Raw genomic sequence first — 288,358 nt, 5'->3', positions numbered from 1 at the left:
TGGAGACAAGTGGAGCTCTTGCTTCAGGCTCAGGTGCTTTACTCAACACGCATCTCTTACAGTGGGCCACGTATTCCTTGACATCCTTTTCCATAGAGTCCCAGTAAAACCGCTGTCTCGTAAGCCACAATGTGCGCTGCTGACCCTGATGACCAGCATCATCATGAACTCCCTTCAACACAAGGCCTCTCAAAGACACAGGTACAACATACTGGAATATTTTCTTCTTACTCACTGGGTGTTTTGAGACACGATACAGAATCCTAACCGTGTGGTGAGTTTTCCCCACTGTCTTAGAGTATAAACTGTTTCATTAGCTTCAAGGACTCGCTCTCTCCTAGATGGGCGCCGGCCTCTATCTACAAAGAACATGACTCTGCTGATGACAGGATCCAGTGACTGGTTATCATACAGCTCCTTGTGTGTAAAGACAGGTAAAGGGCTCTGACCCATGGACATCAACTTCTCAAGGTGCTGCGCATGTGAAATGGCCCTCACCGTGGCACCATCATCCCATCGGCGGTGAGCATGGAGGACAGCAGACACCTCTTCACAGGAAACCAACCCACTGACATCGTCTCCAGCTCTACTTAACTCACTCCCAGGAGCCATAGACGTTCCACAGCCAGCCTTGGGCTGTTCACAGGAGAGGCGGAACATGTCTTGAACATCACCCACTCGAAGACCTCTGGCTTCCTCCAGCAGGACATCATATGGGATTCTTGTCAGTCGGTGCAAAACTGTGGAGCGAACAAATGGCTCTCTGCTCAAGGCATCAGCAACGACATTCTTGGGACCTGGTATGTACTGGATATCAAAGTCAAAGGGTGCCAGCTTTGCGACCCATCTCTGCTCGCATGCATCAAGTCTCGGCTTTGTAAGAATATATTTGAGTGGATTGTTGTCGGTCCACACAGTAAACTTATGCCCTCGCAGCCAATGGCTGAATTTATCATGAATGGCCCATTTCATGGCTAGAAATTCCAGCCGGTGAGCAGGATACTTGGATTGTGCATGATTAAGAGATTTACTAGCAAAAGCTATTGGCCTGGCTATTGCCATCCCATCTTGCACTTGGGATAGTACAGCTCCAAAACCACTAGTAGATGCATCCACAGAAAGTAAAAATGGCTGAGAAAAATCTGGATGAGCCAGCAGTGCCTGGTCAACTAGTGCTGATTTCAAAGCTTCAAAAGCGAGTTGACATTCGGCAGTCCAGTCTGCAGCAGTGAGCCTGCGAGAGGGACCAGGCCTCCTCCTACCCTTGCCTCCCCTAGGCTTCTTCTGACCTGTAGTTAGCTGAAACAACAGCCTAGCAACCATGGAACAATTCTCAATGTAGTGTTGATAGTATACTACCATACCAAGAAAAGAACGGATTTTGCTAGGAGACGGAGTGACACCATCAGCTTCCATCATCTCGCTCTCAGTCACGTTCAAAATAGTTTGAACTTTAGCAGGGTCAGTGGCTACACCCTCCTGAGAAATGATGTGACCCAAAAACTTAACAGACCTCCTCAAAAACTTGCACTTAGACGGAGACAGTTTAAGATTGTGCTCCTGCAACCACTGAAAAACCATCTCAAGTCTCTGCAGACTCTCTTCCTCAGTCTTAGCAAAAACCATCAGATCATCCAAATAACAAAGGAGACTTAGAAAGTTTTGGTCACCAAAGATGGTCAGCATCATTCTCATAAACGTAGCCGGGCTGTTGCATAGGCCCTGAGGCAACCGATTGTACTCGTGCAGACCTAAAGGAGAGGAAAAGGCAGTGTATTTCTTATCCTCTTCATGCAGTGGCACGTTATAATACCCTGACGTCAAGTCCATTGTGCTGAAGAAGGCATTACCTCCCAGCGCGGCCAGTACATCAGCCTGATGAGGCAGGGGATGAGCGTCCTTTACAGTGCGTGCATTTAACCACCTAAAGTCAGTACATAGGCGCAAGTCCCCATTCTTTTTCCATACCAGCACCAAAGGTGAGGCATACTCACTGCTGGATTTTCTGACGATTTACTTTTCCTCCATATCATCCAGTGTTTCCCTGAGTTTTTGGTAATGAGCTGGAGAAAGCCTACGATAAGGTAATCGAAATGGGCGGTCATCAGTCAGCCGTATGCGATGGCAGAACCCCTTTGCCTCACCACAATCTAGGCTATGTCTAGAGAACACTGTGTCATACTTCCCAATTAAATTGACAAGTTTATCCTTCCAGAACTGTGAAACTGGACACTCCTCAACAGACAGGCCTTGAAGTCCAAGATTGCTCAGTGTACTGTTGCCATGAACTACACTGCCACCAACTGAACTCTTAGCTGTCAGACTGCCGTGTGAGCTGTCACATTGAACTTTAGCCACGTTCTGGTAAGCTGCTTGCTGCTTGACATCATCAAAATCCTCTAATGCAATGCAAGGATACACATCCGCCACTTTAGCATTTCGTCTCAGGGTAACTGGTGATGTTGTTGGATTCACTATCTTCACAGGTAGCCATCCATCCCCCCCACAGAGGCGTAACTACTCTCCCCACTAGTATGTGTCGATTCACACAACGAGACGTGCTGGGCTCGACAACAACAGTACTGCCCACAGAAAGTTTTGTCTTTGGGGGTAGGCGGCCCCACACCAGATGCTCACTCATGGGTTGGAGCGTTACTGCCCTCTTCAACTTAATGGTGCCTACTTTATCTGGGATAGAGTCTCCTCTCCATCTCTCCAGATTTGACAGAAGACGCAGGAAGTGGCTGTCATCGCACTGGCTAGAGGAACCTGGTGTACCCACCACCCGCCAGTAGCTGTCATTTGATTTGAACTGTCTAATCAAAGACTTCAACACATTAGTGCCCACAATGAGTTCATCAACCTGCCCATCTACAATAAGCACTGGGACGACATAGCTGAAGCCATAAAGCTGAATTTTTAAATCACACATGCCCACTGGGCTAGTTTGCTCACCACTACCCACCAGGATGATGTCTGAAGGAGCTAGAAAGTTCCCCTCTACCACTCCTGCCTCCCTCAACCGAGGTACAATATCTGCGCCGCAGAGTAGTAGCCATGGACCCACTATCTAACATCCCCTTCAGCTCAACTTTATCCTGTACTAGCACAGAGGTGTAAAACAAACTGTCATTCTGCGTAATTCTCATTGTGTTCTGAAAAATGACTGTGTTGTTCTTGGGTACTGACTCACAAAAGTAAGAATAAACAGATTGGATATCATCATCAGTGGAGGAAAAACAAGACTGCCCCACATTGCCCTCCTCAGAATGGAGGCATTCTAGTTTTCCTGAGACCTGCCAGTCTGTCCACATCCAGGGCTCTCTCGCTGCCCAGCCTCACTACAGTCAAAGCTCATGTGGCCCGGAGAGAAGCACTTGAAGCACAGCTGGTGCATCTGACAGTGAGCTTTGGTCCAGTGATTAGTGCTTCCACAGACGGCGCACTCACGCTGACGTTTGTGGAACTGTTTACGGGGCCCTCTGTTCACAGACTGAGTATTGCTGACCAGAGCCTTCTCTAACAAAGTCAAAACCTTCTCTAATGTCTCACCCTCAGATATAGATGGTGCCTGGTCTGGTTCACGGCCACATTGAGAAAAGGATGACACCTTAGGTCTGTTCACAGGACCCACTCCCTCCTGGGGGGAGTCAAAGACGGCAGCCTCCTGCTGTGAAAGTTGTGTTCTACATGCTTTACGTTCCCTTAACAGTTCATCCAACTGATTCTGTACCTCACTGGCTGTCCAGTCACGAAGGGCTTTGCTCTTGAACACTTGGGCCAACTCTTTATCAGGACAGTTGCGTACAAACATGACTGCCAACTCTGAGCACTCATTGGGTAGGGTCCTGCCCTCACTCACAAGGTACTGTTTGGCTGCCACTGCAGCTTTGTTAAGCCTAATCCAGAAATCTATTGGACCCTCATTAGCATATGGTTTGATTGAATAGAAATCAGCTAATGGCATACCTGAGCAGACAGTATCCCCAAAGTGCTGCTTGAGAACACTGAACACCGCCTTAACATCTGTGACAACAGGGTTGTTACGCATCCAGACTTTGGTCACATCGCGTGCCCTCCCCATGAGCCTAGACATCACCTCCCCAACATTCTCAGACCCAGTGTAACCCCTCTTCTCTAAGTAGACTCCCATTAACTCCTCCCACTCCAGGACAGAGTACTTATCTGAGCCATCACCCCTAAAGAAAGGTGGAGGACTAACATCGGACTTCACAACCAGATTCAGCTTGGACGCATCAATAAAGGTTGACCCACACTGCTCAGGCAGGGGAAACTGCTGGGGTTGGTGAGGGGGACAGGCAGGAGCAAGACTTGAAACCCCAGACTGCAGTAAACTCGCTCTGATAGATTCACCTATCTCTGAACCAATCTGCTTAATAATGTCACTAAGCTGACTCGGAGGCGTCCCATTATCACTGAGGACTGTGGATGACGGTACATCAAAAGACAGAGGTGGGATACCCTGGTCAGGTGGAACAAACAGCCTACCCCTCCCAGCGCTTGCAAACTCAGGACTAGCAAACGCTCTACTCCCAGGAGCTGACTGTACAAGTGGTGTAAATGCAAGGACACCCCTCCCTCTACCCACACTAAAATCCCCAGCATAACTAAATTTGTGGACTTGAGAGTCTTCCATGGCTCAACAGAGCACTAAAATACAATGTAATTACTGCAATCAAATACCAAAAAAAATTGCAATAAACAAATTCATCAAAAACATACAAATAAGCACGAATACCTGTATCTAATGAGTATGGTACACTCACATTCACTGTTCACAGTATATATTAGCTTACAGCAAACCATCAACAAATGCGCATGCGCAGGTCGTGCACCTCAGCCACATGCTCAGCTCCCGGGGGTCGGCTTGAGCTGACCAGTCGGCAGGTCACGGCACCAGTTTGTAGCGTGGTTCGTTCTGCGTTGTGTACTTTTAATCAGGACACTGCCACAACTGGAATTATGATGGTTGAATCATGTTTATTGGTCCTGCACACAAAGAGACAACACACAATATGTTAGCCCTCGGTGCAGTCACAGCTCTCGGGCACCTGCGTGAGCACATAGCAACTCACTCAAACACGGTCCCAAATACTCCCGAGTTACAATAGGTACCCTAATTAGCGAGCTTGGTGAAAGTTAACATAAATCTTTATAATTGTTCACATTGTAACAAAACATATAATTGCGTAACAGCACTTTATGTAACTTTACCACAGTTTTATATTGCCAAATTACGGCGCCAAGGACAACATACCTTGCTAGCTGAAGGTCCGGCCAAAAGAGAACGATAAAAGGGTCCGTAAGCACGGATAACCCGCGATGGACCAAACCAAAATATACAAACTTTTACAATTAGGTGTATTTACAATATAGATATCAAAAAAATTTGTACACCGAAAAATAACATTAACTATGCTGCTGTAATTAAATAAAGAAAACACATTGAATTATTATTATTGTTATTAACTTATTAACATCCCCTCTTGACCTGGCCTACTTGAACTGTCCTTGCGTGCAACTTGGTGCATAATCTAGGGGAACAACATCACTCTACTACATTCACCCCCACTGTTTTACACTAGATTATAGGCACAAAACAAAACACATTACCTCGAAGGTAACAAAGCAAAGAAAGAAAAAAAAAATTCACACCCACAGAGCGACGGAGTAACCCAGTGTAGTCCCTTAAGTCTAGACCCACAAATGGTCGATCAGCTGGAAAGCTATCCCGCGAAGGATTAGGAAAAAATAAGAGGTAGCTAATCCCTTATTCAACCGTATACAAAAATGCCAAATACATTTTATGCTGATGAACTACACACAAAGTTACATGAATTGTCAAAATATTAGACCAACCCACAAATCACTCTAAGACCCAGTTAGATTACCATATACACCCCAAAAAAATGAAAAGGTAGGCAATATCCTACCGTCACTGAGAAATCAAGAACGGTTTCATTTCCTGTGTAGACATAGTTTGGATTAACCTATTCACTGGCTTAATAAATCTACCTAGTCTAGTCCGAACACCCTCACCCAAAAACCTAGCAGGAATGTCACGGACAGCACTAACCGTGCTCAGAGGTCTAACCTCAGGTTGGGGAATACTACAACTCGGCCTATCCGGAGCCAGCACACTTTCAGTTACAGACTCAACACTAGTAGTGTCAGACGACTGATCAGAATCCTGGTAGATTGCCACAGACCACACTGACAAAGCATCTTCAACCAAGTTAACAACATCTGTTACAGCACCATCCCCACTGAATGGAGTTTCGCCATCAGAACTCTTGTAGGCTTTGGGGATCTCTCTCTGGTCCACTTCTACTGAGCACACCTCACTCAAGGGGACGTCATATGGCCGTTCCACTTCACTTCCATCAACTGGGACTACACTATCCTCTTGGAATATCCTCCCAGAAGACTCAGGAAGGCTTGCTACCCAGTGGACAGTCCTTGCGTCACTCCCATCCATTTTGCTGGACGCTGCAGACATCTCAGAGAACACGTTACCACTCGATAGATATCCGTGACTCTCAGGTTCCTCCCAAGAAGGCAAAGGCAGAAAGTTGACTGGCATAATCAGGTTCCTATGCACCGTCTTGATGCGTCCAGTGGTAGGGTGCTGTATACGATATGTGTTCAGTGAGCTGTTCTTCGCAACAACTATGTACACCGCACTGTCCCAGCGATCAGCCAGTTTCTTCTTGCCCCTCTCTCCCTTGTTAGCAAGTAGAACTCTGTCTCCCTTCTCTACCGAATGACCCTTCGACCGTCTGTTGTAGACCTCGGCTTGTCTCTTTTGTTGCTTACTTGCATGCTGCTGAGCCAATGTCATGGCTTCTCTCAGATCCTCACCCAAAGACTGGACATACTTATCCACATCGACCGTGTCCCCATCCAACAGCACACTTTCAAACATAACATCTACTGGCAGCCTAGGGGTGCGTCCAAACATCAAGAAGAAGGGCGGAAACCCAGTAGTCTCGTGAACAGTGCAGTTATAGGAGAATGTCAATGTGTTCAACATCTGAGGCCATTTAGCCTTGGACCTAGCTGGCAGAGCTCTAATCATCCCACCCAGCGTGCGATTTAGACGTTCTGCTTGACCGTTCCCCATGGGATGATAAGGTGTGGTGTGGGACTTTCCAACACCAGATAACTGAAGTAATTCTGCAATAAGTGAACTTTCAAAGTTAGCACCCCTGTCAGAATGGATACAATCAGCGAACCCATAAACGCAGAAGAAATTATTCCAGAGAACACGAGCCACAGTCTTAGCAGACTGGTTTGGACACGGATACGCACATGCCAGCTTAGTAAAGTGATCAGTCACTACTAACACATCAATAGACTTGTTGTTTGAATCTTCTGCAGTCCAGAAATCAATACACACAAGTTCCAAAGGTGCCGTTGTCACAATGGAGACAAGTGGAGCTCTTGCTTCAGGCTCAGGTGCTTTACTCAACACGCATCTCTTACAGTGGGCCACGTATTCCTTGACATCCTTTTCCATAGAGTCCCAGTAAAACCGCTGTCTCGTAAGCCACAATGTGCGCTGCTGACCCTGATGACCAGCATCATCATGAACTCCCTTCAACACAAGGCCTCTCAAAGACACAGGTACAACATACTGGAATATTTTCTTCTTACTCACTGGGTGTTTTGAGACACGATACAGAATCCTAACCGTGTGGTGAGTTTTCCCCACTGTCTTAGAGTATAAACTGTTTCATTAGCTTCAAGGACTCGCTCTCTCCTAGATGGGCGCCGGCCTCTATCTACAAAGAACATGACTCTGCTGATGACAGGATCCAGTGACTGGTTATCATACAGCTCCTTGTGTGTAAAGACAGGTAAAGGGCTCTGACCCATGGACATCAACTTCTCAAGGTGCTGCGCATGTGAAATGGCCCTCACCGTGGCACCATCATCCCATCGGCGGTGAGCATGGAGGACAGCAGACACCTCTTCACAGGAAACCAACCCACTGACATCGTCTCCAGCTCTACTTAACTCACTCCCAGGAGCCATAGACGTTCCACAGCCAGCCTTGGGCTGTTCACAGGAGAGGCGGAACATGTCTTGAACATCACCCACTCGAAGACCTCTGGCTTCCTCCAGCAGGACATCATATGGGATTCTTGTCAGTCGGTGCAAAACTGTGGAGCGAACAAATGGCTCTCTGCTCAAGGCATCAGCAACGACATTCTTGGGACCTGGTATGTACTGGATATCAAAGTCAAAGGGTGCCAGCTTTGCGACCCATCTCTGCTCGCATGCATCAAGTCTCGGCTTTGTAAGAATATATTTGAGTGGATTGTTGTCGGTCCACACAGTAAACTTATGCCCTCGCAGCCAATGGCTGAATTTATCATGAATGGCCCATTTCATGGCTAGAAATTCCAGCCGGTGAGCAGGATACTTGGATTGTGCATGATTAAGAGATTTACTAGCAAAAGCTATTGGCCTGGCTATTGCCATCCCATCTTGCACTTGGGATAGTACAGCTCCAAAACCACTAGTAGATGCATCCACAGAAAGTAAAAATGGCTGAGAAAAATCTGGATGAGCCAGCAGTGCCTGGTCAACTAGTGCTGATTTCAAAGCTTCAAAAGCGAGTTGACATTCGGCAGTCCAGTCTGCAGCAGTGAGCCTGCGAGAGGGACCAGGCCTCCTCCTACCCTTGCCTCCCCTAGGCTTCTTCTGACCTGTAGTTAGCTGAAACAACAGCCTAGCAACCATGGAACAATTCTCAATGTAGTGTTGATAGTATACTACCATACCAAGAAAAGAACGGATTTTGCTAGGAGACGGAGTGACACCATCAGCTTCCATCATCTCGCTCTCAGTCACGTTCAAAATAGTTTGAACTTTAGCAGGGTCAGTGGCTACACCCTCCTGAGAAATGATGTGACCCAAAAACTTAACAGACCTCCTCAAAAACTTGCACTTAGACGGAGACAGTTTAAGATTGTGCTCCTGCAACCACTGAAAAACCATCTCAAGTCTCTGCAGACTCTCTTCCTCAGTCTTAGCAAAAACCATCAGATCATCCAAATAACAAAGGAGACTTAGAAAGTTTTGGTCACCAAAGATGGTCAGCATCATTCTCATAAACGTAGCCGGGCTGTTGCATAGGCCCTGAGGCAACCGATTGTACTCGTGCAGACCTAAAGGAGAGGAAAAGGCAGTGTATTTCTTATCCTCTTCATGCAGTGGCACGTTATAATACCCTGACGTCAAGTCCATTGTGCTGAAGAAGGCATTACCTCCCAGCGCGGCCAGTACATCAGCCTGATGAGGCAGGGGATGAGCGTCCTTTACAGTGCGTGCATTTAACCACCTAAAGTCAGTACATAGGCGCAAGTCCCCATTCTTTTTCCATACCAGCACCAAAGGTGAGGCATACTCACTGCTGGATTTTCTGACGATTTACTTTTCCTCCATATCATCCAGTGTTTCCCTGAGTTTTTGGTAATGAGCTGGAGAAAGCCTACGATAAGGTAATCGAAATGGGCGGTCATCAGTCAGCCGTATGCGATGGCAGAACCCCTTTGCCTCACCACAATCTAGGCTATGTCTAGAGAACACTGTGTCATACTTCCCAATTAAATTGACAAGTTTATCCTTCCAGAACTGTGAAACTGGACACTCCTCAACAGACAGGCCTTGAAGTCCAAGATTGCTCAGTGTACTGTTGCCATGAACTACACTGCCACCAACTGAACTCTTAGCTGTCAGACTGCCGTGTGAGCTGTCACATTGAACTTTAGCCACGTTCTGGTAAGCTGCTTGCTGCTTGACATCATCAAAATCCTCTAATGCAATGCAAGGATACACATCCGCCACTTTAGCATTTCGTCTCAGGGTAACTGGTGATGTTGTTGGATTCACTATCTTCACAGGTAGCCATCCATCCCCCCCACAGAGGCGTAACTACTCTCCCCACTAGTATGTGTCGATTCACACAACGAGACGTGCTGGGCTCGACAACAACAGTACTGCCCACAGAAAGTTTTGTCTTTGGGGGTAGGCGGCCCCACACCAGATGCTCACTCATGGGTTGGAGCGTTACTGCTCTCTTCAACTTAATGGTGCCTACTTTATCTGGGATGGAGTCTCCTCTCCATCTCTCCAGATTTGACAGGAGACGCAGGAAGTGGCTGTCATCGCACTGGCTAGAGGAACCTGGTGTACCCACCACCCGCCAGTAGCTGTCATTTGATTTGAACTGTCTAATCAAAGACTTCAACACATTAGTGCCCACAATGAGTTCATCAACCTGCCCATCTACAATAAGCACTGGGACTACATAGCTGAAGCCATAAAGCTGAATTTTTAAATCACACATGCCCACTGGGCTAGTTTGCAACCCACCAGGATGATATCTGAAGGAGCTAGAAAGTTCCCCTCTACCACTCCTGCCTCCCTCAACCGAGGTACAATATCTGCGCGCAGAGTAGTAGCCATGGACCCACTATCTAACATCCCCTTCAGCTCAACTTTATCCTGTACTAGCACAGAGGTGTAAAACAAACTGTCATTCTGAGTAATTCTCATTGTGTTCTGAAAAATGACTGTGTTGTTCTTGGGTACTGACTCACAAAAGTAAGAATAAACAGATTCGATATCATCATCAGTGGAGGAAAAACAAGACTGCCCCACATTGCCCTCCTCAGAATGGAGGCATTCTAGTTTTCCTGAGACCTGCCAGTCTGTCCACATCCAGGGCTCTGTCGCTGCCCAGCCTCACTACAGTCAAAGCTCATGTGGCCCGGAGAGAAGCACTTGAAGCACAGCTGGTGCATCTGACAGTGAGCTTTGGTCCAGTGATTAGTGCTTCCACAGACGGCGCACTCACGCTGACGTTTGTGGAACTGTTTACGGGGCCCTCTGTTCACAGACTGAGTATTGCTGACCAGAGCCTTCTCTAACAAAGTCAAAACCTTCTCTAATGTCTCACCCTCAGATATAGATGGTGCCTGGTCTGGTTCACGGCCACATTGAGAAAAGGATGACACCTTAGGTCTGTTCACAGGACCCACTCCCTCCTGGGGGGAGTCAAAGACGGCAGCCACCTGCTGTGAAAGTTGTGTTCTACATGCTTTACGTTCCCTTAACAGTTCATCCAACTGATTCTGTACCTCACTGGCTGTCCAGTCATGAAGGGCTTTGCTCTTGAACACTTGGGCCAACTCTTTATCAGGACAGTTGCCGTACAAACATGACTGCCAACTCTGAGCACTCATTGGGTAGGGTCCTGCCCTCACTCACAAGGTACTGTTTGGCTGCCTCTGCAGCTTTGTTAAGCCTAATCCAGAAATCTATTGGACCCTCATTAGCATATGGTTTGATTGAATAGAAATCAGCTAATGGCATACCTGAGCAGACAGTATCCCCAAAGTGCTGCTTGAGAACACTGAACACCGCCTTAACATCTGTGACAACAGGGTTGTTACGCATCCAGACTTTGGTCACATCGCGTGCCCTCCCCATGAGCCTAGACATCACCTCCCCAACATTCTCAGACCCAGTGTAACCCCTCTTCTCTAAGTAGACTCCCATTAACTCCTCCCACTCCAGGACAGAGTACTTATCTGAGCCATCACCCCTAAAGAAAGGTGGAGGACTAACATCGGACTTCACAACCAGATTCAGCTTGGACGCATCAATAAAGGTTGACCCACACTGCTCAGGCAGGGGAAACTGCTGGGGTTGGTGAGGGGGACAGGCAGGAGCAAGACTTGAAACCCCAGACTGCAGTAAACTCGCTCTGATAGATTCACCTATCTCTGAACCAATCTGCTTAATAATGTCACTAAGCTGACTCGGAGGCGTCCCATTATCACTGAGGACTGTGGATGACGGTACATCAAAAGACAGAGGTGGGATACCCTGGTCAGGTGGAACAAACAGCCTACCCCTCCCAGCGCTTGCAAACTCAGGACTAGCAAACGCTCTACTCCCAGGAGCTGACTGTACAAGTGGTGTAAATGCAAGGACACCCCTCCCTCTACCCACACTAAAATCCCCAGCATAACTAAATTTGTGGACTTGAGAGTCTTCCATGGCTCAACAGAGCACTAAAATACAATGTAATTACTGCAATCAAATACAAAAAAAAATTGCAATAAACAAATTCATCAAAAACATACAAATAAGCACGAATACCTGTATCTAATGAGTATGCTACACTCACATTCACTGTTCACAGTATATATTAGCTTACAGCAAACCATCAACAAATGCGCATGCGCAGGTCGTGCACCTCAGCCACATGCACAGCTCCCGGGGTCGGCTTGAGCTGACCAGTCGGCAGGTCACGGCACCAGTTTGTAGCGTGGTTCGTTCTGCGTTGTGTACTTTTAATCAGGACACTGCCACAACTGGAATTATGATGGTTGAATCATGTTTATTGGTCCTGCACACGAAGAGACAACACACAATATGTTAGCCCTCGGTGCAGTCACAGCTCTCGGGCACCTTGCTAGCTGAAGGTCCGGCCAAAAGAGCGAGAACTGCACACATACATTCAGTGCCCAACAGCACACTATACAATACAATTAAAATGATATACAACATATTCGGAACAAAATAAAAGACATACCTGCACACGAAGAGACAACACACAATATGTTAGCCCTCGGTGCAGTCACAGCTCTCGGGCACCTGCGTGAGCACATAGCAACTCACTCAAACACGGTCCCAAATACTCCCGAGTTACAATAGGTACCCTAATTAGCGAGCTTGGTGAAAGTTAACATAAATCTTTATAATTGTTCACATTGTAACAAAACATATAATTGCGTAACAGCACTTTATGTAACTTTACCACAGTTTTATATTGCCAAATTACGGCGCCAAGGACAACATACCTTGCTAGCTGAAGGTCCGGCCAAAAGAGAACGATAAAAGGGTCCGTAAGTACGGATAACCCGCGATGGACCAAACCAAAATATACAAACTTTTACAATTAGGTGTATTTACAATATAGATATCAAAAAAAAATTGTACACCGAAAAATAACATTAACTATGCTGCTGTAATTAAATAAAGAAAACACATTGAATTATTATTATTGTTATTAACTTATTAACATCCCCTCTTGACCTGGCCTACTTGAACTGTCCTTGCGTGCAACTTGGTGCCTAATCTAGGGGAACAACATCACTCTACTACATTCACCCCCACTGTTTTACACTAGATTATAGGCACAAAACAAAACACATTACCTCGAAGGTAACAAAGCAAAGAAAGAAAAAAAAAAATTCACACCCACAGAGCGACGGAGTAACCCAGTGTAGTCCCTTAAATCTAGACCCACAAATGGTCGATCAGCTGGAAAGCTATCCCGCGAAGGATTAGGAAAAAATAAGAGGTAGCTAATCCCTTATTCAACCGTATACAAAAAATGCCAAATACATTTTATGCTGATGAACTACACACAAAGTTACATGAATTGTCAAAAATATTAGACCAACCCACAAATCACTCTAAGACCCAGTTAGATTACCATATACACCCAAAAAAAATGAAAAGGTAGGCAATATCCTACCGTCACTGAGAAACCAAGAACGGTTTCATTTCCTGTGTAGACATAGTTTGGATTAACCTATTCACTGGCTTAATAAATCTACCTAGTCTAGTCCGAACACCCTCACCCAAAAACCTAGCAGGAATGTCACGGACAGCACTAACCGTGCTCAGAGGTCTAACCTCAGGTTGGGGAATACTACAACTCGGCCTATCCGGAGCCAGCACACTTTCAGTTACAGACTCAACACTAGTAGTGTCAGACGACTGATCAGAATCCTGGTAGATTGCCACAGACCACACTGACAAAGCATCTTCAACCAAGTTAACAACATCTGTTACAGCACCATCCCCACTGAATGGAGTTTCGCCATCAGAACTCTTGTAGGCTTTGGGGATCTCTCTCTGGTCCACTTCTACTGAGCACACCTCACTCAAGGGGACGTCATATGGCCGTTCCACTTCACTTCCATCAACTGGGACTACACTATCCTCTTGGAATATCCTCCCAGAAGACTCAGGAAGGCTTGCTACCCAGTGGACAGTCCTTGCGTCACTCCCATCCATTTTGCTGGACGCTGCAGACGTCTCAGAGAACACGTCACCACTCGATAGATATCCGTGACTCTCAGGTTCCTCCCAAGAAGGCAAAGGCAGAAAGTTGACTGGCATAATCAGGTTCCTATGCACCGTCTTGATGCGTCCAGTGGTAGGGTGCTGTATACGATATGTGTTCAGTGAGCTGTTCTTCGCAACAACTATGTACACCGCACTGTCCCAGCGATCAGCCAGTTTCTTCTTGCCCCTCTCTCCCTTGTTAGCAAGTAGAACTCTGTCTCCCTTCTCTACCGAATGACCCTTCGACCGTCTGTTGTAGACCTCGGCTTGTCTCTTTTGTTGCTTACTTGCATGCTGCTGAGCCAATGTCATGGCTTCTCTCAGATCCTCACCCAAAGACTGGACATACTTATCCACATCGACCGTGTCCCCATCCAACAGCACACTTTCAAACATAACATCTACTGGCAGCCTAGGGGTGCGTCCAAACATCAAGAAGAAGGGCGGAAACCCAGTAGTCTCGTGAACAGTGCAGTTATAGGAGAATGTCAATGTGTTCAACATCTGAGGCCATTTAGCCTTGGACCTAGCTGGCAGAGCTCTAATCATCCCACCCAGCGTGCGATTTAGACGTTCTGCTTGACCGTTCCCCATGGGATGATAAGGTGTGGTGTGGGACTTTCCAACACCAGATAACTGAAGTAATTCTGCAATAAGTGAACTTTCAAAGTTAGCACCCCTGTCAGAATGGATACAATCAGCGAACCCATAAACGCAGAAGAAATTATTCCAGAGAACACGAGCCACAGTCTTAGCAGACTGGTTTGGACACGGATACGCACATGCCAGCTTAGTAAAGTGATCAGTCACTACTAACACATCAATAGACTTGTTGTTTGAATCTTCTGCAGTCCAGAAATCAATACACACAAGTTCCAAAGGTGCCGTTGTCACAATGGAGACAAGTGGAGCTCTTGCTTCAGGCTCAGGTGCTTTACTCAACACGCATCTCTTACAGTGGGCCACGTATTCCTTGACATCCTTTTCCATAGAGTCCCAGTAAAACCGCTGTCTCGTAAGCCACAATGTGCGCTGCTGACCCTGATGACCAGCATCATCATGAACTCCCTTCAACACAAGGCCTCTCAAAGACACAGGTACAACATACTGGAATATTTTCTTCTTACTCACTGGGTGTTTTGAGACACGATACAGAATCCTAACCGTGTGGTGAGTTTTCCCCACTGTCTTAGAGTATAAACTGTTTCATTAGCTTCAAGGACTCGCTCTCTCCTAGATGGGCGCCGGCCTCTATCTACAAAGAACATGACTCTGCTGATGACAGGATCCAGTGACTGGTTATCATACAGCTCCTTGTGTGTAAAGACAGGTAAAGGGCTCTGACCCATGGACATCAACTTCTCAAGGTGCTGCGCATGTGAAATGGCCCTCACCGTGGCACCATCATCCCATCGGCGGTGAGCATGGAGGACAGCAGACACCTCTTCACAGGAAACCAACCCACTGACATCGTCTCCAGCTCTACTTAACTCACTCCCAGGAGCCATAGACGTTCCACAGCCAGCCTTGGGCTGTTCACAGGAGAGGCGGAACATGTCTTGAACATCACCCACTCGAAGACCTCTGGCTTCCTCCAGCAGGACATCATATGGGATTCTTGTCAGTCGGTGCAAAACTGTGGAGCGAACAAATGGCTCTCTGCTCAAGGCATCAGCAACGACATTCTTGGGACCTGGTATGTACTGGATATCAAAGTCAAAGGGTGCCAGCTTTGCGACCCATCTCTGCTCGCATGCATCAAGTCTCGGCTTTGTAAGAATATATTTGAGTGGATTGTTGTCGGTCCACACAGTAAACTTATGCCCTCGCAGCCAATGGCTGAATTTATCATGAATGGCCCATTTCATGGCTAGAAATTCCAGCCGGTGAGCAGGATACTTGGATTGTGCATGATTAAGAGATTTACTAGCAAAAGCTATTGGCCTGGCTATTGCCATCCCATCTTGCACTTGGGATAGTACAGCTCCAAAACCACTAGTAGATGCATCCACAGAAAGTAAAAATGGCTGAGAAAAATCTGGATGAGCCAGCAGTGCCTGGTCAACTAGTGCTGATTTCAAAGCTTCAAAAGCGAGTTGACATTCGGCAGTCCAGTCTGCAGCAGTGAGCCTGCGAGAGGGACCAGGCCTCCTCCTACCCTTGCCTCCCTAGGCTTCTTCTGACCTGTAGTTAGCTGAAACAACAGCCTAGCAACCATGGAACAATTCTCAATGTAGTGTTGATAGTATACTACCATACCAAGAAAAGAACGGATTTTGCTAGGAGACGGAGTGACACCATCAGCTTCCATCATCTCGCTCTCAGTCACGTTCAAAATAGTTTGAACTTTAGCAGGGTCAGTGGCTACACCCTCCTGAGAAATGATGTGACCCAAAAACTTAACAGACCTCCTCAAAAACTTGCACTTAGACGGAGACAGTTTAAGATTGTGCTCCTGCAACCACTGAAAAACCATCTCAAGTCTCTGCAGACTCTCTTCCTCAGTCTTAGCAAAAACCATCAGATCATCCAAATAACAAAGGAGACTTAGAAAGTTTTGGTCACCAAAGATGGTCAGCATCATTCTCATAAACGTAGCCGGGCTGTTGCATAGGCCCTGAGGCAACCGATTGTACTCGTGCAGACCTAAAGGAGAGGAAAAGGCAGTGTATTTCTTATCCTCTTCATGCAGTGGCACGTTATAATACCCTGACGTCAAGTCCATTGTGCTGAAGAAGGCATTACCTCCCAGCGCGGCCAGTACATCAGCCTGATGAGGCAGGGGATGAGCGTCCTTTACAGTGCGTGCATTTAACCACCTAAAGTCAGTACATAGGCGCAAGTCCCCATTCTTTTTCCATACCAGCACCAAAGGTGAGGCATACTCACTGCTGGATTTTCTGACGATTTACTTTTCCTCCATATCATCCAGTGTTTCCCTGAGTTTTTGGTAATGAGCTGGAGAAAGCCTACGATAAGGTAATCGAAATGGGCGGTCATCAGTCAGCCGTATGCGATGGCAGAACCCCTTTGCCTCACCACAATCTAGGCTATGTCTAGAGAACACTGTGTCATACTTCCCAATTAAATTGACAAGTTTATCCTTCCAGAACTGTGAAACTGGACACTCCTCAACAGACAGGCCTTGAAGTCCAAGATTGCTCAGTGTACTGTTGCCATGAACTACACTGCCACCAACTGAACTCTTAGCTGTCAGACTGCCGTGTGAGCTGTCACATTGAACTTTAGCCACGTTCTGGTAAGCTGCTTGCTGCTTGACATCATCAAAATCCTCTAATGCAATGCAAGGATACACATCCGCCACTTTAGCATTTCGTCTCAGGGTAACTGGTGATGTTGTTGGATTCACTATCTTCACAGGTAGCCATCCATCCCCCCCACAGAGGCGTAACTACTCTCCCCACTAGTATGTGTCGATTCACACAACGAGACGTGCTGGGCTCGACAACAACAGTACTGCCCACAGAAAGTTTTGTCTTTGGGGTAGGCGGCCCCACACCAGATGCTCACTCATGGGTTGGAGCGTTACTGCCCTCTTCAACTTAATGGTGCCTACTTTATCTGGGATGGAGTCTCCTCTCCATCTCTCCAGATTTGACAGGAGACGCAGGAAGTGGCTGTCATCGCACTGGCTAGAGGAACCTGGTGTACCCACCACCCGCCAGTAGCTGTCATTTGATTTGAACTGTCTAATCAAAGACTTCAACACATTAGTGCCCACAATGAGTTCATCAACCTGCCCATCTACAATAAGCACTGGGACTACATAGCTGAAGCCATAAAGCTGAATTTTTAAATCACACATGCCCACTGGGCTAGTTTGCAACCCACCAGGATGATATCTGAAGGAGCTAGAAAGTTCCCCTCTACCACTCCTGCCTCCCTCAACCGAGGTACAATATCTGCGCGCAGAGTAGTAGCCATGGACCCACTATCTAACATCCCCTTCAGCTCAACTTTATCCTGTACTAGCACAGAGGTGTAAAACAAACTGTCATTCTGAGTAATTCTCATTGTGTTCTGAAAAATGACTGTGTTGTTCTTGGGTACTGACTCACAAAAGTAAGAATAAACAGATTCGATATCATCATCAGTGGAGGAAAAACAAGACTGCCCCACATTGCCCTCCTCAGAATGGAGGCATTCTAGTTTTCCTGAGACCTGCCAGTCTGTCCACATCCAGGGCTCTGTCGCTGCCCAGCCTCACTACAGTCAAAGCTCATGTGGCCCGGAGAGAAGCACTTGAAGCACAGCTGGTGCATCTGACAGTGAGCTTTGGTCCAGTGATTAGTGCTTCCACAGACGGCGCACTCACGCTGACGTTTGTGGAACTGTTTACGGGGCCCTCTGTTCACAGACTGAGTATTGCTGACCAGAGCCTTCTCTAACAAAGTCAAAACCTTCTCTAATGTCTCACCCTCAGATATAGATGGTGCCTGGTCTGGTTCACGGCCACATTGAGAAAAGGATGACACCTTAGGTCTGTTCACAGGACCCACTCCCTCCTGGGGGGAGTCAAAGACGGCAGCCACCTGCTGTGAAAGTTGTGTTCTACATGCTTTACGTTCCCTTAACAGTTCATCCAACTGATTCTGTACCTCACTGGCTGTCCAGTCATGAAGGGCTTTGCTCTTGAACACTTGGGCCAACTCTTTATCAGGACAGTTGCGTACAAACATGACTGCCAACTCTGAGCACTCATTGGGTAGGGTCCTGCCCTCACTCACAAGGTACTGTTTGGCTGCCTCTGCAGCTTTGTTAAGCCTAATCCAGAAATCTATTGGACCCTCATTAGCATATGGTTTGATTGAATAGAAATCAGCTAATGGCATACCTGAGCAGACAGTATCCCCAAAGTGCTGCTTGAGAACACTGAACACCGCCTTAACATCTGTGACAACAGGGTTGTTACGCATCCAGACTTTGGTCACATCGCGTGCCCTCCCCATGAGCCTAGACATCACCTCCCCAACATTCTCAGACCCAGTGTAACCCCTCTTCTCTAAGTAGACTCCCATTAACTCCTCCCACTCCAGGACAGAGTACTTATCTGAGCCATCACCCCTAAAGAAAGGTGGAGGACTAACATCGGACTTCACAACCAGATTCAGCTTGGACGCATCAATAAAGGTTGACCCACACTGCTCAGGCAGGGGAAACTGCTGGGGTTGGTGAGGGGGACAGGCAGGAGCAAGACTTGAAACCCCAGACTGCAGTAAACTCGCTCTGATAGATTCACCTATCTCTGAACCAATCTGCTTAATAATGTCACTAAGCTGACTCGGAGGCGTCCCATTATCACTGAGGACTGTGGATGACGGTACATCAAAAGACAGAGGTGGGATACCCTGGTCAGGTGGAACAAACAGCCTACCCCTCCCAGCGCTTGCAAACTCAGGACTAGCAAACGCTCTACTCCCAGGAGCTGACTGTACAAGTGGTGTAAATGCAAGGACACCCCTCCCTCTACCCACACTAAAATCCCCAGCATAACTAAATTTGTGGACTTGAGAGTCTTCCATGGCTCAACAGAGCACTAAAATACAATGTAATTACTGCAATCAAATACAAAAAAAATTGCAATAAACAAATTCATCAAAAACATACAAATAAGCACGAATACCTGTATCTAATGAGTATGCTACACTCACATTCACTGTTCACAGTATATATTAGCTTACAGCAAACCATCAACAAATGCGCATGCGCAGGTCGTGCACCTCAGCCACATGCACAGCTCCCGGGGGTCGGCTTGAGCTGACCAGTCGGCAGGTCACGGCACCAGTTTGTAGCGTGGTTCGTTCTGCGTTGTGTACTTTTAATCAGGACACTGCCACAACTGGAATTATGATGGTTGAATCATGTTTATTGGTCCTGCACACAAAGAGACAACACACAATATGTTAGCCCTCGGTGCAGTCACAGCTCTCGGGCACCTTGCTAGCTGAAGGTCCGGCCAAAAGAGCGAGAACTGCACACATACATTCAGTGCCCAACAGCACACTATACAATACAATTAAAATGATATACAACATATTCGGAACAAAATAAAAGACATACCTGCACACGAAGAGACAACACACAATATGTTAGCCCTCGGTGCAGTCACAGCTCTCGGGCACCTGCGTGAGCACATAGCAACTCACTCAAACACGGTCCCAAATACTCCCGAGTTACAATAGGTACCCTAATTAGCGAGCTTGGTGAAAGTTAACATAAATCTTTATAATTGTTCACATTGTAACAAAACATATAATTGCGTAACAGCACTTTATGTAACTTTACCACAGTTTTATATTGCCAAATTACGGCGCCAAGGACAACATACCTTGCTAGCTGAAGGTCCGGCCAAAAGAGAACGATAAAAGGGTCCGTAAGTACGGATAACCCGCGATGGACCAAACCAAAATATACAAACTTTTACAATTAGGTGTATTTACAATATAGATATCAAAAAAAAATTGTACACCGAAAAATAACATTAACTATGCTGCTGTAATTAAATAAAGAAAACACATTGAATTATTATTATTGTTATTAACTTATTAACATCCCCTCTTGACCTGGCCTACTTGAACTGTCCTTGCGTGCAACTTGGTGCCTAATCTAGGGGAACAACATCACTCTACTACATTCACCCCCACTGTTTTACACTAGATTATAGGCACAAAACAAAACACATTACCTCGAAGGTAACAAAGCAAAGAAAGAAAAAAAAAAATTCACACCCACAGAGCGACGGAGTAACCCAGTGTAGTCCCTTAAGTCTAGACCCACAAATGGTCGATCAGCTGGAAAGCTATCCCGCGAAGGATTAGGAAAAAATAAGAGGTAGCTAATCCCTTATTCAACCGTATACAAAAAATGCCAAATACATTTTATGCTGATGAACTACACACAAAGTTACATGAATTGTCAAAAATATTAGACCAACCCACAAATCACTCTAAGACCCAGTTAGATTACCATATACACCCAAAAAAAATGAAAAGGTAGGCAATATCCTACCGTCACTGAGAAACCAAGAACGGTTTCATTTCCTGTGTAGACATAGTTTGGATTAACCTATTCACTGGCTTAATAAATCTACCTAGTCTAGTCCGAACACCCTCACCCAAAAACCTAGCAGGAATGTCACGGACAGCACTAACCGTGCTCAGAGGTCTAACCTCAGGTTGGGGAATACTACAACTCGGCCTATCCGAAGCCAGCACACTTTCAGTTACAGACTCAACACTAGTAGTGTCAGACGACTGATCAGAATCCTGGTAGATTGCCACAGACCACACTGACAAAGCATCTTCAACCAAGTTAACAACATCTGTTACAGCACCATCCCCACTGAATGGAGTTTCGCCATCAGAACTCTTGTAGGCTTTGGGGATCTCTCTCTGGTCCACTTCTACTGAGCACACCTCACTCAAGGGGACGTCATATGGCCGTTCCACTTCACTTCCATCAACTGGGACTACACCATCCTCTTGGAATATCCTCCCAGAAGACTCAGGAAGGCTTGCTACCCAGTGGACAGTCCTTGCGTCACTCCCATCCATTTTGCTGGACGCTGCAGACATCTCAGAGAACACGTCACCACTCGATAGATATCCGTGACTCTCAGGTTCCTCCCAAGAAGGCAAAGGCAGAAAGTTGACTGGCATAATCAGGTTCCTATGCACCGTCTTGATGCGTCCAGTGGTAGGGTGCTGTATACGATATGTGTTCAGTGAGCTGTTCTTCGCAACAACTATGTACACCGCACTGTCCCAGCGATCAGCCAGTTTCTTCTTGCCCCTCTCTCCCTTGTTAGCAAGTAGAACTCTGTCTCCCTTCTCTACCGAATGACCCTTCGACCGTCTGTTGTAGACCTCGGCTTGTCTCTTTTGTTGCTTACTTGCATGCTGCTGAGCCAATGTCATGGCTTCTCTCAGATCCTCACCCAAAGACTGGACATACTTATCCACATCGACCGTGTCCCCATCCAACAGCACACTTTCAAACATAACATCTACTGGCAGCCTAGGGGTGCGTCCAAACATCAAGAAGAAGGGCGGAAACCCAGTAGTCTCGTGAACAGTGCAGTTATAGGAGAATGTCAATGTGTTCAACATCTGAGGCCATTTAGCCTTGGACCTAGCTGGCAGAGCTCTAATCATCCCACCCAGCGTGCGATTTAGACGTTCTGCTTGACCGTTCCCCATGGGATGATAAGGTGTGGTGTGGGACTTTCCAACACCAGATAACTGAAGTAATTCTGCAATAAGTGAACTTTCAAAGTTAGCACCCCTGTCAGAATGGATACAATCAGCGAACCCATAAACGCAGAAGAAATTATTCCAGAGAACACGAGCCACAGTCTTAGCAGACTGGTTTGGACACGGATACGCACATGCCAGCTTAGTAAAGTGATCAGTCACTACTAACACATCAATAGACTTGTTGTTTGAATCTTCTGCAGTCCAGAAATCAATACACACAAGTTCCAAAGGTGCCGTTGTCACAATGGAGACAAGTGGAGCTCTTGCTTCAGGCTCAGGTGCTTTACTCAACACGCATCTCTTACAGTGGGCCACGTATTCCTTGACATCCTTTTCCATAGAGTCCCAGTAAAACCGCTGTCTCGTAAGCCACAATGTGCGCTGCTGACCCTGATGACCAGCATCATCATGAACTCCCTTCAACACAAGGCCTCTCAAAGACACAGGTACAACATACTGGAATATTTTCTTCTTACTCACTGGGTGTTTTGAGACACGATACAGAATCCTAACCGTGTGGTGAGTTTTCCCCACTGTCTTAGAGTATAAACTGTTTCATTAGCTTCAAGGACTCGCTCTCTCCTAGATGGGCGCCGGCCTCTATCTACAAAGAACATGACTCTGCTGATGACAGGATCCAGTGACTGGTTATCATACAGCTCCTTGTGTGTAAAGACAGGTAAAGGGCTCTGACCCATGGACATCAACTTCTCAAGGTGCTGCGCATGTGAAATGGCCCTCACCGTGGCACCATCATCCCATCGGCGGTGAGCATGGAGGACAGCAGACACCTCTTCACAGGAAACCAACCCACTGACATCGTCTCCAGCTCTACTTAACTCACTCCCAGGAGCCATAGACGTTCCACAGCCAGCCTTGGGCTGTTCACAGGAGAGGCGGAACATGTCTTGAACATCACCCACTCGAAGACCTCTGGCTTCCTCCAGCAGGACATCATATGGGATTCTTGTCAGTCGGTGCAAAACTGTGGAGCGAACAAATGGCTCTCTGCTCAAGGCATCAGCAACGACATTCTTGGGACCTGGTATGTACTGGATATCAAAGTCAAAGGGTGCCAGCTTTGCGACCCATCTCTGCTCGCATGCATCAAGTCTCGGCTTTGTAAGAATATATTTGAGTGGATTGTTGTCGGTCCACACAGTAAACTTATGCCCTCGCAGCCAATGGCTGAATTTATCATGAATGGCCCATTTCATGGCTAGAAATTCCAGCCGGTGAGCAGGATACTTGGATTGTGCATGATTAAGAGATTTACTAGCAAAAGCTATTGGCCTGGCTATTGCCATCCCATCTTGCACTTGGGATAGTACAGCTCCAAAACCACTAGTAGATGCATCCACAGAAAGTAAAAATGGCTGAGAAAAATCTGGATGAGCCAGCAGTGCCTGGTCAACTAGTGCTGATTTCAAAGCTTCAAAAGCGAGTTGACATTCGGCAGTCCAGTCTGCAGCAGTGAGCCTGCGAGAGGGACCAGGCCTCCTCCTACCCTTGCCTCCCCTAGGCTTCTTCTGACCTGTAGTTAGCTGAAACAACAGCCTAGCAACCATGGAACAATTCTCAATGTAGTGTTGATAGTATACTACCATACCAAGAAAAGAACGGATTTTGCTAGGAGACGGAGTGACACCATCAGCTTCCATCATCTCGCTCTCAGTCACGTTCAAAATAGTTTGAACTTTAGCAGGGTCAGTGGCTACACCCTCCTGAGAAATGATGTGACCCAAAAACTTAACAGACCTCCTCAAAAACTTGCACTTAGACGGAGACAGTTTAAGATTGTGCTCCTGCAACCACTGAAAAACCATCTCAAGTCTCTGCAGACTCTCTTCCTCAGTCTTAGCAAAAACCATCAGATCATCCAAATAACAAAGGAGACTTAGAAAGTTTTGGTCACCAAAGATGGTCAGCATCATTCTCATAAACGTAGCCGGGCTGTTGCATAGGCCCTGAGGCAACCGATTGTACTCGTGCAGACCTAAAGGAGAGGAAAAGGCAGTGTATTTCTTATCCTCTTCATGCAGTGGCACGTTATAATACCCTGACGTCAAGTCCATTGTGCTGAAGAAGGCATTACCTCCCAGCGCGGCCAGTACATCAGCCTGATGAGGCAGGGGATGAGCGTCCTTTACAGTGCGTGCATTTAACCACCTAAAGTCAGTACATAGGCGCAAGTCCCCATTCTTTTTCCATACCAGCACCAAAGGTGAGGCATACTCACTGCTGGATTTTCTGACGATTTACTTTTCCTCCATATCATCCAGTGTTTCCCTGAGTTTTTGGTAATGAGCTGGAGAAAGCCTACGATAAGGTAATCGAAATGGGCGGTCATCAGTCAGCCGTATGCGATGGCAGAACCCCTTTGCCTCACCACAATCTAGGCTATGTCTAGAGAACACTGTGTCATACTTCCCAATTAAATTGACAAGTTTATCCTTCCAGAACTGTGAAACTGGACACTCCTCAACAGACAGGCCTTGAAGTCCAAGATTGCTCAGTGTACTGTTGCCATGAACTACACTGCCACCAACTGAACTCTTAGCTGTCAGACTGCCGTGTGAGCTGTCACATTGAACTTTAGCCACGTTCTGGTAAGCTGCTTGCTGCTTGACATCATCAAAATCCTCTAATGCAATGCAAGGATACACATCCGCCACTTTAGCATTTCGTCTCAGGGTAACTGGTGATGTTGTTGGATTCACTATCTTCACAGGTAGCCATCCATCCCCCCACAGAGGCGTAACTACTCTCCCCACTAGTATGTGTCGATTCACACAACGAGACGTGCTGGGCTCGACAACAACAGTACTGCCCACAGAAAGTTTTGTCTTTGGGGGTAGGCGGCCCCACACCAGATGCTCACTCATGGGTTGGAGCGTTACTGCTCTCTTCAACTTAATGGTGCCTACTTTATCTGGGATGGAGTCTCCTCTCCATCTCTCCAGATTTGACAGAAGACGCAGGAAGTGGCTGTCATCGCACTGGCTAGAGGAACCTGGTGTACCCACCACCCGCCAGTAGCTGTCATTTGATTTGAACTGTCTAATCAAAGACTTCAACACATTAGTGCCCACAATGAGTTCATCAACCTGCCCATCTACAATAAGCACTGGGACTACATAGCTGAAGCCATAAAGCTGAATTTTTAAATCACACATGCCCACTGGGCTAGTTTGCAACCCACCAGGATGATATCTGAAGGAGCTAGAAAGTTCCCCTCTACCACTCCTGCCTCCCTCAACCGAGGTACAATATCTGCGCGCAGAGTAGTAGCCATGGACCCACTATCTAACATCCCCTTCAGCTCAACTTTATCCTGTACTAGCACAGAGGTGTAAAACAAACTGTCATTCTGAGTAATTCTCATTGTGTTCTGAAAAATGACTGTGTTGTTCTTGGGTACTGACTCACAAAAGTAAGAATAAACAGATTCGACATCATCAGTGGAGGAAAAACAAGACTGCCCCACATTGCCCTCCTCAGAATGGAGGCATTCTAGTTTTCCTGAGACCTGCCAGTCTGTCCACATCCAGGGCTCTGTCGCTGCCCAGCCTCACTACAGTCAAAGCTCATGTGGCCCGGAGAGAAGCACTTGAAGCACAGCTGGTGCATCTGACAGTGAGCTTTGGTCCAGTGATTAGTGCTTCCACAGACGGCGCACTCACGCTGACGTTTGTGGAACTGTTTACGGGGCCCTCTGTTCACAGACTGAGTATTGCTGACCAGAGCCTTCTCTAACAAAGTCAAAACCTTCTCTAATGTCTCACCCTCAGATATAGATGGTGCCTGGTCTGGTTCACGGCCACATTGAGAAAAGGATGACACCTTAGGTCTGTTCACAGGACCCACTCCCTCCTGGGGGGGAGTCAAAGACGGCAGCCACCTGCTGTGAAAGTTGTGTTCTACATGCTTTACGTTCCCTTAACAGTTCATCCAACTGATTCTGTACCTCACTGGCTGTCCAGTCATGAAGGGCTTTGCTCTTGAACACTTGGGCCAACTCTTTATCAGGACAGTTGCGTACAAACATGACTGCCAACTCTGAGCACTCATTGGGTAGGGTCCTGCCCTCACTCACAAGGTACTGTTTGGCTGCCTCTGCAGCTTTGTTAAGCCTAATCCAGAAATCTATTGGACCCTCATTAGCATATGGTTTGATTGAATATAAATCAGCTAATGGCATACCTGAGCAGACAGTATCCCCAAAGTGTTGCTAGAGAACACTGAACACCGCCTTAACATCTGTGACAACAGGGTTGTTACGCATCCAGACTTTGGTCACATCGCGTGCCCTCCCCATGAGCCTAGACATCACCTCCCCAACATTCTCAGACCCAGTGTAACCCCTCTTCTCTAAGTAGACTCCCATTAACTCCTCCCACTCCAGGACAGAGTACTTATCTGAGCCATCACCCCTAAAGAAAGGTGGAGGACTAACATCGGACTTCACAACCAGATTCAGCTTGGACGCATCAATAAAGGTTGACCCACACTGCTCAGGCAGGGGAAACTGCTGGGGTTGGTGAGGGGGACAGGCAGGAGCAAGACTTGAAACCCCAGACTGCAGTAAACTCGCTCTGATAGATTCACCTATCTCTGAACCAATCTGCTTAATAATGTCACTAAGCTGACTCGGAGGCGTCCCATTATCACTGAGGACTGTGGATGACGGTACATCAAAAGACAGAGGTGGGATACCCTGGTCAGGTGGAACAAACAGCCTACCCCTCCCAGCGCTTGCAAACTCAGGACTAGCAAACGCTCTACTCCCAGGAGCTGACTGTACAAGTGGTGTAAATGCAAGGACACCCCTCCCTCTACCCACACTAAAATCCCCAGCATAACTAAATTTGTGGACTTGAGAGTCTTCCATGGCTCAACAGAGCACTAAAATACAATGTAATTACTGCAATCAAATACCAAAAAAAATTGCAATAAACAAATTCATCAAAAACATACAAATAAGCACGAATACCTGTATCTAATGAGTATGCTACACTCACATTCACTGTTCACAGTATATATTAGCTTACAGCAAACCATCAACAAATGCGCATGCGCAGGTCGTGCACCTCAGCCACATGCACAGCTCCCGGGGGTCGGCTTGAGCTGACCAGTCGGCAGGTCACGGCACCAGTTTGTAGCGTGGTTCGTTCTGCGTTGTGTACTTTTAATCAGGACACTGCCACAACTGGAATTATGATGGTTGAATCATGTTTATTGGTCCTGCACACAAAGAGACAACACACAATATGTTAGCCCTCGGTGCAGTCACAGCTCTCGGGCACCTTGCTAGCTGAAGGTCCGGCCAAAAGAGCGGGAACTGCACACATACATTCAGTGCCCAACAGCACACTATACAATACAATTAAAATTATATACAACATATTCGGAACAAAATAAAAGACATACCTGCACACGAAGAGACAACACACAATATGTTAGCCCTCGGTGCAGTCACAGCTCTCGGGCACCTGCGTGAGCACATAGCAACTCACTCAAACACGGTCCCAAATACTCCCGAGTTACAATAGGTACCCTAATTAGCGAGCTTGGTGAAAGTTAACATAAATCTTTATAATTGTTCACATTGTAACAAAACATATAATTGCGTAACAGCACTTTATGTAACTTTACCACAGTTTTATATTGCCAAATTACGGCGCCAAGGACAACATACCTTGCTAGCTGAAGGTCCGGCCAAAAGAGAACGATAAAAGGGTCCGTAAGTACGGATAACCCGCGATGGACCAAACCAAAATATACAAACTTTTACAATTAGGTGTATTTGCAATATAGATATCAAAAAATGTTTGTACACCGAAAAATAACATTAACTATGCTGCCGTAATTAAATAAAGAAAACACATTGAATTATTATTATTGTTATTAACTTATTAACATCCCCTCTTGACCTGGCCTACTTGAACTGTCCTTGCGTGCAACTTGGTGCATAATCTAGGGGAACAACATCACTCTACTACATTAGGGCATGTTGGAGTGTTTTGTTTGTTAGGGCATGTCTCAGTGTTTTGTTTGTTAGGGCATGTTGGAGTGTTTTGTTTGTTAGGGCATGTCTCAGTGTTTTGTTTGTTAGGGCATGTTGAAGTGTTTTGTTTGTTAGGGCATGTTGGAGTGTTTTGTTTGTTAGGGCATGTCTCAGTGTTTTGTTTGTTAGGGCATGTCTCAGTGTTTTGTTTGTTAGGGCATGTCGGAGTGTTTTGTTTGTTAGGGCATGTCCCAGTGTTTTGTTTGTTAGGGCATGTCTCAGTGTTTTGTTTGTTAGGGCATGTTGGAGTGTTTTGTTTGTTAGGGCATGTCTCCGTGTTTTGTTTGTTAGGGCATGTCTCAGTGTTTTGTTTGTTAGGGCATGTCTCAGTGTTTTGTTTGTTAGGACATGTCTCAGTGTTTTGTTTGTTAGGGCATGTCTCAGTGTTTTGTTTGTTAGGGCATGTTGAAGTGTTTTGTTTGTTAGGGCATGTTGGAGTGTTTTGTTTGTTAGGGCATGTCTCAGTGTTTTGTTTGTTAGGGCATGTCTCAGTGTTTTGTTTGTTAGGGCATGTTGGAGTGTTTTGTTTGTTAGGGCATGTCCCAGTGTTTTGTTTGTTAGGACATGTCTCAGTGTTTTGTTTGTTAGGGCATGTTGGAGTGTTTTCTTTGTTAGGGCATGTCTCAGTGTTTTGTTTGTTAGGACATGTTGGAGTGTTTTGTTTGTTAGGGCATGTCTCAGTGTTTTGTTTGTTAGGGCATGTTGGAGTGTTTTGTTTGTTAGGGCATGTCTCAGTGTTTTGTTTGTTAGGGCATGTCTCAGTGTTTTGTTTGTTAGGGCATGTCTCAGTGTTTTGTTTGTTAGGGCATGTCTCAGTGTTTTGTTTGTTAGGGCATGTCTCAGTGTTTTGTTTGTTAGGGCATGTCTCAGTGTTTTGTTTGTTAGGGCATGTCTCAGTGTTTTGTTTGTTAGGGCATGTCTCAGTGTTTTGTTTGTTAGGGCATGTCTCAGTGTTTTGTTTGTTAGGGCATGTCTCAGTGTTTTGTTTGTTAGGACATGTCTCAGTGTTTTGTTTGTTAGGGCATGTCTCAGTGTTTTGTTTGTTAGGGCATGTCTCAGTGTTTTGTTTGTTAGGGCATGTCTCAGTGTTTTGTTTGTTAGGGCATGTCTCAGTGTTTTGTTTGTTAGGGCATGTCTCAGTGTTTTGTTTGTTAGGACATGTCTCAGTGTTTTGTTTGTTAGGGCATGTCCCAGTGTTTTGTTTGTTAGGGCATGTCTCAGTGTTTTGTTTGTTAGGGCATGTCTCAGTGTTTTGTTTGTTAGGGCATGTCTCAGTGTTTTGTTTGTTAGGGCATGTCTCAGTGTTTTGTTTGTTAGGGCATGTCTCAGTGTTTTGTTTGTTAGGGCATGTTGGAGTGTTTTGTTTGTTAGGGCATGTCTCAGTGTTTTGTTTGTTAGGACATGTCTCAGTGTTTTGTTTGTTAGGGCATGTCTCAGTGTTTTGTTTGTTAGGACATGTCCCAGTGTTTTGTTTGTTAGGGCATGTCTCAGTGTTTTGTTTGTTAGGGCATGTTGGAGTGTTTTGTTTGTTAGGGCATGTCTCAGTGTTTTGTTTGTTAGGACATGTCTCAGTGTTTTGTTTGTTAGGGCATGTCTCAGTGTTTTGTTTGTTAGGACACGTTGAGTGTTTTGTTTGTTAGGGCATGTCTCAGTGTTTTGTTTGTTAGGGCATGTCTCAGTGTTTTGTTTGTTAGGGCATGTCTCAGTGTTTTGTTTGTTAGGGCATGTCTCAGTGTTTTGTTTGTTAGGGCATGTTGGAGTGTTTTGTTTGTTAGGGCATGTCTCAGTGTTTTGTTTGTTAGGGCATGTTGGAGTGTTTTGTTTGTTAGGGCATGTCTCAGTGTTTTGTTTGTTAGGACATGTCTCAGTGTTTTGTTTGTTAGGGCATGTCTCAGTGTTTTGTTTGTTAGGACATGTCTCAGTGTTTTGTTTGTTAGGGCATGTCTCAGTGTTTTGTTTGTTAGGGCATGTCTCAGTGTTTTGTTTGTTAGGGCATGTCTCAGTGTTTTGTTTGTTAGGACATGTCTCAGTGTTTTGTTTGTTAGGGCATGTCCCAGTGTTTTGTTTGTTAGGGCATGTCTCAGTGTTTTGTTTGTTAGGGCATGTCTCAGTGTTTTGTTTGTTAGGGCATGTCTCAGTGTTTTGTTTCTTAGGGCATGTCTCAGTGTTTTGTTTGTTAGGGCATGTCTCAGTGTTTTGTTTTTTAGGGCATGTCTCAGTGTTTTGTTTGTTAGGGCATGTCTTAGTGTTTTGTTTGTTAGGGCATGTTAGTATTTCGTTTGTTAGGACACGTTAGTGTTTTGTTTGTTAGGGCATGTCTCAGTGTTTTGTTTGTTAGGGCATGTCTCAGTGTTTTGTTTGTTAGGGCATGTCTCAGTGTTTTGTTTGTTAGGACATGTCTCAGTGTTTTGTTTGTTAGGGCATGTTGGAGTGTTTTGTTTGTTAGGGCATGTCTCAGTGTTTTGTTTGTTAGGGCATGTTGGAGTGTTTTGTTTGTTAGGGCATGTCTCAGTGTTTTGTTTGTTAGGACATGTCTCAGTGTTTTGTTTGTTAGGGCATGTCTCAGTGTTTTGTTTGTTAGGGCATGTCTCAGTGTTTTGTTTGTTAGGGCATGTCTCAGTGTTTTGTTTGTTAGGGCATGTCTCAGTGTTTTGTTTGTTAGGGCATGTCTCAGTGTTTTGTTTGTTAGGACATGTCTCAGTGTTTTGTTTGTTAGGGCATGTCCCAGTGTTTTGTTTGTTAGGGCATGTCTCAGTGTTTTGTTTGTTAGGGCATGTCTCAGTGTTTTGTTTGTTAGGGCATGTCTCAGTGTTTTGTTTGTTAGGGCATGTCTCAGTGTTTTGTTTGTTAGGGCATGTCCCAGTGTTTTGTTTGTTAGGACATGTCTCAGTGTTTTGTTTGTTAGGGCATGTCTCAGTGTTTTGTTTGTTAGGGCATGTCTCAGTGTTTTGTTTGTTAGGGCATGTCTTAGTGTTTTGTTTGTTAGGGCATGTCTCAGTGTTTTGTTTGTTAGGGCATGTTGGAGTGTTTTGTTTGTTAGGGCATGTCTCAGTGTTTTGTTTGTTAGGACATGTCTCAGTGTTTTGTTTGTTAGGGCATGTCTCAGTGTTTTGTTTGTTAGGGCATGTCTCAGTGTTTTGTTTGTTAGGGCATGTCTCAGTGTTTTGTTTGTTAGGGCATGTCTCAGTGTTTTGTTTGTTAGGGCATGTCTCAGTGTTTTGTTTGTTAGGGCATGTCTCAGTGTTTTGTTTGTTAGGGCATGTCTCAGTGTTTTGTTTGTTAGGGCATGTCTCAGTGTTTTGTTTGTTAGGGCATGTCTCAGTGTTTTGTTTGTTAGGACATGTCTCAGTGTTTTGTTTGTTAGGGCATGTCTCAGTGTTTTGTTTGTTAGGACATGTCTCAGTGTTTTGTTTGTTAGGGCATGTCTCAGTGTTTTGTTTGTTAGGGCATGTCTCAGTGTTTTGTTTGTTAGGGCATGTCTCAGTGTTTTGTTTGTTAGGACATGTCTCAGTGTTTTGTTTGTTAGGGCATGTCCCAGTGTTTTGTTTGTTAGGGCATGTCTCAGTGTTTTGTTTGTTAGGGCATGTCTCAGTGTTTTGTTTGTTAGGGCATGTCTCAGTGTTTTGTTTGTTAGGGCATGTCTCAGTGTTTTGTTTGTTAGGGCATGTCTCAGTGTTTTGTTTGTTAGGGCATGTTGGAGTGTTTTGTTTGTTAGGGCATGTCTCAGTGTTTTGTTTGTTAGGACATGTCTCAGTGTTTTGTTTGTTAGGGCATGTCTCAGTGTTTTGTTTGTTAGGACATGTCTCAGTGTTTTGTTTGTTAGGGCATGTCTCAGTGTTTTGTTTGTTAGGGCATGTTGGAGTGTTTTGTTTGTTAGGGCATGTCTCAGTGTTTTGTTTGTTAGGACATGTCTCAGTGTTTTGTTTGTTAGGGCATGTCTCAGTGTTTTGTTTGTTAGGACACGTTAGTGTTTTGTTTGTTAGGGCATGTCTCAGTGTTTTGTTTGTTAGGGCATGTCTCAGTGTTTTGTTTGTTAGGGCATGTCTCAGTGTTTTGTTTGTTAGGGCATGTCTCAGTGTTTTGTTTGTTAGGGCATGTTGGAGTGTTTTGTTTGTTAGGGCATGTCTCAGTGTTTTGTTTGTTAGGGCATGTTGGAGTGTTTTGTTTGTTAGGGCATGTCTCAGTGTTTTGTTTGTTAGGACATGTCTCAGTGTTTTGTTTGTTAGGGCATGTCTCAGTGTTTTGTTTGTTAGGACATGTCTCAGTGTTTTGTTTGTTAGGGCATGTCTCAGTGTTTTGTTTGTTAGGGCATGTCTCAGTGTTTTGTTTGTTAGGGCATGTCTCAGTGTTTTGTTTGTTAGGGCATGTCTTAGTGTTTTGTTTGTTAGGGCATGTTAGTATTTCGTTTGTTAGGACACGTTAGTGTTTTGTTTGTTAGGGCATGTCTCAGTGTTTTGTTTGTTAGGGCATGTCTCAGTGTTTTGTTTGTTAGGGCATGTCTCAGTGTTTTGTTTGTTAGGACATGTCTCAGTGTTTTGTTTGTTAGGGCATGTTGGAGTGTTTTGTTTGTTAGGGCATGTCTCAGTGTTTTGTTTGTTAGGGCATGTTGGAGTGTTTTGTTTGTTAGGGCATGTCTCAGTGTTTTGTTTGTTAGGGCATGTCTCAGTGTTTTGTTTGTTAGGGCATGTCTCAGTGTTTTGTTTGTTAGGACATGTCTCAGTGTTTTGTTTGTTAGGGCATGTCTCAGTGTTTTGTTTGTTAGGGCATGTCTCAGTGTTTTGTTTGTTAGGGCATGTCTCAGTGTTTTGTTTGTTAGGACATGTCTCAGTGTTTTGTTTGTTAGGGCATGTCCCAGTGTTTTGTTTGTTAGGGCATGTCTCAGTGTTTTGTTTGTTAGGGCATGTCTCAGTGTTTTGTTTGTTAGGGCATGTCTCAGTGTTTTGTTTGTTAGGGCATGTCTCAGTGTTTTGTTTGTTAGGGCATGTCCCAGTTTTTTGTTTGTTAGGACATGTCTCAGTGTTTTGTTTGTTAGGGCATGTCTCAGTGTTTTGTTTGTTAGGGCATGTCTCAGTGTTTTGTTTGTTAGGGCATGTCTTAGTGTTTTGTTTGTTAGGGCATGTTAGTATTTCGTTTGTTAGGACACGTTAGTGTTTTGTTTGTTAGGGCATGTTAGAGTGTTTTGTACAGATATCATGCTTGCAAACAAATTCTAGAGTTCACAAACCATATTAATATTAGATTGCCTTTTTTTATAAATAATGTCTTGTTACATTTAACAATGTTATGAAGGTTATTTCCTTAGTAGGTGATGTCAGAGGTCAGTATGTGGTGGAAGTGGGTGTTCAGGATGATAGACTAGTAATTACCAGGATTCCCACTTCCCAAAAACGGAAGCAAACGGGATGGAACAGAGAGTGACCTCTGTGAATTTGTCCAATAAAAACTCCTTGTCGTTGCGAGACATTTTTTACTACGGTGTGCACAGGTTAGTCCCTCCCTGTTTTGGCCTGTTGGCTTCTGTTTGGTTTCTAGTGAATACCACCCACTTGAAGCCCACAGGGTAACAGTTTGCCCATTCACCTAATCTTTTTATTTAACTAGGCAAGTCAGTTAAATACAAATATTAGGGGAATGGGCAAACTGTTACCCTAATGGTAGGTTAAAGCTGGGTTTCAGTCCTGGTGAGGGTTTGACCGGGGTAGGCCGTCATTGTAAATAAGAATTTGTTCTTAACTGACTTGCCTAGTTAAATAAAGGTAAAATAAAAATAAAAAATCCAGACGTTGTAAAATCTGGCATGTGTCTGTAATGTAGTGAGACAGGAACTCGACCAATGGCCTGGTAATCTGTTCCTAGATCTGTTGGTAAAGTCAAGCCTTTACTCTAGGCTCATGTTGCGTAAGGTAAAGGTTGACTTTTGCACTTGGAGACAATATTTTGGCGTCCTAACGTGCCGCACGGAGAGCTGGACGATCGATATCGAGTGCTACTGAAGCCATGTATCTCCGTTGTGGGGGTTTAGATTCAGATCCTTTCGGTGAGTTACGGTACTGATTAGTCTACTCCATGATGATGTCATCGGTAGATGGAAGCTAGTGGGTCCTGCCCATCGGGACTCGCACCGAAACGAACGGAGAAACAAACCCAGCTTCACTGCTGTCGTGGACTTCACATGTCCCATCTATTCTCCCAGATAAGTGTTTTGTTGTGAGAAAAGGTTACCAATTGACTGATTCCAATCTCAGACTGTAGGGGGGTAGTTTTATCCATTATCTGCTGCTCGACCTCAAAAGGAAAGTGTTTTTGTTTCCTCCACGGAAAAGTTCAGAAAAGGTGAGTGGTGACGCGCTTCACTTCAAAGCCTTGCGCAAACATGATTGATTCATTAATGCCATTCATATAATGCGTACAGCATTTATATCGTACAGCATTTAGAAACAGTTACGCTGTTAGCCTACATTATTGATGAAAATCAGTGCAGTCGCTCGATACAATCAAAATAACTGTAGTTGGCTATTTTACATAGATTTTTCATAATTAAGTCTAAATCATACCCATTAATGATTGATTAACTGATTTGGATTCAAAACGAAGTGAAGCATATTTTTATTTATTTAAATATGTGTAGTTGTAAATTAGGGCGGGAGTGGGTTGCGTGGGGGCGGGGTAGTTTAGGGGTGCGAATGGGGGGTTGCGTGCGTGTTGGTGGATGCCCTAACAAACAAAACACTAACATGCCCTAACAAACAAAATACTCAAATGTCCTGACTGGTGGAAATCCCAGTTTTCTGCTGTCAATATGAATGGTTCTAGAAGGCTAGTGTTCTGTAGACTAGTGTTCTATTGTCAATATGAATGGCTCTAGAAGGCTAGTGTTCTGCTGTCAATATGAATGGTTCTAGAAGGCTAATGTTCTGTAGACTAGTGTTCTATTGTCAATATGAATGGTTCTAGAAGACTAGTGTTCTGCTGTCAATATGAATGGTTCTAGAAGCTATTCTGTAGACTAGTGTTCTATTGTCAATATGAATGGTTCTAGAAGACTAGTGTTCTGCTGTCAATATGAATGGTTCTAGAAGGCTAGTGTTCTGCTGTCAATATGAATGGTTCTAGAAGACTAGTGTTCTGCTGTCAATATGAATGGTTCTAGAAGGCTAGTGTTCTGTAGACTAGTGTTCTGCTGTCAATATGAATGGTTCTAGAAGGCAAGTGTTCTGCTGTCAATATGAATGGTTCTAGAAAGCTAGTGTTCTGCTGTCAATATGAATGGTTCTAGAAGGCTAGTGTTCTATTGTCAATATGAATGGTTCTAGAAGGCTAGTGTTCTATTGTCACTGTAGACTAGTGTTCTGCTGTCAATATGAATGGTTCTAGAAGACTAGTGTTCTGTAGACTAGTGTTCTGTAGACTAGTGTTCTGCTGTCAATATGAATGGTTTTAGAAGGCTAGTGTTCTGCTGTCAATATGAATGGTTCTAGAAGGCTAGTGTTCTGTAGACTAGTGTTCTGCTGTCAATATGAATGGTTCTAGAAGACTAGTGTTCTGTAGACTAGTGTTCTGCTGTCAATATGAATGGTTCTAGAAGGCTAGTGTTCTGTCTAGTGTTCTATTGTCAATATGAATGGTTCTAGAAGACTAGTGTTCTGCTGTCAATATGAATGGTTCTAGAAGACTAGTGTTCTGTCAATATGAATGGTTCTAGAAGACTAGTGTTCTGCTGTCAATATGAATGGTTCTAGAAGGCTAGTGTTCTGCTGTCAATATGAATGGTTCTAGAAGGCTAGTGTTCTGTAGACTAGTGTTCTATTGTCAATATGAATGGTTCTAGAAGGCTAGTGTTCTGCTGTCAATATGAATGGTTCTAGAAGGCTAATGTTCTGTAGACTAGTGTTCTGCTGTCAATATGAATGGTTTTAGAAGGCTAGTGTTCTGCTGTCAATATGAATGGTTCTAGGAGAGACTAGGGTCTGTGAGACAGTGTTGTGCTGTAATATGAGATGGGAGAGACTAGAGGTGTAGACAGAGGCGTCAGGATAATAGGATGGTTTAGAGAGGCTGAGTGTTCAGCGTCAATATGAATGGTCAGGAGAGACTGAGTGGTGTAGACAGTGTTGTTGTCAATATGAGAGGTCAGAGAGGCTAGTAGTTCGGTGAGACTAGTGCGCTGTGCTAATGGGACCAGAGGGGGAACAATAAGAGCGAGAGACAGAGGGGAGGATAATAGGAGGGGAGAGACAGGGAGGGGGAGAGACAGAGGGGGAGGATAATAGGAGGGGAGAGACAGAGGGGGAGGATAATAGGTGTGAGAGAGGAAATAACTACATAATAGAAGTAGAGGGGGAGGAAATAACTACATAATAGAAGTAGAGGGGGAGGAAAGGTAGAATGAGGAAGAGATATGGGGGTGGAGAAAGATAATAGATGGAGAGGGGAGGGAGTAAAAGTTACAGTGAGGTATAAGGTTAAGGTGGTCTCTACCACTCCGAGGTCTGGGAATGGGGAAGAAGATGTCTCTACCACTCCGAGGTCTGGGAATGGGGAAGTAGATGTGTCTCTACCACTCCGAGGTCTGGGAATGGGGAAGTAGATGTGTCTCTACCACTCCGAGGTCTGGGAATGGGGAAGTAGATGTGTCTACCACTCCGAGGTCTGGGAATGGGGAAGTAGATGTCTCTACCACTCCGAGGTCTGGGAATGGGGAAGTAGATGTGTCTCTACCACTCCGAGGTCTGGGAATGGGGAAGTAGATGTGTCTACCACTCCGAGGTCTGGGAATGGGGACGTAGATGTGTGTGTCTACCACTCCGAGGTCTGGGAATGGGGAAGTAGATGTGTGTCTCTACCACTCCGAGGTCTGGGAATGGGGAAGTAGATGTGTCTCTACCACTCCGAGGTCTGGGAATGGGGAAGTAGATGTGTCTCTACCACTCCGAGGTCTGGGAATGGGGAAGAAGATGTGTGTCTCTACTACTCCGAGGTCTGGGAATGGGGAAGTAGATGTGTCTCTACCACTCCGAGGTCTGGGAATGGGGAAGTAGATGTGTCTCTACCACTCCGAGGTCTGGGAATGGGGAAGTAGATGTGTCTCTACCACTCCAAGGTCTGGGAATGGGGAAGTAGATGTGTGTGGGGGAAGTTCTAAGTGTCATAGAAATGCTGTACAGTAAATCCTCTGTGTTTGTCCGGGTAAATGTGTACAGTTCTGTTTTGTGCCCTAAATGGCACCCTAATCCCTCCATAGTGACCTACTTTGGACTGGAGCCTTATGGGCCCTGGTCAAGTAGTGTAAAACATAGAGAATAGGCTGCCATTTAGGACACAGTCCTGGGAACCTTGCCTTTGTACAGTATTATGACTGCTCACTCACACTAAGTGTGTGTGTGTGCTGTATTATCAAAACATTTCAGCTGTTTGTGAATGTGATATCAGGAACCATAATGTTTAGAAGGATCTTGACAGAGTAGAAGGGTTGTGTTACTAAAGGTATTGAGTTACAATGTGGACGGATGGGGGGGCAGACAGACAGGCAGACAGAGAGACATGAAGTCAGACAGTCTGAGAGTTAGTGTCTTTTCTGTGTTTTCTTAGAGAGCGCTGTGAGTTGGCTACATCCCTCCAGACTCCCGCTGTGTGTTGTTGAACAGAAAGACACATTAGCTGTTACCTTCTCTGTTGTTGAAGAGGCACAAAGACATGGACACACCTGTTACCCTCTCTGTTGTTGAACAGACACAGACATGGACACATTAGCTGTTACCTTCTCTGTTGTTGAAGAGGCACAAAGACATAGACACACCTGTTAGCCTCTCTGTTGTTGAACAGGCACAAAGACATAGACACATTAGCTGTTAGCCTCTAGCTCCTGTCAGCCTGACGATGGTGTTATGAAACTATTATCTATAGAGATGCATGATATATCGTTATTTACAATGACGGTCCGGACGACGCTGAGCCAATTGTGCGCCGCCCTATGGGACTCCCAATCACGGCCGGATGTGATACAGCCTGGATTTGAACCAGGATCTGTAGTGATGCCTCTTGCACTGAGATGCAGTGCCTTAGACCGCTGCGTCCATGTGTGTGTGTTAAGTATTTAACTGTACTAGAATGCTTAAAAGGCCTCTAAATATTTTTATATCGGCATCGTTTTTTTTGGCAAGGAAAATATATCGGTATCGGCCAAAAATGTCATATTGGTGCATCACTAATTAGCTATTAGCCGCTAACTCAGATCAGTCTGACCCACAAGGGTGTTATGAAACTGTTAGCATTAGCATTGTTAGCTATTAGCCGCTAGCTCAGATCAGTCTGACCCACAGCATTGTAACCCACAATATTTCTGTGTCTCTGTCCCTCCATGCTATAAATCAAATGTAATTTTTTACATGCTTGGTAAACAACAGGTGTAGTCTAGCAGTGAAATGCTTATGGGCCCTTTCCAACAATTCAGAGAGAAAAAAACATGAGGAATAAATACACGGGCTATCAGTACCGAGTCAATGATAACTTGGCTATATGTACATGGGGTATCAGTACCGAGTCAATGATAACTTGGCTATATGTACATGGGGTATCAGTACCGAGTCAATGATAACTTGGCTATATGTACATGGGGTATCAGTACCGAGTCAATGATAACTTGGCTATATGTACATGGGGTATCAGTACCGAGTCAATGATAACTTGGCTATATGTACATGGGGTATCAGTACCGAGTCAATGATAACTTGGCTATATGTACATGGGGTATCAGTACCGAGTCAATGATAACTTGGCTATATGTACATGGGGTACCAGTACAGAGTCAATGATAACTTGGCTATATGTACATGGGGTACCAGTACAGAGTCAATGATAACTTGGCTATATGTACATGGGGTACCAGTACAGAGTCAATGATAACTTGGCTATATGTACATGGGGTACCAGTACAGAGTCAATGATAACTTGGCTATATGTACATGGGGTACCAGTACAGAGTCCATGATAACTTGGCTATATGTACATGGGGTAGCAGTACAGAGTCCATGATAACTTGGCTATATGTACATGGGGTAGCAGTACAGAGTCCATGATAACTTGGCTATATGTACATGGGGTAGCAGTACAGAGTCCATGATAACTTGGTTATATACACGGGGTACCAGTACAGAGTCAATGATAACTTGACTATATACATGGGGTACCAGTACTGAGTCCATGATAACTTGGCTATATACACGGGGTACCAGTACAGAGTCAATGATAACTTGGCTATATACACGGGGTACCAGTACTGAGTCCATGATAACTTGGCTATATACACAGGGTACCAGTACAGAGTCAATGATAACTTGGCTATATACACAGGGTACCAGTACTGAGTCAATGATAACTTGGCTATATACACGGGGTACCAGTACTGAGTCAATGATAACTTGGCTTTATACATGGGGTACCAGTACTGAGTCCATGATAACTTGGCTATATACATGGGGTACCAGTACTGAGTCCATGATAACTTGGCTATATACATGGGGTACCAGTACTGAGTCAATGATAACTTGGCTATATACATGGGGTACCAGTACTGAGTCCGTGATAACTTGGCTATATACATGGGGTACCAGTACTGAGTCAATGATAACTTGGCTATATACATGGGGTACCAGTACTGAGTCAATGATAACTTGGCTATATACATGGGGTACCAGTACTGAGTCCGTGATAACTTGGCTATATACACGGGGTACCAGTACTGAGTCCGTGATAACTTGGCTATATACACAGGGTACCAGTACTGAGTCAATGTGCAGGGGTACGAGGTAATGGAGGTACATGCACTGACCCCTGAGTCAATGCGTGTTAGCATTACCTTTGGTAGTGATTACAGCTGTGAGTCTATCTGGTTAATTCTCTAAGAGCTTTGCACACCTGGATTGTACAATGTTTGCACATTATTATAAAAACAATTCTTCAAGCTCTGTCAAGTTGGTTGTTGATCATTGCTAGACAGCCATTTTCAAGTCTTGCTCATACATTTTCAAACCGATTTTTAAGTCAAAACTGTAACTAGGCACCTCAGGAACATTCAATATCATCTTGGTAAGCAACTCCAGTGTATATTTGGCCTTGTGTTTTAGGTTACTGTCCTACTGAAAGGTGAATTCATCTCCCATCTCTCTGGAGAAAGCAGACTGAACCAGGTTTTCCTCTAGGATTATGCCTGTGCTTAGCTCTGTTCAGTTTATTTTTGTTCTCAAAATATGAAGTGGTACTCAGTGATGTGTTGTATTGGATTTGCCCCAAACATAACACTTTGTATTCAGGACATTAAGTACAGTTCTTTGCCACATTATTTACAGTTTTACTTTAGTACCTTGTTGTAAACAGGATGCATGTTTTTAAATATTTGTACTCTGAACAGGCTTCCTTTTTTTCACTCTGTCACTTAGGTTAGTATTGTGGAGTAACTACAATGTTGTTGATCCATCCTCAGATTTCTCCTATCACAGCCAATAAACTCTGTAACTGCTTTAAAGTCACCATTGGCCTCATGGTGAAATCCCTGAGTAGTTTTCTTCCTCTCAGGCAACTGAGTTAGGAAGGACGCCTGTATCTTTGTAGTGACTGGGTGTATTGATGCACCATCCAAAGTGTAATTAATAACTTCACCATGTTCAAAGGGGTTTTAAATGTCTTTTTTTTTTGTTGCATGGCAGTGGAAAACCTCCCTGGTCTTTGTGGTTGAATCTGTGTTTGAAATTCACTACTCGACTGAGGGACCTTACAGATAATTGTATATGTGGGGTACAGAGATGAGGTGGTGATTCAAAGATTATGTTAAACACTATTATTGCACACAGACTGAGTCCATGTAACTTATTATGTGACTTGTTAAGCACATTTTTACTCCTGAACTTATTTAGGCGTTTCCATAACAACGGGGTTGAATACTTATTGACTCAAGACATTTATGCTTATTAATTTGTTAACATTTCTAAAAACGATATTTAACTTTCTCATTATGGGGTATTAAGTGTAGGTCAGTGACACATCTCAAATTTAATCAATTTTGAATTCAGGCTGTAACACACAAACATGTGAGGAAAGTCAAGGGGTGTGAATCATTTCTTGAAGGCTCTGTAACTAGGAATAAAGTGACTAGGCAACAGGATTGATAATAAACAGTAGCAGCAGCATATGTGATGAGTAAAGAAGTGTAGTGCAAAAAGGGTCAATACCAACTATCTACCCAGACGGACTATTTAGCAGCCTTATGGCTTGGTTAAATATTGAACTAACTATTTAGCAGTCTGATGGCTTGGGAGGTAGAAGCTGTTCAGGGTCCTGTTGGTTCCTGACTTGGTGCATCGGTACCGCTTGCTATGCTGTAGCAGAGAGAACAGTCTATGACTTGGGTTGCTGAAGTCTTGGACAATTTTTGGGGCCTTCCTCTGACACGGCCTGGTATAGAGGTCCTAGATGGCAGTCTCAGTCTGACTACTGCTTTACATCTTCTGCTGCTCCTTGCTTCACCCTTTGCAGGAAGAGTAGAACTAAATAGAACAGAAGGACATTTCTCAGTTTAGTTTAAGGTATTTAATCTCCGGTGACTGGGCAAGAAGAGACTTGGGCACTTCCTGATTTGTGTTTTCCAGGAAGCGCCAGTCCTGTTCCTGGTTTCCTCCCTGAGGATGGTGTGGGAAGGAAGGATAGGGGTGGGGAGAAAGAGAAGGGGAGGGGGGACTAGCTGTGTCTCTACCCATGGTGTGTGTGTGTGTGTGTGTGTGTGTGTGTGTGTGTGTGTGTGTGTGTGTGTGTGTGTGTGTGTGTGTGTGTGTGTGTGTGTGTGTGTGTGTGTGTGTGTGTGTGTGTGTGTGTGTGTGTTTTAAGCCTATCCTTAACTATTCAGAGTTAATGCCTAAACTTCACCATAAACACAAAATGTGATGTTTGAGAAACATGGATGAACATCTAATTCTGACGTGAGACTGAGACAGCTGATAGGACAAACACAGACCAGAAAGACTACTACTAGAACCAGCTGATTCTCCTCCATTATGTCAACCTGTTGTTGTGTTCACTACTAGAACCAGCTGATTCTCCTCCATTATGTCAACCTGTTGCTGTGTTCACTACTAGAACCAGCTGAATCTCCTCCGTTATGTCAACCTGCTGTGTTCACTACTAGAACCAGCTGAATCTCCTCCGTTATGTCAACCTGTTGATGTGTTCACTACTAGAACCAGCTGATTCTCCTCCGTTATGTCAACCTATTGCTGTGTTCACTACTAGAACCAGCTGAATCTCCTCCGTTATGTCAACCTGTTGCTGTGTTCACTACTAGAACCAGCTGAATCTCCTCCGTTATGTCAACCTGTTGCTGTGTTCACTACTAGAACCAGCTGAATCTCCTCCGTTATGTCAACCTGTTGCTGTGTTCACTACTAGAACCAGCTGAATCTCCTCCATTATGTCAACCTGCTGTGTTCACTACTAGAACCAGCTGAATCTCCTCCGTTATGTCAACCTGCTGTGTTCACTACTAGAACCAGCTGATTCTCCTCCATTATGTCAACCTGCTGTTGTGTTCACTACTAGAACCAGCTGATTCTCCTCCATTATGTCAACCTGCTGTGTTCACTACTAGAACCAGCTGATTCTCCTCCATTATGTCAACCTGTTGCTGTGTTCACTACTAGAACCAGCTGATTCTCCTCCGTTATGTCAACCTGCTGTGTTCACTACTAGAACCAGCTGAATCTCCTCCGTTATGTCAACCTGCTGTGTTCACTACTAGAACCAGCTGAATCTCCTCCGTTATGTCAACCTGTTGCTGTGTTCACTACTAGAACCAGCTGAATCTCCTCCGTTATGTCAACCTGTTGCTGTGTTCACTACTAGAACCAGCTGAATCTCCTCCGTTATGTCAACCTGCTGTGTTCACTACTAGAACCAGCTGAATCTCCTCCGTTATGTCAACCTGTTGCTGTGTTTGGCCACAGCCAGTTACTTTGAAGAAAATAGGAACATTCTCTCTGAAGGTCACCAACGTTTCAGCAGCTTCATCATCATGTAAATAGCCCATCCAACCAACTACCTACCTCATCCTCATATTTTTTATCTTTTTTTTTCTGCTTTTTTGCACACCAGTATTTCTACCAGTATTTCTACCAGTATTTCTACCAGTATTTCTACTTGCACATCCTCATCTGCACATCTCACTCCAGTGTTAATTGCTAAATTGTAATTAATACGCTACTATGGCCTATTTATTGCCTTACCTTCTTACTTCATTTGCACACTGTATATAGATTTTCTGTATTCAGATTTTCTACAAACGTACAGTCAATGTACAGTGTTATTGACTGTACGTTTGTTTGTGTAACTCTGTGTTGTTTGTGTCACACTGCTTTGCTTTATCTTGGCCAGGTCGCAGTTGTAAATGAGAACTTGTTCTCAACTGGCCTACCTGGTTAAATAAAGCTGAAAAAAATCAAGCTGTAAAACAACTGAGATGTAGTGTCCTGCTGGTTAGTGTCTACACTATTAAACAGTGATTCACTGGTAAGGACTATATTTCATCTGTAGTGTCCTGCTGGTTAGTGTCCACACTATTAAACAGTGATTCACTGGTACAGACTATAATTCAGCTGTCGTGTCCTCTTTTTCCACACTTATTACTTACAAAATTCAGCTGTCGTCTGGTTATTCCCTTTCACTGGTACAGACTATAATTCACGTCGTCCTTTATTAAACAGTGATTCACCGGTACAGACTATAATTCAGCTACTCAAGTGGAAACACTGCATCTAGAATCATGGAGGATAACTCAACGTGTTGACTTGTTTCCATTGTGGACACACTACATAGTGTCAACTCCAAGAGGTTTAACTGTGTCTGATCCTATACAGACATGAGGGAAGGGACAGTGATGATAATCACCGTGATGGTGTATTTATGTATGTTATGGTAGCAGTACTGCTAAACCTGTCTGACTGGTAATATTGATGGAGGTTATTCAAAAACCAAAAATATAGGCCACACACACACAGAGATGTAGAGATCAGCATTGGTCTCTGGTGGAATATTCCATGGGTCTGATCGCTACTGAAACCAGTGTGTGTGTGTGTGTGTGTGTGTGTGTGTGTATGTGTGTGTGTAAAATAGCCACACATGTCAACCAGATGGACACAATGGAACTATCTCAATTGCAGCCAGAGGAGGAGGGTCAGTTTATACAGGGAATGTATCCAAAATGGTACCCTATTCCCTGTGGAGGGAACCCTATAGCACCCTCTTCCCTGTGGAGGGAACCCTATAGCACCCTCTTCCGTATTGGCCCTGGTCAAAAGTAGTGCACTACATAATTGATTCCTCAAAAAACCTAGTCCCCAAAAAATAGTTTGGGGGTTTTCAGGAAACGTAAACCATAGAATAGTCCTTTGGCGGAAAGATTGTTGACATATTTGGCGTTTGTATCTAAAAGCACAATGGAGAAATAATTAAGCAAAGTTAGCATATATATGCCTTTTTGGCCTTACACAGGCTTCCTTTAAGACTCCATAGTGCTTCATCTATAGAGGCTACAGGCCTGCTTTAAGACTCCATAGTGCTTCATCTGTAGAGGCTACAAAGCAACATTGGTGTCACATGAAGCTTTACTGCTTGCTCTTGAGCAAGTGAATTTTCCCCAGTGTCTGGTGGAAAGCAGACTGAACCAGGATTTTCTCTAGGATTTTGCCTCTATTCTGTTCATTTTTGTCCTAAAAGACTCCCTAGTCCTTGCTGATGACAAGCATACCCATAACATTATGCCACCACCACCATGCATGAAAATATGAAGAGTGGTACTCAGTGATGAGTTGTGTTGGATTTGCCCCAAACAACGCTTTCTTTTCAGGACATAAAGTTAATTTATTTTCCATACTGTTTTAATGTCACCGTTGGCTTCATGGTGAAACTGACGGGTTTCCTTTCTCTCTGGCAACTGAGTTGTAGTGACTGGGTGTATTGATACACCATCCAAAGTGTAATTAATAACTTCACCATGCTCAAAGGGATGTTCAATGTCTGTTTGTTTTTTTACCCATCGACCAATAGGTGCCCTTCTTTACGAGGCATTGGAAAACCTCCATGGTCTTTGTGGTTGAATCTGTGTATGATATTCACTGCTCGACTGAGGGTCCTTACAGATAAATGTATGTGTGGGGTACATAGATGTGGTCATTAAACACTGTTATTGCACACAGTGACTCCATGCAACTTATTATATGACTTGTTAAGGACATTTTTACTCTTTAACTTTAGGCTTGCCATAACAAAGGGGTTGAATACTTATTGACTCAAAACATTTTTAAATAATTTGTAAACATTTCTAAAAACATTATTTAACTTTAACATGATCGGGTATTGTGTGTAGGCCAGTGACACAAAATCTGAATTGAATCAATTTTAAATTCCGGTAGAATTTGGTAGAGCATAGCTCGGTTGGTAGAGTATGACTCTTGCAACACCAGGATAGTGGGTTCAATCCCAGGGACCACCCATATGGTAAATGTTGGCACGCATGACTAAGTTGCTTTGGATAAAAGCGTTTGCTGAATGACATACAGTTGGAGTTGGAAGTTTACATACACCTTCGCCAAATACATTTAAACTCAGTATTTCACAATTCCTGACATTTAATCCTAGTAAAAATTCCCTGTCTTTGGTCAGTTAGAGTCACCATTTTTATTTTAAGAATGTGAAATGTCAGAATAATAGTAGAGGGAATTATTTATTTCAGCTTTTAATTTTTTCATCACATTCCTAGTGGGTCAGAAGTTTACACACTCAATTTGTATTTGGTAGCATTGCCTTTAAATTGTTTAACTTGGGTCAAACGTTTCGGATAGCCTTCCACAAGCTTCCCACAATAAGTTGGGTGAATTTTGGCCCATTCCTCCTGACAGAGCTGGTTTAACTGAGTCAGGTTTGTAGGCCTCCCTGCTCGCACACGCTTTTTCAGTTTTGCCCACAAATGTTCTATAGGATTGAGGTCAGGGCTTTGTGAAGTCCACTCCAATACCTTGATTTTGTTGTCCTTAAGCCATTTTCCCACAACTTTGGAAGTATCCTTGGGGTCATTGTCCATTTGGCAGACCCATTTGCGACCAAGCTTTAACTTCCTGATTGATGTCTTGAGATGTTGCTTCAATATATCCACATAATTTTCTTGCCTCATCTATTTTGTGAGGTGCACCAGTCCCTCCTGCAGCAAAGCACCCCCACAACATGATGCTGCCACCCCCGTGCTTCACGGTTGGGATGGTGTTCTTCGGCTTGCAAGCCTCCCCCTTTTTCCTACAAACATAACGATGGTCATTTTGGCCAAACAGTTCTATTTTGGATTCATCAGACCAGAGGACACTAATCCAAAAAGTATGATCTTTGTCCCCATGTGCAGTTGCAAACCGTAGTCTGGCTTTTTTATGGCGGTTTTGGAATAGTGGCTTCTTCCTTGCTGAGTGACCTTTCAGGTTATGTTGATATAGGACTCGTTTTACTGTGGATATAGATACTTTTGTACCTGTTTCCTCCAGCATCTTCACAAGGTCCTTTGCGTTTTGTTCTCGGATTGATTTGCACTTTTCGCACCAAAGTACGTTAATCTCTAGGAGACAGAACGCGTCTCCTTCCTGAGCGGTATGACGGCTGCGTGGTCCCAAACTATTGTTTGTACAGATGAATGTGGTACCTTCAGGCATTTGGAAATTGCTCCCAAGGATGAACCAGACTTGTGGAGGTCTAGAATTGTTTTCTGATGTCTTGGCTGATTTCTTTAGATTTTCCAATGATGTCAAGCAAAGAGCCACTGAGTTTGAAGGTAGGCCTTGAAATACATCCACAGGTACACCTCCAATTGACTCAAATTATGTCAATTAGCCTATCAGAAGCTTCTAAAGCCATGACATTTTCTGCAATTTTCCAAGCTGTTTAAAGGCACAGTCAACTTAGTGTATGTAAGCTTCTGGCCAACTGGAATTGTGATACAGTGAATTATAAGTGAAATAATCTGTCTTTAAACTATTGTTGGAAAAATGACTTGTGTCATGCACAAAGTAGATGTCCTAACTGACTTGCCAAAACTATAGTTTGTTAACAAGAAATTTGTGATGGGGTTGAAAAACAAGTTTTATTGACTCCAACCTAAGTGTATGTAAACTTCAGACTTCAACTGTATATATAAAATGTGTTCTACACATTTCTATCTGAATGGTCTGTAATGTTAAACCCTCCTGAACCGGCCCCATGGGCTAGAACCTGGCAGCTCTTTGATTGGTGTTGCCATGGTGAAGAGGATTCTTAATGTCCTAGGAGGACACTGATTGGACAGCCAGGGTTTGAGTGGGTGTGTTTGTGTGTCTGCAGTCAGGCTTGTGCCTATGTAGCTGATGGACAGTTTTCAGTGTGAGTCTAATAGAGTGGAAATAGCCTGGTCCCAGATCTACTGATCTATCATAGTAGAGTGGAATTAGCCTGGTCCCAGATCTACTGATCTATCATAGTAGAGTGGAATTAGCCTGGTCCCAGATCTACTGATCTATCATAGTAGAGTGGAAATAGCCTGGTCCCAGATCTACTGGTCTTCTTGATAATTAGCCTGGTCCCAGATCTACTGATCTATCATAGTAGAGTGGAATTAGCCTGGTCCCAGATCTACTGATCTATCATAGTAGAGAGGAAATAGCCTGGTCCCAGATCTACTGGTCTATCATAGTAGAGTGGAATTAGCCTAGTCACGTCCCAGTTCTGTTTGTGCATCATGCTAATACGTCTTGTCATGTCTAACAGTGGCATAATGGCACAAACAGACTGGTACCCAGGCTAGGGAAGAAATGACAGACCAAATACATTTCCGAGACAGTGGAACAGGAAATGAAAGTGGAAGAGTTTGGAGGGAAGGACAAAAATGATCCACCCCTCCCTCCCTCTTATCTCTTAGTATTCTCTGTAGTTACGACATCCACCTCTCCTGTCTATTGTAAACTGTTTAGAGGGCCATTTGGAACTGTGATGTTATTATCAGGTCTATTAGTATAACAACTAAAATGGGTTTCTCCTCCCTTTCTCTCCTCTCCTGTCTGCCTCTTTCTGTCCGTCTGTCTACTCTAGGTGGTTGTCACGACTGCCCTTCCTCCCACAATGTCTTCTGAAACAAAGCCCATCCAGGGGTCAGTATCCCCATGCTCTACGACCCCTCCCCTGACCTCCAGGTCCCCTGGCTCCCCGGTCTCTCCGGTGTCCCCTGGGTCCCTGTGCCCGCCAGCCTCCCGGCACCGAGACCGTTCCCCCTCCCCCATGAGAGGTTACCTCATACCCAGCCCCCTGCCAACCAGACGTACTAGGACCTGCTCCGCGTGAGTACATACACACACACACACACACACACACACACACACACACACCCAGTTAGTGTTATAATTCAATAGTTATGAAACTGCTTAACTCATTATGTCTAGGAGTCCTAGCTACATGGTCTGTAACCTGACACATTATGTCTAGGAGTCCTAGTCCTAGCTACATGGTCTGTAACCTGACTCATTATGTCTAGGGGTCCTAGCTACATGGTCTGTAACCTGACTCATTATGTCTAGGGGTCCTAGCTACATGGTCTGTAACCTGACTCATTATGTCTAGGGGTCCTAGTCCTAGCTACATGGTCTGTAACCTGACTCATTATGTCTAGGAGTCCTAGCTACATGGTTTGTAACCTGACTCATTATGTCTAGGAGTCCTAGTTACATGGTCTGTAACCTGACTCATTATGTCTAGGGGTCCTAGCTACATGGTCTGTAACCTGACTCATTATGTCTAGGGGTCCTAGCTACATGGTCTGTAACCTGACTCATTATGTCTAGGGTCCTAGCTACATGGTCTGTAACCTGACTCATTATGTCTAGGGGTCCTAGCTACATGGTCTGTAACCTGACTCATTATGTCTAGGAGTCGTAGCTACATGGTCTGTAACCTGACTCATTATGTCTAGGAGTCCTAGTCCTAGCTACATGGTCTGTAACCTGACTCATTATGTCTAGGAGTCCTAGCTACATGGTCTGTAACCTGACTCATTATGTCTAGGAGTCCTAGCTACATGGTCTGTAACCTGACTCATTATGTCTAGGGGTCCTAGCTACGTGGTCTGTAATCTGATTGGATGTGTGCATTAATATGAGAAGTAAGCGTATGTGACCAGGTGTTGACTGCATTTACCCAGGAGACACCTTACCTTGGTCCAGGACCAGCTCTGTCTCTCTTGACCTCATGGTCGGTCAGTCCAAGAGGATTATTATTGGTTCAGATGGTGAGGAAACATTAAAATGGATAAAAAGGAAACATACCAAAGGCCCAAACTAAAGACTAAACCAAACCAAAGGCCTCAAGGCCACCAAAGTAAACCTCCAGCCTCAGGGTTTTTCCAGCTGGGACACCGACTGATATTCACCTTAATTGGCAACACCTGATGTGCTTATCAAGGCTTAGCTCAGCACCTAGACCCGGTTGCTGCTGCCACCTGGGGGATGGAGTGTGGAAGTGTATCCTGGCAGTGGCAATGTGTTGACTAACTGTTTGCCAACACTACCCCCCACCCCATATCGTAACACTGTGCAGCGTATCGTAACGCTGTGCAGCGCATCGTAACGCTGTGCAGCGCACCGTAACGCTGTGCCCCGCACCGTAACGCTGTGCCCCGCACCGTAACGCTGTGCCCCGCACCGTAACGCTGTGCCCCGCACCGTAACGCTGCGCCCCGCACCGTAACGCTGAAGTGGTACCTCAATTAAAAGTTGTGGTCTTTATGCCTCAACTTCTGTCATTGCACCACACTATCACAAGGGGGAGTTAGAACGCTGATATGTCACTCGTCTAAACTGTGGCACAAATTGGGGGATTTTTCACACCAAGCTCAGCTATTTACACTATCCTTTTGTAAATGAATGGAGGTGGGAATGTTTCAGTCTGAGAGTCTCTCTCCTCTGGCGCTAGAGTCCTGCATCAGGCAAAACAACATTTAGCTGGCGGGTTGGTCCCAGAATTGAGAGAGAGAGAGAACATGGGTCAATACAATGGCTCAATTACACTTGACATGTGGACTGATGATTTTAGAAAAATAGACATGGTGTCCTTTTGGTTTCTCTCCCTCTAAAAACAGAAATAAACCATTCTAAATAACAAACTGTCTTTATTTACCACAGTGTGAGAGTGACAGCCCCTCTATAGAAAGTGAGTTTCTGAAACACGGAGTCCTTCTTTACTGATGAGAAGAAGAAACTGAATGAAAGAAAGTACAGCGAGGATAGGGAGGGGAAAAAGATTGCCCATATTTTCAAGACCTGAGCTAGTTCATTTATATAATTAATGAAATGTACTAGTTTATTTAGGCAATTTAATATTAATCTAGGTTTGGCCTATTTAGTAGGCTATTTACAGCAAAATCTATATTTGTCACATAAAGCTGTGACTCACTCATTTCTGGCTTTGGATCAAAATAAATAAGTACCAACATTCTTTCTGTTTTAACTTGGTCAAAACATTTCTTTATTGAAGACTAATCTGCTCATATTGTTTGTGTTCAATTATTTGTGACGTTGTTGTGGTTACAATGAAGAATGGAAACAAAATATATCAAATCTTATTCACACTGAATAATTAGATGAGTGTTGCAAGCTTGTCATTGTTCCTTTTTTTAAATGTTGCCTGCCTTTTATTGTGTGTGTGTGTGTGTGTGTGTGCGCGTGTAGGGCGGAGCGTGCAGCGGAGGGTCCTTCGTTCAGCGGCGTATGTAAGTGTTTCTCTCGGACAAAAGGACACGGCTTCATCACACCAGCCGACGGAGGCAGCGACATCTTTGTCCACATCTCAGAGTGAGTTTGTGGGTCACAGCCTCAACACACATTAAAAAAATAATAGCAGCTCCCACTCACCCAGTGATGAGGACGGTGACGAGGGGTACGGTCTGCAGTTCACTGTGTGTCCTTCCACCTTTTATCGTGGCGTCATTGGTCCCTGAGGTCCTAGTGCCCGTCTTTAGAGAGGAGATTCTCTCTCCTTCAAAAGCAGGCTATTCGAGTGGTCGACCGTATCAGAAGTGGGTACAGCCGGTACTTTTAATCCCCAAGAGCAATGGAACGTAGCGTCCCGTCCTGAACCTCAAGGTAGCAAGTTCAAAATGCTCACACTCTGCCGCCGCCGGCTACTGCAGTCGGTGCCTCCCAGCAGTTGGTTCAAGTCCATTCATCTGAAGGATTTCTATTATTTTCAATGTGCTATACATCCTCCCCATCTCCCAATCATCCTTCTCTATGGTAGTGGAGGCGGTGCCAGGGGATCAGAGTATTGGCCTATCAGGGTCATTGGCTGGTCGTAGCGGAGTCGAGAGAACAAGTGGAGCTCCACGCTGGTTTCCCATAGTCAGTCTCTGAGTTCATAGTGAATCCCTGGGGTTCGTGGTGAATAACAAGAAAAGTTGTTTGTCTCCGGCTCAGTGGATTCAGTTTCTGGGTCTGGTTTTGGACTTGCTTCTGAATCATTTGTTTTTGTCCCAACAGAGGAGGGTCGCATTGCAGCTTTGTCTGGAACAGTTTCAGCTGGGGCACTCTTTTAGACTTGTGCATGCGGTTATTGTGTCTGATGGTCTCTATGATAGCTGTGGTGCCTCTGGGACTTCTGTTAATCATACCTGCTGGCCTTGTACGAGTCGCGTTGGGATAGGTCATCGGGGTTCGTTCTGTTGACATTGAATGCTGCAGTATGGGCTCTCAGCATGGCAGGGATTTCTCCGTTCATCCAATGTTTTTGGTTGGTTTATGTCCGGATTGTTATTTTGTAGGTACATCATCATCAACACATTTCCTAATGAAGTCTGTGACTGACGATGTATATTCCTCAATGTTGATGGATGAGTCTTTAAACATATTCCACTCAGTATTCTCAAAACATTCCTGCAGCATTGAGTCTGCCTCTGTCCAGCTCCTCACTGTTCTCTGTGTTGGTGGCTCCCTCTTGAGTTGCAGCTTGGAGGAGGGGAGTAGGAACAGAGAGCCATGATCTGATTGGACGAAGTGAGGGCAGGAGATGGTTATTTACGAGTCACTGAATGTACAAAACATTATGGACACCTTCCTAATATTGAGTTGCCCTTTGTTCAAGGCACAAAAAAATGTTCTTGCCCATTCACCATTTTTTTCAAAAATGTTTATTTTTAATTGAACCTTTATTTAACTAGGCAAGTCAGTTAAGAACAAATTCATATTTACAATGACGGCCTACTGGGGAACAGTGGGTTAACTGCCTTGTTCAGGGGCAGAACAACAGATTTTAATTTTCTTATTTTTTTATGTGTGCCTTTTGAATAGCACACATACACAATCCATGTCTCAATTGTCGCAAGGTTTAAAAACACTTCTTTACCCTGTCTCCTCCCCTTCATCTATACTAATTGAAGTGGATTTAACAAGTGACATCAATAAGGGATCATATCTTTCACTGGATTCACCTGGTCAGTCTGTCATGGAAATAACAGGTGTCCATAATGTGTTGTACACTCAGTGTATGTTTGTGGTCTGGCAAGTTGTGTACATGTGGTTCTAGGAGAGAAGACAGTTGGAAAAGAGAAAACTGATAAAGATGAGCATGCATTCTCATCTCTCACTCATCCCTCCTCCCTCTACAGTATCGAGGGGGAATACGTGCCAATGGAAGGAGATGAGGTGAGCTATAAGGTGTGCTCCATCCCTCCCAAGTACCAGAAGGTCCAGGCGGTGGATGTCACCATCACCCACCTCAACCCAGGATCGAAGCACGAGACCTGGGGTGGGGCGCTGCTCAGCTCCCCCTGAGTCCCGGAGGTTTCTGGAGGGGAGAAATGTCAACAGGGAAAGGGTCCCCTTCTTTTTAGTTTTTCTGAAGGGACATATGGGTTAAAGCTTGTTGTGGGAGGAAATGGAAAGGTTGGTATTTGAATGGGGAAGATATGTATCATTAGATGGGAAGGTTAATCAAATAAAACTGCATCACTTCAACAATACATGGTTCTCTAGTTTTTATTCATGGTTTGAACTAATATCACTGAGATCTCCTGTTCAATTGGATTCAATTCCATAGTGCCTGCCGACCGATGCACCATTTCAAGCATCTGCAGTGTTGTAGAGTTAATGCAGTCTCTACAAACATGGTAACATTGCCTTTTAAAAGCCGCATCGTCGACAACACCTGATCAGATTGAATCTCGGCCTATTTGTGAGTGTGACTGTTGAATATAACAGAATGAGAGGGTTCTGTTGTGAATGGGAGGTGTGTTTTCAAATGGGAGGTGTGTTTTCAAATGGGAGGTGTGTGTTTTCAAATGGGAGGTGTGTGTTTTCAGATGGGAGGTGTGTGTTTTCAGATGGGAGGTGTGTGTTTTCAGATGGGAGGTGTGTGTTTTCAGATGGGAGGTGTGTGTTTTCAGATGGGAGGTGTGTGTTTTCAGATGGGAGGTGTGTGTTTTCAGATGGGAGGTGGGTGTTTTCAGATGGGAGGTGGGTTTTCAAAGTTGCGTTTAAATACAAATTGACAATGCAACTTTCATAACAGTTACATAACAATAAAAAAACACTAGCCTGCTGGTCTTACTGGGTCAATAGGAACATTAGCCCAAGCTATTTAGGAGAGATATCACACCTCTAGTTCTGTTTTTCCTGCCGAGGGGTGCCTTATACCTGCGCCCAGAGGGGAGTAGTTCAAATTCCGGGTACAGGGGGTGGCTTGGGTCTAAAATGATTTTGTAAGCCTAGCGTAGGGCCCTGACCTTAAAGATCTCATCCAGGCCTGACTGTTTGACTCCAAGTACCCTGCTGAGGGCCCTGACCTTAAAGATTTCACCCAGGCCTGACTGTTTGACTCCAAGTACCTTGGGGAGGGCCTGACCTTAAAGATCTCATCCAGGCCTGACTGTTTGACTCCAAGTACCCTGCTGAGGGCCCTGACCTTAAAGATTTCACCCAGTCCTGACTGTTTGACTCCAAGTACCCTGCTGAGGGCCCTGACCTTAAAGATTTCACCCAGTCCTGACTGTTTGACTCCAAGTACCCTGCTGAGGGCCCTGACCTTAAAGATTTCACCCAGTCCTGACTGTTTGACTCCAAGTACCCTGCTGAGGGCCCTGACCTTAAAGATTTCACCCAGTCCTGACTGTTTGACTACAAGTACCTTGGGGAGGGCCTGACCTTAAAGATCTCATCCAGGCCTGACTGTTTGACTCCAAGTACCTTGCTTGCTGTGGTGATAATCCTTCTCAGCATATTTCTCTGGCTGACAGTGGCATTGCCAAACCAACAAACAATACAAGAAGTTAAACTACTCTCATTGAAAGATTTGTAAAACAGAGTCCGTATAGTACAGTCAAAATTAAAAGATCCCAGCTTTTTGAGAACGTACAGTCTGACTCTTGTTGTAGATCAGATCTGAATACTGTAAAGTATTCAGATCCCTTGACTTTTTCCACATTTTGTTACGTTATTCTAAAATATATATATTTTGTAATTCCTCAATCTACACACAATACCCCATAATGATAAAACGAAAACAGGTTCAGAAATCTTAGCAAATGTTTAAAAATAAAAAAACAGATACCTTATTTACATAAGTATTCAGACCCTTTCCCATGAGACTCGAAACTGAGCTCAGGTGCATCCTGTTTCCATTGATCATCCTTGAGATGTTTCTACAACTTGATTGGAGTCCACCTGTGGTAAATTGAATTGATTGGACATGATTTGAAAGGCACACACCTGTCTATATAAGGTCCTACAGTTTACAGAGCAAAAACCAAGCCGTGAGGTGGCAGGTAGCCTAGTGGTTAGAGCGTTGGACTTGTAACCGGAAGGTTGCAAGATCAAATCCCAGAGCTGACAAGGTAAAAATATGTTGTTTTGCCCCTGAGCAAGGCAGTTAACCTGCTGTTCCTAGGCCGTCATTGAAAATAAGAATTTGTTCTTAACTGACTTGCAAAGTTAAATAAAGGTAACAAAATAAAGGTAACAAATGAGGTCGAAGGAATTGTCCGTAGAGCTCCGAGACAGGATGGTGTCGAGGCACAGATCTGGGAAAAGGGTACCAAAAAAATTCTGCAGCATTAAAGGACCCCAAGAACACAGTGGTCTCCATCATTCTTAAATGGAAAAAGTTTGGAACCATCAAGACTCTCCCTAGAGCTGGCCGCCAGGCCAAACTGAGCAATCGGAGGACAAGGGCCTTGTTCAGAGAGGTGACCAACAACCCGATGGTTTCACAGTTTCACTCTCTCCACGTACTGGGGGGGTGCAGTTTCACTCTCTTGGGTTGCTTTCTATGGTGAGATACTGCACATTCAGCCTCTTGTGAATTGAAGGAAAATTATGAAACACAGAGCGACGAAAGATACATTTTTTTGTTGTATTATACAGTTTTGGGGGGAAGCCTAGCTTCTCTTGGCTTCCATTAATACATGCCACAACTACATTTCAACGTACTTGCAGCCTATACACATGGACACAGTATAACAAATTGGTCAATGAACAATTTTATTAACAATCATACATCACTTCAGTATTTCATTACAACGTTCAAGTGCTAATTGTCTTTTACACTACTGAAGGAGGATGACTCAAATCATTACCTACTCATAGTTCAAATATTCAGCAGGACAAAACATCTAGCGTGACAAAACATCTAGCATCACAAAACATCCAGCATGACAAAACATCCAGCATGACAAAACATCCAGCATGACAAAACATCCAGCATCACAAAACATCCAGCATGACCAAACATCCAGCATGACAAAACATCCAGCATGACAAAACATCCAGCATCACAAAACATCCAGCATGACCAAACATCCAGCATCACAAAACATCCAGCATGACCAAACATCCAGCATGACCAAACATCCAGCATGACAAAACATCCAGCATGACCAAACATCCAGCATGACAAAACATCCAGCATAACAAAACATCCAGCATGACAAAACATCCAGCATGACCAAACATCCAGCATGACCAAACATCCAGCATGACCAAACATCCAGCATGACCAAACATCCAGCATGACCAAACATCCAGCATCACAAAACATCCAGCATGACCAAACATCCAGCATGACCAAACATCCAGCATGACAAAACATCCAGCATCACAAAACATCCAGCATCACAAAATAATCTCAAAACATCCAGCATGACAAAAGATGCATGGAAAAATATTTAAAATGTCTCACCATTAAGTGAATTATTGTCAGTACAGTAGATAAAAGGGTTTTCCATTCGGATTTCATATTTGCATTTCATGTAACATTTAGCAGTAATCATTATTTATGCAACCGACAGTGTTACATTTTTTTTGTCAAACAAGCTTATATTTTGGTTTGGACATTGCATCCTATTCTTACTGTTTTAATCAATGCATCAACATATTGGAACATATATGTGCAAAAGCAAAACATCTTGGTCCATCTTAGTATGAAAAACAGTATAAGTGCAGCATGTATATTGGTAAACACATCCCCCCATGGTAGGCTACAGTGGTAAACATCCCCCATGGTAGGCTACAGTGGTAAACATCCCCCATGTAGGCTACAGTGGTAAACATCCCCCATGTAGGCTACAGTGGTAAACATCCCCCATGTAGGCTACAGTGGTAAACATCCCCCATGTAGACTACAGTGGTAAACATCCCCCATGTAGGCTACAGTGGTAAACATCCCCCATGTAGGCTACAGTGGTAAACATCCCCCCATGTAGGCTACAGTGGTAAACATCCCCCATGTAGGCTACAGTGGTAAACATCCCCCCATGTAGGCTACAGTGGTAAACATCCCCCATGTAGGCTACAGTGGTAAACATCCCCCATGTAGGCTACAGTGGTAAACATCCCTCCATGTAGGCTACAGTGGTAAACATCCCCCATGTAGGCTACAGTGGTAAACATCCCCCATGTAGGCTACAGTGGTAAACATCCCTCCATGTAGGCTACAGTGGTAAACATCCCCCCATGTAGGCTACAGTGGTAAACATCCCCCCATGTAGGCTACAGTGGTAAACATCCCCCATGTAGGCTACAGTGGTAAACATCCCTCCATGTAGGCTACAGTGGTAAACATCCCCCATGTAGGATACAGTGGTAAACATCCCCCATGTAGGATACATTGGTAAGCACCCCTCCATGTAGGCTACAGTGGTAAACATCCCCCATGTAGGCTACAGTGGTAAACATCCCCCATGTATGCTACAGTGGTAAACATCCCTCCATGTAGGCTACAGTGGTAAACATCCCCCCATGTAGGCTACAGTGGTAAACATCCCTCCATGTAGGCTACAGTGGTAAACATCCCTCCATGTAGGCTACAGTGGTAAACATCCCCCATGTAGGCTACACTTGTAAACATCCCCCATGTAGGCTACACTTGTAAACATCCCCCATGTAGGCTACAGTGGTAAACATCCCCCATGTAGGCTACAGTGGTAAACATCCCCCCATGTAGGCTACAGTGGTAAACATCCCCCATGTAGGCTACAGTGGTAAACATCCCCCATGTAGGCTACAGTGGTAAACATCCCCCATGTAGGCTACAGTGGTAAACATCCCCCATGTAGGCTACAGTGGTAAACATCCCCCATGTAGGCTACAGTGGTAAACATCCCCCATGTAGGCTACAGTGGTAAACATCCCCCATGTAGGCTACAGTGGTAAACATCCCTCCATGTAGGCTACAGTGGTAAACATCCCTCCATGTAGGCTACAGTGGTAAACATCCCTCCATGTAGACTACAGTGGTAAACATCCCTCCATGTAGGCTACAGTGGTAAACATCCCTCCATGTAGGCTACAGTGGTAAACATCCCCCATGTAGGCTACAGTGGTAAACATCCCCCATGTAGGCTACAGTGGTAAACATCCCCCATGTAGGCTACAGTGGTAAACATCCCTCCATGTAGGCTACAGTGGTAAACATCCCCCATGTAGGCTACAGTGGTAAACATCCCTCCATGTAGGCTACAGTGGTAAACATCCCTCCATGTAGGCTACAGTGGTAAACATCCCTCCATGTAGGCTACAGTGGTAAACATCCCCCATGTAGGCTACAGTGGTAAACATCCCTCCATGTAGGCTACAGTGGTAAACATCCCTCCATGTAGGCTACAGTGGTAAACATCCCTCCATGTAGGCTACAGTGGTAAACATCCCCCCATGTAGGCTACAGTGGTAAACATCCCTCCATGTAGGCTACAGTGGTAAACATCCCTCCATGTAGGCTACAGTGGTAAACATCCCCCCATGTAGGCTACAGTGGTAAACATCCCTCCATGTAGGCTACAGTGGTAAACATCCCCCATGTAGGCTACAGTGGTAAACATCCCTCCATGTAGGCTACAGTGGTAAACATCCCCCATGTAGGCTACAGTGGTAAACATCCCCCCATGTAGGCTACAGTGGTAAACATCCCTCCATGTAGGCTACAGTGGTAAACATCCCTCCATGTAGGCTACAGTGGTAAACATCCCCCATGTAGGCTACAGTGGTAAACATCCCCCCATGTAGGCTACAGTGGTAAACATCCCTCCATGTAGGCTACAGTGGTAAACATCCCCCATGTAGGCTACAGTGGTAAACATCCCCCATGTAGGCTACAGTGGTAAATATCCCCCATGTAGGCTACAGTGGTAAACATCCCTCCATGTAGGCTACAGTGGTAAACATCCCTCCATGTAGGCTACAGTGGTAAACATCCCCCCATGTAGGCTACAGTGGTAAACATCCCCCATGTAGGCTACAGTGGTAAACATCCCCCATGTAGGCTACAGTGGTAAACATCCCCCATGTAGGCTACAGTGGTAAACATCCCCCCATGTAGGCTACAGTGGTAAACATCCCCCCATGTAGGCTACAGTGGTAAACATCCCCCATGTAGGCTACAGTGGTAAACATCCCTCCATGTAGGCTACAGTGGTAAACATCCCTCCATGTAGGCTACAGTGGTAAACATCCCCCCATGTAGGCTACAGTGGTAAACATCCCCCATGTAGGCTACAGTGGTAAACATCCCCCATGTAGGCTACAGTGGTAAACATCCCTCCATGTAGGCTACAGTGGTAAACATCCCCCATGTAGGCTACAGTGGTAAACATCCCCCATGTAGGCTACAGTGGTAAACATCCCCCATGTAGGCTACAGTGGTAAACATCCCTCCATGTAGGCTACAGTGGTAAACATCCCTCCATGTAGGCTACAGTGGTAAACATCCCTCCATGTAGGCTACAGTGGTAAACATCCCCCATGTAGGCTACAGTGGTAAACATCCCCCCATGTAGGCTACAGTGGTAAACATCCCTCCATGTAGGCTACAGTGGTAAACATCCCTCCATGTAGGCTACAGTGGTAAACATCCCCCATGTAGGCTACAGTGGTAAACATCCCTCCATGTAGGCTACAGTGGTTGTATAGACCGTTTTCTGTGTTTACAAAGTTGGTGTCAGAACAAGGGGGAGTTCTTAAAGAAGGCCAGCAAAAAAGGGCTCTATTTACATGTTTCTTATGAGGACATTCACTCTACTTATGGATTATAATGGGATTTTAAGGCTCATATGAATGTCCTGTTTATTATAACGTTTGTGTCATCATCGCAAATCAACTGCATTATACTTTAAAAGAAAAACCACTTCAAGTTCAACCAGTAAAATGGCTCTTTCTTTAGCTTTTGCTACAGCCTGTATCAATGAGCTTTAGCGTTCTAGCTAACGACTGCGGCATCCAAAATAGTTATTTTGCAAAGATCAAAACCACATTTTAATCTTAGCGACTGTTCAAGCAAGAATCAACATATCACTTAAGTGTATGAGAACCCCAAAAATATGTTTAGTTTAGAAGTGATTAAAAGGTAGATCTAGGCTGTGTTGAATGGGCGCAGATGGAGAGGGCTTTCTTACTGCAGCCAATAGTCGCGCTCATCTGTGCTTGACGTCAGTGTGTCGTGTACAGGAAATGAGTCTATTGTCGGAGGAGAAAAACATTCACACATTTAAAAACAATTTGCTACTTATCCTTTTATCTATAAAATGTGTTGCAACTTTTAACTTCATTTGTTTTTATTCACTTTACACATATTTTGGGATCCACCCTTGTAAATGTAATTTGCTTGATGACGCGCAAGTGGGAAAGGAGCTTCTCGTTTCATACAAGGGTATTCTCCTCGATTACCTTTGACCTTTATCAAAAAGAGGCGAGAGAGAGAACAGAGGAGAAAGGATGCAGGAGTTAAGAGTCCATTGAAAAAGAAAGAGATGATGCGATGCAGGAAGCAAACATTTTCTTCCTCTCCTTTCCTTCCACTGAGGTAAAATTCACAGGTGGAAGCTGATTCCCAGTTCTTCTCTTCCATGCTGGACCCTCGTCCTTCCACCTCTCATTTCCTTCTGTTTAGATAGAGAAGACTGGAGAGTTGCTATATGCCTGTTCTTTAACATCTCCTAATAAGGTCACTTTGAATACTGCAAGCTCAACTTCCTGATCATAGTGGTTTCTTCTCAGGGTATTTCAAAGTTAAAAATGCTGTGACGCAACCAATAGTTAATGCAATGTAACGCCTACACATCTAGTCAGGCAAGAACTTAACCAGTGGTTTCCTGCCAGGGGGTTACCCCTCATCGTGACGCCTCCATCACACGACAGCTTCATTGTGCAAAATTGTACCCAACACCATCTGGATATGTGTGCAACAAAAGTTCAATATTTACGTGTCAAGCCGTCTACACATATCGTTTGATGCATATGTTTGATAAATCCAAAGTATGCACCACACAGAACGCACTGCAACTGCCTCTGCAACGCAATGCTGCAAGGCAAACGTGGCGTTCCATTGGAAATTAATGTACTTCCGGTCTACCTAAACGCCATAACACTGTTGGTGTGATCGAGGCATGAGATGCTGTGATGCAGGAAGTGAACATAATTGAGAAAACAGAGAAGTGAATATGTAGCTGCTATAAAAGAGAACAGAGTGAATATGTAGCTGCTATAAAAGAGAACAGAGTGAATATGCAGCTGCTATAAAAGAGAACAGAGAATGAAGTAAGTACAATAATATACATTACAAAGAACAGAGGATGAGGAGATTATTAAATATGATTCATAATGTTATGATTTTTGTGGAATACTGTTCATGTGACTCGATTTAGTCAAATATGGAGATATGTTCTGACTGGAAAGTGAACCCACTGAGTCGACTAAATATGATTCAACTCTAAACTTGATTGATTCAGTTAATTTACCTAATAAAAGCTATGCATGTGGTTGATGACGCATGAATTAATCATAAAAATTGAGCATTAGCTGACAACTGCGAAACAAACATTCTGGATAATATAGAGAACCTTGAACTATTTATTGATCAGCATTTTGATATCCTCGAAAAAGAATCAGATACATCGAAGCGAACAAGTGAAGACCTTTCATCTAGCGAAACTGAAAGGAACCCGCCCTAAAAATTCCACATGTAACGTGATTTAGGCAATTTGGAACTTTGGACTGTATGGACTTAAAATCAGGTTTTGATTTAGGGAAGGCGAAGATGAGTAAGGCTGACCTTTTTTCTTTTTGATTGTTTTTTAAATTTAATTTGAACATTGTACATTAGAAATTCCATGTTTTTTTGGTTTGATATGATATGGCCTAGTTGTATAGGTCGGGTCTGCTATATTATGACTTAAAAGCTGTTATATAGTGCGGCCCTTGTTCGCGGATGTGAATCGGAATGATTAGCTTTTAAGATGAAACGTAATACATATGAAAAGATCTAATGTAGGGCTAGGATAAAGGATTATAAAGTTAAAAACCGGATTAGGCTCTCTATTGGAGTAGGTCTATACGATTCCAAAAGAAATGGTGTCATTTTGTTTTTATTTCAAAAAAAAAAATACATCTCAATATAAAAACTGTATTGTTCCCGATACACACCTGCAAATGGATTAGGTATTGTCAACAGGGTTGTTGTCTGTGTGTGGAGGGCTGGATAACACTGGGATAAACTGATTAAAGATAACGCTAGAACCAACAATTATGGAAACACTTGTGAGAGAGAGGTATATTATATATTTCTATATAAGCTATTTTACGCTACCTTTTATATTCTTGATCCTAATGATATAGGCTGAGGTGACAGAGCAACGACCCTGGAATAAAAACAAAATGTGTGTAGGGTGGAGTGAGGGTTGGTTTTACAGGTTAACTCGCTCTGGATTGTCAGTACTGCATGTATTCTATCGTGCCATGGTTGTGTCAGAGTACATTGGAAGTTAAACTTAGTCGTCACACTACCCATAAAGGAATACCTACGTCATTAGTGGCCGTTAGAATCAATGTTCCTTTTTCCTTCTTTTTTTGCCGGAATATAACAGGATATAATGAGGACATGTCTTTCTGCTGATAGGAATATAACAGGATATAATGAGGACTACATGTCTCTGCTGATAGGAATATAACAGGATATAATGAGGACATGTCTTTCTGTTGATAGGAATATAACAGGATATAATGAAGACTACATGTCTCTCTGCTGATAGGAATATAACAGGATATAATGAGGACATGTCTTTCTGTTGATAGGAATATAACAGGATATAATGAAGACTACATGTCTCTCTGCTGATAGGAATATAACAGGATATAATGAGAACTACATGTCTCTCTGCTGATAGGAATATAACAGGATATAATGAGGACATGTCTTTCTGTTGATAGGAATATAACAGGATATAATGAGGACATGTCTTTCTGTTGATAGGAATATAACAGGATATAATGAGGACATGTCTTTCTGTTGATAGGAATATAACAGGACATAATGAGGACTACATGTCTCTGCTGATAGGAATATAACAGGACATAATGAGGACTACATGTCTCTGCTGATAGGAATATAACAGGACATAATGAGGACTACATGTCTCTGCTGATAGGAATATAACAGGACATAATGAGGACTACATGTCTCTGCTGATAGGAATATAATGAGGACTAGAATGAGAGCTCCTATAGGACCAGGGCACAAATATTAATATAATAATAATCCATAATTTTGTTCTTTATTTAACTGTCTTATAAAACCTTATTTGTTCATGGAAAATTGTGAATAACTCACCACAGGTTAATGAGAAGGGTGTGCTTGAAAGGATGCACATACCTCTGCAATGTTGGGTTGTATTGGAGAGAGTTTTAGTCTTAAATCATTTTTTCACAGTCTGTGCCTGTATTTAAAAATTATACAATGATGGAAAGACCTGTGTGTTGTCCTTGTTAATGCAGACAGAGAAGAGCTCCAACTTCTTAATCATAGCCTCAATTTTGTCCCGCACATTGAATATAGTTGCGGAGAGTCCCTGTAATACTAGATTTGTAATTGTTTTTCACCTTTATTTAACCAGGTAGGCTAGTTGAGAACAAGTTCTCATTTACAACTGTGACCTGGCCAAGATAAAGCAAAGCAGTGCGAAAAAACAACAACACAGAGTTACACATGGAGAAAAACAAACGTACAGTCAATAACACAATAGAAAATCTGTATAAAGTGTGTGCAAATGAAGTAAGGAGGTAAGGCAATTCAGATCATTTAAGCGAGAAAAAACATCTCCCAGATAGGCCAGTCGTGTGAGAAACTCGTCATCATGCAAGCGGTTAGACAAGTGAAAATGATGGTCAGTAAAGAAAACTTTAAGCTCATCTCTGAATAAAAAAAACATGTCAATACTTTGCCCCCTGATAACCAGCGCACTTCTGTATGTTGTAAAAGCGTTACATGGTCGCTGCCCATATCATTGCATAGTGCAGAAAATACACGAAAGTTCAGGGGCCTTGCTTTAACAAAGTTACTCATTTTCATTGTACTGTCCAAAACGTATTTCAAGCTGTCAGGCATTCCCTTGGCAGCAAGAGCCTCTCGGTGGATGCTGCAGTGTACCCAAGTGGTGTCGGGAGCAACTGCTTGCACGTGCTTTACCACTCCACTATGTCTCCCTGTCATGGCTTTTGTGCCATCAGTACAGACACCAACATGAGCAGCAGCTACATTTGGCTACATACAGACCGTTAGTGGAATTCCCACGAGAGAGTAATGGTTAATGTGATTGAATGTTTATTATTTGACTAGGCTACCTGTATTTGACATTATATTGTTATTTCGCTGAACACTAGATGGTTTAATTTTACTTTTGGCAGTGAAACAAGGCTACTCAGGTGAGAAAAAAAACTCACCCAAATGTATAGCCTCTTTGGAAAAAATAAATGGACTGTTTTAAAATGTGAAGAAAAAGAAATTAAAAAATATATACATTTTAAGGCAGAAGTTAACATACACCCAGGAATTTCTTATTAACAAACTATAATTTTGGCAAGTCGGTTAGGACATCTACTTTGTGCATGACACAAGTGATTTTTCCAACAATTGTTTACAGACAGATTATTTCACTTATAATTCACTGTATCACAATTCCAGTGGGTCAGAAGTTTACATACACTAAGTTGACTGTGCCTTTAAACAGCTTGGAAAATTCCAGAAAATGGTCCCGTGTGGCTCAGTTGGTAGAGCATGGTATTTGCAACGCCAGGGTTGTGGGTTCGATTCCCACGGGGGGCCAGTACGGGAAAAAAAGTATGAAATGTATGTATTCACTACTGTAAGTCGCTCTGGATAAGAGCGTCTGCTAAATGACTAAAATGTAAATGTAATGATGTCATGGCTTTAGAAGTTTCTGATATGCTAATTGACATAATTTGAGTCAATTGGAGGTGTGGATGTATTTCAAGGCCACCTTAAAACTCAGTGCCTCTTTGCTTGACATCATGGGAAAATCAAAAGAAATCAGCCAAGACCTCAGAAAAAAATTGTAGACCTCCACAAGTCTGGTTCATCCTTGGGAGCAATTTCCAAACACCTGAAGGTACCACATTCATCTGTACAAACAATAGTACGCAAGTATAAACACCATGGGACCACACAGCTGTCATACCGCTCAGGAAGGAGAGGCGTTCTGTCTCCTAGAGATGAATGTACTTTGGTGCGAAAAGTGCAAATCAATCCCAGAACAACAGCAAAGGACCTAGTGAAGATGCTGGAGGAAACAGGTACAATAGTTTCTATATCCACAGTAAAACGTGTCCAATATCGACATAACCTGAAAGGCCGCTCAGCAAGGAAGAAGCCACTGCTCCAAAACTACGGACTACGGTTTGCAACTGCACATGGGCACAAAGATTGTACTTTTTGGAGAAATGTCCTCTGGTCTGATTAAATAAAAATAGAACTGTTTGGCCATAATGACCATCGTTATGTTTGGGGGAAAAAGGGGGAGGCTTGCAAGCCGAACAACACCATCCCAACCGTAAAGCATGGGGGTGGCAGCATCATGTTGTGGGGTGCTTTGCTGTAGGAGGGACTGGTGCACTTCACAAAATAAATGGCATCATGAGGAAGGAACTTTATGTGGATATATTGAAGCAACATCTCAAGACATCAGTCAGGAAGTTAAAGCTTGGTCGCAAATAGGTCTTCCAAATGGACAATGACCCCAAGAATACTTCCAAAGTTGTGGCAAAATGGCTTAAGGACAACAAAGTCAAGGTATTGGAGTGGCTATCACAATCCCTGACCTCAATCCCATATAAAATATGTGGGCAGAACTGAAAAAGCATGTGTGAGCAAGGAGGCCTACAAACCTGACTCAGTTACACCAGCTCTGTCAGGAGGAATGGGCCAAAATTCACCCAAATTCACCCAATTGTGGGAAGCTTGTGGAAGGCTACCTGAAACATTTGACCCAAGTTAAACAATTTAAAGGCAATGCTACCAAATACTAATTCAGTGTATGTAAACTTCTGACCCACTGGGAATGTGATGAAAGAAATAAAAGCTGAAATAAATCATTCTCTCTGCTATTTTTCTGACATTTCACATTCTTAAAATAAAGTGGTGATCCTAACTGACTTAAGACAGGGAATTTTTACTAGGATTAAATGTCAGGAATTGTGAAAATCTGAGTTTAAATGTATTTGGTTAAGGTGTATGTAAACTTCCAACTTCAACTGTAGATATGTATATATTTTTTTAAATGTGAATCACATTTTTATTTGGCTTACACCCGATGGCATTGCACGTACCCCTGCGAGTATGCCTACCCAATTTTGGGAATACCTGATTTAAGGAAATCAGTCAATTGAAATAAAATGTTGGTTACAGATACTGTAAAAAAAATATTAAAAAATTAGGGGCATGGATCAGAAAACCTGTCAATATCTGGTGTGACCATAATTTCCCTCAGGAAGCGGGACAGTTCCTTGCGACATAGGGCTGTGCATTATAATGCTGAAACATGAGGTGATGGCGGCAGATGAATGGGACTACAATGGGCCTCAGGATCTCGTCACGGTATCTCTGTGCATTCAAATTACCATTGAGTAAATGCAATTGTGTTTGTTGTCCGTAGCTTATGCCAGCCCATACCACAACCCCACTGCCACCATGGGGCACTCTGTTCTCAAAACGAACATCAGCAAACCGCTCACCCACATGACCATGACAGGGCAGCAGGTAGCCTAGTGGTTAAGAGCAATGGGCCAGTAATCAGAACAATCTGTCTATGTGCGCTTGAGCAAGGCACTCAACTCTAATTGCTCCTGTAAGTCGCTCTGCTATAACTAAAATGTAAAAACAACGCCATATATGCTGTCTGCATTGTGTCCGGTACAGTTGAAACTGGGATTCATCTGTGAAGAGCACACTTCTCCAGCGTGCCAGTGGCCATCGTCGGTTATGACTCCTGCAGTCAGTTCAAAACTTTGGTGAGGACGACGAGCACACAGATGAGCTTGTCCGGGTGGCTGGTCTCGGATGATCCCGCAGGTAAAGAAGCCGGATGTGGAGGTCCTGGGCTGGTGTGGTTATATGTGGTCTGTGGTTGTGAGGCTGGTTGGACGTACTGACAAATTCTCTAAAACAACGTTGGAGGTGGCTTATGGTAGAGATATTAACCTTCAGTTCTCTTGCAACAGCTCTGATGGACATTCCTGCAATCAGCATGCCAATTGCATGCACCCTCAAATCTTGTGGCATTGTGTTGTGTGAAAAAAACTCCTCATTTTAGTGGCCTTTTGTAGTCCCCCGCACAAGGTGCACCTGCGTAATGATCATGCTGTTTAATCAGCATCTTGATATGCCACAGCTGTCAGGTGGATTATCTTGGTAAAGGATAAACACTCCTCCTTACAATTGCCCATGTCCCTTAAAGTGTATGATGTGGTTGTTACTGACAAGAAGCACATGGCTGAGCTTTATAATCACCACTTCATTAAGTCAGGATTCCTATTTGACTCAGCCATGCCTCCTTACCCGTCCAACATTTCCTCATCTCCCACCCCTTCTAATGCGACTATCCCCGATGCTCCTCTCTCTTTTTCCCCTGCCCCACTACAAAGTTTCTCCCTGCAGGCGGTCACTGAGTCTGAGGTGCTTAAGGAGCTCCTTAAACTTTACCCCAAAAAAACATCTGGGTCAGATGGTTTAGACCCTTTCTTCTTTAAGGTTGCTGCCCCTATAATCGCCAAGCCTATTTCTGACCTTTTTAACCTGTCTCTCCTCTCTGGGGAGGTTCCCATTGCTTGGAAGGCAGCCACGGTTAGTCCTTTATTTAAAGGGGGAGATATAGCTGATCCTAATTGTTATAGGCCTATTTCTCTTTTGCCCTATTTATCAAAAGTGTTGGAAAAACTTGTCAATAATCAACTGACTGGCTTTCTTGATGTCTATAGTATTCTCGCTGGTATGCAATCTGGTTTCCGCGCAGGCTATGGATGTGTCACTGCAACCTTAAAGGTCCTCAATGATGTCACCATTGCCCTTGATTCTAAGCAATGTTGTGCTGCTATTTTTATTGACTTGGCCAAAACTTTTGATACGGTAGACCATTCCATTTTTGTGGGCCGGCTAAGGAGTGTTGGTGTCTCTGTGGGGTCTTTGGCCTGATTTGCTAACTACCTCTCTCAGAGTGCAGTATATAAAGTCAGAACATCTGCTGTCTCAGCCACTGCCTGTCAACAAAGGTGTACCACAAGGCTCGATCCTAGGCCCCACGCTCTTCTCAATTTACATCAACAACATTGCTCAGGCAGTAGGAAGCTCTCATCCATTTATATGCAGATGATACAGTCTTATACTCAGCTGGCCCCTTCCTGGATTTTGTGCTAAACGCTCTACAAAAAAGCTTTGTTAGTGTCCAACAAGCTTTCCCTGCCCTCAACTATGTTCTGAACACCTCCAAAACAAATGTCATGTGGTTTGGTAAGAAGAATACCCCTCTCCCCACAGGTTTGATTACTACCTCTGAGGGTTTAGAGCTTGAGGTTGTCACCTCATACAAGTACTTGGGAGTATGGCTAGATGGTACACTGTCCTTCTCTCAGCACATATCAAAGCTGCAGGCTAAAGTTAAATTTAGACTTGGTTTCCTCTATCGTAATTGCTCCTCTTTCACCCCAGCTGCCAAACTTAGCCTGATTCAGATGACCATCTTACCCATGCTAGATTACAGAAATGTAAGTTATAGATCGGCAGGTAAGGGTGCTCTCAAGTGGCTAGATGTTCTTTACCAGTTGGCCATCAGATTTGCCACCAATTCTCCTTATAGGACACATCACCACACTCTATACTCTTCTGTAAACTGCTCATCTCTGTATACCCGTCGCAAGACCAACTGGTTGATGCTTATTTTTAAAACCCTCTTAGGCCTCACTCCCCCCTATCTGAGATATTTACTGCAGCCCTCATCCTCCACATACAACATCCGTTCTGCCAGTCACATTCTGTTAAAGGTCCCTAAAGAACACACATCCCTGGGTCGCTCGTCTTTTCAGTTCGCTGCAGCTAGCGACTGGAACGAGCTGCTACAAACACTCAAACTGGACAGTTTTATCTCCATCTCTTCATTCAAAGACTCAATCATGGACACTCTTACTGACAGTTGTGGCTGCTTTGCGTGATGTATTGTTTTCTCTACCTTCTTGCCCTTTGTGCTGTTGTCTGTGCCCAATAATGTTTGTACCATGTTTTGTGCTGCTGCCATGTTGTGTTGCTACCATGTTGTGTTGCTACCATGCTGTGTTGTCATGTGTTGCTGCCATGCATGTTGTTGTCTTAGGTCTCTCTTGTCGTGATGTGTGTTTTCTCCTATATTTAATTTAATTAATTTTTTATTTTTAATCCCAGCCCCCGTCCCCACAGGAGGCCTTTTGCCTTTTGGTAGGCCGTCATTGTAAATAAGAATTTGTTCTTAACTGACTTGCCTAGTTAAATAAAGGTTCAATAAAAAATAAAAATGCTCACTAAACAAATTTGTGCACAAAATTTGATAGAAATAAGATTATGGAACATTTCTTGGATCTTTTATTTCAGCTCATGAAACCACCACTTTACATGTTGCCTTTATATTTTTGTTCAGTGTAGTTTTAATCACTGATATTTAATGATATTTCAAAGCCCCAGGGGAGAGAAGAGAGGTGGGCAGCTTTAGTAGGACATGAGAAGACGTTCATGAGGAAAGGTTAAGACTATGCTATTGGGATTTGTGGGGCTTGGAGTTACTCCCCCAACATTAACACAGTAGAAAAAAATGTAATAACTTCTGCATACACGATTTTACCTCTGAACATTTATTGTCATCAAGGTTATTGTCATTGAACTGTCCACACACTGTTTAAAGATGAGGAAGTAAAATGTTGCAATACTGATCATTACATAAAAAAAAAAATCATTTTAACTACAGTTTAGGGCAAGACTAGAAAATAAAGTATTGTACCGAAACATTGACAATAAATGTGCAGAGGTAAACTCCTGCTCGATTTTTGTTGTTGCAATGATCAGTATTGCAACATATTACTCCATCTTTAAACAGCAGGTGGACAGTTAATCAACATATTACTCCATCTTTAAACAGCAGGTGGACAGTTAATCAACATATTACTCCATCTTTAAACAGCAGGTGGACAGTTAATCAACATATTACTCCATCTTTAAACAGCAGGTGGACAGTTAATCAACATATTACTCCATCTTTAAACAGCAGGTGGACAGTTAATCAACATATTACTCCATCTTTAAACAGCAGGTGGACAGTTAATCAACATATTACTCCATCTTTAAACAGCAGGTGGACAGTTAATCAACATATTACTTCATCTTTAAACAGCAGGTGGACAGTTAATCAACATATTACTTCATCTTTAAACAGCAGGTGGACAGTTAATCAACATATTACTCCATCTTTAAACAGCAGGTGGACAGTTAATCAACATATTACTCCATCTTTAAACAGCAGGTGGACAGTTAATCAACATATTACTCCATCTTTAAACAGCAGGTGGACAGTTAATCAACATATTACTCCATCTTTAAACAGCAGGTGGACAGTTAATCAACATATTACTCCATCTTTAAACAGCAGGTGGACAGTTAATCAACATATTACTCCATCTTTAAACAGCAGGTGGACAGTTAATCAACATATTACTTCATCTTTAAACAGCAGGTGGACAGTTAATCAACATATTACTTCATCTTTAAACAGCAGGTGGACAGTTAATCAACATATTACTTCATCTTTAAACAGCAGGTGGACAGTTAATCAACATATTACTCCATCTTTAAACAGCAGGTGGACAGTTAATCAACATATTACTCCATCTTTAAACAGCAGGTGGACAGTTAATCAACATATTACTCCATCTTTAAACAGCAGGTGGACAGTTAATCAACATATTACTCCATCTTTAAACAGCAGGTGGACAGTTAATCAACATATTACTCCATCTTTAAACAGCAGGTGGACAGTTAATCAACATATTACTCCATCTTTAAACAGCAGGTGGACAGTTAATCAACATATTACTCCATCTTTAAACAGCAGGTGGACAGTTAATCAACATATTACTCCATCTTTAAACAGCAGGTGGACAGTTAATCAACATATTACTCCATCTTTAAACAGCAGGTGGACAGTTAATCAACATATTACTTCATCTTTAAACAGCAGGTGGACAGTTAATCAACATATTACTTCATCTTTAAACAGCAGGTGGACAGTTAATCAACATATTACTTCATCTTTAAACAGCAGGTGGACAGTTAATCAACATATTACAGTGGGGGAAAAAAGTATTTGATCCCCTGCTGATTTTGTACGTTTGCCCACTTACAAAGAAATGATCAGTCTATAATTTTAATAGTAGGTTTATTTGAACAGTGAGAGACAGAATAACAACAAAAAAATCCAGAAAAACGCATGTCAAAAATGTTATAAAATGATTTGCATTTTAATGAGGGAAATAAGTATTTGACCCCTCTGCAAAACATGACTTAGTACTTGGTGGCAAAACCCTTGTTGGCAATCACAGAGGTCAGACGTTTCCTGTAGTTGGCCACCAGGTTTGCACACATCTCAGGAGGGATTTTGTCCCACTCCTCTATGCAGATCTTCTCCAAGTCATTAAGGTTTCAAGGCTGACGTTTGGCAACTCGAACCTTCAGCTCCCTCCACAGATGTTCTATTGGATTAGGGTCTGGAGACTGGCTAGGACACTCCAGGACCTTAATGTGCTTCTTCTTGAGCCACTCCTTTGTTGCCTTGGCCGTGTGTTTTGGGTCATTGTCATGCTGGATTACCCATCCACGACCCATTTTCAATGCCCTGGCTGATTTGACGGTACATGGCCCCGTCCATCGTCCCTTTGATGCGGTGAAGTTGTCCTGTCCCCTTAGCAGAAAAACACCCCCAAAGCATAATGTTTCCACCTCCATGTTTGACGGTGGAGATGGTGTTCTTGGGGTCATAGGCAGCATTCCTCCTCCTCCAAACACGGCGAGTTGAGTTGATGTCAAAGAGCTCCATTTTGGTCTCATCTGACCACAACACTTTCACCAGTTGTCCTCTGAGTCATTCAGATGTTCATTGGCAAACTTCAGACGGGCATGTATATGTATTCTTGAGCAGGGGGACCTTGCGGGCGCTGCAGGATTTCAGTCCTTCACGGCGTAGTGTGTTACCAATTGTTTTCTTGGTGACTATGGTCCCAGCTGCCTTGAGATCATTGACAAGATCCTCCCGTGTAGTTCTGGGCTGATTCCTCACCATTCTCATGATCATTGCAACCCCACGAGGTGAGATCTTGCATGGAGCCCCAGGCTGAGGGATATTGACAGTTCTTTTGTGTTCCTTCCATTTGCGAATAATCGCACCAAATGTTGTCACCTTCTCACCAAGCTGCTTGGCAATGGTCTTGTAGCCCATTCCAGCCTTGTGTAGGTCTACAATCTTGTCCCTGACATCCTTGGAGAGCTCTTTGGTCTTGGCCATGGTGGAGAGTTTGGAATCTGATTGATTGATTGCTTCTGTGGACAGGTGTCTTTTATACAGGTAACAAACTGAGATTAGGAGCACTCCCTTTAAGAGTGTGCTCCTAATCTCAGCTCGTTACCTGTATAAAAGACACCTGGGAGACAGAAATCTTTCTGATTGAGAGGGGGTCAAATACTTATTTCCCTCATTAAAATGCAAATTTATAACATTTCAGACATGCGTTTTTCTGGATATTTTTGTTGTTATTTTGTCTCTCACTGTTCAAATAAACCTACCATTAAAATTATACACTGATCCTTTCTTTGTCAGTGGGCAAATGTACAAAATCAGCAGGGGTCAAATACTTTTTTCCCTCACTGTACTTCATCTTTAAACAGCAGGTGGACAGTTAATCAACATATTTCTTCATCTTTAAACAGCAGGTGGACAGCTAAATCGATTCAAATCACTATTTTCAAGTGTTCATTTTGAGACTTATTAGACAGTGAGGGACTAAAGTAAAGTTTGTGTCACTTGTTGTAATTCTCCATTTCCAGATAGCTTTTGCTCTCTTTCAGAGCAGCAGTGTATCTTTAAAGGGCAATTCCGCCACAAATAAATGCCTGTTTAAAAAAAACGCCCGGTCTAAATTAATTATTTACAATGTTACTATGAATTACCATGACTTGTTTACAAGGTTTAATGTTTGATTTGTTAAATTAAATAATTCAGTAATGACTCGAAATTATGGCAATCATTCATTTTTATCGCCAGTAAGAACCTGCTAGCTATTGGCTGCTAACAAGTGACAACTGCTAGCTAACTAGCAAGCACAAAAACAGTCAACAACTTCGGGAGTACAGACCCCAAGAAATCGGCCCTCTAATGGCGAAAGAAAGAACTGCTGAATATGCACAGTCAAAGAGGAGAATAATGTATACATTTTTGATCAAAATATAGGCATACTAAGACAAAAGAAACGGGATACAGTGTGTAAACGATGACACGTTAGTGCCAGAAATCAAGAAATGTATTAAAATGCTGGAAGTGAATGCTAGAATTAAAGAATTAACTATGCAAATGAGCAAAAGCTGTGTGCATTAAGGAAATAGACGCCTGACTCAAATAGAAGCCTGTCTCTAATAACTGCCTGTTGTGTCCAGTGAAAATAAACGCCCGGGCTATTAATTGAAGTTCGTTTCTATGATCTGTGGTTAAAAAGAGAAGGTCCTAAAAAAATGCTTCTCTCTGACATCACAGGGTAGGATAGAAAAATTCTAAAAAATAATTACTTGCAAGGAGTTTCTAGCCAAAGGGAGGGTATTTTCTTGATCCCCACATCACCGCAAATCTCAGAGTTTAAAAAATCACTGTTTTAAAAATATTTTAATTTTTGATGATGTCATCAGATATAACTTTTTCAACTTTATTTTTTTTTCTACAAAACTTAGAAATGGGCCATTTTCACATAGTAGACCCTGGTATTGAGATGGAGATAATGAATAGTAGGTTGAAAAGTGATGCAATTACCATTTTAAGTGAGAGCTGGGTCATTCATTAGTGCATACATAGCAAAACATTTTGCAACGGAAAACTAAAACAAGTGCCTCCGTTTCAAAAGAGGACGCTGCCGCCATGTTGTAGAGTTCATGTGCTGGTCCTTGTCTTTGTACATTACATGTTCATTTTTTCACAGTTTGCAAAAAGACAAACATTCCTGTCCTTTTCTTTGTTCCTTATTTAGGTGTGGAAGCAGTGCAGATAGTTAAACTGTTTCTGTGCAGAATCCATTTTAAGATTCTGAGAGGTCTGTTGTAGCCAATAGTCTGAATCAATACTAATGCAAAGTCTTGGCTCCACCTCCTCCTGCTAACAGTTGTTAATGGGTTTGTTGTCAGCTGGAACTGAGAGAAGAAAGACTACAGGATACATTTTGCGACAACATAGCTGTGTGCTGGTGAAGGGTGACCTGTAGGACTGGTTACTCCTATTGAAGACGACCCTGGTGGGATCCAACAAATTTACATCTTGCGACAATGAAGCAGAATAAACTGATTTATAGACCAGAGAATAATGGAAGTTAGACAATTCATGTGTTGGTCCTTCTGTTTGTACACGGCATGTTTTTCCTCTTATTCTTTGTTCCTTATTTGGGTGTGGAAGCAGTGCAGAAGGTTTTGAACTATTTCTGTGCACAATCTATTTTAAGTCTGTTGTAACAAATAAGGTGGGAGTGGTGACTGAAGTGTGACACCAGACAGGCCAATATGTCGCTAGGCCAACAAACACGTCGCTAGGCCAACCAACACGTCGCTAGGCCAACACGTCGCTAAGCCAACCAACATGTCGCTAGGCCAACCAACACGTCGCTAGGCCGAGACGGCCAACATGTCGCTAGGCCGACACGTCCGTCGCTAGGCCGACACGTCCGTCGCTAGGCCGACACGTCCGTCGCTAGTGTAACAGATGTAAATCGTACACTCCTTGCCTTGTGTTTTCTCCAAATAAATCACATCAGCCAGTGGTCCCAGTTGAGCATAATTTATTTATGTTGTTAAATGGGAAACAGCACGTTAGTTGTGCAGGGCTTAACGATATTGATGGCTGTTGATGGCAAAATCTGTAGCATGAAGACAACTGTGTTAGCAGTGGGCTTATGTGACCATTACATCGGTGTATGCTAGCTAACACACTTATTTACAGCAATCATATGCCAAAGCACATCCCAGAAAGCCCCTCAATCCCTAACAGGTACCATATACGCACACATGTATAAATCAGTAACGTACAGCAAACTTGTAAAATATAAAATATAAAACAGTATTCAGAACGTGACCTACCCCTTGCATCACATTTTCATACTGGGAAGACCTGACGTTCGCGATCTCCCCCTATCTGCAAGCGGGGACAATCACAACACACCTTATTGTCATCAGAGTTGAACCAACCAATAAGAATGCTTGAACATGAAATACACATTTCTTTAGAGGCAAGTGGAAACATAACCAACCCTGTTACACTAGGTCGACACATCGCTAGGCCGACCAACACGTCGCTAGGCCGACACGTCGCTAGGCCGACCAACACGTCGTTAGGCTGACACGTCACTAGGCCGACCAACACGTCGCTAGGCCGACCAACACGTCGTTAGGCTGTCACATCGCTAGGCCGACCAACACGTCGCTAGGCTGACACGTCGCTAGGCCGACCAACACGTCGCTAGGCCGACACGTCACTAGGCCGACCAACACGTCGCTAGGCCGACCAACACATCGCTAGGCCAACACGTCGCTAGGCCGACCAACACGTTGCTAGGCCGACACGTCGTTAGGCCTACCAACATGTCGTTAGGCTGACACGTCGCTAGGCCAACCAATACGTCGCTAGACCGACATGTCGCTAGGCCAACACGTCGCTAGGTCAACCGAAATGTCGCTAGGCCAACCGACACATCGATAGGCCGACCAACACGTCGCTAGGCCGACCAACACGTCGCTAGGCTGACACGTCGCTAGGCAGACCAACACGTTGTTAGGCCAACCAACACATTGCTAGGTCAACCAACACGTCGCTAAGCCAACACGATTAAGCAGAAGACATAGCATTCACATTATGCTACAGAACTGGATCCCGGTTCCCAGTGTTAATCCCTAATTCACACACACCTACTGCACTCATTTACAAAAAAACAACCTCCCCAACATTTTAAGAGGTGATTGAAGACAGGAGATGTCTTGAGAGATAGCAATCTCCCTAGAGGACTTTGGGTCATCAACATTTTAACAGATGATTGAAGACAGGAGATGTCTTGAGAGATAGCAATCTCCCTAGAGGACTTTGGGTCTTATCAACATTTTAACAGATGATTGAAGACAGGAGATCACATGAGAGATAGCAATCTCCCTAGAGGACTTTGGGTCTTATCAACATTTTAACAGATGATTGAAGACAGGAGATCACTTGAGAGATAACAATCTCCCTAGAGGACTTTGTTTTGGGGTCTTATCAACATGTTATCTGCTCTTTTGTTTCATAGTGTCTGATTATCTACAATGGCATCATCTGTACCAGAGCTGCTTCTGGCCACTCTGAATCAGCTGGCTGATGATGACTTGAAGACATTTAAATGGTACCTGAAGCAACATGACGGCTTTATATCTCAGATGGGCTTATGTGCCATTTCAAAGAGTCAGTTAGAGAATGCTGACAGAGAGGACACATTAGATAAGATGACGGAGACCTACAGTTATGCAGACACATTGAAGATCTCACTGGAGATACTGAGGAGGATTAACCAGAACAATCTTGCTGAGAAGTTGAAGACTGACTACGAAATAGGTAATTCACAACTGATACGTGCATGACATGTTAGTGTACTTTTTGGTGCACAGGAAGTAAATCATTATAAATGTGAAACTTTGTATTGTTGAAAGTCCAAACAAGCTTTTTCTGGTTAGAATATGTATTTTATCACCCCAACACCACCCCCTTCTTTTGAGGACAACGTTGTTGTGGATTTCCATTTCCATGACGACCTCATTAGACTGATGTGTGTTGCTGTGCCTAGGTCAGCAGTCTGGGTCGGGTCCTGATCAGCACATGCACCAAGCCCCAGCAGTTATAAAGACTGACTACGAGAAACCTGTAGAGAAACCTCCTAGCTCAACAACAGGTAATATACTGTAGAGAAACCTCCTAGCTCAACAACACAGGTAATATACTGTAGAGAAACCTCCTAGCTCAACAACACAGGTAATATACTGTAGAGAAACCTCCTAGCTCAACAACACAGGTAATATACTGTAGAGAAACCTCCTAGCTCAACTACAGGTAATATACTGTAGAGAAACCTCCTAGCTCAACAACAGGTAATATACTGTAGAGAAACCTCCTAGCTCAACAACACAGGTAATATACTGTAGAGAAACCTCCTAGCTCAACAACACAGCTAATATACTGTAGAGAAACCTCCTAGCTCAACAACACAGGTAATATACTGTAGGGAAACCTCCTAGCTCAACAACTGGTAATATACTGTAGAGAAACCTCCTAGCTCAACAACACAGCTAATATACTGTAGAGAAACCTCCTAGCTCAACAACACAGCTAATATACTGTAGAGAAACCTCCTAGCTCAACAACACAGGTAATATACTGTAGAGAAACCTCCTAGCTCAACAACACAGGTAATATACTGTAGAGAAACCTCCTAGCTCAACAACACAGGTAATATACTGTAGAGAAACCTCCTAGCTCAACAACTGGTAATATACTGTAGAGAAACCTCCTAGCTCAACAACACAGGTAATATACTGTAGAGAAACCTCCTAGCTCAACAACACAGGTAATATACTGTAGAGAAACCTCCTAGCTCAACAACAGGTAATATACTGTAGAGAAACCTCCTAGCTCAACAACAGGTAATATACTGTAGAGAAACCTCCTAGCTCAACAACACAGGTAATATACTGTAGAGAAACCTCCTAGCTCAACAACACAGGTAATATACTGTAGAGAAACCTCCTAGCTCAACAACACAGGTAATATACTGTAGAGAAACCTCCTAGCTCAACAACACAGGTAATATACTGTAGAGAAACCTCCTAGCTCAACAACACAGGTAATATACTGTAGAGAAACCTCCTAGCTCAACAACACAGGTAATATACTGTAGAGAAACCTCCTAGCTCAACAACAGGTAATATACTGTAGAGAAACCTCCTAGCTCAACAACACAGGTAATATACTGTAGAGAAACCTCCTAGCTCAACAACACAGGTAATATACTGTAGAGAAACCTCCTAGCTCAACAACACAGGTAATATACTGTAGAGAAACCTCCTAGCTCAACAACACAGGTAATATACTGTAGAGAAACCTCCTAGCTCAACAACACAGGTAATATACTGTAGAGAAACCTCCTAGCTCAACAACACAGGTAATATACTGTAGAGAAACCTCCTAGCTCAACAACACAGGTAATATACTGTAGAGAAACCTCCTAGCTCAACAACAGGTAATATACTGTAGAGAAACCTCCTAGCTCAACAACAGGTAATATACTGTAGAGAAATTCTCCTAGCTCAACAACACAGCTAATATACTGTAGAGAAACCTCCTAGCTCAACAACACAGGTAATATACTGTAGAGAAACCTCCTAGCTCAACAACACAGGTAATATACTGTAGAGAAACCTCCTAGCTCAACAACACAGGTAATATACTGTAGAGAAACCTCCTAGCTCAACAACACAGCTAATATACTGTAGAGAAACCTCCTAGCTCAACTACAGGTAATATACTGTAGAGAAACCTCCTAGCTCAACAACAGGTAATATACTGTAGAGAAACCTCCTAGCTCAACAACACAGGTAATATACTGTAGAGAAACCTCCTAGCTCAACAACACAGGTAATATACTGTAGAGAAACCTCCTAGCTCAACAACACAGGTAATATACTGTAGAGAAACCTCCTAGCTCAACAACACAGCTAATATACTGTAGAGAAACCTCCTAGCTCAACTACAGGTAATATACTGTAGAGAAACCTCCTAGCTCAACAACAGGTAATATACTGTAGAGAAACCTCCTAGCTCAACAACACAGGTAATATACTGTAGAGAAACCTCCTAGCTCAACAACAGGTAATATACTGTAGAGAAACCTCCTAGCTCAACAACACAGGTAATATACTGTAGAGAAACCTCCTAGCTCAACAACAACAGGTAATATACTGTAGAGAAACCTCCTAGCTCAACAACACAGGTAATATACTGTAGAGAAACCTCCTAGCTCAACAACTGGTAATATACTGTAGAGAAACCTCCTAGCTCAACAACACAGCTAATATACTGTAGAGAAACCTCCTAGCTCAACAACAGGTAATATACTGTAGAGAAATCTCCTAGCTCAACAACAGGTAATATACTGTAGAGAAACCTCCTAGCTCAACAACAGGTAATATACTGTAGATAGTTCCTGTATTGTTTATTGATGTTGAGTAGCCAGAGAACACATGCTTGCCAACTTCATCTCCAACAGAAGAACAGCTGTTGAAAAGGATGGTGATATTAGTGCTGCATACGTTACGTAACCCCCCTCCATCTATGTATATACCCCTTCCTCTTTCTCTTAGCAGGGGTTGGTGTTGAGAAAGAAGCTGTTGAGGAAACATCTAATTCTTCTGTTCTAGTTCAGAGTCCCTCTGCAGATCCTTCCCTCCAACAACATTGAGACTGAAGACCCTGGTGTTGTCCCTACACTTCCTGTTTTAAAGTCTACAAAAGATGGTAATGCTTAATCACAACATTTTAACATTCACTAAACCATTCACAAAATAATGGTTCTATATAGAGCCAAGTAAGGGTTATTTGGCTCATAGCCATAGCGGATCCCATTGTGTTCCAAATGGAACCTTTAGGATGCTATAAATAACCGTTCCTAAGGTTCTGTAAATAACCATTATTAAACATTTCTATATAGCCCCCAAAAAGAGTTCTGCTATGGTTACAACCCTTAAGGGGCTATATAGAACCGTTTAAACTTTTTTTATCGAACCTTTATGGAGAACCATATTATAAAGAACCTTCCTCAATCTCAATGGTTCTTTGTAAACCCCTTTGAAGAACCATACCGGGCTTTTTATTCTGGGTAGCCATATTATATTTGTTTAATTCCATAAATATTATTATTGTGTTAATTGACCAGTTTAATCAGGTGTGGTAGCTCTGGAACAGCTGGGGGTCCCTGAGGAGAACATTGAGAACCACTGACTTCATCAACCATTGTCAGTTGACAGAAGGCCATATATGGCAAAAAAAACGAACAAAACTAAAAAGTCTGGAAATGTACTGTAAGTCGCTCTGGATAAGAGCCTCTGCTAAATGACTCAAATGTATGACCTCACTAGTGCAAGTCTCTCTGGATAAGAGCTAAATGACTTCAAGATAAATGTGAGGCTTTCACAAGATACCGTCACTGGCCATAGTCATATTTAACATGTAAAGGCATAACACAACTGATTAAATAAACTGGAATTACACTCTCACGGTTGCACAAAAAGTGCTGGGCGCAAACCACGCCACAAAATATTCTAATGATCCACCGCCACTAAATTTGAATCGATAAAAGGTGAAAGAACCATTTTCTGAACTGCAAAGAACCATTGAAGGGCTCAATGGGTTTTCATTATGGTTCCACATAGAACCAAGGTTTAGTGAATATTAAAATGTTGATTAAACATGACCATATTTTATAGACTTCTAAACAGGAAGTGTAGGGACAACACCAGGGTCTTCAGTCTCAATGTTGTTGGAGGGAAGGATCTGCAGAGGGACTCTGAACTAGAACAGAAGAATTAGATGTTTCTTCAACAGCTTCTTTCTCAACACCAACCCCTGCTAAGAGAAAGAGGAAGGGGTATGTCCCAGAGAACCTTTGAGAAACCCTCTTTTCTTCATGTCTTTGAACATTTACTAAATTAAATGTTGTTTGGATATATAGATCGTTCTGCATACCAATGGAAACTCAAGTCTTACCTGAAAGATACATACACAAATGTATTTGAGGGGATACCTGAAGCAGGAAATTCAGTAGATCTCAATGAGATCTACACAGCGCTCTACATCACAGAGGGTGGAAGTGGAGAGGTCATAACTGGACATGAGGTGAGGCATATTGAGACAACAACCAGGAGATCAACAAGACCAGAGACATCAATCAAATGCAATGACATCTTTAAACCCTCAACTGGACGAGGCAAACATATCAGAACTGTGCTGACAAAGGGAGTCGCTGGCATTGGAAAAACTGTATCTGTGCAGAAGTTCATTCTGGACTGGGCGGAAGGAAAAGCAAACCAAGACATTCATTTCATTTTTCCACTCCCTTTTCCAGAGCTGAATTTGATGAAAAAGGAAGAGCATAGCTTTGTTGGCATTGTAGATCATTTTTTTGTAGGTGTGAAAGAATCAGGAATTTTCAAGAACAACAATTTCAAATTTCTGTTTATCTTTGATGGTCTGGATGAGTGCCGACTGCCCCTAGACTTTGAAAATAACAAGAGTTGCCGTGATGTGACAAAGTCAACCTCAGTGGACGTGCTGTTGACAAACCTCATCCACAGGAAGCTGCTTCCCTCTGCTCTCCTCTGGATAACCTCCCGATCTGCAGCAGCCAATCAGATCCCTCCGGAGTGTGTTGACCAGGTGACGGAGGTACGAGGGTTTAACGATCCACAGAAGGAAGAGTACTTCAGGAAGAGATTCAGTGATGATGAGGACGTGGCCAGCAAAATAATCACTCACATAAAGACATCAAGGAGCCTCCACATCATGTGCCACATACCGGTCTTCTGTTGGATTTCTGCCACAATTCTTGAAGACCTGTTGTCTGAAAAGAAGACAGGAGAGATACCCAAGAACCTGACTGAGATGTACTCACAATTCTTTGTATTTCAGTCCAAACAGAAGAATAGGAAGTATAATGGACAAGCTAAGACAGTGTCACACTGGAATAAAAAGATGATAATGAAAATCTGTAAGTTGGCTTTCCAACAGCTTCAAAATGGCAACCTGATCTTCTACAAGTCAGACCTGAAAGAGTGTGGCATTGATGTCACTGAAGCCTCAGTGTACTCAGGAGTGTGCACACAGATCTTTAGACAGGAGACTAGGATTTCCAAGGAGAAGGTGTACTGCTTTGTGCATCTCAGCATACAGGAGTTTCTAGCTGCTGTGTATGTCTTTCTCTCATTCAACAACAGAAATCGAAATCTATTATCTAAGACACAGTCAACCCCCCGAAGGCTTCTCACGCAGTTCAGGACAATATCGACAATTGAATTCCACAAGCGTGCAGTGGACAAGGCCTTACAGAGTAAGAATGGACACCTGGACTTGTTCCTTCGTTTCCTTCTGGGTCTCTCACTGGAGTCCAATCAGATTCTCTTACGAGGCTTACTGAACGAGAGAACAAGAAGGTCAGAGGACAATGAGGAAACAGTCAAGTACATCAAGGAGAAGATCAGGGAGAATCCCTCTCCAGAGAGGTGCATCAATCTGTTCCACTGTCTGAATGAACTGAATGACCATTCTCTAGTGGAGGAGATCCAAAGCTACCTGAGATCAGGAAGTCTCTCAAAACCCAAACTGTCACCTGCACAGTGGTCAGCTCTGGTCTTTGTGTTGCTGACTTCAGAAAAGGAGCTGGATGTGTTTGACCTGAAGAAATACTCCAGATCAGAGGAAGGCCTTCTGAGGCTGCTGCCAGTGGTCAAAGCCTCCCAAACCGCTCTGTAAATATGGGTTTTTAATATAATCATCAGTCAGAATACACAGATACACATCAGCATATTACAAATTCATTGTTGATTCTCAAATGCTCTGCTACATGTACACACAGTGGTCTAAATTAATGTTCATTGTGTTTTACTTTTCAAAGGCTTAATGAGTGTAACCTCACTGTGAAATGCTGTGAAGCCTTGGCCTCAGCTCTGTACACGACCTGTAAACAACACCTGAGAGAGTTGGACCTAAGTGACAATGACCTGCAGGATTCAGGAGTGAAGCTGCTCTCTGCTGGACTGGAGAATCCCCACTGTAAACTGGAGACTCTGAGGTCAGTGAATCTTATTGTTTTGTCATTAAATCCACAAATGTCTACTCCGTATTCCTGCTGTTCTTTAGTTTCCATTAAACTGAACTATCACTGTTCCCAAGCTAACCAATTAAAACCCTGTTTGTAAATGAAAATCTAACTCACCATACAGTACAGTATGTGATTAGACTGACCGTATACAGTTGACATGGTGGTTGGGTTTTAAACTTGAGGTTCTGTCAATTGGAATGAGACTTGTAAGACGTGTGATCATCAAAGCGGCCCCCTTGAACCCTTCAAATGTAATCTCTCTGTCAGGCTGTCCGGCTGTCTGCTCACAGAGGAAGGCTGTGCTTTTCTGGTCTCAGCTCTGAGGTCAAACCCCTCACACCTGAGAGAGCTGGACCTAAGTGACAATGACCTGAAGGATTCAGGAGTGAAGCTGCTTTCTGATGGACTGGGGAATCCCCACTGTGAACTGGAGACTCTGAGGTCAGTATTCCTGTAATTGTGATAGTTCAGTAGAACCATATGTTTATAGTAGACGGTATCAGCCTGATGTGTTTGGTATCAGCTGATTTGAAATTAAATGTCATGGATCCCATACTTCTAATTGTACAGCATGTTTATGTGACACGCTTACCGTTTTGTCTTTTTACTTTTCAAATAGGCTTCTTAGATGCAACCTCACAGAGAAAAGTTGTGAATTTCTGGCTTCATATCTCAACTCCTCACACCTGAGAGAGCTGGATCTGAGTAACAATGACCTGAAGGATTCAGGAGTGAAGCTGCTCTCTGCTGGACTGGAGACTCTGAGGTCAGTATTCCTGTAGTTGTGATAGTTCAGTAGAACCATATGTCTATAGCAGACAGTATCATACTAATGTGTTTGGCATCAGTTGAAATGAAATGTCATTGTTCCCAAACTTCAACTTGTACAGTATATTTATGACATGCTGATCATTGCCTTTTTGGGTTTCATGTAGAGTTAGAGGATGCAACCTCACAGAGAAAAGCTGTGAATTTCTGGCCTCATATCTCAACTCCTCCCACCTGAGAGAGCTGGACCTGAGTGACAACAACCTGCAGGATTCAGGAGTGAAGCTGCTCTCTGCTGGACTGGAGAATCCCCACTGTAAACTGGAGACTCTGAGGTCAGTAAATCTTATTGTTTTGTCAGTAATCCACAAGTCTACAGATACCAATGTTCTCCTGATCTTCTTAATTTCCATTGAACTGAACTTTCACTGTTCCCAAGCTACCCAATTAAAATCCAGCTTGTATTTTTTTTTTCACTCACCATACAGTATGTGATTAGACTGACCATAAACAGTATGTGATTAGACTGACCATATACAGTATGTGATCAGACTGACCATAAACAGTATGTGATTAGACTGACCATACAGTATGTGATTAGACTGACCATACAGTATGTGATTAGACTGACCATACAGTATGTGATTAGACTGGCCATACAGTATGTTGTCACGGCTCCTCCTCTGCAGTGCAGGGGCGGTTCCTCCTGCAGGCAGAGGAGGGTCGTTAGTGATTGGAGCTGGTGTGATTGGAGCCACCTGGGCTCAGGGTATTTAACAAACTGCTCCACTAACCTCTCTCTCACTTGGCTTGCTCTCTCTCTCCCTGCTCCTCCAGGTATGATCCTGTTTTGTTTGTTCCTTTGTTGGTTTATTTAGTTTCCACTCAGTCATGTTCACACACACATATTCACGCGTCCATGCACCCTACATACACCTTACATTATGACATTTCCACACCTCATTCCTTTTTCTTTGTTTAGAATTAATAGTTTTGTTTTATAATAAAGAACTTTTTGAATTGGCCTATACCGGTTGTTGATGTCCTCTCATTTTTGCCACAGGCTATGAGCCGGCCTGTGATTAGACTGACCATAAACAGTATGTGATTAGACTGGCCGTATACAGTATGTGATTAGACTGACCATATACAGTAAGTGATTAGACTGACCATACAGTATGTGATTAGACTGACCATACAGTATGTGATTAGATTGACCATAAACAGTATGTGATTAGACTGACCATATACAGTATGTGATTAGACTGGCCGCATACAGTATGTGATTAGACTGACCATATACAGTAAGTGATTAGACTGACCATACAGTATGTGATTAGACTGACCATATACAGTATGTGATTAGACTGACCATAAACAGTATGTGATTAGACTGACCATATACAGTATGTGATTAGACTGGCCGCATACAGTATGTGATTAGACTGACCATATACAGTATGTGATTAGACTGGCCGTATACAGTATGTGATTAGACTGGCCCTATACAGTATGTGATTAGACTGACCATATACAGTATGTGATTAGACTGGCCATATACAGTATGTGATTAGACTGGCTGTATACAGTATGTGATTAGACTGACCATGTACAGTAAGTGATTAGACTGGCTGTATACAGTATGTGATTAGACTGACCGTAACTTGAGGGCCCCCTTGAACCCTTCAGATGTAATCTCTCTGCAGGCTGTCAAGCTGTCTGCTCACAGAGGAAGGCTGTGCGTCTCTGGTCTCAGCAATGAGGTTAAACCATTCCCACCTGAGAGAGCTGAACCTGAGTGACAACAACCTGCAGGATTCAGGAGTGAAGCTGCTCTCTGCTGGACTGGAGAATCCCCACTGTAAACTGGAGACTCTGAGGTCAGTAAATCTGTATTAGTTCATCAAGTGATAGTTTATTAGAACCACATGTTTTACAATGGACTTTGTGTTTGGTACCTTTGGAAAGTATTCACTATTCAGACCCCTTGACTTTTTCCACATTATTCAAAAATGTAATAAAAGAAAACAGGTTTTTAGAAATGTTTTGACATTTTTGCTAATTTAGAACAGTTACATACACTACCGTTCAAAAGTTTGGGATCATTTAGAAATGTCCTTGTTTTCAAAGTGTGGTGGTTAATTTCTGTATTACTAAATGAGGAGAGACAAACTTCACACATCAGTCAGAGTTATACTTAAACTACATCTTTAATTATAAGAGCTTTGCAAAAGCACTTGACTTTCAACGATTAACCATCTAATGAACCATTGAGTGTCAACACAATAGCTACTGAGATCTTTTATAGCAAAGATCCACCCCCCTTTGACATGACAAACCACAGACATTTAGGAACGGTTCACAAAGAAAGACTGTTTACTTTAGAGAGGAGTATCCACAGCCAGATGGCATTCGCTATAAATTATCGTTCAGTTTGGTCCCCTTGATGAGGTTCTACTCTCGTTCCTGGTACTTTATAGTACAAAAACACCAACTCATCCAATGGCATATATCAATTGTCAACTCTAGATACTCCCATCTCAAGCAAACCCCCTCTTGACCCCACTCCTGGACAAGCTCACTGAGGGGAGTGAGCCTCTAGGTCATACACTATCCTAGGATAAGTGCAAGATCTAAAAGAGGACACACACATACATGGTTCCAGACACTGCCATACACCTCCCCACAAAATGGAAAAGGAGGGAGTGACTTGTGCACAGACATTGTGGAGACAAGTAATTGGTTCCCCATTAATCACGCCATCCCTTCACATGGTTTAAGAATAGGTAAAGACACATTCACATATGAAGACAATGTTCCATTCTGACCAGTCCCCTCTCTGGGCCCCAAGTGACTAAGCCCCAGCTGAGGGAAGAAGTACAACTGCCAACACCAGAGTCCAAAGGGATACATTCTAATGACAAGTATCTCACATAAGCATATTATGCAAATAAAACATCTTAATTATTTATGTTACCCAACTAATTCTGATTCATCCGCCACAAAAGAAAAGCAAAAAATGTTGTCCATTGTTATTCCATTGTTAATGTTGTAAATGACTATTGAAGCTGGAAACAGCAGATTTTTAATGGAATATCTAGGCCCATTATCAGCAACCATCACTCCTGCGTTCCAATGCCACGTTGTGTTAGCTATTCGAAGTTTATCATTTTAAAAGTTTATAATTTTAAAAGGCTAATTGATCATTAGAAAACCCTTTTGCAATTATGTTAGCACAGCTGAAAACTGTTGTTCTGATTAAAGAAGCAATACAACTGGCCTTCTTTAGACTAGTTGAGTATCTAAAAATGGCCAGAAATAAATAACTTCCTTTTGAAACTCGTCAGTCTATTCTTGTTCTGAGGAATGAAGGCTATTCCATGCTAGAAATTGCCAAGAAACTGAAGATCTTGTACAACGCTGTGTATTACTCCCTTCACAGAACAGCGCAAACTGTCTCTAACCAGAATAGAAAGAGGAGAGGGAAGCCCCGGTGCACAACTGAGCAAGAGGACAAGTACATTAGTCCTCAACTGGCAGCTTCATTAGATAGTACCCGCAAAACACCAGTCTCTTCGCCAACAGTGAAGAGGCGACTCCGGGATGCTGGCCTTCTAGGCAGAGTTGCAAAGAAAAAGCCATATCTCAGACTGGCCAATAAAAAGAAAAGATTAAGATGGGCAAAAGAACACAGACACTGGACAGAGATATTTGAATTTGTATTTATTAAGGATCCCCATTAGCTGCTGCCAAGGCAACAGTTACTCTTCCTGGGGTCCAGCAAAATTAAGGCTGTTCATAACACTTTTCACAACACATTAAGTGTGTTCCCTCAGTCCACATATCTACAATACAAAATCCATGTGTACGTGTGTGTGCATGTCTTATCATGTGTGTCTGTGCCTGTGTGTGTGTTTCTTCACATTCCCCGCTATTCCATAAGGTATAAGCATTATTCTGCAGCATACTGTAAATTATGATACATTGTGGGAAAAAGTTGTGGGAAGGGAAATAATTACTGTAATTTCACCCGACAGAATACAGTACCGTACCGTATTTTTGGAGCGCCAAAAATCTTTTCACCACTAGAGATTGCATGGTATTGTTGTTTCTGGCTCATTAACATACATTATATACAAAAGTATGTGGACACTCCTTCAAATTAGTGGATTTGGCTATTTCAGCCACCCCCGTTGCTGACAGGTGTATCAAATCGAGCACACAACCATGCAATCTCTATAGACAAACATTGGCAGTAGAATGGCCTTACTGGAGAGATCAGTGACTTTCAACGTGGCACCTTTCCAAACAAGTCAATTCGTCAAATTTCTGCTCTGCTAGAGCTGCCCCAGTCAACTGTAAGTGCTGTTATTGTGAAGTGGAAACATCTAGGAGCAACAACGGCTCAGCCGCGAAGTGGTAGATCACACAAGCTCAGAGAACGGGACCGCCGAGTGCTGAAGCGCGTAAAAATGGTCTGTCCTCGGGTTGCAACGCTCACTACCGAGTTTCAAACTGCCTCTGGAAGCAACTTCGCACAAGAACTGTTCGTCGGGAGCTTCATGAAATGTGTTTCCATGGCCGAACAGCCACAACACAAGCCTAAGATCACCATGCGCAAGGCCAAGCGTTGGCTGGAGTGGTGTAAAGCTCGCTGCCATTGGACTCTGGAGCAGTGGAAACGCGTTCTCTGGAGTGATGAATCACGCTTCACCATCTGGCAGTCCGACGGACAAATCTGGCTTTGGCGGATGCCAGGAGAACGCTACCTGCCCCAATGCATAGTGCCAACTGTAAAGTTTGGTGGAGGAGGAATAATGGTCTGGGGCTGTTTTTCATGGTTCGGGCTAGGCCCCTTAGTTCAAGTGAAGGGAAATCTTAACGCTACAGCATACAATGACATTCTAGACGATTCTATGCTTCCAACTTTGTGGCAACAGTTTGGGGAAGGGCCTTTCCTGTTTCAGCATGATAATGCCCCCGTGCACAATGCGAGGTCCATACAGAAAGGGGTTGTCGAGATTGGTGTGGAAGAAATTGACTGGCCTGCACAGAACCCTGACCTCAACCCCATCAAACACCTTTGGGATGAATTGGAACGCCGACTGCTAATCCCCCAACATCAGTGACCTCACTAATGTTGTCACTAATATTAAAGTAACAATATTAGATACCATAAAATACGGAAACATACTTTACTTTTTTAGTGTAACTTACAGGCAACTGGCCTGAAAAAACAACAGGAACATTTTTACGGTGCATGCTCAACAGAGGAGATTGACTTACATCGGGTTTGGGGCTGAAAAATGTTATTATTAGCGTTTGTTGTCAGTGGCTAGCTTGTTTAGGGCAGTCCCTCCTTGTACATAGACTGCTGTCAAGGTAAGGAAACAAACATCTAAATACAAAGTTTAGCTGAATTTAACAAGATGGTCATTAGAACCTTGTGTTTTATAGCAAGTGTGCCTAAACCTATTTGAAAGAAATCAGACACTATTTGAATCCAGGTCTGTCAGGGACGTGACGTGTTGTTATTAAGAGCATCTGAGAATGAGAAGATAAGGTTGTATTGTCTGGTGTGGTCTGGTATTTAGTCAGTGTGTGGTTAAATAATGTTTAACTCTGCAGGCTGTCAGGCTGTCTGGTCACAGAGGAAGGCTGTGCTTCACTGGTCTCAGCTCTGAGGTCAAACCCCTCACACCTAAGAGAGCTGGACCTGAGCTACAATCACCCAGGAGACTCAGGAGTCAGACTGCTCTCTGCTGGACTGGAGGATCCACACTGGAGACTGGAGAAACTTGAGTAAATTGATAACTTGTGGGCCAAACATCCAGTTAAATTAGGACAGTGTTTGGAGCTCTCGTTGTCTCTTTCTCATAGAATCTGAATGTCTGTAATGCGTAATTATTGTTATTATTATTTTTGTGTATTTTAACTGTCTATTTGATTCTCCTTCAGCATTGGAAATGGTGAAAAGTGCAGAATCAGACCAGGGCTAAAGAAATGTGAGTATTGGCTGCTGGGAAGAATAACCTATACCCCCTCCCACTGTCTACTAGCTCCTCTCCCATTGGATGAATAACCTATACTCCCCTCCCACTGTCTACTAGCTCATCTCCCATTGGATGAATAACCTATACCCCCTCCCACTGTCTACTAGCTCCTCTCCCATTGGATGAATAACCTATACCCCCTCCCACTGTCTACTAGCTCCTCTCCCATTGGATGAATAACCTATACTCCCCTCCCACTGTCTACTAGCTCATCTCCCATTGGATGAATAACCTATACCCCCTCCCACTGTCTACTAGCTCATCTCCCATTGGATGAATAACCTATACTCCCCTCCCACTGTCTACTAGCTCATCTCCCATTGGATGAATAACCTATACTCCCCTCCCACTGTCTACTAGCTCCTCTCCCATTGGATGAATAACCTATTCTCCCCCTCCCACTGTCTACTAGCTCCTCTCCCATTGGATGAATAACCTATTCTCCCCCTCCCACTGTCTACTAGCTCATCTCCCATTGGATGAATAACCTATACTCCCCTCCCACTGTCTACTAGCTCCTCTCCCATTGGATGAATAACCTATACTCCCCTCCCACTGTCTACTAGCTCCTCTCCCATTGGATGAATAACCTATTCTCCCCCTCCACTGTCTACTAGCTCATCTCCCATTGGATGAATAACCTATACTCCCCTCCCACTGTCTACTAGCTCACCTCCGATTGGATGAATAACCTATTCTCCCCTCCCACTGTCTACTAGCTCCTCTCCCATTGGATGAATAACCTATTCTCCCCCTCCCACTGTCTACTAGCTCCCCTCCCATTGGATGAATGAACTATTAGGGCGCCCACCAATGCAGCCTGTCCCATTAATAAATGAGGGATAACATATTACAAAAACACTATTCCTTGTGTTTTGAATTTTGATGTGTAGCATATTCTAAACTTGATACCGTATTGGTTTCTACTTTCCTAAAACAATAATTGTCTACCTCACGGTTCAGATGTTGGGAGATTTGAGCTTTAAATGTATCAGGGCATTGCATGCATAGACCTATAGGCTGAGGCATCCACTGTATGATATTAATATTACAAAATCTATATAAAGAAGAGAAGCCCCAGAGAGAGAGAGAGAGAGAGATGCTGGTGACATGCTACAACACCCACATTCTTTATGTCAGATGGCTACTGTGTCTGCTAAACACATATAGACTCACAGAAGGAGTCTAATTCCTACATTTTTTGTATGTAAAGATAAGAATTATATTGTTAGATTATCGGAGTAACTCCTGTGGGCCTAAAACCTTCTTCCTCACCTCAAGTTGAACTGTCGGAGCGCCAGTGCACACTGCCTTCATATCGTAGACCTGCACTATAACAGACTAACAGCCACACCACACCAAACCTTTAGAAACTTTATTAAGGTCACTTCAAAAGTAATCAAGCCATTGTTTCTAGGGTAAATACGAGCAGGATTGTTTCCTTCTCAACAGAATGAAACAAAACACGTTTTGCATAGGCTATTAAAATAACTGGTTTAGATGAATAAATAGGACTATAATAATAACAATGATATAAGATTATAATGATAAAACAAATGATTATAAATACAACTTTTGTTAATAAATTAAGTTCCAAAATTGCATCCTAGAGAGTTGATCAGTAGCCTGCATTTGGCCATTTGTGTGGTATTCAAAAATATTCTGTTAAATATCCTTTAAAAACACTTCTTTATAGAGCCTTTATCAATCTCAAAGAAGAATAATGTAGGGTTTTCTATTCTGGGTAGCCATATTATATTTGTTTAATTCCATAAATGTTATTGTGTTAATTGACCAGTTTAATCAGGTGTGGTAGCTCTGGAACAGCTGGGGGTACCTGAGGAGAAAATGTAGACCCACTGACTTCATCAACCATCCTCTATTGACACAAGGCCATAGTCATAAATATAACACAACAGATTAGATCAACTGGAATGACACTCACTCATGGTTGCACAAAAAGAGCTGTGAGCAAACCACGCTCCCTTACATTTTAATTACCACTACAGAGCAAAGAACACTTTTGTGAACGGCAAAGAACAATTGAAGGGCTCAAAGGGTTCCACATAGAACCATCACCCATCCCAAAGAACCCTTGAGGAACCCTCTTTTCTTAGTGTGTAGCCCTGTACAGAATTCAGTGAATTGAGTCTAAAACGTGGTTCTGTGCACAGAGCCAGGTATCCAATCCAATTGATTTTGTTTGTTTGTTTACATGTAAACTGTACTCTATAACTGACATCTTTCTGGTAAACCACACGAGGGTTTAGGGTCAGCCGTTATTATGAGCCATCCTCCCCTGGTCACACAATCATCAGACTTGAGATGAAAAGACCCCCAAAAATACATATTGATGCGCTGTCTGTCAGATGAATTAAAGAGGAACTATCGCAAAAACAAACTTTTCCGGTTGACAACAGGCTATGTGGCATCCGTAATAGTCACATCAATTATAGTCCCAAACTTAACCCCAAAATACCAGAGACTACACAAAGGTCTTAACAAGCAGTATGTCTGTCTGATGTCATAATTCCATTACATCATCGTCTTCATAAAAGGCCTTGATGATTAACATTCTGATGTGAATGATTTCTAATACTGATCTTCCCTAACAGATGCCTGTGATGTCACACTGGACCCGAACACAGCATACAGAAACCTCTCTCTGTCAGACGGGAACAGGAAGGTGACATGGAGGTTAGAGAACCAGCTGTATCCTGATCACCCAGAGAGATTTAACTACTGGGACCAGGTGCTGTGTAGAGAGGGTCTGACTGGGTGCTGTTACTGGGAGGTAGAGTGGAGTGGGAGGGCTCATATAGGAGTGACATATAAAGGAATCAGCAGGAGAGGAGACAGGAATGATTGTGTGCTGGGAGCCAATAACAAGTCCTGGAGTCTGTGGAGTTCCAACGACAGTCACACTGCCTGGCACAATAACAAGGAAACTGACATACCTGTCCCATCAGCCCACTCCAACAGAGTAGGAGTGTATCTGGACTGGCCAGCCGGCACTCTGTCCTTCTATAGAGCCTCCTCTGACACACTGACCCACCTGTACACATTCACCTCCACGTTCACTGAGCCCCTCTATCCAGGGTTTTGGGTTTGGTATGAATCCTCAGTGTGCCTGTGTCAGGTAAAAACATTTCATTAGGAAAGCTTAGATCTTACTGTTGACTGATGTTTGTAAATAATGATGTTTGTAGAATGTTTATTTAGTCAAATTGTTGACGCAACAACCCTGCCTCTGTTTGAACTCAGTTCCACTATATGGGACGTTCTTGGTTCGGATAAAGAAAAAATAAAGCTGTTGTTTTAAAACACATTAAAGATGTTTACTTTTTTTGTCCTATGAAAGAAGAATGGGCTGTTAAATGTAGTGTTTGGTTGACAGCCTGTCAGAAACCAACACAACACACACTTCCACCCCTCTCCATTGTTGTAGACAAGGCAAACAGAACCATATGAGAAGGAACACACAAACTCCAGAGGAATTCATTCAAATGGGATTCTGCTTTTATTTTAGGATACATAAAGAGGATGCTTCATAGACAACAATAATTAGATATCTGCAATAACCTTTAACCTCACAGAACAATGTAAACAAACATAGCAATGCTTCTACTATTGTTAAGGGTTACCAGGAAATCAGCTCTCTATACAATACTGATTGTTAAGGGTTAACAAGACAGGTATCATCATCACTGTAATCGTCATCACCATCATCATGGCCATATTATAATGCTGAAGCCTACTCCTTGGTGTTACTGCTGCTATTTCAACCTGTCCACAACATTTAAAAAAACAACGTAGACACCTTGTGCTGTACATCAATGAGTTCAGTCGTTTCATGAGGAAACCGGATGAATATGGCAAGATGCACTACTACGACTACGTCCCAAACAAGTCAACATCTTTTTATTAGCGGTCCTTACTGCAAAAACCTGCCTTCAATTTAAACATGGGTATATCTGTATGGTTATGGGTTTAAAATAGACTGTTAGCCCTGGCGTACGGTGAGTCTGGAACCCAGGTCTCAATTCCTTCAACCCAAAGGAAGTTCAGGAACAACAACATGCAGACACACTACATAATCTAATATAATATTCTCCTTCACAAAATCCCAATGTCTGGGGTTGAGATAATCCAAGACAAACAGAAACATAATTGTTCTGTTAAAAAGAGCTAGGACCCACAGAACCCAAACTAGGACATGGGTTAAAGGTCGGTGTGCGGCAGCCATTTTGTATCATTACAACCTCGTTTAGGTTAGCTTGCTGCTAACCACTCCTGTCAGGTGTGTTTGTTCTAAAATATCTTGCTGTTCCTTCATTTGTTAGGGAGTTGGAGGGTTTGTGTGACATGACCAAAATAAGACTATGTTTTGTGCTTGTGCCTTTTGCAGGCGTATCATTAGGACATTACTGTGACATGAGGAATGCTAGGACTGCCACATGAGCAATGGGACAAATTCAAGTGTGTATGGTGTGTGTGTTAAAGGGATACTTCGGGATTGTGGCAGTGAGGCCCTTTATTCACTTCCCCAGAGTCAGATGAACTCGTAGATTCCATTTTATGTCTCTGTGTCCAGGTTGAAGGAAGTTAGAGGTAGTTTCACGAGCCAACGTTTCCAGTCATTGCGCTAATGCTAGTTAGCAATTGCACTAGTTAGCAACTTCCTTCAAACAGCACACAGATACATATAAATGGTATCCACGAGTATCATCTGACTCTGGGGAAGGAGAAAAAGGTCTTCAATCCCGTAGCATCCCTTTAAGTGTATGCGTTACTGTGTGAACCTCTGTGATAGGTTAAGACTCTTGTGCTTCCTCTCCCCTACACCGCATCCCCAGCTGATCTTGGCCCATGTTGGTTTGGCCCAGTCCAGTGTGGACGGGACCGGGGCAGGGTTCTAGTTGTGTTCTGCCAGGACGTCGCTGAACACGTTCAGGAACATGTGAACATGGTACTCTTTAAACACCAGAGCAGGACGGAACCGGATGGACCGATCTCCACAGCCACCCAGCAGAACACCTGAGAGACAGACAGAGAAGATAGAGGTTACACAGAACATCACCAGCGTGGAGTGTGGATATGAGTGTGTACGCAGGTGTTTCTGTCTATCCGTGTGTGTGTGTGTGTGTGTGTGTGTGTGTGTGTGTGTGTGTGTGTGTGTGTGTGTGTGTGTGTGTGTGTGTGTGTGTGTGTGTGTGTGTGTGTGTGTGTGTGTGTGTGTGTGTGTGTGTGTGTGTGTGTGAAATAGTGTGTCTTACCCTTGTCCCGGGCTTTGAGGATGATGCTGTTGCGTGTGGCGTCATCACGGATGTCGATGGCACAGAATGTCCCCTGTCCCCGAGCACTGCTCAACAGGTTAGGGTACTGGTCCTGAAGGAGAGGCACAGACGTTAGCATGCACACACAACGTCTCTGGTACCTGTAGTTTTATAGAGTCTCTGGTACCTGTAGTTTTATAGAGTCTCTGGTACCTGTAGTTTTATAGAGTCTCTGTCTCTGGTACCTGTAGTTGGTAGAGTCTCTAGTACCTGTAGTTGGTAGAGTCTCTGGTACCTGTAGTTGGTAGAGTCACTGGTACCTGTAGTTGGTAGAGTCACTGGTACCTGTAGTTGGTAGAGTCTCTGGTACCTGTAGTTGGTAGAGTCTCTGGTACGTGTAGTTGGTAGAGTCTCTGGTACCTGTAGTTGGTAGAGTCTCTGGTACCTGTAGTTGGTAGAGTCTCTGGTACCTGTAGTTGGTAGAGTCTCTGGTACCTGTAGTTGGTAGAGTCTATGGTACCTGTAGTTGGTAGAGTCTCTGGTACCTGTAGTTGGTAGAGTCTCTAGTACCTGTAGTTGGTAGAGTCTCTAGTACCTGTAGTTGGTAGAGTCTCTGGTACCTGTAGTTGGTAGAGTCTCTGGTACCTGTAGTTGGTAGAGTCTCTGGTACCTGTAGTTGGTAGAGTCTCTAGTACCTGTAGTTGGTAGAGTCTCTGGTACCTGTAGTTGGTAGAGTCTCTGGTACCTGTAGTTGGTAGAGTCTCTGGTACCTGTAGTTGGTAGAGTCTCTGGTACCTGTAGTTGGTAGAGTCTCTGGTACCTGTAGTTGGTAGAGTCTCTGGTACCTGTAGTTGGTAGAGTCTCTGTCTCTGGTACCTGTAGTTGGTAGAGTGTCTGCCTCTGGTACCTGTAGTTGGAAGAGTTTCTGTCTCTGGTACCTGTAGTTGGTAGAGTCTCTTTCTCTGGTACCTGTAGTTGGTAGAGTCTCTAGTACCTGTAGTTGGTAGAGTCTCTGTCTCTATTACCTGTAGTTGGTAGAGTCTCTGGTACCTGTAGTTGGTAGAGTCTCTAGTACCTGTAGTTGGTAGAGTCTCTGGTACCTGTAGTTGGTAGAGTATCTGGTACCTGTAGTTGGTAGAGTCTCTGGTACCTGTAGTTGGTAGAGTGTCTGCCTCTGGTACCTGTAGTTGGAAGAGTTTCTGTCTCTGGTACCTGTAGTTGGTAGAGTCTCTTTCTCTGGTACCTGTAGTTGGTAGAGTCTCTAGTACCTGTAGTTGGTAGAGTCTCTGTCTCTATTACCTGTAGTTGGTAGAGTCTCTGGTACCTGTAGTTGGTAGAGTCTCTGGTACCTGTAGTTGGTAGAGTCTCTAGTACCTGTAGTTGGTAGAGTCTCTGGTACCTGTAGTTGGTAGAGTATCTGGTACCTGTAGTTGGTAGAGTCTCTGGTACCTGTAGTTGGTAGAGTCTCTGTCTCTGGTACCTGTAGTTGGTAGAGTGTCTGGTACCTGTAGTTGGTAGAGTCTCTAGTACCTGTAGTTGGTAGAGTCTCTAGTACCTGTAGTTGGTAGAGTCTCTGTCTCTAGTACCTGTAGTTGGTAGAGTCTCTGTCTCTAGTACCTGTAGTTGGTAGAGTCTCTGTCTCTAGTACCTGTAGTTGGTAGAGTATCTGGTACCTGTAGTTGGCAGAGTCTCTGTCTCTAGTACCTGTAGTTGGTCGAGTCTCTGTCTCTGGTACCTGTAGTTGGTAGAGTCTCTGTCTCTAGTACCTGTAGTTTGTAGTCTTTGGTACCTGTAGTTGGTAGAGTCTCTGTCTCTAGTACTTGCAGTTGGTAGAGTCTCTGTCTCTGGTACCTGTAGTTGGAAGAGTATCTGGTACCTCTAGTTGGTAGAGTCTCTGTCTCTGGTACCTGTAGTTGGTAGAGTCTCTGTCTCTGGTACCTGTAGTTGGTAGAGTCTCTGGTACCTGTAGTTGGTAGAGTCTCTGGTACCTGTAGTTGGTAGAGTCTCTAGTACCTGTAGTTGGTAGAGTCTCTGGTACCTGTAGTTGGTAGAGTCTCTGGTACCTGTAGTTGGTAGAGTCTCTGGTACCTGTAGTTGGTAGAGTCTCTGTCTCTAGTACCTGTAGTTGTTAGAGTCTCTCTCTCTAGTACCTGTAGTTGTTAGAGTCTCTGGTACCTGTAGTTGGTAGAATCTCTGGTACCTGTAGTTGGTAGAGTCTCTGTCTCTAGTACCTGTAGTTGGTAGAGTCTTTGTCTCTAGTACCTGTAGTTGGTAGAGTCTCTAGTACCTGTAGTTGGTAGAGTCTCTGGTACCTGTAGTTGGTAGAGTCTCTGGTACCTGTAGTTGGTAGAGTCTCTGGTACCTGTAGTTGGTAGAGTCTCTGTCTCTAGTACCTGTAGTTGGTAGAGTCTTTGTCTCTAGTACCTGTAGTTGGTAGAGTCTCTAGTACCTGTAGTTGGTAGAGTCTCTGGTACCTGTAGTTGGTAGAGTCTCTGGTACCTGTAGTTGGTAGAGTCTCTGGTACCTGTAGTTGGTAGAGTCTCTGGTACCTGTAGTTGGTAGAGTCTCTGGTACCTGTAGTTGGTAGAGTCTCTGGTACCTGTAGTTGGTAGAGTCTCTGGTACCTGTAGTTGGTAGAGTCTCTGGTACCTGTAGTTGGTAGAGTCTCTGGTACCTGTAGTTGGTAGAGTCTCTGTCTCTAGTACCTGTAGTTGGTAGAGTCTCTGGTAACTGTAGTTGGTAGTCTCTGTCTCTAGTACCTGTAGTTGGTAGAGTCTCTAGTACCTGTAGTTGGTAGAGTCTCTGGTACCTGTAGTTGGTAGAGTCTCTAGTACCTGTAGTTGGTAGTCTCTGTCTCTAGTACCTGTAGTTGGTAGAGTCTCTAGTACCTGTAGTTGGTAGAGTCTTTGTCTCTAGTACCTGTAGTTGGTAGAGTCTCTAGTACCTGTAGTTGGTAGAGTCTCTAGTACCTGTAGTTGTTAGTCTCTGTCTCTAGTACCTGTAGTTGGTAGAGTCTCTGTCTCTAGTACCTGTAGTTGGTAGAGTCTCTGGTACCTGTAGTTGGGAGAGTCTCTAGTACCTGTAGTTGGTAGAGTCTCTGGTACCTGTAGTTGGGAGAGTCTCTAGTACCTGTAGTTGGTAGAGTCTCTAGTACCTGTAGTTGGTAGAGTCTCTGTCTCTAGTACCTGTAGTTGGTATAGTCTTTGTATCTAGTACCTGTAGTTGGTATATTCTCTGGTACCTGTAGTTGGTAGAGTCTCTGGTACCTGTAGTTGGTAGAGTCTCTGGTACCTGTAGTTGGTAGAGTCTCTGGTACCTGTAGTTGGTAGAGTCTCTGTCTCTAGTACCTGTAGTTGTTAGAGTCTCTGTCTCTAGTACCTGTAGTTGGTAGAGTCTCTGTCTCTAGTACCTGTAGTTGTTAGAGTCTCTGGTACCTGTAGTTGGTAGAGTCTCTGGTACCTGTAGTTGGTAGAGTCTCTGGTACCTGTAGTTGGTAGAGTCTCTGGTACCTGTAGTTGGTAGAGTCTCTGGTACCTGTAGTTGGTAGAGTCTCTGGTACCTGTAGTTGGTAGAGTCTCTGTCTCTAGTACCTGTAGTTGGTAGAGTCTTTGTCTCTAGTACCTGTAGTTGGTAGAGTCTCTAGTACCTGTAGTAGGTAGAGTCTCTAGTGTCTGTAGTTGGTAGAGTCTCTGGTACCTGTAGTTGGTAGAGTCTCTGGTACCTGTAGTTGGTAGAGTCTCTGGTACCTGTAGTTGGTAGAGTCTCTGGTACCTGTAGTTGGTAGAGTCTCTGGTACCTGTAGTTGGTAGAGTCTCTGGCACCTGTAGTTGGTAGAGTCTCTGGCACCTCTGGTTGGTTGAGTCTCTGGTACCTGTAGTTGGTAGAGTCTCTGGTACCTGTAGTTGGTAGAGTCTCTGGTACCTGTAGTTGGTAGAGTCTCTGGTACCTGTAGTTGGTAGAGTCTCTGTCTCTAGTACCTGTAGTTGGAAGAGTCTCTAGTACCTGTAGTTGGTAGAGTCTTTGTCTCTAGTACCTGTAGTTGGTAGAGTCTCTGGTACCTGTAGTTGGTAGAGTCTCTGGTACCTGTAGTTGGTAGAGTCTCTGGTACCTGTAGTTGGTAGAGTCTCTGGTACCTTTAGTTGGTAGAGTCTCTAGTACCTGTAGTTGGTAGAGTCTCTAGTACCTGTAGTTGGTAGAGTCTCTAGTACCTGTAGTTGGTAGAGTCTCTGTCTCTAGTACCTGTAGTTGGTAGAGTCTCTGTCTGTAGTACCTGTAGTTGGTAGAGTCTCTGTCTCCAGTACCTGTAGTTGGTAGTCTCTGTCTCTAGTACCTGTAGTTGGTAGAGTCTCTGGTACCTGTAGTTGGTAGAGTCTCTGGTACCTGTAGTTGGTAGAGTCTCTGGTACCTGTATTTGGTAGAGTCTCTAGTACCTGTAGTTGGTAGAGTCTCTGGTACCTGTAGTTGGTAGAGTCTCTAGTACCTGTAGTTGGTAGAGTCTCTAGTACCTGTAGTTGGTAGAGTCTCTGGTACCTGTAGTTGGTAGAGTCTCTGGTACCTGTAGTTGGTAGAGTCTCTGTCTCTAGTACCTGTAGTTGGTAGAGTCTCTGGTACCTGTAGTTGGTAGAGTCTCTGTCTCTAGTACCTGTAGTTGGTAGAGTCTCTAGTACCTGTAGTTGGTAGAGTCTCTGGTACCTGTAGTTGGTAGAGTCTCTGTCTCTAGTACCTGTAGTTGGTAGAGTCTCTAGTACCTGTAGTTGGTAGAGTCTCTAGTACCTGTAGTTGGTAGAGTCTCTAGTACCTGTAGTTGGTAGAGTCTCTGGTACCTGTAGTTGGTAGAGTCTCTGGTACCTGTAGTTGGTAGAGTCTCTGTCTCTAGTACCTGTAGTTGGTAGAGTCTCTGGTACCTGTAGTTGGTAGAGTCTTTGTCTCTAGTACCTGTAGTTGGTAGAGTCTCTAGTACCTGTAGTTGGTAGAGTCTCTAGTACCTGTAGTTGGTAGAGTCTCTGGTACCTGTAGTTGGGAGAGTCTCTAGTACCTGTAGTTGGTAGAGTCTCTAGTACCTGTAGTTGGTAGAGTCTCTGTCTCTAGTACCTGTAGTTGTTAGAGTCTCTGTCTCTAGTACCTGTAGTTGGTATAGTCTTTGTATCTAGTACCTGTAGTTGGTATATTCTCTGGTACCTGTAGTTGGTAGAGTCTCTGGTACCGGTAGTTGGTAGAGTCTCTGGTACCTGTAGTTGGTAGAGTCTCTGTCTCTAGTACCTGTAGTTGGTAGAGTCTCTGGTACCTGTAGTTGGGAGAGTCTCTAGTACCTGTAGTTGGTAGAGTCTCTGGTACCTGTAGTTGGGAGAGTCTCTAGTACCTGTAGTTGGTAGAGTCTCTAGTACCTGTAGTTGGTAGAGTCTCTGTCTCTAGTACCTGTAGTTGGTATAGTCTTTGTATCTAGTACCTGTAGTTGGTATATTCTCTGGTACCTGTAGTTGGTAGAGTCTCTGGTACCTGTAGTTGGTAGAGTCTCTGGTACCTGTAGTTGGTAGAGTCTCTGGTACCTGTAGTTGGTAGAGTCTCTGTCTCTAGTACCTGTAGTTGTTAGAGTCTCTGTCTCTAGTACCTGTAGTTGGTAGAGTCTCTGTCTCTAGTACCTGTAGTTGTTAGAGTCTCTGGTACCTGTAGTTGGTAGAGTCTCTGGTACCTGTAGTTGGTAGAGTCTCTGGTACCTGTAGTTGGTAGAGTCTCTGGTACCTGTAGTTGGTAGAGTCTCTGGTACCTGTAGTTGGTAGAGTCTCTGGTACCTGTAGTTGGTAGAGTCTCTGTCTCTAGTACCTGTAGTTGGTAGAGTCTTTGTCTCTAGTACCTGTAGTTGGTAGAGTCTCTAGTACCTGTAGTAGGTAGAGTCTCTAGTGTCTGTAGTTGGTAGAGTCTCTGGTACCTGTAGTTGGTAGAGTCTCTGGTACCTGTAGTTGGTAGAGTCTCTGGTACCTGTAGTTGGTAGAGTCTCTGGTACCTGTAGTTGGTAGAGTCTCTGGTACCTGTAGTTGGTAGAGTCTCTGGCACCTGTAGTTGGTAGAGTCTCTGGCACCTGTAGTTGGTTGAGTCTCTGGTACCTGTAGTTGGTAGAGTCTCTGGTACCTGTAGTTGGTAGAGTCTCTGGTACCTGTAGTTGGTAGAGTCTCTGGTACCTGTAGTTGGTAGAGTCTCTGTCTCTAGTACCTGTAGTTGGAAGAGTCTCTAGTACCTGTAGTTGGTAGAGTCTTTGTCTCTAGTACCTGTAGTTGGTAGAGTCTCTGGTACCTGTAGTTGGTAGAGTCTCTGGTACCTGTAGTTGGTAGAGTCTCTGGTACCTGTAGTTGGTAGAGTCTCTGGTACCTTTAGTTGGTAGAGTCTCTAGTACCTGTAGTTGGTAGAGTCTCTAGTACCTGTAGTTGGTAGAGTCTCTAGTACCTGTAGTTGGTAGAGTCTCTGTCTCTAGTACCTGTAGTTGGTAGAGTCTCTGTCTGTAGTACCTGTAGTTGGTAGAGTCTCTGTCTCCAGTACCTGTAGTTGGTAGTCTCTGTCTCTAGTACCTGTAGTTGGTAGAGTCTCTGGTACCTGTAGTTGGTAGAGTCTCTGGTACCTGTAGTTGGTAGAGTCTCTGGTACCTGTATTTGGTAGAGTCTCTAGTACCTGTAGTTGGTAGAGTCTCTGGTACCTGTAGTTGGTAGAGTCTCTAGTACCTGTAGTTGGTAGAGTCTCTAGTACCTGTAGTTGGTAGAGTCTCTGGTACCTGTAGTTGGTAGAGTCTCTGGTACCTGTAGTTGGTAGAGTCTCTGTCTCTAGTACCTGTAGTTGGTAGAGTCTCTGGTACCTGTAGTTGGTAGAGTCTCTGTCTCTAGTACCTGTAGTTGGTAGAGTCTCTAGTACCTGTAGTTGGTAGAGTCTCTGGTACCTGTAGTTGGTAGAGTCTCTGTCTCTAGTACCTGTAGTTGGTAGAGTCTCTAGTACCTGTAGTTGGTAGAGTCTCTAGTACCTGTAGTTGGTAGAGTCTCTAGTACCTGTAGTTGGTAGAGTCTCTGGTACCTGTAGTTGGTAGAGTCTCTGGTACCTGTAGTTGGTAGAGTCTCTGTCTCTAGTACCTGTAGTTGGTAGAGTCTCTGGTACCTGTAGTTGGTAGAGTCTTTGTCTCTAGTACCTGTAGTTGGTAGAGTCTCTAGTACCTGTAGTTGGTAGAGTCTCTAGTACCTGTAGTTGGTAGAGTCTCTGGTACCTGTAGTTGGGAGAGTCTCTAGTACCTGTAGTTGGTAGAGTCTCTAGTACCTGTAGTTGGTAGAGTCTCTGTCTCTAGTACCTGTAGTTGTTAGAGTCTCTGTCTCTAGTACCTGTAGTTGGTATAGTCTTTGTATCTAGTACCTGTAGTTGGTATATTCTCTGGTACCTGTAGTTGGTAGAGTCTCTGGTACCGGTAGTTGGTAGAGTCTCTGGTACCTGTAGTTGGTAGAGTCTCTGTCTCTAGTACCTGTAGTTGGTAGAGTCTCTAGTACCTGTAGTTGGTAGAGTCTTTGTCTCTAGTACCTGTAGTTGGTAGAGTCTTTGTCTCTAGTACCTGTAGTTGGTAGAGTCTCTGGTACCTGTAGTTGGTAGAGTCTCTGGTACCTGTAGTTGGTAGAGTCTCTGGTACCTTTAGTTGGTAGAGTCTCTAGTACCTGTAGTTGGTAGAGTCTCTAGTACCTGTAGTTGGTAGAGTCTCTAGTACCTGTAGTTGGTAGAGTCTCTGTCTCTAGTACCTGTAGTTGGTAGAGTCTCTGTCTCTAGTACCTGTAGTTGGTAGAGTCTCTGTCTCCAGTACCTGTAGTTGGTAGTCTCTGTCTCTAGTACCTGTAGTTGGTAGAGTCTCTGGTACCTGTAGTTGGTAGAGTCTCTGGTACCTGTAGTTGGTAGAGTCTCTGGTACCTGTATTTGGTAGAGTCTCTAGTACCTGTAGTTGGTAGAGTCTCTGGTACCTGTAGTTGGTAGAGTCTCTAGTACCTGTAGTTGGTAGAGTCTCTAGTACCTGTAGTTGGTAGAGTCTCTGGTACCTGTAGTTGGTAGAGTCTCTGGTACCTGTAGTTGGTAGAGTCTCTGTCTCTAGTACCTGTAGTTGGTAGAGTCTCTGGTACCTGTAGTTGGTAGAGTCTCTGTCTCTAGTACCTGTAGTTGGTAGAGTCTCTGGTACCTGTAGTTGGTAGAGTCTCTGGTACCTGTAGTTGGTAGAGTCTCTGTCTCTAGTACCTGTAGTTGGTAGAGTCTCTGGTACCTGTAGTTGGTAGAGTCTTTGTCTCTAGTACCTGTAGTTGGTAGAGTCTCTAGTACCTGTAGTTGGTAGAGTCTCTAGTACCTGTAGTTGGTAGAGTCTCTGGTACCTGTAGTTGGGAGAGTCTCTAGTACCTGTAGTTGGTAGAGTCTCTAGTACCTGTAGTTGGTAGAGTCTCTGTCTCTAGTACCTGTAGTTGTTAGAGTCTCTGTCTCTAGTACCTGTAGTTGGTATAGTCTTTGTATCTAGTACCTGTAGTTGGTATATTCTCTGGTACCTGTAGTTGGTAGAGTCTCTGGTACCTGTAGTTGGTAGAGTCTCTGGTACCTGTAGTTGGTAGAGTCTCTGGTACCTGTAGTTGGTAGAGTCTCTGTCTCTAGTACCTGTAGTTGTTAGAGTCTCTGGTACCTGTAGTTGGTAGAGTCTCTGGTACCTGTAGTTGGTAGAGTCTCTGGTACCTGTAGTTGGTAGAGTCTCTGTCTCTAGTACCTGTAGTTGGTAGAGTCTTTGTCTCTAGTACCTGTAGTTGGTAGAGTCTCTAGTACCTGTAGTTGGTAGAGTCTCTAGTGTCTGTAGTTGGTAGAGTCTCTGGTACCTGTAGTTGGTAGAGTCTCTGGTACCTGTAGTTGGTAGAGTCTCTGGTACCTGTAGTTGGTAGAGTCTCTGGTACCTGTAGTTGGTAGAGTCTCTGGCACCTGTAGTTGGTAGAGTCTCTGGCACCTGTAGTTGGTAGAGTCTCTGGTACCTGTAGTTGGTTGAGTCTCTGGTACCTGTAGTTGGTAGAGTCTCTGGTACCTGTAGTTGGTAGAGTCTCTGGTACCTGTAGTTGGTAGAGTCTATGGTACCTGTAGTTGGTAGAGTCTCTGTCTCTAGTACCTGTAGTTGGTAGAGTCTCTAGTACCTGTAGTTGGTAGAGTCTCTGGTACCTGTAGTTGGTAGAGTCTCTGGTACCTGTAGTTGGTAGAGTCTCTGGTACCTGTAGTTGGTAGAGTCTCTGGTACCTTTAGTTGGTAGAGTCTCTAGTACCTGTAGTTGGTAGAGTCTCTAGTACCTGTAGTTGGTAGAGTCTCTAGTACCTGTAGTTGGTAGAGTCTCTGTCTCTAGTACCTGTAGTTGGTAGAGTCTCTGTCTCTAGTACCTGTAGTTGGTAGAGTCTCTGTCTCCAGTACCTGTAGTTGGTAGTCTCTGTCTCTAGTACCTGTAGTTGGTAGAGTCTCTGGTACCTGTAGTTGGTAGAGTCTCTGGTACCTGTAGTTGGTAGAGTCTCTGGTACCTGTATTTGGTAGAGTCTCTAGTACCTGTAGTTGGTAGAGTCTCTGGTACCTGTAGTTGGTAGAGTCTCTAGTACCTGTAGTTGGTAGAGTCTCTAGTACCTGTAGTTGGTAGAGTCTCTGGTACCTGTAGTTGGTAGAGTCTCTGGTACCTGTAGTTGGTAGAGTCTCTGTCTCTAGTACCTGTAGTTGGTAGAGTCTCTGGTACCTGTAGTTGGTAGAGTCTCTGTCTCTAGTACCTGTAGTTGGTAGAGTCTCTAGTACCTGTAGTTGGTAGAGTCTCTGGTACCTGTAGTTGGTAGAGTCTCTGTCTCTAGTACCTGTAGTTGGTAGAGTCTCTAGTACCTGTAGTTGGTAGAGTCTCTAGTACCTGTAGTTGGTAGAGTCTCTAGTACCTGTAGTTGGTAGAGTCTCTAGTACCTGTAGTTGGTAGAGTCCCTGTAGCAGAGTCTTCCCAGAGCGGGTCACCTCCTCCAGAAGGTTCTCTCTGCGGATCACGTTCAGAACCTCAGCCAGGAACAGGTTCTTAGACGGGTCACCCATCCACGTGTTAAAGATACGGTAGGCCTGGGAAAGAAAACACACACAGCCATAATAAGGTTATACATTGTACACGTAAACAAAGTGTGTGTGCATGTCTGTGTCCTGTGTGTGTGTGTCCTGTGTGTGTGTGTTACCTTGTCTGCCTGCAGCTCATCTTTATGGTAAAAACCTCCAGTGAGCATCTTCTTGCTGAAGGAGACGATGTCAGCGGGGTCGTCCATCCCCCAGTGTTCATGAGCCCAGAACTTCCCGGTAGCTCCTCCACCTGTCTGCACCTCATCCACATGGAACGCACTGCCATGCTGAGAGAGGGGAGAGGAGGGGAGGATGTTTTGTTCCTTCCATGATTGATGGATGGACTTTATTTCAGTGTCACCCCAGACTACCATGTGTTAAGGCTGGGCGATATGACGATATATATCGTGTGATGATAGACGTTTTTCTATCGTTTTATATTATGCTCTATCGTTTATTTCATTGTGTCGCAAATCACACTATTTACGGCAATATTTTTAGTCAATTGGACGACGCTTTGCGTTGTGTAAGGAAATTTGCTACACAAACAAACATGAAAGAAAGTGAATGTGACACAGAGCACAGAGACACGGAGCTCGTAAGTAAAAGAGGGCCTCATGGACGTGGTTTGGGTATGAAAAGTCTGACAAGGACCAGAAAACCATCCACTACTAAATATGCCGCAGGCCGGTCCCGACAACAAGCTCAAACACCACTAACCTCCTTTACCACCTAAACAAGAATCATGTGAAACAGTACGGAGAGAGTCTACGGATGAGACCCAAAAACGTACAGTCGAGTGCCATATGGTGTGACGCGGGGAAAAGCCTCTTGCAACGTCTGAGTCAGGGGGTTTGTTTTGAGCACTCGGCTGTACGTTTTTGGGTCTCATCCGTAGACTCTCTCCGTACTGTTTCACATGATTCTTGTTTAGGTGGTAAAGGAGGTTAGTGGTGTTTGAGGCCCTCTTTTACTTACGAGCTCCGTGTCTCTGTGCTCTGTGTCACATTCACTTTCTTTCATATACATATATACACACACACACACACACACATATACATACATATATATATAATATTTATTTATTTATTTATTAGGCCTATATTTATTTAGTTTGCAACTATAGTTGAAGTGTTTTCTATATACCTTTTTAGATTTTATACATTAATATTTTGTTACATGCTTAATTGAAAATTTGCACAAAGGTTGTAAATAAAAGGAGAAATAATCAAATATGAGTCAGTACCTTTTATTTGTTGAGTTTAATTCAAAATGTAATAAGAAATAGGCCTTTAACATGTGGCCATTTTATATAAACTATTTATTCAATGAATTTACAGAAAATGTGCTATATCGTGATATGTATCGTTATCGGGATATGAAATGTACTAAATCGGGATATGAGATTTTGGCCATATTGCCCAGCCCTACCTTGTTAATGACTCTCATCCCCTCCCTCCCTCTCCAGACTACAGTGGCTTGTGAAAGTATTCACCCTCGGCATTTTTCCTATTTTGTTGCCTTACAACCTGGAATTAAAATCGATTTTGGAGTTTGTATCATTTGATTTACACAACATGCCTACCACTTTGAAGATGCAAAATATTTCTCATTGTGAAACAGACAAGAAATAAGACAAACTGAAAACTTGAACGTGCATAACTATTCACCCCCCCAAAATCAATACTTTGTAGAGGCACCTTTTGCAGTAATTACAGCTGCAAGGTCTTGGGGTATGTCTCCATAAGCTTAGCACATCTAGCCACTGGGATTTTTGCACATTCTTCAAGGCAAAACTGCTCCAGCTCCTTCAAGTTGGATGTGTTCTGCTGGTGTACAGCAATCTTTGTCATACCACAGATTCTCAATTGGATTGAGGTCTGGGCTTTGACTAGGCCATTCCAAGACATTTAAATGTTTCTCCTTAAACCACTCGAGTGTTGCTTTAGCAGTATGCTTAGGGTCATTGTCCTGCTGGAAGGTGAACCTCCGTCCCAGTCTCAAATCTCTGGAAGACTGAAACAGGTTTTCCTCAAGGATTTCCCTGTATTTAGCGCCCTCCATCATTCCTTCAATTCTGACCAGTTTCCCAGTCCCTGCCAATGAAAAACACCCCCACAGTGTGCTGTCACCATCATGCTTCACTGTGGGGATGGTATTCTCGGGGTGATGAGAGGTGTTGGGTTTGCGCCAGAAATAGCATTTTCCTTGATGGCCAAAAATCTCAATTATAGTTTAATCTGACCAGAATACCTTCTTCCATATGTTTGGGGAGGCTCCCACATGCCTTTTGGCGAACACCAAACGCGTTTGCTTATTTTTTTCTTTAAGCAATGGCTTTTTTTCTGGCCACTCTTCCGTAAAGCCCAGCTCTGTGGAGTGTACAGCTTAAAGTGGTCCTATGGATAGATACTCCAATCTCCGCTGTGGAGGTTTGCAGCTCCTTCAGGGTTCTCTTTGGTCTCTTTGTTGCCTCTCTGATTAATTCCCTCCTTGCCTGGTCCGTGGGTTTTGGTGGGCGGCCCTCTCTTGGCAGGTTTGTTGTGGTGCCATATTCTTTTCATTTTTTAATAAATCAAAACAAATTGATTTATATAGCCCTTCTTACATCAGCTGATATCTCAAAGTGCTGTACAGAAACCCAGCCTAAAACCCCAAACAGCAAGTTATGCAGGTGTAGAAGCACAGATAATAATGGATTTAATGGTGCTCCGTGGGATGTTCAAAGTTTCTGATATTTTTTTATAACCCAACCCTGATCTGTACTTCTCCACAACTTTGTCCCTGACCTGTTTGGAGAGCTCCTTGGTCTTCATGGTGCCGCTTGCTTGGTGGTGCCCCTTGCTTAGTGGGACCTTTCAGAACAGGTGTATATACACTGAGATCATGTGACAGATCATGTGACACTTAGATTGCACACAGGTGGACTTTATTTAACTAATTATGTGACTTCTGAAGGTAATTGGTTGCACCAGATCTTATTTAGGGACTTCATAGCAAAGGGGGTGAATACATATGCACGCACCACTTTTCTATTTTTTTTACTTTTTTGAAACAAGTCGTTTTTTTTCATTTCACTTCACCAATTTGGATTATTTTGTGTATGTCCATTACATGAAATCCAAATAAAAATCCATTTAAATTACAGGTTGTAATGCAACAAAATAGGAAAAAATGCCAAGGGGGGTGAATACTTTTGCAAGGCATTGTACCTTGTATATGACTCTCACCCCTCCCTCCCTCTCCAGACTACCTTGTGTATGACTCTCCCCCCTCCACACTCTCCTCCCTCTCTCTCCAGCCAACCTTGCGTGCGATGTTCCGTAGCTTCTTGAAGAAGTCCGGTGTTGCGTGGTTGTCTCCTCCCTCAGCCTGGATGGGTTCAATCACTATCCCAGCCACCGGCCGGCCCTTCTGACGCCACTGGACTATCAGGTCCTCTACCTGGTGTGTACACACACACACACACACACACACACACACACACACACACACACACACACACACACACACACACACACACACACACACACACACACACACACACACACACACACACACACACACACACACACACACACACACACACACACACACACACACACACACACACACACACACACACACACACACACACACACACACGTCAAAATACCAGCAGCGGTTTGAGGCACTCGCCACGATCCAAGCCACCCCAGTCTGTGGCCAATTTGTGACCAAGATCAGAAACCAGGAAGCATTGGTGCACTGTGCTTTTTGAGAGCCCACAGGTACAGCCTATAGCCTATGATTTTGTTTGTTAGTTTGTTTGCTACGGGGTAGGCCCACCAGGTTGATTTACGTAGCCTAAGTTGTGTGTAGAATGCTTTTCTACATTTGTTTGGCTGGGTCTTGAGAATCAGTCAGCTACAATCACAGTAACCTACCTATATTTACTCTGTTTCTGACAGAGTCTGTTTTTGACCCAGAGACCCATAGGGCAGTGCCTACATTGGCCCAGCGTTGTCCGGGTTAGGGAAGGGTTTGGCCGGCAGGGATGTTCTTATCCCATCGCGCTCTAGCGACTCCTGTGGCGGGCCGGGCGCAATGCACACTGACACGGTCGCCAGGTGCACTGTGTTTCCTCCGACACATTGGTGCTTCTGGGTTAAGTGGGCATTGTGTCAAGAAGCAGTGCGGCTTGGCTGGGTTGTGTTTTGGAGGACGCACGGCTCTCGACCTTCGCCTCTCCAGGGTCCGTACGGGAGTTGCAGCGATGAGACAAGACTGTAACTACCGATTGGATACCATGAAATTGGGGAGAAAAATAACGGGAGAACAGGGTGTCTTTTAATGAACTCAAATTGAACAAGAAAGTTTTGTGAAAATGAAAAAGTGATAATGGTGTAAAGTAATAAAGGAAAACAGTAATGTCTCGAGGTCTGGACTTGTTTACAACATCTTATTATACAGTCATTGACTTTATTGCTAGAAATATGCCTACCATAGATTTTTAGGCTAACAAATGCTAACGAATGCTAACAACTGATATCGAATATGCTAACAACTGATATCGAATATGCTAACAACTGATATCGAATATGCTAACAACTGATATCGAATATGCTAACAACTGATAACGAATGCTAACAACTGATAACGAATGCTAACAAGTAAATGTTATCTTTTATATGAAACATAGCCAAACTTAGAATGGCGTATGATTCACAGTGGGTTTAGATACGCGGGCAATTTATAATCCACAGCGCTATCCATGGTACTGAATCTCCGCTACAGCGGATCGGTTTGATTAGCGGAGAATCAGATATGTTCCCTCTGTCAAAATCACCACAACAAGAGAAATAAAAAAACTGCCACAACCTTCCCTGATTCCCCCGATAGCCAGGTGTAAGGAGAGAGAAAAGGACCAAGCTTCATCTTTCAGTTAAAGGTAGGCTAAAATAAATAGAATTTTCACTAGACTGTAATAACCTCATCATATTTTACTAGTCGGCCAACAGTGGTTCATAGACCTACATTAAAACTAGACTAAACCAGTCATACAACAGTGGTTCATAGACCTACATTAAAACTAGACTAAACCAGTCATACAACAGTGGTTCATAGACCTACATTAAAACTAGACTAAACCAGTCATACAACAGTGGTTCATAGACCTACATTAAAACTAGACTAAACCAGTCATACAACAGTGGTTCATAGACCTACATTAAAACTAGACTAAACCAGTCATACAACAGTGGTTCATAGACCTACATTAAAACTAGAGTAAACCAGTCATACAACAGTGGTTCATAGACCTACATTAAAACTAGACTAAACCAGTCATACAACAGTGGTTCATAGACCTACATTAAAACTAGACTAAACCAGTCATACAACAGTGGTTCATAGACCTACATTAAAACTAGACTAAACCAGTCATACAACAGTGGTTCATAGACCTACATTAAAACTAGACTAAACCAGTCATACAACAGTGGTTCATTGACCTACATTAAAACTAGACTAAACCAGTCATACAACAGTGGTTCATAGACCTACATTAAAACTAGACTAAACCAGTCATACAACAGTGGTTCATAGACCTACATTAAAACTAGACTAAACCAGTCATCAACAGTGGTTCATAGACCTACATTAAAACTAGACTAAACCAGTCATACAACAGTGGTTCATAGACCTACATTAAAACTAGACTAAACCAGTCATACAACAGTGGTTCATAGACCTACATTAAAACTAGTCTATACCAGACAGTAGTTCATAGACCTACATTAGAACTAGTCTATACCAGTCAGTGGTTCATAGACCTACATTAGAACTAGTCTATACCAGTCAGTGGTTCATAGACCTACATTAAAACTATCAACCAAATAGTGTGGTGACTTCAATAGAACTTTGAGATTGATTCAATTGAATCAATGTGTCTATTTCTCCATTTACAGTGGTATAATTATGTGTCTATTTCTCCATTTACAGTGGTATAATTATGTGTCTATTTCTCCATTTACAGTGGTATAATCATGTCTTTCTCCATTTACAGTGGTATAATTATGTGTCTATTTCTCCATTTACAGTGGTATAATCATGTCTTTCTCCATTTACAGTGGTATAATTATGTGTCTATTTCTCCATTTACAGTGGTATAATCATGTCTTTCTCCATTTACAGTGGTATAATCATGTCTTTCTCCATTTACAGTGGTATAATCATGTCTTTCTCCATTTACAGTGGTATAATCATGTCTTTCTCCATTTACAGTGGTATAATCATGTCTTTCTCCATTTACAGTGGTATAATTATGTCAGATTTGTTTTTGGGCTGGTATTATACGCTTTTAAAATAGCACTTCCAGTTTGAAAGGGAATACTGGAAAATTGGTAGATTCTCAGGAAAATATTAAATCCTAACACACACACACACACACACACACACACACACACACACCTCCTCCAGGCAGCGGGCCTCTTCCTGTGCGTTCTCCCGTTTGAACTCCTCCAGAGGGTACTTCAGTTTAGGGAAGGGAGCGATCGGCCAATCAAATGACGGCACATCCAGCTTGTGGATGGCCTTGGAGTGCGTCGTTGCCAAGCAACCTGAAAACAGATCAGACATGGTGAGTTGTTGTTTTTAAGGAGTGGGGCAGTCCTACCCTCGTTCGAGCATCCTGATCCTGCGAGGTTACATTGTTACGCTACCGTAAAACTAAACGAGACCGCAGGATGGTGGATCTTAACTGACTTGCTTAGTTAAATAAAGGTTCAATAAAAAAATATAAAAACATCAGGATAGGGCAGTCCTCAGGATGGTGGATAGGGTAGGGAAGTCCTCAGGATGGTGGACCTGGAAGCCCTCAGAATGGTGGACCTGGAAGCCCTCAGAATGGTGGACCTGGAAGCCCTCAGAATGGTGGACCTGGAAGCCCTCAGAATGGTGGACCTGGAAGCCCTCAGAATGGTGGACCTGGAAGCCCTCAGAATGGTGGACCTGGAAGCCCTCAGAATGGTGGACCTGGAAGCCCTCAGAATGGTGGACCTGGAAGCCCTCAGAATGGTGGACCTGGAAGCCCTCAGAATGGTGGACCTGGAAGCCCTCAGAATGGTGGACCTGGAAGCCCTCAGAATGGTGGACCTGGAAGCCCTCAGAATGGTGGACCTGGAAGCCCTCAGAATGGTGGACCAGGAAGCCCCCAGAATGGTGGACCAGGAAGCCCCCAGAATGGTGGATAGAGCAGTCCTCAGAATGGTGGATCAGGATAGAGCAGTCCTCAGAATGGTGGATCAGGATAGAGCAGTCCTCAGAATGGTGGATCAGGATAGAGCTGTCCTCAGAATGGTGGATCAGGATAGAGCTGTCCTCAGAATGGTGGATCAGGATAGAGCTGTCCTCAGAATGGTGGATCAGGATAGAGCTGTCCTCAGAATGGTGGATCAGGATAGAGCTGTCCTCAGAATGGTGGATCAGGATAGAGCTGTCCTCAGAATGGTGGATCAGGATAGAGCTGTCCTCAGAATGGTGGATCAGGATAGAGCTGTCCTCAGAATGGTGGATCAGGATAGAGCTGTCCTCAGAATGGTGGATCAGGATAGAGCAGTCCTCAGAATGGTGGATCAGGATAGAGCAGTCCTCAGAATGGTGGATCAGGATAGAGCAGTCCTCAGAATGTCGACTGGCTCACATCTGGGTTATGTGGAGCTGTCAGTCTTTGTCAGGCTTAAGGCTTTTCAGGAGCCTGTTGATGTCCTTGGGGTTTGAATGGGTCTCGATAGAGCAGCTAGAGGAAAACTCCATACATGGAGCAAGAGTCTTTTGCATCTTGTAGGTGGCATTTCTGTGCAAAAGCCTCACAGAACACTTCTGCTCTGTCCCATGCAGTGAGGTGTGTTACGTCGTGGTGTATGATGACAGGGATATCAGAGTTAGCAGCTCTTCCAGAGAGGGAGTTGACAAGCCTCCACCATCTCTTGCTGCTTAGGGTGTTATCAGTGAGTTCCTTTGTGAGTTTGATATCACGGTTCCTTCTAGCTTGCTTCTCAGTCTGGTTGAATGTGTCTGGCCTGGGAAAACTTCTGCTTGTTGGCGGCATTTTCTTTTTTTAGCTGTTGGGGAAGAAAAAGCGACATTTCTTCATCCATGCTGCTCTCTTGGTCTTTCATCAAACCATACTTTTCCCCCAGGCTTTCTGGTGACAGTTCTGCTAGGGATGAATTGCTCCATGGCATCATGGGTGATGTCAGTGATCTAGTTATACATCTTCTCCGTATCTTCCTCAGAGAAGACTTTCTGCCAGTCAGTGGATGTGATAAAGCCTGGCATTCCCCAGTAGCTGGCTTTGTTGTATTGTCACACTTTCCTCTTGTAAGTATTGTCTCTGTATACAGGCAGATCAAGCTTTACTAGGACAGGGTTGTGGTCAGAGGTGCCCAGGTTGGTGAGTGTTGTAGACACAGTCGGAAGGTCAGTCATGATGTGGTCCAGGATTTGATCTCCTCTGGTTGGAGTAACCACAATCTGTTGTAGGCCTAAGCAGCTTGCAAGCTGTCGGGCCCAGCAACCAGCATGACAGTTGTTTGGCTACCCAGCCAGTCTTCATGGTGGACATTGAAGTCGCCCGCCAGCATGACAGAATGTGCACCAAACTCTGTCATTTTGGGTTTCAGTGTCTAGGTCTATAAAACAGCTCCTATGAGCAGCTTCTGGGAGTGTAAGGTGACTAGAAGACATGTCTTTTGGGTCTTTGTGGGTCTCATGGTGGATGGAGATTTCTTGCAACTGCAATGCTGATGAGTCAGGTCTGTTATTTTACTTTCATTCAACAATAAGACGTGTAATAATATTTAACCTTACTGACCCATTGTCCTGCCATGAAATCCACCCATAAACGACAGGATGCTGAGGTCTGGACAGCCAGGGCTCTGGGAGAGAGAGAACAAGGGAGAGAGGAGAGAGAGGGAGAACAAGGGAGAACAAGGGAGAGAGAGAGAATTAGAGTGAGAGAGTGTTTTTAGTGTGGCTACTAAAGAATAGTCAAGAGGAACGTGATGATGAACACCGGTCATGGCCTGCTCTGATTCTCCGCACCTTACACACACACACACACACACACACACACACACACACAGATTATACTGCTCAGTTTATACACTGCCCCTCATCCCCTCCTTCCCAAATACATGTGTAAATACTGGACTATAAATTGTTCCTTCCTGTATTATACTGATATTAAAATGTTTATTCTACTGAGACATTTACTTTATGTTCCTAGTCATATCTTTTAAAAGTTCTTATTGTTGTTGCATTGTCCAGAAGGAACCTGCCAGTAAGCATTTAATTGGACAATGTGTACCATGTGTATCCCGTACACACGACTAATAAAACAGATTTCACCCACCTGGTTGATCATACAGGAGCTCATGTCTTCATCAGAGGGGATGTTGTGGCCTCTCTCCTTATTCTGAGACAGACAGACAGACAGACAGACAGACAGACAGACAGACAGACAGACAGACAGACAGACAGACAGACAGACAGACAGACAGACAGACAGACTACTATGTTTCTATTGTGTCCAGTCGTATTCAATACATTTAGTAAATATATTGACTGTATAATATGTATTGTCTCAGCTAAACATGGTAGTGTTTCATCTATCTATCTATCTATCTATCTATCTATCTATCTATCTATTATAATATATATATATATATATATATATATATACACATACACACTACTCAAAAAAATAAAGGGAACATTAAAATAACACATCCTAGATCTGAATGAATGAAATAATCTTAAATACTTTTTGTCTTTACATAGTTGAATGTGCTGACAACAAAATCACACAAAAATAATCAATGGAAATCCAATTTATCAACCCATGGAGGTCTGGATTTGGAGTCACACTCAAAATTAAAGTGGAAAACCACACTACAGGCTGATCCAACTTTGATGTAATGTCCTTAAAACAAGTCAAAATGAGGCTCAGTAGTGTGTGTGGCCTCCACGTGCCTGTATGCCCTCCCTACAACGCCTGGGCATGCTCCTGATGAGGTGGCGGATAGTATCCTGAGGGATCTCCTCCCAGACCTGGACTAAAGCATCCGCCAACTCCTGGACAGTCTGTGGTGCAACGTGGCGTTGGTGGATGGAGCGAGACATGATGTCCCAGATGTGCTCAATTGGATTCAGGTCTGGGGAACGGGCGGGCCAGTCCATAGCATCAATGCCTTCCTCTTGCAGGAACTGCTGACACACTCCAGCCACATGAGGTCTAGCATTGTCTTGCATTAGGAGGAACCCAGGGCCAACCGCACCAGCATATGGTCTCACAAGGGGTCTGAGGATCTCATCTCGGTACCTAATGGCAGTCAGGCTACCTCTGGCGAGCACAGAGGGCTGTGCGGCCCCCCAAAGAAATTCCACCCCACACCATGACTGACCCACTGCCAAACTGGTCATGCTGGAGGATGTTGCAGGCAGCAGAACGTTCTCCACGGCGTCTCCAGACTCTGTCACGTCTGTCACGTGCTCAGTGTGAACCTGCTTTCATCTGTGAAGAGTACAGGGCGCCAGTGGCGAATTTGCCAATCTTGGTGTTCTCTGGCAAATGCCAAACGTCCTGCACGGTGTTGGGCTGTAAGCACAACCCCCACCTGTGGACGTCGGGCCCTCATACCACAGACACATGCACATTTGTGGCCTGCTGGAGGTCATTTTGCAGGGCTCTGGCAGTGCTCCTCCTGCTCCTCCTTGCACAAAGGCGGAGGTAGCGGTCCTGCTGCTGGGTTGTTGCCCTCCTACGGCCTCCTCCACGTCTCCTGATGTGCTGGCCTGTCTCCTGGTAGTGCCTCCATGCTCTGGACACTACGCTGACAGACACAGCAAACCTTCTTGCCACAGCTCGCATTGATGTGCCATCCTGGATGAGCTGCACTACCTGAGCCACTTGTGTGGGTTGTAGACTCCGTCTCATGCTACCACTAGAGTGAAATCACCGCCAGCATTCAAAAGTGACCAAAACATCAGCCAGGAAGCATAGGAACTGAGAAGTGCTCTGTGGTCACCACCTGCAGAACCACTCCTTTATTGGGGGTGTCTTGCTAATTGTCTATAATTTCCACCTGTTGTCTATTCCATTTGTACAACAGCATGTGAAATTTATTGTCAATCAGTGTTGCTTCCTAAGTGGACAGTTTGATTTCACAGAAGTGTGATTGACTTGGAGTTACATTGTGTTATTTAAGTGTTCCATTTATTTTTTTGAGCAGTGTATATTCTGCTTATACTGACTAGATATTGTGTATATAAATATATACACTGAGTGTACAAAACATTAAGAACACCTTCCTAATATTGAGTTGCACCTCCTTTTGCCCTCAGAACAGCCTCAATTGGTCGGGGCATGAACTCTACAAGGTGTTGAAAGCGTTCCACAGGGATGGATTCTGGCCCATGTTGACTCCAATGCTTCCCACAGTTGTGTCAAGTTGGCTGGATGTCCTTTGGGTGGTGGACCATTCTTGGTACACACAGGGAAACTGTTGAGTGTGAAAAACTCAGCAGCGTTGCAGTTCTTGACACAATCCGGTGCACCTGGCATCTACTGCCATATCCCGTTCAAAGGCACTTAAATCTTTTGTCTTGTCCTCTGAATAGCACACATACAATATCCATGTCTCAATTGTCTCAAGGCTTAAAAACACTTATTTAACCTGCCTCCTCCCCTTCATCTACACTGATTGAAGTGGATTTAACAAGTGACATCAATAAGGGATCATAGCTTTCACCTGGATTCACCTGGTCAGTCTATGTCATGTATAACACATGTATTACACCTGGTCAGGCTATGTCATGTATTACACCTGGTCAGTCTATGTCATGTATTACACCTGGTCAGTCTATGTCATGTATGTCATGCATAACACCTGGTCAATCTATGTCATGTATTACACCTGGTCAGTCTATGTCATGTATTACACCTGGTCAGTCTATGTCATGTATGTCATGCATAACACCTGGTCAATCTATGTCATGTATAACACCTGGTCAGTCTATGTCATGTATAACACCTGGTCAGTCAATGTCATGTATAACACCTGGTCAGTCTATGTCATGTATAACACCTGGTCAGTCTATGTCATGTATAACACCTGGTCAGTCTATGTCATGTATTACACCTGGTCAGTCTATGTCATGTATTACACCTGGTCAGTCTATGTCATGTATTACACCTGGTCAGTCTATGTCATGTATGTCATGCATAACACCTGGTCAATCTATGTCATGTATTACACCTGGTCAGTCTATGTCATGTATTACACCTGGTCAGTCTATGTCATGTATAACACCTGGTCAGTCTATGTCATGTATAACACCTGGTCAGTCTATGTCATGTATAACACCTTGTCAGTCTATGTCATGTATTACACCTGGTCAGTCTATGTCATGTATGTCATGCATAACACCTGGTCAATCTATGTCAAGTATTACCCCTGGTCAGTCTATGTCATGTATTACACCTGGTCAGTCTATGTCATGTATTACACCTGGTCAGTCTATGTCATGTATTACACCTGGTCAGTCTATGTCATGTATGTCATGCATAACACCTGGTCAATCTATGTCATGTATTACACCTGGTCAGTCTATGTCATGTATTACACCTGGTCAGTCTATGTCATGTATAACACCTGGTCAGTCTATGTCATGTATAACACCTGGTCAGTCTATGTCATGTATTACACCTGGTCAGTCTATGTCATGTATTACACCTGGTCAGTCTATGTCATGTATGTCATGCATAACACCTGGTCAATCTATGTCATGTATAACACCTGGTCAGTCTATGTCATGTATTACACCTGGTCAGTCTATGTCATGTATTACACCTGGTCAGTCTATGTCATGTATGTCATGCATAACACCTGGTCAGTCTATGTCATGTATAACACCTTGTCAGTCTATGTCATGTATTACACCTGGTCAGTCTATGTCATGTATGTCATGCATAACACCTGGTCAATCTATGTCAAGTATTACCCCTGGTCAGTCTATGTCATGTATTACACCTGGTCAGTCTATGTCATGTATTACACCTGGTCAGTCTATGTCATGTATTACACCTGGTCAGTCTATGTCATGTATGTCATGCATAACACCTGGTCAATCTATGTCATGTATTACACCTGGTCAGTCTATGTCATGTATTACACCTGGTCAGTCTATGTCATGTATGTCATGCATAACACCTGGTCAATCTATGTCATGTATAACACCTGGTCAGTCAATGTCATGTATAACACCTGGTCAGTCTATGTCATGTATAACACCTGGTCAGTCAATGTCATGTATAACACCTGGTCAGTCTATGTCATGCATAACACCTGGTCAGTCTATGTCATGTATAACACCTGGTCAATCTATGTCATGTATAACACCTGGTCAGTCAATGTCATGTATAACACCTGGTCAGTCAATGTCATGTATAACACCTGGTCAGTCAATGTCATGTATAACACCTGGTCAGTCAATGTCATGTATAACACCTGGTCAGTCAATGTCATGTACAACACCTGGTCAGTCAATGTCATGTATAACACCTGGTCAGTCAATGTCATGTATAACACCTGGTCAGTCTATGTCATGTATAACACCTGGTCAGTCTATGTCATGTATAACACCTGGTCAGTCTATGTCATGTATAACACCTGGTCAGTCTATGTCATGTATAACACCTGGTCAGTCTATGTCATGTATTACACCTGGTCAGTCTATGTCATGTATGTCATGCATAACACCTGGTCAATCTATGTCATGTATTACACCTGGTCAGTCTATGTCATGTATTACACCTGGTCAGTCTATGTCATGTATGTCATGCATAACACCTGGTCAATCTATGTCATGTATAACACCTATCTTATACATAGGTCAGTCTATGTCATGTATGCCATGTATAACACCTGGTCAGTCTATGTCATGTATGTCATGTATAACACCTGGTCAGTCTATGTCATGTATGTCATGTATAACACCTGGTCAGTCTATGTCATGTATGTCATGTATAACACCTGGTCAGTCTGTCACACTTTGTGAAATCAGCTGATATAAAAAAGAGCTTTAGAAATATATTTGATTGAAAGAGCAGGTGTTCTTAATGTTTTGTACACTCAGTGTATGTACTCACTCTGTACCAGATGAACATGGCTTTATATGCATTCTCATTGGAGCAGGATCCACAGGCCATGGTCTGAACACGGCTCATACCACTAGGAGCAACCTGGACAGAGGAGAAAAGGAGAAGTGGGGAGGAGAGAGAAGGAGCATTTTGGATGGTATCCAGTCAGAAGGATTGCACAATCCACAAAATGGAGGAAGTCAGTCTACAGCGGTGGGGTCCAGCTAGAATCCCTTCACTAGTTAATTTCTGGTCTTTCAGTAAAGGATCCAGTGTATTCAACGTGTGTGTGGCACTCACTGAGAGAAGGCTTTCCGCCAGCTTTTCCGGAAAGTTCTCGGGTGGCATGATCCCAAGAGCTGGCCTGTTCACAAACGCACTCTGAGAGGAAGGGAGAAAGAGGTAAACATGGGGAACTAAGCAGGACTGTCAGATAAACCTGGGGAGAGATGTTCAACTCCAATGTCTTCTGATTGGTTTTCAATAACAGTTAGTGCTGAGAGATTCCATTTCGTTAGGTTTTTTCTGTGAGCTCATAGAGAGCAGTTACTTCGCAAGGTATCTCTACCTGAAAATACATGATCTAAGTGATTGATAGTTGGTATTCAGCAGTCATAAAGCCTTATTTACTATGAAGAAATACTAAAATAGTGATTTTGTCAGACAGCAGAGACAGCAGCTCTATAGAGATGAGATGATGACTTGGAATGAGATAATAAAGTCATCAAATTAAACTAATGTAATATACACAACAGCTGAAATATTCTATTAAAGTAAAGTGAATAAGTGATGGTTAATAAGTGATAAGCAGTAATGAACAGTCACTAGCATCATGGGACTTTTCTAAAAAATATATTCTGTGTTACAGCATTCAACCCACATAACGCATTCCCTCCCTCCCTCCCTCCCTCCCTCCCTCCCCCCTCCCTCCCTCCCTCCCTCCCTCCCTCCCTCCCTCCCTCCCTCCCTCCCTCCCCTACCTCCCTCCCTCCCTCCCTCTACCTCCCTACCTACCTACCATATTGTTGGGGTTGGACATCACTTTAATGAGTGAGGGATGGTTATATCCTGAAAGAGAAAAATTACAATTCGTGTTACCACTTCATTATAACTAAACCATTTTAACCCAATGGAGTCAAATACAAGCTATAACCTAACCAACTATTGTAGTGTAGAAGACTGATTCCCACTGATGTAGCATATGAAACACAACAGTGTTTGACTGTACTATCAGCCTTATATAAAGATCTGCATAGCAGTTCCAGTTCCCACCACTAGGGGCCAGTACGAGAAGATGGAACCCCTCAGACACCAGGGCCTGTTTCCACAAAGAGTCTCAAAGTAGGAGTGCTGATCTAGGATCTGTCTATCTCAGGGCTCTCCAACTCTGTTCCTGGAGAGATACCCTCCTGAAACCTCTCCAGGAACAGATACCCTCCTGAAACCTCTCCAGGAACAGATACCCTCCTGAAACCTCTCCAGGTAACAGATACCCTCCTGAAACCTCTCCAGGTAACAGATACCCTCCTGAAACCTCTCCAGGTAACAGATACCCTCCTGAAACCTCTCCAGGAACAGATACCCTCCTGAAACCTCTCCAGGAACAGATACCCTCCTGAAACCTCTCCAGGAACAGATACCCTCCTGAAACCTCTCCAGGTAACAGATACCCTCCTGAAACCTCTCCAGGAACAGATGCCCTCCTGAAACCTCTCCATGTAACAGATACCCTCCTGAAACCTCTCCAGGTAACAGATACCCTCCTGAAACCTCTCCAGGAACAGATACCCTCCTGAAACCTCTCCAGGTAACAGATACCCTCCTGAAACCTCTCCAGGAACAGATACCCTCCTGAAACCTCTCCAGGTAACAGATACCCTCCTGAAACCTCTCCAGGAACAGATGCCCTCCTGAAACCTCTCCAGGTAACAGATACCCTCCTGAAACCTCTCCAGGTAACAGATACCCTCCTGAAACCTCTCCAGGAACAGATACCCTCCTGAAACCTCTCCAGGTAACAGATACCCTCCTGAAACCTCTCCAGGAACAGATACCCTCCTGAAACCTCTCCAGGTAACAGATACCCTCCTGAAACCTCTCCAGGAACAGATGCCCTCCTGAAACCTCTCCAGGTAACAGATACCCTCCTGAAACCTCTCCAGGTAACAGATACCCTCCTGAAACCTCTCCAGGAACAGATACCCTCCTGAAACCTCTCCAGGTAACAGATACCCTCCTGAAACCTCTCCAGGTAACAGATACCCTCCTGAAACCTCTCCAGGTAACAGATACCCTCCTGAAACCTCTCCAGGAACAGATACCCTCCTGAAACCTCTCCAGGTAACAGATACCCTCCTGAAACCTCTCCAGGTAACAGATACCCTCCTGAAACCTCTCCAGGTAACAGATACCCTCCTGAAACCTCTCCAGGAACAGATACCCTCCTGAAACCTCTCCAGGTAACAGATACCCTCCTGAAACCTCTCCAGGTAACAGATACCCTCCTGAAACCTCTCCAGGAACAGATACCCTCCTGAAACCTCTCCAGGAACAGATACCCTCCTGAAACCTCTCCAGGAACAGATACCCTCCTGAAACCTCTCCAGGAACAGATAGCCTCCTGAAACCTCTCCAGGTAACAGATACCCTCCTGAAACCTCTCCAGGAACAGATACCCTCCTGAAACCTCTCCAGGAACAGATACCCTCCTGAAACCTCTCCAGGAACAGATAGCCTCCTGAAACCTCTCCAGGAACAGATACCCTCCTGAAACCTCTCCAGGAACAGATACCCTCCTGAAACCTCTCCAGGAACAGATACCCTCCTGAAACCTCTCCAGGTAACAGATACCCTCCTGAAACCTCTCCAGGAACAGATACCCTCCTGAAACCTCTCCAGGAACAGATACCCTCCTGAAACCTCTCCAGGAACAGATACCCTCCTGAAACCTCTCCAGGAACAGATACCCTCCTGAAACCTCTCCAGGAACAGATACCCTCCTGAAACCTCTCCAGGAACAGATACCCTCCTGAAACCTCTCCAGGTAACAGATACCCTCCTGAAACCTCTCCAGGAACAGATACCCTCCTGAAACCTCTCCAGGAACAGATACCCTCCTGAAACCTCTCCAGGAACAGATACCCTCCTGAAACCTCTCCAGGAACAGATACCCTCCTGAAACCTCTCCAGGAACAGATACCCTCCTGAAACCTCTCCAGGAACAGATACCCTCCTGAAACCTCTCCAGGAACAGATACCCTCCTGAAACCTCTCCAGGAACAGATACCCTCCTGAAACCTCTCCAGGAACAGATACCCTCCTGAAACCTCTCCAGGAACAGATACCCTCCTGAAACCTCTCCAGGTAACAGATACCCTCCTGAAACCTCTCCAGGAACAGATAGCCTCCCGAAACCTCTCCAGGTAACAGATACCCTCCTGAAACCTCTCCAGGAACAGATACCCTCCTGAAACCTCTCCAGGTAACAGATACCCTCCCGAAACAGGGTTGGGGAGCCCTGGTTGATATATTCTTAATGATCCTGGATCAGCAGTCTTACTCTGAGGCACTTTGTGGATACGGGCCCTGAAGTTATAGAGCCCCATCATCCTAACCTACCACTTCCCAACACACCTGGGTTCAAATACTATTTGATATTTTCCGAATTCCGCAGGGTTTTTGTATTTTTGAGCCATTCTATTGGTCCATTAAAGCCAGGCCACCGCAATCAAACGAAGAAAATGTATATAAAATAGTATTTGAACCCAGGTCAGTTAACACAAAGAATGTATAATCTGGGTGAAAAACATGTGGTTCTCTATGACAGCTGTTTTAGCCAGAAAAACTAGACAACATGACATGCAGCCTGGCTTCATACCCAGATACTAGCATGAGGATTTCAAGCTTAGTTTAGAGCGAGGCAGCAAGGCAGGTAATACCATGGTTGCTCATTGAAGGTTGTGATTGTGTGTGTGTGATTTGTGTGTGTGTGTGTGGTGTGTACTTTGACGGAAAGTGCACCGGGTGTATAGCCAAGGGCTGTGTGTGTTTGGTCCAATACAGTGTGTGTGATCTCTGCCTCATGGCTTTATCTTAGTATTCCAGACCACTGTTACGCCTCAGAGAGAGACAGAGAGAAAGAACGAGAGGGAGAGAGAGAGAGAAATTGAGAGAGCGAGAGAGAGAGAGCGAGAAAGGGAGAGAAATTGAGAGAGGCAGAGAAATTGAGAGAGACAGAAATTGAGAGAGACAGAAATTGAGAGAGGGAGAGAAATTGAGAGAGAGAGAGAGAGAAATTGAGAGAGAGAGAGAGAGAGACAGAGGGGTGGGGTTATAACAGGTCTTGTGATTATTTGAGAGGAAACTCAGACAGTGAATGAGAGGATTTATTTTAAATGGTTATGTAATTGCATTGGTCCAGGGCAGGGACCTGTGTGTGAGTGGCCTGTGACAGGGTGAGTCATTGACCTGTCTCCATGCAGTCTGTTAGACAGAAACTGATTGGATAATATTAATAATAAATACTGTCAAACGCCACCACAATGTCCTGTCCTGGTAAGCCTGGCCTCTGTGGCTGTGTGTGTGGGTCTATCTTCTGTGTGTATGTGTGTGTGCGTGCCTGTGTGTTAAACGCACCATCTCCCCTCTTATTAAGCTGTCGCTGAGTTGTCACAGCGAGTTTACATCAGGACATGCTTCTGGTAACCTTAGCAACCAGGGCTATGTGTTACTATGGCAGCATTAGTCCCTGAGAGAGAGAGAGAGAACACCATCACTTTATCACTAACCCTACTGTAGATCCCTGTCCTGTCTGACTGGACCACAACACTTTATCACTAACCCTACTGTAGATCCCTGTCCTGTCTGACTGGACCACAACACTTTATCACTAACCCTACTGTAGATCCCTGTCCTGTCTGACTGGACCACAACACTTTATCACTAACCCTACTGTAGATCCCTGTCCTGTCTGACTGGACCACAACACTTTATCACTAACCCTACTGTAGATCACTGTCCTGTCTGACTGGACCACAACACTTTATCACTAACCCTACTGTAGATCACTGTCCTGTCTGACTGGACCACAACACTTTATCACTAACCCTACTGTAGATCACTGTCCTGTCTGACCACAACACTTTATCACTAACCCTACTGTAGATCACTGTCCTGTCTGACTGGACCACAACACTTTATCACTAACCCTACTGTAGATCACTGTCCTGTCTGACTGGACCACAACACTTTATCATTAACCCTACTGTAGATCCCTGTCCTGTCTGACTGGACCACAACACTTTATCACTAACCCATTGTAGATCCCTGTCCTGTCTGACTGGACCACAACACTTTATCACTAACCCTACTGTAGATCCCTGTCCTGTCTGACTGGACCACAACACTTTATCACTAACCCTACTGTAGATCCCTGTCCTGTCTGACTGGACCACAACACTTTACCACTAACCCTACTGTAGATCCCTGTCCTGTCTGACTGGACCACAACACTTTACCAATAACCCTACTGTAGATCACTGTCCTGTCTGACTGGACCACAACACTTTACCACTAACCCTACTGTAGATCCCTGTCCTGTCTGACTGGACCACAACACTTTATCACTAACCATAACCAGTGGGGTAGTGGAGGGTAAACGCTGTTAAAAACATTTTTAATTTGGAGCAAGCAGTTACTCACCTACAGCAGAAAAATGCATTGAAAAAATACAGGCCGTTACTTGATTTACCATGAATAGGGAACAGAGTTGATGTTTACTACATCACTGGCCTTAACCAGCATGTAATCTGGTCCTCAACCTGCTAACTCCTACAGCATGTAATCTGGTCCTCAACCTGCTAACTCCTACTGCATGTAATCTGGTCCTCAACCTGCTAACTCCTACTGCATGTAATCTGGTCCTCAACCTGCTAACTCCTACAGCATGTAATCTGGTCCTCAACCTGCTAACTCCTACAGCATGTAATCTGGTCCTCAACCTGCTAACTCCTACAGCATGTAATCTGGTCCTCAACCTGCTAACTCCTACTGCATGTAATCTGGTCCTCAACCTGCTAACTCCTACAGCATGTAATCTGGTCCTCAACCTGCTAACTCCTACTGCATGTAATCTGGTCCTCAACCTGCTAACTCCTACTGCATGTAATCTGGTCCTCAACCTGCTAACTCCTACAGCATGTAATCTGGTCCTCAACCTGCTAACTCCTACTGCATGTAATCTGGTCCTCAACCTGCTAACTCCTACAGCATGTAATCTGGTCCTCAACCGGCTAACTCCTACTGCATGTAATCTGGTCCTCAACCTGCTAACTCCTACAGCATGTAATCTGGTCCTCAACCTGCTAACTCCTACTGCATGTAATCTGGTCCTCAACCTGCTAACTCCTACTGCATGTAATCTGGTCCTCAACCTGCTAACTCCTACAGCATGTAATCTGGTCCTCAACCTGCTAACTCCTACAGCATGTAATCTGGTCCTCAACCTGCTAACTCCTACAGCATGCAATCTGGTCCTCAACCTGCTAACTCCTACAGCATGTAATCTGGTCCTCAACCTGCTAACTCCTACAGCATCTATTGATATCTGTATTGTGCCAATGTTGCCGTTAGTTATATGATAACTATATATCTCCTTTAAATCTTAATCCACCTTCTCTCTGGGTAGAATGTACCTCTCCTGTTCTATTATAGTCCTAGTCAGAGAGATTCTCAACTAGAATAGCTACATTGTGTCCTTCCTCCACTTCCTGACAGTTCCCTTAGAACATTCTACAGTGATGTTATGAAACCTAAGTTAATAGGAGACATACTGTAGATACACATTTACATCATTAATGTCTACATGGAAATCCATCAGGAAAAAGTCAAATATGCCACACGCACGCACACACACACGCACGCACACAGTTATCCTCATAAACCAGATAGGACATGAATAAGTCAGTCCCTGAACAGATGGTTTCTCTCTCAGTCTCAGATAAGATGTCCAGAGTCCTAGAAACACTTCACACGCCCTAAATGGCTCCCTATTCCCTACATAGCGCTCTGGTCAAAAGTAGTGCACTATAAATGGCTCCCTATTCCCTACATAGCGCTCTGGTCAAAAGTAGTGCACTATAAATGGCTCCCTATTCCCTACATAGCGCTCTGGTCAAAAGTAGTGCACTATAAATGGCTCCCTATTCCCTACATAGTGCTCTGGTCAAAAGTAGTGCACTATAAAGGGAAAAGGGAGCCATTTGGGACACAAACACTATCAATCCATTAAAGTGCAGAGCAGCGTCCAGTCCTCCATTGACCTTCCCACATTTTGTTACGTTACAGCCTAATTCCAAAACTGGTTCAATATCTTTTCCCCCATCATTGATCTACACACATACCCCATAATGATAACCTGTTTTTACTTTAACTTTTTTTGCTAATTTATTATAAATAAAAAACTTAAAAATCACATTTACATAAGTTTTCAGACCCTTTACTCAGTACTTTGTTGAAGCGCCTTTGGCAGCGATTACAGCCTTGAGTCTTCTTGGGTATGATGCTACAAGCTTGGCACACCTGTTTTTAGGGCGTTTCTCCCATTCTGCTCTGCTGATCCTCTCAAGCTCTGTCAGGTTGGATGGGGAGTGTTGCTACACAGCTATTTTCAGGTCTCTCCAGAGATGTTCGATCGGGTTCAAGTCCGGACTCTGGCTGGGTCACTCAAGGACATAAAGAGACTTGTCCCAAAGCCACTCCTGCATTGTCTTGGCTGTGTGCTTAGGGTCGTTGTCCTGTTGGAAGGTGAACCTTCGCCCCAGTCTGAGGTCCTGAGCGCTCTGGAACAGGTTTTCATCAAGGATCTCTCTGTACTTTGCTCCGTTCATCTTTGTCTCGATCGTGACGAGTCTATCAGTCCCTGGTGCTAAAAAACATCCTCATATCATGATGCTGCCACCACCATGCTTCACCGTAGGGATGGTGCCAGGTTTCCTCCAGATGTGATGCTTGGCATTCAGGCTAAGTTCAATCTTGGTTTCATCAGACCAGAGAATCTTGTTTCTCATGGTCTGAGAGTCTTTAGGTGCCTTTTGGCAAACTCCAAGCGGGCTGTCATGCGCCTTTTACTGACGAGTGGCTTCTGTCTGGTCACTCCACCATAAATGCCTGATTGGTGGAGTGCTGCAGACATGGTTCTCTCATCTCCACAGAGGAACTAGAGAGCTCTGTCAGAGTGACCATTGGGTTCTTGGTCACCTCCCTGACCAAGAACCCTGATTGCTCAGTTTGGCCCGGGCAGCCAGCTTGGTGGTTCCAAACTTCTTCCATTTAAGAATGGTGGAGGTCATTGTGATCTTGGGGACCTTCAATGCTGCAGAAATGTTTTGGTACCCTTCCCCAGATCTGTGCCTCCACACAATCCTGTCTCTGAGCTGGACAGACAATTCCTTCAACCTCATTGCTTGATTTTTGCTCTGACATGCACTGTCAACTGTGGGACCTTATATAGACAGGTGTGTGCCTTTCCAAATCATATCCAATCAATTGAATTTACCACAGGTGGACTCCAATCAAGTTGTAGAAACATCTCAAGGATGATCAATGGAAACAGGATGCACCTGAGCTCAATTTCTAGTCTCATAGCAAAGGGTCTGAATACTTACAGTGGGGCAAAAAAGTATTTAGTCAGCCACCAATTGTGCAAGTTCTCCCACTTAAAAAGATGAGAGAGGCCTGTAATTTTCATCATAGGTACACGTCAACTATGACAGACAAAATGAGAAGAAAAAAAAATCCAGAAAATCACATTGTAGGATTTTTTATGAATTTATTTGCAAATTATGGTGGAAAATAAGTACTTTTAGGCATGAGTAGTCCTGGGAATCAACCCCACTAACCCGGTGTTGCAGGCGCCCTGCTCTACCCAGCTACAGTGAACCGCTAACCTTGAGAGTCTAGGGTCGCAAGTTCAACACCTGCCAGGCAGAAGTACTGTGGTGTTAAAATGGGAAAATGCTACGCTACAGATAAGTTGCTTACCTCCAGCACGCTACTCTGTCAAACTATAGAACACATGACTAGATAGATCTTCTAGACACCAACCGATAGGAATAGAGGAGATGTGTGTGCTAACCAATAGGAATAGAGGAGATGTGTGTGCTAACCAATAGGAATAGAGGAGATGTGTGTGCTAACCAATAGGAATAGAGGAGATGTGTGTGCTAACCAATAGGAATAGAGGAGATGTGTGTGCTAACCAATAGGAATAGAGGAGATGTGTGTACTGACCAATAGGAATAGAGGAGATGTGTGTGCTAACCAATAGGAATAGAGGAGATCTGGGTACTAACCAGTAAGGATGGAGGAGATCTGTGTAAATCAAATAACATTTTATTGGTAACATACACATGGTTAGCAGATGTTATTGGTAACATACACATGGTTAGCAGATGTTATTGGTAACATACACATGGTTAGCAGATGTTATTGCGAGTGTAGCGAAATGCTTGTAGTGTAGCGAAATGCTTTTACTGACCAATAGGGATGGAGGAGATGTGTGTACTAACCAATAGGGATGGAGGAGATGTGTGTACTAACCAATAGGGATGGAGGAGATGTCTGTACTAACCAATAGGGATGGAGGAGATGTCTGTACTAACCAATAGGGATGGAGGAGATGTCTGTACTAACCAATAGGAATGGAGGAGATGTCTGTACTAACCAATAGGGATAGAGGACATGTCTGTACTAACCAATAGGAATAGAGGAGATGTCTGTACTAACCAATAGGAATAGAGGAGATGTCTGTACTAACCAATAGGGATGGATGAGATGTCTGTACTAACCAATAGGGATGGAGGAGATGTCTGTACTAACCAATAGGAATAGAGGAGATGTCTGTACTAACCAATAGGAATAGAGGAGATGTCTGTACTAACCAATAGGGATGGAGGAGATCTGTGTGTAGACGTCCAGCATGCGGTTTCCGTCCACGTCCACCAGGTAGTTTCCTCTGCTCTCCTCATAGTTACAGAAGAAATTGATTGCTCCCACATTCTAGGGGGGAGGGAGAGAGCGAGAGAGAGCGAGAGAGAGCGAGAGCGAGAGAGGGACAGAGAGCGAGGGACAGAGAGCGAGACAGAGAGCGAGTGAAAGGGATACAGAGAGAGAAAGAGATAAGGTAGTCATTCAGTTAACACAGACTAGACACAGAGAGAGACTGTGTGTCTGCATTGTGTGTGTGTGTGTCTGCGTTGTGTGTGTGTGTGTGTGTCTGCGTTATGTGTGCACGCATGCAAGTGTGTGACCCAATAATGCATTGTTTTATTCCATCATCAAAACAGCCTCACACACACACACTCTCTTGGCGTACCTGCATCTCTCCCAACTGTTTGGTCAGCTCCTGGTGGGGGAGGAGAAGGAGGGAGGGGAGGAGAGAGGAGAGAAGAGGGAGGGGGAAGAGGGGAAGAGGGAGATGTCATGTCAAGATGGTTCCTCAACAGTATGCTAATGTTAATGTAATGGCAGCCTATTCCCTCCATAGTGCCCTGTCCTATGGGCCCTGGTCTAATGGCAGCCTATTCCCTCCATAGTGCCCTGTCCTATGGGCCCTGGTCTAATGGCAGCCTATTCCCTCCATAGTGCCCTGTCCTATGGGCCCTGGTCTAATGGCAGCCTATTCCCTCCATAGTGCCCTGTCCTATGGGCCCTGGTCTAATGGCAGCCTATTCCCTCCATAGTGCCCTGTCCTATGGGCCCTGGTCTAATGGCAGCCTATTCCCTCCATAGTGCCCTGTCCTATGGGCCCTGGTCTAATGGCAGCCTATTCCCTCCATAGTGCCCTGTCCTATGGGTCCTGGTCTAATGGCAGCCTATTCCCTCCATAGTGCCCTGTCCTATGGGCCCTGGTCTAATGGCAGCCTATTCCCTCCATAGTGTTCTGTTTGGGACGAAACCTGTGTGCAACAGAGTGTTCAGGACGGGTGTGTACAGTCCACTGTTGCCAATACAGGGTCACACAGAGGTCACCATTGAACATGAACAAATGTCAAACGGAACGAGCCTTTTAACAGATACCTATTCTTCTTACTGATTCATTGTGCTGTTAGTGACATACGGGGAATCAGGCCCGGCATTTAACCCGATGTGTGGTTCAGTACCTTGGAACGGGGTCCTGGGACCTCGGTCTTCATGGAAGGCCCATCGTATTCAAACTCCATCTGAGTCTTAGCTGCTGCCTTACTGACATACCTGCAGCCTGTCCACACGCACGCACACACACACACACACACACACACAGTGTTAAGGCAATGCTGTGTTGCTGACTTGTCCTGCAGAAGATCCTTCAACTTAACCTTAGACAAGGACAAGCCCTCTATTCATTATGTCATGCTCTATCAGCCTTAGTTCCTGTCTGTCTGGCCACAGGGTATGTAGGGTTAAATCATTAGTCTGTCTGGCCACAGGGTATGTAGGGTTAAATCATTAGTCTGTCTGGCCACAGGGTATGTAGGGTTAAATCATTAGTCTGTCTGGCCACAGGGTTTAAAGGGTGATATCATTAGTCTGTCTGGCCACAGGGTTTAAAGGGTGATATCATTAGTCTGTCTGGCCACAGGGTTTAAAGGGTGATATCATTAGTCTGTCTGGCCACAGGGTATGTAGGGTGATATCATTAGTCTGTCTGGCCACAGGGTATGTAGGGTGATATCATTAGTCTGTCTGGCCACAGGGCATGTAGGGTGATATCATTAGTCTGTCTGGCCACAGGGTATGTAGGGTGATATCATTAGTCTGTCTGGCCACAGGGTATGTAGGGTTAAATCATTAGTCTGTCTGGCCACAGGGTATGTAGGGTGATATCATTAGTCTGTCTGGCCACAGGGTATGTAGGGTTATATCATTAGTCTGTCTGGCCACAGGGTTTAAAGGGTGATATCATTAGTCTGTCTGGCCACAGGGTATGTAGGGTTATATCATTAGTCTGTCTGGCCACAGGGTATGTAGGGTTATATCATTAGTCTGACTGGCCACAGGGTATGTAGGGTGATATCATTAGTCTGTCTGGCCACAGGGTATGTAGGGTTATATCATTAGTCTGTCTGGCCACAGGGTTTAAAGGGTTATATCATTAGTCTGTCTGGCCACAGGGTATGTAGGGTTAAATCATTAGTCTGTCTGGCCACAGGGTATGTAGGGTTATATCATTAGTCTGTCTGGCCACAGGGTATGTAGGGTGATATCATTAGTCTGTCTGGCCACAGGGTATGTAGGGTTATATCATTAGTCTGTCTGGCCACAGGTTAAAGGGTGATATCATTAGTCTGTCTGGCCACAGGGTATGTAGGGTTAAATCATTAGTCTGTCTGGCCACAGGGTATGTAGGGTTAAATCATTAGTCTGTCTGGCCACAGGGTATGTAGGGTGATATCATTAGTCTGTCTGGCCACAGGGTATGTAGGGTGATATCATTAGTCTGTCTGGCCACAGGGTATGTAGGGTGATATCATTAGTCTGTCTGGCCACAGGGTATGTAGGGTGATACCATTAGTCTGTCTGGCCACAGGGTATGTAGGGTGATATCATTAGTCTGTCTGTACATTGCCCACCCTATGTACAGCTGCAGTGATCGGTGTGTGTACACCAAACGGGATATAACTGGTATAGAGCATTAGCTGTTTGCATATAGATATTACCTCTAACAGACATAACCTCTACACACGACTGTTCCTACTAGCTCTGTGTGTGTGAGCGGTGTGTACCTGGTGCAGTGAGCCTGAGGTTCTGCTGGAGGGAGAGGACCAGCTGCCTGCTGAGCAGAGAGGACGCCATGACTCAGAACAACAGAATGATGCAGAGAGAGAAAGACAGTCCTCAACACCTGCCTTCACGCCACCTGAAGACGGAGGGAGAAATGTCAGTCATATACAATCAGAGGACACGCATAGAGACAGTGACAGAGAGAGCACTAAGGCATAGGTACAGTTCTCAGAGCAGTGGATTTAACTGAGAGTCCATCCTACAGCACCACAACAAGTCTGACAGACAGTGTAGAGGTTAGCAGCACAGTGACAGACAGTGTAGAGGTTAGCAGCACAGTGACAGACAGCGTAGAGGTTAGCAGGTCAGTGACAGACAGCGTAGAGGTTAGCAGGTCAGTGACAGACAGCGTAGAGGTTAGCAGGTCAGTGACAGACAGCGTAGAGGTTAGCAGGTCAGTGACAGACAGTGTAGAGGTTAGCAGCACAGTGACAGACAGTGTTGAGGTTAGCAGGTCAGTGACAGACAGCGTAGAGGTTAGCAGGTCAGTGACAGACAGTGTAGAGGTTAGCAGCACAGTGACAGACAGCGTAGAGGTTAGCAGGTCAGTGACAGACAGTGTAGAGGTTAGCAGCACAGTGACAGACAGCGTAGAGGTTAGCAGGTCAGTGACAGACAGTGTAGAGGTTAGCAGGTCAGTGACAGACAGTGTAGAGGTTAGCAGCACAGTGACAGACAGCGTAGAGGTTAGCAGGTCAGTGACAGACAGCGTAGAGGTTAGCAGGTCAGTGACAGACAGCGTAGAGGTTAGCAGGTCAGTGACAGACAGCGTAGAGGTTAGCAGGTCAGTGACAGACAGCGTAGAGGTTAGCAGGTCAGTGACAGACAGCGTAGAGGTTAGCAGGTCAGTGACAGACAGTGTAGAGGTTAGCAGCACAGTGACAGACAGTGTAGAGGTTAGCAGGTCAGTGACAGACAGCGTAGAGGTTAGCAGGTCAGTGACAGACAGTGTAGAGGTTAGCAGGTCAGTGACAGACAGTGTAGAGGTTAGCAGGTCAGTGACAGACAGTGTAGAGGTTAGCAGCACAGTGACAGACAGCGTAGAGGTTAGCAGGTCAGTGACAGACAGTGTAGAGGTTAGCAGCACAGTGACAGACAGCGTAGAGGTTAGCAGCACAGTGACAGACAGCGTAGAGGTTAGCAGGTCAGTGACAGACAGTGTAGAGGTTAGCAGCACAGTGACAGACAGTGTAGAGGTTAGCAGGTCATTGACAGACAGCGTAGAGGTTAGCAGCACAGTGACAGACAGTGTAGAGGTTAGCAGGTCAGTGACAGACAGCGTAGAGGTTAGCAGCACAGTGACAGACAGTGTAAAGGTTAGCAGGTCAGTGACAGACAGTGTAGAGGTTAGCAGGTCAGTGACAGACAGTGTAGAGGTTAGCAGCACAGTGACAGACAGTGTAGAGGTTAGCAGGACAGTGACAGACAGTGTAGAGGTTAGCAGCACAGTGACAGACAGCGTAGAGGTTAGCAGCACAGTGACAGACAGTGTAGAGGTTAGCAGCACAGTGACAGACAGTGTAGAGGTTAGCAGCACAGTGACAGACAGCGTTGAGGTTAGCAGCACAGTGACAGACAGTGTAGAGGTTAGCAGGTCAGTGACAGACAGTGATAACTAAAAAGCATCTGAGGACAACACTAACTGTCTCATTCCATCTCACTAGATAGACCCTGGTGCAGCCATACAGTACTGTTATGTAGACAGATGACTGTAACTCTGGTGCAGCCATACAGTACTGTTATGTAGACAGATGACTGTAACTCTGGTGCAGCCATACAGTACTGTTATGTAGACTGATGACTGTAACTCTGGTGCAGCCATACAGTACTGTTATGTAGACAGATGACTGTAACTCTGGTGCAGCCATACAGTACTGTTATGTAGACAGATGACTGTAACTCTGGTGCAGCCATACAGTACTGTTATGTAGACTGATGACTGTAACTCTGGTGCAGCCATACAGTACTGTTATGTAGACAGATGACTGTAACTCTGGTGCAGCCATACAGTACTGTTATGTAGACTGATGACTGTAACTCTGGTGCAGCCATACAGTACTGTTATGTAGACAGATGACTGTAACTCTGGTGCAGCCATACAGTACTGTTATGTAGACAGATGACTGTAACTCTGGTGCAGCCATACAGTACTGTTATGTAGACTGATGACTGTAACTCTGGTGCAGCCATACAGTACTGTTATGTAGACAGATGACTGTAACTCTGGTGCAGCCATACAGTACTGTTATGTAGACTGATGACTGTAACTCTGGTGCAGCCATACAGTACTGTTATGTAGACAGATGACTGTAACTCTGGTGCAGCCATACAGTACTGTTATGTAGACAGATGACTGTAACTCTGGTGCAGCCATACAGTACTGTTATGTAGACTGATGACTGTAACTCTGGTGCAGCCATACAGTACTGTTATGTAGACAGATGACTGTAACTCTGGTGCAGCCATACAGTACTGTTATGTAGACTGATGACTGTAACTCTGGTGCAGCCATACAGTACTGTTATGTAGACAGATGACTGTAACTCTGGTGCAGCCATACAGTACTGTTATGTAGACAGATGACTGTAACTCTGGTGCAGCCATACAGTACTGTTATGTAGACAGATGACTGTAACTCTGGTGCAGCCATACAGTACTGTTATGTAGACAGATGACTGTAACTCTGGTGCAGCCATACAGTACTGTTATGTAGACTGATGACTGTAACTCTGGTGCAGCCATACAGTACTGTTATGTAGACTGATGACTGTAACTCTGGTGCAGCCATACAGTACTGTTATGTAGACAGATGACTGTAACTCTGGTGCAGCCATACAGTACTGTTATGTAGACAGATGACTGTAACTCTGGTGCAGCCATACAGTACTGTTATGTAGACAGATGACTGTAACTCTGGTGCAGCCATACAGTACTGTTATGTAGACTGATGACTGTAACTCTGGTGCAGCCATACAGTACTGTTATGTAGACTGATGACTGTAACTCTGGTGCAGCCATACAGTACTGTTATGTAGACAGATGACTGTAACTCTGGTGCAGCCATACAGTACTGTTATGTAGACTGATGACTGTAACTCTGGTGCAGCCATACAGTACTGTTATGTAGACTGATGACTGTAACTCTGGTGCAGCCATACAGTACTGTTATGTAGACAGATGACTGAAACTGACTGGCTTCACTGATACCATAGTTGGAACATTCTGGAAACTTTCCCAAAATCCTATCAGGTTGTATAAACCCTATCAGGTTGTATAAACTATATAAATCCTATCAGGTTGTATAAACTGTATAAATCCTATCAGGTTGTATAAACTACATAAATCCTATCAGGTTGTATAAACCCTATCAGGTTGTATAAACTGTATAAATCCTATCAGGTTGTATAAACTACATAAATCCTATCAGGTTGTATAAACCCTATCAGGTTGTATAAACTGTATAAATCCTATCAGGTTGTATAAACCCTATCAGGTTGTATAAACTGTATAAATCCTATCAGGTTGTATAAACTACATAAATCCTATCAGGTTGTATAAACCCTATCAGGTTGTATAAACTGTATAAATCCTATCAGGTTGTATAAACTGTATAAATCCTATCAGGTTGTATAAACTGTATAAATCCTATCAGGTTGTATAAACCCTATCAGGTTGTATAAATCCTATCAGGTTGTATAAATCCTATCAGGTTGTATAAACTATATAAATCCTATCAGGTTGTATAAACTATATAAATCCTATCAGGTTGTATAAACTATATAAATCCTATCAGGTTGTATAAATCCTATCAGGTTGTATAAACCCTATCAGGTTGTATAAACTATATAAACCCTATCAGGTTGAATAAACTATATAAATCCTATCAGGTTGTATAAACTATATAAATCCTATCAGGTTGTATAAACCCTATCAGGTTGTATAAACTATATAAACCCTATCAGGTTGAATGAACTATATAAATCCTATCAGGTTGTATAAAGCCTATCAGGTTGTATAAACTGTATAAACCCTATCAGGTTGTATAAACTATATAAACCCTATCAGGTTGTATAAACTATATAAATCCTATCAGGTTGTATAAACCCTATCAGGTTGTATGAACTGTATAAATCCTATCAGGTTGTATAAACTATATAAATCCTATCAGGTTGTATAAACTATATAAATCCTATCAGGTTGTATAAACCCTATCAGGTTGCATAAACCCTATCAGGTTGTATAAATCCTATCAGGTTGTATAAACTGTATAAATCCTATCAGGTTGTATAAACTGTATAAATCCTATCAGGTTGTCTAAATCCTATCAGGTTGTATAAACTGTATAAATCATATCAGGTTGTATAAACTGTATAAATCCTATCAGGTTGTATAAACTGTATAAATCCTATCAGGTTGTCTAAATCCTATCAGGTTGTATAAACCCTATCAGTTGCATAAACCCTATCAGGTTGTATAAATCCTATCAGGTTGTATAAACTGTATAAATCCTATCAGGTTGTATAAACTGTATAAATCCTATCAGGTTGTCTAAATCCTATCAGGTTGTATAAACTGTATAAATCATATCAGGTTGTATAAACTGTATAAATCCTATCAGGTTGTATAAACAGTATAAATCCTATCAGGTTGTATAAACTACATAAATCCTATCAGGTTGTATAAACCCTATCAGGTTGTATAAACTATATAAATCCTATCAGGTTGTATAAACTGTATAAATCCTATCAGGTTGTATAAACTACATAAATCCTATCAGGTTGTATAAACCCTATCAGGTTGTATAAACTGTATAAATCCTATCAGGTTGTATAAACTGTATAAATCCTATCAGGTTGTATAAACTGTATAAATCCTATCAGGTTGTATAAACTATATAAATCCTATCAGGTTGTATAAACCCTATCAGGTTGTATAAATCCTATCAGGTTGTATAAATCCTATCAGGTTGTATAAATCCTATCAGGTTGTATAAACCCTATCAGGTTGAATAAACTATATAAATCCTATCAGGTTGTATAAACTATATAAATCCTATCAGGTTGTATAAATCCTATCAGGTTGTATAAACCCTATCAGGTTGTATAAACTATATAAATCCTATCAGGTTGTATAAACTATATAAATCCTATCAGGTTGTATAAACTATATAAATCCTATCAGGTTGTATAAACCCTATCAGGTTGTATAAACTATATAAACCCTATCAGGTTGAATAAACTATATAAATCCTATCAGGTTGTATAAATCCTATCAGGTTGTATAAACTGTATAAACCCTATCAGGTTGTATAAACTATATAAACCCTATCAGGTTGTATAAACTATATAAATCCTATCAGGTTGTATAAACCCTATCAGGTTGTATAAACTGTATAAATCCTATCAGGTTGTATAAACTATATAAATCCTATCAGGTTGTATAAACCATATTCCTATCAGGTTGTATAAACCCTATCAGGTTGTGTAAACCCTATCAGGTTGTATAAACTGTATAAATCCTATCAGGTTGTATAAACTGTATAAATCCTATCAGGTTGTCTAAATCCTATCAGGTTGTATAAACTGTATAAATCCTATCAGGTTGTATAAACTGTATAAATCCTATCAGGTTGTATAAACTGTATAAATCCTATCAGGTTGTCTAAATCCTATCAGGTTGTATAAACTGTATAAATCCTATCAGGTTGTCTAAATCCTATCAGGTTGTATAAACTGTTTAAATCCTATCAGGTTGTCTAAACCCTATCAGGTTGTATAAACTATATAAATCCTATCAGGTTGTATAAACTATATAAATCCTACAGGTTGTATAAACTACATACATCCCCAGGTTTTCCTTAAATCCTGGTTGGAGGATTATTTATTTTCTGCTCATTCTGTGTATCTTCAAACCAGGACATATGGAATTTGGGGAATTTTGTGGAAGCCACTGATATACTGACTGGTTTAACTGGTACACCTGCATCCTTCATCTGGACAGAGACAGCAAATAATCCCCGACTAAAACAACATCTCATTAACACACAGCAGAACCCTGAGACTTAGGTCAGCCTGTCTGGGGACATCATCTAACAACCAACAACATTATGTGCCCGCCCACACATACACACACTACGTCAACTATAATGAGGGATGGAGAGAGGCAGACAGAGACTACGTCAACTATAATGAGGGATGAGAGAGGCAGACAGAGAGACTACGTCAACTATAATGGGGGATGGAGAGAGGCAGACAGAGAGACTACATCAACTATAATGAGGGATGGAGAGAGGCAGACAGAGAGACTACGTCAACTATAATGAGGGATGGAGAGAGGCAGACAGAGAGACTACATCAACTATAATGAGGGATGGAGAGAGGCAGACAGAGAGACTACGTCAACTATAATGAGGGATGGAGAGAGGCAGACAGAGAGACTACGTCAACTATAATGAGGGATGGAGAGAGGCAGACAGAGACTACGTCAACTATAATGAGGGATGGAGAGAGGCAGACAGAGAGAATACGTCAACTATAATGAGGGATGGAGAGAGGCAGACAGAGAGACTACGTCAACTATAATGAGGGATGAGAGAGGCAGACAGAGAGACTACGTCAACTATAATGAGGGATGGAGAAAGAGAGAGGCAGACAGAGACACTACGTCAACTATAATGAGGGATGGAGAGAGGCAGACAGAGAGACTACGTCAACTATAATGAGGGATGGAGAAGGAGAGAGGCAGACAGAGAGACTACGTCAACTATAATGAGGGATGGAGAGAGGCAGACAGAGAGAATACGTCAACTATAATGAGGGATGGAGAGAGGCAGACAGAGAGACTACGTCAACTATAATGAGGGATGAGAGAGGCAGACAGAGAGACTACGTCAACTATAATGAGGGATGGAGAAAGAGAGAGGCAGACAGAGAGACTACGTCAACTATAATGAGGGATGGAGAGAGGCAGACAGAGAGACTACGTCAACTATAATGAGGGATGGAGAAGGAGAGAGGCAGACAGAGATACTACGTCAACTATAATGAGGGATGAGAGAGGCAGACAGAGAGACTACGTCAACTATAATGAGGGATGGAGAGAGGCAGACAGAGACTACGTCAACTATAATGAGGGATGGAGAGAGGCAGACAGAGAGACTACGTCAACTATAATGAGGGATGGAGAGAGGCAGACAGAGAGACTACGTCAACTATAATGAGGGATGGAGAGAGGCAGACAGAGACTACGTCAACTATAATGAGGGATGGAGAGAGGCAGACAGAGAGACTACGTCAACTATAATGAGGGATGGAGAGAGGCAGACAGAGAGACTACGTCAACTATAATGAGGGATGGAGAGAGGCAGACAGAGAAACTACATCAACTATAATGAGGGATGGAGAGAGGCAGACAGAGAGACTACGTCAACTATAATGAGGGATGGAGAGAGGCAGACAGAGAGACTACGTCAACTATAATGAGGGATAGAGAGAGGCAGACAGAGAGACTACGTCAACTATAATGAGGGATGGAGAGAGGCAGACAGAGAGACTACGTCAACTATAATGAGGGATGGAGAGAAGCAGACAGAGAGACTACGTCATCTATAATGAGGGATGGAGAGAAGCAGACAGAGAGACTACGTCAACTATAATGAGGGATGGAGAGAGGCAGACAGAGAGACTTCGTCAACTATAATGAGGGATGGAGAGAGGCAGACAGAGAGACTACGTCAACTATAATGAGGGATGGAGAGAGGCAGACAGAGACTACGTCAACTATAATGAGGGATGGAGAGAAGCAGACAGAGAGACTACGTCAACTATAATGAGGGATGGAGAAGGAGAGAGGCAGACAGAGAGACTACGTCAACTAGATTTTTACCTTTTCAGCTTGGGGATTTGATCTAGCAACCTTTCAGTTACTGGTCCAACACTCCAACCACTAGGCTACTTGCTGCCGGGATAATCATATAGTCGTCGTACAGTCATATAGTCCCAGTGGTATAGCCATATAGTCCCGGTCGTATAGCCATATAGTCCCGGTCGTATAGTCATATAGTCCCAGTGGTAGTCATATAGTCATATAGTCCCAGTGGTAGTCATATAGTCCCAGTGGTAGTGATATAGTCATATAATCCCAGTGGTATAGTCATATAGTCCCAGTGGTATAGTCATATAGTCCCAGTGGTAGTCATATAGTCATATAGTCCCAGTGGTAGTCATATAGTCCCAGTGGTAGTCATACAGTCATATAGTCCCAGTGGTAGTCATACAGTCATATAGTCCCAGTGGTAGTCATATAGTCATATAATCCCAGTGGTCGTCATATAGTCATATAATCCCAGTGGTATAGTCATATAGTCCCAGTGGTAGTCATATAGTCATATAGTCCCAGTGGTAGTCATATAGTCCCAGTGGTAGTCATACAGTCATATAGTCCCAGTGGTAGTCATACAGTCATATAGTCCCAGTGGTAGTCATATAGTCATATAATCCCAGTGGTCGTCATATAGTCATATAATCCCAGTGGTATAGTCATATAGTCCCAGTGGTAGTCATATAGTCATATAGTCCCAGTGTTATAGTCATATAGTCCCAGTGGTATAGTCATATAGTCCCAGTGGTATAGTCATATAGTCCCAGTAGTATAGTCATATAGTCCCAGTGGTATAGTCATATAGTCCCAGTGGTATAGTCATATAGTCCCAGTGGTATAGTCATATAGTCCCAGTGGTATAGTCATATAGTCATATAGTCCCGATGGTATAGTCATATAGTCCCAGTGGTATAGTCATATAGTCCCAGTGGTATAGTCATATAGTCCCAGTGGTATAGTCATATAGTCCCAGTGGTATAGTCATATAGACCCTGTGGTATAGTCATATATTCCCACAGTCCCAGCGGTATAGTCATACAGTCCCAGTGGTATAGTCATATAGTCCCAGTGGTATAGTCATATAGTCCCAGTGGTATAGTCATATAGTCCCAGTGGTATAGTCATATAGTCCCAGTGGTATAGTCATATAGACCCTGTGGTATAGTCATATATTCCCACAGTCCCAGCGGTATAGTCATACAGTCCCAGTGGTATAGTCATATAGTCCCAGTGGTAGTCATATAGTCCCAGTGGTAGTGATATAGTCATATAATCCCAGTGGTATAGTCATATAGTCCCAGTGGTAGTCATATAGTCATATAGTCCCAGTGGTAGTCATATAGTCCCAATGGTAGTCATACAGTCATATAGTCCCAGTGGTATAGTCATATAGTCTCAGTGGTATAGTCATACAGTCCCAGTGGTATAGTCATATAGTCCCTGTGGTATAGTCATATATTCCCACAGTCCCAGTGGTATAGTCATACAGTCCCAGTGGTATAGTCCCAGTGGTATAGTCATATAGTCCCAGTGGTATAGTCATATAGTCCCAGTGGTATAGTCATATAGTCCCTGTGGTATAGTCATATAGTCCCTGTGGTATAGTCATATATTCCCACAGTCCCAGTGGTATAGTCATATATTCCCACAGTCCCAGTGGTATAGTCATATAGTCCCAGTGGTATAGTCATATAGTCCCAGTGGTATAGTCATATAGTCCCAGTGGTATAGTCATATAGTCCCGATGGTATAGTCATATAGTCCCAGTGGTATAGTCATATAGTCCCAGTGGTATAGTCATATAGTCCCAGTGGTATAGTCATATAGTCCCAGTGGTATAGTCATATAGTCCCAGTGGTATAGTCATATAGACCCTGTGGTATAGTCATATAGTCCCAGTGGTAGTCATATAGTCATATAGTCCCAGTGGTAGTCATATAGTCCCAATGGTAGTCATACAGTCATATAGTCCCAGTGGTAGTCATACAGTCATATAGTCCCAGTGGTAGTCATATAGTCATATAATCCCAGTGGTAGTCATATAGTCATATAATCCCAGTGGTATAGTCATATAATCCCAGTGGTATAGTCATATAGTCCCAGTGGTAGTCATATAGTCATATAGTCCCAGTGGTAGTCATATAGTCCCAGTGTTATAGTCATATAGTCCCAGTGGTATAGTCATATAGTCCCAGTGGTATAGTCATATAGTCATATAGTCCCAGTGGTATAGTCATATAGTCACAGTGATATAGTCATATAGTCCCAGTGGTATAGTCATATAGTCCCAGTGGTATAGTCATATAGTCATATAGTCCCAGTGGTATAGTCATATAGTCCCAGTGGTATAGTCATATAGTCCCGATGGTATAGTCATATAGTCCCAGTGGTATAGTCATATAGTCCCAGTGGTATAGTCATATAGTCCCAGTGGTATAGTCATATAGTCCCAGTGGTATAGTCATATAGTCCCACAGTCCCAGTGGTATAGTCATACAGTCCCAGTGGTATAGTCATATAGTCCCAGTGGTATAGTCATATAGTCCCAGTGGTATAGTCATATAGTCCCAGTGGTAGTCATACAGTCATATAGTCCCAGTGGTAGTGATATAGTCATATAATCCCAGTGGTATAGTCATATAGTCCCAGTGGTAGTCATATAGTCCCAGTGGTAGTCATACAGTCATATAGTCCCAGTGGTAGTCATACAGTCCCAGTGGTAGTCATATAATCCCAGTGGTAGTCATATAGTCATATAATCCCAGTGGTATAGTCATATAGTCCCAGTGGTATAGTCATATAGTCATATAGTCCCAGTGGTAGTCATATAGTCCCAGTGTTATAGTCATATAGTCCCAGTGGTATAGTCATATAGTCCCAGTGGTATAGTCATATAGTCCCAGTGGTATAGTCATATAGTCCCAGTGGTATAGTCATATAGTCCCAGTGGTATAGTCATATAGTCCCAGTGATATAGTCATATAGTCCCGATGGTATAGTCATATAGTCCCAGTGGTATAGTCATATAGTCCCAGTGATATAGTCATATAGTCCCAGTGGTATAGTCATATAGTCCCGATGGTATAGTCATATAGTCCCAGTGGTATAGTCATATAGTCCCGATGGTATAGTCATATAGTCCCAGTGGTATAGTCATATAGTCCCGATGGTATAGTCATATAGTCCCAGTGGTATAGTCATATAGTCCCAGTGATATAGTCATATAGTCCCAGTGGTATAGTCATATAGTCATATAGTCCCAGTGGTATAGTCATTTAGTCCCAGTGGTATAGTCATATAGTCCCAGTGGTATAGTCATATAGTTCCAGTGGTATAGTCATATAGTCCCAGTGGTATAGTCATATAGTCCCAGTGGTATAGTCATATAGTCCCAGTGGTATAGTCATATAGTCCCGATGGTATAGTCATATAGTCCCAGTGGTATAGTCATATAGTCCCAGTGGTATAGTCATATAGTCCCATTGGTATAGTCATATAGTCCCAGTGGTAGTCATACAGTCGTATAGTCCCAGTGGTAGTGATATAGTCATATAATCCCAGTGGTATAGTCATATAGTACCAGTGGTAGTCATATAGTCATATAGTCCCAGTGGTAGTCATACAGTCATATAGTCCCAGTGGTAGTGATATAGTCATATAATCCCAGTGGTAGTCATATAGTCCCAGTGGTAGTCATACAGTCATATAGTCCCAGTGGTAGTCATACAGTCATATAGTCCCAGTGGTAGTCATATAGTCATATAATCCCAGTGGTAGTCATATAGTCATATAATCCCAGTGGTATAGTCATATAATCCCAGTGGTATAGTCATATAGTCATACAATCCCAGTGGTATAGTCATATAATCCCAGTGGTATAGTCATATAGTCCCAGTGGTAGTCATATAGTCATATAGTCCCAGTGGTAGTCATATAGTCCCAGTGTTATAGTCATATAGTCCCAGTGTTATAGTCATATAGTCCCAGTGTTATAGTCATATAGTCATATAGTCCCAGTGGTATAGTCATATAGTCCCAGTGATATAGTCATATAGTCCCAGTGGTATAGTCATATAGTCATATAGTCCCAGTGGTATAGTCATTTAGTCCCAGTGGTATAGTCATATAGTCCCAGTGGTATAGTCATATAGTCCCAGTGGTATAGTCATATAGTCCCGATGGTATAGTCATATAGTCCCAGTGGTATAGTCATATAGTCCCAGTGGTATAGTCATATAGTCCCAGTGGTATAGTCATACAGTCCCAGTGGTATAGTCATACAGTCCCAGTGGTATAGTCATATAGTCCCAGTGGTATAGTCATATAGTCCCAGTGGTATAGTCATATAGTCCCAGTGGTATAGTCATATAGTCCCGATGGTATAGTCATATAGTCCCAGTGGTATAGTCATATAGTCATATAGTCCCAGTGGTATAGTCATATAGTCCCAGTGGTATAGTCGTATATTCCCACAGTCCCAGTGGTATAGTCATATAGTCCCAGTGGTATAGTCATATAGTCCCAGTGGTATAGTCATATAGTCCCAGTGGTATAGTCATATAGTCCCAGTGGTATAGTCATATAGTCCCAGTGGTATAGTCATATAGTCATATAGTCCCGATGGTATAGTCATATAGTCCCAGTGGTATAGTCATATAGTCCCAGTGGTATAGTCATATAGTCCCAGTGGTATAGTCATATAGTCATATAGTCCCAGTGGTATAGTCATATAGTCCCAGTGATATAGTCATATAGTCCCAGTGGTATAGTCATATAGTCCCAGTGGTATAGTCATATAGTCCCAGTGGTATAGTCATATAGTCCCTGTGGTATAGTCATATATTCCCACAGTCCCAGTGGTATAGTCATACAGTCCCAGTGGTATAGTCATATAGTCCCAGTGGTATAGTCATATAGTCCCAGTGGTATAGTCATATAGTCCCAGTGGTATAGTCATGTAGTCCCAGTCTCCAGATCTTTCCTCTCTCACCGCTCCATGTTAACAGAGAAGCCAGTCTCCAGATCTTTCCTCTCCATGTTAAAGAGAAGCCAGTCTCCAGATCTTTCCTCTCTCACCTCTCCATATTAAAGAGAAGCCAGTCTCCAGAACTTTCCTCTCTCACCTCTCCATGTTAACAGAGAAGCCAGTCTCCAGATCTTTCCTCTCTCACCTCTCCATGTTAAAGAGAAGCCAGTCTCCAGATCTTTCCTCTCTCACCTCTCCATGTTAAAGAGAAGCCAGTCTCCAGATCTTTCCTCTCTCACCTCTCCATGTTAACAGAGAAGCCAGTCTCCAGATCTTTCCTCTCCATGTTAACAGAGAAGCCAGTCTCCAGATCTTTCCTCTCTCACCTCTCCATGTTAAAGAGAAGCCAGTCTCCAGATCTTTCCTCTCTCACCTCTCCATGTTAACAGAGAAGCCAGTCTCCAGATCTTTCCTCTCTCACCGCTCCATGTTAACAGAGAAGCCAGTCTCCAGATCTTTCCTCTCTCACCTCTCCATGTTAACAGAGAAGCCAGTCTCCAGATCTTTCCTCTCCATGTTAACAGAGAAGCCAGTCTCCAGATCTTTCCTCTCTCACCGCTCCATGTTAACAGAGAAGCCAGTCTCCAGATCTTTCGTCTCTCACCTCTCCATGTTAAAGAGAAGCCAGTCTCCAGATCTTTCCTCTCTCACCGCTCCATGTTAAAGAGAAGCCAGTCTCCAGATCTTTCCTCTCTCACCTCTCCATGTTAAAGAGAAGCCAGTCTCCAGATATTTCCTCTCTCACCGCTCCATGTTAAAGAGAAGCCAGTCTCCAGATCTTTCCTCTCTCACCTCTCCATGTTAAAGAGAAGCCAGTCTCCAGATCTTTCCTCTCTCACCTCTCCATGTTAACAGAGAAGCCAGTCTCCAGATCTTTCCTCTCCATATTAAAGAGAAGCCAGTCTCCAGATCTTTCCTCTCTCACCGCTCCATGTTAACAGAGAAGCCAGTCTCCAGATCTTTCCTCTCTTACCGCTCCATGTTAACAGAGAAGCCAGTCTCCAGATCTTTCCTCTCTCACCTCTCCATGTTAACAGAGAAGCCAGTCTCCAGATCTTTCCTCTCTCACCGCTCCATGTTAACAGAGAAGCCAGTCTCCAGATCTTTCCTCTCTCACCTCTCCATGTTAAAGAGAAGCCAGTCTCCAGATCTTTCCTCTCTCACCTCTCCATGTTAAAGAGAAGCCAGTCTCCAGATCTTTCCTCTCTCACCTCTCCATGTTAACAGAGAAGCCAGTCTCCAGATCTTTCCTCTCTCACCTCTCCATGTTAACAGAGAAGCCAGTCTCCAGATCTTTCCTCTCTCACCTCTCCATGTTAACAGAGAAGCCAGTCTCCAGATCTTTCCTCTCACACCTCTCCATGTTAACAGAGAAGCCAGTCTCCAGATCTTTCCTCTCTCACCTCTCCATGTTAACAGAGAAGCCAGTCTCCAGATCTTTCCTCTCTCACCTCTCCATGTTAACAGAGAAGCCAGTCTCCAGATCTTTCCTCTCTCACCTCTCCATGTTAACAGAGAAGCCAGTCTCCAGATCTTTCCTCTCCATGTTAACAGAGAAGCCAGTCTCCAGATCTTTCCTCTCTCTGTTATAAAACTGAACTGATCATTATTCATCAGGGGTCTCCACTTCATTCTGTCACTGAGCAGAGGGCTGACACACACACACACACACACACGGTTCTCACTCAGTCAGAGAATCCAGTGTTTAGCGAGAATGGAGAATGAATGACACACAAAAGCATTAAGACATTCATGAATGAATCTGTCGTGTTATAACACGAGGACGTAGCCTGGGTGTCGTGTTATAACACGAGGACGTAGCCTGGGTGTCGTGTTATAACACGAGGACGTAGCCTGGGTGTTGCTTCTAGTCCCCCCCCACCTCTCTCCCTCTCTACCTCTCTCCCCCCCTACCTCTCTCCCTCACCTCGCTCCCTCACCTCTCTCCCTCACCTCTCTGACTCTCTCTAGGGTGGCAGATATCCTAGCTGTTAGAGTGTTTGGCCAGTAACTGAAAGATCACTGGTTCCAATACCCCAGCAGACGAGGTGAAAAATCTGCCGACGTGCCCTTGAGCAAGGCACTTCACCCAAATTTCCTCCAGGAGTACTGTACTACTATGGTTGACCCTGTAAAACAACATATTTCTCTGCACCTATCAGGTGTATAAAAATACATTCTAGGAATGACCGGGTGAGTGTAGATAGACCACAGACGCTCAGTGATGATGCAACAACAGACAGATACAGGTTGTAATGTATGGACCGTTCAGCAACGACAGACAGATACAGGTTGTAATGTATGGACCGTTCAGCAACGACAGACAGATACAGGTTGTAATGTATGGACCGTTCAGCAACGACAGACAGATACAGGTTGTAATGTATGGACCGTTCAGCAACGACAGACAGATACAGGTTGTAATGTATGGACCGTTCAGCAACAACAGACAGATACAGGTTGTAATGTATGGACCGTTCAGCAACAACAGACAGATACAGGTTGTAATGTATGGACCGTTCAGCAACGACAGACAGATACAGGTTGTAATGTATGGACCGTTCAGCAACAACAGACAGATACAGGTTGTAATGTATGGACCGTTCAGCAACAACAGACAGATACAGGTTGTAATGTATGGACCGTTCAGCAACGACAGACAGATACAGGTTGTAATGTATGGACCGTTCAGCAACAACAGACAGATACAGGTTGTAATGTATGGACCGTTCAGCAACGACAGACAGATACAGGTTGTAATGTATGGACCGTTCAGCAACAACAGACAGATACAGGTTGTAATGTATGGACCGTTCAGCAACGACAGACAGATACAGGTTGTAATGTATGGACCGTTCAGCAACAACAGACAGATACAGGTTGTAATGTATGGACCGTTCAGCAACAACAGACAGATACAGGTTGTAATGTATGGACCGTTCAGCAACAACAGACAGATACAGGTTGTAATGTATGGACCGTTCAGCAACAACAGACAGATACAGGTTGTAATGTATGGACCGTTCAGCAACAACAGACAGATACAGGTTGTAATGTATGGACTGCTACCAGAGAGTCATGATTCATATGACAACAATGAGACAACACACATGACCAGTCATAACAGTCTCGCCACTCTCCCTACAGCATGACCCTATGAGACAGTGACATCCACTGTGTGTGTGTACATACTAACCCACATTATGTCTGGCCCACTGTTCTACATGAAACCAGGACAGAGAGATCCCTCTGGGACCTAACTACAGGTGGAAACACTACTACCATACCCCGTGTACAGACAAGCAGAATACCCAGGACCTGTTTCCAGGACACAGATTAAGCCTAGTTCAATTTACATTCTCCATTGAAAATGCTTCTTAGTCCAAAACTAGTGTTCATCTGTGACTGGGAAAATCCCCCCTCAATGTTTAATCAGAATTCTACTGACTACATGGTTGGTATGATCATTTAACCTCTGACCTTAAGGCTGCATAGCGCTAATGCTAAAAGTGACAGTTAAATATAGTTCCATGACATCCTCTTTGGCATGGCCCCTGTAGAGATACTACAACATGCAGCTATACATCAGATGTGAAATCAGATCTACTGAGGCAGGACAGGACAGAGGGAGAGTGCAGGGTGTATCAAAAGCCTGAGCTACTTAACCTATTTCTGAGAGGCCAGAGACAAGATTCCTCTACTGTAGTTCCTGTTACGTCATGTCGTTTGACTTGTATATACTCTCTGGTACTGAAGTCCACATGACAGACAGGGAGGGTCTCTGGTACTGAAGTCCACATGACAGACAGGGAGGGTCTCTGGTACTGAAGTCCACATGACAGACAGGGAGGGTCTCTGGTACTGAAGTCTACATGACAGACAGGGAGGGTCTCTGGTACTGAAGTCCACATGACAGACAAGGAGCTTCTCTGGTACTGAAGTCCACATGACAGACAGGGAGCGTCTCTGGTACTGAAGTCCACATGACAGACAGGGAGGGTCTCTGGTACTGAAGTCCACATGACAGACAGGGAGCGTCTCTGGTACTGAAGTCCACATGACAGACAGGGAGCGTCTCTGGTACTGAAGTCCACATGACAGACAGGGAGCGTCTCTGGTACTGAAGTCCACATGACAGACAGGGAGCGTCTCTGGTACTGAAGTCCACATGACAGACAGGGAGCGTCTCTGGTACTGAAGTCCACATGACAGACAGGGAGGGTCTCTGGTACTGAAGTCTACATGACAGACAGGGAGCTTCTCTGGTACTGAAGTCCACATGACAGACAGGGAGCGTCTCTGGTACTGAAGTCCACATGACAGACAGGGAGCGTCTCTGGTACTGAAGTCCACATGACAGACAGACAGGGAGCATCTCTGGTACTGAAGTCTACAGTGTTCAGTCCTATACAGTCAGCCTGTCCTACAGTGTTCAGTCCTATACAGTCAGCCTGTCCTACAGTGTTCAGCCCTATACAGTCAGCCTGTCCTACAGTGTTCAGTCCTATACAGTCAGCCTGTCCTACAGTGTTCAGTCCTATACAGTCAGCCTGTCCTACAGTGTTCAGCCCTATACAGTCAGCCTGTCCTACAGTGTTCAGCCCTATACAGTCAGCCTGTCCTACAGTGTTCAGTCCTATACAGTCCTAACGCAAACAGAGTTAATAACCTCATCACAGACCCATGGTGTAAAATCAGTCACCCTGGCAACGAGAGAGATGAGAGAGACGATTTCACCCTGGGAGGAACAACCCTGAAACACAGCACCAACTATACTGACCTTGGTCTGACTAGAAGTTCATCTGGGCGGTTTGCCGTGGCCATAAAGTCTAACAGATAAAGCACGCAGAGAACCTTTTGCAATTAGAAAGACCCTGTATAAATGTAACCGAACAATTACAATTTGGCTTAAATTATTTTACTCTGTCATAACTACAATGTACAATTTAAAATATACATCATAAAGCCCCACTGAAATTTTACACCTGGAATTTTGAATAAATATTGTAGGTGTGCACATATATTGCCCCAAACCTAGCCTGTAGGGAGATTGGGAGATTCTTGGGAGATTTGGGAGATTCCCCCTAGTACAGATTCTGGACTCTAGCTAACACACTGTAATCCAGAATATTATCATCACACTGTAATCCAGAATATTATCATCACAAGGCTTTCTTATGCAAACACCACAACCCAGAGAGTGAATATTTAGTCAACTCGCCCAAAAGCACCAGCTAATTTCAACCATTCAACCCATCAATAACCACATTAAAACAAATAGAAATCTCTATCCAAAATTCATACACTAATTATTGGCAAAACTAAAATTTCATTTAATTATAAACTTCAACGTTACCAGATAATAAATAGAGATATCAAAGCACAACACCTGGTCAAAATCAAAGAATTCAAACAAAGGAAGAAATGAACAGTGTACAGACTCACTGACCATAACCTGGCAATAGAGTCAGGGCACCATAGAAAAACATGGACGGCCAGAGAAGACAGACTGTAAACATTTTGCTCCAAATATCTCATTACATTTAAAGAAAGAATTGCAGGACTTCTTGAACTGCCTGTTGAGGAGAAAATGTGCCTTTTGTTAGGAGAAAACATAGAGACAGTAGATCTAGCTCCAGATTATATCCTGGTCTGTCATAATATAATAGAGACAGTAGATCTAGCTCCAGATTATATCCTGGTCTGTCATAATATAATAGAGACAGTAGATCTAGCTCCAGATTATATCCTGGTCTGTCATAATATAATAGAGACAGTAGATCTAGCTGCAGATTATATCCTGGTCTGTCATAATATAATAGAGACAGTAGATCTAGCTCCAGATTATATCCTGGTCTGTCATAATATAATAGAGACAGTAGATCTAGCTCCAGATTATATCCTGGTCTGTCATAATATAATAGAGACAGTAGATCTAGCTCCAGATTATATCCTGGTCTGTCATAATATAATAGAGACAGTAGATCTAGCTGCAGATTATATCCTGGTCTGTCATAATATAATAGAGACAGTAGATCTAGCTGCAGATTATATCCTGGTCTGTCATAATATAATAGAGACAGTAGATCTAGCTGCAGATTATATCCTGGTCTGTCATAATATAATAGAGACAGTAGATCTAGCTCCAGATTATATCCTGGTCTGTCATAATATAATAGAGACAGTAGATCTAGCTCCAGATTATATCCTGGTCTGTCATAATATAATAGAGACAGTAGATCTAGCTGCAGATTATATCCTGGTCTGTCATAATATAATAGAAATAGTAGATCTAGCTGCAGATTATATCCTGGTCTGTCATAATATAATAGAGATAGTAACCCCCACCATGTCATACACATGAGCCCTTGTTGATTTAATTTCTCAGTTGTTGCAGTTAGTTTGCTTTGTGTATTATACAGTGCCTTCAGAAAGTATTCACAACCCTAGATTTTTTCCCACATTGTTGTGTTACAAGGTGGGATTAAAATGGATTTAATTGTAATGTTTTTGTGTTTTAGGTTATTGTCCTGCTGAAAAGCTACATTTGTCTCCCAGTGTCTGTTGGAAAGCAGACTGAACCAGTTTTTCCTCTAAGATTTTGCCTGTGCTTAGCTCTATTCCTTTTATTTTGTATCCTCAAATAAAAACTCTGAAGTCCTTGTTGATGACAAGCATACCCATAACATGATGCAGCAACCACCATGCTTGGTACTCAGTGATGTGTTGTGTTGGATTTGGCCCAAACATAATGCTCTGTATTCAGGACAAAGTTATTTTCTTTATCCACATTTTTGCAGTATTTCTTTAGTTCCTTGTTGCAAACAGGATGTATGTTTTGGAATATTTTTATTCTGTACAGACTTCCTTCTTTTCACTCTGTCATTTAGGTTAGTATTGTGGAGTAACTACAATGTTGTTGAGGCATCTTCAGTTTTCTCCTATCAAAGACATTCAACTCTAAGTTTTTTTTAAAGTCACCATTGGCCAGGGGTGCAACTTTCACTGGGGGCATCGGTCTGCTTTAGGACCATACTACAGAGCGTGCAGACAGGCTGTGTGAAGGCTAAGCTTCTGAAAGTTTGGCTTACAGGATGAACGGAGGCAGCTGCTGTCTGTGTGTGTGTTGCGCTTTTTCTCTGAGTTGTAAAAGCAAGCAGAGCAGACACTGGCTACTCTTCATTTGACTGATGTAGGCAAGGTAACTGCTGTTTGACTTAACAGAAGAGAAAAAATATATATATATATATATATATATATATATATATATATATATATATATTAGACCTATGATATGAATTACAGTGCCCTCCAAAAAGTTATACTTTTGACTCATCTGTCCATAGAACATTCTTCCAAGATTCTTGATGATCATCCATGCGCTTTTTCGACAAATTTGAGTAAACTTTTTGGACGACATGGGTCCCAAACCCCGCATTCCACAGTAAGAACCACACACCAACGGTCAAGCATGGTGGTGGTAGTGTGATGGTTTGGAGATGCTTTGCTGCTTCAGGACCTGGACAACTTGCCTTAATAGAAGATAATTCTACAGGAGAATGTCAGGCCAGCTGTCTTTGAGCTGAAGCTGAAGCACAGCTGGTTGATGCTGCAAGACAATGATCCAAAAAACAATCAAGTCTACTGCTATAATTCAGACTGAGCTTGTGCAGTGGGAGAGACCACTGTAACTATAGGAACGGTCCTGGGAGAGGTCACTGTAACTATAGGAACGGTCCTGGGAGAGGTCACTGTATCTATAGGAACGGTCCTGGGAGAGTTCACTGTAGCTATAGGAACGGTCTTGGGAGAGGTCACTGTAGCTATAGGAACGGTCCTGGGAGAGGTCACTGTAGCTATAGGAACGGTCCTGGGAGAGGTCACTGTAACTATAGGAACGGTCCTGGGAGAGGTCACTGTAACTATAGGAACGGTCCTGGGAGAGACCACTGTAACTATAGGAACGGTCCTGGGAGAGGTCACTGTAACTATAGGAACGTCCTGGGAGAGACCACTGTAACTATAGGAACGGTCCTGGGAGAGGTCACTGTAGCTATAGGAACGGTCCTGGGAGAGACCACTGTAACTATAGGAACGGTCCTGGGAGAGACCACTGTAACTATAGGAACGTCCTGGGAGAGACCACTGTAACTATAGGAACGGTCCTGGGAGAGGTCACTGTAACTATAGGAACGGTCCTGGGAGAGGTCACTGTAACTATAGGAACGGTCCTGGGAGAGGTCACTGTAACTATAGGAACGGTCCTGGGAGAGAGCACTGACACAGTAGCTCTAGTGTTGTGTAATCACTGCTACAGTGGGGTGGGGGTTATTATTATGGAACACTGCAGATAGTAATACTGAACAGAGAGGTTTGACAACAGAGAGAGAGAGAGAGAGAGAGAGAGAGAGATTAGAGAAGTCTTCATAGCCTGTGATACTGAACAGAGGTTTGACAACACACACAGAGAGAGAGAGAGAGAGAGAGAGTCTTCATAGCCTGTGATACTGAACAGAGGTTTGACAACACACACAGAGAGAGAGAGAGAGAGAAGTCTTCATAGCCTGTGATACTGAACAGAGGTTTGACAACACACACAGAGAGAGAGAGAGAGAGAGAAGTCTTCATAGCCTGTGATACTGAACAGAGGTTTGACAACACACACAGAGAGAGAGAGAGAGAAGTCTTCATAGCCTGTGATACTGAACAGAGGTTTGACAACACACACACAGAGAGAGAGAGAGAGAGAGAAGTCTTCATAGCCTGTGATACTGAACAGAGGTTTGACAACACACACACAGAGAGAGAGAGAGAAGTCGTCATAACATGTGTATATATTTTCTACTTGTTTATGAAGGATGCAGCAGCACGGCAAGCAGCTACAGACACCCAGAAACAGGAAGAGGTAACATCAAAGCTCTGAGATAAAGACAGCTACAGGAAGAGGTAACGTCAAAGCTCAGAGATAAAGACAGCTAAAATCCAGAAAACATTCCTTAACCCAGGATACTTCAACTGGTAACTATCATTCCTTAACCCAGGATACTTCAACTGGTGACTATCATTCCTTAACCCAGGATACTTCAACTGGTGACTATCATTCCTTAACCCAGGATACTTCAACTGGTGACTATCGTTCCTTAACCCAGGATACTTCAACTGGTGACTATGATTCCTTAACCCAAGATACTTCAACTGGTGACTATCGTCCCTTAACCCAGGATACTTCAACTGGTGACTATCGTTCCTTAACCCAGGATACTTCAACTGGTGACTATCATTCCTTAACCCAGGATACTTCAACTGGTGACTATGATTCCTTAACCCAAGATACTTCAACTGGTGACTATCGTTCCTTAACCCAGGATACTTCAACTGGTGACTATCGTTCCTTAACCCAGGATACTTCAACTGGTGACTATCGTTCCTTAACCCAGGATACTTCAACTGGTGACTATCGTTCCTTAACCCAGGATACTTCAACTGGTGACTATCGTTCCTTAACCCAGGATACTTCAACTGGTGACTATCGTTCCTTAACCCAGGATACTTCAACTGGTGACTATCATCCCTTACCCCAGGATACTTCAACTGGTGACTATCATCCCTTACCCCAGGATACTTCAACTGGTGACTATGATTCCTTAACCCAGGATACTTCAACTGGTGACTATCGTTCCTTAACCCAGGATACTTCAACTGGTGACTATGCTGGAAAATGAAGAAAAAGGAGCACTCTGTGTCAATCTGATAGATATTTCATTTGAACTGATGCCTGTTTTGGGTATACCTTTCCCCCCATATAGACAGAGCTCTCAGAGTGGTGTCTACGGTGTTGTGATCATTGTGTAACATCAAAATGAGACGTTACATGACTCTCTGTAAAAGGTGCTAGATCAACAGCAGTACAGGTTGAATTGAGTTCCTCCAGCCCAACCCTGGGAAGTTCAGTCTACTCTATTCTAGCCTTCCCACACGTCATCCCCGTCTGTCTCTGTAGGGACTTGGAGAGTGCTGTGTGCATCTCAAATGGCACCCTATTCCCTATATAGTGCACTACTTTTGACCAGGGCCTATGAGGCTAAAGTAGTTCACTAAATAGGGAATAGGCAAGGTGCCATTTGGGAACATATCCATGCTGTCAGAAGTTGACGTGATTGTGTACTAAAGCCTTCATGGAGCCAGTGATCCCACAACAACAGTCCCACCCACATGGTCTAGGCTGTGACCTACAGTAACCTGACAGGTTCCCTGTCTAAAGCACTACTTTTCCTATTGACATCCTTATGATGCATTATAACCACATTATGATGCATTACACAGAGATCCTATACAAGTAGTTATCGTTATTAATTATATGGGACTATACCTGCAAACTCTGGACTAAGAGATAATAGATATCCTTAAAGTAAAAGTGTTACCGGCTATTGTCATGCAAATGATTCCTAGCCGCTGTTAGAACCAGAATAAACTGCCTTCCACTGGGCGCTATCAGAAGAGCACTGCACTGTTGCACAACAACTGTAGCCTAGTGCCTCATGAACCGGTTCCGACTGGATCAGTCTGGATCCCTTCCGCAGAGAAGAGGCAAGAAGAATTGAGTCTGCCTGTCTGCAGCAGACTAAAAGAACGCAGAGTAAAAGCGACACAAAACGAAATGACCATCTATTCTCTAGGCTCCATAGGACAGCAGCGCTACAGTGTAGTGACGTTATAGACTAGTAGCCTGTCTGGCAGCGCAGGTGACCTATTCACTACCTACTCTACTGTATTGTATTGCTAACTAGGATATAGGCAAAAGCGCTCACGTCAAGACAGAACGTGTCCAGAGTCACTGCTAACTAAATGCAGATGTGTCTTGCAAAGACGATTGAAAAGCGGCTTTATGAGCCACACAACAGCTAGGGCAGTACCGCGCGGTGGGTTCGACATGTCACATGTCTGTGCGTCCTAGTGTGTGCAGAGTTATTTAGTGGTTTGTGTGTGTGTGTGTGTGTGTGTGTGTGTGTGTGAGAGAGAGAGAGAGAGAGAGAGCGAGAAACACAGACAGATGACAGCGCATAGGGGAACTCACCGAGGCTTCACCCGGTACCGCTGGGAGCTTGGTGTCCGCTTGGGTCGTGCGGTAAGACTGGCTGGCTGAAACACTATGTAAAAACGGTGGAGACGCGTACTGGAAGGATGAACAGAAACACTGCCTTTAAATGATCAATCAGAATCTGTCCTTTTTGCTGGGAGGAGGCGGGTCCACGGGCAGGCTGACTGCGGCTCAGCCAATAGCAGAAGCCGAAGTAGTCAAAAGGAACTAATGCTGGCCAATGAGCGACGTGGCTTCCCAGTTCAGCGGAACTCCAGACGATTCATCGAAGCGAATCATGACATCTACGTTCACGAAGTATCCGTTTCACAGAACAGTGTCAAGGTAGCGGACTGGCTAAACACTAACCGCTCAATGATACAACTAGGAAACGGTATATTGGACTCATAAACAGATTTGGTCTTGTTATGTCAGAGTCTCAGAGAGCATGCCGTATAACAACCTAGTTTAAATGACTGATGGGCATGGATAAAATGTAGACCTGTGTACCAGACATACCTTTGCTCCTAGTCAATCATTCATAACGCGTATCAACATTTGCCTAACAAGTTACTGGCTACAGTAGCCCATGGACAGCTTTTCAGATGACACCCTAGCCTTCACTCTCCCGACATCTACTGCAGCCCTCATGCTCCACATACAACACCCGTTCTGCCAGTCACATTCTGTTAAAGGTCCCCAAAGAACACACATCCCTGGGTTTCTCATCTTTTCAGTTCGCTGCAGCTAGCGACTGGAACGAGCTGCAACAAACACTCAAACTGGACAGTTTTATCTCCATCTCTTCATTCAAAGACTCAATCATGGACACTCTTACTGACTGTTGTGGCTGCTTTGCGTGATGTATTGTTGTCTCTAACTTCTTGACCTTTGTGCTGTTGTCTGTGCCCAGTAATGTTTGTACCATGTTGTGTTGCTACCATGCTGTGTTGTCGTCTTAGGTCTCTCTTTATGTAGTTGTGTTGTCTCTCTTGTCGTGATGTGTGTTCTGTCTTGTATTTAATCACATTTATTTTTAATCCCAGCCCCCGTCCCCACAGGAGGCCTTTTGGTAGGCCGTCATTGTAAATAAGAATTTGTTCTTAACTGGCTTGCCTAGTTAAATAAAGGTTCAATAAGTACAAATAAAATTCTGATCTATCAGAACATAACATGGAACTGGACCTTTCTATGTGTTAACTGTTGATGAATGCAAATTGTCAGCAACACACATGCACAGATAATCAAAACATATCTGGTCACACACAACAAACTCAAACAACCAGTGGTGGAAAAAGTACCCAATTCTCATACTTGAGTTAAAGTAAAGGTACTTTAATAGAAAATGACTCAAGTAAAAGTAACCCAGTAAAATCATATTTGAGTAAAAGTCAAAAAGTATTTGGTTTTAAATACACTGCTCAAAAAAATAAAGGGAACACTTAAACAACACAATGTAACTCCAAGTCAATCACACTTCTGTGAAATCAAACTGTCCACTTAGGAAGCAACACTGATTGACAATAAATGTCACATGCTGTTGTGCAAATGGAATAGACATCAGGTGGAAATTATAGGCAATTAGCAAGACACCCCCAATAAAGGAGTGGTTCTGCAGGTGGTGACCACAGACCACTTCTCAGTTCCTATGCTTCCTGGCTGATGTTTTGGTCACTTTTGAATGCTGGCGGTGCTTTCTCTCTAGTGGTAGCATGAGACGGAGTCTACAACGCACACAAGTGGCTCAGGTAGTGCAGCTCATCCAGGATGGCACATCAATGCGAGCTGTGGCAAGAAGGTTTGCTGTGTCTGTCAGCGTAGTGTCCAGAGCATGGAGGCACTACCAGGAGACAGGCCAGTACATCAGGAGATGTGGAGGAGGCCGTAGGAGGGCAACAACCCAGCAGCAGGACCGCTACCTCCGCCTTTGTGCAAGGAGGAGCAGGAGAAGCACTGCCAGAGCCCTGCAAAATGACCTCCAGCAGGCCACAAATGTGCATGTGTCTGCTCAAACGGTCAGAAACAGACTCCATGAGGGTGGTAATGAGGGCCCGACGTCCACAGGTGGGGGTTGTGCTTACAGCCCAACCCCATGCAGGACGTTTGGCATTTGCCAGAGAACACCAGATTGGCAAATTCGCCACTGGCGCCCTGTGCTCTTCACAGATGAAAGCAGGTTCACACTGAGCACGTGACAGAGTCTGGAGACGCCGTGGAGAACGTTCTGCTGCCTGCAACATCCTCCAGCATGACCGGTTTGGCGGTGGGTCAGTCATGGTGTGGGGTGGCATTTCTTTGGGGGGCCGCACAGCCCTCCATGTGCTCGCTAGAGGTAGCCTGACTGCCATTAGGTACTGAGATGAGATCCTCAGACCCCTTGTGAGACCATATGCTGGTGTTGTTGGCCCTGGGTTCATCCTAATGCAAGACAATGCTCGACCTCATGTGGCTGGAGTGTGTCAGCAGTTCCTGCAAGAGGAAGGCATTGATGCTATGGACTGGCCCGCCCGTTCCCCAGACCTGAATCCAATTGAGCACATCTGGGACATCATGTCTCACTCCATCCACCAACGCCACGTTGCACCACAGACTGTCCAGGAGTTGGCGGATGCTTTAGTCCAGGTCTGGGAGGAGATCCCTCAGGATACTATCCGCCACCTCATCAGGAGCATGCCCAGGCGTTGTAGGGAGGTCATACAGGCACATGGAGGCCACACACACTACTGAGCCTCATTTTGACTTGTTTTAAGGACATTACATCAAAGTTGGATCAGCCTGTAGTGTGGTTTTCCACTTTAATTTTGAGTGTGACTCCAAATCCATACCTCCATGGGTTGATAAATTGGATTTCCATTGATTCTTTTTGTGTGATTTTGTTGTCAGCACATTCAACTATGTCAAGAAAAAAGTATTTAATAAGATTATTTCTTTCATTCAGATCTAGGATGTGTTGTTTAAGTGTTCCCTTTATTTTTTTGAGCAGTATATATTTAAGTGTCAAAAGTAAATGTAATTGCTAAAATATACTTTAGTATCAAAAGTAAAAGTATATATCTTTTCAAATTCCTTATATTAAGCAAACCAGACGGCACCATATTCTTGTTTTTTAAATTTACGGATAGCCAGGGGCATGCTCCAAGACTCAGACATCATTTACACACGAAGCATGTGTTTAGTGAGTCCGCCAGATAAGAGGCAGTAGGGATGACCAGGGATGTTCTCTTGATAAGTGTGTGAATTAGACAACTTCCTTGTCCTGCTAAGCATTCAAAATGTAGAGTACTTTTGGATGTCAGGGAAAATATATGGAGTAAAAAGTTTTTAAAAATCTTTAACAATGTAGTGAAATAAAAGCAAAAGTGGTCAAAAATATAAATAGTAAAGTAAAGGACAGATACCCCCAAAAACTACTTAAGTAGTACTTTCAAGTATTTGTACTTAAGTACTTTACACCACTGCAAACAACCAACCATTTCATTTCGATTTGACATGTTATCTAAGACCTAAAAGCAGTAAAATGTCCTCACCTGATAGGCTGCTCTGACTGTAGAGGGAAACACCTGATAGGCTGCTCTGACTGTAGAGGACAACACCTGATAGGCTGCTCTGACTGTAGAGGACAACACCTGCCTTACATTGTTCTGACGGTAGAGGACAACACCTGCCTTACATTGTTCTGACGGTAGAGGACAACACCTGCCTGACATTGTTCTGACTGTAGAGGGCAACACCTGCCTTACATTGTTCTGACTGTAGAGGGCAACACCTGCCTGACATTGTTCTGACTGTAGAGGACAACACCTGCCTGACATTGTTCTGACTGTAGAGGGCAACACCTGCCTTACATTGTTCTGACTGTAGAGGACAACACCTGCCTGACATTGTTCTGACTGTAGAGGACAACACCTACCTGACATTGTTCTGACTGTAGAGGACAACACCTGCCTGACATTGTTCTGACTGTAGAGGACAACACCTGCCTGACATTGTTCTGATGGTAGAGGACAACACCTGCCTGACATTGTTCTGACTGTAGAGGACAACACCTGCCTGACATTGTTCTGATGGTAGAGGGCAACACTATTTACCTACTCTCCACTCCTTCAGCTCTATAGGACCAGGGCCCGTCTCAGAGTAGAAGTGATGATCTAGGATCTGTCCTAGATCATCCTAGATCAGCACTCTTACGCTTTGTGGATATGGGCCCTGGGTTGAGAATACTGTTCTCTATAACCCTACTGCATAACAAACCCACTGTTCTCTACAGCCCTACTGTATAACACAAACCCACTGTTCTCTATAGCCCTACTGCATAACACAACCCCACTGTTCTCTACAGCCCTACTGCATAACACAACCCCACTGTTCTCTACAGCCCTACTGCATAACACAACCCCACTGTTCTCTATAGCCCTACTGCATAACACAACCCCACTGTTCTCTATAGCCCTACTGCATAACACAACCCCACTGTTCTCTATAGCCCTACTGCATAACACAACCCCACTGTTCTCTACAGCCCTACTGCATAACACAACCCCACTGTTCTCTACAGCCCTACTGCATAACACAACCCCACTGTTCTCTATAACCCTACTGCATAACACAACCCCACTGTTCTCTATAACCCTACTGCATAACACAACCCCACTGTTCTCTATAGCCCTACGGCACCTCCGTACCTTCAGGCTCTGATCAGGCCCTACACCCAAACAAGGGCACTCCGTTCATCCACCTCTGGCCTGCTCGCCTCCCTACCTCTGAGGAAGCACAGTTCCCGCTCAGCCCAGTCAAAACTGTTCGCTGCTCTGGCACCCCAATGGTGGAACAAGCTCCCTCACGACGCCAGGACAGCGGAGTCAATCACCACCTTCCGGAGACACCTGAAACCCCACCTCTTTAAGGAATACCTGGGATAGGATAAAGTAATCCTTCTAATCCCCCCTCAAAAGATTTAGATGCACTATTGTAAAGTGGTTGTTCCACTGGATATTATAAGGTGAATGCACCAATTTGTAAGTCGCTCTGGATAAGAGCGTCTGCTAAATGACTTAAATGTAAATGTAAATGCATAACAAACCCACTGTTCTCTATAACCCTACTGCATAACAAACCCACTGTTCTCTACAGCCCTACTGCATAACAAACCCACTGTTCTCTACAGCCCTACTGCATAACACAACCCCACTGTTCTCTACAGCTCTACTGCATAACACAACCCCACTGTTCTCTATAGCCCTACTGCATAACACAACCCCACTGTTCTCTATAGCCCTACTGCATAACACAACCCCACTGTTCTCTATAGCCCTACTGCATAACACAAACCCACTGTTCTCTATGGTCCTACTGCATAACACAACCCCACTGTTCTCTATAGCCCTACTGCATAACACAACCCCACTGTTCTCTATAGCCCTACTGCATAACACAACCCCACTGTTCTCTATAGCCCTACTGTATAACAAACCCACTGTTCTCTATAGCCCTACTGTATAACAAACCCACTGTTCTCTACAGCCCTACTGCATAACACAACCCCACTGTTCTCTATAGCCCTACTGCATAACAAACCCACTGTTCTCTACAGCCCTACTGCATAACACAACCCCACTGTTCTCTATAGTCCTACTGCATAACACAACCCCACTGTTCTCTACAGCCCTACTGCATAACACAACCCCACTGTTCTCTATAACCCTACTGCATAACAACCCCACTGTTCTCTACAGCCCTACTGCATAACACAACCCCACTGTTCTCTATAGCCCTACTGCATAACACAACCCCACTGTTCTCTATAACCCTACTGCATAACACAACCCCACTGTTCTCTATAGCCCTACTGCATAACAAACCCACTGTTCTCTATAGCCCTACTGCAAAACACAACCCCACTGTTCTCTATAACCCTACTGCATAACAAACCCACTGTTCTCTACAGCCCTACTGCATAACACAACCCCACTGTTCTCTATAGCCCTACTGCATAACACAACCCCACTGTTCTCTATAACCATACTGCATAACACAACCCCACTGTTCTCTACAGCCCTACTGCATAACACAACCCCACTGTTCTCTATAGCCCTACTGCATAACACAACCCCACTGTTCTCTATAGCCCTACTGCATAACACAACCCCACTGTTCTCTATAGCCCTACTGCATAACAAACCCACTGTTCTCTATAGCCCTACTGCATAACAAACCCACTGTTCTCTACAGCCCTACTGCATAACACAACCCCACTGTTCTCTACAGCCCTACTGCATAACACAACCCCACTGTTCTCTATAGCCCTACTGCATAACACAACCCCACTGTTCTCTATAACCCTACTGCATAACAAACCCACTGTTCTCTACAGCCCTACTGCATAACACAACCCCACTGTTCTCTACAGCCCTACTGCATAACAAACCCACTGTTCTCTATAACCCTACTGCATAACACAACCCCACTGTTCTCTATAGCCCTACTGCATAACACAACCCCACTGTTCTCTACAGTCCTACTGCATAACACAACCCCACTGTTCTCTACAGCCCTACTGCATAACACAACCCCACTGTTCTCTATAGCCCTACTGCATAACACAACCCCACTGTTCTCTATAGCCCTACTGCATAACACAACCCCACTGTTCTCTACAGCCCTACTGCATAACACAACCCCACTGTTCTCTACAGCCCTACTGCATAACACAACCCCACTGTTCTCTATAACCCTACTGCATAACACAACCCCACTGTTCTCTATAACCCTACTGCATAACACAACCCCACTGTTCTCTACAGCCCTACTGCATAACACAACCCCACTGTTCTCTACAGCCCTACTGCATAACACAACCCCACTGTTCTCTATAGCCCTACTGCATAACACAAACCCACTGTTCTCTACAGCCCTACTGCATAACACAACCCCACTGTTCTCTATAGCCCTACTGCATAACAAACCCACTGTTCTCTATAACCCTACTGCATAACACAACCCACTGTTCTCTATAACCCGACTGCATAACAAACCCACTGTTCTCTATAACCCTACTGCATAACACAACCCACTGTTCTCTACAGCCCTACTGCATAACAACCCCACTGTTCTCTATAGCCCTACTGCATAACACAAACCCACTGTCTCTAACACATCAACTCACCCTCATCAAAACCAACGGGCACAATGAAAGAAAGCAACACAGGAGGGTACACAGAGTGACAGCCTAACATTAATGACATGCATGTCATTCTCTCATGGCTCAAAGTGGAAGAGAGATTGACTTCCTCATTACTTTTTGTAAGAGGTGTTGACAAGCTGAAGGTACCGAGCTGTCTGTTTAAACTACTGGCACACAGCTCAGACAGCCATGCATACCACACAAGACATGCCACATGTCTCTTCACAGTCCCCAAGTCCAGAACAGACTATGGGAGGTGCACAGTACTACATAGAGCCATGACTACATGGAACTCTATTCCACATCAGGTAACTGATGCCAGCAGTAGATTCAGATTTAAAAAGCAGGTCAAATCAAAGTTTATTTGTCACGTGCGCCGAATACAACAGGTATAGACCTTACAGTGAAATGCTTACTGACAGGCTCTAACCAACAGTGAAAAAAGGTGAACAATAGTTAAGTCAAGAAATAAAAACAACAGTAAAAAGACAGTGAAAAATAACAGTAGCAATACACCTTATGGAACACTAACATAGGCACAGATACCTGCATACACACACATGATAACACTATACACACACGTACACATGGATTTTGGGTTGCAGATATGTGGTAGTGGAGTATGGACCTGAGGGCACACACTTAGTGTGTTGTGAATTCTGTAATGAATGTATTGTAATGTTTTTAAAATTGTATAACTGGCTTAATTTTGCCGGACCAGGAAGAGTAGCTGCTGCCTTGGGAGGAACTAACGGGTATCCATAATAAACCCCAGGAAGAGTAGCTGCTGCCTTGGCAGGAACTAATGGGGATCCATAATAAACCCCCAGGAAGAGTAGCTGCTGCCTTGGCAGGAACTAACGGGGATCCATAATAAACCCCAGGAAGAGTAGCTGCTGCCTTGGCAGGAACTAACGGGGATCCATAATAAACCCCAGGAAGAGTAGCTGCTGCCTTGGCAGGAACTAATGGGGATCCATAATAAACCCCAGGAAGAGTAGCTGCTGCGTTGGCAGGAACTAATGGGGATCCATAATAAACCCCAGGAAGAGTAGCTGCTGCCCTGGCAGGAACTAATGGGGATCCATAATAAACCCCAGGAAGAGTAGCTGCTGCCTTGGCAGGAACTAATGGGGATCCATAATAAACCCCCAGGAAGAGTAGCTGCTGCCTTGGCAGGAACTAATGGGGATCCATAATAAACCCCAGGAAGAGTAGCTGCTGCCCTGGCAGGAAGTAATGGGGATCCATAATAAATACAAATACACCCTCAGAGGAATAGACAGCCTGCACACATCAACTATAACTTATGAGAGGAACACATAGCTCCCTCTGCTGGTCACTCTGGGGAATGGCACTGTTTCATCTCTGTACAGAACACAGAGCTCCCTCTGCTGGTCACTCTGGGGAATGGCACTGTTTCATCTCTGTACAGAACACAGAGCTCCCTCTGCTGGTCACTCTGGGGAATGGCACTGTTTCATCTCTGTACAGAACACAGAGCTCCCTCTGCTGGTCACTCTGGGGAATGGCACTGTTTCATCTCTGTACAGAACACAGAGCTCCCTCTGCTGGTCACTCTGGAGAATGGCACTGTTTCATCTCTGTACAGAACACAGAGCTCCCTCTGCTGGTCACTCTGGAGAATGGCACTGTTTCATCTCTGTACAGAACACAGAGCTCCCTCTGCTGGTCACTCTGGGGAATGGCATTGGTTCATTTCCAGAATCAAACACTTCATTTCACAACAGGATGCTGAAAAACTAGTCCAATGCATTTGTCTTACCAGGGTTATATTATTGGAACACCCTCCTATCTAGTGGCTCAATTAAAACCCTGCAACTTGTTTCAGTTTCAAGTTTAATTAGTCATATGTACAGGACACGCATGGTAACAGGGGATGTTATTATTCTTTTTTGGGGAGGGGGGGTATGATATTTATGTCTCCAACTTCCTCACTCATCTTTATTCATGGTTCATTCAGGGTTATCTGTAACCATAGTAACATCCACATTTATGTAGAAGTGTTTAGAAACATTCTATGCGTATTTAGGGATTTACAAGCTTGATGTAGTCATTGCGTGCTATGAATATGGGCCCAAATATTTCACTTTTTAATACACCAGTGAATTTGTCCCAATACTTTTGATCTCTTAAAATGGGGGGACTATTTACAACAAGTGCTGTAATTTCTAAATGGTTCACCTGACATGGATGAAAATCCCCTCAAATTAAAGCTGACAGTCTGTACTTTCTCATAGTCATTGTTTCATTTCAAATCCAAAAGTGTTGTTGTACAGAGCCAATACAACAAAAAATGTGTCACTGTCCCAATACTTTTGGAGCGTACTGTATATATTGATGGATAAAACTTATAAATGACTCAAGAGCTTAATTAAACCGTCTTACCGGACCAGAACCCAAAATATAAGCTTGTTATACTCCACTGTGTGTAAAGAACGTCATTGTAAACAGACACCGTATAGCCTCATAACATGGTTCAAACTATCATTTTGATCTCAGAGATGGTCAGTCGTAGCTCCGTCTATGAATTTGAGATGGTTCCATTTCTCCAGCTCCATTCCTCAGCTGTTTACATAAAAAAGTGGCCGGGTGGCAGCTCGGTTGTTGTTTCAATCCCAGATTGCCCCTTTAAGACAGTATGAATCAAAGTTCACCACTTCTAATAAAGACATTTTTGTTGAAATAATCAATAATCAGTATTTTATTTAGTAATTTGAATCAAAAGATGACTGTATAATTGTGAAAGAAACAGTGCCATGGTTTTGTATCAACACACACACATTAACACTATATGTCTGCTTATAAATCTCTTAAACATTATTAGGTAGTTTATTTTAATAAATATATGAACTTATAAAAACTGATTGATAAACAGCTTATTTACTAAATTGTTAACAAGCTATTTCATAATGTCTTATAAATTATAAACAGACATTAAGATAGGGTGCCATTTGGGACACTATGCCCTATACTGTGTACTACTTTAGACCAGGGTCCATAGGGCTCTGGTCCAGGGTCCATAGGGCTCTGGTCCAAAGTAGTGCACTATATTGAGGATAGGATACCATTTGGGATGCATCCTAGGTCAGTGTTTACCTGATCACTCATCATTTACACAGGAACAAAACATTCAGAGGCTATGGGGCTGTCCCATTTGACCGGTTCACTTCAATCTAACAGCAAGTAAATGAGAATATACTGAATATCTATGTCACAACCCCTGGTCTGAGCTTAAAAACATCTTATTTAACAAGTGAGTTCATTTACAGAGATAATTCCTAGTGCCTTTGTTCACCGCTGTCCAGCTGCCCTGATTGAAATGACTGCTATTAGTTCTCTAAATAATCTATATATTTTATCAATACCTTCTCAACACTGACCACAAGAGGTTCAGAAAACACTAGGTCTAAGATCAGAAAACTCCATGTCTCAGGTCTAGGAGCAGGTCAAGGAGCAGGTCAGCTCCTCAGAGGGTTAGACAGGCACTGCTGTCACTTTCCACAACTCCTGAAAAAGAGAAAGTCTAACATCGGAATTGAAGTTGATGACAACGCAATATATAAAAGACTGTAAATACCCAACTTGAAGCAACCATATATTTAGCCATGGAGCATTTTCTGATTGGCCAGTGAGGGGGTCATGCCTCGACACAGCTACAACTTATTCACCAAAACCCAGCCCTTCAACGCCACCACCAGCTCTTGCGCTCATAATTCCGGCTGTGAAAATAGCTAAAATATTTCCACCCTGGACCTATAGTACCATTGTGTTAAGCTTTGTAGATGTACCATTGTGTTAGCTTTGTTAAATAGAGCCCACAGTCTCACAGTGTAGTAGACATAAGGATATAGTACTAGAAACATTCTGTTGGGTTTAGGATATAGTACTAGAAACATTCTGTTGGGTAGGGGTTTTCTAGGTTCAGTAAAGTGTGTATGTGAAACTGTACGTGTGTGTGTGTGAGAAACTCCACTGTGTGTGTGTGTTTCTCACCAGTTGCTCTATGCGCTCATACAGCAAGCACTGTGGGAAAGAGGGTTTGACCTGCTCCACTGTGAAGCATGTCCGTCCGTCTCTTAGCTCCTGCATCTCACACAGACAGTGGCGGAAATGGTCGTAGGCCTCGCATGATATGTCCAAGTGTCTCAGAGTGAAGTTCAGCCTGGGGAACACACACACACACACACACAGACACACACACACACACGTAGGCAAGCACGCACGCACACACACATCATTACACACAAAGACTGTAATTACAAGATGTGGCACATGAGCTGGATTTATTTTTTACATTTAGCATAAATCTATATGCATAAATCTATATAACCCGAGGGTCACTCTGACAGAGCTCCAGAGTTCCTCTGTGGAGATGGGAGAAACTTCCAGAAGGACAACCATCTCTGCAGCACTCCACCAATCAGGCCTTTATGGTAGAGTGGCCAGACGGAAGTCACTCCTCAGTAAAAGGCACATGACAGCCCACTTGGAGTTTGTCAAAAGCACCTAAAGACTCTCAGACCATGAGAAACAAGATTCTCTGGTCTGATGAAACCAAGATTGAAATCTTTGGCCTGAATGCCAAGCGTCACCTCTGGAGGAAACCTGGCACCATCCCTACGGTGAAGCATGGTGGTGGCAGCATCATGCTGGGGGGATGTTTTTCAGCGGCAGGAACTGGGAGACTAGTCAGGATCGAGGGAAAGATGAACGGAGCAAAGTACAGAGAGATCCTTGATGAAACCTGCTCCAGAACGCTCGGGACCTCAGACTGGGGCGAAGGTTCACCTTCCAACAGGACAACGAACCTAACTACACAGCCAAGACAATGCAGGAGTGGCTTCGGGACAAGTCTCTGAATGTCCTTGAGTGGCCCAGCTAGAGCCTGGACTTGAACCCGATAGAACATCTCTGGAGAGACCTGAAAATAGCTGTGCAGTGACGCTCCCCATCCAACCTGACAGAGCTTGAGAGGATCTTCAGAGAGGAATGGAACTCCCCAAATACAGGTGTGTCAAGCTTGTAGCGTCATACCAAAGAAGACTCGAGGCTGTAATCGCTGCCAAAAGTGCTTCAACAAAGTACTGAGTTAAGGGTCTGAATATTTATGTAAATGTCTTAATTCATTTCATGGTTTTTGCTTTGTCATTATTGGTAACTGTGTGTAGATTGATGAGGAAAAAATGAAATGTAATACGTTTCAGAATAAGGCTGTAATGTAACAAAATGTGGAGAACGTTAAGGGATCTGAATTCTTACCGAAGGCACTGTAGTACAGGTACTGTATGTTACCTCTTCTCTATAGACAGGTATGTAGTACAGGTGTGTTACCTCTTCTCTATAGACACGTATGTAGTACAGGTGTGTTACCTCTTCTCTATAGACAGGTATGTAGTACAGGTATGTTACCTCTTCTCTATAGACACGTATGTAGTACAGGTATGTTACCTCTTCTCTATAGACAGGTATGTAGTACAGGTATGTTACCTCTTCTCTATAGACAGGTATGTTGTACAGGTATGTTACCTCTTCTCTATAGACAGGTATGTAGTACAGGTATGTTACCTCTTCTCTATAGACAGGTATGTAGTACAGGTATGTTACCTCTTCTCTATAGACACGTATGTAGTACAGGTATGTTACCTCTTCTCTATAGACAGGTATGTAGTACAGGTATGTTACCTCTTCTCTATAGACACGTATGTAGTACAGGTGTGTTACCGCTTCTCTATAGACAGGTATGTAGTACAGGTGTGTTACCGCTTCTCTATAGACAGGTATGTAGTACAGGTGTGTTACCTCTTCTCTATAGACAGGTATGTAGGACAGGTGTGTTACCTCTTCTCTATAGACAGGTATGTTACCTCTTCTCTATAGACAGGTATGTTACCTCTTCTCTATAGACAGGTGTGTTACCTCTTCTCTATAGACAGGTGTGTTACCTCTTCTCTATAGACAGGTGTGTTACCTCTTCTCTATAGACAGGTGTGTTACCTCTTCTCTATAGACAGGTGTGTTACCTCTTCTCTATAGACAGGTGTGTTACCTCTTCTCTATAGACAGGTGTGTTACCTCTTCTCTATAGACAGGTGTGTTACCTCTTCTCTATAGACAGGTATGTTACTTCTTCTCTATAGACAGGTATGTTACCTCTTCTCTATAGACAGGTATGTTACCTCTTCTCTATAGACAGGTATGTAGTACAGGTATGTTACCTCTTCTCTATAGACAGGTATGTAGTACAGGTGTGTTACCTCTTCTCTATAGACAGGTATGTGGTACAGGTGTGTTACCTCTTCTCTATAGACAGGTATGTAGTACAGGTATGTTACCTCTTCTCTATAGACAGGTATGTAGTACAGGTATGTTACCTCTTCTCTATAGACAGGTATGTAGTACAGGTATGTTACCTCTTCTCTATAGACAGGTATGTAGTACAGGTATGTTACCTCTTCTCTATAGACAGGTATGTAGTACAGGTATGTTACCTCTTCTCTATAGACAGGTATGTAGTACAGGTATGTTACCTCTTCTCTATAGACAGGTATGTAGTACAGGTATGTTACCTCTTCTCTATAGACAGGTATGTAGTACAGGTATGTTACCTCTTCTCTATAGACAGGTATGTAGTACAGGTATGTTACCTCTTCTCTATAGACAGGTATGTTGTACAGGTATGTTACCTCTTCTCTATAGACAGGTATGTTGTACAGGTATGTTACCTCTTCTCTATAGACAGGTATGTTTAGTTTACCTCTTCTCTATAGACAGGTATGTAGTACAGGTATGTTACCTCTTCTCTATAGACAGGTATGTAGTACAGGTATGTTACCTCTTCTCTATAGACAGGTATGTTGTACAGGTATGTTACCTCTTCTCTATAGACAGGTATGTTACCTCTTCTCTATAGACAGGTATGTTGTACAGGTATGTTACCTCTTCTCTATAGACAGGTATGTTTCCCATAGACAGGTATGTTACCTCTTCTCTATAGACAGGTATGTTGTACAGGTATGTTACCTCTTCTCTATAGACAGGTATGTAGTACAGGTATGTTACCTCTTCTCTATAGACAGGTATGTTGTACAGGTATGTTACCTCTTCTCTATAGACAGGTATGTAGTACAGGTATGTTACCTCTTCTCTATAGACAGGTATGTTGTACAGGTATGTTACCTCTTCTCTATAGACAGGTATGTAGTACAGGTATGTTACCTCTTCTCTATAGACAGGTATGTAGTACAGGTATGTTACCTCTTCTCTATAGACAGGTATGTAGTACAGGTATGTTACCTCTTCTCTATAGACAGGTATGTTGTACAGGTATGTTACCTCTTCTCTATAGACAGGTATGTTACCTCTTCTCTATAGACAGGTATGTTACTTCTTCTCTATAGACAGGTATGTTACTTCTTCTCTATAGACAGGTATGTTACCTCTTCTCTATAGACAGGTATGTAGTACAGGTATGTTACCTCTTCTCTATAGACAGGTATGTAGTACTGGGGAGACGGAGGTTGTTACAGATTCTGTACAGAGTTCGGAACAGCGCGTCTGTCAGATCGTCATCGTAGCACACTGGAACAAATGACAAATAAATACAGTTTATTACCATACTATCTGTGTTCTGTACCTGTAGTCTGCTCTGAGTGCTAGTGAATTAGCAGGGTGATTATTAATATTCCACAGAGATCACTCAGCACCATACCATCTGTGTTCTGTACCTGTAGTCTGCTCTGAGTGCTAGTGAATTAGCAGGGTGATTATTAATATTCCACGGGATAACAACAGATCCCACGGGATAACAACAGATCCCACCGGATAACAACAGATCCCACCGGATAACAACAGATCCCACCGGATAACACCTGATCCCACCTGATAACACCTGGTCCCACCTGATAACACCTGGTCCCACCTGATAACACCTGGTCCCACCTGATAACACCTGGTCCCACCGGATAACACCTGGTCCCACCGGATAACACCTGATCCCACCTGATAACACCTGATAACACCTGATCCCACCTGATAACACCTGGTCCCACCGGATAACACCTGATCCCACCGGATAACACCTGATCCCACCTGATAACACCTGATCCCACCTGATAACACCTGATCCCACCTGATAACACCTGATCCCACCTGATAACACCTGATCCCACCTGATAACACCTGATCCCACCTGATAACACCTGATCCCACCTGATAACACCTGATCCCACCTGATAACACCTGATCCCACCGGACAACACCTGATCCCACCGGACAACACCTGATCCCACCTGATAACACCTGATCCCACCGGACAACACCTGATCCCACCTGATAACACCTGATCCCACCGGACAACACCTGATCCCACCTGATCCCACCTGATAACACCTGATCCCACCTGATAACACCTGATCCCACCGGATAACACCTGATCCCACCGGATAACACCTGATCCCACCGGACAACACCTGATCCCACCGGACAACACCTGATCCCACCGGACAACACCTGATCCCACCGGACAACACCTGATCCCACCGGACAACACCTGATCCCACCGGACAACACCTGATCCCACCGGATAACACCTGATCCCACCTGATAACACCTGATCCCACCGGATAACACCTGATCCCACCTGATAACACCTGATCCCACCGGTTAACACCTGATCCCACCGGATAAACACCTGGTTACAACTGTCTTACCGTCAGCAGCAATGATAATGGTTGTGTTGTCATGGAGATCTGCCACTTCATCCTCTGTCCATCCAAACTCTGCATCAGCGTCTGAGAAACAAGAGATGAATGGAGAGAAAGAGAGATCAGCAGAGAGACCATGGTTTAACATCATGTGTGTGTGTTTCTCAATGTGTGTGTGTGTGTGTATGTGTATGTGTTCGTGTAGCCTGCCCACCTGTGCAGAGATCGTGTCTGAGCCAGTCCAGTAGACGTACTCGCACCTCCCCACCTGTTAAAGAGACAAGACAACACTAATATTCAATACTGTCTGGTACAACATATTGTAATGAAACAGCCAGGGAGAGAGAGAGCTAGCCTGGTACAACATATTGTAATGAAACAGCCAGGGAGAGAGAGAGCTAGCCTGGTACAACATATTGTAATGAAACAGCCAGGGAGAGAGAGAGCTAGCCTGGTACAACATATTGTAATGAAACAGCCAGGGAGAGAGAGAGCTAGCCTGGTACAACATATTGTAATGAAACAGCCAGGGAGAGAGAGAGCTAGCCTGGTACAACATATTGTAATGAAACAGCCAGGGAGAGAGAGCTAGCCTGGTACTACATGTAATAATTTACACTCTGGTAGGAATCGTTGCTTAGTTACACTGTGGTAAGAATCGTTGCTTAGTTACACTCTGGTATGAATCGTTGCTTAGTTACACTTCACATTTGTCATCTACAGCAACATCCTCTCTGCAATTCAAACCTGCATCTGTTCATTTTTTTAATGGAAAAACAAAGTGTGCCGAATCAGAACAGAACAGAACCCATAATCAGTGAACCAGTATGGTACTGTTAAGTACCAAGGTGGAAAAACCCTACAGTACATCTAACATCGGCTAAACCAGAGGTGTGTACCCCAGGTTCCAGAGGGGTGGGGCTCAGAGTTTTTCCTGATCTGGTAACCTAACCAGGTAGAACTCTGTTCTCTGTAGGGTAGGACAGGGATTAAATCAGGTGTTTTATATGGGCTATGATGGAGCCAGCGGTTTTCTAATCAGGTCATATGGTTTAAAAAGAAACTGCTGGGAAAAACTCCTGGTCATAGAGAGGATGAAAACTCTGGAACTGCAGCAACGTGGTTCTTGCTCATATGAATTTCATTTTAAAACTAAACAGGGCGTGTCCGTTGCACAGACACAACAACTGTGATTGGACAATAGAACTAACAGGGCTGAGCTTTCTTTGCATCATGTAGGGCTTTGCATCTGTAATTAAAAAGTTACTCACAGTCTGTCATCACTGTGTTGATTGATTTCCAGTTCATCATTTGTGATTGATAATGTCCAGGTGAACTAGCTAGCCGAAATTTGAATATAAAGCAAATTTGATGACCTTAACTGATTTTCTCCTAACACCAATAAAAGGGCTATAAATAGATAACGTTAGAGGTTGGTTTACCCTGTCAGGAAGGACAGGAAAGGAAAGGGGGATACCTAGTCAGTTGTCCAACTGAACGTATTCAACTGAAATGTGTCTTCTACATTTAACCCAACCCCTCTGAATCAGAGCGGTAAGGGGGGGGGGCTGCCTTAATCAACATCCACGTTGTCGGCGCCCGGGGAATAGTGGGTTAACTGCCTTGCTCAGGGGCAGAATGGCAGATTCAGGGATTCGATCCAGCAACCTTTCGGTTACTGGCCCAACGCTCTAACCACGAGGCTACCTGCCGTGCCTAGGCTACCTGCCGGACCACCGTAGGCTGAATTCAGTAGGCCAGTTGATCAGACTGGTAAATCATCTCCTTGTTATCCCATACAGCATGTCAGACTGCTAATGGTTTGGTGTAGGCTGCAGCAACATTTCTGTTAAAGAGTTTATGCTTGTGTCTGGACTCGGGAGGGATGCGTTATCATGTCTGCTAAATAAATAAGCCTATTCTTTAATGCGTAGTGCCTGGCCTGCGTGACCTGTGATTTCTAGGAATCTGGTTGGTCAAGAAACACACAGCCTGCAGCACTCCCATGTGCCTGCAGCACTCCCATGTGCCTGCAGCACTCCCCCGTTAACAAATCATGAGGCAAATCAGTCTAAAAAACATGACTTTGTACTTCATCTTAACGCTTTGCATAAATATTTTTTATTAAACTAAATCAAGTGATGAGGCGCTGCCCGACCTGATTGAAAATGCCAGCTGGTCACACGTTTGCCGGCAGCCCTGTGCTAAACGTTGTTTAAGTAACGTTCTCTAACTAATGTTCTCTAACTACACATTGTCTAACTGTTCAATGTTCGCTCACCTGCAGGTTCCATCAGGTGTCTGTTTAACGTCACGTTCTTCTGGCACATGCTCAGTAGGTCCTCCCCAACGTCTGCAACACAACGTTACACAGATATTGGGATTTTACACAGCATTTATGTAACTTTAAACTTGGGCTTCCAACATTCTAAAACACAACATTGGAAATACAGTGGGGGAAAAAAAGTATTTGATCCCCTGCTGATTTTGTACGTTTGCCCACTGATAAAGAAAGGATCAGTCTATAATTTTAATGGTAGGTTTATTTGAACAGTGAGAGACAGAATAACAACAAAAATATCCAGAAAAACACATGTGAAAATGTTATAAATTGATTTGCATTTTAGAAAACTGCAATTTCTCAAGCAATTATTTTGTTAGGACTGTCTGAGTTAGGTAGGGAAAACTAGCTGTTATTGGGGGAGGTTCCAAACCTCCCCCAACGCCTTTTCAAACAGCTCTTATACTAAAAGGAAATTGGAATAATACTGTGAAGTTGGGAAAATTATGACAATCTCATAGTGTGGTAATATACAGTGCCTTCGGAAAGTATTCATACCCCATCGACTTTTTCCACATTTTGTTACGCTACAGCTTTATTGTAAAATGTATTAAATCGTTTTTTCTCCTCATCAATCTACACACAATTATTCAGACCCTTTACTTGTTGAAGAACCTTTGGCAGCGATAACAGCATTGAGTCTTCTTGGGTATGACGCTACAAGCTTGGCACACCTGTATTTGGGGAGTTCTATTCTTTTCTGAAGATCCTCTCAAGCTCTGTCAGGTTGGATGGGGAGCGTCACTGCACAGCTATTTTCAGGTCTCTCCAGAGATGTTCGATCGGGTTCAAGTCCAGGCTCAAGGACATTCAGAGACTTGTCCCGAAGCCACTCCTGCGTTGTCTTGGCTGTGTGCTTAGGGCCGTTGTCCTGTTGGAAGATGAACCTTCGTCCCAGTCTGAGGTCCTGAGCGCTCTGGAGCAGGTTTTCATCAAGGATCTCTGTACTTTACGCCGTTCATCTTTGCCTCGATCCTGATTAGTATCCCAGTTCCTGCCGCTGAAAAACATCCCCACAGCATGATGCTGCCACCACCATGCTTCACCGTAGGGATGGTGCCAGGTTTCCTCCAGAGGTGACATTTGGCATTCAGGCCAAAGAGTTCAATCTTGGTTTCATCAGACCAGAGAATCTTGTTTCTCATGGTCTGAGAGTCTTTAGGTGTCTTTTGGCAAACTCCAAGTGGGCTGTCATGTGCCTTTTACTGAGGAGTGGCTTTCGTCTGGCCAATCTTCCATAAAGGCCTGCTTGTGTGCTGCAGAGATGGTTGTCCTTCTGGAAAGTTCTCAAATTTCCACAGAGGAATTCTAGAGCTCTGTCAGTGACCCTCGGGTTCTTGGTCACCTCCCTGGACCAAGGCCCTTCTCCCCCGATTGACCAGTTTGGCAGGGTGGTCAGCTCTAGGTAAAGTCTTGGTGGTTCCAAATTTCTTACATTTAAGAATGATGGAGGCCACTGTGTTCTTAGGGACCTTTAATGCTGCAGAAATGTTTTGGTACTCTTCCCCAGATCTGTGCCACGACACAATCCTGTCTTGGAGCTCCGCTGACAATTCCTTCAACCTTATGGCTTGGTTTTTGCTCTGACATGCACTGTCAACTGTGGGACCCTATATAGACAGGTGTGCGCCTTTCCAAATCATGTCCAATCAAATGAATTTACCACAGGTGGACTCCAATCAAGTTGTAAAAACATCAAGGATGATCAACGAAAACAGGATGCATCTAAACTCAATTTCGAGTCTCATAGCAAAGGGTCTGAATACTTCTGTAAATAAGGTATCTGTTTATTTTTTTCATAAATGTGCAAACATTTCTAAAAACCTGTTTTTCACTTTGTCATCAGGAGGTATTGTATGTAGATTGCCGAGGATGTTTTTGTATTTAATCCATTTTAGAATAACGCTGTAACGTAACAAAATGTGGAAAAAGTCGATGGGGTATGAATACTTTCCGAAGGCACTGTGTATAAAACCCAGGAAAACCACATTGTGGACTGCACTGGGCCTTTACAGAAGAAACACCCACCTGCACTCAGTTCATTAAGCTGAAAGGACTGACGTGATACTGGCAAGAGTAGTATGCTTTTTCCCTTTCAACATATTACTCCCACGCACAAGCCCAAATCAGATGGGAGAGTGCTTTTCCTCATGTTGAATGTCTTGATTGCATTATATAATAGTGACAGAGGTAGAATAGAGGGGTTTGAAACTGCCAAGGTGTTGGAGACCGGTTATGTCTGTGCTGCCTCCTCTCAACTCAGTTGTAACTGTGAAATCTGTGTAGTGAAGAGATAGTTGATTAAACACTCCGATGTGTGTGTTTTAATGGTCTCTGGTGGTCTTTATAAAACATTACTATAGTGTAACATGTTGGTCTTTATAAAACCATACAGCGTTGACTGGTAGAAACACACAGCACCATTCCAGTCAGATCACTATCCTGGTCACCATTATCTACAGATGTGGGTTTAGAGGCATGTTAAATCACTATCCTGATCACCATTATCTACAGATGTGGGTTTAGAGGCATGTTAAATCACTATCCTGATCACCATTATCTACAGATGTGGGTTTAGAGGCATGTTAAATCACTATCCTGGTCACCATTATGTCAATGACTTGATACATCACTGAACCATCCTTTTAACAGCTTTGAATGAATCTTTTCTAAATGTGTTGGCTGCTAGTCACTACATTTAATCCATCTGTTCCCTTCATTGTTGGAGCTATACATTTAAACATAATGTGTGATATTACCTGGATAAGATTAATGTGACTGTATATTCTTAGCCAGTTTGTTGGCAGGGCCAGGGGTGGGGGTGTGAACATTTAAACCTTTAAACATTTAAAATAAACTGGGTCATTAAGAAAAAATCCCTAAATGAAAAACGATGTTTAAAAATCGAAATTAAATGTGCACAGTGCACCTGTCACAAAACTACCACTAACAGGTCCAGATCATCATCATCATGATGACGGGAAACATTCTAATTAAACAAATACCTAACACAACAATGCTGTCACGTTAGTAGGAGAAATTATTTGCCACAGAGAAAGACAAGCTACAGCAGCGAACAGCCTGCTCTGCCTTGAGTCAGTACATTGGGTTGGCTGGCCTTCTCTAGTCACTCGTAGGCTCAGTCACTGGTATACTTTTATTTATAAAGGCATTTTGGGTTTACTACATTTTTATTGTTCAGAAATGTGGTGGGTACTCTCTTCGTTCGCTGGACTTTATCCTGCTAACTGTTCCAAATGTCCGAACTGAATTTGGTAAAAGGGCTTTTATGTACTCTGGCCATCGTCTTGGAACGCCTTACAAAATACTTTTAAACTGTAACTTGTCCCGATTGGTATTTTTAAATCACTGATGAATGAACTTGAGACTGATTCCCTGACCTGTCAATGTTTTTAATTTGCTGTTTTGATTTTGTTATACTCTTGTGAATTCTATGGTTTTTACTAGATTACTTGTAGTTTTTCATGTTGTTTGTCTGTAATTTTTGTAATGACTTGGTGCTGACTATCTTGGCCAGGACGCTCTTGAAAAAGAGATTTTCAATCTCAATGAGCCCTTCCTGGTTAAATAAAGGTTAAATAAAAAATAAAAAAATATCAAATTAATGAGTCTGCTGCTGCGCTGTGCTTTTACCTGACCCAACGTTACAATGTCGTGATTGGTGCTTTGGAAACAGGCTGAAGTCCAGACTGACTGCTGGGAACGTCACTGCATCACCAAGCTGTCAAACTATCCTAAATAAGTGAAAATCTACATGCTGTTTATCAGTGCAGTGCCCAACAGCCTTAGTTAGCTAACATTGCATCACTGTGTTTATCAGTGCCCAACATCCTTAGCTAGCTAGCTAACATTGCATCACTGTGTTTATCAGTGCCCAACATCCTTAGCTAGCTAACATTGCATCACTGTGTTTATCAGTGCCCAACATCCTTAGCTAGCTAACATTGCATCACTGTGTTTATCAGTGCCCAACATCCTTAGCTAGCTAGCTAACATTGCATCACTGTGTTTATCAGTGCCCAACATCCTTAGCTAGCTAACATTTCATCACTGTGTTTATCAGTGCCCAACATCCTTAGCTAGCTAGCTAACATTGCATCTCTGTGTTTATCAGTGCCCAACAGCCTTAGCTAGCTAATATTGCATCACTGTGTTTATCAGTGCCCAACATCCTTAGCTAGCTAGCTAGCCAACATTGCATCTCTGTGTTTATCAGTGCCCAACAGCCTTAGTTAGCTAACATTGCATCACTGTGTTTATCAGTGCCCAACAGCCTTAGCTAGCTAGCCTATGAGTGAGTGAGTAAGTATGTGTGTGTACCATTACTATGATTGAGAGCAATAGAATTCCAGCAGCTTTATTATGAGAAGGGGAAATTAGCCTAGTATGAGAAGGTGAAATGGGCCTGCAACAGCAGCCATGCATAAAATTGCTAAATTGAGAAAAACAGTGCAATTATTTCAAAAGGTACGATTTCTTATCAAATCATGCCAAGGGATTATTCAAAAGTGAGATTTTCTGCCTAGGATAGTATTCTTCAGACTGGGCCAGACTATCTGGGCAAGGGAGCTACGAGGTGAGCAACAAGATGCTCTCAATTCAAGTTACAGTGCAATCTGTTGAATTGGACCAGGACCAGGGGCCTCATTTACAAACAGTGCAGGGCTGGAACAGAAACCTGCAACCCCAGTATCTCTCCAGGACCAGGGGCCTCATTTACAAACAGTGCAGGGCTGGAACAGAAACCTGCAACCCCAGTATCTCTCCAGGACCAGCACCATACGTGGGGGGCATGATGAATACGTGGGGGGCATGATGAATACGTGGGGGGCATGATGAATACGTGGGGGCATGATGAATACGTGGGGGGCATGATGAATACGTGGGGGGCATGATGAATACGTGGGGGCATGATGAATACGTGGGGGCATGATGAATACGTGGGGGGCATGATGAATACGTGGGGGGCATGATGAATACGTGGGGGACATGATAAATACGTGGGGGGCATGATGAATACGTGGGGGCATGATGAATACGTGGGGGACATGATGAATACGTGGGGGGACATGATGAATACGTGGGGGGACATGATGAATACGTGGGGGGACATGATGAATACGTGGGGGGCATGATGAATACGTGGGGGCATGATGAATACGTGGGGGACATGATGAATACGTGGGGGACATGATGAATACGTGGGGGATATGATGAATACGTGGGGGACATGATGAATACGTGGGGGACATGATGAATACGTGGGGGACATGATGAATACGTGGGGGATATGATGAATACGTGGGGGATATGATGAATACGTGGGGGAGATGATGAATACGTGGGGGATATGATGAATACGTGGGGAGATGATGAATACGTGGGGGAGATGATGAATACGTGGGGGATATGATGAATACGTGGGGGACATGATGAATACGTGGGGGATATGATGAATACGTGGGGGACATGATGAATACGTGGGGGATATGATGAATACGTGGGGATATGATGAATACGTGGGGGACATGATGAATACGTGGGGGACATGATGAATACGTGGGGGACATGATGAATACGTGGGGACATGATGAATACGTGGGGGACATGATGAATACGTGGGGGATATGATGAATACGTGGGGGATATGATGAATACGTGGGGATATGATGAATACGTGGGGATATGATGAATACGTGGGGGATATGATGAATACGTGGGGGATATGATGAATACGTGGGGGATATGATGAATACGTGGGGGACATGATTCATTTAAAAAAGGGAAACATTAACAAGATGCAGACATTTGACATTAGAGAGAAAATCTGTTACATTTTTAGTATCTAAAATAATTAAACAGGAATCTATTTTCTATAAATTTTATGTTCATAACCATTGCAGAAGACATTTCTCACCTTTCCTGGCTGTGATGGATTCATATTCCCATAGTAGCAATACAACAAATGACGATGTGTATCTCTCTTCAACCTAGTAGCCTAGAACAGTACCAGGCAACAGTTTGAACACACCTACTCATTCAAGGGTTTCTTTTTCTTTTTACCATTTTCTACATTACAAAATAATAGTGACGACATCAAAACTATGAAATAACACATATGGAATCATCTAGTAAGCAACAAAAAAAAAAAGTGTTAAAATCTAAATATATTTTATATTCTTCAAAGTAGCCACCCTTTGCCTTGATGACAGCTTTGCACACTCTTGGCATTCTCTCAACCAGCTTCATGAGATAGTCTCATTGAATGCATTTTAATGAACAGGTGTGCCTTGTTAAAAGTTAATTTGTGGAATTTCTTTCCTTCTTAATGCATTTGAGCCAATCAGTTGTGTTGAGACAAGGTAGGGGTGGTATACAGAAGATGGGACTATTTGTGGTATTTCATTTTTTTTTTATAAATTTGCAAAAATTTCTAAAAACCCATTTTCACTTTGTCATGATGGGTTATTGTGTGTAGATTGATGAGGGAAAAAAAACAAACAATTGAATCAATTTTAGAATAAGGCTGTAACTAAATGTGGAAAAAGTCAAGGGGTCTGAACACTTTCCGAAGGCACTGTAGATGTAAAACCATTGTTGAATTCAAATGTTCTGCTGACAGGTCCACAACAATTTGACATTGTTTTCTCTTTCAGAAACTGTCACAGTCCATTGTTCCAAATACAGTATCAATTACTGATAAAAAAAAAGCATTCTTCCAACACAGTAAATAGACCTGTAGCTTATGTAAAAGCTACCGGTACAGGCTACAGTATTGCTTTGCGACAGGAGCACAACATCACAGCCTAATGAATCTCAGAGCCTAGGCTATAGCAGATAGAAATACAATAATATAGGGTGTCATTGTCCAGGAGGACTTACCGATTCTTCTCAGAAACGGAGCACGCAGATATTTAGTGTGGCATTTACGCAGCAAAATGTATAAATGAGGATCCCAGGGGCGAAGGACCCTGGTTTACCCGATGGTACCTTACCTGTGCAGTACACTGTTTTGGCCACCGTTGCCATGACTACGCTGGTCAGCCCAGTCCCCGCCCCCAACTCCAAGACGGTGGCTCCTCTGAATGTAGTTGGCTGAGACAGGATTAAATCAGCCAATAGGAACGCACCTCGCCAAACCTAGTAAAGGAGCCATACAGAGCCTTCAGAAAGTATTCACACACCTGGACTTTTACCACATTGTGTTGTGTTACAGACTGAATTTAAATGGATTACATTTATATTTTGTGTCACTGGCCTAAACACAACACCCCATTATGTCAAAGTGGAATTCTGTTTTTAGTCATTTGTACATATAATTACAAATGAAAAGCTGAAATGTATTGAGTCAATAAGTATTCAACACCGCCGTTATGGAAACGCCTAAATAAGTTCAGGAGTAAAAATGTCCTTAACAAGTCACATAATAAGTTACATGGACTCAGTCTGTGTGCAATAATAGTGTTTAACATAATTTTTGATTCACCACCTCATCTCTGTACCCCACATATACAATTATCTGATTCAACTATAAAGACCAGGGAGGTTTTCCAATGCCTCGTTAAGAAGGGCTCCTATTGGTAGACAGGGTTGGTAGATTACTTTCTAAATGTAATCTGTTACTCCCCAAACACTAGACGGGTCAAAAAAAAAAAAAAAAGCAGACATTGAGTATCCCTTTGAACATGGTGAAGTTATTAATTACACTTTGGATGGTGTATCAATACACCCAGTCACTACAAAGATACAGGCGTCCTTACTAACTCAGTTGCCTGAGAGGAAGAAAACTACTCAGGGATTTCACCATGAGGCCAATGTTGACTTTAAAACAGTTATATAGTTTAATGGCTGTGATAGGAGAAAACTGAGGATGGATCAACAACATTGTAGTTACTCCACAATACTAACCTAATTGACAGAGTGAAAAGGAAGCCAGTACAGAATAAAAATATTACAAAACATACATCCTGTTTGCAACAAGGCCCTAAGTAATACTGCAAAAAATGTGGCAAAGAAATTCACTTTATGTCCTGAATACAAAGCTTTATGTTTGGGGTAAATCCAATATTACTGACCACTCTCCATATTTTTAAGCATAGTGGTGGAAGCATCATGTTATGGGTATGCTTGTAATAATTAAGGATCGGGGATAAAAAAGAAATTAGTTTCAGGATAAAAAAGAAACGGAATAGAGCTGAGCACAGGCAAAATCCTAGAGGAAAACCTGGATCAGTCTGCTTTCCACCAGACACTGGGAGATTAATTCACCTTTCAGCTGGACAATAACCTAAAACACAAGGCCAATCTAGACTGGAGTTGCTTACCATGAAGACAGTGAATGTTCCGGAGTGGGCGAGTTACAGTTTTGACCTAAATCTACTTAAATCTACGGCAACACCTGAGAATGGTTATTTAGCAATGGTCAACAACCAATTTGACAGAACTTAAATATTTTTTTTGAAGAATAATGAGGAAATGTTGAACATCTAGGTGTGAATACTTATGTAAATGAGTTATTCCTCTACATCTTTTTCAATAAATTTGCAAAAATGTCAAAAAACAGGTTTTCACTTTGTCATTATGGGGTATTGTGTCTTGATGGGTGAGAAAATAAATCAATTGAATCAATTTTGAATTCAGCTGAAAGATCCCGGGATAACAAGTACAATAGTTAGTTAGTCATGTCTCACACAACAAAATGTGGAATAAGTCAAGGGGTATGAATACTTTCTGAAGGCACTGTACATTAAATTTATGAGGAAGGAAAAATAAAGTAGCATGAGAGAGAGGGAGAGAGAGCGAGAGAGAGAGAGCGGGGGAGAGCGAGAGGGAGCGAGAGAAAGACAGAGTGAGAGAGCGAGAGTGACTCACCTGTTTGCCAACATCTTCTAAAGGCGTGGCCATAGTGTGTTCTGTTAAAGACATGTTGATTTAAACAGTTATAAACACAAACAGTTATAACACACACAAGCTGTCATAACACACACAAACAGTCATAACACACATAAACACAATTATAACACATACTTCTGCCTCTCAGACCTGTCTTCACTCAGCTATTCAGAAATTACATTGGACTAAAAACAAAATAAGTAACCAGGGTCAGTCAGAGGTAGAAACCAGTCCTGTTCTCTTCTCACCTATCCTGATGACGTCTCTAGGACACTCCTCCTCCTCCTCCTCCTCTTCCTCTCTTCTTGCCTGGCTGAGGATGATGGGGTAGACCATGTCTCTGTCCCTCTCAGGGAGTCTTTGTCTGGGCCTGGATAACATGTAAAATAGTTAGACAAGGTCTGAGCTAGTCATGTCCCTGTCTGGACAGGGATAACATGTACAATAGTTAGTCATGTCTATCTCAGACTCTGTCTGGACAGGGATAACATGTACAATAGTTAGTCATGTCTCTATCTCAGACCCTGTCTGGACAGGGATAACATGTACAATAGTTAGTTAGTCATGTCTCCATCTCAGACTCTGTCTGGACAGGGATAACATGTACAATAGTTAGTCATGTCTCTATCTCAGACTCTGTCTGGACAGGGATAACATGTACAATAGTTAGTTAGTCATGTCTCTATCTCAGACCCTGTCTGGACAGGGATAACATGTACAATAGTTAGTCATGTCTCTATCTCAGACTCTGTCTGGACAGGGATAACATGTACAATAGTTAGTTAGTCATGTCTCTATCTCAGACCCTGTCTGGACAGGGATAACATGTACAATAGTTAGTTAGTCATGTCTCTATCTCAGACTCTGTCTGGACAGGGATAACATGTACAATAGTTAGTCATGTCTCTATCTCAGACTCTGTCTGGACAGGGATAACATGTACAATAGTTAGTTAGTCATGTCTCTATCTCAGACCCTGTCTGGACAGGGATAACATGTACAATAGTTAGTTAGTCATGTCTCTATCTCAGACCCTGTCTGGACAGGGATAACATGTACAATAGTTAGTTAGTCATGTCTCTATCTCAGACTCTGTCTGGACAGGGATAACATGTACAATAGTTAGTTAGTCATGTCTCTATCTCAGACTCTGTCTGGACAGGGATAACATGTACAATAGTTAGTTCATGTCTCATCTCAGACTCTGTCTGGACAGGGATAACATGTACAATAGTTAGTCATGTCTCTATCTCAGACCCTGTCTGGACAGGGATAACATGTACAATAGTTAGTCATGTCTCTATCTCAGACTCTGTCTGGACAGGGATAACATGTACAATAGTTAGTTAGTCATGTCTATCTCAGACTCTGTCTGGACAGGGATAACATGTACAATAGTTAGTTAGTCATGTCTATCTCAGACTCTGTCTGGACAGGGATAACATGTACAATAGTTAGTTAGTCATGTCTCTATCTCAGACCCTGTCTGGACAGGGATAACATGTACAATAGTTAGTCATGTCTCTATCTCAGACTCTGTCTGGACAGGGATAACATGTACAATAGTTAGTCATGTCTCTATCTCAGACTCTGTCTGGACAGGGATAACATGTACAATAGTTAGTCATGTCTCTATCTCAGACCCTGTCTGGACAGGGATAACATGTACAATAGTTAGTAGTCATGTCTCTATCTCAGACTCTGTCTGGACAGGGATAACATGTACAATAGTTAGTCATGTCTCTATCTCAGACTCTGTCTGGACAGGGATAACATGTACAATAGTTAGTTAGTCATGTCTCTATCTCAGACTCTGTCTGGACAGGGATAACATGTACAATAGTTAGTTAGTCATGTCTCTATCTCAGACTCTGTCTGGACAGGGATAACATGTACAATAGTTAGTCATGTCTCTATCTCAGACTCTGTCTGGACAGGGATAACATGTACAATAGTTAGTTAGTCATGTCTCTATCTCAGACCCTGTCTGGACAGGGATAACATGTACAATAGTTAGTTAGTCATGTCTCTATCTCAGACTCTGTCTGGACAGGGATAACATGTACAATAGTTAGTCATGTCTCTATCTCAGACCCTGTCTGGACAGGGATAACATGTACAATAGTTAGTTAGTCATGTCTCTATCTCAGACTCTGTCTGGACAGGGATAACATGTACAATAGTTAGTTAGTCATGTCTCTATCTCAGACTCTGTCTGGACAGGGATAACATGTACAATAGTTAGTCATGTCTCTATCTCAGACCCTGTCTGGACAGGGATAACATGTACAATAGTTAGTCATGTCTCTATCTCAGACTCTGTCTGGACAGGGATAACATGTACAATAGTTAGTCATGTCTCTATCTCAGACTCTGTCTGGACAGGGATAACATGTACAATAGTTAGTCATGTCTCTATCTCAGACTCTGTCTGGACAGGGATAACATGTACAATAGTTAGTCATGTCTCTATCTCAGACTCTGTCTGGACAGGGATAACATGTACAATAGTTAGTATCATGTCTCTATCTCAGACCCTGTCTGGACAGGGATAACATGTACAATAGTTAGTCATGTCTCTATCTCAGACTCTGTCTGGACAGGGATAACATGTACAATAGTTAGTCATGTCTCTATCTCAGACTCTGTCTGGACAGGGATAACATGTACAATAGTTAGTTAGTCATGTCTCTATCTCAGACTCTGTCTGGACAGGGATAACATGTACAATAGTTAGTTCATGTCTCTATCTCAGACCCTGTCTGGACAGGGATAACATGTACAATAGTTAGTTAGTCATGTCTCTATCTCAGACCCTGTCTGGACAGGGATAACATGTACAATAGTTAGTCATGTCTCTATCTCAGACTCTGTCTGGACAGGGATAACATGTACAATAGTTAGTCATGTCTCTATCTCAGACTCTGTCTGGACAGGGATAACATGTACAATAGTTAGTAGTCATGTCTCTATCTCAGACTCTGTCTGGACAGGGATAACATGTACAATAGTTAGTTAGTCATGTCTCTATCTCAGACCCTGTCTGGACAGGGATAACATGTACAATAGTTAGTCATGTCTCTATCTCAGACTCTGTCTGGACAGGGATAACATGTACAATAGTTAGTCATGTCTCTATCTCAGACCCTGTCTGGACAGGGATAACATGTACAATAGTTAGTCATGTCTCTATCTCAGACTCTGTCTGGACAGGGATAACATGTACAATAGTTAGTTATCATGTCTCTATCTCAGACCCTGTCTGGACAGGGATAACATGTACAATAGTTAGTTAGTCATGTCTCTATCTCAGACTCTGTCTGGACAGGGATAACATGTACAATAGTTAGTTAGTCATGTCTCTATCTCAGACTCTGTCTGGACAGGGATAACATGTACAATAGTTAGTCATGTCTCTATCTCAGACTCTGTCTGGACAGGGATAACATGTACAATAGTTAGTTAGTCATGTCTCTATCTCAGACCCTGTCTGGACAGGGATAACATGTACAATAGTTAGTTAGTCATGTCTCTATCTCAGACCCTGTCTGGACAGGGATAACATGTACAATAGTTAGTCATGTCTCTATCTCAGACTCTGTCTGGACAGGGATAACATGTACAATAGTTAGTCATGTCTCTATCTCAGACTCTGTCTGGACAGGGATAACATGTACAATAGTTAGTTAGTCATGTCTCTATCTCAGACTCTGTCTGGACAGGGATAACATGTAAAATAGTTAGTCATGTCTCTATCTCAGACTCTGTCTGGACAGGGATAACATGTACAATAGTTAGTTAGTCATGTCTCTATCTCAGACCCTGTCTGGACAGGGATAACATGTACAATAGTTAGTCATGTCTCTATCTCAGACTCTGTCTGGACAGGGATAACATGTACAATAGTTAGTCATGTCTCTATCTCAGACCCTGTCTGGACAGGGATAACATGTAAAATAGTTAGTTAGTCATGTCTCTATCTCAGACTCTGTCTGGACAGGGATAACATGTACAATAGTTAGTCATGTCTCTATCTCAGACCCTGTCTGGACAGGGATAACATGTACAATAGTTAGTCATGTCTCTATCTCAGACCCTGTCTGGACAGGGATAACATGTACAATAGTTAGTCATGTCTCTATCTCAGACCCTGTCTGGACAGGGATAACATGTACAATAGTTAGTCTGCAACAGGGATGGGAAACTTTGATGGGGGGGCACAAAAAAAAGTGGCAGAGAGAAGATCTAGCTTTTTTTATTTTATAACTCATTTCATGTAATTCTCTCACTTTGCCATTGGGCGGAGAGAAACATTTTCAGTTTTAAAGCAAATTTGCTGCAATTCTACACATTCTGCTATAGGGTAGAGAGAAATGTTTGCTGTTTATAACATGATATCTGAGTGAGAGCGGGCCCCCCGGTCGGCAATTCGACCATGATATACTTCAAGTTTACATAGCTGACCGCTAGACTAACTTACCAATCTAAAAAAAAAAACCTGCTGAGAGAGATAATTGAGTGACTGTCAGTGGCTGTTATAAAAAGAGAAACACTGCTGAGAGAGATAATTGAGTGACTGTCAGTGGCTGTTATAAAAAGAGAAACACTGCTGAGAGAGATAATTGAGTGACTGTCAGTGGCTGTTATAAAAAGAGAAACACTGCTGAGAGAGATAATTGAGTGACTGTCAGTGGCTGTTATAAAAAGAGAAACCCTGCTGATGCACAACCACATTTCTAAATTGGACCTTGGTGTATTCTACTATTCTATTGATCCACCGGCCTTAAAACATTTACAGTAGAACAATCAAATGAAGGGAATAAAAAACAAAGGGAAGGTTTGACTGGAATAACTGTGGTGACTGATGTGGAGGTGAGATGTAACTGACCTGCGTGGTACCTCTAAATCTCCATCTTCATCCAGGGGTGGTTCTACCCCTCCGTCCTCCCCTCCGTCAGCCCCTCCGTCAGCCCCAGTCTCACTCCCCCTAGCATCTCCCCTTCCACTCTCCTCCTGGGTGTCGCGGTCTAACTCTTCCCCTCCGCAGGGGGAACCGAGGTCACAAGTGTGCTGCTTCGCTCCGTCCCACAGGATTCTGAACCGGGAGATGAACACTAGACACATAGGCTGCGTTTAGACAGGCACCCCAATTCTGATCTTGTTTTCACTCATTGGTATTTTGACCAATCAGATCAGATTTGAAACAGATCTGACGTGAAAAGATCTGATGTGATTGGTCAAAAGACCAATTATTGGGAAAAAATACCAGAATTGGGCTGCCTGTGTAAACACAGCAATAGAGGGTTGGGACAGTTCCATTGACATTCAGGAGAGGCCTACATTGAAACTAAATTACAACATTTTCATCATTTAATTTTGTGTCATTTTACACACACACACACACACACACACACACACACACACACACACACACACACACACACACACACACACACACACACACACACACACACACACGCGCTCTCCAGTACCTGGTTGTCCTACGCGGTTAAGGCGTGCCATGAGGTGGCGAGAGTTGGGCAGCAACAGGTGAACGTCAGACAGCACTGTGTCATAATGGAAGGTGATCTGGTCCATGGCTCACCCTGCATGTCATCTACCTGCCTGCAGCACACCTGGGGAACACACACACGTCAGACACACGTGTTGCAAGCACAAACTGACACACAGGCGCATATATACATTTGTCACAAGCACACAGGTCACACACACACACACTTAAACTACCAAATGGTCTGTATTTCACCTGTCTAACAGAAATACAGCCTGTCTCTGCTATCTGCTAGACAGGTGAAATACAGCCTGTCTCTGCTAGACAGGTGAAATACAGCCTGTCTCTGCTAGACAGGTGAAATACAGCCTGTCTCTGCTAGACAGGTGAAAAACAGCCTGTCTCTGCTAGACAGGTGAAATACAGCCTGTCTCTGCTAGACAGGTGAAATACAGCCCGTCTCTGCTATCTGTTAGACAGGTGAAATACAGCCTGTCTGTTAGACAGGTGAGATACAGCCTGTCCCGGAACACAGAACTAAAAGACAAGGCCAACAGCTAAATGGATTCCCCAACCTGCGGCTCAGCAAAGTGCCCTCTCCAGCATCATAGTGAACTGTTGTGGCAGCAAGCCGCCTAATAGCTGGAAAAGCACCAATTGACGTCGCCATAGCTACCGACTAAGGAGAGTGTCTTGACGACCCTGTATGCATTATGTCAACAAGAGGCATAATAAATGGTTCGTAAAAACAATCTTCTTAGTCGGTGTGGCTAAAATTTATGTTGTTATGCCCTGCAGTTAGCAGCCAACGTTACTTATAACTGATAGCGGTCACTCACCTTTCCAGTGGTAGTTAGCGAACTTGCTAGCCAAAAGCTGTCAATGAAAATGCTGCAAAGACGTGTGTCTGGTAAACATGTATTCATTTGGTTAGCCAAATGAACTAGCCTTCTCTACGGTGGGAACTTCTGACAAATGTAACGAATGGGTGGGAGGGAACATGCTAGAAACAACTACCATGAGCTAGCTTGATGCTAGCTACTTTGATAATGAATGACTGCAAGGTCCAGGGGCAGACTAACTACGAAGCTAGCTAACGAGGGACATTTAATTGGCACATTTAAATGAAACACTTCCAACACATGACATTCAGTACAGTCTAATAACATAAACACGCATTTAATTCATTCTGAGCTTACAACGACGCGCAGATTGTCTCAAATGTCAGCTTCCAAGTCGTACAGAAAGAACACTGGGTGTAAAGAATACATACGGTGCAGCATTATTATTTCACCCACCAACAAAGGAAACAAAAGCCATCCAAAATGTTCCGCGTGCTACGCATCTAGAAATAACTCAGTATGTAAACCAGAACACTGCTCCGAAAGGACTTAAATGGCATTTGTATTAGAATTCAAATGTAAAATTAGTTAGAATTTCACTTAGATTGTGATTAAATATCTACACGTGTGTGTTGTAGGCACTTTTCCTCACTCAAATAATTACATTTCTAAAACTCTGATTAAATTAACATAATGTGTTCAACACTTTGAAACGTTAAACATTATTCCAGTACAAGCATGGTGGTGGCAGCATAATGCTGTGGGGATGTTTTTCAGTGGCAGGGACTGGGAGACTAGTCAGGATCGAGGGAAAGATGAACGAAGCAAAGTACAGAGAGATCCTTGATGAAAACCTGCTCCAGAGCGCTCAGGACCTCAGATTGCTGCGAAGGTTCATCTTCCAATAGGACAACGACCCTAAGCACACAGCCAAGACAATGCAGGAGTGGCTTCGGGACAAGTCTATGAATGTTCTTGAGTGGCCGAGTGAGAGCCCAGACTTGAACCTGATCGAACATCTTTAGAGAGACCTGAAAATAGCTGTGCAGCGATGCTCCCCATTCAACCTGACAGAGCTTGAGAGGATCTGCAGAGAAGAATGGGAGAAACTCCCCAAATACAGGTGTGCCAAGCTTGTAGCGTCATACCCAAGAAGACTCGATGCTGTAATCGCTGCCACAGGTGCTTCAATAAAGTACTGAGTAAAGGGTCTGAATACTTATGTAAATGTGATAATTTCTTTGCCACATTCTTTGCAGTTTTACTTTGGTGCTTTATCGCAAACAAGATGGATGTTTCGGAATATTTGTACTCTGTACAGGCTTTCTTTTTTTCACTCTGTCATTTAGGTTAGTATTGTGGAGTAACTACAATGTTGTTGATCCATCCTCAGTTTTCTCCTATCACAGCCATTAAACTTTGTAACTGTTTTAAAGTCACCATTGGCCTCATGGTGAAATCCCCGAGCGGTTTCCTTCTTCTCTGGCAACCGAGTTAGGAAGGATGCCTGTATCTTTGAAGTGACTGGGTGTATTGACACACCATCCAAAGGGTAATTAATAACTTCACCATGCTCAAAGGGATATTCAATGTCTACCAATAGGAGCCCTTCTTAACGAGGCATTGGTAAACATCCCTGATCTTTGTAGTTGAATCTGGTGTTTAAAATTCACTTCTCGACTGAGGGACCTGACAGGTACAGAGATGAGGTAGTCATTCAAAAATCATGTTAAAAACTATTGTACACAGAGTGAGTCTATGCAACTTATTATGTGACTTGTTAAGCACATTTTTATTCCATAACTTATTTTAGCTTGCTATAACAAATATGTTGAATAATTATTGACTCAAGACATTTCAGATTTTAATTTAATTAATTTGTAAAAACGTCTAAACAGAATTACACTTTGACATTATGGGGTAAATTGAATCCATTTTAAATCCAGGCTGTAACAACAAAATGTGGGGCAAGCCAAGGCATGTGAATCCTTTCTGAAGGCACTGTAAGCACCTGGACCTAATGAACTTTAGTCAATGATCAATAAATGTATCTTTGCTATATTGTTTCAGAGATCTAACAGTTATTGTGTTGAGTTAAAGAGCTTTTTTTAACCTTTCTTGTTTTGTAAAGTATTGAATAGTCAGTAATCCCATAGGGAATGACACCAAATCCTAGATGTATCAGACACCAAGATCAAATCTATGATGGTTTGGGCTGGTATGGTATGCAGCATGCCTCCTCCAGTGCTAGGTAAAAGTCATTCTGATTGGCTGGTATGTAGCATGCCTCATCCAGTGCTGGGTAAAAGTGATTTTGTTTGGGTGGCCTGTAGCATGCCTCCTCCAGCGCTGGGTATGTCTTGTCTCAGAGAAGCATATAATCAATTTCAGAGATGGTACTGTCCAGCGATGTCTCAGAGAAGCATATAATCAATTTCAGAGATGGTACTGTCCAGCGATGTCTCAGAGAAGCATACAATCAATTACAGAGATGGTACTGTCCAGCCATGTCTCAGAGAAGCATATAATCAATTTGAGAGATGGTACTGTCCAGCCATGTCTCAGAGAAACATATAATCAATTTGAGAGATGGTACTGTCCAGCCATGTCTCAGAGAAACATATAATCACTTTGAGAGATGGTACTGTCCAGCCATGTCTCAGAGAAACATAGAATCAATTTGGTGAAGAAGCCAAATTGGACGTACTGCCAAATTCTCAAAAATTACATTTGAGGTTGCTTATGGTAGAGAAATTAACATTACATTCTCTGGCAACAGCTCTGGTGGACATTTCTGCAGTCAGCATGCCAATTTCACGCTCACTCAAAACTTGAGACATATGTGGCATTGTGTTGTGTGACAAAACTGCACATATTTGAGTGGCCTTTTACTTTCCCCAGCACAAGGTGCACCTGTGAAATGATCATGCTGTTTTATCAGCTTCTTGATATGCCACACCTGTCAGGTGGATGGATTATCTTGGCAAAGGAGAGATGCTCACTAACAGGGATGTAAACAAATGTGTGCAGAAAATTTGAGAGGAATAAGCTTTTTGTGGGATTTCTGGGATCTTTTATTTCAGCTCATGAAACATGGGACCAACACTTTACATGGTGCATTTGTACTTTTATTCAGTGTATATTCCTGCACACATATGACAGACAGTTGGTCAGAGCACGTCTTTGGAGCCTCTGAGCTGGAGGCTCCAGAGACATTAATCCTCAAATGAATGGCTAAAATGAACGAGTCACTCAGAAAAAACTAATCATGACTCTCGAGTCAGTAAAAATAGTTATTCAAAAATACTAATTTGTTAAACCCATAGAGATAGAGGACTCATCTTTGTGTCTGTGCCATTATAGCGTCTGTGACAGCATGGTCAGCTGCATAGAGATAGATAGAGGACTCATCTTTGGATCTGTGCCATTATAGCATCTGTGACAGAATGGAAAGCTGCATAGAGAGGTGGCAGGTAGCCTAGTGGTTAGAACATTGGGCCAGTAACCGAGAGGTTGCCAGATCGAATCCCTGAGCTACCAAGGTTAAAAATATGGTGTTCTGCTCCTGAACAAGGCAATTAACCCACTGTTCCTAGGCTGTTGTTGTAAATAAGAATTTGTTCAAAAGTAACTTGAACAGTTAAAAAAAAGATAAATAGTGAACTCATCTTTGATTCTGGGGCAGCTGTATAGAGATAGCTAGAGGACTTGTCTGTGCTGTTATAGCATCTGTGACAGCATGGGCAGTTCCATGGAGATAGATAGAGGACTCATTTTTATCTGTGCTTGTGAGAGCATAAAATGTCCAACCGAGATAGGACTAATCTTTGTATCTGTGTCATTATAGCATTTGTGAGAACAGGCACAGTGCCATTGAGGCAATCCCCATTTTGAAGTAGTCAATTTCTTCACGATTGGCTGATCCTTTCTGATGCCTGGGTTGGACATGACTCCAACAGGGTCATCAGGATGGATCAGCCAATGAAGTTGGATGTCCCACCCAGTTGACTACATTAAAATGGAAAGGTGGAAGCCCTCAATGTCACTGCCCATGCTAACACAGCCTTTTGGCTACTAGAACTCTATCCTTCTCTATGGTAAAACCATAAATCCACCTTCGGTAGTCTCTGTCATATAGAGTACCACAGTACGAGTCATAATACCCATAAAACCTAGCGGTCAAACAGAGAAACGGTTCCAATTGTTTTTGCACCATTCATTTTTCTCATTGAGGATTTTAGAAACAGTTAAAATAAGGGCTGTGTTTCGTGTAGGCTTACACTGGTGTGACATTTTGATAACCTTGTAATTTTTTTATTTAACCCCCCCCAAAAACATTTTTTAAAATGCTAATTATCTGCAAATGTGCCTATCATAAAGAACTACAAAATGCCATGATGATGCACCATCAAGAGCATCCCGACTGGTTACATCACCGCCGGGTATGGTAACTGCACGACATCTGACCGCAAGGCGCTACAGAGGATAGTGAATACAGCCCATTACATCACTGGGGCCAAGCTTCCTGCCATCCAGGACCTCTAAACCAGGCGGTGTCAGTGGAAGACCCTAAAAATTGTCAAAGACTCCAGCCACCCTAGTCATAGACTGTTCTCTCTGCTACGCTGCTGCTACTCGCTGTTAAATGATGAATAGTCACTTTACCCCCACCTAAATGTACATATTACCTCGACTAACCTGCACATTGACTCGGTACCGGTACTCCTTGTATATTTAGTGTTACTTTTCATTAATTTAGCAAATCGTTTCTTACTCTGTGTTGTTGGTTAAGGGCTTTTAAGTAAGCATTTCACGCTAAGGTCTACACCTGTTGTATTTGGCACATTCAATTTTGATCTGGACGAGACTGCCGAATCGAGGTAAAGGTAAAAATCTCTGGATGAACTATCTAATGTTAGCTAAATGTAGTAATGAATAAATTGGCTAAATCTTTTTAAATGGACAATTCTGTGAACTGTGTTGTGCACATTTGAAATTGGCACAATACCTGTTAGCAAAGGCGTCAGCTGGAGACGACATTCAGGAGCTTGCAGGGACCTGTAGTCTTGCATGATGTCTACTGTGGCAGACCAGGGGGTTTGGTCAAGACGTTAAAACAGATTAGACACGGACAGAGTAGGATTAGCTTGGCTTCAAGGGTGTTTATTTAAATAAATCAAAAATAAAAAGGATAGGTCTCCCCCATGAGACCCTCTCCAGGATACCGTCTTCTGGGCTCCGGGTCCTGCTGTATTCTGTCGGGAGCAAAACTGCACTCACTCCTGTTACCTCTGCAACCATCCCCAACTATACGGGAGTCCTTTCTTTCCCCAACTATACGGGAGTCCTTTCTTTCCCCAACTATACGGGAGTCCTTTCTTTCCCCAACTATACGGGAGTCCTTTCTTTCCCCAACTATACGGGAGTCCTTTCTTTCCCCAACTATACGGGAGTCCTTTCTTTCCCCAACTATACAGGAGTCCTTTCTTTCCCCAACTATACGAGAGTCCTTTCTTTCCCCAACTATACAGGAGTCCTTTCTTTCCCCAACTATACGGGAGTCCTTTCTTTCCCCAACTATACGGGAGTCCTTTCTTTCCCCAACTATACGGGAGTCCTTTCTTTCCCCAACTATACGGGAGTCCTTTCTTTCCAACTATACGGGAGTCCTTTCTTTCCCCAACTATACGGGAGTCCTTTCTTTCCCCAACTATACGGGAGTCCTTTCTTTCCCCAACTATACGGGAGTCCTTTCTTTCCCCAACTATACGGGAGTCCTTTCTTTCCCCAACTATACAGGAGTCCTTTCTTTCCCCAACTATACAGGAGTCCTTTCTTTCCCCAACTATACAGGAGTCCTTTCTTTCCCCAACTATACAGGAGTCCTTTCTTTCCCCAACTATACAGGAGTCCTTTCTTTCCCCAACTATACAGGAGTCCTTTCTTTCCCCAACTATACGAGAGTCCTTTCTTTCCCCAACTATACGAGAGTCCTTTCTTTCCCCAACTATACAGGAGTCCTTTCTTTCCCCCAACTCTCCCTGTGTGCTGCCCTTCTGGCAGCTTTATGGTCCTTGCACAGCTGGTGAGCAATCAGCCCTTGATTACTCACCAACTCCTTATCAGGCCCAATTAGTCCTGGCTGGAGAACCCGTGGAGACCTGGCACATCCAGCAGATGGAGCCATCGCCTCGTGATGTATACACCGTCTGTCACCAGGCCTCGCCGAGTCTCCCCCTGGTGGCTGACCTGCTGTACGCCACTCTACATTGATGCTAATTAGCATTTTTGAATCTGAGTGTAACTAGAGACGAATATATTGATAAGAGTCACCTTGTCCGAGAGAGATTTACACGATTATCAAACCTTCACACCAGGGTAAGCCTACATGAAACACAGCCCTTATTTTAACTGTATCTAAAATCCCCTTTGGCAAAAATGAATCGTGGAAAAACAATTGGAACCATTTCCCTGTTTGACTGCTAGGTTTTATGGGTATTATGACACCTCCACCGTGGAGCTCTATAAGGCAGAAACACTTTGGTTTTACCAATAAAGAAAGCACTTTTATAGACCTCCACTGTCTCCAAGAGTTGCTGAATTTCCAATTCACTCACACAGGTGAGATGAAATTATATAATGTATCGACTTTGCTCATGATGCGAGCCGCTCAAATGTAACACATGTAATAACAGCCGATACAAACGTATTAACTTTGCCTGCTCCCAACAGCACAAATAGAATTTAGGCATCTGGTGTATTATATTGGTAAATGTTTTTTATAGGAGCACCAGTGCTACCAAATCAAAACTCCATGGCCCACAGCAAAATAGTTAATAACATTTTTTTTATAAAGTAAGAGATAAGAAAAACTAATAATTAAAGAGCAGCAGTAAATAACAATAGTGGGGCTATATACAGGGGGTACCAGTACAGAGTTAATGTGGAGACTATATACAGGGGTACCAGTACAGAGTCAATGTGGAGGCTATATACAGGGGGTACCAGTACAGAGTTAATGTGGAGACTATATACAGGGGTACCAGTACAGAGTCAATGTGGAGGCTATATACAGGGGGTACCGGTACAGAGTCAATGTGGAGGCTATATACAGGGGGTACCAGTACAGAGTCAATGTGGAGGCTATATACAGGGGGTACCGGTACAGAGTCAATGTGCGGGGGCACCGGTGTCGAGGTAATTGAGATAATTATGTACATGCAGGTAGGGTTGTTAAAGTGGCTATGAATAAATAATAACGTCCGGGTAGCCATGTGATTAGTTGTTCAGGAGTCTTATGGCTTGGGGGTAGAAGCTGTTTAGAAGCCTCTTAGACCTAGACTTGGCGCTCCGGTACCGCTTGCCGTGCGGTAGCAGAGAGTACAGTCTATGACTAGGGTGGCTGGAGTCTTGGATTTTTAGGGCCTTCCTCTGACACTGCCTGGTATAGAGGTCCTGGATGGCAGGAAGCTTCGCCCCGGTGATGTACTAGGCCGTACGCACTACCCTCTCTAGTGCCTTGCGGTCGGAGGCTGAGCAGTTGCCATACCAGGCAGTGATGCAACCCGGCAGGATGCTCTCGATGGTGCAGCTGTAAAATCTTTTGAGGATCTGAGGACCCATGCCAAATCTTTTCAGTCTAGGTTTTTTCGTGCCCCCTTCACGACTGCTACATTTTATATTTACGTCATTTAGCAGACGCTCTTATCCAGAGCGACTTACAAATTGGTGCATTCACTTTCTGATATCCAGTGGAACAACCACTTTACAATAGTACATCTATATCTTTTTCGGCGGGGGGGGGTAGAAGGATTACTTTATCCTATCCCAGGTATTCCTTAAAGAGGTGGGGTTTCAGGTGTCTCCGGAAGGTGGTGATTGACTCCGCTGTCCTGGCGTCGTGAGGGAGCTTGTTCCACCATTGGGGTGCCAGAGCAGCAAACAGTTTTGACTGGGCTGAGCGGGAACTGTGCTTCCGCAGAGGTGGGGGGGCCAGCAGGCCAGAGGTGGATGAATGCAGTGTCCTTGTTTGGGTGTAGGGCCTGATCAGATCCTGAAGGTACGGAGGTGCCGTTCCCCTCACAGCTCCGTAGGCAAGCACCATGGTCTTGTAGCAGATGCGAGCTTCAAATGGAAGCCAGTGGAGTGTGTGGAGGAGCGGGGTGACGTGAGAGAACTTGGGAAGGTTGAACACCAGACGAGCTGCGGCGTTCTGGATGAGTTGTAGGGGTTTAATGGCACAGGCAGGGAGCCCCGCCAACAGCGAGTTGCAGTAATCAAGACGGGAGATGACAAGTGCCTGGATTAGGACCTGCGCCGCTTCCTGTGTAAGGCAGGTTCGTACTCTGCGAATGTTGTAGAGCATGAACCTACAGGATCGGGTCACTGCCTTGATGTTAGCGGAGAACGACAGGGTGTTGTCCAGGGTCACGCCGAGGCTCTTAGCACTCTGGGAGGAGGACACAATGGAGTTGTCCACCGTGATGGCGAGATCATGGAAAGGGCAGTCCTTCCCCGGCAGGAAGAGCAGCTCCGTCTTGCCGAGGTTCAGCTTGAAGTGGTGATCCGTCATCCACACTGATATGTCTGCCAGACATGCAGAGATGCGATTCGCCACCTGGTTATCAGAAGGGGGAAAGGAGAAGATTAATTGTGTGTCGTCTGCGTAGCAATGATAGGAGAGACCATGTGAGGATATGACAGAGCCAAGTGACTTGGTGTATAGCGAGAATAGGAGAGGGCCTAGAACTGAGCCCTGGGGGACACCAGTGGTGAGAGCACGTGGTGCGGAGACGGATTCTCGCCACGCCACCTGGTAGGAGCGACCTGTCAGGTAGGACGCAATCCAAGAGTGAGCCGTGCTGGAGATGCCCAACTCGGAGAGGGTGGAGAGGAGGATCTGATGGTTCACAGTATCAAAGGCAGCAGATAGGTCTAGAAGGATGAGAGCAGAGGAGAGAGAGTTAGCTTTAGCAGTGCTGAGAGCCTCCGTGACACAGAGAAGAGCAGTCTCAGTTGAATGACCAGTCTTGAAACCTGACTGATTTGGATCAAGAAGGTCATTCTGAGAGAGATAGCGAGAGTGATACTGCTACTACTTCTGACACTACTACTGATGCTACTGATACTACTGATGCTACTGACACTACTACTGATGCTAATGACACTACTACTGACACTACTTCTGATGCTACTGATACTACTTCTGATGCTACTTCTGATGCTACTGATACTACTTCTGATGCCACTACTGACGCCACTACTGACGCCACTACTGATACTACTTCTGATGCCACTACTGATGCTAATGATACTACTACTACTGACACTACTTCTGATGCTACTGCTGCTGCTAATGATACTGCTGCTAATGCTAATGATACTGCTGCTAATGCTAATGATACTGCTGCTACTACTGCTACTAATGATACTGCTGATGCTACTGCTGATGCTACTGATACTACTGCTGATGCTACTGCTGATGCTACTGATACTACTGCTGATGCTACTGATACTACTGCTGATGCTACTGCTGATGCTACTGATAATGCTACTGATACTACTGCTGATACTACTGCTGATGCTACTGATACTACTGCTGATGCTACTGCAACTGATAGTGATGATACTATTGATACTACTTCTTATGCTACTGATACAACTGATTCTACAAATACTTCTGTTACTATTGATGCTACTGATTCTACTGATGCTACTACTGATTCTACTGACACTATCAATCAATGAAATATATTTATAAAGCCCTTCTTACATCAGCGGATGTCACAAAATGCTGTACAGAAACCCAGCCTGAAACCCCAAACAGCAAGCAATGCAGGTGTAGAAGCACGTTGGCTAGGAAAAACTCCCTAGAAAGGCCAAAACCTAGGAAGAAACCTAGAGGAACCAGGCTATGAGGGGAGGCCAGTCTTCTTCTGGCTGTGCCGGGTGGAGATTATAACAGAACATGGCCAAGATGTTTAAATGTTCATAAACGACCAGCATGGTCAAATAATAGTAATCACAGTAGTTGTCGAGGGTGCAACAGGTCAGCACCTCAGGGGTAAATGTCAGTTGGCTTTTCATAGCCGATCATTCAGAGTATCTCTACCGCTCCTGCTGTCTCTAGAGAGTTGAAAATAGCAGGTCTGGGACATGTAGCACGTCCGGTGAACAGGTCAGGGTTCCAGCAGGTCTGGGACAGCAGGTCTGGGACAGCAGGTCTGGGACAGGTAGCACGTCCGGTGAACAGGTCAGGGTTCCATAGCTGCAGGCAGAACAGTTGGCCAGGTGGACTGGGGACAGCAAGGTGTCATCAGGCCAGGTAGTCCTGAGGCATGGTATAAGGGCTCAGGTTCTCCAAGAGAGAGAAAGAAAAAAAAAGAAAAAGAGAGAATTAGAGAGAACATACTTAAATTCACACAGGACACCAGATAAGACAGGAGAAATACTCCAGATATAACAGACTGACCCTAGCCCCCGACACAAACTATTGCAGCATAAATACTGGAGGCTGAGACAGGAGGGGTCGGGAGACACTGTGGACCCGTCCGACGATACCCCCGGACAGGGCCAAATAGGCAGGACATAACCCCACCCACTTTTCCATAGCACAGCCCCCAAACCACTAGAGGGATAACTTCAACCACCAACTTACCATCCTGAGACAAGGCCGAGTATAGTCTCCCAGTCCCTGCAACTGAAAAACATCCCCACAGCATTATGCTGCCACCACCATGCTTGAAACTGGAAAAATGTTTAACACATTATGTTAATTTAATCAGAGTTTTAGAAATTTAATTATTTGAGTGAGGAAAAGTGCAGGCCGAGTATAACCCACAAAGATCTGTCAATGGTGTCGTAGAGTAGAGACCAAGACGCAGCGGGAAAATGTATACTCATCTTCTTTTATTATGGTGAAGAAGGAAAACGCATTCAAAACAAAAACGAACTTGACAGTCTCGTCAGGCAAAACAGCTAAACAAGAACAATCTCCCACAAAATCCCATGAAAAACAAACTCCTAATTATAGGACCCTCAGAGGCAACAATAACCAGCTGCCTCCAATTGAAGGTCCAACCCCAATTAACTAAACATAGAAATATACTAACATAGAACAATGACTAACAAACCCCGGACTAATAAATCAAATACCCCTCTACCTAAACACATACACAAAACACACCCTGAACCACATAAAACAAACACCCCCTACCACGTCCTGACCAAACTACAATAACAAATAACCCCTATACTGGTCAGGACATGACAGTACACCCCCCCAAAAGGTGCAGACCCCGGATGTACCTCACACAAATAACCCCCAAGGGAAGGGAGGGTGGCTGCTGTCACTGACGGCGCCTGTGCTACACCCCCCCAAACCTCCTACAGTGGAGGTGGCTTAGGCTCAGGCCTTAATCCCCTACCTGACCAAACCACCCCCACTGCATACCTTTTACAGAGGCCAGTCACTGAAGACCCTGGACTGTCCTCTGGGAGCTCCGGACCGTAGGGCGACTCTGGGAGCTCCGGACTGTAGGGAGACTCTGGGAGCTCCGGACCGTAGGGCGACTCTCCTGGTTCCGGACATTCTGGACGAGGCACTGTCGCCGGACGAGGCACTGTCGCCGGAAGTTCTGGACGAGGCACTGTCGCCGGAAGTTCTGCACGAGGCACTGTCGCCGGAAGCTCGGGACTGGGCTGACGCACTGAAAGCCTGATGCGTGGGGCTGGTAGTGGAGGTACCAGACTGGGGACACGCACCTGAGGGCTAGTGTGGGGAGCAGGAACAGGACGAGTTGGACTGGGTTGACGCACTGGAAGCCTGGTGCTGGTTTAGGAGACGCCAGACTACGTACCTCAGGGTCAGCACGAGAAGCAGGAACTGGATATACCGGGCCATGGGTAAGTACTGGAGGTCTGGAGCGCACCTCTTGCACAACCCATCCTGGCTGGATAGAAATAGCAGCCCTGCACAAGTGGACTGCTGGTACAGGGTGAACTGGGCTGTGCAGAGGCCTGATGGTTGCCGTGCGAAGAGCAGGCATAGGGTAGCCTGGGCCTAGGAGGCGCACTGGTGGCCAGATGCGCTGTGCAGGCATCCTCCTTCCAGGCTGGATGCCTACTCTAGCACGGCACTTGCGAGGGGCTGGGATCGCTCGCACCGGACTGTGCGTGCGCATGGGCGAGATCTTGCACACTTCCGCATACTCTGGCACTCTCCCCTCCAGTTGCTTCCCATAATAAGCATGGCGAGTTGGCTTGCAGCTCAATCCTGGCCCCGCCAAACTACCCGTGTGCACCCCCCAAAAAAATTATTGGGGGTACCTCTCGTGCTTCCCCATCGGCGCGTATAAAGCCTCATACCAGCGCCGCTCCGCCTTGGCTGCCTCTATCTCCTCCGGTGGGCGACGATATTCCCCAGCCTGGTGCCATGGTCCAGAATTTCCTCCCATGTCCATGATTCCCGACAGTTTTCTTTTGCTGCTTCCTCCGCTGCTTGGTCCGTGGTTGGTGGGAGATTCTGTCACTGGTGTCGTAGGGTGGAGACCAAGACGCAGCGGGAAAATGTATACTCATCTTTTATTATGGTGAAGAAGGAAAACGCATACAAAACAAAAACGAACTTGACAGTCTCATCAGGCAAAACAGCTAAACAAGAACAATCTTCCACAAAAACCCATGAAAAACAAACTCCTAATTATAGGACCCTCAATCAGAGGTAACAATAACCAGCTGCCTCCAATTGAAGGTCCAACCCCAATAAACTAAACATAGAAATATAAAAGACTAGATAGAACATAGAAATATACTAACATAGAACAATGACTAACAAACCCCGGACTAACAAATCAAATACCCCTCTACCTAAACACATACACAAAACACACCCTGAACCACATAACACAAACACCCCCTACCACGTCCTGACCAAACTACAATAACAAATAACCCCTATACTGGTCAGGACGTGACAATCTCCCCCACGGCACAACCCAAGGGGAGGCGCCAACCCAGACAGTAAGGCCATGTCAGTGACTCAACCCACTTAAGTGACACACCCCTCCTAGGGATACTACTACAACTGATGCTTCTGATACTACTGATACTACTACTGATACCACTACTGATGCTACTGATACTACTACTGATACTACTACTGATACTACTGATACTACCACTGATACTACTGATATTACTACTGATATTACTACTGATACTACTACAACTGATACTACTGATACTACTGATACTACTACTGATGCTACTGATACTACTACTGATGCTACTGATACTACTACTGATACTACTACTGATACTACTGATACCACTACTGATACTACAGATACTACTACTGATGCTACTGATACTACTACTGATGCTACTGATACTACTACTGATACTACTGGTACCACTACTGATACTACAGATACTACTACTGATGCTACTGATACTACTACTGATACTACTACTGATACCGCTACTGATACTACTACTGATACCGCTACTGATACTACTACTGATACTACTACTGATACCACTACTGATACTACAGATACTACTACTGATGCTACTGATACTACCACTGATATTGATGCTACTGATGCCACTGATGCTACTGATACTACTACTGATGCTACTGAAGCTAATAATAATACTGATACTTCTGCTGATGCTACTGATACTGATACTACTACTAATACTGACACAACTGATACTGATACTACAACTGATACTGATACTACTGATACTGATAATACTGATACTACTGATACTGATACTACTGATACTACTACTGATACTGATACTACTGATACTGATACTACTGATACTACTACTGATGCTACTGATACTGATACTACTGATACTACTACTGATGCTACTGATACATACACAGAGATCATAACAAACATTCAAAATGCACAATGTCTGTCCCACGCTACCCTCATCTGGCCCAGGACGGTACTACACCCTGCTGATAGAGCGTCTGGTAGGGCAGGGTTTTCCAAACTTGTTCCTGGCCCACCCTCTGGGTCCTGGGCCCCCCTTGGTCCTGCCCCCCCCTCCCCCTCTCCCCCCCACCCCCCACCCCACTGGGTGCACATTTATATGTTTACCCTAGCACTACACAGCTGATTCAAATAACCAACTCATCATCAACCTTTGATTATTTAAATCAGCTGTGTAGTGCTAGGGGAAAAACCTAAACGTGCACAGAGGAGGGGCCCAAGGACTGAGTTTGGGAAACCCTGTGGTAGGTAGACTACTTCAGTACCAGTACCACTCCACAGATGGCAGATACACACTCTGACATAGAGACAGTCCACAACAGCTCTCCATCTCTTTCATTGATCTATCCATCTCTTTATCTTTCACCCCCTGTATTTCTCTTATTCCCCCTCTTCCCCTGTGTATGTTTGCCACTCTGATCTCTCTCTCACTCCCACCTAATCTCTCTCTCTGTTCCTCTCTCTCTCTCTGTTCCTCTCTCTGTTTTTGTTCCTCTCTCTCTGTTCCTCTCTCTCATTTTGTTCCTCTCTCTCTCTCTCCCCCTCTCTCTCTCCATTGCTTCAATTATTATTATCTTCCTCACTCCCTCATGCTCTGTACACCTCTTTCTTTCTCGCGCTTCTTTGCCTCACCACGTCTATCACTCTCTCTGTTTCTCTCTCTTCTCTCTCCTCTCCTCTTCTCGGTATGGTGAGGCTGACTCTGGGAGCTCTGGCAGTGTTTGTAGCTGTGTGTGGAGTGTCCAGTTTTGTGTTGCTGGGGGTGGCTATAGGGACAGACTACTGGTACCTCATAGATGTCTCTCAGAGGCAAAACAACTCCAACCTCTCCCTCAGCTCACACTCAGGACTATGGAGAACCTGCAACTGTAAGTCACTGCATGTTACTTTTATTTGATCAGGGAGCCAAATACTGGTCCTTTGTGGCTTAGTGTGACCATCTGTAAACTCAGCTGGTAGAGCATGGTACTACCAGGGTTATAACATGTATAGTGTAGTCCTCTGTAGCTCAGCTGGTAGAGCATGGTACTACCAGGGTTATAACATGTATAGTGTAGTCCCCTGTAGCTCAGCTGGTAGAGCATGGTACTACCAGGGTTATAACATGTATAGTGTAGTCCCCCGTAGCTCAGCTGGTAGAGCATGGTACTACCAGGGTTATAACATGTATAGTGTAGTCCCCCGTAGCTCAGCTGGTAGAGCATGGTACTACCAGGGTTATAACATGTATAGTGTAGTCCCCAGTAGCTCAGCTGGTAGAGCATGGTACTACCAGGGTTATAACATGTATAGTGTAGTCCCCCGTAGCTCAGCTGGTAGAGCATGGTACTACCAGGGTTATAACATGTATAGTGTAGTCCCCCGTAGCTCAGCTGGTAGAGCATGGTACTACCAGGGTTATAACATGTATAGTGTAGTCCCCGTAGCTCAGCTGGTAGAGCATGGTACTACCAGGGTTATAACATGTATAGTGTAGTCCCCCGTAGCTCAGCTGGTAGAGCATGGTACTACCAGGGTTATAACATGTATAGTGTAGTCCCCTGTAGCTCAGCTGGTAGAGCATGGTACTACCAGGGTTATAACATGTATAGTGTAGTCCCCTGTAGCTCAGCTGGTAGAGCATGGTACTACCAGGGTTATAACATGTATAGTGTAGTCCCCTGTAGCTCAGCTGGTAGAGCATGGTACTACCAGGGTTATAACATGTATAGTGTAGTCCCCTGTAGCTCAGCTGGTAGAGCATGGTACTACCAGGGTTATAACATGTATAGTGTAGTCCCCTGTAGCTCAGCTGGTAGAGCATGGTACTACCAGGGTTATAACATGTATAGTGTAGTCCCCTGTAGCTCAGCTGGTAGAGCATGGTACTACCAGGGTTATAACATGTATAGTGTAGTCCCCTGTAGCTCAGCTGGTAGAGCATGGTACTACCAGGGTTATAACATGTATAGTGTAGTCCCCTGTAGCTCAGCTGGTAGAGCATGGTACTACCAGGGTTATAACATGTATAGTGTAGTCCCCTGTAGCTCAGCTGGTAGAGCATGGTACTACCAGGGTTATAACATGTATAGTGTAGTCCCCTGTAGCTCAGCTGGTAGAGCATGGTACTACCAGGGTTATAACATGTATAGTGTAGTCCCCTGTAGCTCAGCTGGTAGAGCATGGTACTACCAGGGTTATAACATGTATAGTGTAGTCCCCTGTAGCTCAGCTGGTAGAGCATGGTACTACCAGGGTTATAACATGTATAGTGTAGTCCCCTGTAGCTCAGCTGGTAGAGCATGGTACTACCAGGGTTATAACATGTATAGTGTAGTCCCCTGTAGCTCAGCTGGTAGAGCATGGTACTACCAGGGTTATAACATGTATAGTGTAGTCCCCTGTAGCTCAGCTGGTAGAGCATGGTACTACCAGGGTTATAACATGTATAGTGTAGTCCCCTGTAGCTCAGCTGGTAGAGCATGGTACTACCAGGGTTATAACATGTATAGTGTAGTCCCCTGTAGCTCAGCTGGTAGAGCATGGTACTACCAGGGTTATAACATGTATAGTGTAGTCCCCTGTAGCTCAGCTGGTAGAGCATGGTACTACCAGGGTTATAACATGTATAGTGTAGTCCCCTGTAGCTCAGCTGGTAGAGCATGGTACTACCAGGGTTATAACATGTATAGTGTAGTCCCCTGTAGCTCAGCTGGTAGAGCATGGTACTACCAGGGTTATAACATGTATAGTGTAGTCCCCTGTAGCTCAGCTGGTAGAGCATGGTACTACCAGGGTTATAACATGTATAGTGTAGTCCCCTGTAGCTCAGCTGGTAGAGCATGGTACTACCAGGGTTATAACATGTATAGTGTAGTCCCCTGTAGCTCAGCTGGTAGAGCATGGTACTACCAGGGTTATAACATGTATAGTGTAGTCCCCTGTAGCTCAGCTGGTAGAGCATGGTACTACCAGGGTTATAACATGTATAGTGTAGTCCCCTGTAGCTCAGCTGGTAGAGCATGGTACTACCAGGGTTATAACATGTATAGTGTAGTCCCCTGTAGCTCAGCTGGTAGAGCATGGTACTACCAGGGTTATAACATGTATAGTGTAGTCCCCTGTAGCTCAGCTGGTAGAGCATGGTACTACCAGGGTTATAACATGTATAGTGTAGTCCCCTGTAGCTCAGCTGGTAGAGCATGGTACTACCAGGGTTATAACATGTATAGTGTAGTCCCCTGTAGCTCAGCTGGTAGAGCATGGTACTACCAGGGTTATAACATGTATAGTGTAGTCCCCTGTAGCTCAGCTGGTAGAGCATGGTACTACCAGGGTTATAACATGTATAGTGTAGTCCCCTGTAGCTCAGCTGGTAGAGCATGGTACTACCAGGGTTATAACATGTATAGTGTAGTCCCCTGTAGCTCAGCTGGTAGAGCATGGTACTACCAGGGTTATAACATGTATAGTGTAGTCCCCTGTAGCTCAGCTGGTAGAGCATGGTACTACCAGGGTTATAACATGTATAGTGTAGTCCCCTGTAGCTCAGCTGGTAGAGCATGGTACTACCAGGGTTATAACATGTATAGTGTAGTCCCCTGTAGCTCAGCTGGTAGAGCATGGTACTACCAGGGTTATAACATGTATAGTGTAGTCCCCTGTAGCTCAGCTGGTAGAGCATGGTACTACCAGGGTTATAACATGTATAGTGTAGTCCCCTGTAGCTCAGCTGGTAGAGCATGGTACTACCAGGGTTATAACATGTATAGTGTAGTCCCCTGTAGCTCAGCTGGTAGAGCATGGTACTACCAGGGTTATAACATGTATAGTGTAGTCCCCTGTAGCTCAGCTGGTAGAGCATGGTACTACCAGGGTTATAACATGTATAGTGTAGTCCCCTGTAGCTCAGCTGGTAGAGCATGGTACTACCAGGGTTATAACATGTATAGTGTAGTCCCCTGTAGCTCAGCTGGTAGAGCATGGTACTACCAGGGTTATAACATGTATAGTGTAGTCCCCTGTAGCTCAGCTGGTAGAGCATGGTACTACCAGGGTTATAACATGTATAGTGTAGTCCCCTGTAGCTCAGCTGGTAGAGCATGGTACTACCAGGGTTATAACATGTATAGTGTAGTCCCCTGTAGCTCAGCTGGTAGAGCATGGTACTACCAGGGTTATAACATGTATAGTGTAGTCCCCTGTAGCTCAGCTGGTAGAGCATGGTACTACCAGGGTTATAACATGTATAGTGTAGTCCCCTGTAGCTCAGCTGGTAGAGCATGGTACTACCAGGGTTATAACATGTATAGTGTAGTCCCCTGTAGCTCAGCTGGTAGAGCATGGTACTACCAGGGTTATAACATGTATAGTGTAGTCCCCTGTAGCTCAGCTGGTAGAGCATGGTACTACCAGGGTTATAACATGTATAGTGTAGTCCCCTGTAGCTCAGCTGGTAGAGCATGGTACTACCAGGGTTATAACATGTATAGTGTAGTCCCCTGTAGCTCAGCTGGTAGAGCATGGTACTACCAGGGTTATAACATGTATAGTGTAGTCCCCTGTAGCTCAGCTGGTAGAGCATGGTACTACCAGGGTTATAACATGTATAGTGTAGTCCCCTGTAGCTCAGCTGGTAGAGCATGGTACTACCAGGGTTATAACATGTATAGTGTAGTCCCCTGTAGCTCAGCTGGTAGAGCATGGTACTACCAGGGTTATAACATGTATAGTGTAGTCCCCTGTAGCTCAGCTGGTAGAGCATGGTACTACCAGGGTTATAACATGTATAGTGTAGTCCCCTGTAGCTCAGCTGGTAGAGCATGGTACTACCAGGGTTATAACATGTATAGTGTAGTCCCCTGTAGCTCAGCTGGTAGAGCATGGTACTACCAGGGTTATAACATGTATAGTGTAGTCCCCTGTAGCTCAGCTGGTAGAGCATGGTACTACCAGGGTTATAACATGTATAGTGTAGTCCCCTGTAGCTCAGCTGGTAGAGCATGGTACTACCAGGGTTATAACATGTATAGTGTAGTCCCCTGTAGCTCAGCTGGTAGAGCATGGTACTACCAGGGTTATAACATGTATAGTGTAGTCCCCTGTAGCTCAGCTGGTAGAGCATGGTACTACCAGGGTTATAACATGTATAGTGTAGTCCCCTGTAGCTCAGCTGGTAGAGCATGGTACTACCAGGGTTATAACATGTATAGTGTAGTCCCCTGTAGCTCAGCTGGTAGAGCATGGTACTACCAGGGTTATAACATGTATAGTGTAGTCCCCTGTAGCTCAGCTGGTAGAGCATGGTACTACCAGGGTTATAACATGTATAGTGTAGTCCCCTGTAGCTCAGCTGGTAGAGCATGGTACTACCAGGGTTATAACATGTATAGTGTAGTCCCCTGTAGCTCAGCTGGTAGAGCATGGTACTACCAGGGTTATAACATGTATAGTGTAGTCCCCTGTAGCTCAGCTGGTAGAGCATGGTACTACCAGGGTTATAACATGTATAGTGTAGTCCCCTGTAGCTCAGCTGGTAGAGCATGGTACTACCAGGGTTACAACATGTATAGTGTAGTCCCCTGTAGCTCAGCTGGTAGAGCATGGTACTACCAGGGTTACAACATGTATAGTGTAGTCCCCTGTAGCTCAGCTGGTAGAGCATGGTACTACCAGGGTTATAACATGTATAGTGTAGTCCCCTGTAGCTCAGCTGGTAGAGCATGGTACTACCAGGGTTATAACATGTATAGTGTAGTCCCCTGTAGCTCAGCTGGTAGAGCATGGTACTACCAGGGTTATAACATGTATAGTGTAGTCCCCTGTAGCTCAGCTGGTAGAGCATGGTACTACCAGGGTTATAACATGTATAGTGTAGTCCCCTGTAGCTCAGCTGGTAGAGCATGGTACTACCAGGGTTATAACATGTATAGTGTAGTCCCCTGTAGCTCAGCTGGTAGAGCATGGTACTACCAGGGTTACAACATGTATAGTGTAGTCCCCTGTAGCTCAGCTGGTAGAGCATGGTACTACCAGGGTTATAACATGTATAGTGTAGTCCCCTGTAGCTCAGCTGGTAGAGCATGGTACTACCAGGGTTATAACATGTATAGTGTAGTCCCCTGTAGCTCAGCTGGTAGAGCATGGTACTACCAGGGTTATAACATGTATAGTGTAGTCCCCTGTAGCTCAGCTGGTAGAGCATGGTACTACCAGGGTTATAACATGTATAGTGTAGTCCCCTGTAGCTCAGCTGGTAGAGCATGGTACTACCAGGGTTACAACATGTATAGTGTAGTCCCCTGTAGCTCAGCTGGTAGAGCATGGTACTACCAGGGTTATAACATGTATAGTGTAGTCCCCTGTAGCTCAGCTGGTAGAGCATGGTACTACCAGGGTTATAACATGTATAGTGTAGTCCCCTGTAGCTCAGCTGGTAGAGCATGGTACTACCAGGGTTATAACATGTATAGTGTAGTCCCCTGTAGCTCAGCTGGTAGAGCATGGTACTACCAGGGTTATAACATGTATAGTGTAGTCCCCTGTAGCTCAGCTGGTAGAGCATGGTACTACCAGGGTTATAACATGTATAGTGTAGTCCCCTGTAGCTCAGCTGGTAGAGCATGGTACTACCAGGGTTATAACATGTATAGTGTAGTCCCCTGTAGCTCAGCTGGTAGAGCATGGTACTACCAGGGTTATAACATGTATAGTGTAGTCCCCTGTAGCTCAGCTGGTAGAGCATGGTACTACCAGGGTTATAACATGTATAGTGTAGTCCCCTGTAGCTCAGCTGGTAGAGCATGGTACTACCAGGGTTATAACATGTATAGTGTAGTCCCCTGTAGCTCAGCTGGTAGAGCATGGTACTACCAGGGTTATAACATGTATAGTGTAGTCCCCTGTAGCTCAGCTGGTAGAGCATGGTACTACCAGGGTTATAACATGTATAGTGTAGTCCCCTGTAGCTCAGCTGGTAGAGCATGGTACTACCAGGGTTATAACATGTATAGTGTAGTCCCCTGTAGCTCAGCTGGTAGAGCATGGTACTACCAGGGTTATAACATGTATAGTGTAGTCCCCTGTAGCTCAGCTGGTAGAGCATGGTACTACCAGGGTTATAACATGTATAGTGTAGTCCCCTGTAGCTCAGCTGGTAGAGCATGGTACTACCAGGGTTATAACATGTATAGTGTAGTCCCCTGTAGCTCAGCTGGTAGAGCATGGTACTACCAGGGTTATAACATGTATAGTGTAGTCCCCTGTAGCTCAGCTGGTAGAGCATGGTACTACCAGGGTTATAACATGTATAGTGTAGTCCCCTGTAGCTCAGCTGGTAGAGCATGGTACTACCAGGGTTATAACATGTATAGTGTAGTCCCCTGTAGCTCAGCTGGTAGAGCATGGTACTACCAGGGTTATAACATGTATAGTGTAGTCCCCTGTAGCTCAGCTGGTAGAGCATGGTACTACCAGGGTTATAACATGTATAGTGTAGTCCCCTGTAGCTCAGCTGGTAGAGCATGGTACTACCAGGGTTATAACATGTATAGTGTAGTCCCCTGTAGCTCAGCTGGTAGAGCATGGTACTACCAGGGTTATAACATGTATAGTGTAGTCCCCTGTAGCTCAGCTGGTAGAGCATGGTACTACCAGGGTTATAACATGTATAGTGTAGTCCCCTGTAGCTCAGCTGGTAGAGCATGGTACTACCAGGGTTATAACATGTATAGTGTAGTCCCCTGTAGCTCAGCTGGTAGAGCATGGTACTACCAGGGTTATAACATGTATAGTGTAGTCCCCTGTAGCTCAGCTGGTAGAGCATGGTACTACCAGGGTTATAACATGTATAGTGTAGTCCCCTGTAGCTCAGCTGGTAGAGCATGGTACTACCAGGGTTATAACATGTATAGTGTAGTCCCCTGTAGCTCAGCTGGTAGAGCATGGTACTACCAGGGTTATAACATGTATAGTGTAGTCCCCTGTAGCTCAGCTGGTAGAGCATGGTACTACCAGGGTTATAACATGTATAGTGTAGTCCCCTGTAGCTCAGCTGGTAGAGCATGGTACTACCAGGGTTATAACATGTATAGTGTAGTCCCCTGTAGCTCAGCTGGTAGAGCATGGTACTACCAGGGTTATAACATGTATAGTGTAGTCCCCTGTAGCTCAGCTGGTAGAGCATGGTACTACCAGGGTTATAACATGTATAGTGTAGTCCCCTGTAGCTCAGCTGGTAGAGCATGGTACTACCAGGGTTACAACATGTATAGTGTAGTCCCCTGTAGCTCAGCTGGTAGAGCATGGTACTACCAGGGTTATAACATGTATAGTGTAGTCCCCTGTAGCTCAGCTGGTAGAGCATGGTACTACCAGGGTTACAACATGTATAGTGTAGTCCCCTGTAGCTCAGCTGGTAGAGCATGGTACTACCAGGGTTATAACATGTATAGTGTAGTCCCCTGTAGCTCAGCTGGTAGAGCATGGTACTACCAGGGTTATAACATGTATAGTGTAGTCCCCTGTAGCTCAGCTGGTAGAGCATGGTACTACCAGGGTTACAACATGTATAGTGTAGTCCCCTGTAGCTCAGCTGGTAGAGCATGGTACTACCAGGGTTATAACATGTATAGTGTAGTCCCCTGTAGCTCAGCTGGTAGAGCATGGTACTACCAGGGTTATAACATGTATAGTGTAGTCCCCTGTAGCTCAGCTGGTAGAGCATGGTACTACCAGGGTTATAACATGTATAGTGTAGTCCCCTGTAGCTCAGCTGGTAGAGCATGGTACTACCAGGGTTATAACATGTATAGTGTAGTCCCCTGTAGCTCAGCTGGTAGAGCATGGTACTACCAGGGTTATAACATGTATAGTGTAGTCCCCTGTAGCTCAGCTGGTAGAGCATGGTACTACCAGGGTTATAACATGTATAGTGTAGTCCCCTGTAGCTCAGCTGGTAGAGCATGGTACTACCAGGGTTATAACATGTATAGTGTAGTCCCCTGTAGCTCAGCTGGTAGAGCATGGTACTACCAGGGTTATAACATGTATAGTGTAGTCCCCTGTAGCTCAGCTGGTAGAGCATGGTACTACCAGGGTTATAACATGTATAGTGTAGTCCCCTGTAGCTCAGCTGGTAGAGCATGGTACTACCAGGGTTATAACATGTATAGTGTAGTCCCCTGTAGCTCAGCTGGTAGAGCATGGTACTACCAGGGTTATAACATGTATAGTGTAGTCCTCTGTAGCTCAGCTGGTAGAGCATGGTACTACCAGGGTTATAACATGTATAGTGTAGTCCCCCGTAGCTCAGCTGGTAGAGCATGGTACTACCAGGGTTATAACATGTATAGTGTAGTCCCCTGTAGCTCAGCTGGTAGAGCATGGTACTACCAGGGTTATAACATGTATAGTGTAGTCCTCTGTAGCTCAGCTGGTAGAGCATGGTACTACCAGGGTTACAACATGAATAGTGTAGTCCCCTGTAGCTCAGCTGGTAGAGCATGGTACTACCAGGGTTATAACATGTATAGTGTAGTCCCCTGTAGCTCAGCTGGTAGAGCATGGTACTACCAGGGTTACAACATGTATAGTGTAGTCCCCTGTAGCTCAGCTGGTAGAGCATGGTACTACCAGGGTTATAACATGTATAGTGTAGTCCCCTGTAGCTCAGCTGGTAGAGCATGGTACTACCAGGGTTATAACATGTATAGTGTAGTCCTCTGTAGCTCAGCTGGTAGAGCATGGTACTACCAGGGTTATAACATGTATAGTGTAGTCCCCCGTAGCTCAGCTGGTAGAGCATGGTACTACCAGGGTTATAACATGTATAGTGTAGTCCCCTGTAGCTCAGCTGGTAGAGCATGGTACTACCAGGGTTATAACATGTATAGTGTAGTCCCCTGTAGCTCAGCTGGTAGAGCATGGTACTACCAGGGTTACAACATGTATAGTGTAGTCCCCTGTAGCTCAGCTGGTAGAGCATGGTACTACCAGGGTTATAACATGTATAGTGTAGTCCCCTGTAGCTCAGCTGGTAGAGCATGGTACTACCAGGGTTACAACATGTATAGTGTAGTCCCCTGTAGCTCAGCTGGTAGAGCATGGTACTACCAGGGTTATAACATGTATAGTGTAGTCCCCTGTAGCTCAGCTGGTAGAGCATGGTACTACCAGGGTTATAACATGTATAGTGTAGTCCTCTGTAGCTCAGCTGGTAGAGCATGGTACTACCAGGGTTATAACATGTATAGTGTAGTCCCCCGTAGCTCAGCTGGTAGAGCATGGTACTACCAGGGTTATAACATGTATAGTGTAGTCCTCCGTAGCTCAGCTGGTAGAGCATGGTACTACCAGGGTTACAACATGAATAGTGTAGTCCCCTGTAGCTCAGCTGGTAGAGCATGGTACTACCAGGGTTATAACATGTATAGTGTAGTCCCCTGTAGCTCAGCTGGTAGAGCATGGTACTACCAGGGTTATAACATGTATAGTGTAGTCCCCTGTAGCTCAGCTGGTAGAGCATGGTACTACCAGGGTTACAACATGTATAGTGTAGTCCCCTGTAGCTCAGCTGGTAGAGCATGGTACTACCAGGGTTATAACATGAATAGTGTAGTCCCCTGTAGCTCAGCTGGTAGAGCATGGTACTACCAGGGTTACAACATATATAGTGTAGTCCTCTGTAGCTCAGCTGGTAGAGCATGGTACTACCAGGGTTATAACATGAATAGTGTAGTCCCCTGTAGCTCAGCTGGTAGAGCATGGTACTACCAGGGTTATAACATGTATAGTGTAGTCCCCTGTAGCTCAGCTGGTAGAGCATGGTACTACCAGGGTTATAACATGAATAGTGTAGTCCCCTGTAGCTCAGCTGGTAGAGCATGGTACTACCAGGGTTACAACATGTATAGTGTAGTCCCCTGTAGCTCAGCTGGTAGAGCATGGTACTACCAGGGTTATAACATGTATAGTGTAGTCCTCTGTAGCTCAGCTGGTAGAGCATGGTACTACCAGGGTTACAACATGAATAGTGTAGTCCCCTGTAGCTCAGCTGGTAGAGCATGGTACTACCAGGGTTATAACATGTATAGTGTAGTCCCCTGTAGCTCAGCTGGTAGAGCATGGTACTACCAGGGTTACAACATGTATAGTGTAGTCCCCTGTAGCTCAGCTGGTAGAGCATGGTACTACCATGGTTATAACATGTATAGTGTAGTCCCCTGTAGCTCAGCTGGTAGAGCATGGTACTACCAGGGTTATAACATGAATAGTGTAGTCCCCTGTAGCTCAGCTGGTAGAGCATGGTACTACCAGGGTTACAACATATATAGTGTAGTCCTCTGTAGCTCAGCTGGTAGAGCATGGTACTACCAGGGTTATAACATGAATAGTGTAGTCCCCTGTAGCTCAGCTGGTAGAGCATGGTACTACCAGGGTTATAACATGTATAGTGTAGTCCCCTGTAGCTCAGCTGGTAGAGCATGGTACTACCAGGGTTATAACATGAATAGTGTAGTCCCCTGTAGCTCAGCTGGTAGAGCATGGTACTACCAGGGTTACAACATGTATAGTGTAGTCCCCTGTAGCTCAGCTGGTAGAGCATGGTACTACCAGGGTTATAACATGTATAGTGTAGTCCCCTGTAGCTCAGCTGGTAGAGCATGGTACTACCAGGGTTATAACATGAATAGTGTAGTCCCCTGTAGCTCAGCTGGTAGAGCATGGTACTACCAGGGTTATAACATGTATAGTGTAGTCCCCTGTAGCTCAGCTGGTAGAGCATGGTACTACCAGGGTTATAACATGAATAGTGTAGTCCCCTGTAGCTCAGCTGGTAGAGCATGGTACTACCAGGGTTATAACATGAATAGTGTAGTCCCCTGTAGCTCAGCTGGTAGAGCATGGTACTACCAGGGTTATAACATGTATAGTGTAGTCCCCTGTAGCTCAGCTGGTAGAGCATGGTACTACCAGGGTTATAACATGTATAGTGTAGTCCCCTGTAGCTCAGCTGGTAGAGCATGGTACTACCAGGGTTATAACATGAATAGTGTAGTCCTCTGTAGCTCAGCTGGTAGAGCATGGTACTACCAGGGTTATAACATGAATAGTGTAGTCCTCTGTAGCTCAGCTGGTAGAGCATGGTACTACCAGGGTTATAACATGTATAGTGTAGTCCTCTGTAGCTCAGCTGGTAGAGCATGGTACTACCAGGGTTATAACATGAATAGTGTAGTCCTCTGTAGCTCAGCTGGTAGAGCATGGTACTACCAGGGTTATAACATGTATAGTGTAGTCCCCTGTAGCTCAGCTGGTAGAGCATGGTACTACCAGGGTTATAACATGAATAGTGTAGTCCTCTGTAGCTCAGCTGGTAGAGCATGGTACTACCAGGGTTATAACATGTATAGTGTAGTCCCCTGTAGCTCAGCTGGTAGAGCATGGTACTACCAGGGTTATAACATGAATAGTGTAGTCCCCTGTAGCTCAGCTGGTAGAGCATGGTACTACCAGGGTTACAACATATATAGTGTAGTCCTCTGTAGCTCAGCTGGTAGAGCATGGTACTACCAGGGTTATAACATGAATAGTGTAGTCCCCTGTAGCTCAGCTGGTAGAGCATGGTACTACCAGGGTTATAACATGTATAGTGTAGTCCCCTGTAGCTCAGCTGGTAGAGCATGGTACTACCAGGGTTATAACATGTATAGTGTAGTCCCCTGTAGCTCAGCTGGTAGAGCATGGTACTACCAGGGTTATAACATGAATAGTGTAGTCCCCTGTAGCTCAGCTGGTAGAGCATGGTACTACCAGGGTTATAACATGAATAGTGTAGTCACCTGTAGCTCAGCTGGTAGAGCATGGTACTACCAGGGTTATAACATGTATAGTGTAGTCCTCTGTAGCTCAGCTGGTAGAGCATGGTACTACCAGGGTTATAACATGTATAGTGTAGTCCCCTGTAGCTCAGCTGGTAGAGCATGGTACTACCAGGGTTATAACATGTATAGTGTAGTCCCCTGTAGCTCAGCTGGTAGAGCATGGTACTACCAGGGTTATAACATGTATAGTGTAGTCCTCTGTAGCTCAGCTGGTAGAGCATGGTACTACCAGGGTTATAACATGTATAGTGTAGTCCTCTGTAGCTCAGCTGGTAGAGCATGGTACTACCAGGGTTATAACATGTATAGTGTAGTCCCCTGTAGCTCAGCTGGTAGAGCATGGTACTACCAGGGTTATAACATGTATAGTGTAGTCCCCTGTAGCTCAGCTGGTAGAGCATGGTACTACCAGGGTTATAACATGTATAGTGTAGTCCTCTGTAGCTCAGCTGGTAGAGCATGGTACTACCAGGGTTATAACATGTATAGTGTAGTCCCCTGTAGCTCAGCTGGTAGAGCATGGTACTACCAGGGTTATAACATGAATAGTGTAGTCCCCTGTAGCTCAGCTGGTAGAGCATGGTACTACCAGGGTTATAACATGAATAGTGTAGTCACCTGTAGCTCAGCTGGTAGAGCATGGTACTACCAGGGTTATAACATGTATAGTGTAGTCACCTGTAGCTCAGCTGGTACTACATGGCTGTAAGATGCTTTGGATAAGCTCCAGCTAAAGTGTCAGCTAGATGGCAGATATTTTATTATTAGATATTCTATCATCAGATATTCTATTATTAGATATTCTATCATCAGATATTTTATTATCAGATATTCTATCATCAGATATTCTATTATTAGATATTCTATCATCAGATATTCTATTATCAGATATTCTATTATCAGATATTCTATCATCAGATATTCTATCATCAGATATTCTATTATCAGATATTCTATTATTAGATATTCTATCATCAGATATTTTATTATCAGATATTCTATCATCAGATATTCTATTATTAGATATTCTATCATCAGATATTCTATTATCAGATATTCTATTATCAGATATTCTATCATCAGATATTCTATTATCAGATATTCTATCATCAGATATTCTATTATCAGATATTCTATTATCAGATATTCTATTATTAGATATTCTATCATCAGATATTCTATTATCAGATATTTTATTATTAGATATTCTATCATCAGATATTTTATTATTAGATATTCTATCATCAGATATTTTATTATTAGATATTCTATCATCAGATATTTTATTATTAGATATTCTATCATCAGATATTTTATTATTAGATATTCTATCATCAGATATTTTATTATTAGATATTCTATCATCAGATATTTTATTATTAGATATTCTTTTGTAAGATATTCTATTGAGACCCAGGTCAACTTATTCAATTTATTAGACTTATCATAACAACATTGATTACTTGGAACAGGTGTATTAGTACTGGGCTGGAAGAAAAGCAGTCCCACCCTGACAGTCCCCAGGACCAGGGTTGAGGGGAGCTGCTTTACTGCAGCGTGGGTGTAAGAGCCAGTGTGGGTGACGGCATGTCTGTTTTCTGTTGTAGACAACCTCTGGGTTGTAACAATGTCATAACAGAAAACTCAACCTAGGCTAGGACTGCTGTGGTGTTTAGAAACAGACTGACATCCAGGCTATACTATTGTGGTGTTTAGAAACAGACTGACACCCAGGCTATACTACTGTGATGTTTTGAAACAGAGTTGAGGGGGAGGAGATGAAGGGGAGGAGATGGGAGAGTTGAGGGGGAGGAGATGGGAGAGTAGAGAGGGAGGAGAAGAGGGGGAGGAGATGGGAGAGTTGAGAGGGAGGTAGTGAGGGGGTTGGAGATGGGAGAGTTGAGGGGGAGGAGATGAAGGGGAGAAGATGGAGGAGAGGAGATGGGAGAGTTGAAGAGGAGGAGATGAGGGGGAGGAGATGAGATGAGGGGGAGGAGATGATGGGGAGGAGAGGAGATGAAGGAGAGGAGATGGGAGAGTTGAGGGGGAGGAGATGAGGGGAGCAGATGAGGGAGAGGACATGAGGGAGAGGACATGAGGGAGAGGACATGAAGGAGAGGAGAGGAGGGAGAGGACATGAAGGAGAGGACATGAGGGAGAGGACATGAAGGAGAGGAGAGGAGGGAGAGGACATGAAGGAGAGGAGAGGAGGGAGAGGACATGAGGGAGAGGACATGAAGGAGAGGAGATGAGGGGAGCAGATGAGGGAGAGGACATGAGGGAGAGGACATGAGGGAGAGGACATGAAGGAGAGGAGAGGAGGGAGAGGACATGAGGGAGAGGACATGAAGGAGAGGAGAGGAGGGAGAGGAGATGAGGGAGAGGACATGAGGGAGAGGACATGAGGGAGAGGAGAGGAGGGAGAGGAGATGAGGGAGAGGAGATGAGGGAGAGGACATGAGGGAGAGGAGAGGAGGGAGAGGACATGAAGGAGAGGAGGGGAGGGAGAGGACATGAGGGAGAGGACATGAAGGAGAGGAGAGGAGGGAGAGGAGATGAGGGAGAGGACATGAGGGAGAGGACATGAAGGAGAGGAGAGGAGGGAGAGGAGATGAGGGAGAGGAGATGAGGGAGAGGAGAGGAGGGAGAGGAGATGAGGGAGAGGACATGAGGGAGAGGACATGAAGGAGAGGAGAGGAGGGAGAGGAGATGAGGGAGAGGACATGAGGGAGAGGACATGAAGGAGAGGAGAGGAGGGAGAGGAGATGAGGGAGAGGAGATGAGGGAGAGGAGAGGAGGGAGAGGAGATGAGGGAGAGGAGATGAGGGAGAGGACATGAGGGAGAGGAGATGGGCGATTTGAGGGAAAGGAGAATAGGGGGGAGAAGATGAGGGGGGAGGACATGAGGGGGGAGGAGATGAGGGGGGAGGAGATGAGGGAGGGAGGAGGGGAGGGGGGGAAGATGAGGGAGGGAGGAGGGGAGGGGGGGAAGATGTGATTGGTTGATCCATGTTGTCTGTCTTCTCTCCCAGCCCAGCAGCTCTGTCAGCCATTCGTCAACCCGTTTGAAGGCGGACAAAACCTCACAGACTCTTACAGACAACTTTTAAGTAAGAACAGTTACAGTAACTAAAACACTAATCATCGTTATCATCATCTTCATCATTACCATTGTCATCAAATGATTACCACCTTTTGGGCAGTATTTTGCTGTGTGTAAATGTTAAATATATTGGTGAGTATTTAGCAGTGTTTAAATGTAAGATATATTGGTGAGTATTTAAATGTAAGATATATTGGTGATTATTTAGCAGTATTTAAATGTAAGATATATTGGTGAGTATTTAGCAGTGTGTAAATGTAAGATATATTGATGAGTATTTAGCAGTGTTTAACCCATTTAATCCCAAATGAAATAATCAATCAATTTATTTTTATTTTCATGGAAAAGTATGCGAAAAAGTGTGTTTTATGGTCGGTGGGATAATGTGATGTATACTGAATTAACATATTTCTCCTATGCAGTCATACAAATTGTTATATATCCCAGCCCAGTTATTAACACTGTCACGGTTGTCGTAGGGTAAAGACCAAGGCGCAGCGGGTTGCGTGCTCATCATTATTTTATTTATAGGTGAACACAAAAAAAACAATAAATAAAGAACGACAGTTTCGCAGGCTATACACAGCAGTGCAAAAACAACTACCCACAAAGGGACAGGTGGAAAACAGGCTCCCTAAGTATGACTCTCAATCAGAAACAACGATGTACAGCTGTTCCTGATTGAGAGCCACACCAGGCCAACAAAGAAATACACAACATAGAAACCCTAGAATACAAAACAAGAACATAAACCAAAAACCCCGGAACACATAAATCCAACACCCCTCTACATACACACACACCCCGAACCATATAAAACAAATACCCCTCTACCTAAATACATAGCCCAAACCACATGAAACAAACACCCCCTGCCACGTCCTGCCCAAACTATAATAACAAATAACCCCTATTACTGGTCAGGACGTGACAAACACATTTAAAACTCTGTCACTGGCAGTCCCCAGCATTGCCACTAGAATGCCCCATCACATTCTAGTGTGACTATTTTACATATCAAAAACCCTTCTACAACACCGATATGAATACTGAGAGCAAAAACAAAAAACAACAATCATCAACGTATTTCAACATTGTTACTTTATTGTAACATACATTGTAACATTGCTACTTTAGTGCAACATGTATTGAAACATTAATATTGTAACTTTGTGTATACATATATATAATAGAGGTAGGCTTCAGAACCAAGTGCACGATTAGTTTGTGCATCACTATTTTGAACTGTGATCAGTCAGACCTACTGTCATACAGTACGTCTTGAATCAATTTACCTTTTTTCCCAAAAACATTTGTCATTTTGATTGTCTTTTTCGTCAACTTTTCTTTTCTTCCTAGAGTCCGTTGTTTCTCCTCACCCTTTATTGACTTTTCTATTTTTATTTTATTGGCTTTTTCATTTGCTCTTATCTCCTTTTCTACTGTCCATGGTATATCTTGAAGCACTCAATGTGCAGTGACGGTTTGCATTTCTCACATGCATAGGGGTTGTTTGTTATTGTAGTTTGGTCAGGGCGTGGCAGGGGGTGTTTGTTTTGTGTGTTTCGGGGTTTTTGGTTGATGTTCTGTTTTATATTTCTATGTGGTTTTTCTATTTCTATGTTGGGGTTTTGGACCGACCTCCAATTAGGAGACAGCTGGTTGTTGTTGCCTCTGATTGGAGGCCATATTTAAGTGGGTTAGTTCGCTTGTGTTTGTGGGTGGTTGTTTCCGTGTATAATCTGAGCACCTTACAGTTTTGTTTTCGTCGTTTGTTTTGTATGAGTATTTTTTTCCTTTCTTTAATAAATAAGAAGATGAGCAATTTAACCGCTGCATATTGGTCCGATGATTTCTCCTCCTCAGACGACGAAGTTTGTGACAGATGCACTGTGTTATCTCGCCGGTCACTATTGTTGCCGTCAACATGTTTACTCATTCTATGACCACACTGAACAAATTTGAGTAATTGAAAATGCATATATTAATACTAGACACCTTTTAAGATGATGTGTACCAAAACTCTTTGTCCTATCTTAATGTTAACATACTTTACTAACCTTTTGTTTGGGAGCTTTGATGCAGCCATCCTCTTCTCATGGTGCAACCAGGAAGTAAACAGCTCTGGTCATGTGACAATTTACACTAAACATGTGACACTGCACATATTTCACTGAGACCTTTTATTATTTCAATATTTGCTGGAAATGCATTGATACGTCATTCAGAAAATGTTTTAGAGCCTTATAACTGAAAACATTTTTTTACGGTGTCACGGTTGTCGTAAGGATCAGACCAAAACGCAGCGGGAATATGTATACTCATCTTTTTATTTTGAAGAAGGAGAAACAAATAAATACGTACACAAAAAAAGAACAAAACAGTCCTGTCAGGTGCACAAACACTAAACAAGGAACAACTACCCACAAAATCCCATAGAAAACACCCCTCTTAAATAGGACCTTCAATTAGAAGCAACGAGGAGCAGCTGCTTCCAATTGAAGGTCAACCCCATTAACTAAACATAGAAATAGAAAGACTAGAACGAACATAGAAATATACTAACATAGAACATTAACCACAAACCCCGAAACACATAAAACAAACACCCCTCTTACATAAGAACATAGCCCAACAAACCCCGAAACACTCTAAACATACACCCCCTGCCACGTCCTGACCAAACTACAATAAACAAATAACCCCTTTACTGGTCAGAACGTGACATACGGTCACTATTGTGATTTACGGGATTAAATAGGTTAATTGTAAGCTATATTGGTGAGTATTTAGCAGTATTTAAATGTAAATGATATTGCTCATTATTTTTCAGTGCTTCTGCAGCAGGAGGGGTTGTTGGAGGTGTTCATTATTGTTTAACATAATTAACCATGCTCCTGTATAGGTATTGGCTGGCTATTGATAAAATACATTTTAGCAGATGTTCTTATCCAGAGCAACTTACAGTTAGTACATTCATCATCAGATTGCTAAGTGGGACAACCACATACAGTGCCTTCAGAAAGTATTCACACCCCTTGACTTTCAAATTTTGTACAAATTATTAAAAAAATGTAAGGCTAAAATGTCTTGTGTCAATAAGTATTCAAACCCGTTGTTATGGAAATTCCTAAATAAGTTCAGGTGTAAAAATGTGATTAACAAGTCACATAATAAGTTGCATGGACTCACTCCGACTGCAATAATAGTGTTTATTAACATCATTTTTGAATGACCACCTCATCTCTGTACCTCACATATACAATTATCTGTAAGGTCCCTCAGTCGAGCAGTGAATTACAAACACAGATTCAACCAGGAAGGTTTTCCAATGCCTTGCAAAGAAGGGCACCTATTGGTCGATGGGTAAAAATGATAAAAGGAGACATTGAAAATCCCTTTTGATCATGGTGAAGTTAATATTTACATTTTGGATGGTGTATCAATACACCCAGTCAACAGAACTCATTTGCCGGAGAGGTAGGAAACCACTCAGGGATTTCAACATGAGGCCCATGGTGACTTTAAAACATGGCTGTGATAGGAGAAAACTTGAGGATGATCAACAACATTGTAGTTACTCCACAATACTAACCTAAATGACAGATTGAAAAGAAGGAAGTCTGTACAGAATAAAAACATGTATCCTGTTTGCAACAAGGAACTAAAGTAAAACTGCAAATAATGTGGCAAAGAAATTAACTTTATGTCCTGATGTTTGGGGCAAATCCAATACAACTCATTACTGAGTACCACTCTCCATATTTTCAAGCATAGTGGCTGCATCATGTTATGGGTATGCTTGTAATCGTTAAGGACTGGGGAGTTTTTCAGGATAAAAAAAATTAACAAAATGGAGCTAAGCCCAGGTGTCACGGTTGTCGTAAGGAGAAGCGGACCAAAGTGCAGCGTGTGTGTCGTTCCACATTTTATTTACACTGTGAAACTATGCAATGCATAAACTAAAGAACAAAACAACAAACCGTGACGCAGAGTTTAAACACACTACTCAGAAACAATCTCCCACAAACCCAGGTGGAAAACAACCCTACTTAAATATGATCTCCAATTAGAGACAACGAGGACCAGCTGCCTCGAATTGGAGATCATCCCAACCAAAACTCAACATAGAAATACAAAACTAGAACATAACAACATAGAAAAACTAAACTAGAAAACCCCCCTGTCACGCCCTGACCTACTCTACCATAGAAAATAACAGCTTACTATGGTCAGGACGTGACACCAGGAAAGATCCTAGAGGAAAACCTGGTTCAGTCTGTTTTCCACCAGAACACTGACTTGAATTCACCAATAACCTCAAGGCCAAATCTACACTGGAGTTGCTTACAAAGAAGACAGCGAATGTTCCTGAGTGGCTGAGTTACAGTTTTGACTTAAATCTACTTGAAAAGCCATGGCAAGATGGGAAAATGGTTGTTGAGCAATGATCCATTTTGAAGAATTTTGAAAAGAATAATGGGAAAATATTGAACGATCCAGGTCTGGAAAGCTCTTACAGATTTACCAAGAAACACTCACAGCTGTAATCGCTGCCAAATGTGCTTCTACAAAGTATTTATTTTATTTTATTGAACCTTTATTTAACTAGGCAAGTCAGTTAAGAGCAAATTCTTATTAACAATGACGACCTACCAAAATACAGAAGACCTCCTGAGGGGATGGGGGCTGGGATAGAAAAACAATAATAAATAAATAAATAACATAAATATAAGACAAAACACACATCACAACAAGAGAGACAACACAACACTACATAAAGAGAGACCTAAGACGACAACATAGCAAGGCAGCAACACATGACAACACAGCGTGGTAGCAACACAACATGGCAACAACATGGCAGCAGCACAACATGGTAGTGGCATAAAACTTGGTACAAACATTATTGGGCACAGACAACAACACAAAGGGCAAGAAGATAGAGACAACAATACATCACACAAAGCAGCCACAACAGTCAGTAAGAGTGTCCATGATTGAGTCTTTGAATGAAGAGATGGAGATAAAACTGTCCAGTTTGAGTGTTTGTTGCAGAATGTGACTGGCAGAACGGGTGTTGTATTGACTCAGAGGTGTGAATACCTTCGTACGTAAATTAGATATTTCTGTATTTCATTTTCAATACATTTGCGAACATTTCTTAAAACATGTTTTCACTTTGTCATTCTGGGGTCTGTATCACAGTCATAGTAAGTACATTTTTCATCAAAGTTACTATCAGCAAAGTCAGAGCCAGTAAGGGGGGAAAGGTCAAGTGTGAGTGTTAGACAATCTCAAACCCAACACTTGGCCCCTAAGCACTTTATCGAGTGGCCACTTGGCCCCTAAGCCCTTTATCGAGTGGCCACTTGGCCCAAGCCCTTTATCGAGTGGCCACTTGGCCCCTAAGCACTTTATCGAGTGGCCACTTGGCCCCTAAGCACTTTATCGAGTGGCCACTTGGCCCCTAAGCCCTTTATCGAGTGGCCACTTGGCCCCTAAGCACTTTATCGAGTGGCCACTTGGCCCCTAAGCACTTTATCGAGTGGCCACTTGGCCCAAGCCCTTTATCGAGTGGCCACTTGCTGTTGTGTTCGATAGTGATTTATTTTATTTTTATTTAACCTTTATTTAACTAGGCAAGTCAGTTAAGAACAAATTCTTATTTACAATGACTGCCTACCAAAAGGCAAAAGGCCTCCTGAGGGGACGGGGGATTCAAAATAAAAATACATTAAATAAATGTATATAGGACAAAACACACATCACGACAAGGGATCACTTGAGTCTGCAAGTGTTTTGGTCAAAAGGAACATTGATGACCCATCTGACATTTTGCGAGCATCGTCTCCCGCAACCTGTCTTGTAGCATGACTCACTTGCTATAAAACATGGGCACCGGGGATCTGCAGCAGACACAACACACACACTCTGATAGACAGTGAGAAAGTTGTAAAAACAAAACGACATCTCTCTACTCCTGCACAAAATATGTAGAAGTATATCGGTCGCCAGTGATTCCATCAGCTGTTAGCTTGTTGTAGCCTGTCTTCTGCTAGCTAGCTTCACTGACAAACACAGCCAACTAATGATGTTGGGCACTGCACTGATAAACAGCATGCAGCTTGTTACTTATTTAGGATAGCTTGACAGCTTGCTGACTAAGTTGTAGACAAGTTCCCAGCAGTCAGTCCGTACTTCAGCCTGTTTCCAAAGAACCACTCTTTAGAATCTAATATAACGGATTAACAAAACACCACTCTGTAGATTCTAATATACTGTCTTAACAAAACACCACTCTGTAGAGTCTAATATACTGTCTTAACAAAACACCACTCTGTAGAGTCTAATATACTGTCTTAACAAAACACCACTCTGTAGAGTCCAATATACTGTCTTAAAAGAAGTTAACAAAACACCACTCTGTAGAGTCCAATATACTGTCATAACAAAACACCACTATGTAGAGTCCAATATACTGTCTTAACAAAACACCACTCTGTAGAGTCCAATATACTGGCTTAACAAAACACCACTCTGTAGAGTCCAATATACTGGCTTAACAAAACACCACTCTGTAGAGTCCAATATACTGGCTTAACAAAACACCACTCTGTAGAGTCTAATATACTGGCTTAACAAAACACCACTCTGTAGAGTTCAATATACTGGCTTAACAAAACACCACTATGTAGAGTCCAATATACTGGCTTAACAAAACACCACTCTGTAGAGTCCAATATACTGGCTTAACAAAACACCACTCTGTAGAGTCCAATATACTGTCTTAACAAAACACCACTCTGTAGAGTCCAATATACTGGCTTAACAAAACACCACTCTGTAGAGTCTAATATACTGGCTTAACAAAACACCACTCTGTAGAGTCCAATATACTGGCTTAACAAAACACCACTCTGTAGAGCCCAATATACTGGCTTAACAAAACACCACTCTGTAGAGTCCAATATACTGGCTTAACAAAACACCACTCTGTAGAGTCCAATATACTGTCTTAACAAAACACCACACTGTAGAGTCCAATATACTGGCTTAACAAAACACCACTCTGTAGAGTCTAATATACTGGCTTAACAAAACACCACTCTGTAGAGTCCAATATACTGGCTTAACAAAACACCACTCTGTAGAGTCCAATATACTGGCTTAACAAAACACCACTCTGTAGAGTCCAATATACTGTCTTAACAAAACACCACTCTGTAGAGTTCAATATACTGTCTTAACAAAACACCACTATGTAGAGTCCAATATACTGGCTTAACAAAACACCACTCTGTAGAGTCTAATATACTGTCTTAACAAAACACCACTCTGTAGAGTCTAATATACTGGCTTAACAAAACACCACTCTGTAGATTCTAATATACTGGCTTAACAAAACACCACTCTGTAGAGTCCAATATACTGTCTTAACAAAACACCACTATGTAGAGTCCAATATACTGGCTTAACAAAACACCACTCTGTAGAGTCTAATATACTGTCTTAACAAAACACCACTCTGTAGAGTCTAATATACTGTCTTAACAAAACACCACTATGTAGAGTCCAATATACTGGCTTAACAAAACACCACTCTGTAGAGTCTAATATACTGTCTTAACAAAACACCACTCTGTAGAGTCTAATATACTGGCTTAACAAAACACCACTCTGTAGAGTTCAATATACTGGCTTAACAAAACACCACTCTGTAGAGTCCAATATACTGTCTTAACAAAACACCACTATGTAGAGTTCAATATACTGGCTTAACAAAACACCACTATGTAGAGTCCAATATACTGGCTTAACAAAACACCACTATGTAGAGTCCAATATACTGGCTTAACAAAACACCACTATGTAGAGTCTGCTAACATCACAAACTGCAAAGGTCTCTCCAGAGGCCCATAGATACACTCCTCATACAATAAGATGACGAGGATTCTTTAAAAGGGAATTGGCCGCCCTTTGTGATGCAGACAGTGGAGGTGGGCAATCCCATTACTCATGTACAAGAGAAAATGAACAGCGGCTCAGTGTTTTCCTCTCTAGGCAGTTTGTGGACTTAGCTGATATTTACAGCTGAGGCTGCTGGCGCCTTTATACGCACTGCTGGTATACGTTCCAAAATGGCACCCTATTCCCTATATAGTGCACTATTTTAACCAGGGACCATAGGGCTCTGGTCAGAAGTAGTGCACTATATAGTAAAAAGTGTGCCATTTGGGATGCACCCTTCATACAGGAGGATCCTTTGAAAGCAGTGACTGAACCCCCAGTGACACTCCTTAATAATACTACTCCTGTTTCCTGAGCTCACATCATGTGTTTCTACTGAGTTATTGATCCAAGGCTCCCTGTCTATAACACCTCCAACAGCCCTGTCAAAACCAAGAACCTTTATAGACCAGAGTTTTCAAGGCAAGAAACACAGTCTGAAGATGAAGATGAAGAAGAGAGGAAGAAGAAGGAGAAGAAAATTCCCTTGTTTTCCAGAAATCCTGTTTTTAGGATTCCCGGATTTCCTGCTTATTCCTTCGTAATTCCATGGCTCGGCACCGTTAGCTTCTCCTGGTCGATGGTGCCACCGTTCGACAGGAAGTCACACAGCTCCTTAGCCTGCACTGCCAAGTAGACGGAGAGGAGGGACAGCTGTCTTCACAGAGCACACGCTGCCTGAGCTGCAGATCGATAGCTCTTCTCATAGAGATCTTCTCTATTTCAACCATTTTATATTTATGATGTACTACATTAAGTGGCTTGCTAAAAAAATCTGAAGAGCGGCACATGTCCTCCTCTACACAAAGGAGAAGATCCTTTTTGATAACTATCGTCCAATTTAAGTTATCTCAACTTATTAGTATATTATATAACTTAAATTGGACGATAGATATCTCAACTTTCCAAAGTTTTGCTTAGATGATAACAAAACATTGTGCTAACTTATTTGCAGACCTTTTCTGAGGCCTTTTGACATGGTTTACCATTACATTCTCATTCAAAAGGCTGACTAAAAAAGGCCTGGATCAGCCTTCTTGCAAGTGGTTTGAGAATGATCTGTCAAATAGGACACTGTGTGATTTTTAAGTGTGTCAAGTTTAGTTTCCTGTATATTAAAGAAGGTGTACCGCAGGGGTCTGTATTGGGACCTGTTATCTTTACTATTTATATCAATAACATTAATCTATCTGTTAAACATTTTTATATTCATCTGTATGCAGATTACACTGTGATGTATGCCATTGACCTAACTGTTGCCCAGGCTATAATAGAGTTGCAATCTGACCTTGTTACCTCACAGAAAGCCCTGCTTGGTTTAATGCTGGAAAGGCTAAAGATGGACTACATATGTATTCATTGGATGCTTCTCCCATCGATCAGGTTTCCGCTTATACATATGTGGGTTTGGTTTGACAAAGATTGCATGTTTAATTTTTTGGGGGGGATTATCTAGTTATAAAGCTCAATTTTCAAGTGGGTTTGATTTAAGAAAAAATACATCTTGTCTCTCCCTAAATAGCAGGAAGCAGATTTTACAGTCTACTGTCCTGCCAGTTCTTGACTATGGTGAAACTATTTATCAGATTGCAGCAGCCACTACTCTTCATCCTTCGGATGCTGGCCTTCTAGCATAGAGCCCTATGCTTTATCACAGGTGACAGTTTTAAAACCCACCATTGCATCCTGTATCAAAAGGTTGGCTGGTCCTCATTAAAGTCCTGTAGATTACTTCATTATTCCCTTTAATGCACAAGCTTTTGACTAACTTCACTGTTAAAATATAAAAACAGTACATTAGTCAACAGGATTTGTTAGGCTTGAGCTGCTTCTTCTACCCCTTGGTCGGTACATTAGTCAATAAGATTTGTTAGGCTTGAGCTGCATCTTCTTCCCCTTGGTCGGTACATTAGTCAACAAGATTTGTTAGGCTAGCGCTGCTTCTTATTCCTCTAGGTCAGTACGTTAGTCAACATCGTTTGGACTGGGTGGACGAAAGCGGGTGGAAACACCGGGGGGATGGTTAGCTACTCCACGCGCTACTAACTCAACGGAGACATGCTCTATGTAGTCAATAGGATGTAGTCTAAGGCTATCTGGACAGGATGGAGGGGAAAGCATTCTGGATATAGTCTATCTGGACAGGATGGAGGGGAAAGCATTCTGGATATAGTCTATCTGGACAGGATAGAGGGGAAAGCATTCTGGATGTGGTCTATCTGGACAGGATGGAGGGGAAAGCATTCTGGATGTAGTCTATCTGGACAGGATAGAGGGGAAAGCATTCTGGATGTGGTCTATCTGGACAGGATGGAGGGGAAAGCATTCTGGATGTAGTCTATCTGGACAGGATAGAGGGGAAAGCATTCTGGATGTGGTCTATCTGGACAGGATGGAGGGGAAAGCATTCTGGATGTAGTCTATCTGGACAGGATGGAGGGGAAAGCATTCTGGATATAGTCTATCTGGACAGGATGGAGGGGAAAGCATTCTGGATATAGTCTATCTGGACAGGATGGAGGGGAAAGCATTCTGGATATAGTCTATCTGGACAGGATAGAGGGGAAAGCATTCTGGATGTGGTCTATCTGGACAGGATGGAGGGGAAAGCATTTTGGATGTAGTCTATCCACAACAGAAGCTAGCCAGAGGTTAGCCAGTTCACTGGCTAACGTTGGAGTTCAGATCGCCACGGTTAGCGGGTCATCAGCTATCCATTAGCTCAAAAAGCTATCGGCAGTTTTTTTGTACAGCGCGACTCAGACCAGAGCATACCGGACCTATTCTCTCTCCATATCCCCGGATTTCTACCGCAGGCTCTGGACATTTACACCTGGCTCTTGCAGCTAGCTAGCTGCTACCTGAGTGACTATTGGCAAACGTCGGTCCCGGAGCTAACATAAATTATTCCGGAGCTAGCCAGCTGAAGAGTTCCATCAGCCACTCCTGGGCTACAATCACCTATCCGGACCCGTTTTACTGCCGATGCGGAGCCCCATCGGGCCTTCATGACTGGACTACCGACGTTATCTGCCCGAGGGTGTTATCCAACTGGCCCCTCCGTCGCGACGTAACCCGAACGCCCATCTGCGGTCCGCTAATCGTTAGCTGTCTTATCGGCTGCTATCTGAATAGGTCTATCGGACAATTTTCTTGTGCCACTATAACTATAACTATTTTGCCAATTGAACTGGTCCCCCCTACCACACGGAACCCCACTAATGTACAGACGGAAACGCACGAGGTGGCTATAAACAGACCTTCCTCCATCTTCTACCAGCTTGCTACCTAGGCTAGCTGTCTTATTCTCACTGGACCCTTTGATCACTCGGCTTAGTATGCCTCTCCTTAATGTCAATATGCCTTGTCCATTGCTGTTCTGGTTAGTGTTTATTGGCTTATTTCACTGTAGAGCCTCTAGCCCTGCTCATTATACCTTATCCAACCTTTCAGTTCCTCCACCCACACATGCTATGACATCTTCTGGTTTCAATGATGTTTCTAGAGACAATATCTCTCTCATCATAACTCAATGCCTAGGTTTACCTCCACTGTATTCACATCCTACCACACCTTTGTCTGTACATTATACCATGAAGCTATTTTATCGCCCCCAGAAACCTGCTCCTTTTACTCTCTATTCCGGACGTCACAGACGACCAATTCTCATAGCTTTTAGCCGTACCCTTATCCTCCTCCTCCTCTGTTCCTCTAGTGATGTAGAGGTGAATCCAGGCCCTGAAGTGCCTAGCTCCACTCCTATTCCCCAGGCGCTCTCTTTTGATGACTTCTGTAATCGTAATAGCCTTGGTTTCATGCATGTTAACATTAGAAGCCTCCTCTCTAAGTTTGTTTTATTCACTGCTTTAGCACACTCTGCCAACCCGGATGTCCTAGCCGTGTCTGAATCCTGGCTTAGGAAGTCCACCAAAAACTCTGAAATCTTCATCCCTAACTACAACATTTTCAGACAAGATAGAATGGCCAAAGGGGGCGGTGTTGCAATCTACTGCAGAGATAGCCTGCAGAGTTCTGTCCAACTATCCAGGTCTGTACCCAAACAATTTGAACTTCTACTTTTAAAAATCCACCTCACTAAAAACAAGTCTCTCACCGTTGCCGCCTGCTATAGACCACCCTTGGCCCCCAGCTGTGCTCTGGACACCATATGTGAACTGATTGCCCCCCATCTATCTTCAGAGCTCGTGCTGCTAGGTGACCTAAACTGGGACATGCTTAACACCCCAGCCATCCTACAATCCAAGCTTGATGCCCTCAATCTCACACACATTATTAATGAACCCACCAGGTACCACCCCAAAGCCGTAAACACGGGCACCCTCATAGATATCGTCCTAACCAACTTGCCCTCTAAATACACCTCTGCTGTTTTTAACCAAGATCTCAGTGATCACTGCCTCATTGCCTGCATCCGTAATGGGTCAGCGGTCAAACAACCTCCACTCATCACTGTCAAATGCTCCCTGAAACATTTCAGCGAGCAAGCCTTTCTAATCGACCTGGCCCGGGTATCCTGGAAGGATATTGACCTCATCCCGTCAGTAGAGGATGCCTGGTAATTTTTTTTAAATGCCTTCCTCTCCATCTTAAATAAGCATGCCCCATTCAAGAAATTTAGAACCAGGAACAGATATAGCCCTTGGTTCTCTCCAGACCTGACTGCCCTTAACCAACACAAAAACATCCTGTGGCGTTCTGCATTAGCATCGAACAGCCCCCGTGATATGGAACTTTTCAGGGAAGTTAGAAACCAATATACACAGGCAGTTAGAAAAGCCAAGGCTAGCTTTTTCAAGCAGAAATTTGCTTCCTGCAACACAAACTCAAAAAAGTTCTGGGACACTGTAAAGTCCATGGAGAATAAGAACACCTCCTCCCAGCTGCCCACTGCACTGAGGATAGGAAACTCTATCACCACCGATAAACCCACTATAATTGAGAATTTCAATAAGCATTTTTCTACGGCTGGCCATGCTTTCCACCTGGCTACCCCTACTGCAGTCAACAGCACTGCACCCCCCACAGCTACTCGCCCAAGCCTTCCCCATTTTTCCTTCTCCCAAATCCATTCAGCTGATGTTCTGAAAGAGCTGCAAAATCTGGACCCCTACAAATCAGCCGGGCTAGACAATCTGGACCCTTTCTTTCTAAAATGATCTGCCGAAATTGTTGCAACCCCTATCACTAGCCTGTTCAACCTCTCTTTCGTGTCGTCTGAGATTCCCAAAGATTGGAAAGCAGCTGCTGTCAAAGGAGGGGACACTCTTGACCCAAACTGCTACAGACCTATATCTATCTACCCTGCCTTTCTAAGGTCTTCGAAAGCCAAGTCAACAAACAGATTACCGACCATTTCAAATCCCACTGCACCTTCTCCACTATGCAATCTGGTTTCAGAGCTGGTCATGGGTGCACCTCAGCCACGCTCAAGGTCCTAAACGATATTGTAACCGCCATCGATAAGAAACAATACTGTGCTGCTGTATTCATTGACCTGGCCAAAGCTTTCGACTCTGTCAATCACCACATCCTCATCGGCAGACTCAATAGCCTTGGTTTCTCAAATGATTGCCTCGCCTGGTTCACCAACTACTTCTCTGATAGAGTTCAGTGTCTCAAATCGGAGGGCCTGTTGTCCGGACCTCTGGCAGTCTCTATGGGGGTGCCACAGGGTTCAATTCTTGGGCCAACTCTTTTCTCTGTATACATCAATGATGTCGCTCTTGCTGCTGGTGAGTCTCTGATCCACCTCTACGCCGACGACACCATTCTGTATACTTCTGGCCCTTCTTTGGACACTGTGTTAACAACCCTCCAGACGAGCTTCAATGCCATACAACTCTCCTTCCGTGGCCTCCAACTGCTCTTAAATACAAGTAAAACTAAATGCATGCTCTTCAACCGATCGCTGCCTGCACCGGCCCGCCTGTCCAGCATCACTACTCTGGACTGTTCTGACATAGAATATGTGGACAACTACAAATACCTGGGTGTCTGGTTAGACTGTAAACTCTCCTTCCAGACTCACATCAAACATCTCCAATCTAAAGTTAAATCTAGAATTGGCTTCCTATTTCGCAACAAAGCATCATTCACTCATGCTGCCAAACATACCCTCGTAAAACTGACCATCCTACCAATCCTCGACTTCGGCGATGTCATTTACAAAATAGCCTCCAATACCCTACTCAACAAACTGGATGCAGTATCACAGTGCCATTTGTTTTGTCACCAAAGCCCCATATACTACTCACCACTGCGACCTGTACGCTCTCGTTGGCTGGCCCTTGCTTCATACTCGTCGCCAAACCCACTGGCTCCAGGTCATCTACAAGACCCTGCTAGGTAAAGTCCCCCCTTATCTCAGCTCACTGGTCACCATAGCAGCACCCACCTGTAGCACGCGCTCCAGCAGGTATATCTCTGGTCACCCCCAAAGCCAATTCCTCCTTTGGCCGCCTCTCCTTCCAGTTCTCTGCTGCCAATGACTGGAACGAACTACAAAAATCTCTGAAACTGGAAACACTTATCTCCCTCACTAGCTTTAAGCACCAGCTGTCAGAGCAGCTCACAGATCACTGCACCTGTACATAGCCCATCTATAATTTAGCCCAAACAACTACCCCTTCCCCTACTGTATTTATTTAGCTCCTTTGCTCCTATTTCTACTTTGCACTTTCTTCCACTACAAATCTACCATTCCAGTGTTTTTGTAACAGTTGTCGTCGGGAATAGAGGACCAAAACGCAGCAGGAATGTGGATGCTCATCTTGTTATTTATTTTTAATCAAGAGAACACCAAAATAACAAAACGAAGAACAACAAACCAGTCTTGTCAGGCTCATACAGGCAAAACAAGAAACAATCTCCCACAACACTACACCAAACAATTACCCATATATAGGACTCTCAATCAGAGGCAACGAGAAAGCACCTGCCTCCAATTGAGAGTCCAACCCCCCATTAACCTACACATAGAAATACCACAAACCAAAAAGAACATAGAAATACAAAACATAGAACATAGACCAAAACCCGGAAATAATAAATCAAACACCCTACTACATAAATCACCACCCCGAACCACTTAAACAAAATACCCTCTGCCACGTCCTGACCAAACTACAATAACAAATAACCCTTATACTGGTCAGGACGTGACAGTTTTACTTGCTATATTGTATTTACTTTGCCACCATGGCCTTTTTGCCTTTACCTCGCTTATCTCACCTCATTTGCTCATATTGTATATAGACTTCTTTTTCTACTGTATTATTGACTGTATGTTTGTTTTTACTCCATGTGTAACTCTGTGTTGTTGTCTGTTGTCGAACTGCTTTGCTTTATCTTGGCCAGGTCGCAGTTGTAAATGAGAACTTGTTCTCAACTTGCCTACCTGGTTAAATAAAGGTGAAATAAAATAAAACAAATCTGGACAGGATAGAGGGGAAAGCATTCTGGATGTAGTCCATCTGGACCGGATAGAGGGGAAAGCATTCTGGATGTAGTCCATCTGGACAGGATGGAGGGGAAAGCATTCTGGATGTAGTCTATCTGGACAGGATGGAGGGGAAAGCATTCTGGATGTAGTCTATCTGGACAGGATAGAGGGGAAAGCATTCTGGATGTAGTCTATCTGGACAGGATAGAGGGGAAAGCATTCTGGATGTGGTCTATCTGGACAGGATATAGGGGAAAGCATTCTGGATGTGGTCTATCTGGACAGGATAGAGGGGAAAGCATTCTGGATGTGGTCTATCTGGACAGGATAGAGGGGAAAGCATTCTGGATGTGGTCTATCTGGACAGGATAGAGGGGAAAGCATTCTGGATGTGGTCTATCTGGACAGGATAGAGGGGAAAGCATTCTGGATGTGGTCTATCTGGACAGGATAGAGGGGAAAGCATTCTGGATGTAGTCCATCTGGACAGGATGGAGGGGAAAGCATTCTGGATGTGGTCTATCTGGACAGGATAGAGGGGAAAGCATTCTGGATGTAGTCCATCTGGACAGGATGGAGGGGAAAGCATTCTGGATGTAGTCTATCTGGACAGGATGGAGGGGAAAGCATTCTGGATGTGGTCTATCTGGACAGGATGGAGGGGAAAGCATTCTGGATGTAGTCTATCTGGACAGGATGGAGGGGAAAGCATTCTGGATATAGTCTATCTGGACAGGATGGAGGGGAAAGCATTCTGGATATAGTCTAAGGCTATCTAGACAGGATGGAGGGGAAAGCATTCTGGATGTAGTCTATCTGGACAGGATGGAGGGGAAAGCATTCTGGATGTAGTCTATCTAGACAGGATGGAGGGGAAAGCATTCTGGATGTAGTCTATCTGGACAGGATGGAGGGGTAAGCATTCTGGATGTAGTTTAAGGCTATCTAGACAGGATGGAGGGGAAAGCATGCATCTCATTGATCTGAGTTAGAATCAGTCTCCTTCCTCTTTCCCCTCTCCCATATGATTACTGTCCTGCAATAACCTGGTTATCAGACCATGCTGGTTCATTTATCCAACACTGAACTCTCTCACTCACTCACTCACTCACTCACACACACACACACACACACACACACACACACACACACACACACACACACACACACACACACACACACACACACACACACACACACACACACACACACACACACACACACACACACACACACACACAAACAAACACTCCAGTGCTCAACCTCTCCCTTAGCTCTCTTCCTCCCCATTGATTGTGTGGTCAGATGCTGCCACCCGTGGGGTAAATGTAAGTTACACAGTTAGTCTCTCAGCAAACACAGGTTTATTTGCCAACGGAGCCAGCTCCTTCCCTGCCTCCCCCACCATGTTACTGGAAAGGGAGAAGGAAGGATGGAGAAGGAGGGTTGTATAACTATAGACTATGATTTCCTGCTGTCCACATATCACATATTACATTTTTTGTTGTGTGTGTGTGTGTACGTGTGTGTGTGCATGCATTTTTTGTGTGTGCGTGTCTATTGCGTAGGTAGAGGAGGACATTATCAGTGTGATATGCAGCAGCTGTTTGGGATCAGAGTTCTCCCACTGAGAGACAAAGGATGCTGATTGGTGCCAGTCTAGGATAGATTATCAGTTTATGTTTACTAGGACCACAGGTGCATAATTGAACAGGTACTGGCCACTCAGGCTCTGTGGCCAAAACACTTAACCACTAGTTTTGTAAGGAACCTGATGCCCCTCTGCTTGGCACTCAGCATCAAAAGGTCCTTCACAGTCATTCTTATTCCCATGTAAACTAGCCTTTTGAGCGACAGAAACATTACCCATAATAACCCCCCCTGATAAATGCTCAGAATAGAAAGAAAAAATTACCAGGAAGTCTGAAAACACAGACTGAGTGGGCAGGGAGTAGAGTGATATTGAAAACACCTGTGTCAAGCAACATGGACTCAGTGAGCAGTGTGATTATCTCAAGCAAATTTTCTGCAACCTCAAACAACATTTAATCCTGTCGTACATCACATCATTACATATCAGTTAACTAGCTAGCCCAAATGGAACTGTCAGCATGGTTTATCAAGATAGCTTGCTAGCTAGCCCAAATGGAACTGTCAGCACGGTTTATCAAGATAGCTTGCTAGTTCTTCTTGGATTATTTCAGTTGGGGTACAATTCATAACGTATTTATGTACATACATACATACATACATACACACACACACACACACACACATACATACATACATATCGTACATACATACATACATACATAAGTACATACATACATACATACATACATACATACATACATATACACACACACACACACACACACACACACACACACACACACACACACACACACACACACACACACACACACACACACACACACACACACACACACACACACACACACACACACACACACATACATACTGTCACGCCCTGACCATAGAGAGCCCTTGTTTCTCTATGGTGTACTAGGTCAGGGCGTGACTAGGGGGTGTTCTAGTCTTTCCATTTCTATGTTGGTGCTCTTAGTATGGTTCCAATTAGAGGCAGCTGATGTTCGTTGTCTCTAATTGGGGATCATACTTAAGGGTTCCCTGTTCCCACCTGCTTTGTGGGATATTGTTTGTGTTAGTGTGTTTAGCAGTACGGCTTTCACGGGCGTTTTAGGTTTGTTTATTGTTTGGGTAGTTTCACTATATAATAAAGTATGTGGAACTCAACTCACGCTGCGCCTTGGTTCGCTCCTTTAAACGTTCCTGACACATACATACTGAACATAAATATAAACGAAACATGCAACAATTAGAGTTACAGAGTTTACTACTGCTGATTACTTAGTGTACTACTACTACTACTACTACTTCCCACGGGTGGCCAGCACAGAAAAAAAATGTATGAAATTGTATGAAATGTATGCATTCACTACTGTAAGTCGCTCTGGATAAGAGCGTCTGCTAAATGACTAAAATGTAATGTAAAATGTACCTGCAGGTAAGCTACCTGCACTCTATACCCTACACACTATACCCTAAACCCTACACAATACACCCTTACCACCAGAGCTTACCTACTACTGCTGATAACTGGTGTACTGCTACTACTGGCAGGTAAGCACCCTACACCTAACCCACTGGCTCCAGGTCATCTACAAGACCCTGCTAGGTAAAGTCCCCCCTTATCTCAGCTCACTGGTCACCATAGCAGCACCCACCTGTAGCACACGCTCCAGCAGGTATATCTCTCTGGTCACCCCCAAAGCCAATTCCTCCTTTGGCCGCCTCTCCTTCCAGTTCTCTGCTGCCAATGACTGGAACGAACTACAAAAATCTCTGAAACTGGAAACACTTAACTCCCTCACTAGCTTTAGGCACCAACTGTCAGAGCAGCTCACAGATCACTGCACCTGTACATAGCCCATCTATAATTTAGCCCAAACAACTACCTCTTCCCCTACTGTATTTATTTATTTTGCTCCTTTGCACCCCATTATTTCTATTTCTACTTTGCACTTTCTTCCACTACAAATCTACCATTCCAGTGTTTTACTTGCTATATTGTATTTACTTTGCTACCATGGTCTTTTTTGCCTTTACCTCCCTTATCTCACCTCATTTGCTCACATTGTATATAGACTTATTTTTCTACTGTATTATTGACTGTATGTTATTTTTACTCCATGTGTATCTCTGTGTTGTTGTATGTGTCGAACTGCTTTGCTTTATCTTGGCCAGGTCGCAATTGTAAATGAGAACTTGTTCTCAACTTGCCTACCTGGTTAAATAAAGGTAAAATAAATTAAAAAATAAATAAACACCTTATACCCTATACCCCCTTACCACCAGAGCTTACCTACTACTGCTGATGACTGGTGTACTGCTACTACTGGCAGGTATGCACCCTACACCCTATACCCTACACCCTATATCCTACCCCCTTACCACCAGAGCTTACCTACTACTGCTGATGACTGGTGTACTGCTACTACTGGCAGGTATGCACCCTACACCCTATACCCTACACCCTATACCCTACACCCTTACCACCAGAGCTTACCTACTACTGCTGATGACTGGTGTACTGCTACTACTGGCAGGTATGCACCCTACACCCTATACCCTACACCCTATATCCTACCCCCTTACCACCAGAGCTTACCTACTACTGCTGATGACTGGTGTACTGCTACTACTGGCAGGTATGCACCCTACACCCTATACCCTACACCCTATATCCTACCCCCTTACCACCAGAGCTTACCTACTACTGCTGATGACTGGTGTACTGCTACTACTGGCAGGTATGCACCCTACACCCTATACCCTACACCCTATACCCTACACCCTTACCACCAGAGCTTACCTACTACTGCTGATGACTGGTGTACTGCTACTACTGGCAGGTAAGCACCCTATACCCTACACCCTATATCCTACACCCGGTTGGACGTAGTGCCAAATTCTCTAAAATGGCTCTGGTGGACATTCCTGCAGTCAGCATGCCAATTGGACGCTCCCTCAAAACTTGAGACATCTGTGGCATTGTGTTGTGTGACAAAACTGCACATTTTAGAGTGGCCTTTTATTTCCCCCAGCACAAGGTGCACCTGTGTAATGATTATGCTGCTTAATCAGCTTCTTGATATGCCCCACCTGTCAGGTGGATGGATTATTTTGGTAAAGGAGAAATACTAACTAACAGGGATGTAAACAAATTGGTGCACAAAATTTGAGAGAAATATGTGACTAACACTTTACATAATTGTTTTCAGTATATATAACAGCCTTCCAAAAAACCCTGATAAAGGCATAGAGCTGAAAATGTGATGGTTTTATGAATGAAGGTTTAGAGCTGAAAATGTGATGGTTTTATGAATGAAGGCTTAGAGCTGAAAATGTGATGGTTTTGTTAGTGAAGGCTTAGAGCTGAAAATGTGATGGTTTTATGAATGAAGGCTTAGAGCTGAAAATGTGATAGTTTTGTTAGTGAAGGCTTAGAGCTGAAAATGTGATGGTTTTATGAATGAAGGCTTAGAGCTGAACATGTGATGGTTTTATGAATAAAGAAGCATTTTTATTACCTTCCACAAGGCTCTGACGAAGGCCAAGAGGTGACAGCTCAAAGAGGAAAATCATTGTTCTGTTTTGACCTGCTATAACCTCATTCAGATGGGCCAGTGCTAATACGACGATTGAATACGACCTTTCGTTGAATATGACCCTCCATTGAATATGACCTTCTAAGAATGACTGGATTGTTTTCTCACTTCAGTGTGATACACCAAGAAAAGAGGGTTCCTCCAGGGTTCTAATGGATGGTTCTATGTGAAACCATATTGACTCAAAGAACCCTATGTGGCCTTCACTGGTTCTTTGCTCTTTAGTGAGTGGTGTGATGTCATTACATGTTATATGACCATGGCCAGTGATGGTGTCTTGTGAAAGACTCACGTACTGTATGGCCTTGTGTCTATTGAGAACGGATGTCTCAATCAATGGTTCTCAATGATCTCTTCAGGGTAGTTATGGGGAAATAAAGCTTCCTGAAGTATTTCCATTCAAATAGGTTTGTTACTCAGAGCTTCATTATCCGTTCCCGATGCACATTAGTGGCATTTGCGGGTCAGCAACAAATAGCAGCGTGTGATAATCAGTTTTTTTTCCCTTAATCAAAACTCTGTGTTGCAGCGGTAAATTGTTGTCTTTAGCAAGCCTACAGTCTGTTGGATTGGCAGATTCACGTTTTACATCATTCTTCCCTTGTTGCCTTCAGCTTTACTATGTGTCTAAAACAGAATCTATGGTATTATTTAGGATGATTTTTTTTTTTTACAATCGCTAGGACCCATTTCTCAATACTTAGGTCACTTTTTCAAAACTCTTCACACAGTTCTCCTAACCAACTTTCAGCTTGGCACAGCAGTTCATTTCACATCCAAAATGCACTAAAAATACTTCATACGTCTCAAATCAGCTCGTTCTTCCATAACACTAGCAAAGGATGTCACCCAACAAGAACACGTTGTCACTCATAAAACAACGACCTAAACAACACTAACAACAGGTAGCGCTACACAATGTTTTCTATTGTCAAATGTCTTTACAAAACCAGAATGACACCTCTCTACTGGTTAGAATTCACTGCAGTATATGTTACAGGAATGACACCTCTCTACTGTTTAGAATTCACTGCAGTATATGTTACAGGAATGACACCTCTCTACTGTTTAGAATTCACTGCAGTATATGTTACAGGAATGACACCTCTCTACTGTTTAGAATTCACTGCAGTATATGTTACAGGAATGACACCTCTCTACTGTTTAGAATTCACTGCAGTATATGTTACAGGAATGTATCAGACATGATGCAATATGCTTCAATATGTTTTATGTCATTTTTTGGCATTGAGTGATTCCAAAATACAAGAATTTGTATGTACACCATCTACCGATACAGGTACAGTAGCAATGATAGTCAATGATAGTCTTCTGCGTTTGGCCACAGGTTCTCATCCACATCACATCTTATGTCATCTTGGGCAATACATCTAGGAAATAATCTTTTGACATGCCTGGTCCATCCTTGGCAATCTTCTGCAGATATGTCCAGGCATCCAGCATTCATTGCGTCCAGGAGGGACATTTGATCATGTGGATGGTGGTCATAAACCTTCCACCTCCATACCGCTCTGTGACTGCACGGGAGTGGTGAAATGCCACATTGTCCCATACAATTACAAACGTTGGCCGATTCCACCTCACTGCAACCCTTTCCTCACCTGGCACAACCCTTCCATAGAGGTCATCCAGGAATGAAATGAGATGCTCGGTGTTGTGTGGCTCAATTAGTGGTTTGTGTAACAGCAATCCATCAGAGGATACTGCTGCACACATTGTGATGTTGGCACCCCTCTGGCCCGGGACATCCACTGTGGCTCTTTTCCCAATCACATTCCTTCCTCACCACCGTGTTTTGGCCAAGTTGAAACCAGCCTCATCCACAAAGATGAATATGTGGGGTGTTTGCCTGGCTTCAATCTCCATGACTCTCTAAAATAAATCCACAAGGCAACATAAGAGTTAAGCTATTACAGTAGTTCACATTATACCTTAAAACATGCCATTGTGTGTCTCTGCCCTATTTGGTTTAGTTCAAAACCAGTTGTGTATTTTATAGTCATCTTACCTGGACATATTGGTTCCTGAGTTGCTTCACTCGTTCAGAGTTCCTCTCTAAGGGGACAGTGTACAACTGCTTCATCCTGACTTGATGTTGTTTCAGGACTCTAGAAATAGTTATGTTTACATTGTGAATATTTCCAAAATGTAATGTTGGCTGCCAACAGTCTGTCCTGAATCTCTGTGAGTTTTATGCTATTGTTTCTGAATACCATATCAACGATTGCAGCTTCCTGCACAGCAGTGAGAATCCTACCTCTCCCGCCTGTGGGAGGTAACCGTTGGGTCCTAAGCAGAAATACAAAAACAATTACACACAAGTGGGTTTGGAGGCTTTGCTCAATTTCCTTCTGTAATGTGCAGTTCAGTCAGATGCCCTTGCAGAATGCACATCTTACCTGTTGTTTTGCTGGAAATTTCTCACAATAGATGCCACTGTTGAGCATTACAGATTTGGATTGATAGATCATGATTTATTACATGATCAATTATAGTAGCCCTAATCTCATCTGAGACTACAGCTCTTGATCTTCCTCTGTCTTCTTCCACCACTCGTACGTACTCCTCTCCCTCTCCCAGCCACTCTTCTTCCACCACTCATACGTACTCCTCTCCCTCTCCCAGCCACTCTTCTTCCTCTGTCAGCCACTTCTCTATCTCTGGCTGGGTCCATGTTTACATTACAGCATTATTCCTAAGATGTCCCCTTTTGTATAGATGGTAATGTAATTGAAAGACTAACACCTGTGTAGGTGTTCAGCTACAATGGGAATCAGCTGTGGTTGGTCTAATTGTTTTGATAGTATTTCATTTTTTAGATGTGGAATATATTTAAATACGGTATTACTGTAGAAATGTAGCAGATTTCTGTCTTATTCAATGTTGTGTTATTTTAGGTTTTGAACTTAAGTTTAACTGTTTTGGTGGTGGTTGTGTCTGAGTGAGAAAAGAATTCATGAAATTTGAAAGATGTAGTCATTGAATGCATTTTGTTCCAAAGCAATGAAAATGATCCACAGTTTAGCCCACATAGACGGCTGTTGTGTTCACTGTGAGAAGAGTTTTGAAAAAGTGACCTAAGTATTGAGAAATGGGTCCTAGTGATTGTAAAAAAAACTAAGACTGAAGCTTATACTATACTAAATACAACACATTATTTAGGATGATTAAGACTGAAGCTTATACTATACTAAATACAACACATTATTTAGGATGATTAAGACTGAAGCTTATACTATACTAAATACAACACATTATTTAGGATGATTAAGACTGAAGCTTATACTATACTAAATACAACACATTATTTAGGATGATTAAGACTGAAGCTTATACTATACTAAATACAACACATTATTTAGGATGATTAAGACTGAAGCTTATACTATACTAAATACAACACATTATTTGAACAGTGCAGTGTAGTTTCACGTAACTATTTTTAAACTATTTTCTAAATAGTGTGCCTTCAATGGGATTCAACCTCACACCCTAACGTTCTTGAATGTTCCATAGTTACTTACTCTACCTGCTTAGCTACCAGTCAGTTTTAATTACATGTACAAAATCCTAACTAGGTGTATAAGTACGATAACCAGTAAAGGTCGATGTTTGAAAGCAGGTTCATGAAAGAAAGCACCGGAACCTGTAGGAAATCAATGGGATCTCGCAAAATCAGCGAAATCAGTTGGATCTCGCATTTATTCGCAACACACGGTTTGAAAAAGCACATGCTCAAACGAAGCTTCGGACGTCACTGATGATGTAATGCTGATAAAGTGATACACGCATCGGAACACTGCTTTTGAAGTTAGCTGCTTGGCGATTGCGACTCATGCCTCGGTACTCCACTATTAAAAACGTAACTTCACTACTTCAGGGACCCTCAGCTGTTCCAGCGCTAGCACACCTGGTTCACCCTCTCAATAATAACACCTATGGAATATTAACAACACAATATTGCTAACCCTGTATTATTCTTCAAAAAGGTTATTTGTATAACCTTTGAGATTGAGGAAAGATCATTACAGCTGAAACGGAAGGGTGGAATGTGGGCTGAAAGGGGAGGGTGGACTGTGGGCTGAAAGGGGAGGGTGGACTGTGGGCTGAAAGGGGAGGGTGGACTGTGGGCTGAAAGGGGAGGGTGGACTGTGGGCTGAAAGGGGAGGGTGGACTGTGGACTGAAAGGGGAGGGTGGACTGTGGACTGAAAGGGGAGGGTGGACTGTGGGCTGAAAGGACAGGGTGGACTGTGGGCTGAAAGGACAGGGTGGACTGTGGGCTGAAAGGACAGGGTGGACTGTGGGCTGAAAGGACAGGGTGGACTGTGGGCTGAAAGGGGAGGGTGGACTGTGGGCTGAAAGGGGAGGGGTGGACTGTGGGCTGAAAGGGGAGGGTGGACTGTGGGCTGAAAGGGCAGGGTGGACTGTGGACTGAAAGGACAGGGTGGACTGTGGACTGAAAGGGGAGGGTGGACTGTGGGCTGAAAGGACAGGGTGGACTGTGGGCTGAAAGGACAGGGTGGACTGTGGGCTGAAAGGACAGGGTGGACTGTGGGCTGAAAGGACAGGGTGGACTGTGGGCTGAAAGGACAGGGTGGACTGTGGGCTGAAAGGGGAGGGTGGACTGTGGGCTGAAAGGGGAGGGTGGACTGTGGGCTGAAAGGGGAGGGTGGACTGTGGGCTGAAAGGGGAGGGTGGACTGTGGACTGAAAGGGGAGGGTGGACTGTGGGCTGAAAGGGGAGGGTGGACTGTGGGCTGAAAGGGGAGGGTGGACGGTGGACTGTGGGGTTTACAATCAATGTAAAGTGGATGAAATGACTATGATTATTGCTCGCTGATCTACAAGGCATGCGAATGATACTTAGAAGGAAAGGTGCTATCTACAACCTAAAGGGGTTATTTGGCTGTCCCCATAGGAGAACCCTTTGAAGAACCCTGTTGGAGAACCCTCTCCCATGAGAACACCTGAAGAACCCTGTTGGAGAACCCTCTCCCATGAGAACACCTGAAGAACCCTGTTGGAACCCTTTTTTGTGTGTAGAGAGAGACTGTCCTCCCAGCCCAACAACAGAGAGAGACTGTCCTCCCAGAACAACAACAGAGAGAGACTGTCCTCCCAGAACAACAACAGAGAGAGACTGTCCTCCCAGAACAACAACAGAGAGAGACTGTCCTCCCAGAACAACAACAGAGAGAGACTGTCCTCCCAGAACAACAACAGAGAGAGACTGTCCTCCCAGAACAACAACAGAGAGAGACTGTCCTCCCAGAACAACAACAGAGAGAGACTGTCCTCCCAGCCCAACAACAGAGAGAGACTGTCCTCCCAGAACAACAACAGAGAGAGACTGTCCTCCCAGCCCAACAACAGAGAGAGACTGTCCTCCCAGACCAACAACAGAGAGAGACTGTCCTCCCAGAACAACAACAGAGAGAGACTGTCCTCCCAGCCCAACAACAGAGAGAGACTGTCCTCCCAGAACAACAACAGAGAGAGACTGTCCTCCCAGAACAACAACAGAGAGAGACTGTCCTCCCAGCCCAACAACAGAGAGAGACTGTCCTCCCAGAACAACAACAGAGAGAGACTGTCCTCCCAGCCCAACAACAGAGAGAGACTGTCCTCCCAGAACAACAACAGAGAGAGACTGTCCTCCCAGAACAACAACAGAGAGAGACTGTCCTCCCAGAACAACAACAGAGAGAGACTGTCCTCCCAGCCCAACAACAGAGAGAGACTGTCCTCCCAGCCCAACAACAGAGAGAGACTGTCCTCCCAGAACAACAACAGAGAGAGACTGTCCTCCCAGAACAACAACAGAGAGAGACTGTACTCCTAGAGGCAGTGTAGACATATGTTTACCATGCCAATAAAGCCCTTAAATTGGGGGGGGGGGGAGAAGAGAGAGAGAGAACATGGTGAGGGACAGACGGGGTTGGTTCGGTCCAGTTAATTGTTAGTAATGATAGAGATACAGTAGAAGTTCACCCTGGCAACCAGAGGGCAATACAAACACATACTCCCACACACAGAGATGTGCAGCCACACATACATACACAAACAATGATTTGACCTCAGAAACACAAAACAGGTACTGTAGAATTAATTAGTATCTAATCAAACAAACATAAGCACTGCTACAGCAACACAAGCCCAGGTTTCTAGATGAGATTAGACCCCACGGTACTGGGACAGATAAGGAAGCATCCCTGCTGTACCTTGGTGTGTGTGTTATCAAGTCTCCCTTCAATAATGTGTCTCTAAAGTGGTCATACACGTGGCAGCAGGTTAGGAAGTGCAGCTCAGTTTCCACCTCATTTTGTGGGCAGTGTGCACATAGCCTGTCTTCTCTTGAGAGCCAGGTCTGCCTTCGGCGGCCTTTCTCAATAGCAAGGCTATGCTCACTGAGTCTGTACATAGTCAAAGATTTTCTTAACTTTGTGTCAGTCCCAGTGGTCAGGTATTCTGCTTCTGTGTACTCTCTGTATAGGGCCAAATAGCATTCTAGTTTGCTCTGTTTGTTTGGTAAATTCTTTCCAATGTGTCAAGTAATTATATTTTTGTTTTCTCATGATTTGGTTGGCTCTAATTGTGTTGCTGTCCTGGGGCTCTGTGGTGTCTGTGTTTGTGAACAGAGCCCCAGGATCAGCTCTCTCGAATTGAATTGAATTGAATTAAGGGATTTATTGGCATGGGAAACGTATGTTAACATTGCCAAAGCAAGTGAAGTAGATAATATACAAAAGTGAAATAAACAGAAATGTACAGTAAACTGTAAACTGTGTTTACTGTAAATGTACAGTAAACACTCACATAAGTTCCAAAAGAATAAAGACATTGCAAATGTCATTATGTCTATATATAGTGTTGTAACGATGTAAAATGGTTAAAGTACAAAAGGGAAAATAAATAAGCATAAATATAGGTTGTATTTACAATGGTGTTTGTTCTTCACTGGTTGACCTTTTCTTGTGGCAACAGGTCACACATCTTGCTGCTGTGATGGCACACTGTGATATTTCACCCAGTAGATATGGGAGTTTATCAAAATCGAGTTTGTTTTTGAATTCTTTGTGGGTCTGTGTAATCTGAGGGAAATATGCGTCTCTAGTATGGTCATACATTTGGCAGGAGGTTAGGAAGTGCAGCTGTTTCCACCTAATTTTGTGGGCAGTGTGCACATAGCTCTCAATAGAAGACAGACTATGTCTGCCTACGGCAGCCTTTCTCAATAGCAAGGCTCACTGAGTCTGTACATAGTCAAAGCTTTCCTTAAGTTTGGGTCAGTCAGAGTGGTCAGGTATTCTGCCACTGTGTACTCTCTGTTTAGGGCCAAATAGCATTCTAGTTTGGTCAGTTTTTTTGTTAATTCTTTCCAATGTGTTAAGTAATTATATTTTTGTTTCCTCATGATTTGGTTGGGTCTAATTGTGTTGCTGTCCTGGGGCTCTGTGGGGTGTGTTTGTGTTTGTGAACAGAGCCCCAGGAGCATCTTGCTTAGGGGACTCTTCTCCAGGTCATCTCTCTGTAGGTGATGGCTTTGTTATGGAAGGTCCGGGAATCGCTTCCTTCGCTCTCTCTCGCTCTCTCTCTCTCAAGAGAGTGCATCATTATAGTATTAGTTCTATATTTGTTCTCTCCCTCCCCTCCCCCTCTCTCAGATATGCACGGGACATTCATGGTGTTGCTTCCTCTCAGCATGATCATCATGGTTGTCGGGGGACTGATGGGGTTCATCGGCCTGCTGGCCAGAGCTTACCTACTACTGCTGATGACTGGTGTACTGTTACTACTGGGAGGTAAGCACCCTTTACCCTACACCCTATGCCTTATACACTACACCCTACGCCCTAAACCCTACGCCCTAAACCCTACGCCTTATACCTTATACCCTACACTCTATACCCTACACTCTACACCCTATATACCTTATACCTTATACCCTACACCCTATATACCTTATACCCTACACCCTATATACCTTATACCCTACACCCTATATACCTTATACCCTACGCCCTAAACCTTATACCCTACGCCCTAAACCCTATACCCTACGCCCTAAACCCTACGCCTTATACCTTATACCCTACGCCCTAAACCCTACGCCTTATACCCTACACTCTATACCCTACACTCTACATACCTTATACCCTACACCTTATACCCTACACCCTAAACCCTACACCCTATACCCTACGCCCTAAACCCTACACCTTATACCCTACGCCCTGTCATGACGTTGGCCTGTGGGTAAGGTTTATGACCCCCCACAAATACCTTTCTCCCTTCCCCTCTCTTTCTGACCCTACTGAAGGACTTGAATAGCCTGTGTTAAATATAGAGAGTCTGGGACAAACAAATGGGGAAAAGGGGAAAAGGAACCATATTTTGGTAATAAAACCAGTTGGAAATATGCTTGGGAACGTAATGAGTATGGATGTCAGTTCGGTTGTCATCTGAGACATTATGACTGATGACAGGACGACATAAACTGTACCTGAGAAAGTATACACCCTCTAGTTATCAGAGTAACATGGAATTGTTATGCAATTGAAATGTTTGATATTGAAATTGTTTGTTAGGAGATTAAATGTAATTTTAGCTTCCAAATGAGAGAATTGGGTTTTCATAAGGAAAGTGCCCTGCTTGATCAGTGGCCCACCCCTGTGAAGAGACAGGGGCTATAAACGATGAAACACATCCTTCCCCCTCTCCACTATATAAGCCTTTGACGAAAAGATAACCACATGTTCCAGTACGTGAGGTCTGCAGCCTCTACGTTAGAAGGACACACGTCAAGTACAGAACTAAGCCAACCTCGGCGTGAGCTTTGGTGGCGAATGGTATGAACTTTGAGCTTATTCACTACAGAAGTGATACTTCCTAGCCGTTGAGTTAGCAGCGGCCGCTGTAGACGGGGGCTAGGAAAGGACGGACGACGGATCCAGTCTAACAGACGGACGAAGATACCACCACGTATCCAATTTACCCGAGGACAGGACAGGAAGATCCGAGGACAGGAAGATCTGTTGGCCAACCCAGCCAGCATCTACGACCAATCTACCGAAGCGCAGCTCAGAGTAAATATTTATTGCATTTTCCTTTTCCAAATGGGCGGTAATTTAGAATGCATGAGATAATGTATTTACGATAGCATAGCTGCTGTTTCTTTGTTCCTAAATCTTCCCGCTCTTTCATTCAAGCCCAACCCCCTTTCCTTTGTGTAACCAGCCATCATGTATGACATCATTTGTATTCGGTGTATTTGTAATTCTGTGTGATTAGTTTAGGTATTTAGTAAATAAACAATTAAACCCAATTTTGTATTGCTGATTCAACTTGTTAGCCAGGGTTCGTGAAGATAGCCAAGAATTTACAACTTTCATTATGAGACTGAAAATAAGATAAGGGTTAATATTGACTGCTATCGATGTAAAATATGACAAAGTATTTTAAGAGTTTATTCGGAAGATAACGGCTCTATAAACGTTCTTCCGTGGTGCCCCGACTTTCTAGTTAATTACATTTACATGATTAGCTTAATCAGGTAATATTAATTACAGAGAAAGGATTTTATAGGTTAGCATGTCATATCACTTAATCCGGCATAGCCAAAGACACGACATATTGGTGCCCCCTGTGAGGACTCTAAAACTAAAACGCACGTTGGGTCATTTTGATAAAACATATTGGAGCCCCCGTGCGAGGAATCTAAAATAGGATGACGCTTTCATTTTGATTCAGCCTATATAAAATTGAAAAGCAGATTACATAATATACCAAGTTTATTATATACATTATGGGAACTGAAGACCGGAATTATTGGTGCGTGTGTGCTCTGGAGAATCGCCTCCGTGTTGTGCTCTGTCGTAGTCAGTGGGTAGCATAAGCTATACAGTTCTGTATGAGGGCTGATAAAGCTATCTGAGAAATAGAGCGTTTGGCCAAACGCTGGGCTATTTCTGCCTCGCGCGTTTCAGACGCGTGTTGGCTAGGTCATTATTAATTTCTCGAGCGAGGAGAAAGAGCCAGCCGATTGAAATTTAGGAGAGATTAGCTTGACCAGCGATAAGTATCTCTCTGTCTCTCTCGCGTTTCGATGCGAGTAGACCACGGTGCTTTTCGTTGTTTGCCGCGAGTTCCGGTTAAAACATCGTCAAATATCGCAGAAAAGGGTTTGAACATAATACGTTATAAGTAAAACCTTTCCCTTGCCAAGGGAATCCTATGTTGTGCATTTTTCAGGCATAAAGTAGCATTAGCTTGCTCATGCTAAGCTAACAAAAGGGAAAACAGCCATTTTGTTATGTGCCACATTGTAAATCCTCCGCCTTGCTGAACGGAAGTCCCGCCCTGGGTACTTCCGCTTGATTTCAGCGTGTGCCAGCAGGGACCTCTGAAGAGTCACCAGTACTTTCCTTCAAGAAGAATTAGTCAGGTGACACTCAAGTCGTTACTCATGATATCCAGACGGATATCGATGTCTTATTCAATTGAACTAATAAGTGAAATTGCCAGATTTACATTCTCAAGTGGATCTTTTAAATAATATCCAAATTGATGAGTTTTCTAAATGAGACATAGTAATCTTTTTCCCACATTAACCTAGATGAATAAACCTCTCAGGTTAATTAAAGTTTAAATCCCAAATAGCCTATACAGGTTTGATTTATCATTAAAATTGATCAATCAGTAAAATTTGGTTTTTGAAAAACCCATTCAGTAATCCAGTACTGACAGAAGTCCCGCCCCCACGGGAATCCCATGTGGCTTCGGCCCAAGGAAGAAGTGTACCATAGTGGGGAGTGTTCCCAACATTTGATCGACTGCTTACACTTATGAAATCCAATCAATGGGGATTGTATGGATTATCATCTCATTCAATTTAATAAGTTAAATTGTTGAACATACCTTAATGTTCTTGCAATCAAATGAGACACTTTTAAACTTCCCATATTTACCTGGATGAAGCAACCTCTCAGGTTAATTCAAGTTTAATACCCAGATAGCCTACCCAGGTAGGATTAATCATTGGCATTGATTAATTAATTCAATTTGCTTTTGCAAATTCATTCACGTCCAACTTCCACATTACTGGTACAGTACTGATGGTTCGTCAACATCTATAAATAGATTAAACTTGTCTTTGCAGCTTCCAATGAATTCCAAACCCAAACATTGAAAAAAAAATGGAAAATTTTTCCTCTAAATTTTTCTAATAATGTGCAAGCTACCAAAGGTGGTCACCACTCCTCCGCTAATTAGTGAACCTCCACCCATAAAAGGATTGATCTCTGACCTCAGCAGCGATACCAACCCTAATTATGCCATTAGTGAAAAATCTGCCGAAATTGCGAACGCTGTCCAAAATCAACCATCAAACACAGGCTTTGTGACGGTTCTCTCCACTTTAGCACTTATGTATCGCCATCAAAGGTTGGCATCGATCCAATACCACAGTGCACAGCTGAAGCACGTGCAAGACATGGCTAACATGAGGGCAAAGGTGGAGAGAACTGAGCAACTATTGACAAAAGCAGGAAATGAAAACATTCTGCTAGCCGAGGAACTGCGTTTGAAATCGGAAGAATTAAGAGTAATTGCAAATACTTATGACGATGAACGAGCACAAACTCTCCAACAAAATCGTCATCTGCAGGAACAACTCGATTTAGCCAAAACTAAATGCGATGTAGTCCACGCCAAACTAGATAAATCTGTCGAGTTATCTATAAACAGGAGCGCACAATTTGATAACATGCAGGCAGTTTTGTTGAACGTTACTCAAGGTAACAATGTTCTACTCCAAATTCTGCAGACCAAAGACGATCAGTTGATGAACACAATGACAAAGTTGGATGACAAATCAGCAGAACTTATTGAAGTCGCTGACCAAATGAATGATGAGAGAACTCAGGTGATGAGGATGGAAATATTGATTTCTAAGCAAGCAGAGGAAATCTCATCACTGAATCTCTCGCTCCATACTCGAGACCACTATCTGCAAACCATGACAGATAAGTTTGAGACCGAAAGGAGCAGGTGTGACACTCACGTGTCCAAAATTGGTACTCTAAGCGCTCAAGTGGACTCTGCAATGCAGCAGAAGACCACCCTTAGGTACCATCTGGAGGAAGTCCAGAATGGTCACGCTCTACAGCATGACTACCCATCCAAGCAACCGGAGTCCGGTACTCAAAGGAGTGAAGACGATAGGTTTCAGACATTGCCTCCATCATGTGTCCCTCAGTCTTCTCCTCTTGGCCATTCGGCACTGAGTAATATGGAGCCTCTTGGCCAACAAAGCCAAAGCTTGGCTTCTCTTCTTGGCCTTTCGGCCCCAATCTCTCCACAGGATGAAGCCAACCCTCTCCGCCCGCTTGGCGCGGAATACCTTGACAAACTCGTCAAGAATTTCCCCACCTTTGACCCCGTTCCAGGTCAGCCAATCGATACTGAGACGTTCCTAGCTGACATAGAGGATGCGTTGGGTGGCTACCCGAACGCTACGGGTTCTGACAGGGTTTACCTGTTGAAGCGAACGTCGAATAGACACGTGACGAGGTTCATTCGCCTACAACAGCAACACGTGCTAAATGACTACGCTAAACTTGCCACAGCTTTGAAATTAGAATTCAGTGGTTCTGCGACTCGCAAACACGATAGCTCACTGGCTAACACGGTCAAACAAGCTCGGTACGAACACCCACAAGCTTTCTACCATAGGCTTCGTTCAGCTTACTTTGGCCTACTCACGGAAACAGGAATGGAAGAGCTGTTACCATTCAAACATATGTTTCTGTCGAACATGTATCCCACCTTCATTACCTACTTGGGCCCTGCAGCCCACGTTGGCTTGCCTATCTTACAACTCAGAGAGCTTGCAAGCACAGCTTTTGAGGCATCAAAAGCTCGCAACGGTAAGAGCCCTGACCACTCGGTTTTGAAGTTTGACCAGGAGCACTCACTCCAGTTAGAGGGTGCATTATCAGGTATTGGAGCGTCGAGAGATGACGCACATCAACAGTTTCTACCACGAAACCATGATTCCAATAACCGCCGCGGTCGAAATAACTGTAAAGTACGTCGCCTTCAAAACGACTACCGCTACAATCGACCTGTTCGCTACGTTCCTGCACCCAACCCACACAAAGTGTCAGAGCACAAGGGTAACAAAGGGTTGAAGGACGATCAAAACGTAGACCAATGTTCCCCAGAAGTCCCACTATGGGAAGAACTAAAGCGAGAACAATTTGAGAAAAGGGTAAAAGATAAGTCACAAGGACTAGACGGGGAATTACCGGACACCAGGTCCGCAGAAATTAACACCCATAGCAAGGACGTTAAAGTTCAAATTTCTTCCGCTCTCATTCAAGACCCTATCCAGGGCCCGCTTGATCAAGAAACAAGCCCCCGGGCTTTGTCTGTAGACTCTGATACAAAAGTTGCGAAGAAAAAGGTCAAACGCTTCATTAAAGCCAAGCCCACTCAAAATCGGAAAAGTCAATCTGCTTCCACCTTTAACAGAAATGGCACATCACGTCGTTGCAAACGACCACTCCACTTTGTGGGGAATATGTCCACTAACCACGAATCTAAACGGCCATACCTGGAAACAGTCCTGGAGGACTGCTTAACTTGTCATGCGCTAATTGATTCGGGTGCGACAATATCACTTATCTCTCAAACATTGTTTGATGATCTCAAAAGTGCTTTGAAGCCAACTAAACGTTGGTTAACAGTGGAACGATGCGAAACTACACTTCGAGGGGTCACTCAGACTACCTCGCCTCTCACATTGAGAGTCATGCTGAAACTACAGTTCAAGGACGTATCGCTCGTTCACCCTGTGTATGTTACCAGCCTCGAAACTGTACCCCTGCTACTTGGAGCAGACGTGATGGATCAATTACTCCCATTGATGGATTGGAAAACCAACCAGGTATGGTCACAGGCCACAGTGCCTTCTCCACTGACCACACTGTCTTCCCCTAACGCTAGCTGCAACGCAGTCATTCACGAGGGGTATCTGTCAAAAGCACCCCTTGGGAAAAAGACGTTTAGAAACCTCTTGGTGCAGAATCCGATCCAAGGAGATATTATGATATCTCGACACATTCCATCAGCCAATCTGATTGACCATTCTTTTCATGATTTCGAGCCAGCTGTCTCTGTGAATGAGCAACTTCCCTCCTCCTTGCAGTCGTGCAATACGGTAGTTGAGATTAACTTCTCTTGCCCTTCGGACACTTCCGCAAGCACTGCGGCCGTCTCAGCAAGAAAAATATTGATGCGCAGAGTACACTCTGCTTCCGATGATACACCTTCTGCTTTGTTGGGGACTGTCACCCCTTACAATGACACTAATGGCGTCAGTCCAGCAACTGACCCGATGACTCCCACTGGTGAAACACTTTGCGATATCACAGACCGATATCCTCGTCTCAGTTTGCAGGTACTGAAGAGGTTGCCACACGCGACGCCGGTGGTGACTGACAGACCTCGACAGCCACTGAGGGTGTTGACGCACAAACACCAGGAGATTTGGTTGAAAGGTTACAGCCATTCTCATAATAACGCGGCCACTGACAACTCGTACATGGGGTCCGAGCTTTTCGTTTGCGCCTCGGACACCAACACCACCCGCTGGTGGGGGGGTCCCGAGACACAAAGGGGGGGAATAGTAGCCCAGACCCATGATGAGCCTCATCGAGGCCGGTGGGGGGGTCGAGACTACGGACAACAACGTACGAGGCCACCAGAGCATAAATCAAATCTAGTTGTAAACTCCCCTATGAGAACAGTGAGGAGCAGACAGGCCCCTAGACGGGGATTATCTTAGAACACACCTAAGATAGTACTGAGGTGTACCACACTGGTCGTAAAGGAAGTCCAATGGACTTGTCCACCTCCAAAACAAATGGCAACAATAATCATTCCTTGCTATGTGTAGGTTCAACTACAATACAACTAGTAATATGCTCCAATCATGTGTTCCGGTAGATAATATTTCAGAATAAATCGGTAGGACAACTGGACCCCTTGAATACCAGTACCAATACCACAGTCAGTCCAGCAACACTCAGTAAGAGGATTAGTAACCTCACAAGTTAAATTGCTATTGATAATAGCGACATAGGAGTCACTCAGAGTGCAACACGGGGAAGGGAATCTCCATTGCACTCTTCCAATGGTTAACACATGCCACTAATAAATAGAACACTCCGTTCAGGAGAAAAGTTATTAGAAGTCACGAACCATGATCACACCACGTACGACTGGTCTAATACTTAGAGTACTTCCGTCGTGAGGTTAGCTCCTCCGTGGATAACATAGCTATGAAATAGACGTCATACCTACCGCCACTACAATAGTGGAAGACACCGTGACTTGTAGAAAACTACTACAGACTCACTTGACACCAATTCTGACTGACCTCCAGGCATTGACCTGAAAATTACCTGACTACGTCAGACTCATTCTGAACAAGTTGTAATCTGCCAGGATACTTGGTTTTCTTCCCTTGACATGCGCGATTGTGTAAGCATAAACGCACATGCACAACGGAACATCCAATTAGGATTTATGCTAGGATCACTTAAGGGTCCAAGCAAAATACCAGCCTTAGTAAAGTTGAACATTTACTTCTAGGCCTTTGACTCTACAGCACTCACCAGTTTCTAACCAGAAGTCCATAGGTCATCTCTGTAGACTGCCCAAAACTTACAGCTGTAGACTTATCATATAGTTGTCAATTTAGGATAGTACCCAGCCACCCAGCAAATTAGGAAAGCCCTAAATATGATATTAAACAATGCCATGATAGGGTCATTTTGCCAAGACCATGGACGTAGATAGAATACAGTCCAATTAGATGAATAAGGTGGCATAACTATATTTTGTTTTGTTTAGGCTTTCATTCATTTTGTTCATTCACCCTGTTAGCCAGGGTTCGTGAAGATAGCCAAGAATTTACAACTTTCATTATGAGACTGAAAATAAGATAAGGGTTAATATTGACTGCTATCGATGTAAAATATGACTAAGTATATTAAGAGTTTATTCGGAAGATAACGGCTCTATAAACGTTCTTCCGTGGTGCCCCGACTTTCTAGTTAATTACATTTACATGATTAGCTTAATCAAGTAATATTAATTACAGAGAAAGGATTTTATAGGTTAGCATGTCATATCACTTAATCCGGCATAGCCAAAGACAGGACAGCCCTAAACCCTACGCCATACACTCTACACCCTATACCCTAAACCCTACGCCCTAAACCCTACACCTTATACCCTACGCCCTACACCTTATACCCTACACCTTATACCCTACACCCTACACCTTATACCCTACACCTTATACCCTACACCTTATACCCTACACCTTATACCCTACAACCTACACCTTATACCCTACACCCTACACCTTATACCTTATACCTTACACCCTACACCTTATACCCTACACCCTACACCTTATACCCTACACCCTACACCTTATACCCTACCCCCTACACCCTATACCTTATACCCTACACCCTATACCTTACAACCTACACCCTATACCTTATACCCTAAACCCTATACCTTATACCCTACATCCTATACCTTATACCTTACACCCTATACCTTATACCTTACACCCTATACCTTATACCCTACACCCTATACATTATACCCTACACCCTATACCTTATACCCTACACCCTATGCCCTATGCCCTATACCTTATACCCTACACCTTACGCCCTTATACCTTACGCCCTACACCTTATACCCTACACCCTAAACCCTACGCCCTACACCCTAAACCCTACATCCTAAACCCTACACCCTAAGCCCTACACCCTACACTCTACGCCCTACACTCTACGCCCTATGCCCTACACCCTAAACCCTACACGTTAAGCCCTACACCCTATACCTTACGCCCTACACCTTATACCCTACACCTTATACCCTACACCCTACACCTTATACCCTACACCTTATACCCTACACCTTATACCCTACACCTTATACCCTACACCCTACACCTTATACCCTACACCCTATACCTTATACCCTACACCCTATACCTTATACCCTACACCCTATACCTTATACACTACACCCTATACCTTATACCCTACACCCTACACCTTATACCCTACACCTTATACCCAACACCCTATACCTTATACCCTACACCTTATACCTTATACCCTACACCCTATACCTTATACCCTACACCCTTACACCCTGCAACCTTATACCCTACACCTTATACCCTACACCCTATACCTTATACCTATACCTGCACACTATACCTTATACCCTACACCCTATACACTTATACCCTACACACCTACACCCTATACCCTATACCCTACACTACCTTTACCCTACACCCTATACCTTATACCCTACACCCTACACCTGCACCTTATACCCAACACCTTATACCCTACACCCTATACCTTACACCTCATACACCTATGCCTTACACCTATGCCCTACACCCTATGCCCTACACCCTACACCTTGTACCCTACACCCTATACCTTATACCCTACACCCTATACCTACACCTATACACCTTACACCCTACACCTTATACCCTACACCCTACACCCTTATACCCTACACTACACCTACACCCTATGCATACCTATACCTTACACCTTATACCCTATACCCTACACCCTATACCTTATACCCTGCCTACACCCTATACCCTACACCCTATACCCTACACCCTATACCTTATACCCTACACCCTATACCTTATACCCTACACCCTATACCTTATACCCTACACCCTATACCTTATACCCGACACCCTATACCTTATACCCGACACCCTATACATTATACCCTATACCTAATACCCTACACCCTATACCTTATACCCTACACCCTATACCTTATACCCTACACCTTATACCCTACACCCTATACCTTATACCCTACACCCTATACCTTATACCCTACACCCTATACTTTATACCCTACACCCTATACCTTATACCCTACACCCTATACCTTATACCCTACACCCTATACCTTATACCCTACACCCTATACCTTATACCCTACACCCTATACCTTATACCCTACACCCTATACCTTATACCCTACACCCTATACCTTATACCCTACACCTTATACCTTATACCCTACACCCTATACCCTATACCCTACACCTTATATCTTATACCCTACACCCTATACCTTATACACTACACCCTATACCTTATACCTTACCCCTTACACCTTATACCCTACACCTTATACCCTACACCCTATACCTTATACCCTACGCCCTATACCTTATGCCATACGCCCTACACCTTATGCCCTACGCCCTACGCCCTAAACCCTACACGTTACGCCCTACACCCTATACCTTATGCCCTACACCCTATACCTTATACCCTACACCCTATACCTTATACCCTACACCCTATACCTTATACCCTACACCCTTACCTTATACCCTACACCCTATGCCTTATACCCTACACCCTACACCCTATACCCTACACCCTATACTACTACCTACATATACCCTACACCCTATACCTTATACCCTACACCCTATACCTTATACCCTACACCTTATACCTTATACCCTACACCCTATACCCTACACCTTATATCTTATACCCTACACCCTATACCTTATACACTACACCCTATACCTTATACCTTATACACCTTATACCCTACACCTTATACCCTACACCCTATACCTTATACCCTACGCCCTATACCTTATGCCATACGCCCTACACCTTATGCCCTACGCCCTACGCCCTAAACCCTACACGTTACGCCCTACACCCTATACCTTATGCCCTACACCCTATACCTTATACCCTACACCCTATACCTTATACCCTACACCCTATACCTTATACCCTACACCCTATACCTTATACCCTACACCATATACCTTATACCCTACACCTTATACCCTACACCCTACACCTTATACCTTATACCCTACACCCTATACCTTATACCCTACACCCTATACCTTATACCCTACACCCTACACCTTATACCCTACTCCCTATACCTTATACCCTACACCCTATACCTTATACCCTACACCCTATACCTTATACCCTATATACCTTATACCCTACACCTTATACCCTACACCCTACACCTTATACCCTACACCCTATACCTTATACCCTACACCCTATACCTTATACCCTACACCTTATACCTTATACCCTACACCTTATACCCTACACCCTACACCTTATACCCTACACCCTATACCTTATACCCTACACCCTACACCTTATACCCTACACCCTATACCTTATACCCTACACCCTATACCTTATACCCTACACCCTACACCCTTTACCCTACACCGTATACCTTATACCCTACACCCTATACCTTATACCCTACACCTTATACCCTACACCCTACACCCTACACCCTACACCCTACACCTTATACCCTAAACCCTACACCTTATACCCTACACCCTATACCTTATACCCTACACCCTATACCTTATACCCTACACCCTATACCCTACACCCTATACCCTACACCCTACACCTTACACCTTATACCCAACACCCTATACCTTATACCCTACACCTTATACCTTATACCCTACACACTATACCTTATAACCTACACCCTATACCTAGTACTCTACATCTTATACCTTATACCCTACACCCTATACCCTATACCCTACACCTTATACCTTATACCCTACACCCTATACCTTATACCCTACACCCTATACCTTATACCTTACACCCTACACCTTATACCCAACACCTTATACCCTACACCCTATACCTTATACCCTACGCCCTATACCTTATGCCCTGCGCCCTACACCTTATGCCCTACGCCCTAAACCCTACACGTTACGCCCTACACCCTATACCTTATGCCCTACACCCTACACCCTATACCTTATACCCTACACCCTATACCTTATACCCTATATACCTTATACCCTACACCTTATACCCTACACCCTACACCTTATACCCTATACCCTACACCCTATACCTTATACCCTACACCCTATACCTTATACCCTACACCCTATACCTTATACCCTACACCCTATACCTTATACCCTACACCCTATACCTTATACCCTACACCCTATACCTTATACCCTACACCCTATACCTTATACCCTATACCTTATACCCTACACCCTATACCTTATACCCTACACCCTATACCTTATACCCTACACCCTATACCTTATACCCTACACCCTATACCTTATACCCGACACCCTATACCTTATACCCGACACCCTATACCTTATACCCTATACCTTATACCCTACACCCTATACCTTATACCCTACACCCTATACCTTATACCCTACACCCTATACCTTATACCCTATACCCTACACGCTATACCTTATACCCTACACCCTATACCTTATACCCTACACCCTATACCTTATACCCTACACCCTATACCTTATACCCTACACCCTACACCTTTTACCCTATACCTTATACCCTACACCCTATACATTTACATTTAAGTCATTTAGCAGACGCTCTTATCCAGAGCGACTTACAAATATGTGCATTCACCTTATAATATCCAGTGGAACAACCACTTTACAATAGTGCATCTAAATCTTTTAAAGGGGGGGTAGAAGGATTACTTTATCCTATCCCAGGTATTCCTTGAAGAGGTGGGGTTTCAGGTGTCTCCGGAAGGTGGTGATTGACTCCGCTGTCCTGGCGTCGTGAGGGAGCTTGTTCCACCATTGGGGTGCCAGAGCAGCGAACAGTTTTGACTGGGCTGAGCGGGAACTGTGCTTCCTCAGAGGTAGGGAGGTGAGCAGGCCAGAGGTGGATGAACGGAGTGCCCTTGTTTGGGTGTAGGGCCTGATCAGAGCCTGAAGGTACGGAGGTGCCGTTCCCCTCACAGCTCCGTAGGCAAGCACCATGGTCTTGTAGCGGATGCGAGCTTCGACTGGAAGCCAGTGGAGAGAGCGGAGGAGCGGGGTGACGTGAGAGAACTTGGGAAGGTTGAACACCAGACGGGCTGCGGCGTTCTGGATGAGTTGTAGGGGTCTAATGGCACAGGCAGGAAGCACCGCCAACAGCGAATGGCAATAATCCAGACGGGAGATGACAAGTGCCTGGATTAGGACCTGCGCCGCTTCCTGTGTGAGGCAGGGTCGTACTCTGCGAATGTTGTAGAGCATGAACCTACAGGATCGGGTCACCGCCTTGATGTTGGTGGAGAACAACAGGGTGTTGTCCAGGGTCACGCCGAGGCTCTTAGCACTCTGGGAGGAGGACACAAGGGAGTTGTCAACCGTGATGGCGAGATCATGGAACGGGCAGTCCTTCCCCGGGAGGAAGAGCAGCTCCGTCTTGCCGAGGTTCAGCTTGAGGTGGTGATCCGTCATCCACACTGATATGTCTGCCAGACATGCAGAGATGCGGTTCGCCACCTGGTTGTCAGAAGGGGGAAAGGAGAAGATTAATTGTGTGTCATCTGCATAGCAATGATAGGAGAGACCATGTGAAGATATGACAGAGCCAAGTGACTTGGTGTATAGCGAGAATAGGAGTGGGCCAAGAACAGAGCCCTGGGGGACACCAGTGGTGAGAGCACGTGGTGCGGAGACAGATTCTCGCCACGCCACCTGGTAGGAGCGACCTGTCAGGTAGGACGCAATCCAAGCGTGGGCGGCGCCGGAGATGCCCAGCTCGGAGAGGGTGGAGAGGAGGATCTGATGGTTCACGGTATCAAAGGCAGCAGATAGGTCTAGAAGGATGAGAGCAGAGGAGAGAGAGTTAGCTTTATCAGTGCGGAGAGCCTCCGTGACACAGAGAAGAGCAGTCTCAGTTGAATGCCCAGTCTTGAAACCTGACTGATTAGGATCAAGAAGGTCATTCTGAGAGAGATAGCAAGAGAGCTGGCCAAGGACGGCACGTTCAAGAGTTTTGGAGAGAAAGGAAAGAAGGGATACTAGTCTGTAGTTGTTGACATCGGAGGGATCGAGTGTAGGTTTTTTCAGAAGGGGTGCAACTCTCGCTCTCTTGAAGACGGAAGGGACGTAGCCAGCGGTCAAGGATGAGTTGATGAGCGAGGTGAGGTAGGGGAGAAGGTCTCCGGAAATGGTCTGGAGAAGAGAGGAGGGGATAGGGTCAAGTGGGCAGGTTGTTGGGCGGCCGGCCGTCACAAGACGCGAGATTTCATCTGGAGAGAGGGGAGAAAGAGGTCAAAGCACAGGGTAGGGCAGTGTGAGCAGGACCAGCAGTGTCGTTTGACTTAGCAAACGAGGATCGGATGTCGTCAACCTTCGGATGTCGTCAACCTTCCTACCTTATACCCTACACCTTATACCTTATACTCTACACCCTATACCCTATACCCTACACCTTATATCTTATACCCTACACCCTATACCTTATACCTTACACCCTACACCTTAAACCCTACACCTTATACCCTACACCCTATACCTTATACCCTACGCCCTATACCTTATGCCCTACGCCCTACACCTTATGCCCTACGCCCTACGCCCTACGCCCTAAACCCTACACGTTACGCCCTACACCCTATACCTTACACCCTACACCCTATACCTTATACCCTACACCCTATACCTTATACCCTACACCCTATACCTTATACCCTATATACCTTATACTCTACACCTTATACCCTACACCCTACACCCTACACCTTATACCCTACACCCTACACCTTATACCCTACACCCTACACCTTATACCCTACACCCTACACCTTACACCCTACACCTTATACCCTACACCCTACACCTTATACCCTACACCCTACACCTTTTACCCTAAACCCTACACCTTATACCCTACACCCTACACCTTATACCCTACACCCTACACCTTACACCCTACACCTTATACCCTACACCTTATACCCTACACCATACACCTTATACCCTACACCCTACACCTTATACCCTACACCCTACACCTTATACCCTACACCCTACGCCCTATACCCTACACCCTACGCCCTATACGCTATACCCTACGCCCTATACCTTATACGCTAGCCTTATGCCCTACACCCTATACCCTACGCACTACACCTTATACCCTATGCCCTTAACCTTATACCCTACGCCCTACACCTTATAACCTACGCCCTACACCTTATACCCTACGCCCTACACCTTATACCCTACGCCCTACACCTTATACGCTACGCCCTACGCCCTACGCCCTAAACCCTACGCCCTACGCCCTAAACCCTACGCCCTAAACCCTACGCCCTATGCCCTACTCCCTATGCCCTAAACCCTACACGTTACGCCCTACACCCTATACCTTATGCCCTACACCCTACACCTTATGCCCTACACCCTACACCTTATGCCCTACACCCTACACCTTATGCCCTACACCCTACACCTTATACCCTACACCCTACACCTTATACCTTATACCCTACACCTTATACCTTATACCCTACACCCTATACCTTATACCCTACACCCTATACCTTATACCCTACACCCTGTACCTTATACACTACACCCTGTACCTTATACCCTACACCCTGTACCTTATACCCTACACCCTGTACCTTATACCCTACACCCTATACCCTATACCTTATACCCTACGCCCTATACCTTATGCCCTACGCCCTATACCTTACGCCCTACGCCTTATACCCCCGCCACGCCTACGCTATGCCCGCATGCCTACGCCCCTCGCCTTATGCCCTCACGCCTCGCTATGCCCTCACGCCCAGCTCTATGCCCTGTGCCTACGCCTTATGCCCCACCGCCCTCGCCCTACGCCTTATGCCCTACGCCCCACGACTTATGCACACGCCCACGCCCTATGCCCTACGCCTCTACCTACGCCCACGCCTTATACCCTACGCCCTACGCCTTATGCCCTATGCCCTACGCCTTATGCCCTACGCCCTACGCCTTATGCCCTACGCCCTACGCCTTATGCCCTACGCCCTACGCCTTATGCCCTACGCCTTATGCCCTACGCCCTACGCCTTATGCCCTACGCCCTACGACTTATGCACTACGCCTACGCCTTATGCCCTAAACCCTACACGTTACGCCCTACACCCTATACCTTATGCCCTACACCCTATACCTTATACCCTACACCCTATACCTTATGTACCTTATACCCTACATGTTATACCCTAAACCCTACACCTTATACCCTACACCCTACACCCTATACCCTACACCCTATACCCTATACCCTACACCCTATACCTTATACCCTACACCCTATACCTTATACCCTACACTCCTATACCTTATACCCTACACCCTATACCTTATACCCTACACACCCTATACCTATACCCTACACCCTATACCTTATACCCCACACCCTACACCCTATACCCTACACCCTATACCTTATACCCCTACACCCTAATACCCTACACCCTATACCTTATACCCTACACCCTATACCTTATACACTACACCCTATACCTTATACCCTACACCCTATACCTTATACCCTACACCCTACACCTTATACCCTACACCTTATACCCTACACCCTACACCTTATACCCTACACCCTACACCCTATACCCTACACCCTATACCTTATACCCTACACCCTATACCTTATACCCTACACCCTATACCTTATACCCTACACCCTATACCTTATACCCTACACCCTATACCTTATACCCTACACCCTATACCTTATACCCTACACCTTATACCCTACACCCTATACCTTATACCCTACACCCCATACCTTACACCCTACACCCTATACCTTACACCCTACACCCTATACCCTACACCCTACACCCTACACCTTTTACCCTACACCCTACACCTTTTTCCCTACACCCTACACCTTCCACCTTATACCCTACACCCTACACCTTTTACCCTACACCCTACACCTTTTACCCTACACCCTACACCTTTTACCCTACACCCTACACCTTTTACCTTTTACCCTACACCCTACACCTTTTACCTTTTACCCTACACCCTACACCTTATACCCTACACCCTATACATTATACCCTACACCCTATACCTTACACCCTACACCCTATACCCTACACCCTACCCTACACCCTACACCTTACACCCTACACCTACACCCTACACCCTACACACCATACCCTACACCCTACACCTTATACCCTACCACCCTACACCTTATACCCTACACCCTACACCTTATACCCTACACCCTACACCTTATACCCTACACCCTACACCTTATACCCTACACATTATACCCTACACCCTACACCTCATACCCTACACCCTACACCTTATAACCTACACCTTATACCCTACACCCTACGCCTTATACCCTACACCCTACGCCTTATACCCTACGCCCTACGCACTACACCTTATGCCCTACGCCCTATACCCTACGCCTTAAACCTTATACCCTACGCCCTACGCCCTAAACCCTACGCCATACACTCTACGCCCTACGCCCTACACCCTAAAACCTCCGCCCTACGCCCTACGCCTTATGCCCTACGCCCTACGCCTTATGCCCTACGCCCCACGCCTTATGCCCTACGCCCTACGCCCTAAACCCTACACGTTACGCCCTACACCCTACACCTTATGCCCTACACCCTATACCTTATACCCTACACCCTATACCTTATGTACCTTATACCCTACATGTTATACCCTAAACCCTACACCTTATACCCTACACCCTATACCTTATACCCTACACCCTATACCTTATACCCTACACCCTATACCTTACACCCTGCACCCTATACCTTACACCCTGCACCCTATACCTTACACCCTGCACCCTATACCTTACACCCTACACCTTATACCCTACACCCTACACCCTATACCTTAAACTCTACACCCTATACCCTACACCCTACACCTTATACCCTACACCCTACACCTTATACCCTACACCCTACACCCTATACCTTACACCCTACACCCTATACCCTACACCCTTATACAACCACACCCTACACCTTATACCCTACACCAACACCCTACACCCTACACCTTATACCCTACACCCTACACCTTATACCCTACACCCTACACCTTATACCCTACACCCTACACCTTATACCCTACACCCTACACCTTATACCCTACAGCCTACACCTTATACCCTACACCCTACACCTTATACCCTACACCCCCACACAATCTACACCTTATACCCTACACCCCTACACCTTATACCCTACACCCTACACCTTATACCCTACACCCACACCTTATACCCTACACCCTCAACCTCACACCCCACACCTCTACACCCTACATACCCACCTACACCCTGACACCTTACCACACCCTACACCTTTTCCTACACCCTACACCTTTATACCCTACACCCTACACCTTTTACCCTACACCCTACACCTTTTACCCCACACCTATACCCTACACCCTACACCTTATACCCTACACCCATACCACCTTACACCCTTAACCCTACACCCACACCCCCTACACCCTACACCCTACACCCTATACCATAAACTTAACCCACACACACCTTATACCCTACACCCTACACCTTATACCCACACCCACCACACCCTACACCCTACAACTACACCCCACACCCAACACCTTATACCCCACACCCTACACCTTACACCCCCACCCCACACCTTATACCCTACAACCCATACCTTATACCCTACACCTTATACCCTACACCCTACGCCTCATACCCTACACCCTACACCTTATAACCTACACCTTATACCCTACACCCTACGCCTTATACCCTACACCCTACGCCTTATACCCTACACCCTACGCACTACACCTTATGCCCTACGCCCTACACCCTATACCCTACGCCTTACACCTTATACCCTACACCCTACACCTTATAACCTACACCTTATACCCTACACCCTACGCCTTATACCCTACACCCTACGCCTTATACCCTACGCCCTACGCACTACACCTTATGCCCTACGCCCTATACCCTACGCCTTAAACCTTATACCCTACGCCCTACGCCCTAAACCCTACGCCATACACTCTACGCCCTACGCCCTACACCCTAAAACCTCCGCCCTACGCCCTACGCCTTATGCTCTACGCTTTACGCTTTATGTTCTACGCCCTACGCTTATGCCCTACGCCCACGCCTAAACTCCTACACGCTACGCCCTACACCTTACAATACCTATGCCCTACACCCTATACCTTATACCCTACACCCTATACCTTATGTACCCTATACCCACATGTTATACCCAAACCCCACACCTTACACCCTACACCTCTATACCTTATACCCTACCCCCACACCCTATACCTCACACCCTACACCTTATACCCTACACCCTATACCTTACACCCTGCACCCTATACCTTACACCCTGCACCCTATACCTTACACCCTGCACCCTATACCTTACACCCTACACCTTATACCCTACACCCTACACCCTATACCTACACTCCCCACACCCTATACCCACACCCTCACACCCTACACCCTACACCCTACACCTTTACCCCCACACCCTGACACCCTATACCTTACACCCTACACCCTATACCCTACACCTTATACCCTACACCCTACACCTTATACCCTACACCATACACCCTACACCCTACACCTTATACCCTACACCCTACACCTTATACCCTACACCCTACACCTTATACCCTACACCCTACACCTTATACCCTACACCCTACACCTTATACCCTACACCCTACACCTTATACCCTACACCCTACACCTTATACCCTACACCCTACACCTTATACCCTACACCCACACCTTATACCCACACACCTACACCTTATACCCTACACACCTACACCTTATACCCCACCCTCCACACCTTATACCCTACACCCTACACCTTATACCCTACACCCTACACCTTATACCCTACACCCTACACCTTATACCCTACACCCTACACCTTATACCCTACACCCTACACCTTATACCCTACACCCTACACCTTTTACCCTACACCCTACACCTTTTACCCTACACCCTACACCTTTTCCCTACACCTTATACCCTACACCCTACACCTTATACCCTACACCCTACACCTTATACCCTACACCCTACACCTTATACCCTACACCTTATACCCTACACCCTATACCTTATACCCTACACCCTATACCCTACACCCTGTACCCTACACCCTACACCTTATACCCTACACCCTATACCTTATACCCTACACCCTACACCTTATACCCTACACCCTACACCTTATACCCTACACCCTACACCTTATACCCTACACCCTACACCTTATACCCTACACCCTACACCTTATACCCTACACCCTACACCTTATACCCTACACCCTACACCTTATACCCTACACCCTACACCTTATACCCTACAACCTATACCTTATACCCTACACCTTATACCCTACACCCTACGCCTCATACCCTACACCCTACACCTTATAACCTACACCTTATACCCTACACCCTACGCCTTATACCCTACACCCTACGCCTTATACCCTACACCCTACGCACTACACCTTATGCCCTACGCCCTACACCCTATACCCTACGCCTTACACCTTATACCCTACGCCCTACGCCCTAAACCCTACGCCATACACTCTACGCCCTACGCCCTACACCCTACGCCCTAAAACCTCCACGTTATGCCCTACACCCTATACCTTATACTCTACACCCTACACCTTATACCTTATACCCTACACCTTATACCCTACACCCTATAACTTATACCCTAAACCCTATACCCTACACCCTATACCTTATACCTACACCCTATACCTTATACCCTACACCCTATACCTTATACCCTACACCCTATACCTTATACCCTACACCCTATACCTTATACCCTACACCCTATACCTTATACCCTACACCCTATACCTTATACCCTACACCCTATACCTTACACACTACACCCTATACCCTACACCCTACACCTTATACCCTACACCCTACACCTTATACCCTACACCCTACACCCTATACCTTACACCCTACACCCTATACCCTACACCTTATACCCTACACCCTACACCTTATACCCTACACCATACACCCTACACCCTACACCTTATACCCTACACCCTACACCTTATACCCTACACCCTACACCTTATACCCTACACCCTACACCTTATACCCTACACCCTACACCTTATACCCTACACCCTACACCTTATACCCTACACCCTACACCTTATACCCTACACCCTACACCTTATACCCTACACCCTACACCTTATACCCTACACCCCACACCAACCACACCCTGCACCTTATACCCTACACCCTACACCTTATACCCTACACCCTACACCTTTTACCCTACACCCTACACCTTTTACCCTACACCCTACACCTTTTACCCTACACCCTACACCTTTTACCCTACACCTTATACCCTACACCCTACACCTTATACCCTACACCCTACACCTTATACCCTACACCCTACACCTTATACCCTACACCTTATACCCTACACCCTATACCTTATACCCTACACCCTATACCCTACACCCTGTACCCTACACCCTACACCTTTTACCCTACACCCTACACCTTTTACCCTACACCTTATACCCTACACCCTACACCTTATACCCTACACCCTACACCTTATACCCTACACCCTACACCTTATACCCTACACCTTATACCCTACACCCTATACCTTATACCCTACACCCTATACCCTACACCCTGTACCCTACACCCTACACCTTATACCCTACACCCTACACCTTATACCCTACACCCTACACCTTATACCCTACACCCTACACCTTATAACCTACACCTTATACCCTACACCCTACGCCTTATACCCTACACCCTACGCCTTATACCCTACGCCCTACGCACTACACCTTATGCCCTACGCCCTATACCCTACGCCTTAAACCTTATACCCTACGCCCTACGCCCTAAACCCTACGCCATACACTCTACGCCCTACGCCCTACACCCTAAAACCTCCGCCCTACGCCCTACGCCTTATGCCCTACGCCCTACGCCTTATGCCCTACGCCCTACGCCTTATGCCTTACGCCGTACGCTCTAAACTTTTACACGTTACGCCCTACACCCTAACACCTTATGCCCTACACCCTATACCTTATACCCTACACCCTATACCTTATGTACCTTATACCCTACATGTTATACCCTAAACCCTACACCTTATACCCTACACCCTATACCTTATACCCTACACCCTATACCTTATACCCTACACCCTATACCTTATACCCTACACCCTATACCCTACACCCCGCACCCCTACACCCTACACCCTGCACCCTACACCTTACAACCCTGCACCCTACACCTTACACCCTACACCTTTATACCCTACACCCTACACCCATACCTTAAACTCTACACCCTATACCCTCACACCCTACACCTTATACCCTACACCCTACACCTTATACCCACACCCCCTTACACCCTATACCTTACACCCTACACCCTATACCCTACACCTTATACCCTACACCCACACCAACCCTAACACCAACACCCTACACCTCCAACTTATACCCACCACCCACCCATACCCTTCACACCCTACACCTTATACCCCCACCCTACACCTTATACCCTACACCCTCTACCTTACACCCTACACCCTCACACCTTATACCCTACACCCTACACCTTATACCCTACACCCCACACCTTATACCCTACACCCTACACCTTAGTACCCACACCCTACACCTTATACCCCCACCCCTACACCTTATACCCTACACCCTACACCTTATACCCTACACCCTACTATTTTACCTACCACCACACCACACCTTATACCCTACACCCCACACCTTATACCCTACACCCCACACCTTATACCCTACACCCTACCTACCTTATACCCCACCCCTCACACCTTTTCACCCTCCACCACCCTCAATTTACCCTACACCCTACACCTTTTCCCCCTACACCTTATACCTACACCCTACACCTTATACCCTACACCCTACACCTTATACCCTACACCCTACACCTTATACCCTACACCTTAGTACCCTACACCCTATACCCTTACACCCTACACCCAACCCACACCCTTATACCCTACACCCTACACCTTATACCCTACACCCTACACCTTATACCCTACACCCTACAATTTTATACCCTACACCCTACACCTTATACCCTACACCCTACACCTTATACCCTACACCCTACACCCTTATACCCCACACCCTACACCTTATACCCCACACCCTACACCTTATACCCTACACCCTACACCTTATACCCCACACCTTATACCCGCACCCACGCCATACCCTACACCCTACACCTTATAACCCACACCTTATACCCTACACCCTACTCCCTATACCCTACACCCTTCACGCCCTATACCCTACACCCACGCACTCACACCTTATGCCCTACGCCCACACCCTATACCCTACGCCACACCTTTAACTACCCCACGCCCTACGCCCAAACCCCACGCTCATACACTCTACGCCCTACGCCCTACACCCTACGCCCTAAAACCTCCACGTTATGCCCTACACCCTATACCTTATACTCTACACCCTACACCTTATACCTTATACCCTACACCTTATACCCTACACCCTATAACTTATACCCTAAACCCTATACCCTACACCCTATACCTTATACCCTACACCCTATACCTTATACCCTACACCCTATACCTTATACCCTACACCCTATACCTTATACCCTACACCCTATACCTTATACCCTACACCCTATACCTTATACCCTACACCCTATACCTTATACCCTACACCCTATACCTTACACTCTACACCCTATACCCTACACCCTACACCTTATACCCTACACCCTACACCTTATACCCTACACCCTACACCCTATACCTTACACCCTACACCCTATACCCTACACCTTATACCCTACACCCTACACCTTATACCCTACACCATACACCCTACACCCTACACCTTATACCCTACACCCTACACCTTATACCCTACACCCTACACCTTATACCCTACACCCTACACCTTATACCCTACACCCTACACCTTATACCCTACACCCTACACCTTATACCCTACACCCTACACCTTATACCCTACACCCTACACCTTATACCCTACACCCTACACCTTATACCCTACACCCTACACCTTATACCCTACACCCTACACCTTATACCCTACACCCTACACCCTTATACCCTACACCCTACACCTTTACCCTACACCCTACACCTTTACACCCTACACCCTACACCCTCTTACCCTACACCTTATACCCTACACCCTACACCTTATACCCTACACCCTACACCCTATACCCTTACACCCACACCCTATACCCTACACCTTATACCCTACACCCTACACCTTATACCCTACACCCTACACCCTACACCCTACACCTTATACCCTACACCCTACACCTTATACCCTACACCCTACACCTTATACCCTACACCCTACACCTTATACCCTACACCCTACACCTTATACCCTACACCCTACACCTTATACCCTACACCCTACACCTTATACCCTACACCCTACACCTTATAACCACACCCTACACCTTATACCCTACACCCTACACCTTATACCCTACACCCTACACCTTATACCCTACACCCTACACCTTACACCCACACCCTACACCTTACACCCTACACCCCACACCTTTATACCCCACACCCAAACACCTATACCCTACACCCTACACCTTATACCCTACACCCTACACCTTTTACCCTACACCCTACACCTTTTACCCTACACCCTACACCTTTTACCCTACACCCTACACCTTTTACCCTACACCTTATACCCTACACCCTACACCTTATACCCTACACCCTACACCTTATACCCTACACCCTACACCTTATACCCTACACCTTATACCCTACACCCTATACCTTATACCCTACACCCTACACCCTATACCCTACACCCTACACCTTATACCCTACACCCTACACCTTATACCCTACACCCTACACCTTATACCCTACACCCTACACCTTATACCCTACAACCTATACCTTATACCCTACACCTTATACCCTACACCCTACGCCTCATACCCTACACCCTACACCTTTATACCCACAACCTTATACCCTACACCCCACGCCTTATACCCCACACCCTACGCCTTATACCCTACACCCTACGCACCACACCTTATGCCCCACGCCCCACCACACCTATACCCTACGCCTTACACCTTATACCCTACACCCTACACCTTATAACCTACACCCTATACCCCACACTCGCCTTATACCCTACACCCCACGCCCTACACCTACGCCCACCAACCCACACCTTATGCCCTACGCCCATACCCTACGCCTTAAAACTTATACCCTACGCCTACGCCCTAAACCCTACGCCTATACACCCACGCCCACGCCTACACACCTTAAAACCTCCGCCTACGCCCACGCTTATGCCCTACGCCACACGCTTTATGCCCTACGCCCACGCCTTATGCCCTACGCCCCACGCCCAAACCCCTACACGTTACGCCCCACACCCTACACCTTATGCCCTCACACCCCATACCTTATACCCTACACCCCTATACCTTATACCTTATACCCACATATACCCCCTAAACCCTTATACCCTACACCCTACACCTTATACCCTACACCCCATACCTTATACCCTACACCTATACCTCAACCCCACACCATACCCTACACCTACACCCTATACCTTACACCCTGCACCCTATACCTTACACCCTGCACCCTATACCCCTTACACCCTATACCCTACACCCTACACCTACACCCTATACCACCACACCCTATACCCTACACCCTACACCTTATACCCTACACCCTACACCTTACACCCTACACCCCTACACCTTATACCCTACACCCCTACACCTTATACCCTCCACACCCCACACCTTATACCCTACACCCTACACCTTATACCCTACACCCTACACCTTATACCCTACACCCTACACCTTATACCCTACACCCTACACCTTATACCCTACACCCTATACCTTATACCCTACACCCTACACCCTATACCCTACACCCCACACCCTACACCCTACACCCTACACCTTATACCCTACACCCTACACCCTATACCCTACACCCTACACCTTATACCCTACACCCTACACCTTATACCCTACACCCTACACCTTATACCCCTACACCCTACACCTTATACCCTACACCCTACACCTTACTTACCCTACACCCACCTTATACCCACACCCTACACCTTATACCCTCACACCCTACACCTTATACCCTACACCCTACACCCTACACCCTACACCTTATACCCTACACCCCACACCTTTATACCACACCCAACTCTCACACCCTACACCTTACACCCTACACCCTACACCTATACCCTACACCCTACACCCTACACCCACACCGCACACCTCCTACACCTTATACCCTACACCCACACCTTATACCCTACACCCTACACCTTATACCCTACACCCTACACCTAACCTCACACCCACCCTACACCCTACACCTTATACCCTACACCCTACACCTTATACCCTACACCCTACACCTTATACCCTACACCCTACACCTTATACCCTACACCCTACACCTTATACCCTACAACCTATACCTTATACCCTACACCTTATACCCTACACCCTACGCCTCATACCCTACACCCTACACCTTATAACCTACACCTTATACCCTACACCCTACGCCTTATACCCTACACCCTACGCCTTATACCCTACACCCTACGCACTACACCTTATGCCCTACGCCCTACACCCTATACCCTACGCCTTACACCTTATACCCTACGCCCTACGCCCTAAACCCTACGCCATACACTCTACGCCCTACGCCCTACACCCTACGCCCTAAAACCTCCACGTTATGCCCTACACCCTATACCTTATACTCTACACCCTACACCTTATACCCTTATACCCTACACCTTATACCCTACACCCCCAAAACCCTATACCTATACCCCACACCCTATACCTTATACCCTACACCCTATACCTTATCCCTACACCCTATACCTTATACCCTACACCCTATACCTTATACCCCACACCCCTATACCTTATACCCTACACCCTATACCTTATACACCTACACCCTACACCTTACACCCTACACCCTATACCTTACACCCCACACCCTACACCCTACACCCTACACCCTTATACCCTACACCCTACAACTATACCCACCCACACACCCTATACCTACACCCCTACACCCTATACCTTACACCCTTATACCCCACACCCTACACCTTACACCCTACACCATACACCCTACACCCTACACCTTATACCCTACACCCACACCTTATACCCTACACCCTACACTCTTATACCCCACACCCACACCTTACACCCTACACCCTACACCTTATACCCTACACCCTACACCTTATACCCTACACCCACACCTTATACCCTACACCCTACACCTTACACCACACTATTACCCTCACACCCTACACCTTATACCCTACACCCTACACCTTATACCCTACACCCTACACCTTATACCCCTACACCCTACACCTTATACCCCACACCCCACACCTTTACCCCTACACCCCCCCCTACCCTCACCCTACACCCTTACCCTACACCCCTTTATACCCACACCTCACACCTTATACCCTACACCCTACACCTTATACCCACACCCTACACCTTATACCCTACACCTTATACCCTACACCCTATACCTTATACCCCTACACCCTATACCCTACACCTAACCTTCTAACACTACACCATACCCACACCCTACACCACCCTACACCTTATACCCTACACCCATACACCTTATTCCCTACACCCCTACACCTTATACCCTACACCCCACACCTTATACCCTACACCTTATACCCTACACCCTACACCTCCTACACCCTATACCCTACACCCTAACCCTACACCCTACACCTTATACCCTACACCCCACACCTTATACCCTACACCCTCCACACCTTATACCCTACACGCCTACACCTTATAACCTCACACCTTATACCCTACACCCACGCCCTTATACCCTACACCCACGCCTTATACCCTACGCCCACGCACTACACCTCCTTACGCCCCACGCCCCCACCCTACGCCAACCTTATACCCCACGCCCCACGCCCAAACCCTACGCCTATACACTCTACGCCCTACGCCCTACACCCTAAAACCTCCGCCCTACGCCCTACGCCTTATGCCCTACGCCCTACGCCTCACGCTCCACGCCCACGCCTTATGCCCTACGCCCTACGCCCTAACTCACGTTTACGCCCTACACCCTACACCTTATACCCTACACCCTATACCTTATACCCTACACCCACACCTTATACCCATACCCACACCTTATACCCTAAACCCTACACCTTATACCCTACACCCTATACCTTATACCCTACACCCTATACCTTATACCCTACACCCTATACCTCATACCCTACACCCTATACCTTACACCCTGCACCCTATACCTTACACCCTGCACCCCTATACCCTACACCCGCACCCTACACCTTACACCCCACACCTACACCCCACACCCTACACCCCATAACCCTAAACCCTCACACCCCATACCCTACACCCATACCTTGCACCCTAACACCCTACACCTATACCCTACACCCTACACCTCTATACCTTACACCCTACACCCTATACCCTACACCCTATACCACCCTACACCCATACCCACACCATACACCCTACACCACACCTTATACCCACACCCCACACCCTTATACCCTACACCCTACACCTTATACCCCACACCCTACACCTTATACCCTACACCCTACACCTTATACCCTACACCCACCCCCCACCCACACCCTACACCTTATACCCACACCCTACACCTTATACCCTACACCCTACACCTTATACCACACCCTACACCCTACACCCTACCAACACCTTATACCCTACACCCTACACCTTATACCCTACACCCCACACCTTATACCCTACACCCCACACCCTAAACCCTCACCCTATACCCTACACCCTACACCTTTATACCCTACACCCCTACACCTTATACCCTACACCCACACCTTTACCCTACACCCTACACCTTATACCCTACACCCTACCCCTTATACCCTACACCCACACCTTTACCCACACCTATACCTACACCCTACACCTTATACCCTAACACCCTACACCTTATACCCACACCCTACACCTATACCCTACACCTTATACCCTACACCCTACACCTTATACCTCACCCACACCCTACACCCTGCACCCTACACCCCACACCCACACCACACCTACACCTACACCCTACACCCTACACACCCACACCCCACACCTTATACCCACACACCCTACACCTTATACCCCTACACCTACACTCTTATACCCTACACCCTACACCTTACACCCTACACCCTACACCTTATACCCTACACCCCACACCCATACCCTACACCCCACACCTTATACCCTACACCCCTATACCTTATACCCACACCTTATACCCACACCACGCTCATACCCACACCCACACCTATACCCCACACCTTATACCCCACACCCCACGCCTTATACCCCACAACCCTACGCTATACCCCCACATATGCCACGCCCACACTATACCCCCCTACACCTATACCCTACGCCCACGCCCTAAACCTCCACGCTTACACTTCTACGCCCCACGCCACACCCACGCCTAAAACCTCCACGTTATGCCCCTGCACCCTATACCTTACACTTCACACCTCACACCTTATACCTTATACCCTACACCTTATACCCCACACCCTATACCCTATACCCTAAACCTATACCCTACACCCTATACTCTTTTACCTCTACACCCTATACCTTATACCCTACACCCAAAACCTTTACCCTACACCCAACCTTATACCCCCTAACCCTATACCTTATACCCTTACACCCTATACCTTATACCCTACACCCCATACCTTACACCCCACACCCTACACCCAATACCCTACACCCACTACACCCTATACCCTACACCCACACCTATACCCACACTTAACCCACACCTACACCCTATCACCCTACACCCCACACCTTACACCTACACCCTACACCTTATACCCTACACCCTACACCTTATACCTACACCCCACACCCTACACCCCACACCTTATACCCTACACCTACACCTTATACCCCTACACCCTACACCTTATACCCTACACCCTACACCTTATACCCTACACCCTACACCTTATACCCTACACCCACAATACCCTACACCTACACCCTATACCCTACACCCTACACCTTATACCCTACACCCCACACCTTTTACCCTCACCCTACACCTTATCACCCTACACTCCTACACCTTATACCCTACACCCTACACCTTAACCCTCACACCCTACACCCTTATACCCACACCCTACACCTTATACCCTACACCCACACCTTAACCCTACACCTATACCCCTCCTACACGCATACCCACCCACACCTTACCCCCACACCCCACACTCTATACCCTACACCCTATACCTACACCCACAACCCTACACCCTACACCCTATACCCCACACCCTATACTCCCACACCCTACACCTATACCCTACACCCCTACACCTCATACCCTACACCCACACCTTATACCTACACCCTACACCTATACCCACACCCAACCACACCCTATACACTACACCCTAACCCTATACCCTACACCCTACACCAACCCTACACCAACCCCACACACCCTACGCTTAACCTACACCCTACACCCTTATACCCTACACCCTACACCCTATGCCCCACGCCCCACACCCTACACCCTACGCCCTTACACCACACCCACGCCCTACACTCCCCAAACCCCACGCCCATACCCTCCATCACCCTACACCTACACCATATACGCACCTAAACCTCCACATGCCCTACACCTATACCCTATACTCATACTTCCTACACAACTTATCCCACACCCTACACCCACACCCTATACCTTAACCCCACACCCTATACCCTACACCCTATACCTTATACCCCCACCCTATACCTATACCAACCCCTACACCATACCCTACACCTACCTTATACCCTACACCCTATACCTTACACCCCACACCCATACCTATACCCACACCCTACACCCTATACCCCTACACCCTATACCTTATACCCACACCCTACCCTCATACTACACCTTATACCCACGCCCACACCCTATACCCTACGCCACGCTCCATACCCACCAACACACCCTACGCCTACCCTCCACGCCCACGCCCTACACCCTACACCCCAAAACATATCACACCCTACTACCCACACCATACCTATACCCTACACCAACCTTACACCCACACCCATACCATACCCTACACCCTATACCACACCCAACCATACCCACACCCTTACCCATAAACCCTATACCCTATACCCCACACCCACCCACCTTATACCCTACACCCTATACCTTATACCCTACACCCTACACCTTATACCCCACACCCTACACCAGCACCCTACACCCTAACCTTACACCACAACCCTGTCACCATATACCCCTACACCCAGCACCTTATACCTCACTGTACCTATACACCCTATCCCCTGCATTTATACCCTACACCCTACACCCTATACCTTACACCCTACGCCTCCCACACCTTATGCCCCACGCCCCCACACCCGCCCACCCACGCCCACGCTATTCCTATGCCCCCCTTATGCCCTACGCCCACGCTTTATGCTCTACGCCACGCTTATGCCTCACGCCTACGCTTCCTGCACTTACGCTTATGCCCTACGCCCCCCACGTTATGCCCCACGCCGACACCCGCCAATGCCCCTACCTTCGCCATACCCCACGCCCCACGCTTATGCCCTGCGCCCCACTATGCCTACGCCCGCGCTATGCCCACCGGACGCTATGCCCACGCCCACGCCTTATGCCCTCCACGCTTATGCCCCCACGCCCCACGCGGTGCTCCCACGCCCACGACTTATGCACCACGCCCTACTGCCTCTATGCCCTAAAACCTTGCACGCTACCCTCACACCACTAACCTATGCCCTTCACACCCATACACCGTAGTACTCCTCACACCCTATACCCACCCTATACCTTGATACCTCATTATACCCTAAACCCCCCCTACCAACCCAACCCTATACCCTACAGCCCTATCCCATAACCCTATACCTTCTACCCACACTCATACCTCCCTTATACACCCTACACCCTGTACCTTATACTCCTACACCCTACACCTTACACCCTACACCCTACACCTTACACCCTACACCCTACACCCATCCCTACACCCTTATACCTTATACCCTACACCCTACACCTTTGTAAATTCCTACACCCTATACCTTACACCCTACACCCTGACACCTTATGCACTACACCCTACACCACTGCACCCTATACCTTATACCCACACTACACCTATACACCTTATACCCTACACCCTACACCTATACCTACACCCTACACCCCATACCCTACACCCTATACTTATACCCCTTACACCATATACCTTTATACCATACTACACCCATTATACTATATTTATACCTTGTAACTGCACTCACACCTTATACCACACCTCTATACCTTATACCCTACACCCAATACCCTACACCCTATCCTATACCTACACCCCATACCTTATACCCACACCCTATACTACACCCACACCCTATACCCTACACCCACCTACACCAACCCTACACCCTACCCTATACCCTAATTCTACACCCTACACCCAAACCCCACACCCACCACCCCTATACCACACCCTACACCTCCCTATACTTCACACCCTACACCCTTACCCTTACCCTACACCTCCACACCTAACCACACCACACCCACACCTTATACCCCAATAACCAAACCACACCATACCCTACACCCACACCATACCCACACCCTACACCTTCACACCCTACACCCTACACAAACACACCCACACCCTATACCCTACACCCTACACCTTATACCCTACACCCTACACTCTTATACCCTACACCCACAACCCTCAACCCCACACCCTACACCTTATACCCACACTACACCTTATACCCTACACCCTACACCTTCCCTATACCCCACACCCTACACCTTATACCCTACACCCACACCTAACCCCCAATTTACCTTACCTCCTACACAATTCACCACCCTACCCACCTTATACCCTCACCATACCCTACACCCTATAAAACCCCCCACACTCCTATACCCACACCCTGCACCCTTCGACCAATTATGTCCTACACCTCACTTGTCTTGACATACCCATTTCATTGGTTAAGACACAAGGTGTACCTGGAGGGAAGGGGTGTTCATGTAACCGGGAAAAGATCACACAGTTAAAGGGGACAATCTGTGATTGCTACATCCACCTTCTAGAAACTTTTAGTGGTGGTGTGAACGCATTGTTGATGTTTGAACTGCAGATTGCCCCTTTAAGGTGTATATGTATGGAGGAGAGATGTCTTGATGTAGCCAGGAAGGAAACACACATCCCTGCACCGCCTTACGTGGCTCCTAGTCAAATTCCACATCACCTACAAGAAAACTACACCTCACAGCATCATAACCCACCTGTTCAGTCTGGCTTTCTCCTCAGCGTAGCCCAGTAAAACACAGCATCATACGACGTAAAACCCCCCCAAAAAAATTGGGGGGTGAAATGTTCCTTTAAGCTATGTAGCTTCAAATATTATTTTGATTGTCTTTTTTATCCTATAGTTTTCTGGCTCTGTTTTTGCTGTAAAGTTTTCTTGGTTTTTATAAAGGTGCTTTAAATCCAATGTATTATTACCGCGTCCGGCTACATCAACTGAAGAGCAAACTAAGGTGAAGAGGAAATTCAGCAACTCAAATAAAACATTCTTATTTCCGAAGCAGGCCAAAGACTTCTTGAATGTCCTCTTCATGTAGCTGGGTTACACAGCAGTGCTAACATACCGGAACACAATACACACATTCAGACTGAACACTGATACAATACACACATTCAGATACAATACCCACATTGACAGAACACTGATACAATACACACATTCAGACTGTCACGCCCTGACCTTAGAGAGCCTTTTTTAGTCTCTATTTTGTTAGGTCAGGGTGTGACTTGGGTGGGCATATCTATGTTTCTATTTTTTTGTTGGCCTAGTATGGTTCCCAATCAGAGGCAGCTGTTTATCGTTGTCTCTGATTGGGGACCATACTTAGGCAGCCCTTTTTCCCCACCTGTGATTGTGGGATCTTGTTTGTGTGTAGTTGCTTTCTGCACTGCATATAGTTTTACGTTCGTTTTTGTATTTTGTTGTTTTTCCCGGTGTTCATTTTAAATAAAAGAAAATGTACGCCTACCACACTGCACCTTGGTCTCACTCCAACAACGGACGTAACACAGACAGAACACTGATACAATACACGCATTCAGACAGAACACTGATACAATACACACATTCAGATACAATACACACATTGACAGAACACTGATACAATACACACACACATTCAGACAGAACACTGATACAATACACACATTCAGATACAATACACACATTGACAGAACACTGATACAATACACACATTCAGACAGAACATCCGAACAATGAAGAATGTCCTCATCCGATTCATACACTCCTTTCCCTCGACCTCTTCCTTTCTGTTAAGTATTTTGGTATTTGTTTCATTAGTCCATTGTTGATGTCAACACAAAATGTTTTGCATGTCAGCAATGAAGTTTTCAATACATGTAACTTTCAATATACAGATATATAGCCAGTATGATATATTTTCCCCCGTATGGCGTCAGTCCTTAGATACTGAATGTATGTATATAGGTTAGAGTCTGTAAACCATGGTCTGTTACCTCCCTCCCTAAAAGAAGTAACCCTTATTGGAGCGGTGGTTAGCAGTGGGTAGCTACAATACTGTACTATGGGTCACGGTTAGAAATGTGATTAATTGGACTAGACTCAGTATGTCACACAGGAATGTTCTAATTCTGTTGTAACTAATGAACGGGTTGGTGAAATGACTTCATTCTGTTGTAACTAATGAACAGGTTGGTGAAATGACTTCATTCTGTTGTAACTAATAAACAGGTTGGTGAAATGACTTCATTCTGTTGTAACTAATGAACAGGTTGGTGAAATGACTTCATTCTGTTGTAACTAATGAACAGGTTGGTGAAATGACTTCATTCTGTTGTAACTAATGAATGGGTTGGTGAAATGACTTCATTCTGTTGTAACTAATGAACAGGTTGGTGAAATGACTTCATTCTGTTGTAACTAATGAACAGGTTGGTGAAATGACTTCATTCTGTTGTAACTAATGAACAGGTTGGTGAAATGACTTCATTCTGTTGTAACTAATGAAAGTACCTGTTTTTCAGTTCTGAGGGTCATGTTTGAAAACGTCAGATGTGTAAAAAACTATTCTTCAAATAAAGTTGATTTAATAAAACCTTAATGTTTAAATAATGTTGAGTTAATAAAAACCTAATGTATTAAATAAAGTTGAGTCAATAAAAACCTAATGTTTAAATAAAGTTGAATAAGCAAGCAATGTTGTGATTGTCAACATCCTCCTATAGTCTAAAGTCTCTGTGTGATGCATTAGACGGTGAGGCGAGACACTTTCTCCATTAGAAAATAACTGTAGCTTCATCAGGCTCTGTCTTGTGAAGGTGTCTGACCAAAACGTCACAGTATGTTTTCAACTAGAGAGAGAGCTAGAGAGAGAGAGAGAGGTCATGATCAGATGAGCTCCTGCATTTTTCAGCATGTTCTTAAAAAAAGATAGATAAACTAGTTTTTTTCATCAGGAACATATACAGGATGCTACCCTCTACAACATAACCTTCACTCCAAATCAAAACTCAAAACATACAACCTGATTTTGGACAGAATTACGGAATCACCTGGAAGGCTTACAACTACCAAAGATTATTACTCCAACACTATACAGCAAATGTTCTGGAAAACAGAAACCTGAAAACACCATCCAACCTGGAACTGAGTGAGTAATGTTTAGTCTGAAGCCATATTTTATTTCCAAAAGCCAAGAAGAAAAATAAATGACATTACTTTATAAGGACTGAATGATAAATTAAGGCTGCCAAGCTTGATACAACTTCAATTAGCACTGACGTGTCAAGTGAGAGGTGTCAAAGCCCTTTTGCCCAACAATGGCAGGAGAGTCGCACAGTCTACTGCAACCAAATGGAGAGGCCTTAGCTGCCTCCTGCTGTTCAGAGGTAATTAAATACAGTACCCTCTGTACGTAAAGAATAATAAGGCAAGAAAAGAGTACAAAATGAAGCTCCTTATGGAAAATCAAGAGACACTTCTTGTTGACTATTATAAAAATGGGAACATCAGCAACCTCATCTTCCACACAGACCATCCCCTGGCACAGTGCTATATTAACCAGACCATCCCCTGGCACAGTGTTATATTAACCAGACCATCCCCTGGCATGGCACAGTGCTATATTAACCAGACCATCCCCTGGCATGGCACAGTGCTATATTAACCAGACCATCCCCTGGCATGGCACAGTGCTATATTAACCAGACCATCCCCTGGCACAGTGCTATATTAACCAGACCATCCCCTGGCATGGCACAGTGCTATATTAACCAGACCATCCCCTGGCACAGTGCTATATTAACCAGACCATCCCCTGGCACAGTGCTATATTAACCAGACCATCCCCTGGCATGGCACAGTGCTATATTAACCAGACCATCCCCTGGCATGCAGTGCTATATTAACCAGACCATCCCCTGGCACACAGTGCTATATTAACCAGACCATCCCCTGGCACACGTGCTATATTAACCAGACCATCCCCTGGCATGGCACAGTGCTATATTAACCAGACCATCCCCTGGCATGGCACAGTGCTATATTAACCAGACCATCCCCTGGCACAGTGGTATATTAACCAGACCATCCCCTGGCATGGCACAGTGCTATATTAACCAGACCATCCCCTGGCATGCCAGTGCTATATTAACCAGACCATCCCCTGGCATGGCAAGTGCTATATTAACCAGACCATCCCCTGCCGCACAGTGCTATATTAACCAGAGCATCCCCTGGCATGGCACAGTGCTATATTAACCAGACCATCCCCTGGCACAGTGCTATATTAACCACACCATCCCCGCTGGCACAGTGCTATATTAACCAGACCATCCCCTGGACACAGTGCTATATTAACCAGACCATCCCCTACCACCTGGCATGGCACAGTGCTATATTAACCAGACCATCCCCTGGCATGGCACAGTGCTATATTAACCAGACCATCCCCTGGCACAGTGCTATATTAACCAGACCATCCCCTGGCATGGCACAGTGCTATATTAACCAGACCATCCCATGGCACAGTGCTATATTAACCAGACCATCCCCTGGCATGGCACAGTGCTATATTAACCAGACCATCCCCTGGCATGGCACAGTGCTATATTAACCAGACCATCCCCTGGCATGGCACAGTGCTATATTAACCAGACCATCCCCTGCCATGGCACAGTGCTATATTAACCAGACCATCCCCTGGCATGGCACAGTGCTATATTAACACACTACCCCTCTGGCTCTAAGTCAGCTAATATACATCTCTATAAGTTTGGAACAGTATTGGTACAGGGCAACACCAAACACTTTCAGCTGGACTTTCATCTAATCAAAGATTTAGCTCAGCAGGAGAAGCTCTCCTTTGAGAAAGATACCCCGAGCAGGTCAGACCAGACCTCTTCATTATATAACCCCACAGACGAGCAACTCCAAGCGGAAAGTCAACCTCCCAGCACAGAGTACTACCCTCTCATTGAAATGAAGGATACATTTACACAGCTGGAGGTAAGACAGGTGGAGCTGGAACAGCAGGTGATTACACTCCAGTCAGCACAGACCCAGACAACAGTCCAGCACAACAACACCCCCTTAACCAGACCTGGAGAGCTGGAGAGAGACATATCTGCACTCTGGACTGTGGTGAGACAACTTCAACAGGAGAAAGAGCAGGAGAAGAACAGAGCACTAGAGGAGAGGATCAGACTGCTGGAGGAGAGGATCAGACTGCTGGAGGAGAGGTTGAGGGGGATGGAGGAGAGGATCAGACTGTTGGAGGAGAGGGTGAGGGGGATGGAGGAGAGGATCAGACTGCTGGAGGAGAGGGTGAGGGGGATAGAAGAGAGAATCAGACTGCTGGAGGAGAGGGTGAGGGGGATAGAAGAGAGAATCAGACTGCTGGAGGAGAGGGTGAGGGGGATGGAGGAGAGAATCAGACTGCTGGAGGAGAGGGTGAGGGGGATGGTGGAGAGAATCAGACTGCTGGAGGAGAGGGTGAGGGGGATGGAGGAGAGGATCAGACTGCTGGAGGAGAGGGTAAGGGGGATGAGAGAGAGGATCAGACTGCTGGAGGAGAGGGTGAGGGGGATGGAGGAGAGGATCAGACTACTGGAGGAGAGGGTGAGGGGGATGGTGGAGAGAATCAGACTGCTGGAGGAGAGGGTGGGGGATGGAGGAGAGGATCAGACTACTGGAGGAGAGGGTGAGGGGGATGGAGGAGAGGATCAGACTGTTGGAGGAGAGGGTGAGGGGGATGGAGGGAGAGGATCAGACTGCTGGAGGAGAGGGAGAGGGGGATGGTGGAGAGAATCAGACTGCTGGAGGAGAGGTTGAGGGGGATGGAGGAGAGGATCAGACTGCTGGAGGAGAGGGTGAGGGGGATGGAGGAGAGGATCAGGCTGCTGGAGGAGAGGGTGAGGGGGATGGAGGAGAGGATCAGACTGCTGGAGGAGAGGGTGAGGGGGATGGAGGGAGAGGATCAGACTACTGGAGGAGAGGGTGAGGGGGATGGTGGAGATAATCAGACTGCTGGAGGAGAGGGTGGGGGGGATGGTGGAGAGGATCAGACTACTGGAGGAGAGGGTGAGGGGGATGGAGGAGAGGATCAGACTACTGGAGGAGAGGGTGAGGGGGATGGAGGAGAGGATCAGACTGTTGGAGGAGAGGGAGAGGGGGATGGTGGAGAGAATCAGACTGCTGGAGGAGAGGGTGAGGGGGATGGAGGAGAGGATCAGACTGCTGGAGGAGACGATCAGACTGCTGGAGGAGAGGGTGAGGGGGATGGCGTGTGACAGAGAACAACTCACTAGAGAGGAGGCCACCCCCATAGAGAAGCCAGCAGAACAGTCCAAACCAGACCCTGACCATAGTGTTAACACCACAGCAGAACAGTCCACACCAGACCCTGACCATAGTGTTGACACCACAGCAGAACAGTCC

General features: G+C 44.3%; 5 protein-coding genes across 16 annotated transcripts; 3 read left to right on the top strand and 2 right to left on the bottom strand.

Moving 5' to 3' along the window:
• Positions 1–34,576: 34,576 nt before the first annotated feature.
• Positions 34,577–53,572, top strand: LOC106595384 (calcium-regulated heat stable protein 1). The gene is made up of 4 exons (XM_045715930.1): positions 34,577–34,854; positions 48,661–48,905; positions 51,288–51,410; positions 53,219–53,572. The coding sequence occupies exons 2-4, from the start codon at positions 48,691–48,693 to the stop codon at positions 53,382–53,384; spliced, it is 504 nt and encodes a 167-aa protein (XP_045571886.1). The 5' UTR covers positions 34,577–34,854; positions 48,661–48,690; the 3' UTR covers positions 53,385–53,572.
• A 7,016-nt stretch (positions 53,573–60,588) lies between these two features.
• Positions 60,589–93,731, top strand: LOC106602008 (NACHT, LRR and PYD domains-containing protein 12). 8 transcript variants are annotated; one of them, XM_045715923.1, is made up of 12 exons: positions 60,589–60,897; positions 76,971–77,272; positions 77,502–77,606; positions 81,438–83,229; positions 83,376–83,552; positions 83,850–84,023; positions 84,202–84,348; positions 84,518–84,685; positions 86,057–86,230; positions 89,979–90,152; positions 90,309–90,355; positions 93,019–93,731. In XM_045715923.1, the coding sequence occupies exons 2-12, from the start codon at positions 76,987–76,989 to the stop codon at positions 93,558–93,560; spliced, it is 3,786 nt and encodes a 1,261-aa protein (XP_045571879.1). In that variant the 5' UTR covers positions 60,589–60,897; positions 76,971–76,986; the 3' UTR covers positions 93,561–93,731. The 8 variants fall into 8 exon arrangements, with proteins under 8 accessions (XP_045571879.1, XP_045571881.1, XP_045571878.1 ...); XM_045715922.1 differs by lacking the exon at positions 60,589–60,897 and adding an exon at positions 60,993–61,631; XM_045715924.1 differs by lacking the exon at positions 60,589–60,897 and adding an exon at positions 61,683–62,134.
• Positions 93,732–93,900: 169 nt separating this feature from the next.
• LOC106602007 (4-aminobutyrate aminotransferase, mitochondrial) lies at positions 93,901–157,418 on the bottom strand. Its single transcript, XM_045715929.1, has 16 exons — positions 156,751–157,418; positions 132,715–132,848; positions 131,113–131,210; positions 130,326–130,355; positions 129,892–130,009; positions 120,972–121,021; positions 120,254–120,334; positions 119,963–120,055; positions 115,166–115,228; positions 114,626–114,689; positions 112,222–112,370; positions 109,078–109,215; positions 105,891–106,058; positions 105,634–105,780; positions 95,680–95,791; positions 93,901–95,440 (listed from the first exon to the last, which is right to left on the bottom strand). Exons 2-16 carry the CDS (start codon positions 132,782–132,784, stop codon positions 95,319–95,321), a joined length of 1,503 nt encoding a protein of 500 aa, XP_045571885.1. The 5' UTR covers positions 132,785–132,848; positions 156,751–157,418; the 3' UTR covers positions 93,901–95,318.
• Positions 157,419–166,634: 9,216 nt separating this feature from the next.
• On the bottom strand, positions 166,635–190,795 carry mettl22 (methyltransferase 22, Kin17 lysine). Of its 5 annotated transcripts, none has more exons than XM_045714240.1 (13): positions 190,625–190,717; positions 190,265–190,316; positions 189,406–189,549; positions 188,802–189,027; positions 184,162–184,283; positions 183,893–183,933; positions 182,017–182,161; positions 174,941–175,012; positions 172,874–172,927; positions 172,666–172,746; positions 171,433–171,535; positions 167,951–168,119; positions 166,635–167,464 (listed from the first exon to the last, which is right to left on the bottom strand). In XM_045714240.1, exons 3-13 carry the CDS (start codon positions 189,509–189,511, stop codon positions 167,432–167,434), a joined length of 1,152 nt encoding a protein of 383 aa, XP_045570196.1. In that variant the 5' UTR covers positions 189,512–189,549; positions 190,265–190,316; positions 190,625–190,717; the 3' UTR covers positions 166,635–167,431.
• Positions 190,796–204,680: 13,885 nt separating this feature from the next.
• LOC123741855 (transmembrane protein 114-like) lies at positions 204,681–264,199 on the top strand. The gene is made up of 4 exons (XM_045716083.1): positions 204,681–205,145; positions 220,172–220,249; positions 248,613–248,812; positions 264,026–264,199. Exons 1-4 carry the CDS (start codon positions 204,965–204,967, stop codon positions 264,197–264,199), a joined length of 633 nt encoding a protein of 210 aa, XP_045572039.1. The 5' UTR covers positions 204,681–204,964.
• Positions 264,200–288,358: the final 24,159 nt, after the last annotated feature.

This window comes from Salmo salar, chromosome ssa03, assembly GCF_905237065.1.
Source record: "Salmo salar chromosome ssa03, Ssal_v3.1, whole genome shotgun sequence".
Taxonomy (NCBI): Eukaryota; Metazoa; Chordata; class Actinopteri; order Salmoniformes; family Salmonidae; genus Salmo; species Salmo salar.
Note: the sequence above shows the minus strand (reverse complement) of the source record. Positions and strands in the feature narration are given on the sequence as shown.

What these genes read in the sequence shown, in the direction of transcription:
- LOC106595384 (XM_045715930.1), top strand. Translation starts at nt 48,691, where the DNA reads ATGTCTTCTGAAACAAAGCCCATCCAGGGGTCAGTATCCCCATGCTCT. An exon ending in CGTACTAGGACCTGCTCCGC is followed by an intron (nt 48,906 to 51,287) that starts GTGAGTACATAC and finishes GTGCGCGTGTAG; the next exon opens with GGCGGAGCGTGCAGCGGAGG. An exon ending in ATCTTTGTCCACATCTCAGA is followed by an intron (nt 51,411 to 53,218) that starts GTGAGTTTGTGG and finishes CTCCCTCTACAG; the next exon opens with TATCGAGGGGGAATACGTGC.
- LOC106602008 (XM_045715923.1), top strand. Translation starts at nt 76,987, where the DNA reads ATGGCATCATCTGTACCAGAGCTGCTTCTGGCCACTCTGAATCAGCTG. An exon ending in GAAGACTGACTACGAAATAG is followed by an intron (nt 77,273 to 77,501) that starts GTAATTCACAAC and finishes TGCTGTGCCTAG; the next exon opens with GTCAGCAGTCTGGGTCGGGT. An exon ending in ACCTCCTAGCTCAACAACAG is followed by an intron (nt 77,607 to 81,437) that starts GTAATATACTGT and finishes TTGGATATATAG; the next exon opens with ATCGTTCTGCATACCAATGG.
- LOC106602007 (XM_045715929.1), bottom strand. Translation starts at nt 132,784, where the DNA reads ATGGCGTCCTCTCTGCTCAGCAGGCAGCTGGTCCTCTCCCTCCAGCAG. An exon ending in CCTCAGGCTCACTGCACCAG is followed by an intron (nt 131,211 to 132,714) that starts GTACACACCGCT and finishes GCGTGTGGACAG; the next exon opens with GCTGCAGGTATGTCAGTAAG. An exon ending in TACGGAACATCGCACGCAAG is followed by an intron (nt 106,059 to 109,077) that starts GTTGGCTGGAGA and finishes CCCCTCTCTCAG; the next exon opens with CATGGCAGTGCGTTCCATGT.
- mettl22 (XM_045714242.1), bottom strand. Translation starts at nt 189,511, where the DNA reads ATGGACCAGATCACCTTCCATTATGACACAGTGCTGTCTGACGTTCAC. An exon ending in CAAAACAGTGTACTGCACAG is followed by an intron (nt 175,013 to 182,016) that starts GTAAGGTACCAT and finishes GTTGTGTTGCAG; the next exon opens with ACGTTGGGGAGGACCTACTG. An exon ending in ATGAGCGCATAGAGCAACTG is followed by an intron (nt 167,465 to 167,950) that starts GTGAGAAACACA and finishes TCTCTTTTTCAG; the next exon opens with GAGTTGTGGAAAGTGACAGC.
- LOC123741855 (XM_045716083.1), top strand. Translation starts at nt 204,965, where the DNA reads ATGGTGAGGCTGACTCTGGGAGCTCTGGCAGTGTTTGTAGCTGTGTGT. An exon ending in ACTATGGAGAACCTGCAACT is followed by an intron (nt 205,146 to 220,171) that starts GTAAGTCACTGC and finishes CTTCTCTCCCAG; the next exon opens with CCCAGCAGCTCTGTCAGCCA. An exon ending in CCCTACGCCCTAAACCCTAC is followed by an intron (nt 248,813 to 264,025) that starts GCCCTAAACCCT and finishes CTTATACGCTAG; the next exon opens with CCTTATGCCCTACACCCTAT.